The following is a 288,358-nucleotide window of genomic DNA, read 5'->3' on the forward strand; positions in this document are numbered from 1 at the left end:
CACACACACACACACACACACACAACAGATGTACCACTCTCATCACCTTTCAGCACTGGTGAACGTCCCTGTCGATACAGAGGAAGCAGACACAGGGTGAATGAAGCTTAGGGAGGGGAAGAGGGAGTGGTGGTAGAGAGGGGATGGTGTATGAGGTGGAGGGGGTGGGGGGGGGGGAGCATCACAAGCCTCAATCAGACGGGTTGGAAGCTCTTTGGAGCAACAGATAGCAGAGCGGGATACAGAAGAAGGAGAAGAGAGAGAGAGAGGAGGAAAGAAAAAGGAGGAAATCTGCTCTCCTCTCTCCTCCTCCCACCTGACACGGGGATCCCCCAACTTTAAGGCTTTTCCCTCTTCCTCCTCCTCCTCTCCGCCCCCTCCTCCTCCTTGCGCACGTTGCGTTTGCTTTGCTCTGGAGCTTGGCGCACGGCTATGCGACTGTAAACCGCGGAAAAAACGGGGTCTGGGCGGACCGCGGGTTGTAGATACCGGAAGGACTGCGGAGATGCGGGGATTGCCCCGTGTCCCACCACCAGCAGCAGCAGCACCACCGAGGACATGCGGGTTTAATGATAGTTTCATGTGAGTGCTTGCGCGAGCGCATGAGGGCGCGTGCGTGTGTCCGTGCGCCGCACAGATGGAGCCGTGCGCTCCCAGTGTGAGTGAGAGCAGACCGAGTGGCCGCGCTCCTCCCGGACACCTGCTGCTGCTGCAGCGCCTCCAAGTCTGCGCGGAAAGTCCAGACCTCCGGCAACATGTGACATTTCTTTCTCCTCAAGGGAAATACAAGGGGCTCAAGAGCCAAAAGGAGACGGTGTTGTAGGTGTGTGACCCCTTCCCCTCCTCCTCCTCTTCTCCAGAGTGAATCCAGGATGGGTCCTGTTTGGCTTCTTCTTCTTCTGCTCCCATCCCTCCTCAGAGGGCAGGTGACTCCAGACCCATCAGGAGTCACAGTGGAGGTGAATAACAGCACTGACCCTTCAATGAACAGTACAGCGACTTCAGACATCTCCAGCAACCTCTCCACTTCCTTCAGCAACCTCTCCACTTCCTTCAGCCCCCCTGAGCCCACTGGGTTTGCTACGACGCCTTCAGAAGCTCCCTCAGAGGAGGATGACTGGTCACCAGCAGAGACCTTCTTGTACACTGGAGACCCTTCCACTCTGGAAGTGGCCCGCTGCTCACGGGCGTACAGCCCAGGGGGGCAGACCGGACCCTTGCCCAACAGCTTCGGTGGCCCCCTCCGGCCGGCTCTGGATGCTGTGGCCAACACCGCTAACTTCCTCAACATGATATTCCAAGCCAGCGACCTGCGGGAGAGCACGGTGCAGGAGGACATGGAGTGGTACCACGCCCTGGTCCGCGCCCTCCTGGAGGCCGATGTGCTCATCCAGCATGCCCTGCTCACCTTTGATGCTGACCCGTCTGCTCTGGTGCCACAGCTGGTGCTCCACGCCACCCGCAACCCCACAGCCAAGGCGCAGGCCATCGTGCTCCAGGACTTATCCAAGGCCTGGGAGAGCCTGCATCCTCCAGCCCCGGCCCCTGACGACAGCTGGTTCAGAAGCTTTAAATTCCCAGAGTCAAACCAGCCGCTGGCAGGCCTGTCCAAGCGGGTGCTCCTCAATGACCTGAGCACCTTGGACACGCCCAAGTGGGGGCAGGGCGACAGTTATGTGACCAATCGCAGTGGTGTGCGCTGGGCCAGTGCCCCCTTCCTGAACTGTAAAGATGGACGCTTCGTGCCCCGCTGGATGCTCACCCTGTCCACGTCCTTCTACGGCCTCAAGCCTGACCTGACGCCCGAGTTCAGGTTAGGGCCTGAAGCCTGAACACACACACACACACACACACACACACACACACACACAAACAGATGTAATCAGACTCTTCTAACTCATACAGGGGTCCATACAAGGTGTCTCATGCTGGTGATGCCATTAATTTTAGACAGGTGTAGCTGGAAGTGTCAAGTGATCATGTGACCAATTTCAGGAGGTCATGAGTTACTGGAATTGGTTAATGCATGTCTCATGAACAAAACATACAGTATGTGCATGCTGTGTTGTCAACAAGCTGAGAAACTGCACTCATAAAATCATGCATTATGATGGATAAATTGTTATTTGGATGCTGTGTTGTATTGAATAGATACTGTTGTCCAGTATGTGTCCATTATGTGCAGAATAAGTCATCACAGATTTGTAAACAACACATTGTTTGTGAAAGTTGAGTTAGTCACTGGGACAACTGCGTTGTTTGAATGCAACATTTGGTGGGAAACTCATCATTAATTGACTTTGCTGAGACCTCTTGAACGCATCATTAAGCTTTGAAATTGTGACTCCAGTTTGGCTGATTTTCATACTTTTCATTGAAGTTGTAGCAAGTTTCCCCTTTTCTGCCTATAAAACATCATCAAAATCAGGAAAACATTTTAGAAATACTTGGTTGCAAGTCTAGAAATAAGCCCTTTTTTTCTGCAAGTCCCTGTAAACAGTTAGCAGCTTTGAACCTGATTGCAGCAGTATTTGTATTTCACCATCCTTTCTAGCTCTGTGTTGGCCCCTGTGACCTTTCCTGCAGCACTCTGGAGAAAACTTTTATAAGCATTTGGAATAGAAAGATGTGTTTGAATCAATAGAGCTGGATAAAAACTGACATTTGAAAAGGAATCCACTTAAAGGCCATGCAGGTTTCTGTAGATGAAATACAGAGCTGCAGCAGAAAAAAGGGACTCTAATTAGTCTGATGATATTTGGAGCCACTCTTGTTTCCCCTCTTTGACACACATGTGTGTGTGTGTGTGTGTGTGTACAGAGGTGTGATCCGTGTGGATGTCAACATTCAGGACATCGACTTGGACCAGTGTGCAACAGGAGACAGCTGGTTTGCTGATACACACCAGTGCAACCGCACCACCATGGAGGTAAACAAAATAGAACCAGAATAGAAAAGTTGACTGTTTTGTTGACTATTTAGTCTTTGTAGGATCACACTTCCCCAATTACAGAGGAACCAATGATTCATAACCACAGTCACCAGTAGCTGGTGTATTGCCTCTGCCAGAGAGTTTATGTTTGTTTGTTATTTAGCAGAATATCTGAAGGGGCTCTGAGGATGGTAATATTGGCTGCCACTTTGGTCCAGACTGAAATATATTAGCAACTATTGGATAGATTACCATGAAATTTGGTGCAATTTCTAAAGGTCCCCAGAAGATGAATCCTAATGATTTTGGTGATCCTATAACTTTTTTATTTAGCCCCACCAGCAGGTTGACATCTCTGATTAGGGTAAGGTAATGGGCATAAAATGTCTCAATAAATATTAGAGCTGCAACTAACGATTAGTTTCACTATTTATTCTATATACCGATTATTTTCTCAATTAATTGAATAATTGTTCCCTCTATAAAATACGATACTATAATCAGTGTTTCCCTTGGCGGGCCGCCAGGCCAACAAGAACCCCCACCACGCCAAAAAATATTTTTTAAATGCCAAAAATAACGCCAAATATCCATTCATTCGGAAATCGATGGTGTTCGTGAGCCTCTGAGCAGCGCTGTTTCGAAACGTGAGACAATGTCTGTCTCGTTGCCTGGGAAACTCCAGGTAGCGTAAGGAATAAGGCAGAGCGTAAGCGAGTGAGTGGTTAAGTGAGAGAGCGAGCGTCAGAAAAGTGATGGTGAATGCGAGCGGAGCACAGAGGAAAAGGTTAGCAGTTAGACTGTATTATAAATAACATTTTATTGATCTGATTCACCGGCATTCTCGCTACCTGTGCTCCTTCTCTTCATTCACTCTGTAGCTCGCTCGACCACTGGTGCTCTCTCTCTCACTCTCTCTCACTAGTGCTCTCTCTCTTTTTTTAAATGAGCCAGGAAGCAGACATCAAAGCCTATCTTTACTTTTAACGTTAGTTGTCGTTAGTTAGTAAGTCATGTTTTTCCCAACTGCTGTAAAAAGTGAAGGGGGGTTGGCTCCAAGGTTAGCAACAATGGGTTGCTAACCCCCCCCACCCCCACCCCCGCCAGGCCAAACCACTCAACCTAGGGGAAACACTGCTATATGAATCAATAGACTTTATTGTCCCCGTAGAGAAATTTGTCTTGGACTCAAATGCTGCACACATGACACATATCATCTCATCATGTAGCTGCCTCCAACGTAGTAATTATAACAAACAAAGAACATATAAACAAAGCAACACATACTGTAGCACATCACAACCACAAATTACACATATTGCACATATTATACAACTAGTGGTAAGAACAAGCAACATATTACAAAATCCCTCACATCATATCATGAATCTATTGCACAACCCTGCAGCTTCAAGAAACATTATTTATCATTTTAATTGAGGTAGGCACAAATGAGTTTTTAAAATGGTTGAGTTTACATTGGGCTACTCCATATCGTCTTCCACAGGGTAACAGCTCATTCTCGGCATGGAGAATATGAGATGGATCAGACACTACTCTCTGTGCTTGCCTGAGAACAGACTGCTCATATACTGACCCGAGGGACTGGTGTTCATTCCTCCCCATAACCTTCATGGCAGTCCGTATCAGATGAGCAAGCTTAGATTTTAACTGTATGGAGAGATTGCCATACCATGCTGACATCCCATACCTGACTATGCTCTCTAATACAGCCTGATAGAATAAAAACATAATCCTCTGATCCACCCCATACATCCTGAGTCTGCGTAAAAAACATAATCTCTGCTGTAAATGAGAACAAAAACTTTCAACATGGGCCTTCCAGCTGAAGGTATTGTCCAAGTGAATGCCAAGGTACTTGTCTGTGAAGATTCTCAGTCATCCAGGTCATGGTTATCCAAGGAGGGTTGAATCGAGGGTAATTGGACTTGGTTGTAGATACTTGAACATGTTTTGCCTCTCATCCAAGTGGCTTCTTCAGTTCTAACTGACTGGCAGGGAGTCACAGATATTTAACCTCTGTGGGGTTGTTATCAAGGTCATTGATACCACTTGGTTCGTTAGTGCCCCTAAGGGTTCCTCTCCAAGGTGCTTGTAGGAGCAGACCTACAAGTGTGTCAGAACATAGAGAAAAATGCTTTAGCGATTAATTGATTATCAAAATAATTGCTGACTAATGGTTCTAATAAATATTGGATGGATGGTATAGACATTAATGTTCCCTGGAGGATGAATTATAATAACTTGGTAAACATTTATTGTTAGAGTCAGCAAGAGTTGTCCGGTGAATGGACACCAAAAACTAGGTGCTGGTCATGGCAACGGTGTGTGTCAAAGGGAAGACGGCTGCACACAGCTCCAGTGATTTTATTATATGACCAATGTTTTGACCATACTTAGTCTTTTTCAAGGCAAATTCAAACATTTATTGCTAATCATCAGCATGTTAGCATTTTGTTGTGAGCGTTATAGCATGTTAGCATTTAGCTCAAAGCTCTGCTGACTTAAGTAAAGCCTCACAGAGCTGCTAGCATGGCTGTAGACTTTTAGTCTTGTTTGCTCATAACACCTGAACCACAGGCAAAATATTTGCCTGTGGTCCAGGCAAATATTTCTTGACTCAAGATAAGGCCTAGTAGTATTGGCCATTTCCATTTAAAGTGATTTTCCACCATTCTGAACTCTTCTACAAATTTCTTTCAATCTTCATGTAATCTGATACTTAAATTATGTGGTTGAACCAAAAAAAAAGTTACTTATTTGTTAGTTGATTTGTCATCTTGTTTTCCAATAATTGGTTGCCAAATTGAGTTTATTTAAAATAAATAAAACAAATACACACAGTCAACAAGAAATGTGCAGGGAGAGGAAAAAAGCCTAGTAAGCTTATTTATTACCTCTACCTGAATAATATAAACATAGCACAAAAAGTAAGGAAATTTGTGTTTGGTAGATTATTTCTTTGTTAGACAATGCTTCTTGGCAATAAATCGTATACTGTTGGAAAGCCTGTTTATTTCCCTTTTAAATGGTGCCACATTTGTAAGGAACATGCATTTGTGGGATGAGCAGCAGAGCTGAGTATGTGGGTTGCGCCCATGAAAAATTTGCCAAATCTTCTGTTAACTGATCTATTATCTTATTATAAGTATTGTGTGTGTATTCAAAGTCTGATATATCTTATTCGTCTGTGCCATAGACCTTTTAACTTTTTTACTGAATTGTGAATTCTCAAAGAATTTCAGTACATCCTTCTTAAGGAACATGTCACCCAGTGCAATGGTGTGGCTCATTGATGTGTTTTTAATAGTTTTTGTACAATAGCACAGATGAATAAGATATATCAGGCTTTGGATTCTTGTTAATAGATCAGTTCATTGTTGGTTTGGCTCTGCACATGAGATTTATTAACAATAAGAGAAATATAGAAAATTGCCAACCATATCCTTTAAGGACTTTTTTCCATGTTGCCTTTAAGTACAGAACAGCTACTGAGTGAACCTTCTGGTGAGATTGTTTGGGTCAAGAATTAACTTTCAGTCTCAACTTTAAAGCCAACATGGACAAGAAGTTCTTAAAGCACTCAGAAAAAATGGAAATGTGAACATCTACAATTTGGCAAACTGATGAAGATTGTGTGATGTCATCAAAAGCTCCAGATCAGCTGCTGTTTCTAAGATCAAGAATGAACATTTAATCTCAACATAATGTGATGTGTTGCCAGCATTTACGTAGATACACCACAACTCAGTTTACTCCCTCTTCCTGTAAATACCGTCTCAACTGTGGACAAGCTGTTTAAACGGTCATGTTTCTGACTTTTGGTTACATCACACAAATACACTTTAAACTGTTTGCGACCTCTCAAAATGGTTTAAGCCCTCTCTGTCTGTGCTCATTACTTCGTTTTTGCCTTTTATCCTTCACTCATGCTTTCACCCATTCACACTTCCACTCTTCTGTCTGCCCCCCCCCCCCCCCCCCCCCCCCCTCCATCCACCCCTACAGCTCTTTCTTTCTGCTGTACTCTCCTTTTTCCCTGCCGGCCTGTCTGTTCAGACCCAATCCTCTACCTCTCATCTCAGTCGTCTATTTAAAGATGGCTGTGCTGGGTGGCGGGCTGCAGGATGATCTGATGGATTATGGCGATAATCCAGCCCGCTGACATACTTCCTCTTTATGCACCACACTCACAGAGGTCTGAAACATAAGAGGAGAACAGTCCTAAAAAATCCCCAAATCCACATGGCACCTTTTGTCCCATCCGGTCCTACCTGGCTTAGAGGATTCAAAGCCATTGGCTGAGCAGAGCGTGTACTGGGTCAGCTGCTTTCTCCTGCCCTGTTTGGTCCTGTTCTCTGTCATTTCTTAATATGTCTTGTCTGGTCTCTTCTCATCTTGTCAGAGGCAGAAGAGAAACAAGGGGAGAGAGAGATGAGTACGATACGCAACAAAGATCCCTGGCTGGAATCAGGGATGTTGTGGTTATGCAACATGTGCAGTAACCATTCAGCTACTGGGGCACTTTGAGTTAATGCAATTTTAAGGATTTTCATTAGGTAACTGAACTTTTATGTGGCAAAAAAATATTTTTATATATTTTAAAAAATGAGTGGGATCTTTGATTAGGATTTCACACCCATTCATGCTTTAATATGCTTTTGCAACAACTAGTTTGTACTTTCCACTGATAATACACTATTTGCTAAAACTTTTGCATGTTCTATAGTCAGCTGAATAAGTGCTGAAAACACAGTGAAAATACAATCAGATGCTCAGTTGCAAGAACTGACTGACTAAAGAGTTTGTATTTGTTAAATGAATACCAAACTACCTCAGGACCATTAATGTTTCCACATCTAAATACATGTATGTATAATGTATGATATTTAGCATCATTGCAGAGAAAACCTTAACAGACATGAGAACAGATGTGAGACCCAGGTTTGATGCTAAATGAAATGTTTGGCTTGAGTAATATTTATTTTAATCTATTGTGTCTTTTTTTTAATACATTGATGTAACAACAGACTTCGAGGTAGCCATGAAGCCGTGTTGACCTGTAGTTTCAACTTAAACATGACAGATGACTGAATCCAGTGATTTACTATGACGATCTGTTGAATTGAGATGCAACCCCGAAGAGAATTAAGTTGACCGCTGCGTTTAATCCATATCACATTAATGTTCAGCCCCTGCCATTAGGTCTTTGAGCATCTGATAAGGGGGTTGTGGGTTTGTATATATGTATGTGAGACCTGTGTGTGTGTGTGTTTGTGTTTGTGTTTTGGTACGCTTGGGATGGGATTTCTCTAGAAAAGGATAATGCTCTCTGTAGAGGTTTTATGTATCCATTTAGCTTTTAACTTAGATTAACACACAGAGCATACAAGTGTGTGTGTGTATGTGTGTGTGTGTGTGCGTGTGTGTGGTTATCTGTCCCGACTGGCTAAATTGAAGCTAGCATCAGAGGGAAATAGAGTGAGATAGAGTAATGTGACCCTGTTTTTAACCTTTATTCACTCAGGTATTGTAAGCCGGCAGAAAAGCATCACTGCTTCACGTTCTCACAGTTGTTATCTGAACCTGAGGCCGCCCAGACCATCTGCAGTCTGCTGTTGTCTTGTCCAGGACACCGGACACTCTTATTCGGTTATTTTAAGCATTGTTTAATTTGACGCATGTTAATGTAGGTGTTAAACATGTTAAACATTATCTGTGTACCACCTTTCGAACAGGTTAGTGTGATTCAAAGAGCTTTACAGACGACTGACAAGCCGATGATTAGACCGAACAAATGTAAACAGTAAAACAATTTGACACAAATGCACATGAGAAATTTTAAAAAAAAGGGATAAATCTAATAAAATAGATTTAAAATAAAATGAAATAAGAACTAGATAAAACACATCAAAGACAGATGGCCAAGGGGTTAAGGTGCTGAACTGGTTCAAGTCAGACTGGTGACCTTTGTTTCATGTCTTTCCTGTCATCTACTGTTCTAATAAATAATACCAGTAATAAGATACTTCATTAATCTCAACTTCTCTGGAGATGTAGCAGCAAGAGTAAAGAAATAAAGAATATAAACATGATATTAAAGTGAGTTTAAAAAAGACATATGACAACCTATAAACTAGAAACAAAACTAATAATTAAGCACTTTATTTGTTCTTACTCTTATTACTCAAAGGATAGGGGGTGAGAACCTAAAACAACAGAGAACAACAAAGAGGAAAATGAAACCTTAAACTGAATACTCTTAATGTTTCTTCTAGTGTATGCCAGTTCCAGGTCGAGGCTTTCGGCTGGGTCAGTACTGCTGCCGCTGTAAAGAGGGATACTACAACCCTGACATAGCCACTCAGGACTCAGGTAAGTCAATCTCAGACCACAGCAGGTTAAATAACTAAGGAAAACTAGTAAATAACTAACTAATCAGAGGCTTTGGTACTCATGAGGTTACTTTGACTTTTGGTCTTTAAAGTCCTGTAGACTGATTACTGTCCATTTAACCAACACCGAGATTCAGGCAGGGCTCAATGGATGGCGATGTTGGTCCACCACTTTGTTCCAGTCTGAAATATCTCAGCAAGTCTTAGATGGATTACCATGAAACTTTGCACAGACGTTCAAGGTCCAGAGAGGATGAATCCTGTCGACTTTGGTGATCCTCTGACATTTCCTCTAGCGCCACCATGAGGTTGACATTTTTGGCTTTTATCAAAATATCTCAACAACTATTGGATGCATTGCTATGAAATTTGGTCACATTCATAGTGACCAGATGATAAGTTGTAATGGTTTTCTGGTGATCCTCTGACTTTTCATCTAGCGCCACCAACAAGTCAAAGTTGTCACTTATCCAGTGAAATATCTCAACATCTACTTGATGAATTGGCACTAAATACTGAACAGACATTTGTGGTATTTTTCCCAACTGTCACTGAGAAGTTCCCAGTTCCACCCAGATGGCTTAATCACCCTGTAAAAGCTGCTATATGGAAACATGGACATGATCCCTCACTGGCTTCCCACCTGTGAACTCTTGTATTTATTGTAAAGCCAGAAATCAACCCCCCAGGTTTTGTGGTGGTGGCAGAAAAATGTACTAATTGAAGAAAATACAACTTTTATAGATATTTAATGATGATTTTCTTGTTTCCATACTGCTGTAGTTATGTATGAGGGTTTGGAGATGTAAGTCACATGTACATGAGGTCTTCACATGGGTTTGTGTAGGTGTAGACGCATGTGTCTGTGTATGATGCAGATGGTGGCCCTGTGAACGGGAGTGACGGCAGCAGCCTGTGTTACCCGGCTATGCCCATCTGTCTCCCGTGCTGGCCGGGCTGTAAGAGCTGTCAGGACGGCACCCCCTGCTGGGTGCAGGAGGACTGGCTACTGAGGGCCGGCGTGCTGGCCGTCCAGGGCATCTTCATGCTCCTCATCTTCGTCAGTATGCTGGTGGCCTACCAGCATCGCAGGAATCGGGTGAGTCAAGTCTTTTGGCTCAGCAGGGCAACCGTATGGATGAGGTTGGATAGAGAGATGCCAGGAGAGCAGTTCAGTCATGACACATTATGTTATAAATTATGCTGGTTAAAGTCCAACTGAAATTAAATTGCCTTTTTTCGTCTACTACAGCATACATGTAAATCACTTGTCCTGTGTTTTCATTTGAGGAAAAAAACAGAAACCAAAAGGGACATTTTTAAAACCTTTGTTTTCATGATGGTGGTCATTTTGATTAAACACTGTTCCACCATATGCTTAACTAGCTGGAGTTCTTATTTCCATGCAACAAATCAAATCTGTTCTATCATAGGCAGAGCAGACAGTCACACTGAGCCTGATAACATCCTGCTACACAACACAAGAGCCACAGACTCTGGACAACAACCCGTATTAGCTTTCCTGCTAAAGTTTCCTTCGTACCTAACTTACTAACATGAACACACACCTGCACCTTAGCTCGTTGAACAAGCCACCAAACAAAAGTGTACTGCTAACATCAGTTAGCAGGCATGTAAACATACCAACAAATGTCATTTCGAACCCGTTAGATGCTGGTTTGGTCTTCAAAATCCCTGTTAGTGACACACTGTCTGAACGTGAATTGTAGCTACAGCAGTTTGTTTACTCTGTCTCTGTTCTGTACATTTTAACACCAGTAGTCTGCCAGCTGCTGTCAATAAAACACAGATACCGACACGCCCCCCAGCTCCTGTCAATAAAACACAGATACCGACACGCCCCCCAGCTGCTGTCAATAAAACACAGATACCGACACGCCCCCCAGCTGCTGTCAATCAAACATAGACACCGACACGCCCCACAGCTGCTGTCAATCAAACATAGACACCGACACGCCCCCCAGCTGCTGTCAATCAAACAGACACCGACACGCCCCACAGCTGCTGTCAATAAAAAACAGATATAACAGATATCATTAATGTATAAATCTGATTTTGTTGTGACAATACTTTAGTAATGTGTTAATGTGAAACATCTGTAGCGCTGTCCAATAACAAGCAACCGACTGTATAAACAGGAAGTCATTTTAGCATCACAAACTGTGACATAACATCTAAAATAACAGTTTTAGGGGCCAAAAGATAAAATAAACTTAACTGCTAATCATTTGTTTTATTTCTATCTGCATACCTGGAGAGATGCGTGTGTCTTATAATGCAGTTTGCAGTGAGAAGGAAATATCTGATTATGCTAAGCTAACGTCATTATTTGCTCAATTAATCTAACTAGTGATTAGCAGTTATTCTAGTTAGTTTTGTAGGTATATTATGTTTTTTTCCCGTTAAATGTAAAGTTTCAGGTCAAATATATTGATCATATTCAATATTTCCTCTTTTACCCCCTCATATATATTAATATTGTGGACAAAATATTAGGAACACCATTCAATATAATGCACTCCAGTAGACCACCACTCTTACCTCAACAATTAACATAAATTAGAATTATCACCTTTCTGACAATTTCAACAAAAATTGAAAATGTATAAGCTTCGTAAATGTAGACTTTATGGCAGAGCTGTTGTATTGGATTGCATTAGATTGCGTAGGTGTACCTAATGAAGTGGCTGGTGAGTGTTAGTGATGGGGGCCAAAGTCATTTTGTGCAAAAATGAATTTAAAAGTTGATCTGAAGCTTATATGAGGCTTCAGCAGTCTAAGTTAGTCATATCAAGTGGATATCTGCCACATTTACAGTGGTTTTAGCATCAAATTCCCTCTTTGTTTGTCCTTGGACAGTGTTTCCCTGTTGAGCTGCAGTGGAAGTATAGTAACGAAAAGAGGGACTTTGGCACTAAAAAGACTGTAACGTTGAACGATATCCACTTGATTTGACTTAGTTGGATGGAAAGCTAGAAAGAAAGCTTGAAAGTAAACAAAAGTTGTTTTTTTTCTGAAGGCTTCATATTAGCTTCAGATAAACTTTTAAATACACTTTTGCACAGAAGGAGGCTTTGTCCCCAGTCACTTACATTATAAGTGCATTATGAATGGATATTCTAATAGTCAGTATGAACAGGAGGAATGATTATGGCAAGAAAAACATGTTTCAATGTTCATTTGGGCACCTATCTATTGTTTTAAGACAGACGTGAAAAATTGTGAACGTGTCCTTTAACAGACACCACAGCTTCTTATGACTTTCTAACTGTGCTTTCTCTCCATCTCCTCCTTCCTCAGAGGATTCGGGCATCTGGCCTCCTGCTACTAGAGATGATCCTGTTTGGCTCTCTGCTCCTCTACTTCCCGGTGAGTGTCGGCTGGCTGAGTCGGCTGGCTGAGGGTGTCGCAGATTAGAGCTCTTTACAGATCACTGCACAGCACAGCACTGCAGATTATATCATAATGGACGATTTGTGGGAGGGTGAATGGGGTGAGGGCATGTGTGTTTAAGTGGAAATAAGGTGGGTGAGTTTTCATAACGTCTCTCTGCTCCAGTGATAGATTATCAATCAATCTTTAGATTCATTTTACCAATTAAAGAGCCATTACTGTACGCCAACCGTGACTTTTTATCCATTTATCTGAAAGTGTCAGTCGATGTGAGCCCATCCTGCTGACTCTGAGTGATGCAGTGTGTGTGCAGAGCTGGCGCTGTACTGTAGGTCATTGATCATTAGTTGAATGTGATGTGTGAACGTGTTAATGGACCCTTCTTATGGCAGCAGAGGTGACGATACATAAATGTGCTGTAATGACTTTATTCAGGCATGACAGAACCATTATGGAATGAGCCGTAATGCCATATTCAGCAACCTGGTCGTGCCCCCTCGAGACGTGATTGACGCGACTGTCAAAAAGCCGTTAATTTAACAGATTGAAGAAGCCGTTAGATGGTACATATTCAAGGTCTAAAAAAGGGCTTATGAGTTTGATCAAATCCAAAGGTGAACTGCAGCCCACATGGCTGACTGTAGCTCTGAAACCATAAAGTCTCAGAAGAAAGGTCATGGGTCACTCTGTCATCTCAGTGGGGAGTCATTGTGGTGGGATGTCCATTTGATCTACAAACAGATCACCTGGTGGAGGCATTGATTGGTGTGCACACGAAGGATGGTCGTAGTGCTGAAACTTCTATTCTGTGTGTTATTTCTTATATCTATCGTTAGTTTAAAGGGGACATATTATGCACATTTACAGGTCTATATATTTTAAACAGGGGCTCTTCTGGAATATCTCTATCTCATAATTTACAGTTAAAAACTCCTTATTTATCTCATACTGACCCTTTATGCAGCCTCTCAGTTCAGCCTCTGTCTGAAACAGGCCGTTTTTAGCTCCTGTCTCTTTAAGGCCCTGTCCTCCCGATGAGCCTGCTCTGTTTTGATTGGTTAGCTTCAGGAAGCTTCCTCTGGCTCCGGAGGCTACGTCAACAGACAAAGAGACAAACTATAGTAGTAGGATTTCACTCCTTTTTGTCATTTTTTAGTCAAAATGTCACCAAATACATCTGTACATGTTTGAGCCGAAATCTGATCTGAAATATGCAAGTGGACAATGCAAACAACACATGGAAAAACCTTAGCAACAACCTTAGCAACCAAGGCTGGCTACAGAACGGACAGCCGTCTGTGGGCATGTACGACAAGCCAACATCAGCTCGTCTGCAAGGTAAAGAAAAACGTTGCAAACGGAGCATTCAGAGCAGGTTGAAACCCTGGCTTTTCACTTGCAGGCAGCATTTCTACATATATTCATCTCAAATTTTGGAACGTGTTTCTGACATTATATCAGTATATAAATAACAGAAAATCATGAAAAGCATAATATGTCCCCTTTAACATTGGTATTATTGATTAAAAGGATAAAAGAGAGCAAAGTCGAATTTCTGCTGGCTGTGCAATGTGCACACATTCAGACCAGCTTTAGCAAATACAAAGCCTCTGCTTCACTAAAGCTGCTGCCCCACATTCATTTTAACCCCTGAATGCTACATCCATTATATGTGTCACATTAATAGGAACTGGCGCTGAATTTTGCTTTTCAGTATGAGAGTCTTTTTTTTTTTTTCGGCTTAATACCAAGTAAAATTTAATACAGCTCTCATGGAACAAAAGCAGCAGTATTTGTGGATAAAGCGCACTAAAGGTTATGATGTCCTCATGTGATGCGATCAAAACTTTGGCATTTCATTGGAGATATGGTGCCTTTTTATCGCCAGTAAAAATCTAAGGAGAAAATCAGGTTGTGAATATAAATCATTATACTCCCTTTGGAAGGTTTTTCTGTGATTTGTAAAATATTGGCAACTCAACTAGGGGGATTAACAGCCATTGAACTGGAAAATAGATTTTAAAAAATCCAATATTTTGGCAGCCTGTGGGAGTATTTAGGACACTCTTTCTCTGTGGTGTCCTTATTTTCCAACCTGCCAATATGTTTGTCCCCTGTTCCCTGTAGTTTGTATCTAGTAAACAAATTGAATATCCTGCTTGGAAGGGTCATGTCATGTATGAACAGATCTTTTCAACATTCAGACCCACATGTGAAAACTAGAAACCAGCCAGATATTTTTAAACGTAGCTGGCTTTAAATGTACCCTTTGAGTATCAAAACCCCCATTGCCTTTAAAAGTGGCTCTTAATGGTTTGTAGCTTTCTCCTTCTCCCTCTCATGATCCAGAATCAATATAAGAACAAACAAACAACATCAAATCCATAGAAACTCCATTGTTAATCTGTGTTTTCCTATTTCATAGCTAAACAGACAACTTGTGTGTCGCACTATCACCTCCCAATTGCCTTGAATCTCTGCTGGAAAGAGTATATTTTGCGATTTTATGGTGAAGCAACGCTTATAAGGAAAATACAAAACCCTCTGACACACAAGATTGATTTTTTTTCCAAGCTTTCCTCTAATTTTTGCTTCATTTATTGTGAATTACTGTAAGGGGTTAGGGTTAGGGTTAATATGCAGTAAATGCACTAAAAAGCAAGCATTTTGTAAACAGTATCTTTGCGTTTGCATGTCAAAATACACTAAAATGTTAAGGGCTAAAAACTCCAGGGAGAGTGTGTATTTTTGGAGCAACGGGCCTTCGGTGCAGTGGGCTTCAGTTTTCAGGATAACAGGCCATCGAACTAATGGGCTTTCGGTCCAATGGGAAGTTTTTCAAACTATTGGGGTTTCGGAATAATGAGCTATCAGACCAATGGCATGGCTTTCTGGTTAACTGCCACCAAAAGAGGAGAAATGCATCTCCGGATGATTTTACTGCTGTCTTATTTACATGTCGTGTCTTTTAACTGGCTTACCAATGTTAGCTGCTGGTAGACCTACATTCATGAATTAGCAGGTTTAGTTCAAAGTTGGAGGCTGTGACAACAACGCAGCTTTACAGGGAGGATGAGACTTCATGCAGTCACTGCAGCTAATATTAAGATAGCTGTTGATGGTAAGTAAAAACCTCCAAACTGTGTCGGCTGGCTAATTGTTAAAACTCCTTTTCTTTTCCTACATGTGTTAAACACGTAATGTGGGTGTGGAGGCTTTGAAGTTGTTTTAAGGGCACTTTTGACAGCGCTGACGGCTGAGTAACAAAAGTAAAGTAATGCTGTTACATTATTTAATTAATCGCTGTCAAATAATAAATAAAGTAATGTCATTATTTTTTAATGACTAATATGTAATGTGTAAGTGATTACATTTTTCAAGTAAATTGTCCAACACCAGTCGTTGAAGAAGTAACCAGATCCTTTACTTAAGCAGAAGTACTAGTACAACAATGTAAAAATACTCAATTACAAGTTAAATCCTGCATGAAAAAAAATCCTACTAAAGTAAAAGTACATAAGTATTATGAGCTTGATGTAGTTAAAGTATTGCAGTAAAAGTAGTGGTTTGGTCCCTCTGACTGATATATTAAAGCTCAAAACAACAGCAAAATAAGCTGTTTGGCATTGGCAGAGAAGATTTGGCAAATTTTTCATGGGTGCAAGCCACATACTCTACTCTGCTGCTCATCCCACAAATGCATGTTCCTTACAAATGTGGCACCATTTAAAAGGGAAATAAACAGGCTTTCCAATGGTATAAGATTTATTGCCAAGAAGCATTGTTACAACAAAGAAATAATCTACCAAACACAAATTTCCTTACTTTTATGCTATGTTTATATGACATTATAGATTATTAATAGTGAAGCATCAGTGTTAGAGCAGCATGTTACTGTTGTAGCTGCTGGAGGTGGAGCTAGTTTACACTACTTTATATACAGTTAGCTAGTTTAGCCCAGTGGTTCCCAACCTAGGGGTTGGGCCCCTCCAAAGGGTCAGCAGATACATCTGAGGGGTGGTGAGATGATTAATGGGAGAGGAAAGAAGAAAAAACAAAGTTCTGATACACAAATCTGTTTTCAGTTTTTGGACTTTTTCTCTAATCTTTGATTTTTGCTGAAATGTTGGATCATTTGAGCATTTATTGAAATGAAAGCATGTGAGAAGTTTAGAGGGAAAAATCACTATTTGGTGGAGCTGTTAACAACTCATAGACATGTGAAATGTGACCCCGACTACACACTGCTTTTTGTAAGACGTCAAAAGCCAAAAAGGTTGGAAACCACTGGTTTCATCTTTAACAATGTGTTGTATTTTAAAAGCTTGTTATATTATCCATTGTGTCAAATCTTTATCTGCAAAGTAACTAAAGCTGTCAGATAAATGTAGTGGAGTAGAAAATACAATATTTCCCTCTGAAATGTGGTGGAGTGGAAGTATAAAGAAGCATCACATGGAAATACTCAAGTACAAATACCTCAAAATCGTACTTAAGTACAGTACTTGAGTAAATGTACTTAGTTACTGTCCACCTCTGCCCAACACTGCTTGGTAGTGGTGCTAAATCTAAATTGCAGAAACTTCATTGTTCATTCAGTCAATTTTTGTATTAATTATATCAGAATAATAAAACTGCAAAACTTCAAATGGTTGAAGAGCATCAGACTTATCGTTTTCACTGAGGTTACCGGGTTCAAGTCTCCACCCACTATGAATAGGTTTACCTCGACCAATCAGATTACTTCTCTCTCTAGCTAAGCCCCGCCTATATCCGAGATCCCAATCTGCCATTGAGTGCAGGCCATTTCTGCTGATTAAAACTGCCTTCCTCTGATGTTTACTGCACATTGTCTCTGACTCTATATGTATTCAATCTGAGCAGTTTATCCTGTAGGAGTGGTTTGAACACAGTGATGTGTGTTTGCATTCACATTTTAGGCTTTAGCTGATGCTCTTATCCAGAGTGACTGACACTGACTGTCACAGTAGAATGAGCTTAATTCCTGGATTACAGTCATCCACTCTACAGGAGCTGTTTCATACTGAACAGAGCAACCTGTTGTTGGATGTGACCGAAAGTATTAAGAATGAAAAAAAAAGGAAAATCAGACACGTGTATGCTGATATGAGATGTTTTATCAAGTTCAGTTGGTGGGCATTATGTTCATATACTGAAAAACTGTAGGTAGTATGGTGGTAAAATTAGTGGTATCAGCAGGAGTGTCAGTTGTGGTACTGTTAGTAGTAGTAGTAGTAGGAATAATTAGTGATAGCACCGGCAGTCACTCAGGCAAGATTTTCCTGGTTGTTCCTCCCACTGGCTTTGTTACCTGAGGTGACCGAGCCTTACAAGTCCGTGCCCCTCACCTTTAATGCCCTGCCTCAGGGCCTCTGTATCTCAGGCTAGCCGACTCTGCAGCATCTTTTAAATCCCTTCTTAAAGCTCACGTTAACTTACCTTTTCTTATGTTTTTTAATTGTTTTGGTTTTATTTTTGTATTCTTTGCACTGTTTTATTCTGTGTTCTACTTTTAAATATACATATAAGTTGCAGTTATAGCAGTTGCAGTTATAGCAGTTTGTTGTCCACACTGTTGCTGTTTGACTTCATTGTCTCTCTGCTCTGCAGGTCTTCATCATGTACTTCAGGCCGAGTACCTTCAGGTGTATCCTGCTCCGCTGGGTGCGAATGCTGGGCTTCTCCATCGTATATGGCACTGTCACATTGAAAATGTACAGGTAGGTTTTGGCTTGTCAGATTTACTCCTCTTTTATTTTTCTGTAACACACCATTATATTTTTATACTTGACATGCATTCATACACATACATACGTACATACCTAATCTACATAGCCAGTTGACATGAAACAAAAAATTTGACCTCTATTAAGCTCATAAAAATGAATATTTGTGTCTTAAATACAGTCTGGTAGTTCTTTTTTTCCTGCTGCACAGAAAATGTTTGATGTTTTTATCAATAAGTTCTTGCAGTAATAGAAACTAAACATATATCAAATTGAAACGTGTTCAAGCTTACTTGTTGAATCTTGGACAAACACAACTGATTAAAAGATAATCAAACTAGTTAATTTGTAGTTCTCAACTTTGTCCGTGGACTATAGACCCTAGGGGTCAGGCCCCTCCAGAGGGTCACCAGATAAATCTATTAACAACTCAAAGACACATGAAATGTGACCCCGACTACACACTGCTTTTTGTAAGACGTCAAAAGCCAAAAAGGTTGGAAACCACTGGTTTCATCTTTAACAATGTGTTGTATTTTAAAAGCTTGTTATATTATCCATTGTGTCAAAAGTAACTAAAGCTGTCAAATAAATGTAGTGGAGTAGAAAGTACAATATTTCCCTCTGAAATGTAGTGGAGTGGAAGTATAAAGTAGCATCACATGGAAATACAAGTACCTCAAAATTGTACTTAAGTACAGTGCTTGAATAAATGTACATAGTTATTTTCCACCACTACCCTACAAAAACCCTGAAGATGTTTAACATATACATTTTGTCTTCAGTAGTCGAATATTGATTGATTCTCGCCTCTGCACAGGGTGCTGAAGGTGTTCCTCTCACGCACAGCCCAGAGAATGCCCTACATGTCCAGCCTCCACTTGCTGAGGATTCTGGGAGTGATGCTGATGACGGTCAGCTGGTTCCTGTGTGCATGGACGGTGGGTGTCCTGCAGAACCGTGACAGGAACATCCCAGTGTTCATCACAACCAACACAACAGACGGCCAGGGCTTCAACCTGTGCTACCTGGACCGCTGGGACTACATGATGGCTGTGGGTGAGTGGCGGCGAAAGTGAAGCCTTGACTCTTGAAAGATTCCAACTTCCATTTCACTCCAATGACACAATTATTATTTAAAATGTTTGGTATCTAAACTGTTGTTTTGATTATTTCATTCAACACAATTTTCTCATATATATTGACTTCAAATAATGCTCAACCATTTATGACAACAAAGCCAATATTAACTTTATTGAAACACCATCATCAACATGGAAAAATGCTTAAAATTTTAGGAAAATAGAGAGAAAATATTGCTATTTTTGAAAAATAATTCTACTTAATTACAGTTTGGGTCCTATTTTTGTTGTTTTGGCCATCCTTTCTCTTAGTAATAATAAATTTGTACTTACCAAAGTTAATTGCTGAGATCTCAGAATGAAGTAACATTGCTACAACAAGGTCTGACGAAGCAAGAAATGGGGGTCAGACAGGTTGTAAACAGGAAAATAATTCAGCCTCATTATCTAAACCACTTTATTCTGAGATAAAATTGGTGAGCACACCTGAAATGTCTGTAATTGTGTGTGTATATGATAAGTTAGGTTGATCAAAACTGTACCAGGAATATATGAATATAAGGCCAAAGTTGTATTAAACAATGTTCTTAGCTGACATCAGCTTTACCTCCAACTATCTTAGATGACAGTTTACACACTATTTAGTATTTCATCAGTATTAGCAATGACAGGAACATTTTAAACTTGAACAAATTTAAGACATCAATGTAATCTTTCCTTTCTTTCTCCTGCCACAGCGGAGCTTCTGTTCCTGTGCTGGGGCAGCTCTTTGTGGACTGCTGTCAGGCCGGTCCCCTCTGCCTTCCACGAACCTCGCTACATGGGTATCGCCATCCACAACGAGCTGCTCCTCTCCTCCATGTTCCACTTGTTCCGGTAAACAACGAGCATGACCCGTTTCTCTGACTGAAGATGCACAAAAATTAACCCTCAGCAGTGTGTTGTACAAACAGGACACTGATGTGGGACAATTTGTGTTTTCTGTCTACCTCAGGTTTACCTTCCCTTCCCTCCATCCTGATTGGATGCTGCTGCTCTCCTTCACACACACCCATGTGACCATCACTGTGACACTTGCCCTGCTCTTCATCCCTAAGGTAACTCGGTTGTAGGATGGAATAATGTAGTCAACAGGTGATCAATCAGACAGTTCAATCAACAGTTTTAATTGACTTGTTGAATAATGTTATCAGTGTGCATCAAAATCCGGTGGTAGTGAGTGTAAACTGCCACTTCTTTGTGCCTATTTGTACCTAATATTCAGGTGACATATACAGTACATGTTCACAATACATGAACTAGAATGTATGTGTAATATTTTATAATTCCATTAATTGAAGTGATGGTACATTAGAAACTGTTGCTGTTTCAGACTAAGGCGTTAACACGCTATATGAGAGTTGCTGAGCTTCTTGGATAAGTGGTTAAATGTCCTCAAGAGACAAAGGAAGGAAGTCTGGTTGACCTTTACTTACAACCTGAAAACAGAGATGACTGTGCTATTTGTCAGAGCTGCACTATTACTTTCATTATTGATTAATCTGCAGATTGTGATAGGCATTTTTCACTTTTTTTGTGAAAAACTTAAGTTAAAACAATGGAGAAAATAATTTAGTTAACTTACTCAAAAGTAGTTTTATTCAACCAAAAGTCAAAAAAAAAAAACTAACAATCATATGTGACATACAAAAGCATCAAATAGTCATATTTGAGAAGCTGGAACCCATGAAATTTCTGCATTTTTGCTGGAAAAACAATTAGTCGATTATCAAAGACAAAGGTTTGTCCTGAGAGTGGTGCCACATGATTCAACATTCAACTTTGACTGTCTCCCTCAGTTGTGCCTTTAACTACATGCTAACTTTAGTATTAACATGCTAACATTCAGAATATTAGCATGCTAATAAGCGTATTGTATTTTGTCATTAATCTCAAAGTGTAGCTGAGCTTGATGGTAATACTGTCAATAGTTTTAGAGGCATCTTGTCATGAACTGAAGTGAAGCAAAGGTGTAAGTTGCATGACATAGTTATACCATTGCAAAACATCATAAGCAGGGGGTCGTCGTGGATTTGACTTTGACACTGAAGACGTTTCCCCTGTCGACTGCCAACAGTCAACAATGACAGCGATGTTTTTCTCTTTATAAACCACAAGCTATTTCCTTGTCTCACCCACTAAAATTCAATACCTTCCTTCTCTTTAGAGTTTTATCAACTAGAAGAAAAGTCAGTGGATCACAAAATTCATTTGGATTCATGTTGGACAGAGTTCTACTATCGCTAGAAAATGTGCTCTGCTACACACATCTAACAATGTGCATAACTGCACACATTTTTGTTTAACATATGTTAAATATTTACATACAAGTTGTATGTTTGTGCATGTTCCGCAGTTTCTTCATGTGTCTAAGCCCGGAAAAGAGGAGATTGCAGCAGAGGTGTATGAAGATGAAGTGGACCTGCGGCGCTCCGGTTCATACCTCAACAGCAGTTTTCACTCTGCTTGGAGTGAGCCCTGTGTGGACCCGGATGACTTTCGGGTAAACTCTCTTGTCCCCTCAGAACGATGTTATCACTTTGCAATGGGACATAATTTACAAAAGGTGGAAGAAATTCCAAAAGTTACATTTAAATAAAGAAATAAATGTCCCTTAATTTCAGTTATGACCACATTTAGACTCACTTAAACAGTTCTTAAATGTATTATAATTTAAATCATAAATTACCAGTAAATACTCACAATGAACGGTAGAATGAACAAATGTTGTATGACCTTTCTCCACCCTTTACCCTTTTCTTATCCTAAACTGTGCTCTTCTTACATACAAACGTGTCTTTTACCTTTCCTCTGACTTGTTACTCTCCATGTCTTTTCCTCTCCTCAATTATTTCCACCATTTCCTCAATCCCTCCATCAATTCCCCCTTCTTCATATGCACCAGGATGAACTGAAGAAGTTATATGCCCAGTTAGAAGTCCACAAGACCAAGAAGATGACCGCAAACAACCCTCATCTGTCAAAGAAGCGAAGCTCTCGATGTACATTGGGGAGATCCATTATTAGACGAATTGCTGAGATCCCAGAAAGCATGAGCCGGCAGTGCAGCCGTGAGGAGAAAGAAGGATCCTTCCGCAGTAGAAGTGTGAATATGTCTGACTCTTTTAGGAGGTCCCCAGATACTGTCAGTATTAGTTACAAAAGTTCATTTGCATCACGATCACCATCCATTCGCAAGTCCCAAAGTGATCATCACTATGTCAGAGAAAGAGACTCCTCCAGGCGTGACTCCATGTTAAAGCCCAACAGTGTAAAGAGATCCTCCCAACGATCTGAGACAGACTCCTTAGACATCCCACCAGGGGTCTGTAAGTCAGCCAGTGCCCAAAATCTGACAATTGATACCAATCTCCTGCATCCTGATCACACCAGACTTCATAAGACCTGGAGTCTGACTTCTACTACCGGCCATTCTGTGGAGAACATACCAAAGGTTGTCAGATCCAGCACAGTGCTAACAAGGTCCAGGCAGAGCATCTCCATTAGTGACCAGACCAGGAGTGCTCTCCAGTCAGAGTCATTTGACAAGGCTGAGGTCTGTCCTTGGGATGTAGAGCCAGAACAATCAGGGGACAAGAGCCACAAGCATGTCACCTATGCGAACTCCCAGGATGGTGAGGAACAAAAGCCATCATCGCCATTTAAGCTGGTCTGTCCCTGGGACCATTTACCGCCTGTAGAAAAGACTCCTTCAGTGGAAAAGGGAACACAAGGTGAAAATGAGTCCCCCAAACCACAGGCTCCTGTGTCAGCAAGTGCACCAGGCACTCCAAGACCAAAAGTCACAAAAGATCAGCGTGTCTTCTCCTTCCGCACATCCACCAGTAAGTGGCTCTCTGTGAAATCTATTATGGGATCCATGGATGCAGGCAGCAAATCCAGCAAGGAGGAAAATCTAAATAGAGAGGATTCTGTTTCACAAAAAAGTCAGGAAAGTGCTTCCACAACACCAAGGTCAGGGACATCTAGTAGACGTCCAAGCATGGAAAAGAGGTCACTGCAGAAAAGAAGTATGACGACAACAGAAGGAAAACCATGCCTTGTGAAGCAAAATGCAATAAGACTGTCCTCTGTGGATTCTTCTGAGAGGAGCCCAAGAAGGCTTGTGATTGTCAAATCTGCCGTCCATCCTTGGGACACAGATGATATGCAAAAAGATGGCACATATGAAAATGTGTTTTTATCAAGGCAGAACAGCAAACGTAGTAGTATAAGTTCCTGGGAAACTGCCAGTAGTTCGAGGACTCCTTCAACTCACAGAAGAGGTAGTAATCGAATTACACCAGTTCGTACTATTTCTCATGCAGATATATGTCCATGGGAAGGACCCGGTACTTTACAGCAAGGAGAGGGACCAAGGAAGCAACAGAGCATTAAAGCAGACGTCTGCCCTTGGGATTCACAGGTATCTGAACGAACTAATGTGTGTCCATGGGAATCTGAAGGGGAAGGGACTGTGAGAAGACAAGGAAGTGCTCGTGGTGAATTGTGTCCTTGGGAATCACAAGATGTTCCCGTTATTGCTCATGCTACCCTGTCAAGAGATTCAAAGACACAACAGTCTTTGAAACATTCAACAGACGTATGTCCCTGGGAGACTGCAGAAAAACCCCTACCTTCAATAAGACATGATAATGAATACTCTAATGTTTGTCCTTGGGATGTTCAGGACAAGGCTGAAATTGTATATGAAAACCTAAATCCCGTGGACACCAAGGGATCACTGATGGTGCCCTTACCACACAAAGTTATGAAACCTGCTGTCTATCCCAATGGATCAAAAGAAAGTTTAGGTAATGAGCAACATTACCATGTAAAATCAACTGCCATGCATTTGGAAAGACAAGTCACCAAGACAGCAGAAAGTTGTCCATGGGAGTTCCCAGATCCACCTAAAATGGAAAATATTTGTCCGTGGGAAGAGGGGAACACAGAGCCAACAAATACAGGCTCACCTTCACAAATGACCATCAAGGCAGATATTTGTCCCTGGGAATCTGGACATCAAGACAAACCAGAAGACTCACAAACAGGTGTCTTAACTTTGGAGGGTGCATCAGTAGGGATAGAGGGTAGTGATGCAAGAGTAAACGTATGCCCCTGGGAAACTGAGCCGCCTGAAAAAATTGTAGCTACCAAAATGGTGTCACAAGGAACAGAAAGACTGGCAGATGTTTGTCCTTGGGAAACTGGGGGACCAGAATCAGGAAAGACAGAGGCCTCCAAAGCATCACAGAGTTATGCAAGGCAAGACACAGCTCGGACCAATGTTTGTCCATGGGAGACAGGAGAAGAAGCAGGCACAGTCAAAACTGAGGTATCGAAAGCATCAGAGAAGCTACGAAGTCAGGGAAATTCCCGGGAAGATGTTTGTCCATGGGACACAGACACCCCAAAAATTGTCCAACAGCAAGATAGTGCTCGGACAGATGTTTGTCCATGGGAGACAGATAAGCCAAAAGTTCTGCAAAAGCAAGATAGCGCTCGGGCAGATGTTTGTCCTTGGGAGACAGATGAGCCAAAAGTTCTGCAAAAGCAAGATAGCGCTCGGGCAGATGTTTGTCCTTGGGAGACAGATGAGCCAAAAGTTCTGCAAAAGCAAGACAGCGCTCGGGCAGATGTTTGTCCATGGGAGACAGATGAGCCAAAAGTGTTAAAAGAACAAGACAGTGCTCGGGCAAATGTTTGTCCATGGGAGACTGAAGAGCCAGGAGTTGTCAAAAAGCAAGATAGCACCTCAGCAGAGGTTTGTCCCTGGGAATCTACAGATCCACAAACATCAAGTGAAAACAAGGTTGATAGTCCTAAGAGTGACAAAGATGACGTCACAGAGAACCAGGAGCCTCTCGATGTAGAAGAGACTGCAGCATATATCAGCACAGAGGAGATAGATGAAGCTAAAGAAAACTTAGCCCTGGGCCGGCGTGATGCTATGTGTCCCTGGGAGATGGTAAGGAGCAGATCTGGTTCATTCACAGACAATGCCTCAGATGTTTTTACATGGGAGCCAGAGAATATTCCTGAAGAGGATGAAGAGGATGATGCAGAATGTGCTGCTGAGGCCCTCGTATTCCCACCTGACTTGTGACCTAAACCTAGCCAGCATTTACTTTCACTTTCGGTGGGGGAGGTGAACTTAATAAAACCATTTTGGTGGTATCCAAAGTGATGGTCAGGGGAACTTTTTTTTTTTTAACTTCCCCAGCTCCACAGGGAGGTCAGACTGCAGGCTCAGCTCAGCTGGCAAAGCTGAAAGCCCTCTCTGATGGACAATTTCTTTGGCTAATGAAAGATAGAAGCTAGAGCCATGTTATGAAGGGTTGGACATCTTATTTTGGCCACACCGCTGTCCAATAAGAAGCAATGTAGTACAGGCTTGATGAGCTGGACACTGTCAGTTATGCAAACCTGACTGAAAATATCTTTTCTTTTTACTGAAGCACATATGTCAGACTCATTATGTCCCTCACTGACCCAGCAACGAACTACGAACATTTCTTGGCTGATGGAAGGGCATCTAAGACATTTAGATGAAGTCCTTTTTCTTCCTGCTTCTACCCCCCATTTTAAATTAAGATGTTTTTGTGTCTTTGTATGTTTTAAGGTGACAATTTGCCATATACGTATGTTGGACCTATGGCTGGGGTGAATATGTCACAAAACCTAAATTAAGCAGGTCCACAGTGCTAATCGCAATGCAGCACAGGACCCAACAGATGGAACTCTTAACCAGCATACACCAGATAAAGTCAGTCTTATTTTGTTCTTTTTTGTGGAAATTATATTTTCAAAGTAGAAGAAAGAGTAAGTGTAAAGCAGCAGGAACACAATGGATGTCAAATTAAATTTAATGACTGATAAAACTATGCATACATGTTTGCGTAAGTGACTGATTTCATGACTAAATGCCAATGATTGATATGATTCTCTCACTTTTGTTTCCGTCTTATTAATGGAAAAATAACATTCCACCACTTCAAATAACAACTAAAATAAAAAGGCAAAAATGTGCATAAATAACCATAAACTCAATCTTACAGCCTAAAATTTCTATCCCTTACAGTGGAGTGATAATTGCATAATCCTTTTATATCTGAACATTTAGAAAGTGATGACATTGCTTATTATGTGGATGCAATGCACTAGACACCAATTTCACTAAAATGGGACAATGTGATTACAAACTATGTGAAAAATACACAGTTTAAATGTTTAGTAATTGCAAAGAACATTAAATTGATGGATACTGTATACTTTGAGGACCTGGCCAGCTTACAACTCTGAAATTTACTGTCTAATGTCACAAATAATGTGAATTATTGAGGTGAGGTCTAATTTCAATAAATTGCATAAGGTTACGTCAGTAGAGCAACTTCCCCTTAATTGGTAAACTTAAAAATTGCTAGTCTGGGTTTGGGTTGAAAATAATTTTTGGGGGATAATACTATCGTCGTCATTGAAAGACACAGTAGTCACGTCTCTGGCATTACAATAATATTTACGTATATGATTTAAGTAATAGATTTTAAGAGATCCTTCTGGATGACCCAATTCATGTGCAGTGGGACAATAACACTGAAGAAACAACTTGACAGATTTTTCAGTTTAACTTCATAATTAGGTGAAATATCTTATGACTATTAGTCTGCTAAGGGAATGTATTATCCTAACTTCCAGGTCTATATTTATATTCTTTTTATTATTATTATATTCTGGAGCTCTACTGGAATATATTTGCATGATTTACAGTTAAAAAAAATCCTTATTTATCTTATATTGACCCTTTATGCAGCCCCTCAGTTCAGCATCTGTCTGAAACAGGCAGTTTTACTTCCTGTCTCTTTAAGTCCCCCCTTCCAATGAGCCCACTCTGTTCTGATTGGCCAGCTTCAGGAAGCAGAAGCTACGTAAACAAATGGTAGTAGGATTTAACTTCTTTTTCTCAAGCTTTACCCCAAATGTCAGTTTCTCAAATACATCCATACATGTTTGAGCTGAAATCCGATCTGAAATTAGGCTGTTTGTGGTCATGCGTGAACAATTTGACATCATCACAAGGAGAAAGGAGAGGTAACTTTGCAAACCAAGCATTCAGAACAGGCTAAGGCCCTGACTTTTGACTTGAAAGTAACATTTTTCATATGTTCACCTCAATTTTTGTTACTTTAACCATGTTTAACATAGAAATCCAACATCATACCAGTATAAAAATGACTGATTTTGTGAAAAATCACAAAAAATATGTGATGTCCCCTTTAACAGGCCTATATTTCACACTCTGAGAAGGAAAAGTAATATTTTAAAAAGGCTCAGAATTGTTAGTCAAAGTTTTAGATGCAAATGATTGTGACTTTTTAAAAGCAGCATTATATTGGAAAAGGTCTTTAGGTGGATAATAATTACAATGTTAACAGTAGTCTGTATTGATGTAATAACCATCTCCATGCCAGCAATTGTGTCAGTTTCCTCAAATGGTGGCAATCATCAGCACTTCAGCTGCTTCAGTGTCATTCAGTCCCAAACAGCTACAGTGACTCGAGGTTTCTTTTATCTCATTGTTAACCACCGCGCCAAGTTTTTTTGTCAATGGAGTGACCTAGTTTTGTGAGCATCGTTGCATGTTTGTGTTTTTGAATGAGCGTGCTGTAATTTGTTGTCACGTAAAAAGAAAAAAAAAAAAATGTTGTAACACATCCCTTGATTTGCAGAGAGAGAAACAGCCTATGTTCTGTTCTCAGTTTTGTATGTATCTTCTATGACAGATTATTCTGATAAAAGAAAAAAAAAATCCACTGAAATCTACTGGTGTGAAGAAGAGCAGATGGGACACTTTATTTTTGTATTTCCCCCCCAAGGTCAACATGCAGTATATTCATCACAGAAATAAACCATGCAATTTCTGGACGTCTGTTTATTATTATTTTCTTTACATGTACACATTAAATTAGTCTCATAAAAAAAAAAAAAACAAAGTCTTGAAAGGAGTTGGTTGAATCCAGACTGTTATGTGGTGATTTGCTGCAGAGTAAGAAGCAGTTTTATTGGCTACAAGACAAAGCAGTTTGTTCATCCTAAAACTCACCTGCTGCTTCAACGTTTTAACAGCCAACAGCACTTTTCAAAACAGAAAAAAAGCCTCCAAAGGAAGCCTGGTTTCCTGCCAAAACGGACTAACTAACCAGCCACAGCCAAATTTTAAACAGCATTTGGCCCGTGACTGCTATTAATGTCCAACTGTGGTTTTGAAGAAAGGAGCAGTGCCACCTGGTGGTCTATTTATGCCACTGTACTGCCTCTGGTTTGGGAACTTCATAGTTGAGGGCGTCAAACTCTTCTCCTGGCTTCAAGGTTGGACCAGGAATCATAACAGTCTGAAAGAATAAGAGGAGCAACTTTAGAAAAATAAATTAAAATTAATATATCTCCCAAATTGTCTCATATTACAGATAAATAAAGAATCTCTCATTAGTGCCATCCACTCCACATGTAATGTAACAGCATATTTTGTTACCAGTGGACCTTGACTGCAGACCCTAATGAGAAAACCAGTTTGCAACATTCAACACTGTGGGAAGCCAACGGAAAATAACAAAGGACGGGTTCACAATGTTTCAAGTTTGTCTTAAAACAACAATCAGGCACCCAAATGAACACTGAAACAGGTTTTTCTTGCTGTAATCATTCCTCCTGTTCATACTGACTATTAGAAGATCCCCTTCAAATGTGCTTACACTGTAAATGATGGAGGATAAAGTCCACATTCCTCATTTTGAGCAAAAATGCATTTAAAAGTTGAAGCTTATATGAGACTTCAGCAGTCTGAGTTGGTCACATCAAGTGGATATCTGACACATTTACAGTCTTTTTAGCTTCAGTGTTTCCCTGTTGAGCTGCGGTGGAAGTATAGTAACAAAAAGAGGAACTTTGGCACTAAAAAGACTGTAACATTGAAAGATATCTACTTGATTTGACTCATTTGGATGCTGAAGCTTCATATTAGCTTCACATAAACCTTTAAATATATTTTTTTGCACAAAAGGAGGACTGTGGATTTCCATTGTAAGTGCATTATGAAGGCATCTTCTAATGGTCAGTATGAACTGGAGGAATGATTACAGCAAGAAAATTCAATGTTTCAATGTTCATTTGGGCTCCTGACTGTTGTTTTAAAGACAGACTTGAAAAATTGTAAACCCGTCCTTTACTTGCCAAAGAAAAACCAAACACCTTCCTTTATTCTTTTTCTTTTATATCACTGTAGATGTTTCCCAGACTTTTTTTTAGAATAAGGAAGTATTCGCTATTTACTTTGGATGCTTTAAATTTTACGATTACCAGTTACTGCCCATAAACACAAGAGCAGTGATTGAGCTATGATGTAAAAAACTGTTGTTTTTTTTGTTCTTTTGTTTCACAGCTGGTGAAAATGCTCTGCTTTCATTTGTCCGTTGGCTCGACAGGTTTTGATTGACAGGCGAAGGAGCCTGAAATAACCACAGAATTAGAAGAGGTTTGGTGAAGCTAATTTTAGGATATCTGTAGCATATGTATGTAAAAACTGCCATTGTTGATTTGAAAAGTACAGAAAATGTAAAATAATTTACTTACAATTATCCTTTACTTAACATCATCCATGTTTTTCACTGTTTCTGACAAACACCATTTGAGATTTATCTTGAGACTTAAAGCGTTCTGTTATAGTTAATTAGATAATTAAATCTCTCTGATTTTCTTGTTGTAAATAAATGATGGGAAGAAACTTTCTTCTGTCTTGTGTAAGAACTGGCCATCATAAAGCAACTATGAGAATAAAGACGTCTCCAGTAGAGCTGCAACTAACTTACTTACATTATCGATTAATCTTGATAACTGTTTTGTCTATAAAATGTCAGAAAATAGTGAAAAATATCAGTTATAAAGGTCTTAGAGTCCTTGGTGATGTCTTCAATTGTCTTTTTTTGTCTGATCAACCATCCAAAATCCAAAAAATATTCAGTTTACTATCTATCTTACTATGTATGACACAGAAAAGCTTAAAATCCCCACATTTGTTTGCAATTTTTGCTTAAAAATGCATTGAAATGATGATCACAATGGTTGGAGATTAATTAATTGATTAATTGATTACAGCTCTGGCCTCCAGCAGACTGTGTCCCCACTTTTATGTTTATTTGACAAACACTTTTGCAGTAGCGCTGATGGTAAAACTCTGCGTTTCTGTCAGAGAAGCATCTGTCAGGCTCCATCTGTCAGGAACATCTGAGACACTGCAGAGGCTGAGTCACAGATTTAAGGTGATTACGCTCTCTACGTTTTGCAGCGATGCGTGTAATGCAAGTCATCTTCTATTCTGGTCTTGCAAACAGAATGACATTACAGTGTGAGGACGAGCGCAGACACTTAACACGACCTCGGGAATTTAACGGGACTGTGTTTATCCACCGACACGCACGTAAACTTTAGGGAACAGATCACCAGATGATCCATGTGGTTGAGGTCTGAACCCCAACAACACTAACCAGCACATCTCCTGTGTGTTACTTGAAGCGGATAATCAATATTTTTCATAATAACAAGCTGACAGTGTGTAACGTGTTGGTTGTGGCTCGTAGTGATGAACCTACAGAGAATAATCAGTGACTCTGCAGCTCCTCTCGGCTTTACGGAGCTTTATAGTGAGTTTCAGCTCATTGTTTATCTGTCTGGTTGCAACTTTACTGTTTTGGTTCACTCTCAGCGCTCTCATAGCGTCGTTTTCGGCCACAGCAGGCAGCTGGTTTGTTGCAAGAAGCTCTAAAAAGCAACTGTACACAAACGGCAAACAGACACAGTTAGCTGTAGACTAGCTGGTGAACATAGTGGAGCATTTAGCAGCTAAAGAGTCAGATATTTCCCTCAGGAGTTGGTAGAGAGTAAAAACAGAGCTAAAAGAGAGTGAATATTGGACTTATAATCACAAAGTGGACAGAAACACGACTCCAAATGAACGATAATGTTGTAAATAAGCAACTGTTTGCTAGCAAGCAAAACATAACGGTAGCATGATGCTGTTAAACTGCATTGTGTTATAATACAAAGTGTTTCTAATACCTTCATTGATACAAACGGGTTCGGACAAAATATCAGAAGCAGTTTCAACAAACAATTTAACGTTTTCGGCTACATTAGGCAGCTGTTTCGTTGCAAGAAGCTCTAAAAAAAACCACTGTACACAAACTGCAAACAGACACAGTTAGCTGCAGACTAGCTGGTGAACACAGTGGAGCATTTAGCAGCTAAAGAGCCAGATGTTTCCCTCAGGAAGTTGGTGGAGAGCAAAAACAGAACTAAAAGAGAGTGAATAATGGACTTATAATCACCAGGTGGACAGAAACACGACTCGAATGAACGATAATGTTGTAAATAAGCAACTGTTTGCTAGCAAGCGAAACATAACGGTAGCATGATGCTGTTAAACTGTATTGTGTTATAATGAGAAGTGTTTCTAATACCTTCATTGATACAAACGGGTTCGGACAAAATATCAGTAGCAATTTTAACAAAAATTATAACCTTCATGAAAGTAGGATTTATTGCAGGACTGTTGAACATCCTCAGTGAAAGACGATGAGGAGCTCAGACGGTTTATTAAAATGATGGGTGAAGTATTTGGGAGATATTTATGAGTCTATTTTATGAGAAGTAATAAAAGCCGTATGGAGATAACGTATAAAAGCATATGTAACAGTAAGGAATGGAAAAATAATTTACGGAAAAAATAATAAAATGATAATGAAAAGCCCGAAACACTAAACATATTTCACCGACCCTGTTCCTGTGGTCATTAAAGTGAGGTATTAACTGTCCGGTTAATAAAGGCTTTTTAATTTCCTTCTGACAGAGAGAGTGCCTTGGACCTCTGCCTTTTTCTTAGTAAAAGATAAATGTTGTCAGTCGGTGCAGAGCGGAGGGTCACCTTAATAATCGGGTCCTTGGCGGGAGCCCAGGACGGCACTATTTTTCCGTGTAACCTCCAGCGGCCGTACGGGTTGACGAGGTGTCGCTCTATGACCAGATACTCCAAGACGTCCTTCGGCTGCTCCTCGCTGCCCAGCATCAGCCTACCGAAGCGGTCGTAGATGGCCAGAGTCTGCAGGGAAAGACGACATAAAAAAAAATTAAAAAAGAAAAAAGATCCATGTGGTTAAGGTCTCTGCTCTGCAGGGAAGCGAGGGCAGCGTTGCAGGTTATAATAATATTACAATTAATCAGTCTTCATCCGAGCAGATTGAGATTAACAGTCAGTTCAGTAGGTTGATGCTGCATTCATGTCCTGTCAGAGTTATCGTAATTACAAGTTTCTCTCTGCTCTCCTTAAATCTCAGTTTAACACGTGTACCTACTAGTTATGACATCACAACTAGTTTGAAGCCAATCGTGGTTCAGTATTCAACTTATAGAAGTGTGATGTGGAAACTTGAACACTGAGAAGGAGGAGACATCAGCAGGAAAAACTTATTTAGGGATTCTGAATTTTTTTAATGAGGGAGAAGTAGGAGATGATGTCATTTTAAGGATTTTAACAAGATAACTGAACTTTTTTTTAAAGTTATTATTCAAAGTAGAACATTTTATAAACATCTTAAAACATGTCCGGAGGGGATCTTTAAGTGTCACAGTGAATATGATGATCATGCAGTCCTGCTAATGGAGCATCATATTTATATCCTCATATTCCTTTTAAAGAAGAAATTTAAAGCTAAGTTTTATGCTAATGAATACTTCGGAGTGATATGGAGATATAAGTAATATGATGTATAAAACCTCTTCTGTTTCGTCCCTTTGATTCATGTTCTACATCGTTTTCCTTTACTGCCACGATTTACCTCCGAAGTATTTTGAAACAAGTGAAAAAAAACAGTTTTTTACTTTTAACAAGTGCCATTATTTACCATGAATCTTTTTGGTTCCTGATCCCTGCATGTTTTTTGGTATGTTTTTGTGATGTTATTTGTCTTTTTTAGAAACCTTTTTATTTTTTTCTGCTGTCATCTTGACCAGGACTCCCTGATAGCAGAAATATTGTATCTCAATAAGACCTTTCTGGTTAAAAAAAAAAAAAAAAAAAGATTTGTTATCATAAAGAGCAGTAGTTCATTATTTAAGCAATGTTATTTTATTAAGTCATTACCATTTCACCTGAAACACTGTACAAATATCAACTTTCTCATTGCTGTTGTTCTTGTATTTGACTGATGAACAGAAGTTTACAGTGAGATTATTTTCAGTTTTCATGTTCGGATGTGATTTTAACTGAACTTGTGCTCAAAACTGGACTTTATTCTTGGCAGCACATTGTTTAGAACTACTGGAAACAGTATCTGTATTAATCATATCCAACAAAATGATATTAACACACATTTATAGAAAAAAACTATAGTCCGTTAACACGTGAGTCGTACCTGTCTGGAGTGCATGCGGACCGTCACCTGGCCGTACAGGTTGCCTTTACTGATCATGTCAGGGCAGCGGGCTTGGACCACTTTGGGCGCCTCCAGGGATTCGACGAACCTCCAGCGGATCGTCTTGTAGCGGTTCCCTCTCGTCATCTCCTGAACACGAGACAGAGGGAATGATGGGAGTTGTAGTGAGACACCAAGAGCAGTAAATAGAGGAGACACTGATGAAACTGAATGAAGGCTCTTCAGGACTTACAGGGTAACACCTCTCCGTCACCAAGGAGTGCAGTTTCTCCTTGTTGAACCTGAAAAACAAAACAGCAGGTCGGTCTTTAACTCTCACTTCTGTTACGAATGTCTCACTGTAATAAACAGAGTGAGAGCGGCTGTCAGCTGGCCGGTTGAAGTGTGAAACAATTGGTTTTCTTACTGCGTCAGGGCGTGGTGAGCCTCGATGAAGATCTCTTGAGCTCGCTCTGCAAAATCCTTCGTCGTGAACTGAGAGTCGTGCTCTTTGATCTTACGGATCCTATGAAGACAACGACACAAGACTTTTACATATTTGGTGAAAAGTTGATATTTTTGAGGTGAAACAGATATATTTCCTCCAAAACAAACTCCACTCTCTTCTGTAGAATCCAGATGTTTGACAAGAAAAAAAAACAACAGGAACAACAAGATAAGGACGGAGAGAGACGTTCTTACGCTAGCTGTGTGGTGGCGCTCTGTCGTATCTGTTCGGTCCGTTGTTTCAGTCCTTCTTTAGACAGAGTGGAAAGACGAGCGTCGCCCTCGGGAGGGATGTAGGCGTCGAAGATTCCCGCTGGTGAAGACAGCAGACAGGACTGATCAATAAGTGTATACTCATGGAGAGAAACTAGTCTCAATAACAGTGATAAATTAAAAATAAAAATAAAAGCAAGATTTACAAATATGTGTGACGATTTGTTGGTTATTTATGATGTTCATGAATGCTTTGTTCAATCCACAAACACCAAACAATTTGAATGAATGTAGAACAATTTTACAAATAAATCCATCATAACTTGAATTAATATATCAGTATTTTACATATTGAATTTGATAAAGTTAAAGCTACATGACACCAGAATATTCCACATGAAACTACTTAGTTAATGATTGTCTAATCACAGGGTGACGAGCTTTTTAATATTTTTAGAAAAACTCCTTTCCCCATTTAGAAATTTGGCATGAATGCATTAAAAAGCCAGATGTCCGAGTTTTCCATCAGTACTTAAACGCTACATATGTTGTATATTGTAGCAAATGTAACCCGATACACACACATGTAACAAGCTGTAAATAAATGACAAATCTATGAACTTGAAGTTGAATATTTATACACAATATGTAGATTTTAACTAATTCAAGGAAATGTGATGACATCATCCCATCATGGCCTCTCTTCACTGGCTACAACGGTTTTAAATTTGACTAATTCCATTCAAGGCTAAACGGGTTCTTGCTACAAAATACATTTCTGAAGTCCTCACCACTTATAAACTGAATCACAGTCTGAGGTCGTCCGGTGAAGGATCTCTTGGCTGTTCTTAGATCAAGGTCGGCAGCTAGAGGTGACGGAGGCTTCGCTATCGAGGCCTCCCGACTCTGAACGCCTCACCAGAGGAACTCACCACCTCAGTTTCAACCTTCAAGTCTCTTCTCTAAACACACTTATACAATCTACAGCCTGCTGTTTAATTGTGTTGAGCTGACTTTAATATTTACTGCGCCTGCATTTTGAGTGGTTTTGTTTGTTTGTTTTTATTTGATCCTACATTTTATTCAAGCTTTCGGTGTTCCTTTACTCCGTGAAGAACTCTGTAACTATTGTTTTGAAAAGTGTTATACAAATAAAGTTATTATTATTATCATCATATAAAAAATGGTGATATTTATTGAAGTTGTGGTGTATTTATCTGTTTGTGGATTGGACAATGCATTCCTGAATACCATAAATTACCCACAAATCATCTTACACATTTGTAAATCTTGTTTTTATTTATAACACACACACATATCACCATTATTGAGACCGTATTGACCAACAAAAGGAGTTTTAATGCACAAATGCTGGCTGACTGATGACGAGCGGCTCCACACTTCGCAGCGAATGTCGACTTTATTCGTCGACATTCACGGTGAAATTCAAAAAGCTCCATCATCAGTTCAACGTTTCTACTCCTCTATCTATCTTACTGTCTGGTTCAGCCTCACAGAACCATTAGCGAGGAGCCTGGGAAGAGTAGTTGTTTCCTGAGTTAACACGATAATTATCGGGTTTTCAAATGATCAATATTACCAGTGCAGGAAATGTTGATGGGCCTCTCAATGTACTGCTGTCTGAAAACGATGCCTGCCGTCTGGGCCTTGGCCTCCAAGTTCTCCGACCTCGTCCCCTTCAGCCCCACCGCCGGAGGGATGAAATATCGCTTCTTGGTCCGGACCGGCAGGAACAGTGGGACGGGATGCCGCACGTCCAGAGACGTCTCAGCATTCTGACAGGAGGAGGGAGAATAAATGTTTAACCATCATTTTCAAAATTATTATTTATCTCCGTGCAACATATAGTCACTAATTTTAGAGGCGTATAACCGACACTGCTAAGTATCTGAGGGTTTTTTAAAAAAATTCAATAAAGATATACTGGCCAATTGTTTACTTACATAATTTTGGCATTTTTTAACATAAATAAATAAAATTTTTGATAAGCATGTCTTATGGTTTAGAGCTGGAACCATTAGTTGATGCCAGAAAATTAATCGGCAACTACTTTGATAAGCAATTATAATTGTTTTTGTGTTTTTTTAAAGCAAAAAACACAAAATATTTGCTGGTTTCATCTTCTTCAATGTGAGAATTTGATGCTTTTCTTTGGCATATATGATAGTAAACTGAATGTCTTTGAGTTTTAGACTGTTGGTTTGATAAAACAAGACTTTTCGAGACGTTATTTCTTTGTGACACCAAAGAACATAAATATAGATCGATAGTTTTATTTACTCAGGGGAAACCAAATATTCACATCAGAAGCATTAAAGTGCTGCATAAACTTCTGTCAGTCACTGGAATTTGATTTCCCCACCTTGGTCCTGATGATGCAGGACGACAATCACCGAGTTACCTTTCAGTCTGTATAAACTTCATGTTTACTCCTCTTGGTTTGTTTGTAAAAAGTCAGTGTAAACAGGAAATGGATCAGAACTACAGGTGTGAAAGCAAACTAAGAGACACTGAGCTGCATTTAAAGTGATTTCCAGTCAACTTTGAACAACCTGCTTTTGTTTATAGTTTATTGTTTATATGTGTCAGATATCCACTTGATATGACTAACTCAGACTGCTGAAGCCTCATATAAGCTTCACATCAACTTTTAAATGACTGTGTGGACACACTGTGGATTTTGGCCTCCATCACTTACATTGAAAGCACATTTGAAGGATCTTTTAATAGCCGGTATGAACAGGAGGAATGATTACAGCGAGGAAAACCTCTTTCACTGTTCATAAGGACACCTGACTGCTGTTTTAAGACACATGAAAAAGTGTGAACTCGTCCTTTAAGAGTAAATGAATGGAAATTTTGAAATATAAATATCTTTCTTACATACTACCTCTTAATTATGCGGTAATAAGCCAACATTTTGACTGACTTACCATCTCATAGTTCAGTGTCTCCTAATTTTGACTTAATATTCAATTCGACTTTGTGACTTTTCATGAGTATTTTCATTATAACGCCAGTTCTTCCATTTCATTGATCCAGTTCAACATTTCATCCTACTTTTTTTCCATTTTTCCTGTCAGAAACATGCTCCCACGTATCTGTGTGGATGTTATTGTGCTTTATGTGTCTTAAAGGACAGTTTTTCTCCTCCTGACAGTTAGCTAACATGAGCTAACGTTAAGCGACTTCCGGTCAGGACTCTGTGCAGCTTTCATATCATGCAAAAACAAACGAGCTGCTTCTCCTACAAATTACACGTTACATATATTAAGTGTCATTAAATGTCTCAGTACCTTCAGACTGCTGCCTGTCGCTCGGTGAAGGGCTACCAGCGTCCTCCTCATGTGCATCGCCATCTTGCCACTTCTTCTTCTTATTCTTCGTTTTTATTGGCGGATCGCAAACCAACTTTAAAAGTGCATACCGCCACCTACTGTATCAGAGGGTGTAGATTCATGTATTCATTCATCTGAATACTGATTGGTCTATAGAAAATTAAAATAAAAAATCATTTTAAAAAAAATTAAAAATTAGACCCAATTTCTATTTCTACTATTGGGACTTATTCTGAAGTATTGAAAAAGGCCTAAAGCTCCCACTTTCATTGGATGGATTGATTTGTTAACTACATCAATGTCCTGTGAAATGATATATGAGAGATATATAAATAATTAAATATTGGAGAAAGTCCTTGTTTTTCTTATGGTTTCTTATTTTATCTCTGATTCCAGCTTCTCAAATGTGAATATTTTCTGGTTTCTTTATTCCTCTGTGACAGTAAACTGAATATCTTTGGGTTGTGGACTGTTGGTCAGGACAAAACAAGACAATTGGGTGGAGCCGCAACAATTTTCGTTATCAATTATTCTGTTGAATTATTTTTTTGATCGATAGGTCAGTCGTTCGTTCGTACTGTACCAGAGTAAATGTAATTTTAGGAATTGAAAAAAGATTTAACTTTTTTGTTGAAAAACCATATCAGACACAAATTATTATTCAAAGTATTTTTATATGTCTTAAAACATGTCTGGAGGAGATCTTTAAAGTCCCCTTCCACTCTAAATTATGCTTTTCTTCTTGTTCCTACAGTTAGATGTTTGAGCTTCAGCTTCACTGTGCATGATGATGTAAGTACAGTATTTTGTTTTTTTTTTTACATTCATCTGCTGAAAGTGGAAAGCATGGAAACTTGAAGCCTCCAGTGCACAAACACTAAATTCATAGATTCTTTTTAATGAGGGAAAAGGAGTAGAAGCCATTTTAAGGATTTTCTTGATGAAAAACCATACTAGACATACATTATTGTTCCAAGCAGAGTATTTTTATGTGTTATTACCGTTATTACATATGTGGAGGTGATCTTTAAGTAGGATTTTTCATGTATGACTTGTACTTGTAATAGACAATTTTTTACATCGCTATAAATTGCACTTTTACACTTGTAAAGGATCTGAATACTTCTTCCTCAACTGATAAGATTTTATAGTAGTAAAATTGTTTTTGGTTGCACACTTGCACAGCTAATATACGCATGACGTTTGGCAAGTAGCGCTGAAACGTGATGACGTAGTATGTCTGTAGGGTCGACGTTGGTTAAGTTGAGTTGTTTGGGCTCCGAGCGGAGAGAAGAGTAGCTGGCAGTGCGGAGAGGGATACATCTCATACACAGAGTCGCCTCCTGCAGTCCGTGATCACCCGTCGAAGCCCGTTTTTTAACCAGCTCTGTATTGTTAACATCCAGAGAGTTACACACAGAACCGTATTCGTTAGCGCAGCCGGCCAAACACACAGCAACCATGCCCGAAAGGAGGCCCTTCGTTCGGCTACCGACTGACGTTTACCCCGTCAACTACGGCTTGTGTCTGAAGCCCGACCTCATCGACTTCACTTTCGAGGGCAAGCTGGAGGCGGTGGTGGAGGTATGTTATACCGGATTGTGAAGCTACATACATTTGTCAGTGCATGACGGGGATGTTGTTATGTAATCTGACCAGCTAACGTTTACTAGCGAGCTAATTGTAGAGCTGATAACGGCAGTAGCAGCCCGGGTTAGCTGGCGGTGTTGGGCATGTAGCTGTCAGTTGCTAACCGAGCTAACCACCCCTGACAAGACTGCTGACATGGCTCATAGTGGCTGTAAGAAACACATAGATAAAAATATAACAGTTAGGCACGTATTTCAGCGACTAGCCGCACGCTAATTGAAGCTAACTAGCACAACAGTCCTGTATGGAGCAGACTTGCACTCTCATGTTAGCTTAGCAGCTGTCTGCTAACAGCTCCTGAAAATGCGCTCAAGAGCAGTTTGTTGTGTGTCACCAACGTTAACTCATTGTGACACCAATGCACAGTGGTGGAAGAAGTATTCAAATGCTTTACTTAAGTAAAAGCACCAATAACAGCAATGTATAAAATCCTACTTAAAAAGTGCATAAGTATTAGCAGCAAAATGTAGTGAAAGTATTAAAGTAAAAGTAATGGTTTCAAGAAGAAGAAGGTGTTACTTTATTGATCCCCGTGGGGAAATCGATCCCCTGCATTTGACCCATCCTGTGCACACACACACCAGGAGCAGTGGGCAGCCGCAGTGCAGCGCCTCGGGGACCAACTCCAGTTCTTTTTGCCAGTGCCTTGGTCAGGGTTACTGACAGGAGTATTAAAGGTGCAGTGTGCAGAATTAAGTGGTATCAAGGGGAACGGACTTGGCAGAAGTGGAATATAATATTCATGAGTATGTTTTAATTAGTGTATGGTCACCTTAAAATGAGAATCATTGTGTTTTCGTTAGCTTAGAATGAGCCTGTTATATCTACGTATGGAGCGGGTCCTCTTCCATGGAGCCCACCATGTTGCACCGCCATGTTTCTACAGTTGCCACTAAATCCTACACACTGGTCCTTTCAACCGTAACATACGTGTTTTTGATGGTGGGAGGAAACTGGAGCACCTGGCGGAAACCCACCTAAACACGGGGAGAACATGCAAACTCCATACAGAGAGGATCTGGGATGGCAGATGTATTATTACATATGACATCATAGATTATTAATACTGAAGCATCAGTGTTAGAGCAGCATGTTACTGTTGTAGCTGCTGGAGGTGGAGCTGGTTTGAACTACTTTATATACAGTTAGCTAGTTTAGTCCAGTTGTTCCTAACCTAGAGGTCGGGCCCCTCCAAAGGGTCAGCAGATTAATCTGAGGGGTCGTGAGATGATTAATGGGAGAGGATTGTGTCAAATCTTCATCTGAAAAGTAACTAAAGCTGTCAAATAAATGAATTGGAGTAGAAAGTACAATATTTCCTTCTGAAATGTAGTGGTGTGGAAGTATAAAGTAGCATCAAATGTAAAGTACAAGTACCTCAAAATTGTACTTAAGTACAGTACTTAAGCAAAATGTACTTTTCCACCACTGGCTGTCAGTGGCTGGATGTGTTGGTCGTGGCTCATAGTGATGAACCTACAGAGAATTATCAGCGACTCTGCAGCTCCACTCAGCTTTATAGAGGTTCATAGCAAGTTTCAGCTCATTGTTTAGCTGTCTGGCTGCAACTTTACTGTTTTGGTTCACTCTCAGTGCCAGAAGTTATTATAAACAAACATTGTGATTGGTTTTATTAATCAGATATCAGTGAATGAAGTGAAGTAACCTGGTCGCTGGCTAAAGCTCACTGAGGTTTGCTGAATCATGGCAACATCATGTCGCCCTTCTCACCCTCCACTTCACGCACACATTCAGTTCACTTGAGTTAAACGTTACATACGAATCTACTAACACTGACCTGAGCATGAAATGGAATGATTAGTTGTTATCAGAGCAGCTCTAGTTAAGCAGTTCTTTTTAACATCCCTTCTGGGTCAATTTGATATGAAAACTGCAGCCTAACATTGGTTACCCCTCAGCTGACTTAAGCTGAGGGGTAGACTTGAAAAACTGGGTTCACAGTTTTTCAAGTCTGTCTTAAAACAACAGTCAGGTGTCCATATGAACAGTGAAAGAGGTTTTCCTCGCTGTAATCATTCCTCATACTGGCTGTTAAAAGATCCTTCAAATGTGTTTTTAAATGGAAGTGATGGAGGCCAAAATCCACAGTGTGTCCACACAGTCATTTAAAAGTTGATGTGAAGTTTATATGAGGCTTCAGCAGTCTGAGTTAGTCATATCAAGTGGATATCTGACACATTTACAGTCTTTTTAGCATCAAATTCCCTCTTTGTGTTTCCTTGTTGAGCTGTGGTGGAAGTATAGTAACAAATAGAGGAACTTTGGCACTAAAAACACTGTAACATTGAAAGATATCTACTTGATTTGACTCATTTGGACGCTGATGCTTCATATTAGCTTCAGATCAACTTTAAATACATTTACATTTTGTCCCCCATCACTTCCATCGTAAGGTCATTATGAAGGGATCTTCTAATGGTCAGTATGAACAGGAGGAATGATTACAGCAAGAAAAAACATGTTTCACTGTTCATTCGGACTCCTGACTGTTTTATGACAGACTTGAGAAATTGTGAACCCGTCCTGTAATAGTGAATCAGTTGGCTTGTTGATACAGCGGGCATAACAAGATATTAGCCTCTATATAACTACCACATAAAACAAACAAACCAGCTTTCAGTTTATTTCAGGATTTTGTGGTCGCAGCGTGTAAATTGCTCTGTTGTGCGAGCGCACCTGTCAGCTAAGTGGTCTAACACCTGTACCTGTCTGTAAATACTCATATTATCAGAGTATTCAAGACAGACCACATCATGATACATGGTTCAAATGTGTAAAATAGTAAATACTAGCTTTAAATGACACCTTATCCAATGGGATATAAACTGCTTCACTCTCAAGAACAGATGATGGTAATAAATTAATAATAATAAAATAACTAAACCTCCATAGAACATGAATACAAACCTGTAAAACGAATAGAACAATGTTTTGTCTGAGCAACAGTCATTGTAAACTGAACATTCAGTTGATTATCTTTCTGTCAGTTAATCGAGTCATTGTTTTGGCACTAAACTAAGTGAAAGTTGGCATTGAATGCTTTTTGAAATGACAATCAATTTCCACAAGTATGTTTTGGGGGTTTTGGGATCAGTATATCTGGTATTTGATCGACATTAATACTGAAACATTTAGAACAACACCTAGCACAAGGAGTGTGTGTATAGGCATAAATTTTATGCTGGAAAATAAAAAAAAAAAAAGCAAGACCATTCAAAATATAGTCAGCCAAAATATATTCATAGAACATATTCAAATAAGTTCTGAATATATTCAAACATTCTGTTCTTGTATTAATCATTTAAATGTTTCCCTTCGGTAATTACAAAATCCTCATTTCAGCAGGAGCTGGTTTTGTTTTTTTTAATGGCTGTGTGTTTGCTAGGAAGTGAAACTTTTTCCACCAGAGTGACAGATTGCTTCAGTAATACCCTGTTTACCTGCGGTTTGTAGAAAGCTTTGGTAACATACAATGGAGTGGAAGAAACCTGAGCAATGTGGCAATTTGCCACTCGCCCGGCATGTTTCATAATTACTGGCTCTCTGTCGCTGTGTCAGCCTCCGACAGCGTCTCAAACAGCAGCGCTGCCACAAACCATGAATGTCACTAGAGCCTCTTTCACACTTAGTTCCTGGTAGATTACTGGCGTAACCTTTCAGGCACCGCTAGTGATCTTCACTATTCACACATGCAGCTACATATCCGTCTCGTGCCTTTTCACACGTGTCACGGCAGTGCTGGGATAGATGGTTGAGTGCGTAGCAGAGTATGAAGATAGTGATGTAATGTTACAGTTGTACAGTTGAAATGCTGTAGCTACATTTAGAGATGTTTCCGGCGGAGCGGCATGTCCATCCGCCGAGCCCCCGTTAATCAGCAGGAGTGACAAGTGAATTTTAAATCCTTAATTACAAACCCGTTTGCAGTCTCTCTTTTTCCATGGATGTGACACCCGGCGTCTCTGTTCTCCGTATGCCTGCTCACCAAAACTGTGCTCTGCGCTCCGTAAGAGTAGTTAACATTATTGATGTGATATTAAAGATAATAATGATGAAAAGAACAGAACAGGATGCTCTGATATTGTCGCACCAAGACACACAGACTTCAGATTGAAGATTTTGAAGGTGGCTCAGCGTCTGACGGAGCTTTGGATGATTGATACGGCTTCATCAGACAGACGTAACCTCCTTCCCTGCTGTGTTACTGCTTTCATTCACTGGTATTTTCCCTGAAATGTCACCAGGTCTTGAGGTGGCTTACTTATGACCCCATGCAGGAAATGTTCCTGAACATTTCAAGTGTCTCTGGAAAAACTGCACCGCATCCATGTGTGAGACTGTGTTTGGCCCTCAATAAGTTGGACAATCAGTTTTTACACATCACATGTCAGAGGCTCCGTAGTTAGTTTTCTTTTCTTTGTTTGTCTTTTCATACCTCAACAGATTCTTTATCAGTGACTAGTTTTGCCCTTCGGCCTCTGTAACCCTGACCCTAACCCCCTAACCATAACCCTAACCCTAACCCTAACCTCCTAACCATAACCCTAACCCTAACACCCTAACCCTAACACCCTAACCATAACCCTAACCCTAACCTCCTAACCATAACCCTAACCCTTACCCCCTAACCCTAACCCCCTAACCATAACCCTAACCCTTACCCCCTAACCCTAACCCCCTAACCATAACCCTAACCCTAACCCTAACCTCCTAACCATAACCCTAACCCTAACCTCCTAACCATAACCCTAACCCTTACCCCCTAACCCTAACCCCCTGACCATAACCCTAACCCTTACCCCCTAACCCTAACCCCCTAACCATAACCCTAACCCTTACCCCCTAACCCTAACCTCCTAACCATAACCCTAACCCTTACCCCCTAACCCTAACCCTCTAACCATAACCCTAACCCTAACCCCCTAACCCCCTAACCCTAGCTGGTAGCTTCTTTCCTGCACCTGTTAAAAGAAATACAAAACAAAAACTCTGGTTTATTTGCATACTCATCATCATGTCCTTCATGTTCCTGGACAGACTTGGATTCAGAATCATAACACGGCAAAGATTATCAAAGTATAAGTTGTGCTGTTTTTATGTCAATATTTACAGGTTACACAAGCCACAAATCAGATTGTGATGAACTGTGCTGACATCGACATCATTACAGCTTCTTTTGCACCGGAGGGAGGAGAAGGTGAGTGTCAGCTTTTCCGCCTTTTTTTCCCCCTCTTTTTATTAAAAAAAAAAATTGTCATAAATGGAAAATTGTTGCTCTCGTCTGATCTCATCTTTTATTTTTTTCTGTCCAGAAATTAATGCTACAGGATTCAACTATCAAAATGAGGATGAGAAAGTCACCCTGTCATTTCCTAGCGCTCTACAGAAAGGTAAGAAGGGACTCGATGTCACTCTGCTGTTGCTTGTCCCTGCTTTTTTTTTTTTTTTTTTTTTTTTTTTTTTAAACCACTTTTCTATCACTGTTGCTTTTGAAAAATAACAAATTTTCCCCCCTTGGTCATGGCTGAACGAACAGTGCAACTCTCTCTGTGCACGCCTCCCCAGGCTCTGGCACGTTGAAGATAGACTTTGTGGGTGAGCTGAACGACAAAATGAAAGGATTCTATAGAAGTAAATATACAACTCCGGGTGGAGAGATCCGCTACGCTGCAGTCACACAGTTTGAGGTGAGTCGATGGCCTGGGGTGGGGAGGGGTAGGGTGGGGTGGGGGGGGGGGGGATTGCTTAACCCAATACTTGCCTGGGTTGCAACGTTAGGAGGATGTGACGGTCATGTGAATGTTGTTGTTTTTCCAGAATTGTCCCAAAGATTAGGCAATAGCTCATATTTCACTCTATATGCTTTTGAAAAAAAAAATGCTGTTTACATGTGTTTCTGGAAAAGAAAGTTCAATCCAGGTCAGTCTAGACTGGACACCGTCACCTGCAGGATATAAACCAGCTGTGTGCATGTAAAAGTCATCAATCACATGCGTTCCCTATCTTTTTTTGCACTTTTTTTTTTTTTAAAAATAAGTTGTAGGTCAAGGTTCGTTTCTCTCCATTAATCCTTCCAGCACACACACACACACAGAAAGAGAGAAGAGTGAGTCAGTGACCAGAAAAGTGAACAGAAAAAAAAACTTTGTTTTGGCTGTCTTTCATTGTGGTTGACACTTCTCAGCAACACTCAGGTACTGGCTTCACACAGATTTCATGTGACAGACTGGTTACCTCACGTACAGATGACCTACTTTAGTTAGAAATCAGTATATTGTTGTTATTGGTGTTACAGTCCAAGTTCAAGGTAATAACCACACAATTAGACCATAAAAATTACATAATTATTGCTCAGCTTTGTTTTCAGAATCATATTGCGTCCTTTAGAGCAGGACAAAAATATTTTATGGCCTCGTACTGCTCGCGCTAAAATTTGTTTTCAAACCTATAGTTGGTTTGCTCTGGTCCAAACCAGTGGTTGTTGGTAAGTTTGATGCGTTTTCCGACTTGGTTTCGGTTTCCTTTCACACAGAAACAAAAAACAAGAGAAGCAAAATGCAGAAGCTCATTTGCATCCCAGTATGCAAAGCTCCCCCGGCTACAGGAGCCACCGAGCTCAAACTCATTTTCAAACATGCGCTTTTTTTAGTCCAGTTGAATCGGTTTCTGTTTTGTTTTCCCCCTTGGTACGATTAGTTTCAGCAGATCTGAACACAGTAATCACACTCAGGTGTTGACCAGGACAACCTCACCAAGACGCTGTAGAGGAGGAGGTCTCGGTCCGGTCCCGAACTAACATGATCCGACCTCTATCGCACTCATCTACCAATTCAGAACACATTTGGCTCTGATAATTCAGTTAAATCCCACCAAGAGATGGTCTGAAATCCATTTATATGACACAGACCTTCCTACAAGCTGAGCAGGAAGTTTGTATTGTCTTAATAGAAACTCTCTTCACCAAATATCATAAGATTTCCCAGATATCCTAATATATACAAAGCAAAACACAATAAATGCCGTGCATCACAGGACAGCAATCACGGTAATGCAATGTGTTAATTATTTCTTTTCCTAGTGCTGCTGTAGCATTACATAACAGTTTTAAGGTGATGATCTCGAATCTTTGTCAATATCTGTTAAGGAAGGTGTTTTTCGCCATGGCTAACTTCTCCTTGAGCTGTCACAACACAGATGGTAACACAGGAGGGAAGAAGATCAATTATGTACAAACTGGCAGAGGCAAAATAAATAGAACTGATTATTATTTTGCGTCAGGTGATCAAAATATCTCTTTTTTTTAAAAAAAATGTAAGTTGTGTCCACGACACAATCAACTGGAAGGCACCGAACATGACAAAGCAAATGTGAAAGTGTTTAAAAAAGAAAAAAAAAAAAGAGTGGGATCAGTTGTAACGCAGCAGGAAATGCATCATGGTGGCACAATCAGTGTCTGTCAGACAAAATCTAGATAAGATAAAAAATTACCGGTATGATTTTTTTTTTTTTTTTTAAAGAAAGACACTCAGAGGGCTGTGAGTGAAGGAAGTGATGAGTAATCTGATTACAACAGCAGGAGTTTTAAAATGAGTAATAACTCATTTATGACTTTTGAACTTGCCCCGACACTGATGATAATCAGCTCAGTAACGGCTTCTCTTATTAGTCACTAGCTCACACTCACACATGTCCCCGTCCCCCCCCCCCTCCTCAAGTCTTCTTAGTAGATAAAATCGTCTGGTCCCAGTCCATTTACTTAAATGGAATGCTACAAATACCACAGCTACGTTCGATGCTTTCAGTAAATCAGCTTTGAAAAACATTCTTGCAGGGCATTACCTGGCACAGACAGAAACACTGGACTCCTGCTCCTACTGCGAGTGAAGGAGTCTGGTGGCAGCTCACACAACTAAATGAAATGTCTAAAAAAAACAGACAATAAAAGTGTGGTTGGTGTAAATCTGAGTCGGCCACCCGAATAATTGCTATACATGGAAACCACAGCGACATAATGTGAACACGGTCGCCTCCCTACATGCGTAGAAAGACCAAAAAATCTTGTTTATAAGACAACAGACCTCCTCATCAGTCTAAAGAGGAGGTGTCTTTATCATTCGTTCAGCTTTTCTTACTATTTTTTTCTTTTTTTGTGTAGTTCTATTTATAAAATGATAAGTTGATTAATCGCTTAGTTTCCAACTACTTTGATAATCAATCATTTTGAGTCATTTTTAAAGAAAAAACAACGTCTTAAATGGGAATATTTTCTTGTTTATTTAGTCGTCTATGACGGCAAACTGAACATGTTGGTCGGGACAAAACAAGATACTTAAGAACGTCGTCTTGGGCTTTTAGAAACAGTGATCGACATTTCTCACCATTTTCTGACTTTTTATACTGAACAACTTCATCATCTGCAGCCCTGGTTGTATCCAGTCTGCGAACAGCCTCCCGCGGTCTTCTCTACCTGCTCATCTGAGCGCCAGCGTGTGTTTAGCGATCGTAGTTGCTCACAGATACGTGGCGGAGACGCCACGCTGAAGATGCGCTTTGATGATGGACTTTGAACTGCAGTTCACCTCAGCTGGATCCAAACACAGTCTGGACTCATCTTGATTCAATACACAGCGTCTCACTTTGTGTCCTGTCTCTGTCTGTCCCCCCCCTCCCCCCCCCCCCTTCCTCCTCTAGGCCACGGACGCTCGCAGAGCTTTCCCCTGTTGGGATGAGCCAGCTATCAAAGCCACCTTTGACATCGCTCTGATAGTTCCCAAGGACCGAGTAGCCTTGTCAAATATGGTATGTGTCATATTCTCACTCCTCCCTCTGAGAAACTCTAAACCCCGGACAGCCTGGGTCACATTCTGAGGCCAAGTTTTGTTTTTTTTGGTGTGTGTGTGTGTGTGTGTGTGTGTGTGTGTGTGTGTGTGTGTGTGTGTGTGTGTGTGTGTGTGTGTGTGTGTGTGTGTGTGTGTGTGTGTGTTTTCCTTCTTTTCTAGCGTAGCTTGCATATCAGACAGTCGCTGCACATTCTACCTCTGGCTAATGTTGTGTTAAACTACATGTGAAATGTAACTGCTGTTGGTCACATCTTGTGTTTTGTTTTCAGTGATTTTAAAGGGATAGTTTGGATTTTTTGTAAGGGTGGTAGAATGAGGTGGTTATGTATATTCAGTGTATTACGGTCGGCATGCTCCCAGTTTGGAGAAGCAGGCACAGAAGCAAAGCAGTGTACAGCTGTGGACGAGGTCGGCAGAAAAACATATTATAGTCGTCTAAAAAAAGGCCCAACTAAAAAAAAAAAAAATCAATATCAGTTTAAGTGTACACTATATTTAGAATATCTTCACCACTTTACCCGCTGCCAGACAGCCCTTTACTGTCCTTTGGCACTTCATTTTCTCAACTGCAGAACTCCTGTAATCTTACTGTATTACGCTGCAGAACAGCTAATCTGCGGCGTGATACAGTGTGCAGCATGTGTAGGATATATATATATATATATATATATATATATATATATATATATATATAGAGAGAGAGAGAGAGATGGAGAGAGAGAATAATTATATAAAACTATGGATAATCTCATACAACCCCACTTCAAAAAATCCAAACTATCCCCTTAACTGAAGGCGTTTGCAGCAAAATTGCATCAGAAAACATCATCTGGCTTAGATTATTTCTAACAACACCACCCCTCCAGGCTAACATGGTTCATCTGGGCGCTGACCAAGTTAAATTTGGGTGTTTCTGATGACTAAGTATGAGTTTGTCGGTCTTTAATAATGTGTTTTGTTTTTTTGTTTTTTTTTAATATCAAATAGAGACTTGACGAGACAGCTTCATTGTGCATAATGTTTGTTCAGGCTGTTTTTCCACATTTCACACGTTCACATCTCACTTTCCGCTGAAAGCGGAAAGTTTGTGTGAGCTCACCTTTTTTTAAATCTGATTTTTAACACGTGTAACGGTTACCAGCAGGATGTTTGTGACATCACAGCTATTTCGGAGAACATCGGTCATGGTCATCGATCATGAAACTTACACAAGTGTGATGTGGAAACCTGAAGCTTCCTGTGCATGAATGGACTTTTTAAAGTCTAGTGGTTTGGAAATGAGCAATATCGCAGATACATAGAGCTAATCCACACAAACTAATTGTACTTGTGTGTGGAAAAACTCTGTCAGACACACATTATTTTTCCAAGGAGAGTATTTTTATGTCTTAAAACATGTCTGGAGGGACTCTTTAAAGACAAATTACCAATGATTATGGAAAATAACCCTAGTTAATAATAGAAATAGTGATGTGTAATAGATGAATTGCAGTCCAGCAGGACTTGTGCTCTGCCATAGGCTGATGCCAGTCCAGCTCTTGACCTTTTGTGTGCACATACTGGTTGAAATGTATTTTTCTCAGCAAGTATACTGTGACCTTTTAAAGTCCAGCGCAAGACAATGCAGCTTTTAGCTTGACTGTGTACACAGATGCAGGTCAGTGGTTTACACTTTGGTTCAAATATTGAAAGATATCTCAACAACTGCAGGCCTGATCGTCGTCAGTGACAACATTGATACTAAATTGATGTGTGGCGATGTTGTAGATTTTTCATATTGTCAACAATTCCCATGAAAAGACCAAAACCAACAATGAACTCATCTCCTAACAGGTATTGTGTGTGTGTGTGTATCTAAAGCCTGATATATCTTATTCCTCTGTGTCGCAGACCTCTGCTGTTGAAAGAAAACTATTAAAAACACATCAGTGAGTCGCGCTGTTGCACTGGGTGACACGCTCCTTCATCACTGTGAACATACACCACCAGAAATACTCACTAGAGAACCAAAGGTGTATTCATCCGCTGCTGAAAAGAGTCCCAAACCAATTTCCTCCTGTTTGGTAAAAAGTACAGCAGCCAGCTTTTTTTTTTTTTTTTTTAGGAAATTAAGGAAAATGAGACAATATATTTGTGAGCTTTTAAAGATTTGTGTTATCAATAAGCAGTGGTGGTTTTGGAGCTTAGAACAACAGACAGTAGGGAAGTCAGAAAGTATTGACAGACGGACTAACACATTGTTGGTTTTCGTCTTTTCATGGGATTCGTTGTTGGAAAAAATATCAGCCTTATCCTTTAATGGATGATTCAGATTCCTGAGGATGGATCCTAATAATCTTTGTTCTGACGCCACCATCACCAAGTTGTTAAACGCCAAACACTAATAGGAAGAAGAGCTGCAACGATTAGTCGATTAATCAATTAGTCAGTTGGCAGAAAATTAATCTGCAACTATTTTGATAATTGATTTAATAGTTTCAGTCATTTTTCAAGTAAAAATACCAAACATTTGATGGTTCCAGCCTCTCAAATGTGAAAATGTTATTTTTCTTTTTCATATGAGAACTAATTGAATATCTAAACATTTTAGACTGTTAGTCATTGTTAGTACAAAGACATCACTGTCTTTTTTTAACATTTCGTAGACTAAACAATTATTTGATTAATCAAGAAATGAATCAGCAGATTAATTGATAATTAAAATAATTGTTAGAATACCAGCATCTCTCCAGAGGATGAACTGTTTTGAATTTAAAGAGGTACTGCACACTTAAAAGTGTTTTTTGAGCTGTAAATTAAATTATACGGCTGTATTGTGATAAATGCTGTGATGCTGGTGTTGATATTAACATTGACACTCAATTTAAAATGGGTTGAAAATTTCTCAACAGGCCAACTACTGTTTTAAATCAGCCCCTGCAAGACCAACACTGACAGAGTCAACTGTTTGGATCTTATCTACGTCATGAAATTTATATAAGAAAAGAATGTTAACGGCTACGCACTGACACAAACACACCGGAGAGCCTCTCGTAGCAGAACCGCTAGCTCAGCTACAACAAAGGTACCACACAGAAACTTTTACAAAGGACCGTGAATGTGCTTCTAGTGATGGTCAAAGCTGCAGCGGACTCTTTGTTTTTTTCCAGTGTGGACACGGAGAGTCTGACAGCAGCTGCTGATGGCTGGTTAGCTCTGACTACCACCTTTTTAACATCGCTGTGGCTGTTCATGCTACACTGAGCGGTGGTCAGTCGATGTCACCTTACTTCCTGTGTCGCACGCTACGCAGCCATGAGGTCAAGACCCTTACAGTCATTGTCCAGTCCTCTTCTGCTTTTTTAAAATATGCTGGAAGGGGAGGTTGCAAAATTTGGGTGTGTGGTTACTCTTTAATGACCTCATGACCTTTGCTCTAACACGACCATCAGAACAAACTTGAATTTTTTTACCTCCACAGCCGGTAAAGCTTTTAGAATAACAAAATCATCTGTGTGTTGTTTGTTCTACTTCCAGGCACCACACTCGTGTAATGAATATTTCAGCCTCTAACAGCTGCCGGTAGTGTTTCAGACTTTTAGTCTGTTTATGTTAGACAACATCACTCTTAGCCTTATAAAAAATGTATAAAGGTTTGGAGTCGAAAGCTTTTTCTCTTGACCAATGATCTGCTGTGAAATCATGGCATTGTCCCAACATGAACAGCTCAGCTGAATGCTTTTTTGTTTTTAGTTTTCCGTTTCCTTATCATGTGTCACATTTCTTTCCTGTCCAGAATGTCATTGATCGAAAGCCATATCCAGATGATGAAAACCTCGTGGAAGTGAAGTTTGCCACCACACCCATCATGTCCACATACCTTGTAGCTTTTGTCATCGGTGAATATGACTTTGTGGAGAATCAATCATCAGATGGTGTAACGGTACGCGTCTACACGCCCGTCGGGAAGGCAGAACAAGGGAAGTTTGCTCTGGAGGTGAGCGTGTTGGGTTTTTTTTTTGGGGGGGGGGGGTTTCTTCACATTTTCAGGGCAGGAAACCACTGTTGACACTGACCACAGACCTGGATTAAAGGTAGAGTCAGTCATTCTGGAGAAAGATTGTTGATATTTGAACTTAACACCCAAACAAACACACCCCTCCCTTCATGCACCTTCAGAAGCTCCGCCCCCCAAATTCATGGACGCACTTTGCCATGGCAACAACCAAAATAGAAATACGACAGAATCAACAGTGATACGTCAGCTGTAGAGTCACCTCTGTTCCTCTCACACATTATCATGAGCAGGGGAAACAAGATTCGTCTCATGTGAGCACAACAGTCCACCCGCACTCTCACTCCCGCTTCTCACTCGACCTGCGATTAGCGTCTCCGTCCGCAGAAGCAGCCGTCTGTCGCACAAATTTACTGAACCAAAATAGGTTGCTTACCGGTTCCATGGCAAGAAATCAACAGTGTTTGTATTTATTGATTCATTTATATGGTTAATAAGTTCAAAACACACATATTGCGGGATATTTGTATGATGTAAACAGCTGCCAAAACGTGAGAGGTGTCCGTGAGACTGTCTCAGATTCAGTGTGGATTGATACGTTTAATAAAATGGAAGCGTATCTTTACCGTGAGAAAACACTTTCCATGTGAATTGGCCACAGCGTCTCTCTCTCTCCCTCGCAACTCAACCGTTGCTGGAGACGAGAGACAGACAGCTGCTCTGATGACTTCCCCCTGTCCTGTGCACAAACACCCCCTGTTGCTAATTAGCTTCTGAATCATTATGTTTACATGCCCATTTGCAGAGCCAGTGCTGCGTATGGACACTGGATTTTTTTTCAGCGCACAGACAGAACAGAGCTAGCGGACCGTGAGGAGATATTCACTGAATTTCACAAAAAGTGTTTTGGATTAGAATCGCTGACTCTACCTTTTAAGAAATGTTACTGAAGTAGTGATTGAATGCACAGAAAACAGACATATTTACCAGTATTTGTGCGATGATGAATTTCAACCTGAATACTTTCTCTGCTTGATCTATTTTGTCTCAATAAGTCTGATTGAATAGACTTTGTCCTGATATTTTAAGACTGACAGACCTCAAATAAGAAGATTGAAGTTTTTAAATGCTCTTTTCTTTTTTTTTTGCAGGTTGCAACTAAGACCTTACCTTTCTACAAAGACTACTTCAGTGTTCCTTATCCGTTGCCTAAAATTGATCTCATAGCTATTGCTGATTTTGCTGCTGGTCAGTAGTTGTCAAATCCTCATTCTGAAATCTGAGACATTTCCACTGAAAATGTTTCAAGTGAAAGTGAAATATGTGCTGCTTCCTCCCTTCTAGGTGCCATGGAAAACTGGGGCCTTGTTACTTACAGGTAAATATGAGCTGCTCTGTCTTACTGCATTTAAAACCATCATCTTTTTTTTTTTTTTCAATTTAACAAAACTGGAAAAACAAACTTCATTAATGCATTAATGGCTGAGGTGAAACGACCCTTTCACGACTGAGGCCAGACACAAATTAATTTATGTAACCATTTATTTGGAGTTTTCAAAATGAACAAAGTTATATTGGCATATTGGCAACAAAACAAAATATTTTAAGTTGAATGCTGGAGCATGGGTGAAGAGCCCAAGACAAATTTCCCAAATAAAGTTCATCTTGAATCTTGAATCTTTAATGTTGAAGTGAAAAACTATGGTTTATTACAACGTGGGTTTTGGTGTCATAGCTCTGGCCATCAGTTCAGTTAGTTATAACATTGTACTCATCAAGGTAATTGCTGAGGTTGTAAAGAAGCCAACAATTTATGCCAATTTATCAACCACTTGAAAGTGTGTCAACCTGTAATGTCGCTAAAAATCCCTCATGGCAACTGGAAAACTGTGAGTTTGCACAAGTACGACAAGTATGATTGGTCAAGGTTGAACCAGGTCTGATGGTTGTTTGTAACGAACAGTTTTTGCAATCATTTGTTTCTCTTCTGAATTAGTTTGACTAACTGGGGGTTTAAAACCTGTCTGATTACCTGCTTGTGTTTGTTGACCTATTTTTAGTGATGTTGTCATTTTACAAGATCCTAGCTATTACTTTATGTTCAGTGTTATCAAAACCACCTGAACCGATCACCAGACCTTCACAAATAAAACCCAAGTTGTATTAAATCATAGTTTTCATTTAAATTTTATTACACACATTTTAACTGTGGTTGTGGAGTTCGTTGAAGTCTCATAAAACAGCTTATTTCTTCTTTTCTGAAAAATACTTGTTGCAGTTGTGTGTTTCTAGTTTAACCGACACTGATGACTTTTTAATTGCTCTGTAGTTTATTGGATGTGCTGCCACCTGTTTGGTATTCAGTTGGCATGTGATTTGCGTACAGCAGCGGGCTCCATTCCTCTACCATTTGCAGCCATCTGGTTGTAGTTTTTTTTTTTTTTTTTTTTAATAAACAGCCCAGCAGCTGATGAAGGGAAACCTGCAGGAAGTGTCGACCTTCAGCCGTCTTTGTATTTTAACTCCAGTTTCTGTGGCGTTGCAGGGAGACAGCTCTGCTAATCGACCCGAAGAACTCCTGCTCGTCCTCCAGGCAGTGGGTGGCGCTGGTGGTGGGACACGAACTCGCCCACCAGTGGTTTGGAAACTTGGTCACCATGGTAACCAGCCATAAACCCTATCAGCTATTTGTAACACAAAATACTTTCAGTCAGCCCTATACTTGTACACCTTGTGAGCCACACTGAAAAAAATATTAATAGTAACAAAATAGGAAGAGTCTTTTAAAAAAAACTGTAGCACTAACTGAAAGATAGTTTGTTAAAGTGACAAAAAAAAGAGGAAATGAAAGACATTTGATAATAGAGAAACCATTCACCCAGCAGCTCTGGATGTTGGAAAGTAAGAACATACATAATTTCTAAACTAAAAGGATCGATTTCCAAAATTTTATACATCCATTATGTGGGGAAAAAAAACATTGTTTGCAGTGAAATGTACTGAAATGCATATAAAATATCTCCAAAATAAAGAAAATGCAGTATATGAATGTTATTTTGTCAACATCTTACCCATTATCCACCAGTTAGTCAGAACATTTGTCAGTATTTGTTTTATCTGTTGATCATATTTTGGAAAGGAACAATTTTGAAGGACATGAGCATTAAAATGTGGTCTTTTTGGTTTTATGTGTGTGTGCAGGAATGGTGGACCCATCTGTGGCTTAATGAGGGATTTGCATCCTGGATCGAGTATCTGTGTGTGGACCACTGCTTCCCAGAATACGACATCTGGACCCAGTTTGTCTCAGCCGACTACACCCGCGCTCTGGACCTGGACGCGCTGGACAGCAGCCATCCCATAGAGGTGGGATTCACTCTGTAGTCCGCTAGGAGCCATGTTTTCATGATGACTGGTTATTTATTTTAACTCAAGTAATTATTTTTGAGTGTTTGAAGGGCAAATAATGTCTTGGTACACAGGAAGGTATTGGTGTAAGGTATAGCGTTAGACTCTAAACTCTTGGGTTGGTCGTGTTCTGTGGATGTTCCCCGCTTTGACCGTCGGATGATGTTATGTTCTTCAGGTGAACGTAGGCCATCCGTCAGAGGTAGATGAAATCTTTGACGCCATCTCCTACAGTAAAGGAGCATCTGTGATCCGCATGTTGCACAACTACATAGGAGACGAGGTTGGAAACAAAAGTTTGCTTGCAGCTTGTTTCTGTTTTGTTTTTTTTTAATATCTCGAGGCTTACCTCTCTCTTTTTCTCTGTAGGACTTTAGGAAAGGAATGAACGCCTATCTTTTGAAATTCCAACATAAAAATGCATCAACAGGTAACATGCAGGAAATATTCTATAATATTAAAGATGAAACAGGTGTGCGATTTGATTTCCTGGATTCCTAATCCTCTACTTTCTGGCTGTCTTCCACAGAGGACCTATGGGACTGTCTGGAACAGGCCAGTGGGAAACCCATCGGTGCAGTGATGAGCTCGTGGACTAAGCAGATGGGCTTCCCGATTATTGTAGTGGACCAGGAACAGGTGAGCTTCGCTGGACACAAGCTGTTAAATCGACCACCAGACTTGAGTGCTTTAAATCAATGTCAAACATTCGGTGCAATGACAAAACTATTCAAGGTCAGGAAAGCAGACAGACTCCTCCAGCCACAGTGGTTGGTTGATATAAGAATTCACCAGACAAAATATATTAGCTACCTACCTTTTTTTTACATAAAAGTCAAATTAACCAGCAGAAATGATTATTTTGTACTGTTTATTGCCTCTTATACACACTGACCATGATGTTATTTATAGCAAGGTGAGGACCGCGTCCTCAAGATATCTCAGAAGAAGTTCTGTGCCAGTGGACCACATAATGGTAAGTGTGATTTTTGTTATAGCATTGGTCACACAAACAGGACTTTTTGTTTGTTTGATATAATGCTGCGGTGGTTTCTCATTGGCTCCCTCTCTTCTCTGTTGGAACAGGTGAAGATTGCCCCAACTGGATGGTCCCCATTAGTATTTGTACCAGCGAGGACCCCAAATGCACCAAGCTCAAAGTTCTGCTGGACAGACCGGAGACAACCATCACCCTGAGCAGCGTCAGCCCAGACCAGTGGATCAAGGTGAGGCCAGTCTACAGTTCTTCCAACACCAGCAGCTACTGTTTCCACTGTATCTGCTTAAAAGACATTGAATTCAATCCCTCATAAAAGGCCTTAGAAAGTATTAGAAGCTGAGTGTCAGAGTAGCCTTTCTATCTATTTTTACATAACGTAATTTAAAAACACTATGCCATCAATAATGTGGCTCCACAAGCCTGTCTTTAAATGCAGTCAAGCCAAGTTTGTGAGAAAGATCATTTATATACAAACAGGTAAAACTTTAAGCTAGACAATCACCATCGTTGGTAAATTTTAACCCTCTTCTGAATGGAAGTGGACCATTTTTATTGTTAACTCAAGACTGTGTGGCGTTTCCAGTGTCTTGCATGGGAGTGACAGATTGTTGGTTGAGCTGAATCAGTGAGTCATAAGAAAAATATGCGTCAGTCCGTCCTGATTTTCCTTACAAGTGAAACATCAAAGGTCAAACAAAGTTCGGTGAATATAGTTCCTCGTTGTCAGTTGGGAGGAAGAGCAGGAGAGGATGTGATCATCACTCACACTTCCTCTGTCAACCAGCTTAGTTTGTACAATTGTTTGCCAAGTCTACTGACAAAGACACAGTGTACATTTAAAATACCACTTTAATGCTGGTAAGCAGGGAGTCACTCGATGTCCTTTTGGATCTGTATTCTTCATATATATATTTACAAGCCATCTGTAATGGTATCATATGAATTTTCCATTTTGTAATTTTGCTCTTTTGGTGTTTGGGGGGAGATTTTCATCATCTGTGTCGTTTGTTGTACCGACTGTAAACCCCCTGAGGCAAAGTAGTGATTTATGATATTGTTCTGTATAAATAAACTGACTTGACTTGAGTATCAATTTGGGTTTTGACAAATGCAGCAAGAACATGAACAGACTTGAGCAATGTCTCACGGGTACGAGTTGCAAATTGGCGGAGCCGTTGATGATGTCGCTGTCTGAGTTAAGATTCCTCAGGAAGTAAACAAAAGATTGAAAATGAATTGCACTTTTTTTTACAGCCGATACTGATTTTAAATCCCCACTGCTCCAACACTGTTTACAGACTTATTCAACATTCTGTTAACGACTAACTTAAGAGCAATAAGCTGTTCAGCTTCAGAATACATTTACATTAGTTGGTACAATTGTTAACAGATCTTTTTCTTTCTGTTTCAGCCCTCCGTCCAGACTAAAACTTTTACTAAAGCTTTTCCAGAGTATCACGATTATAAAATAATGATTTTGACTGCTGGTGCTCATGTAGTGTTTATGAGATGCAATTAAATGACTATTTCATATTCCGTTGTCTGACAACAGAAACAGAAAAATACGTAAATGACAAAAATGATATTGTGAATTTGACACAGTGTAGCCGGAGGGGACTGAACAGAGGTTGAATGAGATGAACGTCAGCAGAGTAACAGACTGTCTGTAGCTGTCCAGTCAGAGCCGGCGGCTGTGTGGCAGCAAAGTTAATGAGACAACTTTCTGACGATTGATTGATTGATTTTTGTTGGACGACGTTGCGACCATCACATAGTGATTTGGTCAGCTGGGCCATCTGTCCTACACGTCATCTGACGTTGGCTGTGATGCAGTTTTGCTGTTGTCAACTGAAAAGATGGTGAAGAAAAAGAGACTAAGCAGTTTTCTAAAGTTCAAGTGATTCATTGTGGACAGAACCTGACCTGGAAGCTCACAAGTCATTTTCACAAGGAAACAGCATTACAGAACTAGACGGAGTAATGTAGATGTAGTCTACTTCTCAGAATTACTCCAAGGAATCGTGCTGAAAGTTAATGTGGAACTAAAAATATTCCTACCTCAGAGTAGGAATTTAGACTCATTTATGAAGCATCATGCTCTGACTGTTAGTAAGGAGGAGGACTGCTCCTAGGAGAGAGTGTGACGCCGCTGTTTTACGACACTCAACCATAAAGTAGAAACTGACCTCTGGAGCTCTCCTAAATGTTGACCAAGACAGGAGTGATTTAAGTTAAGAGAGTTGATCAAATGCTTTTACTCTTAGTCCCCGTTTACACCTGGTATTAACATCCGTCTCAGGTGATTCGATCACAAGTGGACAGCTCTAAATACAGGTGTAAACGCACTCAAGACGCATTGAGGACAGATCGATCAGATCGGAGGTGGTCTGGGCCACTTGTGACTACATTCATTTAGCAGTGTAAACACAATGCCTCCTGGACCACATTGAAGGACCACCTACTCAACTGACGTCCTCTATTTTCCGGCGACTAGCGAGGGAATTGCATCGCTGCCTCCGGGTCCAAAGAAGTTCAACTTGTTTGATAACAGGATAAACAAATTAATTAAATTAATTATCCTTGTTTATTTGCATATAGAGCGGGGAAGTGAGATCCGATCACAAGTGGTCAACTCAAGACACATGTGGAGACGGATGTTAACACCAGGTGTAAACGGGGCCGTAGTCCTAAAAGTAGGACCAAAAATGTGTCGCTGAGAATTTTTGTCCAGTTAGGAGTGATTTTCTACTCTGAGAAGCTTGATAAACGCGGCCCCAGATAAGTCACAATTGCCAGTGTTTGTCAGCGTTTTAGGAAACACTAAACCCCCGAGCTTTAGCATTAGTACGACTCTGTTTCACTCACTCTAAGCCATGCTGGATAAGAGTACTGAGTGTGAGAGGTAATCTTTTTTTCCCACAGGCTGACCCAGTTGTGTCCCTGCTGCTTTTTATTGTTTACAGATCAACCCCGGCACTGTGGGCTTCTATCGTATCCAGTACAGCTCATCCATGCTGGAGAGTCTGCTGCCGGGCATCAGAGACCTCAGCCTGCAGCCCGTGGACCGGCTCGGCCTCCAGAACGACCTCTTCTCCCTGGTGAGACTGACGCACAAAGCTTTTTTTTTACTCTTCGTGACAAATGGAATGAGCCACATCTGAAGTATTTAGAAACCCCCCAAAAGGCCAATCGTTTGTCCGCATGCAAAGGAAGTCCACTCCCTCCCAATGTAAACAAATACATGGTGCAGAATAGAAGAAGAAGAGAGGAAGACTGAATAGGGCTTGAGGGCCAGTTTGACATGTGTGTGGACATGTGTGGAGAAAGGAAGTCCAGTCGGAGATTGTGGTGTGTTAGCCTGGAGCTGCTAGCGTCCAGCAGAGATGAAGAGAGCTACAGAGTTCCCCTTTAACATGACGTCTCACAGTTGATCTTCAGAAGGTCTTAACAGATGATTATAACGCATAATAGATAAAGTAAAGACCAGAAAAATGGTAAATCTGTCTTTTCTGTTTTGTGTGTTCTGTAACCAAAATGTAACGGATGAATCACAGTGACTTCATTCATCTCCCGCTGCTTCTTTTACTCCTTTCAGCTGCTGTTGTGAGTCAGTTTTAGGTTTCATGTCACACCTTCATGCCTTCATACCTGGCGTCACAATGAAAGAACTGTTTTTTTTTTACGATGGTTGAATCACATGCTGAGTTATGATGAAAAACGCAGGCATCTAACCGTAAATCTTGTCTTTATTGAATTCCAGAGATGATGTTGTTAAACTGAACATCAGGATTAATTTGGTGTCACCATATTAAAATGAAACTTTATAGATTCTGTTTTCATTTCTGTCCTCACCTGGATGTAGAGCAGCGATCGTTGCAAAATTAGGGGGAAACTGTTTTTATGGATGTGTTTATTACTAGGCGGCAAAAAAAGTTCATTCACACGTTACTTCACCTTTTAGCTCAATGACCACAGACCTCATCCTGACCTCAGAGCTCAGACGTAATTATGACATGAAACTTTATAGAAAGTGTTTCATATCAAAATCCCAAGAAAAGTGACCAAATCTTGAATGAAACAGTGACTGGTTTGGAGAATATGTCATAAGTAACGCACATTTAGGTTGTTTCTAAATAACAGAGCTGCAACGATTAGTCAATGAATCGATTAGTCAGTTGACAAAAATGCGCTACTGTGTGTGTGTGTGTGTGTGTGTGTGTGTGTGTGTGTGTGTGTGTGTGTGTGTGTGTGTGTGTGTGTGTGTGTGTGTGTGTGTGTGTGTGTGTGTGTGTGTGTGTGTGTGTGTGTGTGTGTGTGTAGTCGTTACTGTAGCGCATTGCAGTAATGACTTCTGCGGCGTTCTCTTCACAGGGATCCCTGGCAGGAGCATCGCTGCCAGGATCCTGATGAGAGTGCGAAATCATGAACATATAACACCTATTCTGTTTTCATTGCACTGGCTCGCTTCCTCCTTCAGGACTGACTACAAAGTCCTGCTACTCACATATAAATCCATCAACTAATCATACCACAAACCTCCACCCGCACCCTCAGATCTGTCTCCGGACCCTCGGTACTAAGCTCCTGACTATCTGAGGGCAGTACAGACCCTAAACTCTTTTTTTTAAAAAAAGGCCCAAATACCTTTCTATTCAGGACATATTTTCTTTATGTTATGTGTTCTATGTGACTAATACTGTAGCACTTTGAGTTTCACTATGAATGATATTATTTTTACTATTAAATATGAATATTTTCTGGTTTCTTTAGTCTTCGGTGACAGTAAACTGAACATCTTTTGGTTTGTGAACTTTTGGTCGAGACAAAAGACATTTGAGGACGTCACGTTGGACTTTGAGCAACAGTCAGACTTTTCCTAAAACCTGCTGTTTAATATCTTTCAAAGTGACATGAAAGGCGACTCAAACTCTACAAAATGCTAATTTCTTTTGTGGTTTCAGTCTCGCGCGGGGATGATCAGCACGGTGGAGGTGCTGAAACTGATGGAGGCGTTTGTTAACGAGCCCAACTACACAGTGTGGAGCGACCTCAGCTGCAACCTGGGAGTACTGTCCTCGCTGCTGTCCCACACAGACTTCCACGAGGAGATCCAGGAGTTCATCAGGGACCTCTTCACTCCCATCGGCCTCGAACTGGCCTGGGACAGCAAACCAGGGGAAGGTGAGGAAGGGGGCCGGACAGGAATAAACTTGTCATGTGGTTCAAATCTTTTTATTTTAGACCTGCATAGTTTCATTTACTCTAAATATACTTTTAACTGAAAGCCCTGGAATTTGTTATAGCATTTTCATTACTTTTATGTAAAGCACACCACGTTATTTTGATTCTCGCAGGGTAGAAAATAGAAATGATATAGAAAAAGTTATTTTAGATTTAACTACTACCAAAAATTATACATTAGTGTAACTCACTTTATATATCAATTCAAGCTTTGTAAATGTACTTAAATACATAAATGGGGAATTAGAGTCGAGTGTTTCTCACGCTCATACTTGTACTTTACTGTTCTGGTTTATACAAATTATTGTTACCATCCTGTGATGAAGCTTAGATTTAACCCGACCTGTGGAGGAGCGCGGTGCTGTTGGGTGAGAAGGACAATAACCCGAGTGTGACGTTGTTGTCCTGCAGGTCATCTGGACGCCCTGTTGAGAGGGCTGGTTCTTGGGAAGTTGGGGAAGGCGGGACACAAACCCACATTGGAGGAGGCCCGGCGGAGATTCAAGGACCACGTGGAGGGCAAACAGAGCCTGCCTGCAGACCTCAGGAGCCCGGTAAGCAACGAGAAGTCCACACACGCGGCTATTTTGTTGGAGCACTTCCCCAAATGTTCGTTTCCTTCATGGTTCAGTTTGAGGTGATAAAAGAGGCTTCTATCATCGCCACTGACAAGCTGCAGATAAATGTCGTCTGTTCAACATCTGACTCTCTGAAACCAAACCACGTTCAAAATATGGCCTGAGCACTTTTCTTGCAAACGTATTTGTTTTAGTGTAGGATAGAAACTTAGATTCAACTGTTTTTATTTGCCTATCTGTGCCATTGCCAAGTCGTCAGCTGCTGTAGTTGACGTGCAGTGAGTCGGGTGATGGCTCGCGGGATGACATCAGGGTTTCTTCCAGGAAATTGTGTAGCTGAAGTGGTAAACTGTACAGATCCCCCACAGACACATCTTGTCTTGTGATGGGTTTAGTTAGCAGATGACAGCCTCAACAATTGTCACACTCATTAAAAAACATTTTCTGTGTGAAATAATATCTGCTGTTTCTCCCTGAAGTATTAATTTTGTGTGTTTTTGTTTTTTTTCAGGTGTATTTAACAGTGTTGAAGCACGGAGACAGTGCCACATTGGACACGATGATGAAGGTAAAACTTCAGCTGATCAGCAAACTGCACAATTAACATGTTAGATATAGGACCAGTCAAAAGTTAGGACACACTTTCTCATTCAAGGGAATGAGAAAAGGTTGTCAGAAGTGATCACTGTCAGAATATTTATATTAGATTTATTCTGTCTTCTCTCTCTCTCATATATCTATTCTTTGTCTCGTCCCTCAGCTTCACAAGCAAGCAGACATGCAGGAAGAGAAGAATCGTATAGAGCGAGTGCTCGGCGCCATATCTGCCCCTGACCTCATCCAGAAAGTCCTCACCTTCGCCCTCTCGGTACATATGACCACGATTACTGCATGTCACAATTTTGGTTTTATTTTGAGTGACAGAGGAAATGAAACAAAGGTCACATATCAACAAATGTGCTTCTAATCATGTGGTTTGGAGGTTACAGTTTAGATTTTGAGGTTGTTGTTGTTTTTTTTTCCTGGACCTTGTGTTAAATGACATTTCAGTGCTGTGTGGCCAATGACTTAATGGTTTATAGTGAAATGCTGTGTGTAATGCACTGTAAGGAAAGTGCAGTTAAGTTTCATATTTGTCTAGTAATAATAATTATTTTCTTGATTAATCGCTTGGTCTGTAAAACATGAGAAAACAGTGAAAACAACATCGTAAAACCCCAAAGATATTCAACTTACTATTAGTCTAAAACAAAGAAAAGCAGCAAATTCTCATGTTTAAGAGGCTAAAACCATCAGAATGATTAATCAAACATCATATCAATAGTTGCTGATTTTCTGTTGTTAGCAGCAAACAAGTTTCAAGCCTTTTTCTTTTTGGCTCAGTGTCCAAGTTTTCTAACAGGAAGGGTTTCTCACCAGCCAGCTGACAGCATTTGAGCCTTTATATAATCTCCACTACAGCTAACCTCTCTCTGGGTCTTCTCCCCGACAGGAAGAGGTTCGTCCTCAGGACACAGTGTCAGTAATCGGGGGCGTAGCAGGAAGCAGTAAACAAGGCCGTAAAGCTGCCTGGAAGTTTGTCAAGGACAACTGGGAGGAGCTTTACAACCGTTACCAGGGTGGTTTCCTCATATCACGGCTCATCAAGGTAAACAAGACTAAAGCTGCAGTCAGATCAAAATCCACCTGCCCAGAGGAGGAGGGGGGGTGTGGGGGTTGGGGGGGGGGGGGGCAGGAAACGGCATGGCAAAGGGTTGTAAACATAAACTGTGTGAGTTAGCATGACTAGTGTGCTTAAAACAGTCCACAAAGTTGTAAATTCAGCATTTTATGAAACATCATTAACCTCTGGCACTGTCCTTACACTCACTACTGTCAAACAACCTCTCTGCTTCTTGTAGTATTTCACCACACAGCTATAAAAGAAGAATATAAACAAACAATATTTCCTGAACGATATTTCCGCTCTCTCAAGCCGGATGGATGTTGGAGATCTCCCTGATTGCACGAATTTTATCCACATAGAAATGAATTGGAAGTGAATCTACAGCTGTACTACCCAACACAAGACGACCACACGTTTATTCTACTTTCTGAACTAAATTATCATAATTCACAAATAACCAGAAACACCAGTTTATGTTCTGTTGTTTTTAACCACAAAGCAGTTGGACTGAACCACATTTTATGTTTGCAGTTAGTCGTAGTTTCAATAAAAAATGTAACCAAACTGCTTTCAGTCAAAGTGCAGAAACCTCTCGAGTTTGTTGTTTTTCTTCCTGTTCAGTTCATATGTTTCTTGTTTGCTTCTTTGCAGCTCACAGTTGATGGATTCGCTATTGACAAAATGGCTGCCGAAGTAAAGGTGAGAGCGCTTCACGAAACTTCTCGTTAGTTTTTTCTGCAGTTGCGTTAGTTATTTTAGGTGTAAGGTGTAAGAGGTGTACTCCTAGAAATGGTTCTTTTTCTGGAGAAAACAATAAGAATTTAGTGCTAATTTACAAAAGTATTTCAACCTTTTTCTGAAATTAAATGCATGTTGTTTTGGAACAGATTTGTTCAAAATTAAAACAACAAAAATAACCTGTTCTTCAAGCTGCATTTAGCAATTTTGACCACTAGATGGCAGAAAAGATTTCACAGTAACAGCTGCATATTTACACATCCAGTAGTCAGAGAGCAACATTAGCATCTCATTAGAGCTGTATCTGTCCACCTCATGAAAAGAGTCCAATCCAACTAATTATAATGACTGCTTATTACATTAACAAGTTGATTTAATGTTAACATCCAAAATATTGCTTAATGCAGGTTTAACGGCATCAGAGCAGCATCAGGCCACATTGACCTGATCCGATGGTTGAAGCACAAAATAACTTTATATGACTTTAGAACAATTATCAGTAACTCTAATTATCTTTTTGTATGAACTCTAATATACTCAAATATGTGTTATAGTTTTTACATTCAGTATTTCTGACTCATTCTGGGGAAGTGACTTTATTTTGTGAAGGACTTGTGACCTTTTGTTGAAGAGTTTCCAACATTTTATCTTAAAGATGTCAAACCTACAAACAGCAGCTTCACTTAACTGCTTCCCTTCAAAGATAGTTTCTTTGTTGAGACTGAAATTTTTTTTTTGACCTTGGAAACAAAAGTCTCACTGCAAGGTCCATTAAGGAGCTGTTCTGGAGCTTTTGATCAACTTGTATGATCTTCCCAAGCAGAATAAATTCATGTTGTAGATGTTTAAATTCCCATTTTTCTACTAAATGGACCTTGTGTTGACATTGTTTTGTCAGCTACATTTCTTTGTCCTTTGTCAGAAGGTGTGAACTCTTTCATGAACTTCATGAACTTCTTTCCGTCCCTGCAGAGTTTCTTCGAGAGTCACCCGGCGCCGGCGGCCGAGCGCACGGTGCAGCAGTGCTGTGAGAACATCCTCCTCAACGCCGCCTGGCTGAAACGCGACGCAGACGACATCCACCAGTATCTACTGCAGCGCAAAGCGCCCCCCGTCTGAGCCGCCGCCCCCGCCGCCTCCTCCAGCCCCCTTCCCCCCGTCCCCCCTCTCCCTCCAGCGCGGACCTCCCAGCATCATAGCTGCCTCGGCCCCCCCTCACTACAGACCAGAGTGGGCGACCAGACGTACTTACAGCAGGCTTCATTTCTCTAAAGAAACTATGAAACAAGAAGATAAAGCCAAGAATTTAAGAAAGTGTTGGAAACACAAAGAGACTCTTTCTACGTTAACAAAGCAAATCCATTTTAGTCAGACCAGGAATGTAGTTTTACCCCCATTCTGTCCACGAGCAGACGGCACCTCCCGCCAATCAACAAGTAACGTTAAAGCGGCGCTCGGCGACGTCGCTGCAACACTACGACCCTCGTAACGACCGCTAACCCTGCTAACGCACTCTGTATCACACCCGTATACACTCCCCTTCATCCACCTCTGCGTCGTAGCTGAGAAAACTGTGAATCCCCCTCTTTCCTCCCCCCTTCCTCCCTCCCTCCCTCCCTCCCTTCCTTCCTGCTCATTTTGAATGCATGAAGTGTGATTTTCTGCATTTGCTGCTTTGTTTACTTCTGTTTGTTTTCTGTACAAACAAAATGATTTGTTTTTGTTTTTTTTGTTTCATTTTTGTCCCCCCTCCTCTCAGTTTGTGTTCACACACCTTCACCCCCCCCCACCACCACCACCACCCCGCCGCCCCTCCCTTCTTGTTCGGGCGTTGTGATTTGCTGAAAGCAGAAGGCACCTGGGCAGAATGGGGTTAATAACAGTAGTGTGTGTTGTAGTTTTCAACAGCAGTGATTCTCCATTGCTAATAAACGGTTAGGATGAGGCGAGCAGCGCTAGCATGGTACTACATTGTAAACTGTATAATGTATAATGCAAATTTTTTTTTTTTTTTTTTTCGGACGATGTTCCTTTAAAAGATTTAAATGGAAAAAGTTCATGGTTATCCGTTCCCCGTCCCCTCCACCCCACCCTTCCCCCGCCAACAACCCCCCCCCTCCCCCTCCCCCTCCGGAGCTCTGTTCAGTCAGAATTTGTATAGTTTGAATCATCAACAAGCATATTTATAAAAAACAAAGGAGGAAAAAAAAACAAACCTGTTTCTTTATCTGCCACCCTCAATGAAATGAAGACATTGGCGTGTTTTTATAAGACATCAGATGCAGTGATTTATTTAAATGTTGAGATAATCTTATATTCTGAGGAGGAGAAAAAAAAAACAAAAAAAAAAAACAACACATCACAACACTACTTTTCGGGGCCTTTTCATTCAGAAATAACATCAGGAAAAACGCCTCTTCATAGGGTTGAGAGTCCGGCGAGGCCCGGTCTGGACTTTGTGGACGTGACAGATCGACTTGACTCCGCCGTCTAACTCGGACGCCTTAAATTGGTCGACTGGTTTGCAGTAAAAAAAAAAAAACCTTTTAAAAAAAACAAAAAAACGCTGAAGTGGTGATAATAGTGACTTCCACAAATGTATCTAATGTGACAGATTATGCAGACTTGTTGAACGAGTATATCTATATAGAATTTACAATTTGATGTGGTTTTTGAAAACATACCAAGTCATCCAACCTGTTGTTGAGACCCCTCCCCTCCCCCCCCCCCCACCACCACCACCACCACCCCCCCCGGATCATTAGTTGTTGGGTTTTTTCTTTTTTTTTCTTTTTTTTTTTGTTTATTTTTTTTTTGTTTTTGTTTTGTTTTTGTTTTTTTATTTTGTTAAAAACTACAGTTGGTGTTCATTAAAGTGAAAAAGGATTCTAAAAACAAATCATGTGAAATTAGTACACTTGATTGATTTTTTTTTTTTTTTTTTTTTTTAATGAGTGAGGTGTGAGTGTGCATGCCCCCGAAACAGATTTGTAATTTATCGGCTCTTAATGCACTTAACGACATTTTGTACGAGATCAAACGTTAAAGGACGAGTTCACAGTTTTTTTTAAGTCTGTCTTAAAACGACAGTCAGGAGCCCAAATGAACAGTGAAATAGTTTTTTTTTCTTGCTGTTCCTCCTGTTCATACTGACTGAAGGGGATCTTTAAATATCCACTACGAACAGGAAGAATGATCACAGCGAGGAAAACCTCTTTCACCGTTCATACGAGCGCCTGCTGTTGTTTTAAGACGGACTTGAAAAGTTGTGAAACTGTCCTTTTTAAAGACGTGACGAGATGATCGATAGCAGCACTGAAACAGATGAAGACTGTTTATATATCTGCATTAAACCTAATGAGAATAAAATTGTTACAGATCAACTTTAAGAATTACGAGCAGAAAATTTTAAATCTCTACACATTTTTGCTTTGATGAGGTGTCGGTAGGAGACTTTTGAGTTTTGTGTCGACCGTGCGGAGACGTTTAATGTTTTCTTGTCTTTTTCTAATGACTTCAGTTCAACAATGTGGAATGTCTTTGTGGTTCTGACTTATAATACCAAGAGAAAAAGCTGTCAGGGAGGACAGCTTTGACTTTTGGCAAACATACATATGCAGTCCAATAAAGTAACACTTGATGATACGTTATCTCTTACTGCAAGACATTTCTCAGGTGCATTAAATATTCCTTCCTGCGGTTTGTTTTCTCCCTGCTGCTTCACAGCAAACAGGACGGGTGGAAGCTGTTGGGATATTCATTCAACTGTTCTTACATCAATAGAGGATAACGCTGGATTAGCAAGCAGACCTCTATTTGCTGTGTGACACTTTAAAGAATAGGTTCACAATTTTTCAAGTCTGTCAAGAACCCAAACAAATATTGAGACACGTTTTTCTTGCTGTAATAATTCCTCCTGTTCATACTGACCATTAGAAGATCCCTTCATAATGACCTTACAATGTAAGTGATGGAGGACAAAATCCACAGTCCTCCTTCTGTGCAAAAATGAATAATATGAAGCTTCAGCCGCCGAAATGAGTCAAATCAAGTAGATATCTTTCAACGTTAGTCTCTTTAGAGTCCCTCTTTTTGTTACTATTCTTCCACCTGCAGCTCAACAAGGAAACACTGAAGCTAAAAAGACTGTAAATGTGTCAGATATCCACTTGATATGACTAACTCAGACTGCTGAAGCCTCATATAAGGCTGTGGATTTTGGCCTCCATCGCTTACTTTGAAAGCACATTTGAAGGATCTTTTAACAGCCGGTATGAACAGGAGGAATGATTACAGCGAGGAAAACCTCTTTCACTGTTCATATGGACACCTGACTGTTGTTTTAAGACATACTTGGTAAATTGTGAACCCGTCCTTTAATGTTTGTATCCAGCAGAGGGCGGGTCTCAGCTGGTGGGAGAATCGGAGAGGAAATAGGAAGTGCAGAAGAAGTGAACTTTGTTTCCAGCAGGTTTCTGACTGTTTGGATGAAGATGCTGGTTAGGAAATGACAGCTGTGTAAGTAAACGAACCGGAGTTTTAATTTGCCGATTCATTCGTAGCCTAATTCTCAAGTTTTAACGTTATTTTGCGGCCTCGCTTTTCTCTGGAAACATAACCGGACTCAGCTCAACCTGAACAGGCTAGCAGAGTTAGCTGCGTAACGGCTAAATAAGTAGCTAGCTGATAGCTCAAGCTAACGTCAGTCTTATTTCTAAAAAAAACACCCGGTGAGCTAACAGTTATATAGCTAAACATTTAATTAAAGTAGGACGTATTTTCTGTCTTTCTTTCTTTTAAAAACTCACCTTGTCAGACTGATGAAGGCTGTTGGCAGGTGACATGTTAGCATGTTAGCATGAAACTCAAATGTTCGTACAAATGAGGCTTGAATATTTTGATTTGTCACATGTAAGTTAAATGTTTTTAATAGTCGTTAAGCTGGATGTTAAAGCGGGTGTTAAGTGTCCTGGTTAATCTGTGATAAACGTTGTAACCGTTATAACCGTTTCAAAGGTCAGAGACCCAGCAGGTTATTTTTAGCTTCACTGAAACTCAAAGGTTTTTGTTTTTTTTTTTTCTGAAGACACTCAGCTCAGGTTTTCACCGGTGAAACTGTGTTAACTTGTCTTCAGCAGGAAGCCTTACAGGTTTCTCTTTTTATTCTTTATTCTCTTGGAAAGGGGCCTCAGAAGTCCAAGGTTCACTGTGTGTAAGTTGGTTTAATAGCAAGTTTGTTGGGGGAGAATTAGCACAGCTGGAGTACAATATGAACTAAAACAGGTCCTGCATTAGCAATAATCTTGTTGGTTCACCTTGTAGGGCGGTGATGGAGGAAAAAAAAGGGCCATTTCACTGATCTTGTGGTAGAAATTCACAGCAGGATTTTATGTCTCTCCATGTTGTTGGTTGTAACCATGTAGAGCTCCTCTTTTTCACTTAAATGTGAAGGTAGAAATGTTTACCTTTTGTAATACAAATGCACAATATCTATATAGGGTAAATTTTCTAATTTGTCTAATGTGGTCTGGATGGGAAAAAGCAGTGAAATCGCCCTTTTTTTTCAGTTTTCACAAATAAAGCAACCTCATGCTGACACATTAACATGAGCTAATAAATGCATTGTTCATCCGGAAACCACTAAAGGTCGATGACTCACTCCAGAGACTCTTAAACACATTGAACAAAAGCCGCAGCTATTGATTTTCATTATTGATTAATCTGCCGAAATGTCAACTGGGATAATTTCCCAGATCCCAAGGTGACGTTTTATAAACTGCTTCTTCTGTCACAAAGACGATCAATTCACAAAGATACAAAACAGAGAAAATCAGCAGAATTATCACATTTGAGAAGAACTTTTTTTACTTGATAAATTACAGAAAACAATTACTTGATCATGAAAATTGTTTCTTGGTGAATTTTCTGTCTCTCCTTTAGCAGCTTAGAATATGACGATATGTTTTACATACATTAGCATGTAACCACCTGTATGGAAATAATCTTGTTATTTACATTCGGTAGCTGTTTTAACTTCTAACTGCAGGCACTCAAGTTGGAAATATGTTAACCTCATGCTGACACGTTTACATGAACTGATACGTTTCCTGTCAAATAACCACTAGACGTTGCCAGTTGTGAACATGTTTAATATTAGTAGGATTGATTAGATCAGTTTCTCCAGGTGTCATCATGAAGTCAGAGCATCACGTCTGTTTCTAAAGTCACAGTTCGGGCTCTTGGTGATTATTTTTGTCATCAATTAAAAAGTTTTCATTAAGCATTTAATCTGTCTCAGTTTTAATGAGTCGTTCAGCGTCGAGCTCCAACGATTAGTCGACGGACAGAAAATGAATCACCAATGATTTTGATAGATTAATCGTTTTGAGTCCTTTTTATTAAAAGAAAAAAAAAGCCCAAATTTTCTGGTTCCATCTCCTCAAATGTGAATATTTCCTGGTTTCTTTAGTCATCTCAGAAAATGTATGAGGATCAGGAAATTTTTCAAAACAATTAATCGACTATCAAAATCGTTGGCTATGAATTTTCTTCCAATTGATTAACGAACTAATCGTTGCAGCTTCTGCTTTCATCTGTGTCTTGTGGTGATCGACAGATGCTTCCACCATGATGCTGAGCTGCAGCGGTCTGGTCGTCGCCCTCCTGCTGTCCCAGGCCAGAGGCTTCCTGAACCTCTCGGAGGACGACGTCCCTGAAGAGTGGGTGCTGCTCCATGTGGTTCAGGGCCACATCGGGGCGGGAAACTACAGCTACCTGCGCCTCAACCACGATGGGAGAATCATCCTGCACATGCGCAGCCTCAAAGGAGACGCGGACCTTTACGTGTCGGATAAAACCCTCCGGCCGAGCTTCGACACCTACAAGCTGCAGTCGGCCACCTGCGGCCATGACGTGGTGGTGGTGCCGGGGGACTTCGCGAGGCCCGTCGGCATCGGTATTTACGGCCACCCGTCGCACAAGGAGAGCGAGTTTGAAATGCGGGTGTTTTACGATCAGACGGTGCTCCAGGACCCGTTTGAAAAGGGCTTGTACTCTTCAGAAGACGGACATAAGCAAAAGAAATCCCCTCAGGCCGCAGACGAGGACTTTCAGGAAGAGGAGTCGATCTTTTGGACGATTCTAATCGGACTTTTAAAGATTATACTTGAGATTTTGTTTTGAAAAAATTGTTTCCTTCCTTCCTTTCTTGCTGCTGTGACGGAAGGAGGAGATTCTGCTTTCTCAGTTAGTTCCGATACATTAAAGATTATTTTTCTTTCGTTCTGTACGGATGAGAAAAAATGTCACACCAGACTCCAGTGGGAATTCTAGCATTTTTAACAATTCCTTGCTTATGATCAAACCTACATACTTGATAGAAACCTTTAAAAAAAAGTTGAAGTAAATACGTATCTCTCTCTCTGTTTCCAGTCAAACTGTAATAAGTCTGTATGTTTGAAGACACGCAAATGAACATTAACCTGTCAAATTTAGCAGGGTGCTTTGCCTTTTCATACAAACAGTGAATGAAGTGTAATTAAGGTAAAGCGCAGATTTCTACATCTGGGCCTCTGGGACAACAGAGGAAAGAGGTTAACCGCTGAGAGGAATATTTGTGGCATCTTAAAGGATAGGTTTTTCATCTTAATACAACACTCACATGCCCACAGTTATATTGAGAGAGTTACTGGTCACTAGAATCATTCCTGCTGGCCATACTGGCCGCAAAGTGATCATTTCCTACTTCAACTACAGCGTAAGAGACTCATTGAGAGCAAAATGCTTTCTTAAGATCAGAGTCTCTGTGATCTGTCTCCATGAACTCTGCATCTTTTACATGTTTTTATAGTCTCGACGCGATGAAACGTACAAATTATGAGCAGGAAACGAGGGGTGACATGACGGAAAGATACCCTGCCGGACTGGGACTCGAATGGAGTATCAAGCTCTGTTTTCTTTTTTTTATTTGTTGAGGCTGCTCGGCTTTTATGACCCGATAAACCAGGAATGTAAATGAATTCGTTGATACTGATGTTTACTGATGTTTAGATGTCATTCATTTAATGTCAGTGGAGTTATCAGGTTTATCAGGGAACGTTTTAGCAGACCGGAGTCTCTGCTAACAGAGAGCAGCAGGGTGACAGCTGTCTGGTCGAACGAGGGCCAACAGGCTTTTGAATAAAGTGCTATGAGAGTTCAAACTAGGCCTACTTGCAAACTTGGCCGATGGTTGTGTGAAGTGGCTGTAAATTTAACGGGATTGTCTGTTTTTGGAAAGTTACAAAATCTGCTAGAACATCTGGTTCTGTGAAGCACTTTGTTTGAACCTCACTGAGGCTTTCAGCCAAATCGAATGGGTTTCTTTTAAGGCTGCAACTAAGAACTATTATTGATTAATCTGTTGATTATTTTCTTGAATTTATGTGATTAGTTGTTTGGTCCAAAAATGTATGAAGTTTACTGTCATAGAAGACTAAAGAAACCAGACAATATTCACGTTTAAGACGCTGAAATCAGAGAATTTTGACCCTTTTTTCTTGAAAAATGACTCAGAACAATTAATTGATTATCAAAATAGTTGGTTATTTATCGAAAGATTGTTGCAGCTTTAGTTGTTTGGTTGTGAAAATGGTGAAAAATGTTGATCATTGTTTCCCAAAACCCAACACGACGTCCTCAAATGTCTTGTTTTGTCCCGACTTAACAACCCAAAGATATTCAGTTTACTGTCAGAAACCAGACAATATTCACATTTAAGAAGCTGGAATCAGAGAATTTGGACTCAAAACTACTAATTGACTATTGAAAACTTAATCATCTAATCATTGCAGCTCTAGTTTCTTTCAAAGTACAGCCCCTTTTTTAGTAGACGACTCCCTTCTCTTTGTGTTTTCATGCTGTGGTTTGGTGGAAGTGATAATACCTGGTAGGAAAAAACACCTTCACACAAACTGCCACGATAAAAACACCTGTTTGATTTGTTTACCTCAAACAGCTGAAGCCTTGTGTTAGTTTAACTCTATTACAGCGTTATGAAGGAATCACGTCACAGCCAGTACGGAGAGAAGTAACGATCACAGCGACTAAAAGCTGCACATAAGACATGTGAGTGTTTAAAAAAAACAAAACAAAACCTATCCTTTAACTTTTCATACATCTCAAAATCTAACCAAGATTTCTGTCGTGGCAGACGCTCACTTCCGCCTGCGAATGAATGAAACCGCTTGTCTTAACTCCGCATATCGACATCACTCAAAAACAACAACAACTGAGCAATACAGTCGTTTTTTGAGAAGAGGTTCCAGCAGGACAGGTTGTTGTTGGACACACACAGTAAAGTCTGAAAAGGACAATCATCAAAATACTTTCTGATACTGTCCCACTAACGCTTGATGATCACCAAAGCAGACCATGGTTTCTAACTCACTGTTGTTTCCTTAATTTAGGCTCCAAATAGGAACCTCTGAAGACATTTCTACCAACGTGTTAACATCAGCTGCAACTAACGATTATTTTCATTATCTGCTGATTATTCAGAAAACGTGTCACAATTTCCCAAAGCCCATCGTAACTGGGGTTGCAACTAACGATTATTTTAACTGTTGATAAATCTGTCTATTGTTTTCTCCATTAATCGATCAGTTGTTTGGTCTATAAGATGTCAGAAAATGGTGAAAAATCGTGATCAATGTTTTCCAAACACGTCCTCCAATGTCTTGTTTTCTCTTCAACCCAAAGATGTTCAGTTAACTATCATAGAAGACTAAAGAAACCAGAAAATATTCACATTTAAGAAGCTGGAACCAGAGAATTTTTCTTTAAAAAAATGACTCCTAATGATTAATCGATTGTCAAAATAGTTTTTCGATTAATTCAATAGTTGGCAACTAATTGATTAATTGGCTTATCGTTGCAGCGTTAAATGTAACATCTTGAAATGTCTTTGTTTTGTCCGACCAACAATCCAAAACCTCCATATTTTCAGTTTACTGTAATTGACCCGGAAATTTAGCATATTCCTACATTTGGGAACCTGGAACCATCAAATATTTGGCATTTTTGCTTTAAAAATTACTTAAACGATTGTCTAAGTAGTTGTGGATTAATTTACCGTCTATCGATTAATCGACCGATTGTTGCAGCTCTACATCAGGAGGTTTTATTTGGTTTGGTAGCTCATTTTGGGGTTTTTTTGCCTGTTGGACAAGCTCCTGGTTTGAAACATCACCTCCAGGATCAGAGTTCATTTATAAGTAAACTTGTCACCACTGAGCAGAAATGTTCAACAGTGCCTTCAGATCAGTCCTCTGCAGGTTTCCTGTTTCCAGAGACGATTCAATCAGGTTTCTTAATAAAGCAGTTTTGTTTTACAGACTGTCATAATTCTTCTGTCTCGTAAATCGTTTTTTGTTTGTTTCAGGCTGAATGTGGAGTGGAGCTCAGGTGATACAGCCTGTTAGCTGAAGGTTGATGGTTTGAATCTTGAGGATAAACTGGGAGAATGCTGCAATGTGGAAAAAATATTTATCAAAACCACCAGAAAACCTTCTCAGTACTCAGAACACCACTGTGTGTAGTCTCTAACACCTTAGCTGGTGGGCTGCACCCATGATTATTTCCATTATTGATCATTCTTTCCATTAAGCTTTTAGTCAGTAAAATATCAGAAACTACTGAATATATATGACACTCAAGCTGCAAGTGACCAACAATCCAAAACTCGTTATTTTCCTATTTACAGTGACATAAAACAGAAGAAAAGCAGCAAATCTTCACATTTGAGAAGCTGGAACCAGTGGATGTTATATTTTTGATAAATAACTTAAAGGACGAGTTCACAATTTTTCAAGTCATGTCTTAAAACAACAGTCAGGAGCTCAAATGAACATTGAAACATGTTTTTCTTGCTCGTACTGACCATTAGAAGATCCCTTCATAATGACCTTACAATGGAAGTGATGGAGGACAAAATGCACAGTCCTCCTCCTGTGCAAGAATGTATGAAGGGATCCTCTAATGGTCAGTATGAGCTCCTGACAGACAGACTTGAAAAACTGTGAACTCGTCCTTTAATACATGTCTGAAGCGGATCTTAAACATTCATTTTGCACCTTTTAATACCTTTTCATGATTTGAAAAGCAGCTACATCCTTCGACTGTTACTGGTGAGACAGAGACATTAAATATCTTCCAGTCACATTTCTGAATACTATTTATTTATTTACAATAATAAACCCAACGAACACGTGAACAACATCTGCTCCAGTCTGGACAAACACAGTCTTGGTTTTGTTTTTGTATTAAAGCAACAACAAGACTACGAACAAAGTTATTGACATGTTTGTTTACACCTTTATAATAAAGCAGTCAGTCAGTCTGTGTGTGATATATTATTCTTCCTCCTCCTCCTCCTCTTCATCATGTCAGTGCGGGGTTCAGCTGGATGCTGTTGATCCTCAGCACCGTCTGCGGCTGGATGATGGTCCTCTTGCGCTGGAACCGGTGTCTCCTCCAGAAGCGCATGTGGATTTTAGGCCAGGACTCGGTCTTCTCGATGACAGTGGCCTCGACCCGGACCAGCTCGTTCCCCAGCAGAGGCCTTCCGATCAGGGTGAAGTCCTCCGCGCCGACCAGCAGCACCTTCTCCATGCGGATCCGCTCCCCGCAGTCCGCCTCGATGTGGTTCTCGATGAGGATCAGGTCCTCGGCGGTGACCTTCCACTGGCGACCGGAGAAGTGCACCACAGCGAACAGACGACCGAAGTCCTGCCCGTGGATCATCTGGTTAACGGTGCTCACCGTGGCGGCGTGCCGGGCGCGCTGCTCCTCCTCCGGCTGCGGGCTCGGCTCAGGCCACGGCGGGCTGGACAGGGACGTCCGGGGCAGCACGACCCCGCTCACGGTGCTCTGTGGCCGGAGAGCAGCGGGGAGCAGGAGACCGTGTCTGGGTACCAACATGCTGCATGTCCTCCACAGACCCGCACAGCCTCTGCTCAGCGCCATCTTTACAGGAAATGCTCTCCGTTTCCGCTGCGCATGCGCGACTTTACAGTCACCTTACTGTCTGTCAGGGCTGGAAACAGTTAAAGGGCAGGTTCACATTTTTAAGTGTCCTAAAACAACAGCCAGGAGCCCAAATGAACATTGAAACCCGCTTTTCTTGCTGTAATCATTCCTCCTGTTCATACTGACCATTAGAAGATGCCTTCATAATGCATTTACAATGAAAGAAATCCACAGTCCTCTTACTATGCAAAAATGGATTTAAAAGTTTATCTGACGCTAATAAGAAGCATCAGCGTCCAAATGAGTCAAATCAAGTAGATATCTTTCAATATTACAGTCTTTTTTGTGCCAAAGTCCCTCTTTTTGTGAACATTACTTCCACTGCAGCGCAACAGTTAAACACCGCCCGAGGAAACGTGCATTCCTATGAAAGTTGCACAAAGGTGCATGAGGCTAAAAAATCTAAGTAGGTCTATCTACCTACTTGCAGTATTTACATGACACACCCACTTGGTTAGCTATAGGCATGAGCAGTGAGATGGTTAGGGTTAGGGGTCAGAGGGTGTGTGTCATGTAACAACATGGAGGGGGTGTCATGTGGTGAAGTGGGTGTATCTAGTAAGTCTGCAAGACTGCAGTTAGACCCTTCCCAAAAAATTAGATCTGATTGGCTAGTACTCGTTGCCTTTGTTGGTCAGGTTGGTTAGGTTTAGGCATGAGGAGGGAGAGTAAAGTGGGTGTGTTGTGTAGGGTTAAGGTGAGTCTGTAAGACTGTAGCTAGAGCCTTCTCTCACAGCCCGGAGCTCTTCCTGGAGGCTCGCCCCACACAGCATCTGCTGAGCACCATCCTGACAGGAAATGCTCTCAGTTGGCACTACGCATGCATGTCACCTGACTGTCATCTGACTTTTCTGCTTCCAGAAACAGTCTGTCAGTGCTGGTAAAAGTTCATATGATTCTTTATAAATGTAAAAGTTACATAAATAGTAAAATATCACAATTTTGAGGAAGGCTACTTGTAGTTTACTTGAGTATTTCCATGTGATGCTACTTTATACTTCCACTCCACTACATTTCAGAGGGAAATGTTGTACTTTCTACTCCACTACATTTATTTGACAGCGTCTTACAAAAAGCAGTGTGTAGTCGGGGTCACATTTCACATGTCTATGAGTTGTTAACAGCTCCACCAAATTGTGGTTTTTCCCTATAAACTTCTCACATGCTTTCATTTCAATAAATGTTCAAATGATCCAATATTTCAGCAAACATCAAAGATTAAGAGATGCATTCATGTGTAATCAGTGACTAACTTAAACTGCTTTATATACTGATTGGTAGCTAATACATAAAAACATTCATATTTTTTAAACTTCATCTTTGTTTTGTAGTTTTGTTTTGCATGTCAAACAAATTGTGGTTGTCGCATAAGCCTAACTGTAGTGCTCTAAAAAAATACAGCATTTCCTTAAAGTCCTTAAAGTGCTCAGAGTAAATGAAATGTGAACATCTAAAATTCCATGACAAATGGACAAAATCTGCTGAAGAAGATTGTATGACATGACTGAGAGCTCCAGACCAGCCACTAAATGGACCTTATGGTGAGATTGTTTTGTCGGCTAAGTTTAAGTTTATTTATTTGCATCGCACTTTTCATACGGTGGTTGTTACTCAAGGTGCTGTATACACAAAAACATCAAAATACATTAAAAATAAGAAAAACATTAAAAATAGTTTAAAAAATAAGAAAAATATTAAAACAAAAATACGAAAACATTAAAATAAAATAAAAATAAGACATTAAAGTACACTTGTGCACTCCAACTACAACTTTTCCCTCTGAATATGTAATGGAGTAGAAATATTAAACAGCATAACATGTAAATACAAGTACTTCAAATTCAAATTAAGTTAATGTACTTAGTTACTTTGAATCGCTGCAAAACAAAACATTACATTACGACCTTGGATGTGGGAAAGTTATAATTTACTGCAGCACATGAACGCACCGCTGAGCTGCCTCCCTCCATTTTGTGTCGGTCGGCCCGTTTCCGGGTTTCCGAGCAGGAAGGGACCGATAAACGGTGTCAGCGGGGAGTATGGCTCTGCCTGCAGCTCCAGAGTGCGGCCAAAGTTTTCCGTAGCTGCCCGAAACTGTAGAAAAGTGTCTCTTGGACGCATTGGGCAGTTTGTCTTGTGTTCTGTAGCGTATTAAAGAGCTGTTGTTTGCAGATTTACCTGCCGGCCGGACCGCGCTGCCACTGACAGCTGGAAGTAAACAGCTCGGTGCTAACAGCTAACTGCTAACCGCCACTAGCTGAGCTGCTAAACCGTCGAGAGGAAGCTAACAGCTAGCCGGCTAACCTGAGTGTTTTTTGGTGGCGTTCAGTTACATCACCAGGACTTGCCAGCTCCCTCCCATCACAATTTTTGTCAAACTGCTGCGGCGAAGGATTTGCCACAACGGCACTTTCCATTCATGTTGTTTTGGAGGGCGAGACTATTATCAAAGCTCCTGTTCTTCGAGTTAGGGTAAGTAAACTGAAGCTAACTTTACTCCACCTAACTTAAAGCCAGCTAGTATTAGTCGGTTTTATTAATTTCAGGCAGTGGATGTTTACCTGGGAGCGGCTGCACAACCTGTGTAGGCCTGATAAATCCAGTTTTATTGAGCTATATGCCACTTAGTTTGCATGTTTTTTTCCTTCTGAGTTCATCCGATAACATGCATGTTTGTGGTTTGATAAGTGAGCTAGGGCTGTAACTAACGATTATTTGTATTATATATCAATCTGCTATTAATCTATTAGCTTTTGGGTCCATAAGGTGACAGTAAAAGGTGAAAAATGTCGATTACTGTTTCCTCCAACCTCAAATGTCTTGTTTTGTCCGACTAACAGTCCATTACTCAAAGATATTCAGTTTACTGTCATAGAAAATTAAAGAAACCAGAAAATATTCACATCTCAGAAGCTTGAACCACAAATATGGACGTTTGTCCTCTTAAAAATGACTCAGAATGATTAATCGATTATGAAAATAGTTGGCATTTAAGTTAACAGCTGACAACTAATCAGTTGCAGCTCTAAAGCAAACATATAAATGCCTGCTTGTCACACAGTTAAACAAGCTGACAAAGGAGGATGTTTTTATGAGAAAAATCTGTGTCTGAGCACAAACTGGGGCCCTGTTCTGCTAAACTTTGGCTGTCAGTGTCCCAAAAAGCCTAGAAACACTCACACAGAGCCACAGGCCTTTAGCTCAGTGTATTTCCTTGACCACAAAAGCATCCAACTTCCTCATACAGCCCTCCTCCCTCCCTCCCTGGCTGTATTTCTGTGCTCTCTCTCTCTCTCTCTCTCTCTCTCTCTCTCTCTCTCTCTTTCTCTCTTTCTCTCTTACAGCGTCACACTGTTGATGTGGGGAAACCTTTTTTTTTTTTCTCCATTTAAATGGCTGTTTATCAACTGTTGTGGTGAACAGCTTAAAGGAGACCAAACCTCAGCGATCATGACCTACTTTAAGACCTCGCTTTGATCTTGAATGGAAAGGATTAGTGAGATTACAGGGGGGGGTCAAAGGTCAGGACCTGTTGGTTTTATCGGTGTATAGCTGCCAGTTGTGTGTGTGTTTATATTCGCTTCTCAGTTTAGTAGGTACACCCAGGTTCAACTGTTGCAATGTAATACAGACCTGCAATAAATCCTGCCCTCATGAGGGTTATAATGTTGACGGTGCTGTTGAACACTACTGAGAGGTGTTTCTAATATTTAGAAGGGCTTCAATCAGTTAATCTGTTGATTTTGTTCCAGGTTTAATCGATTTAGTTGCTTGGTCTATAAAATGTCTATATGTCTGTATCATAGAGGACTGAAAAAATATTCACGTGAGAAGCTAACCAGATGAACAATGACTCAGTTTACTGATCATCAAAATAGTTGTTAATCAATTCCACAGCGGGCAACTTATCGATTAATTGCCGCAGCTCTAATGTTAAGTCTATCCTAGTCATATAAATAGGATGGATAGAATTAGAGCTGCAATAATTAGTTGATAAATCGATTAATTCCACTGTTATGATATCAAATAATCACTTTCAGACATTTTTTAAAAAGAAATAATAGTAAAACTCTGGTTCCAGCTTCTCACATGTGAATATTTTCTGTTTTTTTTTAGTCCTCTGTGACAGTAAAGTGATTATCTTTGGTTTGTGGACTGTTGGTCAGGACAAAACTAGACATTTGAGGTTACATCTCGCGTTTTGGGAAACAGTGATCGCCATTTTTCACCATTTTCTGTCATTTTACAGAACAAACAGTCGATTAATTGAGGAAATAATTGTTAGTAGCAGCCCCGGATAAGCTAACAAGCCTCTTTACGACGTCCTCCCCTCTCCGCTGAACCCAACTCTCCATCACATGTAAACTTTTGAAAGGACAGACTTGTATCAAACTCCTCTCCACACACGTCTTTGGCTCTCGGCTGTGTTTTATATTATCAGAAAATACTTGTGTTCTGTGTCAAGAGACATTTTTTATTTTTTTTTTTGTTGTTATCCCTCAAGAGGCTCAATAATTCTTACATCTGTTAATGTTTTTACAAAAATACTTGTGTCAGCAAGAGTCCAGTTTTTGTTTGGCATCAGCTGTAATTCAGAATAGAAGAGAGTCGATATCCCAAAAGTAGAAAGTAATGTCAGCTGGAACACATCATCAATTATTCTATCTATTCGTCTAAATGTCATTTTAAATGCTACCAGTCCAAATATACTGGGAGCTGTTAAAACTGTATTTCATTTACATTAATATGAAACAGAGAAAACCTTCATACCGCAGCGTCTGAAACAGCAAGTGTTGCTATTTTTAGTTGATAAATGACTTTGCATGATTATTTTGTTTAAATAAAATTGTCTCCAGTTAATTTGCTGCTGATGGATTAATCAGTAAATCATTGCAGTATTAATGAAGAAGCATGAAGAGTGATTAACACTGGAAAAGCCAACAGTTGATTGGTTTTTTTTTTTGGTTGTTTTACCAGTAAATCTAATCTAAAACATTTACATGACAAGTCTCGATCTGCCAAATTATTTATTTTGGAATGGGAGCGTTTATCCTGAACTGTCTTGTGGTTGTATGAGATATGTTAATGGTGATTGGATAATTACTCAGATTATTAGTGGATTAATAATTAATTCAGTCAGTGAACCAGCTTCATTTCTTGTGCACTCAGCAGATCATGAAACATTTTTTTGGGACTCCAGTGGAGAGATAACCCCCCACTCTCAGTTTCTCCCTCTACTGCTGCTGTGCTTTTCCGTTTAAAACCACGTCACTGGCTGACTGGCGAGCTCGCTCGGTGAGATTCCTTTGGTTTCCCTCGGTGAAAACCTGCCCCGACACTGCAGCAGGCAAGCCTGAGGATTGGAGCTGCGGAGAGGGCGAGGGCGAGGGTGAGGGTGGGGTGAGAAGCTAACGCCGCCTGCATGAGGCAACAATGGGCCCAGACAGCTAACTGGTTTGGGGAGATCCAGTGACCTCAGTCAGTCATTGTGTGCAGAGCTGACACACTTAAAGCAGTTTCAGGTATGGAGATATCACGGGCGATGTTTTACACGCATTGGCAAAAGTGTAAGGAGTAAATCTGGCAATTTTTTTGTGTTTTTCTTATTGCTAACAAATCTCATGTGCAGAGCCAAACCAACAATAAACTGATCTACTATTATATCTTATTCCTCTGTGCTGTAGGCCTCCGCTGTTGTCCAAAAACTATTAAAAACACGTCAGTGAGCCACACTGCTGCACGAGATGACATGTTCCTTCACCCCAAAAGAGCATGATTATGGTAGTTTGTTTAGAAACGGCTCCAAAGACTATGAACAGTCAGCAATCAAGTTTTCATCTCTCTCAAAGAGCATTTCTTGTAAGGCGGACACGACTGAGGAGGGCTGTCGCTTTTTCAGTATATCATAATGTGTTGGAGATACAATTTACTGTAACTGTCATAAGCGTATATGATCAGCGGTCTGTCTTACTGTTCAGTATAGTCTTATATATTCCCGTATGGTGTCATACAGCTACACTACGGCTTGATTTACTGATCGTTGCAGCTCCGCATTTCACACCAATATTACTAAGCTACAGCAGTGGAGAACCAACTCAAATGACTGCGTGTGTGCAAAGAAGTGTTTTCTCAAAACCGAAGATTGTCCAATTCAGAAAAAAACATTTTGCACTTTGTTTTTTTTTCCAAGCACAACTCTTCATGTTGGCTACTGCTTAAGATTTAATGAATATGACAAATCTTACAAGTCCTATGAAGAGTTTTGGTGGTCCTTCAAGAAAGGAAGAAGACATTCGGTTAAATACTGAACAGCCCTACATATAAATATAGATTTCTTAAGATAGTATGACAGATCTTGGTAGTAGGGATTGGGTGTTTTTTTGCTGTGCAGTGCAGATATTCCCCCCAAAAAAGGACAAAAATGGCCTTCAAATTTTGATCTAAGAAGCAACAACACATCCTGTGGAAAAGGTTTATTTCTTACCTTCTTATGGAGCTACCGGTGCTGAAAATGTTTTGATGATCAATGAATTGTTTTGAGTCATTTTTTTAAAAGAGGAAATTTCCAAATTCTGATTCCAGCTTCTCAAATGGTGGTTTTTTATTCCTCTATGACAGTAAAATGAACACATTAGGGTTGTGGGCTGTTGGTCGGGACATAACAAGACATTTGAGGACGTCATGCTGGGCTACGAATGAGGCTGAGTCAAGAAAGCAGCTGCAGTTGAAGACGATTCAGTTCTCATTCTCTCTGCTTCACTTGAACTGAAATATGTTCTCATGTGTTTTTGTTTTTTTTGTTTTTTCTCAGGAGTCAGAGTGTGTCGTCCCAGCTGAGACGCTGAAGTCCCCGGTCCTTCACCCCACACAGAAAGGTGCCAACAGAGGGACAGGATGCCTATTCCTCCCCCTCCCCCTCCTCCCCCGGGACCCCCGCCTCCCCCCACCTTCAATGAGGTCAGTGACCGTCGTGAGCACACCTGCACAGATTAGCCACAGCGAGGGAGAGAGAATAAAGTTCAGTGTAGCAGAGTTTGTTGTATGCCTTTTTTATTAGACAGCAGACGGTAAAGAGACGAGGAATTATAAGCAGCAAACGTCTCCAACTAAACTCTTAACCGGTGATGTTTTGGTTCAAGGTCGGCGCCTGAACCCAATCTTAACCCGCCATCAGGGCACCTGCTATTGTAACTGTTGAGGTTGTAGTTTTTGGCATTGTTGTATCAGACTATATTCATGGAGCTTTATTTCCTTTTTCCCCGTCATACTTCATCAATTTATTAATCGCCACCTGTACAGAATGACACACAAGCTGCTTTTTAGTAGAGCCCAACTGATAAATCTGCCAGATATCAGCTCAGTGCAGATATATCAATATCATAATTTCCTTTTCTTTTTTTTTTTTTTCATTTGGCCGACGCTTTTATCCAAAATGACTTACAAGTGAGGTAAGACAGAGTAAAAAAACCAAGTATATGGCTGGACAGTGTTTGGACAATGTGCAAAATTGTGGCCAGTTTGTCACAGGGATAGTCAGTGTTAGTGTGTAAATGTCTATAATGTGAATTCCTGGATATTAAATGTTCATCTGGTGGTTGCAGTGGAAATTATAAAAGTTTTGGGTGCAAATTCTTGACGCTCATCTCCGTCCAGTTACTGCAGTTACAGCAAACACACCTACACTAAACTGATATAACCTACATGAGTCTCATGTTTTACCTGCAAGACTCGTATTTTAATGCTGTTGTTCACCGTTTGTGATGTGAAAACGTCAAAAGAAATAAAAAGTTTGCGCCCTGGTTTTTAGTTCGGTTATAAAATCCAAACGCACTGCGGAGCGCGTCTCCTGTACGATGAGTGGAGGTGCTGTGAATGCCCCCTGATGACCTAATAGAAAACTGTTTGCGTCGATTAATTTTGAAAGCGCAACAGCCAATGAGGAAACGCCAACAATCCACTGGCCGACCAGTGGTGTAACTTCATCACTCACTCACTCACTCACAGGCTGGCCCTGCTGTTGCAGTCCGGCTAAAAAGGGATACTTAACAAAAATGTATTTATGTTATGTGTTGTGTAAAGTTAATATTAACTGATATTGTATATTATTATGTGATTTTTATTTTTAACTCTAAACTATCAGCATCGGTCTCAGAAATGTGTTAATCAGTCTGGCTGTATTTTTTTAGTTTAGTTTATTTGATAAGAGGGAGGAGCTCAGGTCTCACATATCTATAAAATTATTAAGTCCAAAACTTGTTTCTATTGTGGTCCTTGGTTCCAAAACATGAACGTTAGTAAAAATGTTCCCTCTGAGCCAGAGCTTCAACCTGCTCTGAACACTTAGTTTGTAAAGATACCTCCACTTCCTGCTCATAATGACATCATACTGTTTGCACATGCCCACAAATGACCGTCCTTTCTCTAGTCTTTGTTTATTGTTCGTTTCAAGTAAATAACGAGAAAAAGAAGTGAAATCCTGCTACTATAGTTTGTATACGTAGCCTCCAGAGTCGGAGGAAGCTTCCTGAAGCCGACCAATCAGAACAGAGTGGGCTCATTGTGAGGCGGGCCTTAAAGAGACAGGAGCTAAAACTGCCTGTTTGAGACAGAGGCTGAACCGAGGGGCTGCATAAAGGACCAGTATAAGATAGATAAGGAGGTTTTTCCTGTAAATCATGCAAAGATATTCCAGTAGAGCCCCAATATATAAGTATAGACCTGGAAATGTGCAGAATACGTCCGCTTTAAAGCAATTTGGTTTGTGTAGATAAGGAAACACTGAGTATTAACATGCTGTATAAGCACAACAGGAATTAGACTACAATGTGACAGCAGTGCACAATCATTCACAGCCATGTTTGATCAGCTCTGCCAGCGGAAAACAACAAGTCAAATACTTCCTTGAAGAGCTCTGGAGTACAGTTACTTATTCTTGGAAAAAGGAACCTGAAGTCTGAGCTGATGATCTCGTTCCCATGATTGTGTTCTTTCCTGGCACGAACATCAGACAAGGTTATTTATAGAAAAAATATGCAGTTTCAGGGACTGGAGTCAAAATCTGTCGAAATCCCAAACTGGACAAGGTGACATTACCAAAAAACTACTGAGTCATGTGACGTTTGTTTTCGAGCTGACGTTGTCTTTTTAAGTGTGCCGTGTGAACCCAAACAATCAAAGTCCACAAACTTTCCACTATGGTTCAGACCAGAGGAACCGTAGGTGTGATCACATACTCGTTGATTTCTCCCACAGGCAAACACAACTCCTCCCAAGCTGAGCTCGTCTGAGACTAAAGGCCGAGGAGCGCTGCTGTCAGACATCTGCAAAGGCACGAGGCTGAAGAAGGTCGGCGTGGTCAATGACCGTAGTGCACCCGTTCTAGAGAGTAAGTTCACTTTATCTACAGAAACACACAAACCTGAACTGATGTGCAGCATGTGAGCTTGTTCATACAAACAGAGAAACATATGCACAGACATGTCAGTCACTGTAGTTAGTTAGTGTGTTGTGTTTGTGGAAACAAGGAACCTGCAAAGAAGATTTCTACAATTTGAGCATGAAAGTTCATTATTGAAATAATCTTAACTAGCTATTTTTTTTTTTTTAAGATTTCAACCAAATTTCACCATCTTCAAAAACACAGAAAAAAAACCCCTGACAACTGAGCAAACTCAGTGAGATGGAGTTAAAAGTCGAGAATAAAGAGTTGGTTAAAGGATGGGTTCACAATTTTTCAAGTGTATCTTAAAACAACTTGTTTCCTCGGACTGTGTTGTTGAGCTGCGGTGGAAGTATAGTAACAAAAAGAGGAACTTTGGCACTAAAAATACTGAAACGTTGAAAGATATCTACTTGATTTGCCTTGTTTGGACATTTTAAAGACTTTTTGCACATAAGGAGGCTTGTAGATGTTTTCCCCATCACAGTATGAACAGGAGGAATGATTACAGCAAGAAAAACATGTTTCGATGTTCATTCAGGCACCGTTTTAAGACAGACTTGGAAAAACTGTGAATGTATCCTTCAAGATTATTTTGTCAAAAAATCTACAAAGGTTTTGAGCTTTTATGAAGCAAGATAATAGAGGTATAAGTCCCTCGTTCCACAAAAGAGTGGGAGAGTCTTTTTAATTCATGTGCTCTATGTTTATACTTGACAACTTCAATTTGATTAATTTGTGATTTGTAACGGTGCAACTCTCTCTCTCTCTCTCTCTCTCTCTCTATATATATATCCATTTAGAGTGTTTTCAAACTTGTATAGTTTAATCTGGTTGAATCAGTCTCTGGTTGGTTTTCCTCCTCGGTGTGATTTGTTTGGGCAGTCGTACTCGGACCAAAACAACAGCACAGTTCCCTGCAAAATTCCCAAGATTTGCCTGCATTAAAGGTGCTACTAGGAAGATTTTAACATCAATATATCATCATAAATTTAATGTCCATACCTTGTGATGAGAATGAAAGAAAGTGAATCCCTCTCATTTGCCAATGAAAGGAAGTGATTACATATGACTCTTTCTTTATTAGGTAGTAGTTTAAAAAAAAAAAAATCAAAAAAATTTGCCAATTCCTGCAAAAAAAATCACATAAAACTTCAAAGTCAAACATTTTTGATCACAACAATCACAAAAAATCCTGGAGGGACTGATTATAAAATTGTTTTGTACATTTCAATGTGTTAAATTGTTTAGTTGAGACATTTCAGAAAGAATGCATTAATATTGTATATCCCCTAAAGGCTGTAAAATACAAAGATATAATATTGTTTAGCCAAATTGCAGAACCCTACCACCACACAGACTGTGTTGTATTAAGTCTTAAAACACTCTCTGTGTGCCTGGATGATATTTTTGGTAATAAAGAGGAATATTTGCATAGAAAGGAGGAACTAATTTGACAAACCACATATTCAGTAATATTCTGACATGAGTCTGACCTGATAAAGGTTTAACTCATATTGAAGCGTTGCCAGTTAAAAGTGTTTAAATGGAGACACATTGTTCTCATTCCTGAGCACACTTATTTATCATCCACACTGTTGAAAACCTTCATAAATCAAAATGTATCTCCATTTCCACTTTCATGTTGGCCTATATTAATGTTGACCTCATCTTTTCACCAGAAGCAGGAGGAGGAGGTGGCGGCGGAGGAGGAGGAGGAGGAGGCGGTGGTGGAGGAGGTTTTGGAGGTGGAGGTCCAATGGGAATGGGAGGCCTTTTCCAAGGAGGGGTGCCCAAATTACGCCCAGTTGGAGGTAAGAAAAAAACTTTTTAGTGTAAACTGTTAATTAGAGGTGTAACGGTACGTATATTCATCAAGAACTGTCATGGTACGGTTTGGTGCATGTAGTCGTAGGAAGAATAGGCTCTGTGACGCAAACAGTTACTGTCAAAATAGTTTAATAATCCGCTTATTATGACATGCGGAACAATAATAATTTTTGGCACCACTTATCTGCAGCATGTTCATGGATGTATGCTAGCCGGCTTAGCCAACGTACCCTGGTTACTCTGTAGTGTCGCTGCCGTCAGAAACCCATAACACTGACCAGAGTGCAACCGCTGTTATAAAATACACTCTGTTATCTCCATAATGAGACGATAGCGCGTCTCCCCGTGCCCCGCCTCCTCTCTGTGACGGTCGGCTTTTCACTCCGCCTTTGATTGAAGCTGTTCAGAACAACTACAAAAACATTTGACGTGGTCAGACAGCACGTCATAAAAAAACAGTTCTAAGAGAGAAAAATGTAGAAGTAAAAGTAGTGGTTTGGTCCCTCTGACTGATATATTATTATTTATGACATCATTAGATTATTAACACTGGAGCATCAGTGTTAGAGCAGCATGTTACTGTTGTAGCTGAACTCACAACTGAACTGTTTCAGTAACAGTTTTGGCCAATGAGCCATAATGGATGTTTACATTTTTCAAAATAAAAGACCATAATTTTATTTTCTACCTTTTTTTTTTCTGCTCTACTGAACCATGACCCTGAAACTGAGGTACATACCGAACCGTGAATTTTGTGGACCGTTACACACCTACTGCTCCTTATTTCTGATGTGATTATTTCTAAATATTTTGGCTACGTGTTTGATGAATTAACATGTTTTCTGTAAAAGCTGCATCATCCCAGAGTTCTTATTATATGTGTAAATATTAGAGCTGCAATGATTAATTGATTTATCGATTAGTGGTGGTTAATGATGATATACAGTTTTTGTATGATTTTTGCATCAATGTGTGTCTGTCTTGAGTATTTTATCTGTTAAGTTTCTCAATTAATTTTAAAGTAAAATTACAATATTGCAATATCTATATCGCAATTTTGAAAAAAATACATTTACCGTTTTTACAAGATTATGTATTGGGGGTATTTATTGATTATTTATTATTTTTTTATATGTATTTAATGTGTGTTCTTTTTGCCATGATGTATTTTTGACTTGTACTGGACCCTTCAACTATATTCACACACTGAGTTCATGTGTGTTTGAGTGACGTATAAACTCTCTGTCCTCCACCCAGATGGTTCAACAGGCGGTTCAGTGGGCAGATCTGCCCTGAGGCCCCCGGGGTCCCGGCCCGCAGCCCCTCGTCCACCCACAGGCCGCTCCCCCTCGCCCTCCCCAGGCAACAAGCCCTCCCCGCCGGAGCACCAGCGCTCCCACCGGCCCTCGCTGCCTGACATCTCCCGGCCCGCCAGCAGCAGCAGCAGCTCCTCCACAGGCAGCGGGATGAAGCACAGCACCTCCGCTCCGCCTCCTCCTCCGCCCTTCAACAGGGGTGGCCGCGGCAACGCCCCACCCACCCCCAACCTGAAAGCACCTTCCACATCCTCCTCTCACAGCAGAGAGAAGCCCCTCCCTCCGACGCCCAACAGAGGCCCCGCCGCTCACAGCTCCGTTAAGCCACCTCCGTCTTCCAGCAGACCCCCCACCGGTGGCTCCGCGGCTCCACCTCCTCCCCCGCCGTACAGACCGCACTCGGGCAGCATCTCCAACGGGCCGTCCCACGTCGACGGGGGCGGGGCTCCGGAGCTGCCCCAGAGGCACAACTCGCTGCACAAAAAACACACGTCATCTGGAGGCAGCAGCCAAGGACGCAGCCACGCTCCACCCCCTCCTCCATCACCGTCTCCATCCTCGCAGCAGGTCAACAGACCACCGCCCCCCGCCAGAGAGCCGCCTGGTCGCAGAGCAGGTAAAACCATCAACCCTGCAAACACACACACACCTTTAAAAACTTCAAGACCACAACTTTGATTCTGTATTAGATCAGTAAACACCAATAAGATAAAAAAAAAACCATTCAAACCAGTAAGAGATTCATTATTTTTCTATTTCAGCAGTCAGTTACATTTTATATGTGTTTTAAAAGTCACAGATGTCAAATATTCACCCGACAACACTTGTGAGATGTCATGTCACATGTCATGTTACACTAAGATATTTCCAGCAGCTACAGTTTAATAAAGTTAGATTGCAAGAAACAATGCTAAAATTTTCTGGTTTCAGCTTCTTAAATGTGAATATTTTCTGGTTTCTTTAGTCCTCTATCACAGTAAACTGCGGGACAAAAAACAACATTTTTTCACAATATTCTGCCATTCTCAAAATCAAACAACTAAAAGATTAATAGAGATAATAATCAACATTGAAAATTACTGAGTTTATTGGCTGACAGACATATTAAGCGCCCGTAGACATTTACACATTGATACCACATTAGCATGTACTGTATATATCTTAGAAAGCACCATTTTTATTTTGAAAAAAAAAACATTTTTTTTTTCATTTTTAAAACATTAAAGCATCGCAGACGGTTGACGCAAGTTGATGATTTGCTTGTATCCGTTTTCATTATAGTGATATGATTCACCAGGCGATCATTGCACAATCTTGACATTCCTCAAAGTTGATATCAATCACCAACAACAAAGGTTGTGACATAGATTTTATTGGACACACCTCACACAGTGTGACAGGAAGTGAAACTGTAAGGCGGCTGATCACACCTGTAATAGAAAATACATACATTTCTTTTTTTTTCCCTTGACCTTATCTGAGGCTGCAACCAACAATTATTTTGTTATCAATTAATCTATCCATGTGAGAAAATAGTAAAGAACGCTCCTCACAATTTATCAGAGCCCAAGGCCACATATTTCAATTAACTGTTTTATCCAAACTGTTTTACATTTTTCCTCGGCTTGGTGCCCAAATGAACAGTGAAAGAGGTTTTCCTCGCTTTAATCTGACTCTTGTTTTAAGACAGACTTGGAAAATTGTGAACCCGTCCTTTAAGGATGTCAAATATTCAGTCCGATTCAGCGTTTGATCAGTCTCAGCGATGAAGACAACAAACATGTCCGTTCTCAGGAGGAGGAATGTTCATACGGAGGCCAAAGCAAGTTTTGACTGGTTATCTCTGAACCTTTTTTTTAAAGCAGCGTTCTGTGTTAAAAGTATTCCTCCACATGACTGTAGTTCGACTCTGAAAGTAGAGCAGAGCACAGCGGCGTGATTCGTTTCACCTCCGCCGGCCAAGTTTCTGCACACTTAACAGGATATAGTTTCATACGTCCTACTGTGTGATAACTGCATCTGCGTTTGTGTTATTACTTTGTATGTTATTGGATTTACAAGTCGAGGAAATTACAGTATGGCAGCATGTGGAGCAGACATGTTGTATGTTGGCAGGCATGTTAAGGCTTGGTCGGGTAGATGCTATGTAGATGACGGCACATATTAGATGCCTCCGTATCTTTCAAGTGTGTAAACCCAGAGAGGGTGTGTGTGTGTGTGTGTGTTGACAGACAAGGAAATACTGGAGGATTTCAGACATACGCCTTAGTTTTAAAAATCGATTCGATAAACTTCCTGATTTTGTTTCCTCCTGGATTTACATTTCACTGGAAACATTCATAATTAGAATTCAGAGCGAACATACAAAACAGGAAGGCACTTGTTAGCCGGAGCTCTGTGTTGTGATTGGACGCTGCGGCGCTTCGCCACGAGGCCTCCTGGTTTCTCTGCATTCCTGAAGCCCTGTGGAATATTCCAGCATTCCTCCTCACTTTCACTCTCTCTCTCTGCTTTCCCCCCCCCCCCCCCCCCCTAACTTTATGCATTAACTCTCAGGATGTTTCTTTCATTGTTCTTTTTTTTCTGCTCATTCTTTTTTTTTTGTATATATATTTAGAAGTGACTATAAGAGAGAGAATAAATGTGTTACTGGTGGAGTAGGACTGTTAGTGACATCAGAAAACTAACTATAAGCAAAGACGAGCTGGTGTTGAACTGGTGGTGATGTGTGTCACTGCTGTCTGAGAGGCTAAAATGTGGCGTTTGGCATATGAGATTTGATGTGTGATGACATAAAGCCACAAAACACAGTTTGACATTTTTACATTGTCAGATATCAGTATTTTTGCAGCATTTACAGAACCATACGTGTGGTTTTGCATGTGTTTAGTGCTGAAATGATTAGTTGATCAATCAATTAGTCAATCAACAGAATTTTGATTAATCATTAAGTCATTTATCAAACAGGAATTGCAGCTTTTCTCTGTTTTATATCATTTTAAATGAAATATATTTGGTTTTCTGACTTTTTGATGAACTGTTTGATCATCTTGGGCTCTAAGAAATTGCAACATTTTTTACTATTTTCTTACATTTTTTAGCCTAAAAGATTAATTGAAAAATAATCTACAGATTAACAGATAATATAATTAAAAGTTAAAGCTGTTGCAGCGTGTGTTACCCCATGAACTGCTGATCGTGTACACTTTGACATAATCACTGATCAATTTTCAAAACATACCATCAATTTCAAGACTGATTTCCTTCTTTCCAGGCAGCACAACGTTAAGTTCAGTACGACATGAAAATGAACTGGAAGTGTCTTGAAACCTGCTGTAGATATTTAATCAATCATAGTGAATATTTAGAAGGAAACTGTATATTTATTGTTTGTATCGCAGTTGTAAGCAGTTACCATTTCCAAAACGTTTGTGGTGCATTCAAGAAAACTCCAACATTTGGGTAATAAGAGTCACAGAATTACGATAATAAGCAATAACGTGATGGAGAATTAAACACAGATGATAAAAATAATGAGCCAAAATCTGATGTTCTGAGAATAATAATGTGATTTTTTGTTGCTAAAATGAAAAAAAATGTTTCTGTCAGAAGAGATTCTCAAATCTCAGATATCAGAGCTTCCTTGAATGCATCAACAGTGAAACTCCTCTTGCTGTCAAACTCCACTAAAGCTGCTGAAATCATCTGAACATGATATGATATCAAATAATCTTGCAGTAGCTGATGTAGAGATGGGATTCAATAGCATTTCTATTGAATTCAAATCCACTCATCAAATACGAATCCTTTCAAATCCCTTATTGAACCGAATTTTGTTAATCTTTCAACAATCCCACCAGCTTCTCTGTGGTCATTAAAGTAAACTGAATTAAAGGCTAAAATAACTACAACTCAAAGATCACCTGGCGCCTCGGTGATTATCATAATATATGATATATTAAAAATGTATCTGACACGTTCAGTTAACAGCAGAGACACATTCACGTTTCATTTTTGGCTTTTACACAATGAATGTTGATTAACTACAGCTCACAGGGTATCTGCACATCTTGAGAAGTCCTAAAAAGTATTGATATACATTCCTCCTCAAAAAAGGCCTTAGAAGGTATTTATAAGTCTTAAATTTCATTCACAAGGTTCTTAATATTTTTTCTAGCCCGTCGTAAGCAGCGATGTCAGTTATAAAATGTTTTTTAATGTAATTTTAGCAAAACCTGGTTGGAAAATCCCCCAATTCTGTTAATCCAGACCTCTGACCTTAAATCAGTTAGTTCTCTTTGTAATGAATCCATCCATCTATTCATCCTTTCTTTCTCTGCTGTTGCTCATCCACATCCAGGTTAATGATTAATAAGTAATTAGTTATGTTATTGGGAATGATTGTTATATACTGTCAGGAAGTAATGACCAACATGAAATAAATTTAATAATAAACTGACATTTATTTCACATTGGTAAATAATTCTACCCTTTATCATTCCCAACGGATTTTATCTAATCTTTCATACTCTGACTGTGAAACAAGTAATAAATTATATTCTCTGTGGTATTAAAAACGTCTTTAAAAGTCTTAAATTTAACTTTCCTGCAGCTGCTCTGATCTGCTGCTAATTTTCATTTCTGCTAAAAAATGACAAGCTGCTACCTATAAGTTTGACGTTGCTCTTTGCTTATTAAAAAAAAAAAAGGAGCAACGACAGATAAAAGGTTTGATAAGAGATTTGTTAGTGCTGGAGCTCAACAGATTCGGGTATCTTGCTGACCAGGAACTGGATCCAAAATGCCACCTGCTATCAGATCACATTCCTAATTCGGGGACAGTTATTTGTGGGAATAAAGGAAAATACACTTTAACAAAATAAGATCAGAAATCAGTTTTATAGGTGTATTAAGGATACTATAATTAGATTATTATCTATTTATTATTAATAAAGTCAATTTGCATCAGAAACCTAACATCCATGAAAATCGTGAGGCCTCAGACATCCTGCCTCTAACCTTCACTCTGATTGGTGTGGCTATGGTCGAGAGTGACATCATCCTGATCATTTGTTTGTTTGTGTTTGTGTTATCCACACAGCTCCCCAGGTGCCCCCTCCCGGGTCTCGTAACGGCGGTCGGGACGCCCCTCCTCCCCCGCCCCCGTACCGCGTCCACAGCTCTGTCTCGACCTCAGAGTCCCACAGCCGAGTGGGCAAACCGCCTCCCTCCTCTTCCTCCTCCTTATCATCCTCCTCCTCCCGCACCCCGGCTGGACCCCCTCCACCGCCCCCGCCCATCCGGAACGGTCACTCCTCCATCTCCTCCTCCAAGTCCATCATAGGTGAGTCGGGACGGACCGCTTCGCCATCATTGTATTCCTCTTCCTCATCTGTGCTTTTACCATCCACAGCTGCTAAAAGATATGAATATTTACTGGACACTTTCACTGATTTATTATATATATTTTTAAATACATAAATAAATTACAATTAGTAGTAGTCAACTAAAAAAATATTTGCAAGAAAACACCTACATCCATGCTTAAGGTACGGCATAAAAAAATCTTTTTCAGACACATAAAGCTGGGGGAAAACAGCTAGCCTTCCTACCAACACGGACTGATTAACCTCGTTTTTTTTTTATAGTTGTAATTGTTTTTTTTATAACGCCACTGTCTGAGCTGTCAGTGCGTAATGTGTTGGTCGTGGCTCGTAGTAATGAACCTACAGAGAATTATCAGCAACTCTGCAGCTCCCCTCGGCTTTACTACCTGCTCAGCACCAAACAACAAACAGATACAGTTAGCTGTAGACTAGCTGGTGAACATAGTGGAGCATTTAGCAGCTTAAGAGCCAGATATTTCCCTCAGGAGTTGGTAGAGAGCAAAAACGGAACTAAAAGAGAGTGAATATTGGACTTACATTCACCAGTTGGACAGAAACACGACTCTAAATGAATGATAATGTTGTTCTGTAACTACTGGATGTGGAAAGAAGCAACTGTTAGCTGACAAATTCATGGTATCAACTTGTTTCCTCTGCTCCTAAGTGGCCAAAATATCAGTTAATGCACGTCAGTGAGTCACACTGCTGCACTGCGTGACATGTTCCTTCATCATGAAGAGTTAAGTCACATTAGTTTGTTTAGAAACGGCTCCAAAGAGTAAAAATATGCACAAACGTAGTTTTCTTTACAGAGCTTTGCTAGCTTGTTGTGCAACATAAAACAATCCCTTGACTTTGTGCTGAAGTTCTTTGAGAAATTTATAATGTAGGACAAAGTCAAGAGGTTGTGATATGTAGCACAACAAGCTAACAAAGCTGTAAACAAAACCGCACTTGTGCATGAGCAGTGGCAGGTTACTATCTTATTGATGTTTTTATTGTTTGGAGCCGGTTGTAAACAAACTCCTGGAGAAAACTCTTCATAATGAAGGAACATGTCACACAGTGCAGCAGTGTTACTCATTGACATGTTTTTAATAGTTTTTGGACAACAACGGAGGTCTACAGCACAGAGAAATAAGATATATCGCTTTGGATACACACACACACACACACACACACACACACAATACTTGTAGGTAGATCAGTTTATAGTTGGTTTAGCTCCAAACATGAGATATGTCGCCAATAAGAAAAATATATAAAAATCACCAGCTTTATTCTTAAATGCACAGATATGAGATGAATATTGATGTTCTCATCTCACTCTCGTGCCTGTGCTCATATCACATTTCTCTTACCACAATATTCTGTCCTCCTCCTCCTAGATATCCCAAAATATCTCACCCTGACCTGTTACTGATGTATTTTCATGCAGCCAGACTTCTTTCCACTCTTGAGCGCTGCACACACGCCAAGACCAAAATCTGGCTGAACCCGCATTCAAATGTGAAGAGAAGTAGGGAAAATAAAACAGCCAGAGTCGTTGCTAAATTAATAGTTAGGGCTGCCTGCTGTTTTCTGCATGAAATGAGATGCTCTGACTCTTGACAGTTATCCTGCCTCACAAACCTCAGTTCTCAGTTTTAAAAGCTACCACTTATTCTGCTGTTTATTCTCTTATTTTTGCATCCTTGTTGATTTTTTTTTTTCATCCCCTCAGCTGTGTTTCTAATACTCCTCCACAAGAGTCGTTAACACAGTTTTGTTTATGATTCAGGCAGCAGTGATGATTGACTGTCGATAGTCAAATATCCCACTGCAGCCATGCAAACAAGCCGTTTTGTTTCCTGTTGTACTGGAACAAATCAGGAGGGCAGGGATAGTTCCTAGATCACTGATTCATGTCACTCATGTCAAGGAAGATGACCACCTACATGTCTACATACAGACTCAAAGTATTAAGACAGTGACATGCTGTTAATTTCTTCTCCAGCACATGAAATTTGAAGTTGATTTTTCACTTTGGCTTTAAAGGTGTTTACAAGTGTAATAAGTAAATAAGATCAAACTGAACAAGCAAGAAGTGAAGCCATATAAAAACATTTCTGTATTCTTCTCCTGAAACTCTCTGACTTTCTTCTGTGAGCTTTGTTCATTCAACTGTTTCAAGTCGGATTCGACAAACTCTCTTGTAGCTTTGACATGAACTTAAATGCTGAAAAACATCTTTCTAAAGCAAAGCACTCGACGACTAATACGAGACAGGTCATGTGACAGTCACGGAGATATTAGAGGAGAGAATATTGCAGCCTACAGTAGGTGATGTTACACTGTCAGCTGCAACACAACATGATACTGGACATCGAGCTGCAGAAACACCCTGAGCCAGCTGTTTACAACTATTACTGACATAAATCAGCACATCAGTTATGCTTGTAAGCAGTAAGCCATGAGGATAATGATATGCTGAATGGATCATTAGTTTTGCATTAAGTTTGTCTCTGTTATATGTTTTATTAGGGCCTGAGCCCAAAGGGCCCTGTTGTATTTCGTGTGTTTGTTTCTTTATTATTACGGGACATCAGACCTAAATTTGACCCCCTAAACATGCTCAAAAAACTCACCAAATTTGGCACGCACATCAGGTCTGGTGAAAAATTTGATAACATGTAAAAATTAACCCCCAAAGTGCCAAAATGTGCTCTCTAGCACCACCCATGTAACTAAAATGCCCGCCACGGTCCGTAGGAATGTCGTAGAGAGATTGAACCAAAACTCAATTATTCATCTCATCAAGACCTACAAATCATACATTGACACCTCTGACCTAAATACAACAGGAAGTCCGCAATTAGCCTGTCAATATAAGACTTTGCCTCAATTTTGGCCCCCAAACAAACGCTATCTCCTCCGAGGGCGTTAATGGTAACGATTTCAAACTTTGATACATGACTTATGACACTGTGCTGAAAAAAAGTTGTTAAAAACTTTGTAATAACTCGAACGTTTTGGATTTTATAAGCCCTGAAAGTTGCAGTGCCACATCACCCTTACAATGTAAAGCAATGGGAAGGCATGAACTTTGTGTCAGACAGAGGCCTCTGACGTCTAAATTATAAGTCTGACCACTTTCAAACCTGTATCAATGGAATTGAAAACCCTAACCCTAACGTAAAATGACACTCCAAGGGTGGATGGCCTCCATAACCAATCAACAACCAGAATGCAATGTTGACATCGAGTTGGTCCAATGATAGTTTCCAGAATCCATCTTCAATTCTCTCCACTGTAAGGCAGAGTAGCAGCAGTAGATAGCTCCTTGCATTAGCCAATGCAACAGCTGGCTTGTTGTAGCAGCCTGAAAGACTCTTTATACATCCATGGAAGGACTGTTAAGGACTGTTGTTAAGCTAATGGGAGAAATGATCTGGACTGTGCAGCGCAGCAGCAGCAGGACACTGCCGGGGAGGCTTGAGAGAAAAACACTGGAGAAACAACCAGGAGAGTTAGCTTGTTTGTCATTGTTGCTAATGATATCAGACTGGTTAAGCAGCAGCCATTAAGTTCTGGTAACTAACAAACAAGATGACCAACAGCCACAAATATATGTTATGACATGAATACTTCATCTCCATGATAGAAAGAAGAAGACATCAGATAACATGAGTCAGATACAGCTTCTCTCTCTCTGTCTCTTTGGTCGCTTATTTAATCTCTAATGGTTAAATGTCTCTGTGCGGCTGTTGTGTGAATTTACCTCCTTAACAAGAATGCAGCAGATTATTTATATACATATATATATATACATATGTGTTGTGTGTAGTTTGCTTGTTGAAGTTACAGTGAGCTGTCTGGACTCACTCTTTCATGTGGAATTGATCCAGTTTTTAATTGAGTGGTTGTTCAGTCACCTGTTGATGTTGTATGATTAGTGTGCAGGAGGTCTGGCTGCTTGCTTCTGACAGTTTCTTAGTTCGTTTCTAAGCTGAGCCGTATATTGAGTAATAAGCTTAAAGTAACTAGAATAACAAGTGTTAACTAGTGGAGTAACTGATTGTAGTTGATCCGTGATCTGTACGGATCGCCCCCCATGGTTCGGCAGGCATATGAACTGTGGATTAATTACAAAATTTAATGTCTCATTTAAGACAAAGTAAACAAACTGCTGTAAATACAAGTCATGGGCAGACAGCGTGTCGCTAACAGGGATTTTGAAGGGTAACGATCAAACCAGCATCTAACGGGTCCGAAGTGACATCTGTGGTTATGTTTACACGCTGTTTGATGTGCTGCAGCTGAGCAGCTAATTAGCATCTAGCTGCTAACTGACGTTAGTGGTGAATGTTTGTTTGTTGGCTCGTTCAACAAGCTGCAGAACAAGACGTATGTTCATGTTTCCAAGTCATCGTCAAGTTTTGATGATGTGGACAGAGGTTGTTTCATTCACTACCGTGTTTAAAAGAGGAAGGTATCATGCCTCATATTGCAATAATTGAGCATTGAATATTTCATATATTTTATTTTATTTAAACATAGGACATCTTAAATGTTGTTTGTCTTGAATGCTTTTATTTAAGACCATGGGCAAAAGTTCATTGCCGTTTCTTGTTGTAAGTGTGTTACAGAATAAATGGAAACAAAGTTTTAATTGTCTCCCCCCTTTTTTTTGCTGATCCTAAAAATGATCCGTTCCGTGACTCAAATCGGTGATACGATGTGAACCGTGAGTTTTGTGATCCGTTGCACCCCTAGTGTTAACATGTCAGCTTTGTAGTGTGTAAGTCATGTATTTGATACATGCATTAATACTTTCTGATGTGAACCTACACTTTTAGATCCGTGAATGTTTTTAGTGTTTAGTCTTTCTGGTATTCAGCACTGATCTGTTCCTGTATCACATTATAAGCTTTGTGATACTTTATATATTTCTGTATACTAAGAAAATACATAGGAAACACGTGTAAATCATGTGATATCTTGTCTGTTTTTGATAAGAACATAAATCTGTTGTCACAATAGAACAATACTATCAAATTGAATTTCACTTTGTTGGTAAAATCACACATCTGAACCACTCCATGGCTAAAATGAGCTCTTCTTTGTTTAGAAACAATATGCACATGCTAAATGTCTTTAAAGAAGCAATCTTTACACCACTCAGGGGTTTTTGTTTTTAAGAGCAAATTGTTTTATTGGCATATAAAATTGCCCCCCACCCCTCCGATTTCATCAGGTGGGGGACAATGATATAGTTTGATGCAGTTTGTTGTAAGATTCCATGTTGGTTTTCCTCCTGTCCTCCCCAATTTTTTGAGTCACCAGCCACCACTGGCGTGGGGGTTGAATGCAGCTCATTTGTGTAGGATACAGCAGAAAGGCCTATATACATACAGTACATTATATACAAACTTTGTATGAAGTTTGGTGTTATTATCATTCATTTTACAATAATTATAGGTCTTATATGTATAATTCAGTAGTGGGGATGACCTATGAGGGGAAGGGAAAAAATGGAGTGAGGGTGACAGTTTAGTGATAAAGTGCTGTAGAAAAATACCATCAAAACTAAAATTTGTAGCTCTGTACTGCAGTTTTTCTTTTATTAGGGCCCAAGCACCTAGCGGTTTGCTCACACTCTCCATTCACTGACACTACACATTTCAATCAAACTTTGACCAGGTCATGTGGGTCAAAAGTCTTTACTTTTCTAAAAATAGACTTGATGAAAATTTGGAAATGAATTTGTTTTACACACAAACTCATCAAGAGTTTTCAATTTACTAATTGAAATTCAAGTAAATGGGCCCAAAACTTGCATAATTTTGATGACACAGGTGTGAGCAAGACAGACATGTCTCACCCTTCAGAAAATTCTCACACTGTTGAGATTTGATGTTTCTCCATGACAGAAGAAGTTGCTGTAACTTTATTGTAAATGCTCCAGTCTGCACCAAACTTCTCCAGGCCTGAACACATTCACATGACAATATTCCATCAGTGATGCAAACTGGCTGAATAGCACCCCCTACGAAATTTCAGCAAAGCAGCCCCAGCAGCAGGCAAAATAGTGGACAAAGGAAGTGATGTTTATCTCCTTCTTGCACTGTCTGAAAACAGCCCGGGTCTGAAGATATCTACATGCACGTGACAGAAGCCCTTCAATTGCGCTGTGGCCTGATGTGCACAGAGGCGCGAGGGCCCGTTCAACGCTGCTTGCAGCTTTAATTTTAGTTGATTTTGATTTAATATTTAAACTCCAAATTCATTCAGATAAAGACTTAATGATTCTGAGTCAAACAAGTGTTTCTCTCCTTGTAAAGAAATCTGTTTACGACTTACTGTACAACAGGTCCGAGCATGCAAATTTCATTCGTACGTTTTCTAAGTGCAAGAAATTTAATAAATGCCACAAATTCTTAAATTACTTCTATGTGCCTCTTAGGAACAAATCGGTTTGGTTCTTGCATGACGCCTGACAACTGCAAAAAATTTGACACCAAATGTTTAATATGAAGACTCAATTTATGTATGTTGAACTGTCAAATTACTTTTGATCTTCTAGGATTGAGTGATTGTATAAAAGGGCTACAGTTCCTATACTGATGATCTATTGTAAATACCTTCAAATTTATGTATTAATTTAACCAGAAAGTCTCTTGAGACACATTATCTCTGGACAAAATGGCAGCTTAGGGTAGATTACACAGAGTCACATAAAACAACAGCAGCATTCAAATTAAAGCTGAAAGTCAGCACTTTAACCTCACAGTCACGTGTCATTTGAAATCCAATGAACTGGACTATAGACACAACACAATGAAAAATATGCCATGTCATCATAGTTAGCAACTGCAGGGTAACACAAAAACAATAAAATGCATGAATGGTCAATTTAAAATCTTTCAAAAACAAAAAAAACAAATTGCTGTTTCTGTAGTTAATTGTTTTGAGATTAATTTTGAGTAGGAGTATGTTGTTTCAGTGTGAATATTTAATGACAGTTTTAATAATTATATTAAATATTAAAACAATAAAAACAACAATTATGCTATACTGCTACTAAATTTTTATATTTTGTCATTAACAGACATCAGGTGGATAAAATATTAGAAAACGTATTTAATGCACTCTACAATCATTAATACAGAATTAAAAATGAACACCAACTCCTCTCCAGCAACACCTGAACATCATAAGCTTCATAAAGCAGATGCAAATGTATAAACTGGTAACTTTTTTATATATATATATTTACTCACTTTAGAAAACTGAATAATATTTTTTTCTTTCTGTGTTTTACTTTTTCTTCCCTCAGATGATTTTGAATCCAAGTTCAACTTCCACCCCATTGAAGACCTTCCACCTCCTGAGGAGTACAGGCATTTTAGCAAGGTCTACCCCAGCAAAAACAACAAGGGTACGGCTGCGCTTGTTTTATTTAAACTCCGTTGTTGTCAGACAAGTTGGGTTTCTTTGACTTGTGAGGGGGAAAAAAAACGTGACGTGATACAAGTACAGTACTGAAGTATAACAGCAAAGAAAGAACAAGAAGAGAAGAAGATAAATTATCTCACAGTCCCAAAGTATCAGACTCTGTTTTGTTGTGGTAGAAATGAGTTGCTCTGCTGCTGTGACTCACTTTTCATGATGAATCTGTGCTTGTGTGTGTGTTGTTTCATTTAGAGATGCAACAATCATTCGATCAACAAAAAATGATTACAATTTTGACAATCAATAAGTCATTTTTTAAGCAAAAATGTCAAATATTTAATGGTTTCAGGTTCTTAAATTTGCATGATAGTGACAGTAAATTGAATATTTATGAGTCTGTTAATCAGACAAAACAAGACATTTAATTATGCTAGCTTGTGCATTAGGATATTATGGATATTTTTCACTGTTTTCTGATGTTGTATAGACCAAACAACTAGTCGATTAATTGAGAAAATAATTGCCAGATTAATCGATAATGAAAATAATCAAAATAAAAAAAATAAAATAAAAAATTAGTTGCAGCCACAAGTTTAACTTGACAGATGTGGTGTAGCTGTGACTTGACTTGTGTTCCTGTGCAGCGGTGGCTTAATGGTTTATGTGGATATTTCACAACTTACTAACACAAGATTTTCACAGTGCTGTGAGATTATCTGTGTAGTTGTTACTCATTTCCAGCTTTTCATCTGTCTTCATGTCACAGCAGCAGTGTGGAATTTATGGCGTGTTTTGCTGAGTTAATCATTTCTACGTGTGTGTGTGTGTGTGTTTGTTTAAGTGGGACAACTAACCTGTAGTAACCTTTGTCTCTCCTTCTGCCCTCAGCCATGATGAGAGTAGCTCCTCCAGCACCGCCGGTGATGAGGTGAACGGACCTCAGCTCAGGACTTGAACTCTCAGTCAGCCGACTTGATGGACGGTCAGGAGGGAGCACTCGACTCACAAACACACAACAACAACAACAACAACAACACACACACTAACACTAAACCACCAGCTGGAAGCACAGTGGGGAATGCAACGTAAACACTACACCACGCAGGTTTGACACTATTCGGCGGTCACCTTCTGTCTTTGCACGAGAGAACAAAACCACTCGAGAAACAGACTCGACCTTTCTGACTGTGACCACGACTCCTCCTCTGTTGACTGTACGCAGGGGCTTCTGTTCAACACTACATATCAGGACCAAACTCTGGAAACTTCCAAATCTGTGCATTCCATCTTTTTTAATGCATAATTATGATAATAATGGTGATTTGCTGAATAACATCTTTTTTTATTTTTTGGGGGGATTGTCAGCGTTAATTTGTGGGCCAAGAATTCAACTCTACAAACGGAAACTGTCTTTGAAGTTGTGTTTGAGTTTTCAGCAGATGAATTCTACTCAAAGTCTTCCCACACCGATGATAATGTCATGAACGTGGGGCTTATAAATGGTTATATTTTGGGGTTTTTTCTTAAATAGCCATTCCTGCAGTGCCAGGTGAGGGTGCGTTTGAATCCAGCTCTCTGTCTCAGTGTGCCAAAAGCGGGTGGAGTCGAATGAACTGCACAGAGTGAGGATAGTTTTCATAGATGTTCTATATATAACTGACATTTTGAAATTCTCTCTTTATTCATGGACAAATGCATTACTGGAAAGCTTGCCAAGTTATGACAGAAGCCTCGCCTGGTTGTTTATTTTTACATTTGGAGAGGGGACTATTTCCTGCGTTTTTCTCCCTACTTTCCTTTATTTGGGGGTGTTTATATTTCCATCTTCAGGCGATGTTGCACGGCAGCTTCACTGCTCAACCGAGACACTGTGCATGACGCTCACTTATGCACTTATGAAAAGAAACGAGCCTGGGATCAGGAGTATATTCATGTTAATGTAACACAAAACTTTAAAAAAACACCAAGAGGATTCATCCATAACTTGTCCCTGATGTGTCTGATGAACTGTAGTTCACATAGCCAGCATCTTTCTCCAAACACACTGTGGTTCCTGTGTGGGCCACAGCACAGGCCAACACTAAATGATTATTATTTGTTTACTGGACCAAGTTTAGATGATTTAGCTTCAGGTTTGCAGTGCAGAGCTTTGGAGGAGTTTATAAGGGATCATTTGTCACTTTTTGCAGAATTCCTCTTCCAGGGAAGTTGGTCTAAAAAGCTCAGCTCTGTTCTGAATCCATAATTTTACTTTTGCTGCTGGTGGCCCTTTTTATAGAATGACTGTACGGCCAGAGAAAGATGATATGTTGCTGTTTAATTGCTATGCAAGGAGCAGTTTGTACAGATTGTAGTTGGTAGCAGCTAACCAAAAAAACAACAAAAAAAGGAACACTTAAGTGCCAGAGAACTGTGTTTTTCTTTTTTTTTTAGCAGATGGAGGTTCTTTACTTCACTTTTTGTTATTATGAACCATTTAGCTTGACTTTAAAAACACTAATTACATCATATTCAAAGTAAAGATGCAATGCAGGAAAATGAACAAAAAGAAAAGTTTGCTGAGGTTAGATTCTCCGTTCTCAGTGATGCAGCGCCTCCTGCTGGTCCTTGCCTTACACAAATCTGTTGTCACTCTCAGCGGTACCAGTGATTTTATTATTTTGTTTGTTTTATAGGGGGGAAGATGATGACAACTAAGTAAATAAGAAACAGGTCTATTTGAAAATGCAATAAATATTGTATATTTACATTAAGGAATATGGTAATCATAGTTATTGATCTATTTTTATGTTGTAAAAAGCTTGTAATATAGGAAAGAGAAATGATTAAGAGTTATAACAATGTTCCAGTCGGTGAGCTTTGGTCTGATAGAGCGGACTCTCTGTAGCACTTCTCTGGATGTTTGGCCATAAGGGTGAAAGAGCTGGATGGATGGATGTGACATTTTGCCAACGAGCCAACACTTTTGGGGATCCTGTTTGTAAAAATTGGCAGGAAAGTAGTGAAGGTGGGTCTGGGAGGTGGAAGAGGGCAAAAACACAAGAAAAACAACAACAAATGTAACTGCACTTCCTGTCCTGGATGTATGCTCACCTTGTCCACTCTCAGAGCAAAAACCCTGTGGTCATTTCATGTTAATCAACCATGTTTTTATCATTTGAAATAATTTTCAATAAATATGTTCCTGTTGGGGAAAAAGGGTACCTGATGCACAGTTGCTTTGTTGTCTCTTCCTGCTCTTTTTCTGTTTTAATGAGTACATATGATTTGCAGTGGAGGAAAAAACCCTCAGATCCTTTACAAAAGTAAAAGTGACAGTAGCACAGTGCAAAAGTACTTTCAGTTGAGTAAAAGCAAAGTTTAAGTAAAATGTACTTGAGTGTATTAGTACTCTGAATGGTCATTTCAGATTGTGCTAATATGAAAGTACCATGTACATGTACTGTAGTCCAGTTTAAATTTAATCTAAACTTTGTATTTCATAAGTTTGATATTGAAGAATGTGTTCACAATTTTTCAAGTCTATGAACATTGAAACATGTTTTTCTTGCTGTAAACTATTCATCCTGTTCATATTGACCATGAATGATGTAAGTGATTTGTAGGAATTTGTGCACTCAAATAGCTTTATGATTTTTGGGGGGAATTATGAGTTATTATAGTGCACAACTCCAATATGAAATTATTCGCCCAGAAACATAACTCATATCAGAGTAGGTATAATAATAGGGAAATAGTCCTCCTTGTTGGCCATACAAGAGGGGTCAATTAGAATTATGATTGTTATTAATCTTATGATTTTGCAAGGGTATAGGTCTTGTAAGGTTAAGTGACTGAGTTGCAAGCACAAGAAAACAAGTTCACTTTAGTTATATACACATTTATTGTTATTTAACAGTTATTTCTACAGCTACAAGTAATAAATACTACAACATTTTACAGACAGGACACAAGAGGGAAAGGGAAACTGGCCGGTCTGGAGTTGAAAAGTTCCCATTATTGGTTTATGCTCTCTTAGGGCTTGATCCTCAACTCATGACTCTACATTCTGAGGTTTCACCTCCTATTGTTTTAGTCACATCTTCAAACTAACAAAATGCAAGCTTTTAACCAGCATGACAGAAAGCAAGAAGACAAAGACAAAAGCAAGAAGAACCAGCAACCAGCGAATAGCATCACAGAATCTCAGATAAGACACTTTTAAAGTTTCTGTCTGCCCACCCAGAAGGTGCATCCTGGTCAATCCCAGGGGTTGCAGAGTCAGTCCCCTCCTGTTCATGGACAGGTAGGTTCAACTCCTGAATACAGTTATTCCATTAATCAATGTATTTACTATTTAGCAACTGCATGATTCTTAATTTTGCATTTTTGATAGTAGTTTAAGCGTTCTGAAAGTGAAACAAGCAGAATGGTACTTAACATGTTAATGTTATAAAGGATGATGGAATTATGTTCATGGTACATTTCTTGGCTTAAAGGCAGTAGAATAAAAGTCCAACTAAAGTACATAACAACATATTGTGATATACACACATGTACTAACATACAATATTAATTGTCTTTAGACGTAATCTAAAACCACGTTTGTAATTCCATGGGTTTGACAGTCCTCTGTTCTCCTTGATCTGACTACAAACGGAAGGGGTCCATGTCATTTGAGGGTGTGTTCTGGTTAATGTTTGTGAGTGTCTGTATGTCACTGGAGCATGGAATATTGTGCAGCATGTCTTGTGCCTTATGCTGGTTTGTCCAGTGATCAATTCTCGGGTTGGTCGTCCAAGTCCTGAAAATTAGAGTCCACAGTGGGATTAAAGTTGGTACCAGCTCGTCTCTGTGTGTGACTGGCTCTTAGAGGTGAGTTATGATAACCAGTGGTGGGGGTCGTTTGTTCAAATGGTACTATCAATTCACATTGGGGGTGTGAATTGGTCTTCCCATCTTGCTAGCTCTTGTAGCTTGAGGGGTCAAAAGTGGTTTGGGTCAGTGGTCTGGTTTGGTGACCATGCAGGAGATGGGGGTTCCTTATCTGATCCTTTCTCTTTGCAGGAGTTTGTTTAGATGGTCTGGTCAGTGAGGAGTTTGGGACTCTCACTTATATATATTGGCCAGCATTCCTGGGTGTTGAAGAAAGAGCTGGTCTGTTGTTTGAGGCTTGTGCTGTCTGCCTTCGAAACATGCAGGGACTTAACCCTACAGTGGACAAACTCCACGGTCCTCCTTCTGTGCAAAATGTATTTAAAGTTTATCTGAAGCTAATATGAAGCTTCAGTTGTCCAAATGAGTCAAATCAAGTAGATATCTTTCAACGTTACAGACTTTTTAGAGCCAAAGTCCCTCTTTTTGTTACTATACTTCCACCACAGCTCAACAGGGAAACACTGTCTGAGGAAACACAAAGAGGGAATTTGATGCTAAGAAGTCTGTAAATGTGGCAGATATCCACTTGATATGACTAACTCAGACTGCTGAAGCCTCATAAGCTTCACACTTAGTTCAGGAGCTACGTCTGAATGGAATTTTACTTCAGCAGTAAAATAAAAAGCTAAAGTGTCATTTAAATTGCTCTAAAATATATAGAGGTCCGTCCTGAGATGTATATTTTAAAATGACCTGCTGAAATAAAGACTTAAAAACAGAAAAAACATATAGCAAAATCAGATACGAGATTGTTGATGTGTTCATGAGGTTTTGTTGACTGTGCTGTACAGTACAGCTGGATCTTCCTCAGTTTCCTGACCTCTGGTTCTGAGAGGGAAATAAAAAAATGAATCAGGTGATTGTGAAGATATGGTATTAAATTATACAAACAGTCATAATGAAGATGTAACAGGCAAATGTAAGAAATGAAAAACTGAAATAAAAGTGTTGCTACTATGTTCCTGTGTGAAGAGCTGCTCACCTCGGGGCAGTACCGGCTCTGTTAAATGTGACAGCAGCGTACTGGACAACCTCTTGTTCCTCCATGTGTCTGTGGGGCTGAGCTGATCTGATGTTGGCGTAGAGAGGATCTGCATGGTTGTTGGAGAAGTGCACGCTGGCGTACAGAGGGTTATCTTGCCCCTCCGGCTGTGTCTGGAGGGTGATAGAAATGAAGAAAGTGTTGGTTTGTGTGAAGAAGGATTGTTAAGAAACAACATGAAGTGCTTGACAGTCAGATGAGTTTTCTAGTTGCACTTTAAGATAGTGACTGTGGAAGTGTGGAACCAGGATAGAATAGTATAACTCTCCCTCCTCACCCTCTCTCTGTTGTCTGGTCTCTCCTCAGCCTCAGACCATTGATTGGAGGCTCTCTTTTTCCTGGTTAGGAGAATTCATTAAAAACACAAATGACTGAATTCTGATCAATGATATAATGAAACAGAAGTGCTTACCTCATCCACAGGAAGACAGAGAGGATGATGATAGACAGGAGAACAGCAGTTGTTACTCCAGCAGCTATTGATTTTCCTGCTCCTGGAGAACAGCGATCAAAAGAAAACACTGACAGTTAATCAGGGTATTACAGCATGTTTGGCTCCAATGTTTCAGTCAATATATGTATATTCAATTCTCTTCATTTTAAACTCTAACAGCTCTTTTCAGTTTAGAATATATTTTATATATTTTTATTGTAAATTATTTATGATTACTTGACTTGTGGTGCTTGTATTCTCTCTTAACTTGTATAGTTTGATTGTTACGCACCACAACACCAAGACAAATTCCTTGAATGTGCAAACCTACTTGGCAATAATAATAATAATAATAACAACAACAACAACAACAATAACAATATGTAGGGATGCACGATATTATCAGCATGTCATCGGTATCGGCCGATAAAAGCTCTAAAATGAAATATCGGCATCAGCGAATTCTGCTGATTCCTAGAGGCCGATATGTCGCCTTTACCTCCACCACCTGACTGTGCTTCCCTCAACAGATTGTGTCACCCTGACGGTTCCGGTGATTCCTCTGCAGACTCCACTTCACTCAGCTGCCCATCAGACTAGCTGCTTCTTCCCACTTTAATCTGAATAACAAACTGGGGCTCGGTGCTCCGATAGGATCCACATGGAAAGTCGGGGCTAACGTTAGCTAAGAGGAGAGCAGAGCGTTAGCCGCAGCATGACCGGTGGGAAGCACAGCCAGCTAGTCTCCGCTCGCCTCTAAGCTAACGTTAGCCTTGGCTCTTTATGAGGATACAACCAGAGCACCGAGCCCTGGTTTGTTATTCAGATTAAAGTGGGAAGAAGCAGCTGGTCTGACGGGCAGCTGAGTGAAGTGAAGCCTGCGGAGGAAACACCGGGACCTTTAGAGTGACACACAAAACATTAGTCTCAAACTTGGAGCTGTTAATCATCATCTGGACTGTGTCACTCTCATGTGAACAAGAGGCACACAGGTGGTCACAATGTCATAAGAAACAGATACTTTCCAGACCTGCATGGGCTCCACTTTGATATTCTGTTCTCCAGTATAATTAACAGGACAGAAGCCTTTGGACACATTAGATATGCTGAACCTGATCCCAACAATACAGACAGAACTCAAGAGGGAACAAATAGCTCTTAAACACTGATGACTGCACTCCATACTGCAGCAGCAGATTTGTTTCTGGATCTTGATATCAGCTTTCCCACATTCATTCTTCTCACCAGACACTGTAGAGTTTCACAACAAGGGTTTGGTACAGATGGAGGTTAAAGATATCCCCCCTCACCCCCTGCATCACGCCAGATGTGTAATGAGTCCTAGTGCAGTGTGTGTGTAGCTGAATGGAAAAACTTACCTGCCACAACAGTCAGATATAAGGTGGAGTTATGGCGTCCTCTTCTGTTCTGGGCTTCACAGTAATAATTCCCACTGTGTTCAGGTCTGACATCAGTGATGGTGAAGATCTGTCCTGATGCTTTTGCTGAGTCTTCATTCTCCTTGTACCAGGTATAATTAGCTGCTGGGTTAGCATCACTGCTACAGATCAGAGTCACTGAACTGCCCTCCACTATCTCACCAGAGGGACTCACTGACACAGAGGGAAGCTTTGGAGCATCTGGAGGAGATGTATCAAAATGAATGAAGTATAAAATGAGGAAGGGTTGCATTAGTACAACATGTTGTATTGGAGCTGCTCAGTGAACTACAGCAGCAGACTGAATGTGAAGCAGGCAGAGCTGAAGAAAACAGACATGATCAGACAAATCTCTACTTAACAAGGTTGACAAGTCCATCAGCTGTATGTTTCTTTTTAAATAAGTTGTTTCACTCACATTTCACATCAATAAAGATGTATTCAGATGTCCTCTTCCCCAGCTGGTTCTCAGCTGTACAGTAATACTCTCCAGAGTCAGAGGACTGGATGGAGATGAAGACAAGCTGTGATTCTTTACTGAGAGGTTGAAGGTCTGGATTTACATTCTTCTTGTACCAGGTGTAGTTAGCTGGTGGGTTAGCATCACTGCTACAGGTCAGATTCACTGAACTGCCCTCAATGATTTCACCAGAGAGACTCACTGACACAGAGGGAAGCTTTGGTGCATCTGGAGGACAATATTTGTAGTATAGAGGCAGATTTCATTAATGTTGATATGATTTAAAGGATTTTTGCATCATGAAAAATAGAACAGACTTGTGTGACTTACACTGGACATCTATAAATAGAGCTGTAGAGTTGAACTGTCCATATTGATTCTCAGACTTGCAGTAGTAGATCCCTCTATCCTCAGAGCTGATGGAGATGAAATGATAACTTCCCCCTGGTTCTTGAGACAGTGTCTGGTTCTCCTTGTACCAGGTGTGTTTAGCTGCTGGGTTAGCATCACTGCTACAGGTCAGATTCACTGAACTGCCCTCCACTATCTCACCAGAGGAACTCACTGACACAGAGGGAAGCTTTGGAGCATCTGGAGGAGATGTATCAAAATAAATGAAGTATAAAATGAGGAAGGGTTGCATTAGTACAACATGTTGTATTGGAGCTGCTCAGTGAACTACAGCAGCAGACTGAATGTGAAGCAGGCAGAGCTGAAGAAAACAGACATGATCAGACAAATCTCTACTTAACAAGGTTGACAAGTCCATCAGCTGTGTGTTTCCTTTTAAATAAGCTGTTTCACTCACATTTCACATCAATAAAGATGTATTCAGATGTCCTCTTCCCCAGCTGGTTCTCAGCTGTACAGTAATACTCTCCAGAGTCAGAGGACTGGATGGAGCTGAAGACAAGCTGTGGTTCTTTACTGAGAGGTTGAAGGTCTGGATTTACATTCTTCTTGTACCAGGTGTAGTTAGCTGCTGGGTTAGCATCACTGCTACAGGTCAGAATCACTGAACTGCCCTCAATGATTTCACCAGAGGGACTCACTGACACAGAGGGAAGCTTTGGTGCATCTGGAGGAGAAAACATAGTTGGTCAACAGTTAATTAACTGACACAATGTAAGAAGCAAATGTTAGACACAAAGTGAGGAGTGAAAGTTGATTTCCTTGTTGCTGCTCATATTAAAATCAACTGTCTGTTACCTTGGATACATTCTGACATTGTGTTAGTGACATAGTTAGGTAAACTCACACACTGAAGGAGAGCGGTAATCCTCATGTCCTTTCAAAGCACAGGAGACGTTGTCACCAGGATTAAACTGCCCTGAATAAAGAGAAGTTTCCTCCTTCATAACTTTCTGTCCGTTCTTGAACCAGACATAAGAAATACGACCTGCTGGACTGCAGCTGCTGAGACATTTCAGCTCTGCCTCGGTATAAGACTGATGGACTGTTGTTGTGATCACCTGCACCTGGAGAGCTGGATATGTGAGGAAGGATAAAAAATGTCATTTGTTACCAGTAAAATACACACATACAGTCAAAATAACCTTTGTAGTTCTTGTGGGTGAAATAATTTGGGATCATCTGATCAAAAGTGTAAATTGGGGAAAGTACTCAATATAATCCAATCAATTTTATGTGAAACTCTTCAACAGTAACTATTCACCACTTTCACTAGTCATCAGTTTGTGTTCATCAGTACCTGTGACAGTCAGAGTTGTTCCAGGTAAACTACTCCTCCATTCAAAGCTTTGTGTTTTGAATGTGAAGTGATACTGGGCTGAATCGCTCTCTCTCAGGTCAGAGATTCTCAGAGTGGAGCGTCCTCCCTCTGTGTCAAGGAACTGAACATGACCTGCATACTGGGAGTCTTCACTAAGGTCCTCAGGCTGTGAGGGATTCTGCCACTGATGACTACGTTCAGGACTGAACCAGAATGTTGATGTGATAGATTCATAACTGCTGTATGTGCAGGAAATGTCCACTGATGAGCCTCTGAAGGCACAGATGCTTCTGTCAGTGTAAGTCACTCTGTGGCAGGACTCAGGAAAGATACCTGAAAGATCAAATTAATTTAAAACAGCACTATTATTATAGCACTATTGTACCTATTGTTATAGTAATAATCCTATACAAGGCTCAACAGGAAATCTTCATGCTGCGTCACCCAAATCACAAAAAACATATTTTCTCTTTTATTTGTGGTGTTTATCCATGAAGATATCTGTGGTTTCATTTTTCAGTTTTTGAGATGTTGTTTTCTGGTAAGACACAAATATCCATATTTTTTTTAAAAATATAAGTGTTCAAAGCTTTAAGCAGTATAAACAATGTTTAATTCACTTTCATTGTATTGGAATGGCAGCAGACCTTTCCAGGACTGATATCTCAAAATTTGGGCAAATGAAACTGTAACTATTCACGTGGTTAAAAAAGGAGCAAGTCAGAAAATATGTTTTTTGTATTTTGAGTGAATTAACTCTTTAAATGTAAGTTCTTAATTTACATTTATTTTGCAGTCAACACAGTGAATAAGATATAAGACTACAGCATGTCTAAAGTCCCATGGGACTGTGGTTTGGTTTTGATCCACTTCTATACAATGTTTGTATCACATGCTGCCCCAGAAACATGTACATACAAGGTGTAGTACAATAGTTTAACTACTAGATGTGGTTTTGTTAGTGGGAGACTGTGTTGTAAACTCACACACTGAAGGGGCAGGATGATGCTCAAATCCTTTTACAGCACAGGAATAGCTGCCTGCAGGAGAAAAGTACTTTTTATAAGTAGAAGATGTTACATCCTGAATTTTCTGTCCATTCTCGTACCAGATGAAGGAAGAACGATCAGGTAGACGACAACTGCTGTGACATGTCAGCTCTCTCCAGGTAGGATAGAATATTGATGTGATCACCTGCACCTGGAGATCTGTATATGTGAAGAAAGGACAGAAATGTAATTTATGTTCAGATACATACCAACATTCAGTTTTATTTTATTTATTTATCTATCAGTTTATTTGTCAGGGACGATGCAACAAAACATTGTAACAGGTTAAAATAACATGAAACAGATGTATTGCATATATTGGTTAGGCTTTTCTACCTCATAATAGTCATAACATATCATTACCATAAATACATTAGTTAAATAGAGCTCATAATAAATAGTAATATTCTCAATAACAACAGTATTTACATCACAATACAATCGATTTACATGTGTTGTGTGTGTGTGCTTGTGTGTATCTTCCTTAATTCATGGCAATGATGTGTTTATGTGCATAATGTTTATAGTTGTGTGTGACCATGTACATACATGCATAGTCTTTATGAGTATGTATGTATGTTTGTTTATCTGTATGTATCTGTTCCTCTATCTGTGTTTACATGTCCATGTACACGTGTGTGTGCACAAGTGCATGATCACTGATCAATGATCACAGGTTTGGTTTTGTTTCAGCCACTGAATCAGCTTTTCATTCAATGTTTTCAGATCAGTTTGTGTTTTTATTTCTGTTGGTAGGACGTTCCAAAAATGTTTCCCTTTTACTGCAAAAGATGACTGAAAGTAGATTTGCTTTGTGCCACCCTGCAGCTGACATTTACTGATCCTCTAGTGGCAAATCTATTGGTGTTTGTTGTTGTTACATATGGATAAAGTACAGCTGGGGAGAGATTATTCACACATTTAAAAGTTAGTTTATTAAAAGAAAACTTGACAAAGCTGTAATAACTAAGCAACTTGTACTTTTTCAGAATTATACAGTGGTGCCATTTCATTTGTTTTTGATCCATTATTTTCAGTGCTTGTTTGTAAAGTGATGTAACAGGCTTGACAGTTGACAGTGAAGTCTGGCTCCATACAGTAACACAATAGGATAAATGTGAAAATATCATGGTACGCATAAAGAGTTGAGCTGCCTTAAGGGGAATGTGATGTCTTATCATTCTAAAACAGTTCAGATTTGTCTTTACTGTCCTTTAACATCTTCATTAAATTTGAGTTGGGAATCCAAAATGACACCTAAAAATGTGAAAGCACTGACTTCCTTTATTTCTTCTTGATCTATTTTGATTGTAAACTTATCTTTTGCTTTCCTTCTCATAGAAAAACACATTGACACAGTCTTTTTAAGATTCATGGTTAGATGATTGTTTTTGAGCCACTGATACACTTTTCATTTCGTTTGTTAATATCTCTCTTCCAGGACCTCTGAGAAAACGGGTAGAATTGAAATTGGTCTATGATTGCCTACTTGGTGCTTCAGCCTTAAAAATTGGTGTGATGATTGCTGTTTTCCAGCTTTGTGGGAATTTACCAGTTCTGATGGAGGTTTATCAGATGTGTTATAGGTTTGATCAGGGTGGAGCTGTGTGTTTTGATAAGAGCAGTATCCAAACCAAACAGATCCTTTGCCTTGAATTACTTAATTTATTGATAATTTTACCCACTTTCTCTTGGTCAACCAGTGACATTCCCAAGATATTAACCATTTGAAGTTACATTAAGTCTTCCAATGAAAATGTTACCTGTGACAGTCAAAGTGACTCCAGGTGAACCAGTAAATCTCCCTCCTGGTTGGTTTGTTATGAACGTGAACTTGTACTCAGCTGAGTCGCTCTCTCTCAGGTCTGTGATTCTCAGAGTGCAGTCGTTCTTATCACAGTGATACTGAACACGACCTGAATACTCTGAGTCTGTTCTCAGATCCACAGGTTCATTATTACTTACTTTAGTGAACCAGAAAGTTCTCTGAACTGTAGTATAAATGCCATTTATCCAGGATGGGTATCTGTAGGTGCAGCTTATGTCCACTGTTGATCCTTTTAAGGCACAGATCTGAGTAGAAGTGTAAGTCACTCTCCAGTCATTTTGACCCTGTACCACTGTAACACAGAGCACATCAGAAACCACAATCACATTCATAACAAGTTAAGAATCAGTGAATAAGACAAAGTGGATCATTTCTTTATGGTCATTTTCTTTATTACTTATTTTATGATTCTTGTTAAAATATTTTCTTTACTTTAACTTTTATTTCTGAATGAAGCCTGGGTGAACACAAGAATATAAAAGTCCAAAGACAAACTGTTTTCTTTGAATTTACAGTACAAAGAAACAGTTTTAGATTCTGTTTACAGTTAATCTCTCTGTGCACTGAGACAGAACATCGTACAGTCTGAAGGTGCAGTGAAGGAACAAGAATGTATTGAACCTGTGAACATTAATGCAGTTTTACTGAACAGGACAAGAAGAAGAAAATGAAGCATTAGAGAGTCTGTGGTTGTCTTGGTTAGTTTCCTCTTTGTTAGTTCTTTGGTCAAGTTGCTGCTGAGTTAAGTGTGAAAACCACAGAGAAATGCAGAACATAAAGTGTGGGAAACTTTTGAAAGCAGCTAAAATAAAATAGGTGACAATAAGTTTTCACAGGAAGGGGCAACTGTTATAACAGCTAAAACAGTTGTCCAGCTCTGCAGTACAGAGTGCAGAAATTACCAAACACATTTAAAACATCATGATGAGATGAAATTCTCAGTGCATTGCTGTACCATCATAGAACTATGTATATATGCATATGCATGTATAAAAATATATGATTCTTACAATCCATGGAGGGAGGGTGGACAAACCTTATTAGCTAGACACCGCCACCCCCACCACTCATGACGCAGACACAGCTGAACATCTTAATATAATATTATTAAAGTGTTCAGCAGTAAATATTGATGATATTATTTTTACCATTTTGCTTTCATTCAACAGCTATAGTTTACACAGAAATAAACAGAAGTGAATGTTTGGTGTTGTAGAGTTTAAAAGTTATTCATCATACTGCATCACACATACATCAAACCTAGAAAAGTGCTGATCTGGGATATTTTATATTTACTTTCTTAAAATGACTTCATGCTGCTCTGAATAAGTGAGTTAAATGTCCTACAATGTAAATGTAGATATACAGTACCTGACACAGAGAGAAGGAAGACAACAAATCCACTCGCTGCTGCTGTTAAACTCATAGCTGCTCCTCTCATCTCTCTGTGAGGCTTCAGAGACAATAAAATACATCAAATAATGTACAAAACATGTAATAATCATATCAGTAAACTATTCTACTTACAACAGAGAAGGACGTCGTCTGTTAAGATGCTCGTCCTCTGTGATCTGTGAGCAGAAGTCAGATATCAGGATGTTAAAAGACTTGATTTCCTTCCTCTTTCTCATTATTATGAATATTCATGAGGAGCCAAATGACAGTAAACACATAAGTTAAAACCAAGTTTTACTGTTTTCAAAAGACTTAATATAATCTATGTTGGAGAGAATAACAGACCAGTGTTTTGACTTCTTAAATAAAGAGAGAAGAGAAATAATGAGACATTTTAATTATATTACTCTTATTAAGTGTGGGCACAGTTCAGTGTCTAAAGAAAAAAACATGACACGTGACGGATGTGTGACAGTTGGTTTGATGCATCTCTTCACACTTCTAGTGCATGTTAAGACACTGAATACACCACCATGAGTTCAAAGAGATGTACTGCATCAGTATGGGATGTAAGAAGTCACATGCTGAGCACAATGTTTATTGTAAGTATTAAGAAACAAGTAAAAAGCAAAGTACATCAAAACATGATACAGAAATCTATGTGTAAATCAGATGACAAAATGTTTTACATCTGCAGTTGGAAACTCACTCATTCACCATCATTCTGACTGTAACACAGAGCACATCATCAGTGATGAAGCCCGAATCTGCAACACTGAAGCTTCACCACTAGAGGACAGTGAAACATCAGAGATACTGAATCACAACCCTGAAACAACATTTTACCATCAATCACTGATTGTTTAGACACATTTAAATGTTCTTTTAGTACTTTTCACTTTTTATGATTGAGTTGCATCTTAATCTGTTTACTCTTGACATTAAACTCATTAAACATTATAGTACAATCCGCAGTCCTCCTTCTGTGCAAAAATGTATTTAAAAGTTTATTTGAAGCTATTATGAAGCTTCAGCCCTCAAAATTACTGATATTGAGTCAATATCTTTTGTTATTGTGTTTTTTGAACCAAATTCCCTCTTTTTGTTACGATCCCTCCTCTGCAGCTGAACAGGAAAACATTGTCCATCTAGACAGAAAGACGACATTTCTCACTAAAAACAATGTAACTGTAGAATATATACACTTTTTTGGACTAACTCAGATGTCTGAAGCCTCATATTATCTTCATATAAACTTTTGAATATATTTTTGGTCAAAATGAGGACTGTGGATTTTGTCCTCCATCACTTACATTGTAAGAGCATTAGGACGGGATCTTCTAATGGTCAGTATGAACAGGAGGAATGACGACAGTGAGCAACACCTGTTTCAATGTTCATATCTAGAGATCTAAATGTATTATCCACATACAGTATGTCTCTATTCCTGGACAGGTCTGTTCTGAGAAACAAAAACTGGTTTAATATAAAAGAAAAGAAAATTCTCCATGTTATTTGGGGGTTTTGTTGACTGTGTGACTGTAAAAAGAGATATCCCCCCTCTACAGATCTACAGCTGTCACTAACAAATATGGACTGTTATACTGAAAATGCTTCATACTCAGTGCTGCCGCTCCGCATACGCAGAGTACGCAGAGTGCATGGGGCCTCAAATACCAGGCGTGGGCCCCCAAAATTAAGGCTGATAAAAATGTCATGATAATTATCACATTATTACATTTTAACACAAATTGAAGAAACTATATAAATTAGTTATGGGCAGGCCCTCTGTTGGTTGTATGTATCCTATCACTCAAATCAGGCAAATGAGATGTTTTTACCTAATATATAAAAAGGTATTTTTGGGTGTGTGAAAAATATTTTTAGTTTGTGTGTGTTTCTTTTTGATGCTACTTACTTTTATTCCTTTTTTATGTGCATAGTTAGAAAAGTTTTATGATACTGCTGCTGTTGTTGCTGTTATTGTTATTCTATGATGATAATTAGTTTTATATATTAATATATACTTTTTCATATTTATATCTATATTTGACGACAAATAGTATTGAGTTGAACTCTGAAGGAATTTTATTTGAGGGGGATGGGGGTGATGATTAGGAGGATATGATATGAACAGGAGGAATGATTACTGTGAGCAACACCTGTTTCAATGTTCATATGGGCACCTGACTGTTTTAAGACACACTTGAAAAAATGTGAACCTGCCCTTTAAAGCTGAAATTCTCTGCACACTGTCGCCCTCTGCAGCAGTGAAAGGGAACTGAAATTAAGTTTCTAATTACGGTTTTTATGGAAACTGGCTGTTTATTCAGCAACAGTGATACCTGGATAATGTGACATTCAGCAAAGTGTGATAGAACCGAGATTATGTTTGAATTTGATGTGTGAAAAATACAGTTTACTGCACATGGTGTGAATGTGATGCTTCCAGTTTGATGTCTCTGTTCTGAATAGACTTAATGAGCTTTGTGAGCCAGGACAGGTGCAAACCAGGAAGCCAATCAGGATTCTTCAAAAGTGATTTATTATGTATACATTTAAATAACATTTCGCATAACAGCTCTAATCCTAAATATCTGTAATATAGAAAAAGTACAGAGGAGTAAAGTACAATAATATAGCCTGTATTTTGTCAGACAGAACACTCAATATACATAAACACAATTATGAGTCACACACACCTGCTGCTACTGAAAACTGAACATGAAAACGTCCACATCATCCTCTACAGCCTCTCTCTCCACTGTCATATTTCACTGTTGTACTACTTTCTGCTTCCATCAGGTGAGTCCAGCCTCTGGTTCAACTGCATCACAACAAAGTCACATGAAGTTTAGGTGAGTTATTTCTCATAACTGTAACTATGAATCTGACATCGGCCTGTTTTCTTTCTCTTAGCGTCTTATTCTCTGTTTTTGCACAATTTACACTTGTGAAAGAATCTTAGACATCATAGTGAAAAGCCTTAATGCTGTTTAACCACTTTCAGATATGTGAAAAAAGGGCGATATCACCACTTTTTACCCATCCAGACCACATTAGACCAGGTCCAGATCAAAAACATATGCAAAAGTTTATCTGATGCTAAAATGAAAAGGAAACTGAGCTACATTTCCTAAACTATTTTCAGGACTGTCAGACCATTTGCCATGGAGAACCACAGTCTGGAGGTTATTATTCCAACTAAAGACTCCACATATTGATGAGCACTCCTTCAAGTAGAGGGGAGGAACTCAGTGAGACTGACTGGGTGGAAAGTAAACCTGCAGACTGTTGGCTCTCTATGGCAAGAAGGTTGGACACCCTGACATAGACTCTCCCATCAAGTTAAGAGAAAAAGGATCACAGTACCAACATGTTTTTGTGGAAAGGTATTAAGGACAAACTGCAACTGATTTACTGCAACCACTGTCACAATAAGTGACTCATCTCTCCAATTACAACATTTTTATTTAAGACAAAACATCAAAGGACAAGGACAAATGTGATTACATGGTATTGAGATTATGATATAGAACAAAAACTGGCTGTAATAATATGTATAAAGAAAGCAGCAACATAGACAATTGTAATGTTACAGTAAGGCAGGAGAAATAATTCACAAGATGAATGTTAGAATACTGACAATAAAACAGGTTGTTATAATGAAACTGGAAGATATACTGTAAATACAGAAAGGACAGTGGAAATGATCTGTTATCAATAAAATATAACTCTTTACTCACATCTAGTGGCAGCAATTGGAAATTACAAGTAGATTAGTTAAAGCATGTTCTCTCTCTTTCTCTCCAGTGTGTTTTATTTTAAATATCTTACACATTACAAGCTCACCACTTGTTGGCTAACTGATACACTACTCCTGAGATTTGTCCAAAGCTGCAAGTTGAAGTTAGCAGGTTTTACAATCAAAGTTTTGTTGAAGTCACCAGGATCACCTTCACTACTTACATCTTTATAGAGCCTGTAAGGTTAGCATACATGTGAGAGTAAAGACATAATAAATATGGTGAGGCTGTCTAGCACTGATGATACATCCCAACAGTTTACTACTGTTGAGAAGGATCCTTAAAGAAATCAATGGAGCTAGGTCTGACTGGAATTTTACATCAGCAGCAAAATAACAAGCTTAACTGTCCATTTAAATTGATCTAAAATATATATTCGTCTCCATGATGCATTCTTGGAGGAGTCCATCCTGAGATCTATGTTTTAAAATTCAATAGTGACTTGCTTAAATAAAAATGAAAATAAATCTCTGCACACCTGAATATGTTACAGGTGTGTTGGAGGAAGGTGCAACTTGAAAACAATGAGAAGAACTCCTGCACACTGTGTCATGCCCTCCACTTCTGCCTCCTCCTCCTCCTCCTCCTCCTCCTCCTCCTCCTCCTCCTCCTCCTAGCCTGTTGTGTGTGTGTCTCTCTCTCCCCCACTTGTCTGTGCCTGATTAGAGGAGTGGAGACAGGTGTGCGGGAGTCAGGTAACCAGCTGCTTTCCATCAGTAGTCCTGCGTAAACATCTGGTTCAACCTCCAACTCACCGCCAGATCATGGACTCTGTTTACCACAGTCAGTCGCGCTTCTAGCCTCCAAAACATACTACGGTTCAGTTGTTAATGGCATCACTACTACCTGTTTTCACTGTGCCTACAGTTTTGCCTTCGCCTGACTCCCACCCTTGTCTCCAGCCTTCCTGCCTCGTCTGCCCGGCACATCCCTCTGCTTGGCTCCCCTCAGCTTTCCCCCTGCCCAGTTTCATGTCAGCCCAATCCCCCCTGACTGGCTCCCCTCTCCATTCCCTCTGCTCAGCTTCATGCCCTGCCTGAGCCCCAGCCTCCCAGCTACCACTTTGCAATAAAATATCTACCAACACTGCTCGCTGCCTCCTGCCTCAGTGTCCTGCACTTGGGTTCGCTAGACTAACCATAAACACTGTCTCACTTACTGCTGGAACATTTATTGAATCACAACGTTTCAGAAAGATCTGAGTTGCACCTTCCTCCAACACACCTGTCACATATTCAGGTGTACAGAGATGTTTTTTTCTTTTTTTTTTCTTTTTAAGAATTTTTATTGAAGCAGGTAATCATTGAATTTAAAAATATAGATCTATGTGCGGACCTCTCCAAGAATGCATCATAGAGACAATTATATATTTTAGAGCAATTTAAATTTACAGTTTAGCTTGTTAATTTACTGCTGAAGTAAAGACGTTTATGCCTGATGAAGGTCGGACAGTTGTGATTTAATGAATATTCCAGCAGTAAGTGAGACAGTGTGCAGGAGTTCTTCTTATTGTTTTCAAAAATGAGAAATAAAAACAAAACATGAGATTACTGATGTGTTCATGAGGTTTTGTTGACTGTGCTGTACAGTGCAGCTGGATCTTCCTCAGTTTCCTGACCTCTGGTTCTGAGAGGGAAATAAAAAAATGAATCAGGTGATTCTGAAGATATGGTATTAAATTATACAAACAGTCATAATGAAGATGTAACAGGCAAATGTAAGAAAAGAAAAAGTGAAATAAAAGTGTTGCTACTATGTTCCTGTGTGAAGAGCTGCTCACCTCGGGGCAGTACCGGCTCTGATAAAAGTGACAGCAGCGTACTGGACAACCTCTTGTTCCTCCATGTGTCTGTGGGGCTGAGCTGATCTGATGTTGGAGTAGAGAGAATCTGCCTGGTTGTTGGAGAATTGCAGGCTGGTGTACAGAGGGTTATCTTGCTCCTCCGGCTGTGTCTGGAGGGTGATAGAAATGAGGAAAGTGTTGGTTTCTGTGATGAAGGATTGTTATGAAACAACATGAAGTGCTTGACAGTCAGATGAGTTTTCTAGTTGCACTTTAAGATAGTGACTGTGGAAGTGTGGAACCAGGATAGAATAGTATAACTCTCCCTCCTCACCCTCTCTCTGTTGTCTGGTCTCTCCTCAGCCTCAGACCATTGATTGGAGGCTCTCTTTTTCCTGGTTAGAAGAATTAATTAAAAAACACAAATGACTGAATTCTGATCAACGATTTAGTGAAACAGAAGTGCTTACCTCATCCACAGGAAGACAGAGAGGATGATGATAGACAGGAGAACAGCAGTTGTTACTCCAGCAGCTATTGATTTTCCTGCTCCTGGAGAACAGTGATCAAAAGAAAACACTGACAGTTAATCAGGGTATTACAGCATGTTTGGCTCCAATGTTTCAGTCAATATATGTATATTCAATTCTCTTCATTTTGAGCTCTAACAGCTCTTTTCAGTTTAGAATATATTTTATATATTTTTATTGTAATTTTTTTATGATTATTTGACTTGTGGTGCTTGTATTCTCTCTTAACTTGTATAATTTGATTGTTACGCACCACAACACCAAGACAAATTCCGTGTATGTGCAAACCTACCTGGCAATAATAATAATAATAATAATAATAATAATAATAATAAGGTGTACATACAGTATTATGGTTTTGGTTTGTTTCCAGCTTGATACAGCTGGACTATCTGGCAGCTCGTAGGCCTGCTGTATGTAGTATAGCTCAACTGAAACTGTTTTTATAGGCTGACACAGACATGGTTATGATGTATTGGTCATTAGTCATATACTGATATATAAACTAACATCAACCAAAACCTCAGACTTGCAGATTTATCCGTCTAGCTCTACTATGGAGTCTGAGAGGAGAAACTGACGGCATGAAGTGTCCTCAAAGCTCTGTTGTTCATTGCTGTGAGCGCACGCTAACAACTATGATGAGTGTATCAGATGAGTGTAAACATCTGGATTATGACAGCTGGATTGTAAGTGGACTCTGTTTCTGAGTCACTTAAACTGTAACTAACTGTACTGACGATGGAGGTCACACTCCTATAGAGCTTAACTAAATGTCTTGGTGCTCCAGTACTGTGCTTTACAGACTTTACTTTCATCTGTAACAAATGTGCAAAAACATGTTTAAATCAAATCACTGTAAATAAATTCTTGTCCAGAGTCATTGAAAATAAAAACAGTGGTGACAGTGGAAGCAGCTGCAGTGAGCAAACTCTCCTCTCTTCCTGCAGCTTCCTCAGCACAGCTGCTGGTGTGTGATGCTTTGCTGACTGGGCGACAAATGGCAACTGGCCCAGTAGAGGGTGCTGTTGTAAAAATATAACTCATCACATCACTTTGTCTCTTTTCAGAGAGTTATAGCTCTTGTCTCACAAGAAAAAACACATTAACTTGTCAAATTAAATGTAAAAACAGTCTTTCAGTGGAATCTCCAACTTCTCCCAGACCAGCTGGAGATTTAACTCCTCCAGTGTGTCCACGGTTTGTCCCGAGACCTTCTCTTGGTCTGTTGTGTCTTAATACTCTTGGTCACATCTCAACTTCCTCCTCTGAATAAAAAAATACAGCAGCTCAATATTTAGACTCTTGGTCTCATAGAGTGAGGCAGCACAGTGTGAAGAAATCTCACCTTGGCTGCTTGTATTCATGAGCACAGCTCTCTCTCCACTAGTTAAATATAAAAAGCCTGCATCACTTCAGCCTAATCAGAGGTCACATAATCCTTTGAAATATAACTTGTGAATAAGAAACATGTTGACAAGAAAATTCAGAGTTTTCTCTTGCTCAGATGTCTCTTCACCATGATTTGAATTGAGCTGATTCCTCCAGCCAGCAGTGAATCACACAAACCTGTTTCACTGTCTCTTATGAATACGACTCTTAGGTCTGAAGTAATCCACTTGGGGCAGCTGTCTGCCCACCTAGACTGAACAATCCACCTTCTTCCAGGAGAAAACATTTGGCTTAATCTTGGAGCTGCTAATCATCATCCGGATTAGGTCACTCTCAGGTGAACAAGAGTCACACAGGAGGTCACAATGTCACAAGAAACAGATACTTTTCAGACCTGCAAGGGCTCCACTTTGATATTCTGTTCTCCAGTATAATTAACAGGACAGAAGCCTTTGGCCACATTGGATATGCTGAACCTGATCCCAACAAAATGTTTCATTTTAGAAAAATAAATATGTCAATAAATAGACGAATAAATAATTTTAAAATGTTTAAAAAGTATTCTATTAAAAACCACTTAAGTTGAAAGTTAAATACAGTTCATGGGGAATTAAAAACACGCTATAGGCAGATGAATAAATCTTCGTCATTGTGTGGGTGAAGTTCATGCAGTAGTTTGTTTGCTGTACACATAAGAAAAGCGTGTTTATCTCACAACCTAACCCTAGAGGACCTAAAGTTGTCAACCTTAACATTTTGTTAATTGCACTGGTTGTGACCGACCTGTCAGCCAATTGGAAAGGTGGAGGGGCGGGATGTGGAGGAGACCCCGTAGAGTAAAGCCATGGGCTAGTCAGACGCCAAACAGGAGCTGTGTGAAGATTGTATAAACTGTTGAGGACTGTCCATGTTCATCACTTTGGTGGATGCAGAGTTTTACTGACGGGTAACGGACATAATAGCAACCTGCAGAAGGTAATTAACCTCTGTGTATGTATTTTTGTTTCGCTACATCACAATGTATTGTGTAAAAGATAGATGCTAATCGCGATTAGCGCATTAGCACGCTAGTTATATTAGCCCATATTTCACTGTAGTAGCAGCTAATGTTACTGTTTGTTGCTAGTATGTGTTATTGCGAATTAGTTTAAAGCTCAAAATACACTCGGCATGAGAAGTAAAGGAGCTGTGGGACGAGTGACTGAGAAAAAGTGTCATGTATGTCTAATAGACTGAGGACCAGGAAACACTCCTTGGACTCTATGGAAGAGTATCTGTCTCCCGCTCAGCTATCACTTCGTCTGGACTGTTGTCGTCCACCAGCCTGTAACCTCACTCATCATTCCCCTCATCATGCATCGCCCCGTTCCTCATCCTTCGCCCACGTTTCAACTCAGGGATTTGTGAGTAACAACTAACCAGTGCACGTGCTATTTATTTGGCAGCTTGCGTTTGCAAGTGAAGCGGCCATTTGTTTTAGGTCACTACGCTCCCGAGCAACGACTCAGGCCTGCAGAGTGAGTGTGTGCGTGTGGGCCCTTTAGCTAGAAGCTTCGAAATATTGATAAGATATAAAAAGGTCATAACTTCTGAGAAAGGTTTGAAAAGCAAAAGGGAAACACAACTAAGTTTTGTATAATATTTTTATACCTGTTTATTTTTATTAATTGGTTTAAATATTTGTTTTCATTAACTAAATTCATTATTTGCATTTAAAGTACTGTGTGTGTCATAATTTATATTTCATTAGGGTGTGATTTGAGTTTAAAAACAAGAACTAGTACTTAAAACCATAATTCTTAGTGGGATTTAAAATTAGTGATTCCTACTATACATTCCTGCTAAGTGGAGGCATCGCCATATATTTGTAGTTTATAGTCTTAGTTAAAAAGTTTAAAAGCTGATAATTCCATTTCGGTTACACAGGTTAGCACGGCCAGCCACAGGTAAACGTACCCAGAGCCCTGCCCATAGTACTACAACACTCGTTAGACAGTTGCTAACTAAATAGCTACATGGGACGGGTGTTACATAGACAAAACACTTAAACACTGATGACTGCACTCCATACTGCAGCAGCAGGTTTGTTTCTGGATCTTGATATCAGCTTTCCCACATTCATTCTTCTCACCAGACACTGTGGAGTTTCACAACAAGGGTTTGGTACTGTAGCGACTACTGGCAACAACGTAAAAGTCGCTGAGAGGCTGAGGTAGGGCCTTGTTTGCCGTTTGTCCGACACGCTACCAAAAAGATTCGCTGAGATCAAAACTGTAGCTTTAATAACTTTTATTAATGAAAGTGATCAACTTATTATAACTTTCACAAAATATAGGATACTCAAAATAATCACAGCGATCAGGTGTAAAACTGCGTTCAGGTGTAAAACAGCGATCAACAAAAAATACGACGACCCACTCACCCTCTGTCTCTTACCAGCTGGCATGCAGGTGAACAGGTGCTTAAATTAACTATAGGATACCACCGCCCATATCCATGTGACCTGATTATCAATCCCCGTGATCGTGCAATAATAAACAAACCAAAATAACCCAAAATATAAAACAAAAGAATTACTACTTTGCAATTCATTCAATTAATCCATTCATGGCTCCTACAGGTACAGATGGAGGTTAATGAAATCCCCCCTCCCCCCTGCATCATATCAGATGGTGTGTAATGAGTCCTAGTGCAGTGTGTGTGTAGCCGAATGGAAGAACTTACCTGATCCAACAGTCAGATATAAGGTGGAGTTATGACGTCCTCTTCTGTTCTGGGCTTCACAGTAATAATTCCCACTGTGTTCAGGTTTGACATCAGTGATGGTGAAGATCTGTCCTGATGCTTTTGGTGAGTCTTCATTCTCCTTGTACCAGGTATAATTAGCTGCTGGGTTAGCATCACTGTTACAGGTCAGATTCATTGAACTGCCCTCCACTATCTCACCAGAGGGACTCACTGACACAGAGGGAAGCTTTGGAGCATCTGGAGGACAATATGTATGGAGATGCATCTCATTAATGTTTATGATTTGAAGGAGTTTTGCATCATGAAAAATAGAACAGACTTGTGTGACTTACACTGGACATCTATAAATAGAGCTGTAGAGTTAAACTGTCCATATTGATTCTCAGACTTGCAGTAGTAGATCCCTCTATCCTCAGAGCTGATGGAGGTGAAATGATAACTTCCCCCTGGTTCTTGAAACAGTGTCTGGTTCTCCTTGTACCAGGTATAATTAGCTGCTGAGTTAGCATCACTGCTACAGGTTAGAGTCACTGAACTGCCCTCCACTATCTCACCAGAGGGACTCACTGACACAGAGGGAAGCTTTGGAGCATCTGGGGGAGAAAACATCAACACATTTAACATTTCATCCCCAGATGACAATAATTTTTCACATTATAAGTGCTTATTTAAATATTCAGTTGAAACATTGAATAACTGACAACAAAATGTATGAATCTAATATTTGGCTTTCAAACATGGCAAATATCTGACAAGTTATCACTCTTTAGCTGTTGTCAAACATCTGATGTTTGTCTTTATGGAAAGAATGTGGTCAGATTGAAAAAAAAAACAACATATGTGAATAAGTTACCTAGTAGATTCATGAAGTGTTTGCAATTACAGTAAAATGAGAGCTAAATTACTCTACTAAATTGAGCAAGAAAAGTATGGTATCAAAGATGTATAACAGGAAATAAAATATAAATGATAAAAAATATATAAATAATAATGATACATATAAACATATAAACTCACACGGAAGGAGAAGGAACATATGGCTTAAACTGCTAATGTTAGATAGTGATGCAGATTTTAAAAAAAAATAAATACCAATTAATGCCGTTTACAGTATATATACATTTAATGAATTGAAATGAGTAATAGTTTATATTCATGTATGTAGCAGCATGTGAACCTTTAGAGGTGGTTTACTGGCTGGACGTCTGATAGTTTGAATGTCATGAACAGCAGAGTAAATCTTTGTGCCAACAGTGACTGAAACAGCCTCTTCATCATCTACTGAGCTGCTCAGTGAACTAAAGCAGCAGACTGTAAATGTGAAGCAGGCAGAGCTAAGAGAGCCTGATCAGCAAAACATTTCACTGGTTAATAAAGCCTGAAAAAACTTGTCATCACTTATATGATACTTTTTAACATAGACTGTGTTTTACTCACATGTCACGTCTATAAAGATGGATTTAGATGTTGTTTTCCCCAGTGTGTTCTCAGCTGTACAGTAATAATATCCAGAGTAAGAGGACTGGATGGAGTTGAAGACAAGCTGTCGGCCTTTAGAGATAAACTCATTATGTTGATCTGTTTCCTTGTACCAGGTGTATTTAGCTGCTGGGTTAGCATCACTGCTACAAGTCAGAGTCACTGAACTGCCCTCCTTGATTTCACCAGAGGGACTCAGAGACACAGAGGGAACCTTCGGAGCATCTGTAAGAGAAAACATGAACATGTTTAACATTTCACTCTGAGATGAGGTCGAGTTTTCACAGTGGAACATATTTAAATGGTTAATAGTTTCTTCATCAAACACAACGTTGGTTGTTGAACTTGATTTCCTCCTTCACCAGCTTGTATTACAAACTACATGACGTCCTGTTACCTTGTATATAAGTTTTACACTTTGTAAGTGACACAGTAAACACACACTGAAGGAGAGAGGGAGAGCAGTAATCCTCATCTACTTTAAGACGTTTATATTTTAAGGGAAAACAGAGGGAAATTATAGCACATAAATATGTGTGAAATGTATTGTAAAGATTGGAGTGATGGCTCTGATTGACTATTGATGGTTAGAGCTGGGTCAATATGATTATTGATACAATACACCTGGTTAACACAAACTGTAAGCCAGAGTCTGAAACATTGGTGTGTTTAAGTGGACTGTTGCTATTAAACAAAAGAAAAATGAGAGAGACTGAAGACACAATAAATCTAGTTGTCAAACTCTTAGTACAAGAGATTTTGTCTAATAAGCAGGATAAAATATTATTAAAGTGTTAAAACTACATCTTTCTCTACAGTAACACAGAGCAGGTTGTATTGTTGTTGGGATACTGACAGCAGTAGAGGTCCTGTAGAGCTCAATGAGAAAAACATGGTGCCAATAACAAGCGAGGCAGTGGGGTCGCTCATATTAGAAATACATGAAGTCATTGTACAGAACTTTAGATAAAAGACTCCACAAGATGCTGTTATGATAGTGGAAGACTGTGAAGAAAACTCACAAACTGGAAGAGAGGGGAAATCCTTATATCCTTTAACAGCACAGGAATAGCTGTCTGCACGATTTAAGTAGACTGAATAAGAAGAAGATGTTTGACTCCTAATTACTTTTCCATTCTTGTACCAGATGTAGGAAGATCGATCAGGTAGACGACAACTGCTGAGACACTTCAGCTCTGCTCTGAAAGGATCAGATGTTGAATTCATCACCTGCACCTGGAGATCTGTGTATGTGAAGAAAGAACAGAAATGTCATTTATGTTCAGACACACACAAACATTCACAGTACTATTTCCAAGATATTAACCATTTGAAGTTACATTAAGTTTTCCAATGAAAATGTTACCTGTGACAGTCAAAGAGACTCCAGGTGAACCAGTAAAACTCCCTCCTGGTTGGTTTGTTATGAACCTGAACTTGTACTCAGCTGAGTCGCTCTCTCTCAGGTCTGTGATTCTCAGAGTGCAGTCGTTCTTATCACAGTGATACTGAACACGATCTGAATACTTTGAGTCTGTTCTCAGATCCACAGGTTCATTATTACTCAATTCAGTGAACCAGAATCTTTCCTTAACTGTGGTGGAGGTGCCCTCTAATCTGGATGGGTATCTGTAGGTGCAGTTTATGTCCACTGTTGATCCTTTTAAGGCACAGATGTGAGTAGAAGTGTAAGTCACTCTCCAGTCATTCTGACCCTGTACCACTGTAACACAGAGCACATCAGAAACCACAATCAGATTCATAACAAGTTAAGAATCAGTGAATAAAACAAAGTGGATCATGAAACCAATATGATTTTATCTGCAGTCATTGTCATTCAAAGCTCCTCATCGTGCATCAATCTAACTAGAACTGAACTGGAATACAGTATTTTATCAGTTGTTTATCATATTTTATCATTTGTTACTGCTGAGTGTTTCAGCTTTAGTCCATTCATTCTGCAAGTTTTTACTGTTGTTCTGCTTGTTTGTTGTAGTTTTAAAAAAGCTCAAGTAGAACACCTGAAATGTGTCTCTTATGCACCTTATATTCACCATTAACATTATTTTTCCTTATGTTGATTTTCTTTATAAAAACTATTCTTTACTTTGACTTTTATTTCTGAATGAAGCCTGGGTGAACACAGGAATATAAAGTCCAAAGACAAACTGTTTTATTTGAATTTACAGCACAAAGAAACAGTTTTAGATGCTGTTCACAGTTAATCTCTCTGTGCACTGAGACAGAACATCGTACAGTCTGAAGGTGCAGTGAAGGAACAAGAATGTATTGAACCTGTGAACATTAATGCAGTTTTACTGAACAGGATAAGAAGAAGGAAATGAATCATTAGAGAGTCTGTGCTTGTCTTGGTTAGTTTCCTCTCTGTTAGTTCTTTGGTCAAGTTGCTGCTGAGTTAAGTGTGAAAACCACAGAGAAATGCAGAACATGACGTGATGGAAACTTTTGAAAGCAGCTAAAATAAAATAGGTGACAATAAGTTTTCACAGGGAGGAGCAACTGTTATAACTGTAACAGCTAAAACAGTTGTCCAGCTCTGCAGTACAGAGTGCAGAAATTACCAAACACATTTAAAACATCATGATGAGATGAAATTCTCAGTGCATTGCTGTACCATCATAGAACTATGTATATATGCATATGCATGTATAAAAATATATGATTCTTACAATCCATGGAGGGAGGGTGGACAAACCTTATTAGCTAGACACCCCCACCCCCACCACCCATGACACAGACACAGCTGAACATCTTAATATAATATTATTAAAGTGTTCAGCAGTAAATATTGATGTTATTTTTACCACTTTGCCTTCATTCAACAGCTATAGTTTACACAGAAATAAACAGAAGTGAATTTTTGGTGTTTAAAAGTTATTCATCATACTGCATCACACATACATCAAACCTAGAAAAGTGCTGATCTGGGATATTTTATATTTACTTTGTTAAAACGACTTCATGCTGCTCTGAATAAGTGAGCTAAATGTCCTACAATGTAAATGTAGATATACAGTACCTGACACAGAGAGAAGGAAGACAACAAATCCACTCGCTGCTGCTGTTAAACTCATAGCTGCTCCTCTCATCTCTCTGTGAGGCTTCAGAGACAATAAAATACATCAAATAATGTAAACAACATGTAATAATCATATCAGTAAACTATTCTACTTACATCAGAGAAGGACGTTGTCTGTTAAGATGCTCGTCCTCTGTGATCTGTGAGCAGAAGTCAGATATCAGGATGTTAAAACACTTGATTTCCTTCCTGTTTCTTAGTATTATGAATATTCATGAGGAGCCAAATGACAGTAAACACATAAGTTCACACCAAGTTTTACTGTTTTCAAAAGACTTAATATAATCTATGCTAGAGAGAATAACAGACCAGTGTTTTGACCTGTTAAATAAAGAGAGAAGAGAAATAATGAGACATTTTAATTATATTACTCTTAAGTGTGGGCACAGTTCAGTGTCTAAAGAAAAAAACATGACACGTGACGGATGTGTGACATTTGGTTTGATGCATCTCTTCACACTTCTAGTGCATGTTAAGACACTGAATACACCACCATGAGTTCAAAGAGATGTACTGCATCAGTATGGGATGTAAGAAGTCACATGCTGAGCACAATGTTTATTGTAAGTATTAAGAAACAAGTAAAAAGCAAAGTACATCAAAACATGATACAGAAATCTATGTGTAAATCAGATGACAAAATATTTTACATCTGCAGTTGGAAACTCACTCATTCACCATCATTCTGACTGTAACACAGAGCACATCATCAGTGATGAAGCCTGAATCTGCAACACTGAAGCTTCACCACTAGAGGACAGTGAAACATCAGAGATACTGAATCACAACCCTGAAACAACATTTTACCATCAATCACTGATTGTTTACACACATTTAAATGTACTTTTAGTACTTTTCACTTTTTATGATTGAGTTGCATCTTAATCTGTTTACTCTTGACATTAAATTCATTAAACATTACAGTTAGAGCTTCAGTTTCAGAAGTGTTGATTGTTCACTTTGGTGACCTTGTTGTACAGTAGTTGAACAAACGCTCACAGTCGAGGTGTCTAAGTATGAAAATGATTCAGTCAGTGATCTACAGTTGTCACTAACAAATATGGACTGTTATACTGAAAAGGCTTCATACTCAGTAAACTGCCACACATTCTGCTTCCCTGAGTGACCCCAAAGAGTTTAAATGGACCGAAAAGGAGACAAACAGCTCACATGACAACTAAGATCTTCAATACAAACTGTGTCTGTGCATCTTCATTTTAACAACATCCCAGATCATCATTTTCTTGCTGTAATCAGTCATCCTGTTCATATTAACCATAAAGATCCCTTTATAATGTGCTTTCAATGTCAGTGACGGCAGACAAAATCCACAGTCCTCCTTCTGTGTAAAATGCAAGCAAGACGACATTTCTCACTAAAGCTGAAACTTTCTGCACACTGTCGCCCTCTGCAGCAGTGAAAAGGAACTGAAATTAAGTTTCTAATTACAGTTTTTGTGGAAACTGGCTGTTTATTCAGCCACAGTGATACCTGGATAACGTGTCATTCAGCAAAGTGTGATAGAACCGAGATTATGTTTGAATTTGATGTGTGAAAATATACAGTTTACTGCACATGGTGTGAATGTGATGCTTCTAGTCTGATGTCTCTGTTCTGAACAGACTTAATGAGCTTTGTGAGCCAGGACAGGTGCAAACCAGGAAGCCAATCAGGATTCTTCAAAAGTGATTTATTATGTAAACATTTAAAATAACATTTTGCATAACAGCTCTAATCCTAAATATCTGTAATATAGAAAAAGTACAAAGGAGTAAAGTACAATAATATAGCCTGCATTACCTCAGACAGAACACTCAATATACATAAACACAGTTATGAGTCACACACACCTGTTGCTACTCAAAACATCCACATTATCCTCTACAGTCTCTCTCTCCAGTCTACAGCATTTTTACATTTAAAATAACATTTCACATAACAGCTCTAATCCTAAATATCTGTAATATAACGAACTCTACAGAGAAAAAAATAAGCTTGCATTAGTTCAGACAGAACATTCAGTAAATTATAAATCAATTGAGTCACACACACCACCTGACATTCAACTGATCTAAACAATCAATCATGTTTGACACATCGACATGATTCAGTTCAAGCTGCCATCAGCACATTCTTCTCAAAGCTTCTGCTACATGCTGTTACTGACTGTCTGTGCTGCTCACTTCTACCTGCTGCTGCTGCTGCTGCTGAAAACTGAACATGAAAACGTCCACATCATCCTCTACAGCCTCTCTCTCCACTGTCATATTTCACTGTTGTACTACTTTCTGCTTCCATCAGGTGAGTCCAGCCTCTGGTTCAACTGCATCACAACAAAATCACATGAAATTTAGGTGAGTTACTTCTCATAACTGTGACTATGAATCTGATTTCGGCCTGTTTTTTTTTCTTTCATGATGCTCCAACCTGACTGGACTTTACTCCACGTCTTCCTGCTCCTCTGTGTCTTCTGTCTGCTGCAGCGACGACCTGCAAGTCTGAGACGTTCTCACACACAAGAGAAGAGTCCAGCTGATGGAGAGAGATGACAATATAAGACTCAATGAGCCTCATTCATGCAATATGCACACTGTTAGAATTTGAAGAATATTTTTTAATATTAATGCTTCAGAGTAAATTCTTTGATGACCTTTAAGGAATAAAACATTACATCTTTACATTAAAATTTGCTTTATGATTTCATGTTGATAATAAAATGTGTTCTAGTGCATTTATAAGACAAATAATCATAACTGTATTTTAGGGTAAGTTCTGTCAATAAGGTCTCTCTCTCACCTCTCTAGTCTCTACAGGTTCATTCAGTTCAGCGGTGGAGCTCAGAGTTTTCTTCTTCCTGGATTGAATCCAACAAAAACAAGAAATATTTAACTAAATGACATTCATGACTAAAAAAATTTGAAAATGTTTTAATAAGAAAATAAAATGAGGGATGTTTTCTTTATTGTTTTACCTCATCCACAGACTCAAGAGAAGCAGAAGAATCAGCATCAGGACCACCAGAATCATCCTGATGATATTCATCATAAACACCGATTTCCCTAAAGATTGAGACCGACAGAAGGGAGATATGGCTTATCAATAAATGCAATATACAGGTGTGTGTGTGTGTGTGTGTGTGTGTGTGTGTGTGTGTGTGTGTGTGTGTGTGTGTGTGTGTGTGTGTGTGTGTGTGTGTGTGTGTGTGTGAGAAAGTCAATGAGCATAACTTACTTGACCAAACAGTCAGATATAAGGTGGAGTTATGACGTCCTCTTCTGTTCTGGGCTTCACAGTAATAATTCCCACTGTGTTCAGGTCTGACATCAGTGATGGTGAAGATCTGTCCTGATGCATTTGGTGAGTCTTCATTCTCCTTGTACCAGGTATAATTAGCTGCTGGGTTAGCATCACTGCTACAGGTCAGAGTCACTGAACTGCCCTCCACTATCTCACCAGAGGGACTCACTGACACAGAGGGAAGCTTTGGAGCATCTGGAGGACAATATTTGTAGTATAGAGGCAGATTTCATTAATGTTGATATGATTTAAAGGATTTTTACATCATGAAAAATAGAACAGACTTGTGTGACTTACACTGGACATCTATAAATAGAGCTGTAGAGTTGAACTGTCCATATTGATTCTCAGACTTGCAGTAGTAGATCCCTCTGTCCTCAGAGCTGATGGAGGTGAAATGATAACTTCCCCCTGGTTCTTGAGACAGTGTCTGGTTCTCCTTGTACCAGGTGTGTTTAGCTGCTGGGTTAGCATCACTGCTACAGGTGAGATTCACTGAACTGCCCTCCACTATCTCACCAGAGGGACTCACTGATACAGAGGGAAGCTTTGGAGCATCTGGAGGAGATGTATCAAAATGAATGAAGTATAAAATGAGGAAGGGTTGCATTAGTACAACATGTTGTATTGGAGCTGCTCAGTGAATTACAGCAGCAGACTGAATGTGAAGCAGGCAGAGCTGAAGAAAACAGACATGATCAGACAAATCTCTACTTAACAAGGTTGACAAGTCCATCAGCTGTGTGTTTCCTTTTAAATAAGCTGTTTCACTCACATTTCACATCAATAAAGATGTATTCAGATGTCCTCTTCCCCAGCTGGTTCTCAGCTGTACAGTAATACTCTCCAGAGTCAGAGGACTGGATGGAGCTGAAGACAAGCTGTGGTTCTTTACTGAGAGGTTGAAGGTCTGGATTTACATTCTTCTTGTACCAGGTGTATATAGCTGGTGGGTTAGCATCACTGCTACAGGTCAGATTCACTGAACTGCCCTCCACTATCTCACCAGAGGGACTCACTGACACAGAGGGAAGCTTTGGTGCATCTGGAGGAGAAAACATAGCTGGTCAACAGTTAATTAACTGACACAATGTAAGAAGCAAATGTTAGACACAAAGTGAGGAGTGAAAGTTGATTTCCTTGTTGCTGCTCATATTAAAATCAACTGTCTGTTACCTTGGATACATTCTGACATTGTGTTAGTGACATATTTAGGTAAACTCACACACTGAAGGAGAGCGGTAATCCTCATGTCCTTTCAAAGCACAGGAGACGTTGTCACCAGGATTAAACTGCCCTGAATAAAGAGAAGTTTCCTCCTTCATAACTTTCCGTCCGTTCTTGAACCAGACGTAAGAAATACGACCTGCTGGACTGCAGCTGCTGAGACATTTCAGCTTTGCCTCTGTATAAGACTGATGGACTGTTATTGTGATCACCTGCACCTGGAGAGCTGGATATGTGAGGAAGGATTAAAAATGTCATTTGTTACCAGTAAAATACTCACATACAGTCAAAATAACCTTTGTAGTTCTTGTGGGTGAAATAATTTGGGATCATCCAATCAAAAGTGTAAATGGGGGAAAGTATTCAATATAATCCAATCAATGTTATGTGAAACTCTTCAACAGTAACTATTCACCACTTTTACTAGTCATCAGTTTGTGTTCATCAGTACCTGTGACAGTCAGAGTTGTTCCAGGTAAACTACTCCTCCATTCAAAGCTTTGTGTTTTGAATGTGAAGTGATACTGGGCTGAATCGCTCTCTCTCAGGTCAGAGATTCTCAGAGTGGAGCGTCCTCCCTCTGTTTTAAGGAGCTGAACACGACCTTCATACTGGGAGTCTTCACTAAGGACTTCAGGCTGTGAGGGATTCTGCCACTGATGACTACGTTCAGGACTGAACCAGAATGTTGATGTGATATATTCATAACTGCTGTATAAGCAGGAAATGTCCACTGATGAGCCTCTGAAGGCACAGATGCTTCTGTCAGTGTAAATCACTCTGTGGCAGGATTGAGGAAAGATACCTGAAAGATCAAATTAATTTAAAACAGCACTATTATTATAGCACTATTGTACATATTGTTATAGTAATAATCCTATACAAGGCTCAACAGGAAATCTTCATGCTGCGTCACCCAAATCACAAAAAACATATTTTCTCCTTTATTTGTGGTGTTTATCCATGAAGATATCTGTGGTTTCATTTTTCAGTTTTTGAGATGCTGTTTCTGGTAAGACACAAATATCCATATTTTTTTTAAATGTAAGTGTTCAAAGCTTTAAGCAGTATAAACAATGTTTAATTCACTTTCATTGTATTGGAATGGCAGCAGACTTTTCCAGGACTGATATCTCAAAATTTGGGCAAATGAAACTGTAACTATTCACGTGGTTAAAAAAGGAGCAAGTCAGAAAATATGTTTTTTGTATTTTGAGTGAATTAACTCTTTAAATGTAAGTTCTTAATTTACATTTATTTTGCAGTCAACACAGTGAATAAGATATAAGAGTACAGCATGTCTAAAGTCTCATGGGACTGTGGTTTGGTTTTGATCCACTTCTATACAATGTTTGTATCACATGCTGCCCCAGAAACATGTACATACAAGGTGTAGTACAATAGTTTAACCACTAGATGTGGTTTTGTTAGTGGGAGACTGTGTTGTAAACTCACACACTGAAGGGGCAGGATGATGCTCAAATCCTTTTACAGCACAGGAATAGCTGCCTGCAGGAGAAAAGTACTTTTTATAAGTAGAAGATGTTGCATCCTGAATTTTCTGTCCATTCTCATACCAGATGAAGGAAGAACGATCAGGTAGACGACAACTGCTGTGACACGTCAGCTCTCTCCAGGTAGGATAGAGTTCGGATTGGCTCACCTGCACCTGGAGATCTGTATATGTGAAGAAAGGACAGAAATGTAATTTATGTTCAGATACACACAAACATTCAGTTTTATTTAATTTATTTATTTATCAGTTTATTTGTCAGGGACGATGCAACAAAACATTGTAACAGGTTGAAATAACATGAAACAGATGTTTTGCATGTAGGATTTCTAGCCAAGTCCCTGGTTAGGCTTTTCTACCTCATAATAGTCATAACATATCATTACCATAAATACATTAGTTAAATAGAGCTCATAATAAATAGTAACATTCTCAATAACAACAGTATTTACATCACAATACAATCGATTTACATGTGTTGTGTATGTGTGCTTGTGTGTATCTTCCTTAATTCATGGCAATGATGTGTTTATGTGCATAATGTTTATAGGTGTGTGTGACCATGTACATACATGCATAGTCTTTATGAGTATGTATGTTTGTTTATCTGTATGTATCTGTTCCTCTATCTGTGTTTACATGTCCATGTGCACGTGTGTGTGCACAAGTGCATGATCACTGATCAATGATCGCAGGTTTGGTTTTGTTTCAGCCACTGTTTCAGCTTTTCATTCAATGTTTTCAGATCAGTTTGTGTTTTTATTTCTGTTGATAGGACATTCCAAAAATGTTTCTCTTTTACTGCAAAAGATGACTGACTGAAAGTAGATTTGCTTTGTGCCACCCTGCAGCTGACATTTACTGATCCTCTAGTGGCAAATCTATTGGTGTTTGTTGTTGTTACATATGGACAAAGTACAGATGGGGAGAGATTATTCACACATTTAAAAGTTAGTTTATTAAAAGAAAACTTGACAAAGCTGTAATAACTAAGCAACTTGTACTTTTTCAGAATTATACAGTGGTGCCATTTCATTTGTTTTTGATCCATTATTTTCAGTGCTTGTTTGTAAAGTGATGTAACAGGCTTGACAGTTGACAGTGAAGTCTGGCTCCATACAGTAACACAATAGGATAAATGTGAAAATATCATGGTACGCATAAAGAGTTGAGCTGCCTTAAGGGGAATGTAATGTCTTATCATTCTAAAACAGTTCAGATTTGTCTTTACTGTCCTTTAACATCTTCATTAAATTTGAGTTGGGAATCCAAAATGGCACCTAAAAATGTGAAAGCACTGACTTCCTTTATTTCTTTTTGATCTATTTTGATTGTAAACTTATCTTTTGCGTTCCTTCTCATAGAAAAACACATTGACACAGTCTTTTTAAGATTCATGGTTAGATGATTGTTTTTGAGCCACTGACACACTTTTCATTTCGTTTGTTAATATCTCTCTTCCAGGACCTTTGAGAAAACGGGTAGAATTGAAATTGGTCTATGATTGCCTACTCGGTGCTTCAGCCTTAAAAATTGGAGTGATGATTGCTGTTTTCCAGCTTTGTGGGAATTTACCAGTTCTGATGGAGGTTTATCAGATGTGTTATAGGTTTGATCAGGGTGGAGCTGTGTGTTTTGATAAGAGCAGTATCCAAACCAAACAGATCCTTTGCCTTGAATTACTTAATTTATTGATAATTTTACCCACTTTCTCTTGGTCAACCAGTGACATTTCCAAGATATTAACCATTTGAAGTTACAATAAGTCTTCCAATGAAAATGTTACCTGTGACAGTCAAAGTGACTCCAGGTGAACCAGTAAATCTCCCTCCTGGTTGGTTTGTTATGAACATGAACTTGTACTCAGCTGAGTCGCTCTCTCTCAGGTCTGTGATTCTCAGAGTGCAGTCGTTCTTATCACAGTGAGACTGAACACGACCTGAATACTCTGAGTCTGTTCTCAGATCCACAGGTTCATTATTACTCAATTTAGTGAACCAGAATGTTCTCTGAACTGTAGTATAAATGTCCTTTGTCCAGGATGGGTATCTGTAGGTGCAGTTTATGTTCACTGTTGATCCTTTTAAGGCACAGATCTGAGTAGAAGTGTAAGTCACTCTCCAGTCATTCTGACCCTGTACCACTGTAACACAGAGCACATCAGAAACCACAATCACATTCATAACAAGTTAAGAATCAGTGAATAAGACAAAGTGGATCATTTCTTTATGGTCATTTTCTTTATTATTTATTTTATGATTCTTGTTAAAATATTTTCTTTACTTTAACTTTTATTTCTGAATGAAGCCTGGGTGAACACAGGAATATAAAAGTCCAAAGACAAACTGTTTTCTTTGAATTTACAGTACAAAGAAACAGTTTTAGATGCTGTTTACAGTAAATCTCTCTGTGCACTGAGACAGAACATCGTACAGTCTGAAGGTGACGTGAAGGAACAAGAATATATTGAACCTGTGAACATTAATGCAGTTTTACTGAACAGGACAAGAAGAAGAAAATGAATCATTAGAGAGTCTGTGGTTGTCTTGGTTAGTTTCCTCTCTGTTAGTTCTTTGGTCAAGTTGCTGCTGAGTTAAGTGTGAAAACCACAGAGAAATGCAGAACATGACGTGAGGGACACTTTTGAAAGCGGCTAAAATAAAATAGGTGACAATAAGTTTTCACAGGGAGGGACAACTGTTATAACTGTAACAGCTAAAACAGTTGTCCAGCTCTACAGTACAGAGTGCAGAAATTAACAAACAGATTTAAAACATCATGATGAGATGAAATTCTCAGTGCATTGCTGTACCATCATAGAACTATGTATATATGCATATGCATGTATAAAAATATATGATTCTTACAATCCATGGAGGGAGAGTGGACAAACCTTATTAGCTAGACACCCCCACCCCCACCACCCATGACGCAGACACAGCTGAACATCTTAATATAATGTTATTAAAGTGTTCAGCAGTAAATATTGATGTTATTATTTTTACTATTTTGCCTTCATTCAACAGCTATAGTTTACACAGGAATAAACAGAAGTGAATGTTTGGTGTTGTAGAGTTTAAAAGTTATTCATCATACTGCATCACACATACATCAAACCTAGAAAAGTGCTGATCTGGGATATTTTATATTTACTTTCTTAAAATGACTTCATACTGCTCTGAATAAGTGTGTTAAATGTCCTACAATGTAAATGTAGATATACAGTACCTGACACAGAGAGAAGGAAGACGACAAATCCACTCGCTGCTGCTGTTAAACTCATAGCTGCTCCTCTCATCTCTCTGTGAGGCTTCAGAGACAATAAAATACATCAAATAATGTAAACAACATGTAATAATCATATCAGTAAACTATTCTACTTACAACAGAGAAGGACGTTGTCTGTTAAGATGCTCGTCCTCTGTGATCTGTGAGCAGAAGTCAGATATCAGGATGTTAAATGACTTGATTTCCTTCCTGTTTGTTATTTTATGAATATGCATGAGGAGCCAAATGACAGTAAACACATAAGTTAAAACCAAGTTTTACTGTTTTCAAAAGACTTAATATAATCTATGTTAGAGAGAATAATAGACCAGTGTTTTTATTTGTTAAATAAAGATAGAAGAGAAATAATAGAGATATTTTTATTATCTTACTCTTATTAAGTGTGTGACAGTTCAGTGTGTAAAGAAAAAAACATGACACGTGACGGATGTGTGACATTTGGTTTGATGTATCTCTTCACACTTCTAGTGCATGTTAAGACACTGAATAGTTGACTTTACACCACTATGAGTTCAATAATCCTTTTAAGGAACAGATCTTAGTAGATTTGTAACTAACTCCCCAGTCATTCTAAGACAGAAAATTAAGGAAAAGACATTCTACACATTTTTTCAGTGGTTGTGCAGAAGAACAGAGATACATCAATGTATCATTACCAGATCTAAATACTAGATATTTCCTCAGTTATACTGATTTACAGTGAAAAGGAATGTTGGAAAGTGTTAATGTCCTTTCCACAGTTAATTTCTATTTACTGTGTTCACTAAGGCAGAACTTTATACAGTCTGAACATGCAGTGAAAGAACAGAAATACACCAAACCTGTGAAAATAAATGTAGTTTCACATATCAGTGTAGAGAATATAACAAGATAAGATAAAAGATGGACTTTTCTTTTTTTGTTTGTTTCCTGTTTGTTTACTTTGTAGCTGGTGGCTGTGAAAACCACAGGAAGTGTAGAACGCTGAAGTGTGGGAGACAATTCACAGCAGCTATGAGAAATAGACCATAGATAGATCATTCACAGCAAGGAAATATCAAACTGAGTCCTTTGTGCCTCACAAGAGACAATTTTGGCTTTTACATTAGTGATTTTGTGATAATTTTGGCTGAGTTAATGCATACTGCATAAAATTTGATATGGGTGTAGTTTTTTTGTCCAATTTTCTAGTCAAAGTCTATAATAAACAAAAATGTCCCCACTGAAAAGCATTAAAACCTTAGTTTCTGATCCCATGACCATTACAGCATAAAATCATGCATTCTATTGTATCAGGCTTTCAATTTAGAGTCCTGGCTTCAAAATTGTAGTTTTTACTCTTTTCCACCAGCTTGAGCTATTTTCTGATTTTGCCCTATGGGGCAAATAAATGCTATTTTCCTGGTATCCACTAGGGGCATTGCTGCTGTATGATGACATGGATATGAGTGATGTGTGTGTGTGTGTGTGTGTGTGTGTGTGTGTGTGTGTGTGTGTGTGTGTGTGTGTGTACGCACATGTATGTGTGTGGCATTTAAAATGTTTACGTACTGAAAATGAATGAATATTTGGTATTGATAACCAGAACTGAAGTTGATTAAAAATTTAACTCAGTAAAAGTAGAAAATAATATTTAAAAATAATATTTAGGCATACTGCTTCACACCATACATCAAAATCTAGAGGGTAATCTGGGGTACTGATTTACCGTCTTAAAATCAAGTCATGCTGCTCTGAATAATGTAAATGTAGATATACAGTACCTGACACAGAGAGAAGGAAGACAACAAATCCACTCACTGCTGCTGTTAAACTCAAAGCTGCTCCTCTCATCTCTCTGTGAGACTTCAGATATGTTCAAACCCGTCTGCAATGTACACAGGAAGTATAACAGCCACACCAATTAACCACTGTACCAAACGCCCATGTAGCCCACTCAACAGCATGTTGTGGTATATCTCATAACATTAACTGACAACACCTTTGCATGAGAGGTGAATTGGAGAGGGATCTACTATAGTTTTAAATTCAGGATGTGTCTACAATAACAACAAATTGTGCTATTAGAAATATACATTTTTAAACTGAAATGCCTGTCAAATAAAACAATGAATGAAAAATGAATGAATATTTGGTAGTTATGATCAGGACTGATGCTGGTTAAAAAAATTAACTCAGTGAAAGTTTTATATCAGTTTTAGGAAGGGGACATTTTTGTCTATGAAGATAATAAGTGTAAATAAGTGTAATCTGTAAAAATAAGTGTATCTGACACTACACAAAAATAATGATGCATCAAAATCAATGTTGATACTAATCACTGACATATCCCAAACTGATAATCAAAAGAAGAAAAATCCCATTAGCATTTAGTATACAGAAAATAATTATTTTTTTTTGTGTTTCTTTTTTAATAAAGAACAACAGTGGCATTATGTAAACAAACTGGCATTTAAAGGATTAAAATTCTGAAAGTAAATGAATATTTAGTAGTGATGATCAGGACTGAAGTAGGTTAAAAGATTTAACTCAGTGAAAGTGGAAATTAATATTAATATATCATATTTTCACGTTTTATTGATGTGGACATTCTTGTCCTTTAATGTCATCAAGTGCAACTGTTTTTAAGTTGAGGCACAAGAGTTCAATTATGTGATACAGAAAACGATGATTTATAAACTAAAAAAAGATTAAGTTAATATTTGGTGTTGTAGGCCTTTAGAGGCATACTGCTTCACACCATACATCAAAATCTAGAGAGTAATCTGGGTACTGATTTACTCTCTTAAAATAAATTCACGCAGCTCTGAATAAGTGTGCTAAATGTCCTACAGTGTAAATGTAGATATACAGTACCTGACACAGAGAGAAGGAAGACAATAAATCCACTCGCTGCTGCTGTTAAACTCAAAGCTGCTCCTCTCATCTCTCTGTGTGACTTCAGATATGTTAAAACTTGTTTACAATGTACACAGGAAGTATAGCAGCCACATCAATTAACCACTGTACTCTGCTAGAATAGAGACAGAAGTTACACTGAAAGAAAACTTTCCACTGCAGTCAGAACATAAGCAGCAGGCAGATCAGATTGTTAAAAATAACCAAACGCCCATGTAGCTCACCAACAACATGTTGTGGTATATGTCATAACGTTAACTGACAACAACTTTGTGTGAGACGTGAATTGGAGAGGGGTCTACTATAGTTTTAAATTCAGGATGTGTCTACAATAAAAACAAATTGGGCAATTAGAAATATACATTTTTAAACTGAAATGCCTGTCAAATAAAACAATGAATGAATATTTGGTGATAATCAAGACTGAAGTTGGTTCAAAAACTTCATTCAGTGAAAATAGGAAATAATATTAATGTACAGTATTTTTATAGCAGTTTTAGGAAGGAGACATTTTTGTCCTCTAATCTAACAAGTGTGATTAATTTAAAATCTGACAAAGTACAAAAAATAATAATGCATCAAAATCAATGTTGTTGCTAATCACTGACATATCGCAGACCATGATAATCAAAAACAATAAATCTCCTATTGTTTAGTTTATGGAAAGGAATGTAATAACAGTGGCATCATGTCAAAAACAGCACTTAAAGGGTTGAACTTCTTAAAATGAATGAATATTTGGTGGTATTGATCAGGACTGATTTTGGTTAAAAATTAATTAATTGAAATTCGAAAATATTAATATATGATATTTTTATAGCAGTTTTAGGAAGGAGTCATTTTTGTCTGTATGTTAATTTTTTTTTTCCAAATCTGACATTGCACAAAAAATAAAAATGCATCAAAATCAATGTTGATACTACTCACTGACATATCCCAGATTGTGATACATGTGATGTGATACAGAAAACTGTGATTTATAAACTGAAAAAAGATTTAGTTAATATTTGGTGTTGTAGGCCTTTAGAGGCATACTACTTCACACCATAAATCAAAATCTAGAGAGTAACCTGGGTACTTATTTACTCTCTTAAAATCAATTCATGCTGCTCTGAATAAGTGAGCTAAATGTCCTACAGTGTAAATGTAGATATACAGTACCTGACACAGAGAGAAGGAAGACAACAAATCCACTTGCTGCTGCTGTTCAACTCATAGCTGCTCCTCTCATCTCTCTGTGAGGCTTCAGACACAATAAAATACATCAAATAATGTAAACAACATGTAATAATCATATCAGTAAACTATTCTACTTACAACAGAGAAGGACGTTGTCTGTTCAGATGCTCGTCCTCTGTGATCTGTGAGCAGAAGTCAGATATCAGGATGTGAAGTGATTTCCTTCCTGTTTGTTATTTCATGAATATTCATGAGGAGCCAAATGACAGTAAACACATAAGTTAAAACCAAGTTTTACTGTTTTCCAAAGACTTTACACCACTATGAGTTCAATAATCCTTTTAAGGCACAGATCTTAGTAGATTTGTAACTAACTCCTCAGTCATTCTAAGACAGAAAATTAAGGAAAAGACATTCTACACATTTTTTCAGTGGTTGTGCAGAAGAACAGAGATACATCAATGTATCATTCATTCAGTCTTTTAACCCATTTCCCTATGTATATAGGCACTTGTTAACTGATGTTAAAAATTAAGTTTTGATAATACTGCATCACATATACATCAAACCTAGAAAAGTGCTGATCTGGGATATTTTATATTTACTTTCTTAAAATCACTCCATGCAGGTCTGAATAAGTGTGCTAAATGTCCCACAGTGTAAATGTAGATATACAGTACCTGACACAGAGAGAAGGAAGACAAGAAATCCACTCGCTGCTGTTGTTAAACTCAAAGCTGCTCCTCTCATCTCTCTATGTGTGACTTCAGATATGTTAAAACTTGTTTGCAGTGTAAACAGGAAGTATAACAGCCACATCAATTAACCACTGTACTCTGCTAGAATAGAGATAGAAGTTACACTGAAAGAAAACTTTCCACTGTGGTCAGAACATAAGCAGCAGGCAGATCAGGTTGTTAAAAATACATCATCAATATGCATGATAAGCCGAAGGCCCATAGAGCCCATCCACTCAATTCTCATTTTACAGCATGTTGTGGTATATCTCATAACATTAACTGACAACACCTTTGTGTGAGAGATGAATTGGAGAGGGGTCTACTATAGTTTTACGTTCAGGATGTGTTTACAATAAAAACAAATTACATTTATATATACATATAAATATACATTTTTAAACTAAATCCACTTGTAAAAGCTGCTTTTATATCTCTTGATGGAAGAGAGGGATAGACTTTCTTTCTTTTCATTGTCCTACCATGTGTACTAACCGCTACTGACGTCAGGCTCGTGAGTCACAGGTTAGTCTGTTTGGCGCCTTTTTTCAGTTTCTGAGGTTGTGTCGTCTCTTCTGAGGTTTCTGTAACATTGTCTTTTCTCTCAACTCTTTAATCTGCTGTATGTATCTCAGTGTCTTTCCCTAGTTTGGTGTCTTTCTGCTTCAGCCATCTTGTTAGCAGTCCTCTCTTTACTTGAGGTTCATCTGCTGCTTTAGGTTCATCTGTCATTGCAGGCAAAGCAAGATCTAGATCTAGACCAAGGGTTCAGAGTGTTCATTGATCTGATGTTCCAGTTTATGTGACTGTTATGGTAGATGGTGGTCATACCATACTGTATACTCATCTGTATCAGAAGCAGACTCCATCCTGTTATCCTCTTCAGGGGTGGTAAAAGCAAGAAGGATCATAGTTCTCACTTCTCTTGTCTTTAAGCCTCTTCCTTGCAGAATGTAGGCAGAATGTGACCGTGGTGGAGCACTTTTTCAGGGCCTCAGGTTATAGATTGCACTGAGGGTGGTCCAGTAGGGTGCATGCTCAACAGTTTCTTGTTCCCCCCCTTGTGGTGGAACAAGAGAGAGATGCTGGAATAGATTTGTTATCAGGTCTTTACCAACATCTAGTGGCAGCACTTTCAAACTACAACTAGGTTAGAAAATTCATGTTCTCCAATATTCTTTTAAATAAAAGGCTCAGCATTGGGATTTCACAAATTGTACCACCTGTTTGATAACTGATGCAGTGTCCCAGAGATAAGTCTGAGGCTGCACATTGTTACAATGTTTGGTATGTTTCCCCTGAGAAAAATGAATAAATATTAGAGACAAGAATCCACATCTCCATCAAGTGCAGACCGTCTCAAGTGAGGTGCTTTCATACTGTTCCTCCAAATAAGTAAAAGATGATTGCACATTTAATAGCCTATAAGGTTGGGATAAGTCTGAGGGTATGGAATAGAGTCACCTGGATTAGATGGTGTAAGTAAAATGTCATTAGCATAAAGATTAGCTCATAAATCATAACCAAAAACATGGATACTAGTTATGTTGTTATTGCCCCTGAATAAGAAATCAGATATTCTGCATTCTTCTTCCTTGCAGAATATATGGAATAAAGCGTTCCATGTGTTCTACAAGCGCTTACATTACCCACAATGCAACTACACCATTAACAGTGTGGTTGGAGATTCAGGTCTGTTATGCTAGTAGCAGCTAATGTAGCCTCGAGCTGCTAGCCTCAAGCAGAGATGAGGAGTGGGCTACAGAGGTCTGGTAATCCACTTCTTTCTAACTTTTCACCACCAGATTTATTTTCATTGTCAAATTTATAGTCTTCAGCTACAACTGACGCTGACTCAAGTGACAACACCTGAGGCAATTTATCAGGTTCCACACAGCTACAAAAAGGCAACTTTCTTTCTATAACTTTACTCACATATGCAGTAGTACATAGTCCTGTAAACAGACTTTGATGAATAAAATTGGTGGAGTTCCCCATCAATGTATGAAATAAATACGACCATTTCATCCTATCAGCATTCAGTGATATTGCTACTGTCAGATGCTCCATTGATGCAGCTCTTGAAATTTTTAGGGCTGAACCAAGATAATAAAAAAACACTTCAGGAGAAAGCAATGGTAAAAAGATGTGTCTTAAGATTTGGTTTGAAAGTGTCAGCAGATTTAGAGCTCCTTAAATCTGATGATTTTCTTTGTTATGAAAAAGAAAAGCATTAAATTGTCACATTTGAGAAGCTGAAACCAGTAAATTATTTGGCAAGTTCGCTTTAAAAATGACAAAAATGATTATTCAATTATAAAAATAGTTAATTTTCTGCCAATCAACTAATAAATGAATCTAATGATCATTGCTACTCTAGAGATTATATAGAAAATATCACTAGTTGATAGAACAGACTGAGAGGGAGGAAACTATTCATCTGCAGACACTCTGGCTTCAATTCCAGGTAGTTGTTGCTCTGGATTACTTGTGCGGTCCAGCAAATGCAGTTGTTGATGTTTCACTGCACCAACAAATATCACATTATCACATTATTACATTTTAACACAAATTGAAGAAACTATATAAATTAGTTATGGGCAGGCCCTCTGTTGGTTATATGTATCCTATCACTCAAATCAGGCAAATGAGATGTTTTTACCTAATATATAAAAAGGTATTTTTGGGTGTGTGAAAAATATTTTTAGTTTGTGTGTGTTTGTTTTTTGATGCTACTTCCTTTTATTCCTTTTTTATGTGCATAGTTCTTTTTGTTCATCTTTGGAACCTGCAGTTATTATTTTATTATATTGTAATGCTGCTGTTAGGAAAGTTTTATGATGCTGCTGCTGTTGTTGCTGTTATTGTTATTCTATGATGATAATTAGTTTTATATATTAATATATACATTTTCATATTTATATCTATATTTGATGAAAAATGGTATTGAGTTGAACTCTGAAGGAATTTTATGGGGGGGGTGGGGGGGGAGAACAGGAGGAATGTGAACCTGTCCTTCAAAGCTGAAACTTTCTGCACATTGTCACCCTCTGCAGCAGTGAAAGGGAACTGAAATTAGGTTTCTAATTACAGTTTTTGTGGAAGCTGGCTGTTTATTCAGCCACAGCGATACCTGGATAATGTGACATTCAGCAAAGTGTGATAGAACTGAGATTATGTTTGAATTTGATGTGTGAAAAATACAGTTTACTGCACATGGTGTGAATGTGATGCTTCCAGTTTGATGTCTCTGTTCTGAATAGACTTAATGAGCTTTGTGAGCCAGGACAGGTGCAAACCAGGAAGCCAATCAGGATCCTTCAAAAGTGATTTTTTATGTATACATTTAAATAACATTTTGCATAACAACTCTAATCCTAAATATCTGTAACATAAAAAAAAAGTACAAAGGAGTAAAGTACAATAATATAGCCTGTATTACCTCAGACAGAACACTCAATATACATAAACACAGTTATGAGTCACACACACCTGCTGCTACTGAAAACTGAACATGAAAACGTCCACATCATCCTCTACAGCCTCTCTCTCCACTGTCATATTTCACTGTTGTACTACTTTCTGCTTCCATCAGGTGAGTCCAGCCTCTGGTTCAACTGCATCACAACAAAATCACATGACATTTAGGTGAGTTACTTCTCATAACTGTAACTATGAATCTGATGTCGGCCTGTTTTTTTCTCTTAGCGTCTTATTCTCTGTTTTTGCACAATTTACACTTGTGAAAGAATCTTAGACATTGTAGTAAAAAGCTAAATGCTGTTTAACCACTTTCAGATTTGTGAAAACTGAAAAAAGGGCGATATCACCACTTTTTACCCATCCAGACCACATTAGACCAGGTCCAGATCAAAAACATATGTAAAAGTTTATCTGATGCTAAAATGAAAAGGAAACTGAGCTACATTTCCTGAACTACTTTTAAGACTGTCAGACCATTTGCCATGGAGACCCACAGTCTGGAGGTTTTTATTCCAACTAAAGACTCCACATATTGATGAGCACTCCTTCAAGTAGAGGGGAGGAACTCAGTGAGACTGACTGGGTGGAAAGTAAACCTGCAGACTGTTGGCTCTCTATGGCAAGAAGGTTGGACACCCTGACATAGACTCTCCCATCAAGTTAAGAGAAAAAGGATCACAGTACCAACATGTTTTTGTGGAAAGGTATTAAGGACAAACTGCAACTGATTTACTGCAACCACTGTCACAATAAGTGACTCATCTCTCCAATTACAACATTTTTATTTAAGACAAAACATCAAAGAACAAGAACATATGTGATTACATGGTGTTGAGATTATGATATAGAACAAAAACTGGCTGTAATAATATGTATAAAGAAAGCAGCAACATAGACAATTGTAATGTTACAGTAAGGCAGGAGAAATAATTCACAAGATGAATGTTAGAATACTGACAATAAAACAGGTTGTTATAATGAAAATGGAAGATATACTGTAAATACAGAAAGGACAGTGGAAATGATCTGTTATCAATAAAATATAACTCTTTACTCACATCTAGTGGCAGCAATTGGAAATTACAAGTAGATTAGTGAAAGCATGTTCTCTCTCTTTCTCTCCAGTGTGTTTTATTTTAAATGTCTTACTCATTACAAGCTCACCACTTGTTAGTTAATTGATACACTACTCCTGAGATTTGTCCAAAGCTGCAAGTTATAATAATCTTTAGTATATTTCCTCTAACCCTTCACAAAATGGCTCCGGTGAGGTGGTACCACACCACTCACACAAGTAGCTACTGCAAGCTGAAGTTAGCAGGTTTTACAGTCAAAGTTTTATAGAAGTCACCAGGATCATCTTCACTACTTCCATCTTTATAGAGCCTGTAAGGTTTGCATACATGTGAGAGTAAAGACACAATAAATATGGTGAGGCTGTCTAGCACTGATGATACATCCCAACAGTTTACTACTGTTGAGAAGGATTCATAATGAAATTAAGAGTTTCCTCTTACAAATATCTTGGGTTCTGGATTGATGATAAACTGCTTCAAAAAGCACATTAATAAACTGACAAAATCACTAAAAGCAAAACTAGCATTCTTTTACAGAAATAAGACTTGTTTTACCCACAACTGCCGAAAACAAATTGTTCAGTCATCATTTTTATCTGTTATGGACTATGAAGATACAATTTATACACACACTTCTGCTGCTACTCTTAAATCTCTTGATTCAGTATATCATTCAGCTCTTAGATTCATAACTGGAGATAGCTTTAGAACGCATCATTGTATATTATATCAGAACGTTGGGTGGCAATCATTGGCTGTGAGAAAGGAACAACACTGTATTCTATTTATTTACAAAGCACTACTGGCCAAACTTCCTACATACATCTCTTGTTATCTCAATTACAGATCACTTTCTCATTAAACTAGATCCCATGACTATTTGATTCTTGAAGAACATCATGTTAATACTGAAATTGAAAAACTGGCTTTTAAATATTTTGCTCCACACAAGTGGAACAACTGACAAAAACGTGTTAAAATGGAAGAGCTGATCCCTTAAACTCATTTCAAACATCTGTTGGAAGATTTAGTACAGTGTGAATGTGTGTGTTTTTTATGAATGATGTTGATGTCTCTGATTGAATGTCTTTGAATATTGTCTCTGTTTGTTCGCTGTAAATCTTGTTTGTTACTGTGAATTTGTACACAGTAAACATTGTTTTTATTTTTCTGTGTGTTCTGTATTCAGGGCGGCCTTGGAAAAGAGAGCATGCTCTAAATGCTCTCAATAGTCGTCTATGATGCAGTCTTGGAGAAGTCAGCCCTGAGATCTATATTTTAAAATTCAATGGTGATCTGCTTTTGTTGACTGTGCTGTACAGTGCAGCTGGATCTTCCTCAGTTTCCTGACCTCTGGTTCTGAGAGGGAAATAAAAAAATGAATCAGGTGATTGTGAAGATATGGTATTAAATTATACAAACAGTCATAATAAAGATGTAACAGGCAAATGTAAGAAATGAAAAACTGAAATAAAAGTGTTGCTACTATGTTCCTGTGTGAAGAGCTGCTCACCTCGGGGCAGTACCGGCTCTGTTAAATGTGACAGCAGCGTACTGGACAACCTCTTGTTCCTCCATGTGTCTGTGTGGCTGAGCTAATCTGATGTTGGAGTAGAGAGGATCTGTCTGGTTGTTGGAGAAGTGCACGCTGGCGTACAGAGGGTTAACTTGCTCCTCCGGCTGTGTCTGGAGGGTGATAGAAATGAGGAAAGTGTTGGTTTGTGTGAGGAAGGATTGTTAAGAAACAACATGAAGTGCTTGACAGTCAGATGAGTTTTCTAGTTGCACTTTAAGATAGTGACTGTGGAAGTGTGGAACCAGGATAGAATAGTATAACTCTCCCTCCTCACCCTCTCTCTGTTGTCTGGTCTCTCCTCAGCCTCAGACCATTGATTGGAGGCTCTCTTTTTCCTGGTTAGGAGAATTCATTAAAAACACAAACGACTGAATTTTGATCAATGATTTAGTGAAACAGAAGTGCTTACCTCATCCACAGGAAGACAGAGAGGATGATGATAGACAGGAGAACAGCAGTTGTTACTCCAGCAGCTATTGATTTTCCTGCTCCTGGAGAACAGTGATCAAAAGAAAACACTGACAGTTAATCAGGGTATTACAGCATGTTTGGCTCCAATGTTTCAATCAATATATGTATTGTATTGTATCAATATATTTATTGTAAATTATTTATGATTACTTGACTTGTGGTGCTTGTATTCTCTCTTAACTTGTATAGTTTGATTGTTACGCACCACAACACCAAGACAAATTCCTTGTATGTGCAAAGCTACTTGGCAATATTATTATTATTATTATTATTATTATTATTATTATTATTATTATTATTATTATTATTATTATTAAGGTGTACATACAGTATTATGGTTTTGGTTTGTTTCCAGCTCGATACAGCTGGACTATCTGGCAGCCTGTAGGCCTGCTGTATGTAGTATAGCTCAACTGAAACTGTTTTTATAGGCTGACACAGACATGGTTATGATGTATTGGTCATTAGTCATATACTGATATATAAACTAACATCAACCAAAACCTCAGACTTGTAGATTTATCCGTCTAGCTCTACTATGGAGTCTGAGAGGAGAAACTGACAGCATGAAGTGTCCTCAAAGCTCTGTTGTTCATTGCTGTGAGCGCACGCTAACAACTATGATGAGTGTATCAGCTGAGTGTAAACATCTGAGTCACTTAATCTGTAACTAATTGTACTGACGATGGAGGTCACACTCCTATAGAGCTTAACTAAATGTCTTGGTGCTCCAGAACTGTGCTTTACAGGCTTTACTTCCATCTGTAACAAATGTGTAAAAACATGTTTAAATCAAATCAGTGTAAAATAAACTAGAAAATGCAATTTCTGTAGAAATTGCGTGTGATTGCTGAAAGCGGATTTGGATTGCATAACACTGAACACTATTGAAAAATCTACCAAGATTAAGAACAGCAACAGGTGGAGTTGAACCTACACCCTCATGTTTGTAAGTGAGACATGCTATGCACTGACCTAACATGTCACGCATCAATGTCAGGCCAGATTTTGGTGTTCAGTCTGTCAATTGCATGAAATTGACAAAAAAGCAGTTCAGTTCAGCTCATTAAGCAGATTGACATCACCTGGACTCCTTCATCCTTAAACTGTACTGAGTTCTGCCCTAAGCAGGGCTCGAACTCACAGTCTTTGGATCTAAAAGGAGCTCAGAAATGAAATGAGCTTAAACCACTAGACTACTCAGACAGGAGTTGTATAATGGGAAAACATGTATTTAACAAGAAGAGCAATCCACATTTTAGGTAATAAAGTAAGCTTGAGTGGAACTGAATTATGGTACATGATAGAGATGTACATGAGAGCAATATTAGGAGGACTGCAGTAAGCAGGTATCGAACACACAACCTTGTCATCTAAGGTGACGCTGATCAGAGAACAGTGTTCTAAACCACTGAGCTAACAGACATTCACAAAAATGAAAGGAAAAAAATCTCCATTTTGATGATGAAAATGTATTTGTCTCAAACTAGAGCTTAAAGCCCAGAGATTTGTACATCATTAGTGAAAGCAAGACTAGTTTAACATGAGAATGCATAATATGTGTAAAAAGTGTTTGAAGGAAGAGAGAATCTGTAAGTTTAAGAAACTGGAGTGAGAGGAGACACACATCTTGCAGACTGTATTGCAGTCAATGAGAACATGACAGCGACTCTCTATCAATTAAGGTTTAGATCTCAAAAACTATAAGTCCTGTGTGAAATGTATTTACATTTTAAGAGAGATGAGGCTTTTGGCAACATACTGAGGCAAGATATGTGCTTGAGGAGTTAAAATTGTGGGAGTGACAGCAGTTTAGAGAAACATTTCTGGTCTAAAATTATCTGTGCTCTCCACTGTGCCTGATCACATGACACACTGGTGAGACCTGAAAAAGTCTGAAAAACCCCTGACTTTGGGCTTAAATTGCTGAAAAACTACAAAAGATATCACTAAACAATCTGATAACTTTGAAAGTTCAAAGTTTTGTGAACATTTTACAGTTTGAATAGCGTCTGTACGATAAGGGACTTCTGAGCAGTTGAGTGTCAAAGTGACCAAGGTTCCAACTCGGTTGGACGGTTCGTCCCATAGACTGCCATTATAAATTTTAATGTTTTAAAAAATTATGTAAAATCGCTGAAACATGTTACATTTCAGAAAAATACCAGCACATATCTGCTGAATGAGTTGCACAGATTGACAGTTGAATGGTTTTTATAGCACAAAGTATGCAGCAGTAGAAACGGAGCAAAAAACATACAGAAGACGGAATGAGAGTAAAGAGGCTCAGGTGAACAAGAGTCACACAGGAGGTCACAACATCACAAGAAACAGATACTTTCCAGACTTGCATAGGCTCCACCTTGATATTCTGTTCTCCAGTATAATTAACAGGACAGAAGCCTTTGGCCACATTGGATATGCTGAACCTGATCCCAACAATACAGACAGAACTCAAGAGGGAACAAAAAGCTCTTAAATACTGATGACTGCACTCCATACTGCAGCAGCAGGTTTGTTTCCGGGTCTTGACATCAGCTTTCCCACATTCATTCTTCCCACTGGACATTGTGGAGTTTTACAACAAATGGTAAATGGACTGTACTTGTATAGTGCCTTTGTAGTCTTCCGACCACTCAAAGCGCTTTTACACTACATGTCACATTCACCCATTCACACTCTGAATGGGTACAGGGGCTACTATGCAAGGACCCAACCTGCCCATCAGGGGGAACTAACCATTCACTGATGGCACAGCCATCAGGAGTGATTTGGGGTTCAGTATCTTGCCCAAGGACACTTCAACATGCAGACTGAAGGAGCCGGGAATCGAATTGCCGATCTTCTGATTAGTGGATGACCTGCTCTACCTCCTGGGCCACAGCCGACCCAACAAGGGTTTTGTACAGATGGGGGTTAATGAAATCCCCCCTCCCCCCTACATCACATCAGATGGTGTGTAATGAGTCCTAGTGCAGTGTGTGTGTAGCTGAATGGAAAAATGTACCTGATCCAATAGTCAGATATAAGGTGGAGTTATGACGTCCTATTCTGTTCTGGGCTTCACAGTAATAATTCCCACTGTGTTCAGGTCTGACATCAGTGATGGTGAAGATCTGTCCTGATGCTTTTGGTGAGTCTTCATTCTCCTTGTACCAGGTATAATTAGCTGCTGGGTTAGCATCACTGCTACAGGTCAGATTCACTGAGCTGCCCTCCACTATCTCACCAGAGGGACTCACTGACACAGAGGGAAGCTTTGGAGCATCTGGTGGAGAAAACATAGTTGGTCAACAGTTAATTAACTGACACAATGTAAGAAGCAAATGTTAGACACAAAGTGAGGAGTGAAAGTTGATTTCCTTGTTGCTGCTCATATTAAAATCAACTGTCTGTTACCTTGGATACATTTTGACATTGTGTTAGTCACATAGTTAGGTAAACTCACACACTGAAGGAGAGCGGTAATCCTCATGTTCTTTCAAAGCACAGGAGACGTTGTCACCAGGATTAAACTGCCCTGAATAAAGAGAAGTTTCCTCCTTCATAACTTTCTGTCCGTTCTTGAACCAGACGTAAGAAATACGACCTGCTGGACTGCAGCTGCTGAGACATTTCAGCTCTGCCTCGGTATAAGACTGATGGACTGTTATTGTGATCACCTGCACCTGGAGAGCTGGATCTTTGAGGAAGGATCAAAAATGTCATTTGTTACCAGTAAAATACTCACATACAGTCAAATAACCTTTGTAGTTCTTGTGGGTGAAATAATTTGGGATCATCCAATCAAAAGTGTAAATGGAGGAAAGTACTCAATATAATCCAATCAATGTTATGTGAAACTCTTCAACAATAACTATTCACCACTTTCACTATTCATCAGTTTGTGTTCATCAGTACCTGTGACAGTCAGAGTTGTTCCAGGTAAACTTCTCCTCCATTCAATCCATTGTGTTTTGAATGTGAAGTGATACTGGGCTGAATCGCTCTCTCTCAGGTCAGAGATTCTCAGAGTGGAGCGTCCTCTCTCTGTTTTAAGGAACTGAACACGACCTGCATACTGGGAGTCTTTCCTAAGGTCCTCAGGCTGTGAGGGATTCTGCCACTGATGACTACGTTCAGGACTGAACCAGAATGTTGATGTGATAGATCCTAAACTGTTGTATGAGCAGGAAATGTCCACTGATGAGCCTCTGAAGGCACAGATGCTTCTTTCAGTGTAAGTCACTCTGTTGCAGGATTGACCATCGAGACCTGAAAGATTAAATGTAGTTAGTAATCAATCATTAATTATGTGTGTGTGTGTAAACTAAGAGGAGACTACAAGAATGCTCCTCTTACAGTTTTAGGGGAAAATAGTGGAAAATTGTAACAAATTAATATACAAAATTTGGAGTGATGACACCAAAATTTGTAATTTTCACATAGAGACTGAAGACACAATAAATCTAGTTGTCAAAGTCTTGAAACGAGAGATTTTGTCTGATAATCAGGATAAAATATTTCTAAACTGTTAAAACTACATTTTTTTACTCTTTGTCCTGTTACCATGTTGGCTGTATCAACAAACTGAAAGTGAAGTCACGTCCTTTATGTTATCTTTATTTCACTATGATGTCTAGTAGTTTTCTGTTATTGTATTATTGTCACACATGTTGTAAGTGATGATTTCTATAAATAAAGTGATGAAAAAATGCTGACTGGGACCTGGATGTTCCTGCTTCATTCCCAGTGTCTGTGAGGCGTCTTGTCTTGGTGTAGTGGGGGCTGCCAATGGACCGCCTTTCTGAGACACATGTATGTTTAAATGTGACTATTTTCAGTCTGTATTTTGCATTGTGGAAATCTGTTATATGTCCATGTGTTTTGTAGAGCTCCTTGAGTGGTTGTGTACAAGTGTAGTTGGTGAAATCCGACCAGGGAGCTGCTGTACAGCTGGTGGGCTTTGGATATTTTCTTTTTTTTGGTTTGTTTCTGTTGGGGGAATTAGTTGTATGAAGTTAATCATGTTTTGTTTTGTTGTGTTTGCAGCTAGTGGGCCACTGCCTTGGTGTTTTCTTTTTTTGTTTTTTGTTTTCTTTTTTTTGCTAATTTTGATTCAGTTGTTTTCTTTAGTTTTTTTTGTGTGATGACTCTGTTGACATCATTGAGCACACTGCCCAGGTGTACAGATTGTGAGCTCCTCTTGCACTAGTTTATGTGCTGCTTTGTCTTTTTAATCTGATCCTGTTGCTGTCAGACGGAGTGTGTGTGACCATTAATGTATTGTGACCAAACAACTTGCTGCTTGTCCTCAAAGTCATTTTATCAAATTATATTTTTATATAATAAAGATTGTTATTTCTAATATAAGAGTGCTCCCTATTCATCTTTGTCTTCACAGTGTTTGAACCTGTATCTGTGGCTGGTGGTTGCCACAGTAACACAGAGCAGGTTGTATTGTTGTTGGGATACTGACAGCAGTAGAGGTCCTGTAGAGCTCAATGAGAAAAACATGGTGCCAATAACAAACAAGGCAGTAGGGGTGCTCATATTAGAAATACATGAAGTCATTGTACAGAACTTTAGATAAAAGACTCCACAAGATGCTGTTATGTTAGTGGAAGACTGTGAAGAAAACTCACAAACTGGAAGAGAGGGGAAATCCTCATGTCCTTCAACAGCACAGGAATAGCTGTCTGCATAATTAAAGTAGAATGAATGAGAAGATGTTCCTGTCCAAATTTTCTGTCCATTCTTGTACCAGATGTAGAAAGAACCATCAGGTAGATGACAACTGCTGAGACACTTCAGCTCTGCCCGCTTATCATTCCGGTCGTCTTTCCAGTCTCTGACCAGCTGCACCTGGAGATCTGTATATGTGAAGAAAGAACAGAAATGTCATTTATGTTCAGACACACACAAACATTCACAGTACTATTTCCAAGATATTAACCATTTGAAGTTACATTAAATTGTCCAATGAAAATGTTACCTGTGACAGTCAAAGTGACTCCAGGTGAACCAGTAAATCTCCCTCCTGGTTGGTTTGTTATGAACATGAACTTGTACTCAGCTGAGTCGCTCTCTCTCAGGTCTGTGATTCTCAGAGTGCAGTCGTTCTTATCACAGTGATACTGACCACGACCTGAATACTCTGAGTCTGTTCTCAGATCCACAGGTTCATTATTATTCAATTTAGTGAACCAGAAAGTTTCCTTAACTGTAGTATCAGTGATCTTTTTTCTAGATGAGTATCTGTAGTTGCAGTTTATGTCCACGGTTGATCCTTTTAAGGCACAGATCTGAGTAGAAGTGTAAGTCACTCTCCAGTCATTCTGACCCTGTACCACTGTAACACAGAGCACATCAGAAACCACAATCAGATTCATAACAAGTTAAGAATCAGTGAATAAGACAAAGTGGATCATTTCCTTATGTTCATTTTCTTTGTAATTTATCGTATAATATCGACTTTTATTTCTGAATGAAACCTGGGTGAACACAGGAATATAAAAGTCCAAAGACAAACTGTTTTTTTTTAATTTACAGTACAAAGAAACAGTTTTAGATGCTGTTTACAGTTAATCTCTCTGTGCACTGAGACAGAACATCGTACAGTCTGAAGGTGCAGTGAAGGAACAAGAATGTATTGAACCTGTGAACATTAATGCAGTTTTACTGAACAGGATAAGAAGAAGGAAATGAATCATTAGAGAGTCTGTGCTTGTCTTGGTTAGTTTCCTCTCTGTTAGTTCTTTGGTCAAGTTGCTGCTGAGTTAAGTGTGAAAACCACAAAGAAATGCAGAACATGACGTGATGGAAACTTCTGAAAGCAGCTAAAATAAAATAGGTGACAACAAGTTTTCACAGGGAGGGGCAACTGTTATAACCGTAACAGCTAAAACAGTTGTCCAGCTCTGCAGTACAGAGTGCAGAAATTACCAAACACATTTAAAACATCATGATGAGATGAAATTCTCAGTGCATTGCTGTACCATCATAGAACTATGTATATATGCATATGCATTAAAAAAAAGCATATGTATAAAAATATATGATTCTTACAATCCATGGAGGGAGGGTGGACAAACCTTATTAGCTAGACACCCCCACCCCCACCACCCATGACGCAGCTGAACATCTTAATATAATATTATTAAAGTGTTCAGCAGTAAATATTGATGTTATTTTTACCACTTTGCCTTCATTCAACAGCTATAGTTTACACAGAAATAAACAGAAGTGAATGTTTGGTGTTGTAGAGTTTAAAAGTTATTCATCATACTGCATCACACATACATCAAACCTAGAAAAGTGCTGATCTGGGATATTTTATATTTACTTTCTTAAAATGACTTCATGCTGCTCTGAATAAGTGTGCTAAATGTCCTACAATGTAAATGTTGATATACAGTACCTGACACAGAGAGAAGGAAGACAACAAATCCACTCGCTGCTGCTGTTAAACTCATAGCTGCTCCTCTCATCTCTCTGTGAGGCTTCAGAGACAATAAAATACATCAAATAATGTAAACAACATGTAATAATCATATCAGTAAACTATTCTACTTACAACAGAGAAGGACGTTGTCTGTTAAGATGCTCGTCCTCTGTGATCTGTGAGCAGAAGTCAGATATCAGGATGTTAAAAGACTTGACTTCCTTTCTCTTTCTTAGTATTATGAATATGCATGAGGAGCCAAATGACAGTAAACACATAAGTTCACACCAAGTTTTACTGTTTTCAAAAGACTTAATATAATCTATGTTAGAGAGAATAACAGACCAGTGTTTTGACCTGTTAAATAAAGAGAGAAGAGAAATAATGAGACATTTTTATTATCTTACTCTTTTTAAGTGTGTGACAGTTCAGTGTCTAAAGAAAAAAACATGACACGTGACGGATGTGTGACATTTGGTTTGATGCATCTCTTCACACTTCTAGTGCATGTTAAGACACTGAATACACCACCATGAGTTCAAAGAGATGTACTGCATCAGTATGGGATGTAAGAAGTCACATGCTGAGCACAATGTTTATTGTAAGTATTAAGAAACAAGTAAAAAGCAAAGTTCATCAAAACATGATACAGAAATCTATGTGTAAATCAGATGACAAGATGTTTTACATATTCAGTTGGAAACTCACTCATTCACAATCATTCTGACTGTAACACAGAGCACATCATCAGTGATGAAGCCTGAATCTGCAACACTGAAGCTTCACCACTAGAGGACAGTGAAACATCAGAGATACTGAATCACAACCCTGAAACAACATTTTACCATCAATCACTGATTGTTTCACACATTTAAATGTACTTTGAGTACTTTTCACTTTTTATGATTGAGTTGCATCTTAATCTGTTTACTCTTGACATTGAATTCATTAAACATTACAGTTAGAGCTTCAGTTTCAGAAGTGTTGATTGTTCACATTGGTGACCTTGTTGTACAGTAGTTGAACAAACGCTCACAGTCGAGGTGTCTAAGTATGAAAATGATTCAGTCAGTGATCTACAGTTGTCACTAACAAATATGGACTGTTATACTGAAAAGGCTTCATACTCAGTAAACTGCCACACATTCTGCTTCCCTGAGTGACCCCAAAGAGTTTAAATGGACTGAAAAGGAGATAAACAGCTCACATGACAACTAAGATCTTCTTCAATACAAACTGTGTCTGTGCATCTTCATTTTAGCAACATCCCAAATCATAATAAATTATTACACTGTGACAAGTTTAAAATACAGGGAAAGAGAGAAATTAGTCAGCACGAAATAACAGATTTTTATTGATTTTTATTTGTCTTCCCAGCCGGTAAATAAATTGATGATTCTAAAAATAAACTCAAAATACACTTTCATTGTTCAAAGCTGAAACTTTCTGCACACTGTCGCCCTCTGCAGCAGTGAGAGGAAACTGAAATCATGTCTCAACTACAGAGTTGTTGTGGAAGCTGTTTATTGTAACTGCAATACCTGGATTATGTGACATTCAGCAAAGTGTGATAGAACTGAGATTATGTTTGATGTGTGTAAATATACAGTATACTGTTCAGTGGTGGAGCTCAGAGTTTTCTTCTTCCTGGATTGAATCCAACAAAAACTAAATGAAAATCATGACTTTAAAACTTTGAAAAGAAAAAACTAAGAAAATAAATTATCTAATGTTTTCTTTATTGTTTTACCTCGTCCACAGACTCAAGAGAAGCAGAAGAATCAGCATCAGGACCACCAGAATCACCCTGATGATATTCATTATAATTACTGATTTCCCTAAAAATGGAAATGGTTATCAATAAATGCAGTGTACAAGTGTGTGTGTGTGTGTGTGTGTGTGTGTGTGAGAAGGTCAATGAGCATAACTTATCTGACCCAACAGTCAGAAGTAATGTGGAGATGTGACGTCAGTGATGGTGAAGATCTGTCCTGATGCTTTTGGTGAGTCTTCATTCTCCTTGTACCAGGTATAATTAGCTGCTGGGTTAGCATCACTGCTACAGGTCAGATTCACTGAACTGCCCTCCACTATCTCACCAGAGGGACTCCGATTCAGGGTTAAGGGAAAAGTTAAGGGAAACATAAGTAATGATATCTAGCGTCTCATTCTCAATGTTGCATCACTTACACTTGTGAAAAAGTGTTTGATGTCGTAGCAAAAGCCTTAACAATGTTTAAACCTTCTTTCAGATTTGTGAAACCTTTATCCTGACAAAAAGATCAGGTCCAGATCAAAAACTGCTGTTGCCAAAATCTGGACTAGATGATTATTATTAAGATCTGACAGATCTAAGTATAGTGGTTTTGGATCTGGACCTGATCTGATGTGGTCTGGATGGGAAAAACGCAGTGAAATCATCTTTTTTCTGTTTTCATAAGCAAAAAGGTTTCAGGAGTTTGGAGGCTTCATACAAAACAGATCTATGAACGGTAAAGACTTACTCTCTATAGCAACATGATGAAGTGAGCTTTAAAGTGGCTATAATCAATATTTTTACATTGCCAATGGATCACATTAGTGCTGCAACTAACAATTATTTTCACCATCCAGTAATCTGTTGATTATTGTCTCAATTAATTGATTAGTTGTTTGGTCCATAAAATGTCAGAAAATGGTGAAACATCTTAATCACTGTTTCCCAAAGTCCAAGATGACGTTTTCATGTTGCTCTGTGTTTACTGGATTTGTAAATAAGCAACCATATTAACTCTGAAAGAGAGAATATTGATGCATCTTCAGCTTGTTTCTGCTGCCCCCTGGTGGCCAAAAACAATCAGTGAATGTAAACTCAAAAATGTCCTGAAACTTTTCTTTTTCTTTCTTGCAGGTGCATGAGGGAGGAGACGATCATGTTCACCTCCGTGTTTACAAAAAACTCCCCTGTAATGGAAGAGACCTGGAGCTGAGTGATATGCAGCAATCAAAGAGCCACCACGACCCGATCGAGTACTTCTAATAGGATCACAAACCCAGCAAAGCATCCCACCAGTGCCTACAGGCTGCAGTCTCATTGTAATCAATCATTATCAAAATGTTCTGCTTCTTTTATCCTGGCTCATTATATAAAAACTTAAATGTCTTGTTCTCTAAATTTGTACTTGCGTTAGAAAACTGTGTGTTTTAATGTTGTAGGCGGTGCTGAAAGTACATCTCACAAATTTGAAATCCTTGAAGATCCCTTCCAGACATGTTTTAAGACAAATAAAAATACTCTGCTTGTAACAATAATGTGTGTTCTGATATGGTTTTTATACAAAGTAAGTATAATTAACAGTTTAAAATCCTTAAAATGGCATCTCCTCCTTCTCTCTCATTAAAAGATCCAGACTGGTTGATGAAGCCACACCCAGCAGTGAGGGTACCGCAGGTGGGCTTCAATGTGACCTAAAGGTGTTTACATAAATTGAAAAAAAGAGGATGAGTGTGTGAGAAATGTAGGTGTATGTACGTGACAGAGAGGTGGTGTGTCAGTCTTTACATCTAATACGACAGAGTGTGTTGTGAGGCTTGCTGAGCTCCAGCAGGCTGCAGTATTTGTTCAGTTTGGTGATGAGTGTCAGATAACTGAACAACAGCTGGTCTGCTCCTTTCTCATCCTGCTCCTCCTGGATCTGACAATTTTCATGTTACAAAGATGCTCCTTTTTAAGCAAAAAATGTTATCATTTTCATTTATTCTACATCACAACAACAAAAGTAGATGTTAAAGTCTTGACTCACATCTTCTCCAGCTGCAGGTCGTCCATGTGAGGGGCAAACCTCAAACGATGTTACTTTGGTTTTCTTCAGACTCAGGTGGAGCAGCTGAGGAATAGAGAGACCATAATGTAAAATAGTAAATAATAGTAGAGATAATTCTGTGCAATTACCTAATTGCCACAAATTGATGCTAATAAAAATACTATGTGGCATTATTGAGGCTTGAGTGTTCATGCATGTGTACCTTAAGGCCTGCGTCTGTGATAAGTTAAAAGAATGATGCACTAAAAGGGCCATACAAGCTTAAAAAGGACAGTACACTTAAAATGCTGTGATAAGGTTAAAAAGATCATAGTCATGAGAAACAATTTATAAGATGTGTTTAAAATGGGTTAAAAAAAAGTAGGAATTCATTATGTCAAAAGAGGTTAAAATTTTAAAAGGTCTTTAATTAATTCATTGTTCATTTCATCCTTTATTGTCAGAGGTTCAGCCATAATGGTATTATCAGTGATCCGCAAAGTAGTCTTAATCTACTAGCGTGAGATCGATTGCTTTTGTCTCCACCCACGTATCCAGGGGAACTCGCGGTGTTTTTCTTCATTCGAGTAAACGCTCTCACTGAAGAAATCACTCGTATCACTCTTGTGATTATTTCTCCCCGTTTCAGGTATGTTGTCGGCATTTGACACTATTAAGGTGGTTGTAATAAATTTTCTAATATGTTTGAGTGTCAAGTGAATGTATGTGTAACATTTCAAGTGAGTTAAAGTAAAGTTTGCCGAATATGGTAAAGTGTCTGGCGAGCTAGCTCCCGCTTGTTAGCAGAGTTCAACCCGTAACTACGCCAATTGCTTCCGCCATTTTGTGAATCCAATTGTCTACATATGCAGATGTATTTTACACAGTTTTTCTATATTGTCTATTTAGTAACTTTTACAAGGTTATGAGAGGTTACTGAGTTACAGCAGTATATTATTTACCAGTAACAGTAGAGAGAATAGGAATTATGTCTCAAAGAAATACTGTATATTTGTGTAACTTGAATAGGGTATGTATGCTACTGTAACCAGCCTGTTAAGCAGGGTAGCCTATGTTTATTTGTAGATTGTGTATATGTTCAATTATTCATTCGAGTAAACGCTCTCACTGAAGAAATCACTCGTATCACTCTTGTGATTATTTCTCCCCGTTTCAGGGGCGTAACACGTCCACTAGGAAGTGCATGTTGGTCGGGCTGCTGACTGGAGATTTCTTATCCCTCTCTTTGGGGTCGGGCAGGAGCAGGCAGCTGGGAGGGGGCAGTCGGGAGTCTGAGGGACACTGAGCTGATGCTTTTTCTCCACAAACAAACACACACAGTATCATAATTAATTATATTTAAATTTGTAGGAATGTAATGTTTAAATAAATTGCTGTTAAGGGAATTTGCAAAATGAACAATGTAATGAACATTTTTATGAAAAGCTTTATCATATAACAATAGGGGTCCTTGTATCATCTAGGGATGTGCCTGCCCTCACGAAAAAAAACACATGTGAGTTATCACATGTGAAAACTCACGTGTTTTCACATGTGAAATATTCAGGGGCATATGTTTCAGACATTTCACAAGTGATGCATTCAAGGGCACATGTGGTTTTCGGACATTTTATGTGTGCAGCATTCAAGGGCACATGTGGCAACACTCACAATGGATTTGTGAATGTTTATCCAGACTTCATCACATGTGATATAGTCTGGATAAACATAAAACACAAATCAACTGAGAACATTAAGTACATTAACAACAATAACATTAAGTAAACAATAGGTATAACATAAAGTAAACAATAGGTATAACATTAAGTAAACAATAGGTATAACAAAGTAAACAATAGGTATAACATAAAGTAAACAATAGGTATAACATAAAGTAAACAATAGGTATAACATTAAGTAAACAATAGGTATAACAAAGTAAACAATAGGTATAACATAAAGTAAACAATAGGTATAACATAAAGTAAACAATAGGTATAACATTAAGTAAACAATAGGTATAACATTTCAAGGATACAACATTGCCAGATGTAACTGAGTCACTGACTCAGTGGCAACATTATACTTCCTGCTTGCATCCCCCAAAGCATTTTGAAGGACTGTATTTGCTAAACTCAGAGAATAAAAGAATAACAAGGAGTGACATAATCCATTAACACTTCTTCAACATTGTTTTTATATCCCTTGAACACTGACACTCTCCTCTCTCTTCATTCATATACAGATATTTAGTGTTCTCAAAATGTGTGGACATACAGGCAAAAACACCCAAAAAACATTTAAAATTGCATAGACCATTTATTTGAAAACAGCCATACAACATGCAAAATAATGGCATTCTAGTAAAAGTAAAACAATATCCTTAGATTAAAACTGTAAAATATAAAACTGTAACTCCTTCCGGCACTCATGTAGTCACTCCTCTTCATTCCTGGTGGGGTTTTAATACTGAACACTTGAGTGACCCTTCTCACCAGGCAAATCAATGTTTGTACACTGTTTTATTTTGGATCCTGATGAACTTGTTAAAACTAATTAGGCTTTAAAGGATTAATCTATATTTTTTATTGTCAACAAATCCCATGAAAAGAACACAACCAAAAACATAAAAATGTGTTAGTCCATCTTTTAATACTTTTCCACTGCAGTTTTTAGCAAACATTGAGTGTTGAGTGTGTGTGAGCCACACCGCTGCACTGGGTGACATGTTCCTTCATTATGAAGAGTTTGGAGCCGTTTCTAAACAAAGTAACGTGACCAAACTCTCCATGATGAAGGAACACACCGTGTGTGGCTCACTGACGTGTTTTTAATAGTTTTTGGATAACAACAGAGGAATAAGATATATCAGGCTTGGATACACACACAATACTTGTTAGTAGATCAGTTCATTGTTGGTTTTGGGATTTGCTTCTTATTTGGCAATAAGAAAAATAGTTAATAAAACAGCCAACAATAAAATGTATCACATCTCCCAAGATTATGTTCTTATCATATTTTATTATAATATTATTAATGTCAGCTGAAGAGTCAGTCACACTGGACGGCAGTAGAGGAGGTTGTTTAGTCGACTTCAGTAACTATAAACGAGTCGCTCCGCCGTCCGTTTCCATTACCCTTCTCTATTTTAACTACAGTTCGTTTTGTAGCTAGGTAACTTTTATACAAAAGTAGGTTTGTAAAGGTTTACAGCCTGCCAAGGTGCCAAGGTATTCACCACAATCTGCTCCTCAGTCCCTCTCTTCAACCGTTCTCTCATCCCCAGCCCTCTGCAGTGTCTCTGTCCCTTTCTCCTGCCTCTGCTCACTTCTTCCAGGTCATTTACTTTTCTTGCCAGCCTCTAGCTGTCCACCACATGCCCTCGGACTTTCCCTCCTTTTCTCATCACCTGACTGCCCCACCCATCCACACACCTGTTCCCACTTCTCATCAGTCCTGCATTCACTTGAGCTTTCCTGCCCATCTCCCTACCTGCACCTCATTCCCTAATCAACCTTAATCAATCCCTAATCAATCAGTACATCCCAAGTCTCTTATTTGATCTTTCCTCGCTCCTCAATCCTCACTTGAACCAGAAATTGTTCTGGTCTGCCATCTTGAAGGCCATCCCAAGTCTCCTATTTCTCCTCTGAGATGCAAGGAGCGAGGAGGAGTTACAGGTGAGGAAACACAAGAGCAGCCTTCATGGAAGTCTTTTACCAGCCGATACGCCTCCTTATTAGATATCAGCTATTGATTGGACACTGCAGCTGATCGGACTGATCTGATACATCACTGCAGTTTCATACCGAAGTGAAAACAGATAACAGAGTAAACTCAAATGTATCTCTCACTCCCAAGTTTTATATTTTATTCATCTAGTTAAAAATCTGTGTTAATTGTCAGTCTGATCAACAAAAGAATCATAAACAACTTTCTTCATTTATTAGAAAGATTTTTCTTTTCATGATCTGCTATTAAAGTCAGAGAGAGTCTGTCTGTCAGCAAGAAACAGTTTAAACACATTTATATTTGACATCATTTGTCATCATTTCCATTCAGTCACATCTGAGGCTGAAAATTCCTGAGCGTCTGGTTTGATATAAGTTAAATAATTTCATTTTTCCCTGAAACATTTAGCCCAATAAACCATTTCCAGTGTTCGAAAGACACCCTGATCATATTCTGGGTTATTAAATAATTAATTCAGTATCAGGATATCAATAAACAATGAATAAATAATATGAACACATTCTGCCAGTAAAAACGGTTCAGGACACAGTATAAACACAGAATGCTTCCAGAGTGTTTCCTCTGATGAGTTCAGTATTTAATCAAACCCCACTGTATGTAAGGTAATACCTCATGTTGATCTACAGCATCTCACATTATTTTGGAACGAAAGAAATCAATGACAAGTGGAACCAATGATGACACTGTGATTAAACCAAAAAAATCAACACAAATGAACAGATTAGATTTGTATTTATTTCATAACTGGTAAATAAATTCATATTCTGAAAAAATAAAGTTAAAAAACACTTTTTTTGTTTCAAGCTGAAACTTTCTGCACACTGTCGCCCTCTGCAGCAGTGAGAGGGAACTGAAATCATGTTTCAACTACAGAGTTGTTGTGGAAGCTTTCTGTTTATTGTATATCAGCCACTGCAATACCTGGATAATGTGACATTCAGCAAAGTGTGAAAGAACTGAGATTATGTTTGATGTGTGTAAATATACAGTATACTGCACAGGATGCTGATCAGGATTCTCTAAAAATGATTAATTACAGTATTTATACATTTGAAATAACATTTTGCATAACAGCTCTAATCCTAAATATCTGTAATATAACGAACTCTACAGAGAATAAAATAAGCTTGCATTAGTTCAGACAGAACACTCAGTAAATTATAAATCAATTGAGTCACACACACCACCTGACATTCAACTGATCTAAACAATCAATCGTGTTTGACACATCGACATGATTCAGTTCAAGCTGCCATCAGCACATTCTTCTCAAAGCTTCTGCTACATGCTGTTACTGACTGTCTGTGCTGCTCACTTCTACCTGCTGCTGCTGCTGAAAACTGAACATGAAAACGTCCACATCATCCTCTACAGCCTCTCTCTCCACTGTCATATTTCACTGTTGTACTACTTTCTGCTTCCATCAGGTGAGTCCAGCCTCTGGTTCAACTGCATCACAACAAAATCACATGAAATTTAGGTGAGTTACTTCTCATAACTGTAACTATGAATCTGATGTCGGCCTGTTTTTCTCCTTTCATGATGCTCCAACCTGACTGGACTTTACTCCACGTCTTCCTGCTCCTCTGTGTCTTCTGTCTGTGCTGCAGCGACGACCTTCAAGTCTGAGACGTTCTCATACATAAGAGAAGAGTCCAGCTGATGGAGAGAGATGACAATATAAGACTCAATGAGCCTCATTCATGCAATTTGCATACTGTCAGAATTTGAAGAATATTTTTTAATATTAATGCTTCAGAGTAAATTCTTTGATGACCTTTAAGGACTAAAACATTACATCTTTACATTAAAATTTGCTTTATGATTTCATGTTGATAATAAAATGTGTTCTATTGCATTTATAAGACAAATAATCATAACAATATTTCAGGGCAAGTTCTGTTAATAAGGTCTCTCTCTCACCGCTATAGTCTCTACAGGTTCATTCAGTTCAGTGGTGGAGCTCAGAGTTTTCTTCTTCCTGGATTGAATCCAACAAAAACAAGAAATATTTAATTAAATGACATTCATGACTAAAAGAATTTGAAAATGTTTTAATAAGAAAATAAAATGAGGGATGTTTTCTTTATTGTTTTACCTCATCCACAGACTCAAGAGAAGCAGAAGAATCAGCATCAGGACCACCAGAATCATCCTGATGAGATTCATTATAAACACCGATTTCCCTAAAGATTGAGACCGACAGAAGGGAGATATGGCTTATCAATAAATGCAATATACAGGTGTGTGTGCGTGTGTGTGTCTGAAGGTCAATGAGCATAATTTACCTGATCCAACAGTCAGATATAAGGTGGAGTTATGACGTCCTCTTCTGTTCTGGGCTTCACAGTAATAATTCCCACTGTGTTCAGGTCTGACATCAGTGATGGTGAAGATCTGTCCTGATGCTTTTGGTGAGTCTTCATTCTTCTTGTACCAGGTATAATTAGCTGCTGGGTTAGCATCACTGCTACAGGTCAGAGTCACTGAACTGCCCTCCACTATCTCACCAGAGGGACTCACTGACACAGAGGGAAGCTTTGGAGCATCTGGAGGAGATGTAACAAAATGAATGAAGTATAAAATGAGGAAGGGTTGCATTAGTACAACATGTTGTATTGGAGCTGCTCAGTGAACTACAGCAGCAGACTGAATGTGAAGCAGGCAGAGCTGAAGAAAGCAGACATGATCAGACAAATCCCTACTTAACAAGGTTGACAAGTCCATCAGCTGTATGTTTCTTTTTAAATAAGCTGTTTCACTCACATTTCACATCAATAAAGATGTATTCAGATGTCCTCTTCCCCAGCTGGTTCTCAGCTGTACAGTAATACTCTCCAGAGTCAGAGGACTGGATGGAGCTGAAGACAAGCTGTGGTTCTTTACTGAGAGGTTGAAGGTCTGGATTTACATTCTTCTTGTACCAGGTGTATTTAGCTGCTGGGTTAGCATCACTGCTACAGGTCAGATTCACTGAACTGCCCTCCACTATCTCACCAGAGGGACTCACTGACACAGAGGGAAGCTTTGGAGCATCTGGAGGAGAAAACATCAACACATTTAACATTTCATCCCCAGATGACAATAATTTTTCACATTTTAAGTGCTTCTTTAAATATTCAGTTGAAATATTGAATAACTGACAACAAAATGTAATAATCTAATATTTGGCTTTCAAACATGGCAAATATCTGACCAGTTATCACTCTTTAGCTGTTGTCAAACATCTGATGTTTGTCTTTATGGAAAGAATGTGGTCAGATTGAAAAAAAAAACAACATATGCGAATAAGTTACCTAGTAGATTCATGAAATGTTTGCAATTACAGTAAAATGAGAGCTAAATTACTCTGCTAAGTTGAGCAAGAAAAGTATGGTATCAAAGATGTATAACAGGAAATAAAATATAAATAATAAAAAAAATATAAATAATAATGATACATATAAACATATAAACTCACACTGAAGGAGAAGGAACATATGGCTTGAACGGCTAATGTTAGATAGCGATGCAGACTTGTTGATAAAATAAATACCAATTAATGCCGTTTACAGTATAAATACATTTAATGAATTGAAATGAGTAATAGTTTATATTCATGTATGTAGCAGCATGTGAACCTTTAGAGGTGGTTTACTGGCTGGACGTCTGATGGTTTGAATGTCATGAACAGCAGAGTAAATCTTTGTGTCAACAGTGACTGAAACAGCCTCTTCATCATCTACTGAGCTGCTCAGTGAACTAAAGCAGCAGACTGTAAATGTGAAGCAGGCAGAGCTAAGAGAGCCTGATCAGCAAAACATTTCACTGGTTACTAAAGCCTGAAAAAACTTGTCATCACTTATATGATACTTTTTAATGTAGGCTGTGTTTTACTCACATGTCACGTCTATAAAGATGGATTCAGATGTTATTTTCCCCAGTGTGTTTTCAGCTGTACAGTAATAATATCCAGAGTCAGAGGACTGGATGGAGCTGTAGACAAGCTGTCGGCCTTCAGAGATAACCTCATTATGTTGATATGTTCTCTTGAACCAGGTGTATTTAGCTGCTGGGTTAGCATCACTGCTACAAGTCAGAGTCACTGAACTGCCCTCCTTGATTTCACCAGAGGGACTCAGAGACACAGAGGGAACCTTCGGAGCATCTGTAAGAGAAAACATGAACATGTTTAACATTTCACTCTGAGATGAGGTCGAGTTTTCACAGTGGAACATGTTTAAATGGTTAATAGTTCCTTCATCAAACACAACCTTGGTTGTTGAACTTGATTTCCTCTTTTGCCAGCTTGTATTACAAACTACATGACGTCCTGTTACCTTGTATATAAGTTTTACACTTAGTAAGTGACACAGTAAACACACACTGAAGGAGAGAGGGAGAGCAGTAATCCTCATTTACTGTTATGTATGTTTTAAGGGAAAAAAGAGGGAAATTAAACATAAATATTTGTGAAATGTATTTTAAAGACTGGAGTGATGGCTCTGATTGAATATTTGATATTTTTTTAACACAAACTGTAAGCCAGAGTCTGTTTTTAAGTGGACTGTTGCTATTAAACAAAAGAAAATAAGAGAGGAAATATTTTAATTTTCACAGAGAGTAAAGACATGATGAATCTAGTTGTCAAACTCTTGGTAAAAGAGTTTTGTCTAATAGGCAGAATAAAATATTATTAAACTGTTAAAACTACTACTGCTAAAACTACTCTACAGTAACACAGAGCAGGTTGTATTGTTGTTGGGATACTGACAGCAGTAGAGGTCCTGTAGAGCTCAATGAGAAAAACATGGTGCCAATAACAAGCGAGGCAGTGGGGTCGCTCATATTAGAAATACATGAAGTCATTGTACAGAACTTTAGATAAAAGACTCCACAAGTTGCTCTTATGTTAGTGAAAGACTGAAGAAAACTCACAAACTGAAAGAGAGGGGGAATCCTTATGTCCTTTAACAGCACAGGAATAGCTGTCTCCAGAATTTAAGTAGACTGAATAAGAAGAAGATGTTTGACCCTTAATTTGCTGTCCATTCCTGTACCAGATGTAGGTAGAATGATCAGGTAGATGAACACTGCTGTGACACTTCAGCTCTGCCTTGGAAGGTTTTTGTATTGATCTGATCACCTGCACCTGGAGACCTGTATATGTGAAGATAGAACAGAAATACCATCTATGTTCAGACACACACAAACATTCACAGTACTATTTCCAAGACATTAACCATTTGAACTTACATTAAGTCTTCCAATGAAAATGTTACCTTTGACAGGCAAAGCAACTCCAGATGAACCGGTAAAGCTCCCTACAGGTTGATTTTAAGTAAAATCATTGAAAAACCTGTTTTTCAACAGCTGAACAACTTTGTGGCACTAAACAACTGTTTTGATGTCTCCCAGTCAGGATTTCGACCACACCACAGCAGAGACTGTTCTTGTTAAGGTCTTCAATGGCATTCACTTAAACACTGACAGTGGCAAAATTACACTATTAGTATTTTTTTACTTTGACTTTTATTTCTGAATGAAGCCTGGGTGAACACAGGAAAATAAAAGTCCAAAGACAAACTGTTTTCTTTGAATTTACAGTACAAAGAAACAGTTTTAGATGCTGTTTACAGTTAATCTCTCTGTGCACTGAGACAGAACATCGTACAGTCTGAAGGTGCAGTGAAGGAACAAGAATGTATTGAACCTGTGAACATTAATGCAGTTTTACTGAACAGGATGAGAAGAAGAAAATGAAGCATTAGAGAGTCTGTGCTTCTCTTGATTAGTTTCCTCTCTGTTAGTTCTTTGGTCAAGTTGCTGCTGAGTTAAGTGTGAAAACCACAGAGAAATGCAGAACATAAAGTATGGGAAACTTTTGAAAGCAGCTAAAATAAAATAGGTGACAATAAGTTTTCACAGGGAGGGGCAACTGTTATAACTGTAACAGCTAAAACAGTTGTCCAGCTCTACAGTACAGAGTGCAGAAATGACCAAACACATTTAAAACATCATGACGAGATGAAATTCTCAGTGCATTGCTGTACCATCATAGAACTATGTATATATGCATATGCATGTATAAAAATATATGATTCTTACAATCCATGGAGGGAGGGTGGACAAACCTTATTAGCTAGACACCCCCACCCCCACCACCCATGACACAGACACAGCTGAACATCTTAATATAATATTATTAAAGTGTTTTTGCCTTCATTCAACAGCTATAGTTTACACAGAAATAAACAGAAGTGAATGTTTGGTGTTGTAGAGTTTAAAAGTTATTCATCATACTGCATCACACATACATCAAACCTAGAAAAGTGCTGATCTGGGATATTTTATATTTACTTTCTTAAAATGACTTCATGCTGCTCTGAATAAGTGTGCTAAATGTCCTACAATGTAAATGTAGATATACAGTACCTGACACAGAGAGAAGGAAGACAACAAATCCACTCGCTGCTGCTGTTAAACTCATAGCTGCTCCTCTCATCTCTCTGTGAGGCTTCAGAGACAATAAAATACATCAAATAATGTAAAGAACATGTAATAATCATATCAGTAAACTATTCTACTTACATCAGAGGAGGACGTTGTCTGTTAAGATGCTCGTCCTCTGTGATCTGTGAGCAGAAGTCAGATATCAGGATGTTAAAACACTTGATTTCCTTCCTGTTTCTTAGTATTATGAATATTCATGAGGAGCCAAATGACAATAAACACATAAGTTCACACCAAGTTTTACCGTTTTCAAAAGACTTAATATAATCTATGTTAGAGAGAATAACAGACCAGTGTTTTGACCTCTTAAATAAAGAGAGAAGAGAAATAATGAGACATTTTTATTATCTTACTCTTATTAAGTGTGGGCACAGTTCAGTGTCTAAAGAAAAAACATGACGTGATGGATGTGTGACATTTGGTTTGATGCATCTCTTCACACTTCTAGTGCATGTTAAGACACTGAATACACCACCATGAGTTCAAAGAGATGTACTGCATCAGTATGGGATGTAAGAAGTCACATGCTGAGCACAATGTTTATTGTAAGTATTAAGAAACAAGTAAAAAGCAAAGTACATCAAAACATGATACAGAAATCTATGTGTAAATCAGATGACAAAATGTTTTACATCTGCAGTTGGAAACTCACTCATTCACAATCATTCTGACTGTAACACAGAGCACATCATCAGTGATGAAGCCTGAATCTGCAACACTGAAGCTTCACCACTAGAGGACAGTGAAACATCAGAGATACTGAATCACAACCCTGAAACAACATTTTACCATCAATCACTGATTGTTTAGACACATTTAAATGTACTTTTAGTACTTTTCACTTTTTATGATTGAGTTGCATCTTAATCTGTTTACTCTTGACATTAAACTCATTAAACATTACAGTACAATCCGCAGTCCTCCTTCTGTGCAAAAATGTATTTAAAAGTTTATTTGAAGCCATTATGAAGCTTCAGCCCTCAAAATTACTCATATTGAGTTAATATCTTTTGTTATTGTGTTTTTAGTGTTAAATTCCCTTTTTTTGTTACGATCCCTCCTCTGCAGCTGAACAGGAAAATACTGTCCATCGTGACACAAAGACGACATTTCTCACTAAAAACACTGTAACTGTAGAATATATACACTTTTTTGGACTAACTCAGATGTCTGAAGCCTCATATTATCTTCATATAAACTTTTGAATATATTTTTGGTCAAAACGAGGACTGTGGATTTTGTTCTCCATTAATTACATTGTAAGAGCATTTGGACGGGATCTTCTAATGGTCAGTATGAACAGGAGGAATGATGACAGTGAGCAACACCTGTTTCAATGTTCATATGGGCACCTGACTGTTGTTTTAAGACTTGAAAAAATGTGAACCCGCCCTTTAAAGCTGAAACTTTCTGCACATTGTCGCCCTCTGCAGCAGTGAAAGGGAACTGAAATTAAGTTTCTAATTACAGTTTTTGTGGAAACTGGCTGTTTATTCAGCCACAGTGATACCTGGATAATGTGACATTCTGCCAAGTGTGATAGAACCGAGATTATGTTTGAATTTGATGTGTGAAAATATACAGTTTACTGCACATGGTGTGAATGTGATGCTTCCAGTTTGATGTCTCTGTTCTGAACAGACTTAATGAGCTTTGTGAGCCAGGACAGGTGCAAACCAGGAAGCCAATCAGGATTCTTCAAAAGTGATTTATTATGTATACATTTAAATAACATCTTGCATAACAGCTCTAATCCTAAATATCTGTAATATAAAAAAGTACAAAGGAGTAAAGTACAATAATATAGCCTGTATTATGTCAGACAGAACACTCAATATACATAAACACAATTATGAGTCACACACACCTGCTGCTACTGAAAACTGAACATGAAAACATCCACATCATCCTCTACAGCCTCTCTCTCCACTGTCATATTTCACTGTTGTACTACTTTCTGCTTCCATCAGGTGAGTCCAGCCTCTGCTTCAACTGCATCACAACAAAATCACATGACATTTAGGTGAGTTACTTCTCATAACTGTAACTATGAATCTGATGTCGGCCTGTTTTCTTTCTCTTAGTGTCTTATTCTCCATTTTTGCACAATTTACACTTGAGAAAGAATCTTAGACATTGTAGTAAAAAGCTTAATGCTGTTTAAACCTACTTTCAGATATGTGAAAAAAGGGCGATATCACCACTTTTTACCCATCCAGACCACATTAGACCAGGTCCAGATCAAAAACATATGTAAAAGTTTATCTGATGCTAAAATGAAAAGGAAACTGAACTACATTTCCTAAACTACTTTTAGGACTGTCAGACCATTTGCCATGGAGAACCACAGTCTGGAGGTTTTTATTCCAACTAAAGACTCCACATATTGATGAGCACTCCTTCAAGTAGAGGGGAGGAACTCAGTGAGACTGACTGGGTGGAAAGTAAACCTGCAGACTGTTGGCTCTCTATGGCAAGAAGGTTGGACACCCTGACATAGACTCTCTCATCAAGTTAAGAGAAAAAGGATCACAGTACCAACATGTTTTTGTGGAACAGTATGAAGGACAAGCTGCAACTGATTTACTGCAACCACTGTCACAATAAGTGACTCATCTCTCCAATTACAACATTTTTATTTAAGACAAAACATCAAAGAACAAGGACATATGTGATTACATGGTGTTGAGATGATGATATAGAACAAAAACTGGCTGTAATAATATGTATAAAGAAAGCAGCAACATAGACAATTGTAATGTTACAGTAAGGCAGGAGAAATAATTCACAAGATGAATGTTAGAATACTGACATTAAATCAGGTTGTTATAATGAAACTGGAAGATATACTGTAAATACAGAAAGGACAGTGGAAATGATCTGTTATCAATAAAATATAACTCTTTACTCACATCTAGTGGCAGCAGTTTGAAATTACAAGTAGATTAGTGAACGCATGTTCTCTCTCTTTCTCTCCAGTGTGTTTTATTTTAAATATCTTACTCATTACAAGCTCACCACTTGTTGGCTAACTGATACACTACTCCTGAGATTTGTCCAAAGCTGCAAGTTGAAGTTAGCAGGTTTTACAATCAAAGTTTTGTTGAACTCACCAGGATCACCTTCACTACTTACATCTTTATAGAGTCTGTAAGGTTAGCATACATGTGAGAGTAAAGACATAATAAATATGGTGAGGCTGTCTAGCACTGATGATACATCCCAACAGTGTACTACTGTTGAGAAGGATCCTTAATGAAATCAATGGAGCTAGGTCTGACTGGAATTTTACATCAGCAGCAAAATAACAAGCTTAACTGTCCATTTAAATTGATCTAAAATATATATTCGTCTCTATGATAATTTTTTTGGAGGAGTCCATCCTGAGATCTATGTTTTAAAATTCAATAGTGACCTGCTTAAATAAAAATGAAAATAAATCTCTGCACACCTGAATATGCGACAGGTGTGTTGGAGGAAGGTGCAACTTGAAAACAATGAGAAGAACTCCTGCACACTGTGTCATGCCCTCCACTTCTGCCTCCTCCTCCTCCTCCTCCTCCTCCTCCTCCTCCTCCTAGCCTGTTGTGTGTGTGTGTCTCTCTCTCCCCCTTGTCTGTGCCTGAGTCAGGTAACCAGCTGCTTTCCATCAGTAGTCCTGCATAAACATCTGGTTCAACCTCCAACTCACCGCCAGATCGTGGACTCTGTTTACCACAGTCAGTCGCGATTCTAGCCTCCAAAACATACTACGGTTCAGTTGTTAACGGCATCACTACTACCTGTTTTCACTGTGCCTACAGTTTTGCCTTCACCTGACTCCCACCCTTGTCTCCAGCCTTCCTGCCTCGTCTGCTCGGCACATCCCTCTGCTTGGCTCCCCTCAGCTTTCCCCCTGCCCAGCTTCACGTCAGCCCAATCCCACCTGACTGGCTCCCCTCTCCATTCCCTCTGCTCAGCTTCATGCCCTGCCTGAGCCCCAGTCTCCCAGCTACCACTTTGCAATAAATTATCTACCAACACTGCTTGCTGCCTCCTGCCTCAGTGTCCTGCACTTGGGTTCGCTAGCCTAACCATAAACACTGTCTCACTCACTGCTGGAATATTTATTAAATCACAACGTTTCAGAGAGATCCGAGTTGCACCTTCCTCCATGTCCTATTCAGACATATTCTTTAATTTTTTAAACTTTTTATTGAAGCAGGTATCCACTGAATTTTAAAATATAGATCTATGTGCGGACCTCTCCAAGAAAGCATCATAGAGACAATATATTTTAGAGCAATTTAAATGTTCAGTTTAATTTTTACTGTTGAAGTAAAGGCATTTATCACTGATGAAGATCAGACAGTTGTAATTTAATAAATATTCCAGCAGTAAGCGAGACAGTGTGCAGGAGTTCTCCTTATTGTCTTCAAAAATGACAAAAAAAAAAACAAAACAAAACACGAGATTACTCATGTATTCATGGGGTTTTGTTGACTGTGCTGTACAGTACAGCTGGATCTTCTTCAGTTTCCTGACCTCTGGTTCTGAGAAGAACATAAAAAAATGAATCAGGTGATTGTGAAGATATGGTATTAAATTATACAAACAGTCATAATAAAGATGTAACAGACAAATGTAAGAAAAGAAAAACTGAAATAAAAGTGTTGCTACTATGTTCCTGTGTGAAGAGCTGCTCACCTCGGGGAAGTACCGGCTCTGTTAAATGTGACAGCAGCGTACTGGACAACCTCTTGTTCCTCCATGTGTCTGTGGGGCTGAGCTGATCTGATGTTGGCGTAGAGAGGATCTGCCTGGTTGTTGGAGAAGTGCACGCTGGTGTACAGAGGGTTATCTTGCCCCTCCGGCTGTGTCTGGAGGGTGATAGAAATGAAGAAAGTGTTGGTTTGTGTGAAGAAGGATTGTTAAGAAACAACATTAAGTGCTTGACAGTCAGATGAGTTTTCTAGTTGCACTTTAAGATAGTGACTGTGGAAGTGTGGAACCAGGATAGAATAGTATAACTCTCCCTCCTCACCCTCTCTCTGTTGTCTGGTCTCTCCTCAGCCTCAGACCATTGATTGGAGGCTCTCTTTTTCCTGGTTAGAAGAATTCATTAAAAACACAAATGACTGAATTCTGATCAATGATATAATGAAACAGAAGTGCTTACCTCATCCACAGGAAGACAGAGAGGATGATGATAGACAGGAGAACAGCAGTTGTTACTCCAGCAGCTATTGATTTTCCTGCTCCTGGAGAACAGCGATCAAAAGAAAACACTGACAGTTAATCAGGGTATTACAGCATGTTTGGCTCCAATGTTTCAGTCAATATATGTATATTCAATTCTCTTCATTTTAAACTCTAACAGCTCTTTTCTGTTTAGAATATATTTTATATATTTTTATTGTAAATTATTTATGATTACTTGACTTGTGGTGCTTGTATTCTCTCTTAACTTGTATAGTTATAGATTGTTACGCACCACAACACCAAGACAAATTCCTTGAATGTGCAAACCTACTTGGCAATAATAATAATAATAATAATAACAACAACAACAACAATAACAATATGTAGGGATGCACGATATTATCAGCATGTCATCGGTATCGGCCGATAAAAGCTCTAAAATGAAATATCGGCATCAGCGAATTCTTCCGATTACTAGAGGCCGATATGTCGCCTTTTCCTCCACCACCTGACTATGCTTCCCTGAACAGATTGTGTCACCCTGATGGTTCCGGTGATTCCTCTGCAGACTCCACTTCACTCAGCTGCCCGTTAGACTAGCTGCTTCTTCCCACTTTAATCTGAAGAACAAACTGGGGCTCAGTGCTCCGATAGGATCCACATGGAGAGTCGGGGCTAACGTTAGCTAAGAGGAGAGCGGAGCGTTAGCCGCAGCATGACCGGTGGGAAGCACAGCCAGCTAGCCTCCGCTCGCCTCTAAGCTAACGTTAGCCTCGGCTCTCTATGAGGATACAACCAGAGCACCGAGCCCCGGTTTGTTATTCAGATTAAAGTGGGAAGAAGCAGCTGGTCTGACGGGCAGCTGAGTGAAGTGAAGCCTGCGGAGGAAACACTGGGACCTTTAGAGTGACACACAAAACATTAGTCTCAAACTTGGAGCTGTTAATCATCATCTGGACTGTGTCACTCTCAGGTGAACAAGAGGCACACAGGAGGTCACAACGTCATAAGAAACAGATACACTCCAGACCTGCATGGGCTCCACTTTGATATTCTGTTCTCCAGTATAATTAACAGGACAGAAGCCTTCGGCCACATTAGATATGCTGAACCTGATCCCAACAATACAGACAGAACTCAAGAGGGAACAAATAGCTCTTAAACACTGATGACTGCACTCCATACTGCAGCAGCAGGTTTGTTTCTGGATCTTGATATCAGCTTTCCCACATTCATTCTTCTCACCAGACACTGTAGAGTTTCACAACAAGGGTTTGGTACAGATGGAGGTCAAAGATATCCCCCCTCACCCCCTGCATCACGCCAGATGTGTAATGAGTCCTAGTGCAGTGTGTGTGTAGCTGAATGGAAAAACTTACCTGCCACAACAGTCAGATATAAGGTGGAGTTATGACGTCCTCTTCTGTTCTGGGCTTCACAGTAATAATTCCCACTGTGTTCAGGTCTGACATCAGTGATGGTGAAGATCTGTCCTGATGCTTTTGGTGAGTCTTCATTCTCCTTGTACCAGGTATAATTAGCTGCTGGGTTAGCATCACTGCTACAGGTCAGATTCACTGAACTGCCCTCCACTATCTCACCAGAGGGACTCACTGACACAGAGGGAAGCTTTGGAGCATCTGGAGGAGATGTATCAAAATAAATGAAGTATAAAATGAGGAAGGGTTGCATTAGTACAACATGTTGTATTGGAGCTGCTCAGTGAACTACAGCAGCAGACTGAATGTGAAGCAGGCAGAGCTGAAGAAAGCAGACATGATCAGACAAATCTCTACTTAACAAGGTTGACAAGTCCATCAGCTGTATGTTTCTTTTTAAATAAGATGTTTCACTCACATTTCACATCAATAAAGATGTATTCAGATGTCCTCTTCCCCAGCTGGTTCTCAGCTGTACAGTGATACTCTCCAGAGTCAGAGGACTGGATGGAGCTGAAGACAAGCTGTGGTTCTTTACTGAGAGGTTGAAGGTCTGGATTTACATTCTTCTTGTACCAGGTGTATTTAGCTGCTGGGTTAGCATCACTGCTACAGGTCAGAGTCACTGAACTGCCCTCAATGATTTCACCAGAGGGACTCACTGACACAGAGGGAAGCTTTGGTGCATCTGGAGAACAATATTTGTAGTATAGAGGCAGATTTCATTAATGTTGATATGATTTAAAGGATTTTTGCATCATGAAAAATAGAACAGACCTGTGCGACTTACACTGGACATCTATAAATAGAGCTGTAGAGTTAAACTGTCCATATTGATTCTCAGACTTGCAGTAGTAGAACCCTCTATCCTCAGAGCTGATGGAGGTGAAATGATAACTTCCCCCTGGTTCTTGAGACAGTGTTTGACTCTCCCTGTACCAGGTATAATTAGCTGCTGGGTTAGCATCACTGCTACAGGTCAGATTCACTGAACTGCCCTCCACTATCTCACCAGAGGGACTCACTGACACAGAGGGAAGCTTTGGAGCATCTGGAGGACAATATGTATAAAGACACATTCTATTAATGTTGATTTGCATGAGCTGAAGGATTTTTGCATCATGAAAAATAGAACAGACTTGTGTGACTTACACTGGACATCTATAAATAGAGCTGTAGAGTTAAACTGTCCATATTGATTCTCAGACTTGCAGTAGTAGATCCCTCTATCTTCAGAGCTGATGGAGGTGAAATGATAACTTCCCCCTGGTTCTTGAGACAGTGTCTGATTCTCCTTGTACCAGGTATAATTAGCTGCTGGGTTAGCATCACTGCTACAGGTCAGATTCACTGAACTGCCCTTTACTATCTCACCAGAGGGACTCACTGACACAGAGGGAAGCGTTGGAGCATCTGGAGGAGATGTATCAAAATGAATTAAGTATAAAATGAGGAAGGGTTGCATTAGTACAACATGTTGTATTGGAGCTGCTCAGTGAACTACAGCAGCAGACTGAATGTGAAGCAGGCAGAGCTGAAGAAAACAGACATGATAAGACAAATCTCTACTTAACAAGGTTGACAAGTCCATCAGCTGCGTGTTTCCTTTTAAATAAGCTGTTTCACTCACATTTCACATCAATAAAGATGTATTCAGATGTCCTCTTCCCCAGCTGGTTCTCAGCTGTACAGTAATACTCTCCAGAGTCAGAGGACTGGATGGAGCTGAAGACAAGCTGTGGTTCTTTACTGAGAGGTTGAAGGTCTGGATTTACATTCTTCTTGTACCAGGTGTATATAGCTGGTGGGTTAGCATCACTGCTACAGGTCAGAGTCACTGAACTGCCCTCCACTATCTCACCAGAGGGACTCACTGACACAGAGGGAAGCTTTGGAGCATCTGGAGGAGAAAACATAGCTGGTCAATAGGTTAATTAACTGACACAATGTAAGAAGCAAATGTTAGACACAAAGTGAGGAGTGAAAGTTGATTTCCTTGTTGCTGCTCATATTAAAATCAACTGTCTGTTACCTTGGATACATTCTGACATTGTGTTAGTGACATATTTAGGTAAACTCACACACTGAAGGAGAGCGGTAATCCTCATGTCCTTTCAAAGCACAGGAGACGTTGTCACCAGGATTAAACTGCCCTGAATAAAGAGAAGTTTCCTCCTTCATAACTTTCTGTCCGTTCTTGAACCAGACGTAAGAAATACGACCTGCTGGACTGCAGCTGCTGAGACATTTCAGCTCTGCCTCGGTATAAGACTGATGGACTGTTATTATGATCACCTGCACCTGGAGAGCTGGATATGTGAGGAAGGATCAAAAATGTCATTTGTTACCAGTAAAATACTCACGTACAGTCAAAATAACCTTTGTAGTTCTTGTGGGTGAAATAATTTGGGATCATCCGATCAAAAGTGTAAATGGGGGAAAGTACTCAATATAATCCAATCAATATTTTTGTGAAACTCTTCAACAGTAACTATTCAGCACTTTCACTAGTCATCAGTTTGTGTTCATCAGTACCTGTGACAGTCAGAGTTGTTCCAGGTAAACTACTCCTCCATTCAAAGCTTTGTGTTTTGAATGTGAAGTGATACTGGGCTGAATCGCTCTCTCTCAGGTCAGAGATTCTCAGAGTGGAGCGTCCTCCCTCTGTTTTAAGGAGCTGAACACGACCTGCATACTGGGAGTCTTCACTAAGGCCCTCAGGCTGTGAGGGATTCTGCCACTGATGACTACGTTCAGGACTGAACCAGAATGTTGATGTGATATATTCATAACTGCTGTATAAGCAGGAAATGTCCACTGATGAGCCTCTGGAGGCACAGATGCTTCTGTCAGTGTAAATCACTCTGTGGCAGGATTGAGGAAAGATACCTGGAAGATCAAATTCATTTAAAACAGCACTATTATTATAGTACTATTGTACCTATTGTTATAGTAATAATCCTATACAAGGCTCAACAGGAAATCTTCATGCTGCTTCACCCAAATCACAAAAAACATATTTTCTCTTTTATTTGTGGTGTTTATCCATGAAGATATCTGTGGTTTCATTTTTCATTTTTTGAGATGCTGTTTCTGGTAAGACACAAATATCCATACTTTTTTAAATATAAGTTTTCAAAGCTTTAAGCAGTGTAAACAATGTTTAATTCACTTTCATTGTATTGGAATGGCAGCAGACTTTTCCAGGACTAATATCTCAAAATTTGGGCAAATGAAACTGTAAAATGAAACTGTAACTATTCACGTGGTTAAAAAAGGAGCAAGTCAGAAAATATGTTTTTTGTATTTTGAGTGAATTAACTCTTTAAATGTAAGTTCTTCATTTACATTTATTTTGCAGTTAACACAGTGAATAAGATATAAGAGTACAGCATGTCTAAAGTCTCATGGGACTGTGGTTTGGTTTTGATCCACTTCTATGCAATGTTTGTAACACATGCTGCCCCAGAAACATGTACATACAAGGTGTAGTACAATAGTTTAACCACTAGATGTGGTTTTGTTAGTGGGAGACTGTGTTGTAAACTCACACACTGAAGGAGCAGGATGATGCTCAAATCCTTTTACAGCACAGGAATAGCTGTCTGCAGGAGAAAAGTACTTTTTATAAGTAGAAGATGTTACATCCTGAATTTTCTGTCCATTCTTGTACCAGATGAAGGAAGAACGATCAGGTAGACGACAACTGCTGTGACACGTCAGCTCTCTCCAGGTAGGATAGAGTACTGATCGGCTCACCTGCACCTGGAGATCTGTATATGTGAAGAAAGGACAGAAATGTAATTTATGTTCAGATACATACCAACATTCAGTTTTACTTTATTTATTTATTCATCAGTTTATTTGTCAGGGACGATGCAACAAAACATTGTAACAGGTTGAAATAACATGAAACAGATGTATTGCATATAGGATTTCTAGCCAAGTCCCTGGTTAGGCTTTTCTACCTCATAATAGTCATAACATATCATTACCATAAATACATTAGTTAAATAGAGCTCATAATAAATAGTGACATTCTCAATAACAACAGTATTTACATCACAATACAATCGATTTACATGTGTTGTGTATGTGTGCTTGTGTGTATGTTCCTTAATTCATGGCAATGATGTGTTTATGTGCATAATGTTTATAGGTGTGTGTGACCATGTACATACATGCATAGTCTTTATGAGTATGTATGTATGTTTGTTTATCTGTATGTATCTGTTCCTCTATCTGTGTTTACATGTCCATGTGCACGTGTGTGTGCACAAGTGCATGATCACTGATCAATGATCGCAGGTTTGGTTTTGTTTCAGCCACTGTTTTAGCTTTTCATTCAATGTTTTCAGATCAGTTTTTGTTTTTATTTCTGTTGGTAGGACGTTCCAAAAATGTTTCCCTTTTACTGCAAAAGATGATCAGATGCAAATCTATTGGTGTTTGTTGTTGTTACATATGGACAAAGTACAGCTGGGGAGAGATTATTCACACATTTAAAAGTTAGTTTATTAAAAGAAAACTTGACAAAGCTGTAATAACTAAGCAACTTGTACTTTTTCAGAGTTATACAGTGGTGCCATTTCATTTGTTTTTGATCCATTATTTTCAGTGCTTGTTTGTAAAGTGATGTAACAGGTTTAACAGTTGACAGTGACGTCTGGCTCCATACAGTAACACAATAGGATAAATGTGAAAATATCATGGTACGCATAAAGAGTTGAGCTGCCTTAAGGGGAATGTAATGTCTTATCATTCTAAAACAGTTCAGATTTGTCTTTACTGTCCTTTAACATGTTTATTAAATTTGAGTTGGGAATCCAAAATGACACCTAAAAATGTAAAAGCACTGACTTCCTTTATTTCTTCTTGATCTATTTTGATTGTAAACGTATCTTTTGCTTTCCTTCTCATAGAAAAACACATTGACACAGTCTTTTTAAGATTCATGGTTAGATGATTGTTTTTGAGCCACTGATACACTTTTCATTTCATTTGTTAATATCTCTCTTCCAGGACCTTTGAGAAAACGGGTAGAATTGAAATTGGTCTATGATTGCCTACTTGGTGCTTCAGCCTTAAAAACTGGTGTGATGATTGCTGTTTCCCAGCTTTGTGGGAATTTACCAGTTCTGATGGAGGTTTATCAGATGTGTTCTAGGTTTGATCAGGGTGGAGCTGTGTGTTTTGATAAGAGCAGTATCCAAACCAAACAGATCCTTTGCCTTGAATTACTTAATTTATTGATAATTTTACCCACTTTCTCTTGGTCAACCAGTGACATTTCCAAGATATTAACCATTTGAAGTTACATTAAGTATTCCAATGAAAATGTTACCTGTGACAGTCAAAGTGACTCCAGATGAACCAGTAAATCTCCCTCCTGGTTGGTTTATTATGAACGTGAACTTGTACTCAGCTGAGTCGCTCTCTCTCAGGTCTGTGATTCTCAGAGTGCAGTCGTTCTTATCACAGTGATACTGAACACGACCTGCGTACTCTGAGTCTGTTCTCAGATCCACAGGTTCATTATTACTCACTTTAGTGAACCAGAATGTTCTCTGAACTGTAGTATAAATGTCCTTTGTCCAGGATGGGTATCTGTAGGTGCAGTTTATGTTCACTGTTGATCCTTTTAAGGCACAGATCTCAGTAGAAGTGTAAGTCACTCTCCAGCCATTCTGACCCTGTACCACTGTAACACAGAGCACATCAGAAACCACAATCACATTCATAACAAGTTAAGAATCAGTGAATAAGACAAAGTGGATCATTTCTTTATGGTCATTTTCTTTATTATTTATTTTATGATTCTTGTTAAAATATTTTCTTTACTTTATCTTTTATTTCTGAATGAAGCCTGGGTGAACACAAGAATATAAAAGTCCAAAGACAAACTGTTTTCTTTGAATTTACAGTACAAACAAACAGTTTTAGATGCTGTTTACAGTTAATCTCTCTGTGCACTGAGACAGAACATCGTACAGTCTGAAGGTGCAGTGAAGGAACAAGAATGTATTGAACCTGTGAACATTAATGCAGTTTTACTGAACAGGAAAAGAAGAAGGAAATGAAACATTAGAGAGTCTGTGCTTGTTTTGGTTAGTTTCCTCTCTGTTAGTTCTTTGGTCAAGTTGTTGCTCAGTTAAGTGTGAAAACCACAGAGAAATGCAGAACATGAAGTGAGGGAAACTTTTGAAAGCAGCTAAAATAAAATAGGTGACAATAAGTTTTCACAGGGAGGGGCAACTTTTATAACTGTAACAGCTAAAACAGTTGTCCAGCTCTGCAGTACAGAGTGCAGAAATTACCAAACAGATTTAAAACATCATGATGAGATGAAATTCTCAGTGCATTGCTGTACCATCATAGAACTATGTATATATGCATATGCATGTATAAAAATATATGATTCTTATAATCCATGGAGGGAGGGTGGACAAACCTTATTAGCTAGACACCCCCACCCCCACCACTCATGACACAGACACAGCTGAACATCTTAATATAATATTATTAAAGTGTTCAGCAATAAATATTGACATTATTATTTTTACCATTTTGCCTTCATTCAACAGCTATAGTTTACACAGAAATAAACAGAAGTGAATGTTTGGTGTTTAAAAGTTATTCATCATACTGCATCACACATACATCAAACCTAGAAAAGTGCTGATCTGGGATATTTTATATTTACTTTCTTAAAACGACTTCATGCTGCTCTGAATAAGTGAGCTAAATGTCCTACAATGTAAATGTAGATATACAGTACCTGACACAGAGAGAAGGAAGACAACAAATCCACTCGCTGCTGCTGTTGAACTCATAGCTGCTCCTCTCATCTCTCTGTGAGGCTTCAGACAATAAAATACATCAAATAATGTAAACAACATGTAATAATCATATCAGTAAACTATTGTACTTACAACAGAGAAGGACGTTGTCTGTTAAGATGCTCGTCCTCTGTGATCTGTGAGCAGAAGTCAGATATCAGAACGGTAAATGACTTGACTTCCTTCCTCTTTCTCATTATTATGAATATTCATGAGGAGCCAAATGACAATAAAAACATAAGTTAAAACCAAGTTTTACTGTTTTCAAAAGAGTTAATATAATCTATGTTAGAGAGAATAACAGACCAGTGTTTTGACCTCTTAAATAAAGAGAGAAGAGAAATAATCAGACATTTTTATTATCTTACTTTTACTTTTTAAGTGTGCGCACAGTTCAGTGTCTAAAGAAAAAACATGACACGTGACAGATGTGTGACATTTGGTTTGATGCATCTCTTCACACTTCTAGTGCATGTTTAGACACTGAATGCACCACCATGAGTTCAAAGAGATGTACTGCATCAGTATGGGATGTAACAAGTCACATGCTGAGCACAATGTTTATTGTAAGTATTAAGAAACAAGTAAAAAGCAAAGTACATCAAAACATGATACAGAAATCTATGTGTAAATCAGATGACAAAATGTTTTACATCTGCACTTGGAAACTCACTCATTCACCATCATTCTGACTGTAACACAGAGCACATCATCAGTGATGAAGCCTGAATCTGCAACACTGAAGCTTCACCACTAGAGGACAGTGAAACATCAGAGATACTGAATCACAACCTTGAAACAACATTTTACCATCAATCACTGATTGTTTAGACACATTTAAATGTACTTTTAGTACTTTTCACTTTTTATGATTGAGTTGCATCTTAATCTGTTTACTCTTGACATTAAATTCATTAAACATTACAGTTAGAGCTTCAGTTTCAGAAGTGTTGATTGTTCACATTGGTGACCTTGTTGTACAGTAGTTGAACAAACGCTCACAGTCGAGGTGTCTAAGTATGAAAATGATTCAGTCAGTGATCTACAGTTGTCACTAACAAATATGGACTGTTATACTGAAAAGGCTTCATACTCAGTAAACTGCCACACATTCTGCTTCCCTGAGTGACCCCAAAGAGTTTAAATGGACCAAAAAGGAGATAAACAGCTCACATGACAACTAAGATCTTCAATACAAACTGTGCATCTTCATTTTAACAACATCCCAAATCATCATTTTCTTGCTATAATCATTCATCCTGTTCATGTTAAGCATAAAGATCCCTTTATAATGTGCTGTCAATGTCAGTGACAGCAGACAAAATCCACAGTCCTCCTTCTGTGTAAAATGCAAGCAAGACGACATTTCTCACTAAAGCTGAAACTTTCTGCACACTGTCGCCCTCTGCAGCAGTGAAAAGGAACTGAAATTAAGTTTCTAATTACAGTTTTTGTGGAAACTGGCTGTTTATTCAGCCACAGCGATACCTGGATAATGTGACATTCAGCAAAGTGTGATAGAACTGAGATTATGTTTGAATTTGATGTGTGAAAATATACAGTTTACTGCACATGGTGTGAATGTGATGCTTCCAGTTTGATGTCTCTGTTCTGAACAGACTTAATGAGCTTTGTGAGCCAGGACAGGTGCAAACCAGGAAGCCAATCAAGATTCTTCAAAAGTGATTTATTATGTATACATTTAAAATAACATTTTGCATAACAACTCTAATCCTAAATATCTGTAATATAAAAAAAGTACAAAGGAGTAAAGTACAATAATATAGCCTGTATTACCTCAGATAGAACAATCAATATACATAAACACAGTTATGAGTCCCACACACCTGCTGCTACTCAAAACGTCCACATCATCCTCTACAGCCTCTCTCTCCACTGTCATATTTCACTGTTGTACTACTTTCTGCTTCCATCAGGTGAGTCCAGCCTCTGCTTCAACTGCATCACAACAAAATCACATGAAATTTCGGTGAGTTACTTCTCATAACTGTAAATATGAATCTGATGTTGGCCTGTTTTTTTCCTTTCATGATGCTCCAACCTGATTGGACTTTACTCCACGTCTTCCTGCTCCTCTGTGTCTTCTGTCTGCTGCAGTGACGACCTGCAAGTCTGAGACGTTCTCATACACAAGAGAAGAGTCCAGCTGATGGAGAGAGATGACAATATAAGACTCAATGAACCTCATTCATGCAATTTGCATACTGTTATAATTTAAAAAAATATATTTTTAATAATAATGCTTCAGACTAAGTTCTGTGTTGACCTTTAAGACCTAAAACATTACTGACTTCTACTCAGCAAGTTGTGCTTTACATTTAAATTCCCTTTATGATTTCATGTGTGTTCTAAAATGTGTTCTAGTGCATTTATAAGCCAAATCATCATAACTGTATTTTAGCGTAAGTTCTGTCAATAAGGTTTCTCTCTCACCTCTATAGTCTCTACAGGTTCATTCAGTTCAGTGGTGGAGCTCAGAGTTTTCTTCTTCCTGGATTGAATCCGACAAAAACAAGAAATATTTAACAAAATTAAATTCATGACTTAAAAACTTTGAAAATGTTTTAATAAGAAAATAAAAAATGGGATGTTTTCTTTATCATTTTACCTCGTCCACAGACTCAAGAGAAGCAGAGGAATCAGCTTCAGGACCACCAGAATCAACCCGATGATAGTCATTATAATTACTGATTCCACTAAAAATTTAGACCGACAGAAAGTAGATATGGCTTATCAATAAATGCAGTATACAGGTGTGTGTGTGTGTGTGTGTGTGTGTGTGTGTGTGTGTGTGTGTGTGTGTGTGTGTGTGTGTGTGTGGAGGTCAATGAGCATAACTTACCTGCCACAACAGTCAGATATAAGGTGGAGTTATGACGTCCTCTTCTGTTCTTGGCTTCACAGTAATAATTCCCACTGTGTTCACGTCTGACATCAGTGATGGTGAAGATCTGTCCTGATGCTTTTGGTGAGTCTTCATTCTCCTTGTACCAGGTATAATTAGCTGCTGGGTTAGCATCACTGCTACAGGTCAGATTCACTGAACTGCCCTCCACTATCTCACCAGAGGGACTCACTGACACAGAGGGAAGCTTTGGAGCATCTGGAGGAGATGTGTCAAAATGAATGAAGTATAAAATGAGGAAGGGTTGCATTAGTACAACATGTTGTATTGGAGCTGCTCAGTGAATTACAGCAGCAGACTGAATGTGAAGCAGGCAGAGCTGAAGAAAGCAGACATGATCAGACAAATCTCTACTTAACAAGGTTGACAAGTCCATCAGCTGTATGTTTCTTTTTAAATAAGATGTTTCACTCACATTTCACATCAATAAAGATGTATTCAGATGTCCTCTTCCCCAGCTGGTTCTCAGCTGTACAGTAATACTCTCCAGAGTCAGAGGACTGGATGGAGATAAAGACAAGCTGTGGTTCTTTACTGTGAGGTTGAAGGTCTGGATTTACATTCTTCTTGTACCAAGTGTATTTTGCTGCTATGTTAGCATCACTGCTACAGGTCAGATTCACTGAACTGCCCTCCACTATCTCACCAGAGGGACTCACTGACACAGAGGGAAGTTTTGAAGCATCTGGAGGAGAAAACATAGAAGCAAATGTTAGACACAAAGTGAGGAGTGAAAGTTGATTCTCTTGTTGCTGCTCATATTAAAATCAACTGTCTGTTACCTTGGATACATTTTGACATTGTGTTAGTGACATAGTTAGGTAAACTCACACACTGAAGGAGAGCGGTAATCCTCATGTCCTTTCAAAGCACAGCAGACGTTGTCACCAGGATCAAACTGCCCTGAATAAAGAGAAGTTTCCTCCTTCATAACTTTCTGTCCGTTCTTGAACCAGACGAAAGAAATACGACCTGCTGGACTGCAGCTGCTGAGACATTTCAGCTCTGCCTCGGTATAAGACTGATGGACTGTTATTGTGATCACTTGCACCTGGAGAGCTGGATATGTGAGGAAGGATTAAAAATGTCATTTGTTACCAGTAAAATACACACATACAGTCAAAATAACCTTTGTAGTTCTTGTGGGTGAAATAATTTGGGATCATTCAATCAAAAGTGTAAATTGGGGAAAGTACTCAATATAATCCAATCAATTTTATGTGAAACTCTTCAACAATAACTATTCACCACTTTCACTAGTCATCAGTTTGTTTTCATCAGTACCTGTGACAGTCAGAGTTGTTCCAGGTAAACTACTCCTCCATTCAATCCATTGTGTTTTGAATGTGAAGTGATACTGGACTGAATCGCTCTCTCTCAGGTCAGAGATTCTCAGAATGGAGCGTCCTCTCTCTGTTTCAAGGAACTGAACACGACCTGCATACTGGGAGTCTTCACTAAGGTCCTCAGGCTGTGAGGAATTCTGCCACTGATGACTACGTTCAGGACTGAACCAGAATGTTGATGTGATAGATTCATAACTGTTGTATGAGCAGGAAATGTCCACTGATGAGCCTCTGGAGGCACAGATGTTTCTGTCAGTGTAAATCACTCTGTTGCAGGATTGACCATTGAGACCTGAAAGATTAAATGTAGTTAGTAATCAATCATCAATTATGTGTGTGTGTGTAAACTAAGAGGAGACTTCAAGAATGTTCCTCTTACAGTTTTAGGGGAAAATAGTGGAAAATTGTAACACATTAATATACAGAATGTGAAATGCATTGTAAAGAACGGAGTGATGCCCCCAAAATTTGAAATGTTCACAGAGAGACTGAAGACACAATAAATCTAGTTGTCAAAGTCTTGAAACGAGAGATTTTGTCTGATAATCAGGATAAAATATATCTAAACTGTTAAAACTATATTTTTTTACTCTTTGTCCTGTTACCATGGTGACTGTATCAACAAGCTGAAAGTGAAGTCATGTCCTTTATGTTATCTTTATTTTATTATGATGTCTAATTGTTTTCTGTTATTGTATTATTGTCACACATGTTGTAAGTGATGATTTCTATAAATAAAGTGATGAAAAAATGCTGACTGGGACCTGGATGTTCCTGCTTCATTCCCAGTGTCTGGGAGGCGTCTTGTCTTGGTGTAGTGGAGGCTGCCAATGGACCGCCTTCCTGAGACACATGTCTGTTTAAATGTGACTATTTTCAGTCTGTATTTTGCATTGTGGAAATCTGTTATATGTCCATGTGTTTTGTAGAGCTCCTTGAGCGGTTGTGTACAAGTGTAGTTGGTGAAATCCAACTGGGGAGCTGCTGTACAGCTGGTGGGTTTTAGATATTTTCCTTTTTTTGTGGTTTGTTTCTGTTGGGGGGATTAGTTGTATGAAGTTAATCATGTTTTGTTTTGTTGTGTTTGCAGCTAGTGGGCCGCTGCCTTGGTGTCTTCTTTTTTTACTCATTTTGATTCAGTTGTTTTCTTTAGTTTTTGTTTGTGTGATGACTCTGTCAACATTATTGAGCACACTGCCCAGGTGTACAGATTGTGAGCTCCTCTTACACTAGTTTATGTGCTGCTTTGTCTTGTTAATCTGATCCGATTGCTGTCAGACGGAGTGTGTGTGACCATTAATGTATTGTGACCAAACAATTTGCTGCTTGTACTCAAAGTAATTTTATCTAACTATATTTTTATATAATAAAGATTGTTATTTCTAATATAAGAGTGCTCCCTATTCATCTTTGTCTTCACAATCTTTGAACCTGTATCTGTGGCTGGTGGTTGCCACAGTAACACAGAGCAGGTTGTATTGTTGTTGGGATACTGACAGCAGTAGAGGTCCTGTAGAGCTCAGTGAGAAAAACATGGTGCCAATAACAAGCGAGGCAGTGGGGTCGCTCATATTAGAAATACATGAAGTCATTGTACAGAACTTTAGATAAAAGACTCCACAAGATGCTGTTATGTTAGTGGAAGACTGTGAAGAAAACTCACAAACTGGAAGAGAGGGGAAATCCTCATGTCCTTTAACAGCACAGGAAAAGCTGATTGCAGGATTTAAGCCGACTGAATAAGAAGAAGATGTTCCTGTCCAAATTTCCTGTCCATTCTTGTACCAGATGTAGGAAGATCGATCAGGTAGACGACAACTGCTGAGACACTTCAGCTCTGCTCTGAAAGGATCAGATGTTGAATTCATCACCTGCACCTGTAGATCTGTATATGTGAAGAAAGAACAGAAATGTAATTTATGTTCAGACACACACAAACGTTCACAGTACTATTTTCAAGATTTTAACCGTTTGAAGTTACATTAAGTCTTCCAATGAAAATGTTACCTGTGATAGTCAACGTGACTCCAGGTGAACCAGTAAATCTCCCTCCTGGTTGGTTTGTTATGAACATGAACTTGTACTCAGCTGAGTCGCTCTCTCTCAGGTCTGTGATTCTCAGAGTGCAGTCGTTCTTATCACAGTGATACTGAACACGACCTGAATACTCTGAGTCTGTTCTCAGATCCACAGGTTCATTATTACTCAATTTAGTGAACCAGAATGTTCTCTCAACTTCAGTATCATTGTCATTTATTCTGGATGGGTATCTGTAGGTGCAGTTCATGTTCACTGTTGATCCTTTTAAGGCACAGATCTGAGTAGAAGTGTAAGTCACTCTCCAGTCATTCTGACCCTGTACCACTGTAACACAGAGCACATCAGAAACCACAATCAGATTCATAACAAGTTAAGAATCAGTTCATTTTCTTCATAATTTATTCTATAATTCATGTTAAAATATTTACTATACTATACAAATATACTTTTATTTCTGAATGAAGCCAGGGTTTCTTTGAATTTACAGTACAAAGAAACAGTTTTAGATGCAGTTTACAGTTAATCTCTCTGTGCACTGAGACAGAACATCGTACAGTCTGAAGGTGCAGTGAAGGAACAAGAATGTATTGAACCTGTGAACATTAATGCAGTTTTACTGAACAGGATGAGAAGAAGAAAATGAATCATTAGAGAGTCTGTGGTTGTCTTGGTTAGTTTCATCTCTGTCCCAGCAAAAATGCTGGGCCACTGCGGGAATAAAATGAGCCCCGCAGGGGCAGCCCACTGTGGGCCCCATTACCGGCGTGAAATGCGGGGCATTATGGGGCCCACTATGGGGCCCAGGTGGTGCCCAAGTGGGACAGCCCACACTCAGCCCACACTTTGGGCTGAGTGTGGGCACATTTCACGCCGGTAGCGGGGATCACAGTGGGCTGCCCCTGTGGGGCTCATTTTTCTGCCTGCAGTGGCCCCACACGGGCCCCAAAGGGGCATTTTTGCTGGGCCCTGTGTGGGCAGCCCACTATGGACCCCATTACTGGCATGAAATACGGGACAAGTGTGGGGCCCAGGTGGTGCCCCAGTGGGACAGCCCACACCCAGTCCAAAGTGTGGGCTGAGTGTGGGCCCCATTGGGACTCATAGTGGGCCCATAGTGTGGCCACAGTATGCCCCTAAGTGGGCCCACAATGGACCCCACACTCAGCCCACACCTTTGGCAGGGTGTGGGCTATCCCACTGGGGCACCACTTGGGCCCCATAGTGTGGGGCCCACACGTGCCCCACATTTCAGGCCAGTGGCAGGGCCTACCATGGGTTGCCCCTAATTTAACACGTACAATTATTCACAGCCAGGTTAGAGGAAAAAATGAAGAAATTAATAAAAAAAGAAGAAAATATATTGAAAATTGAGTACAAAACTGAGCATGTGGATTGAACACTGAATAAAATGCTAAAACAATTTTATTTTTATAAAACAGAACAATGACCACATAGAACCACATTAGAGCACAATAAGTACATAATAAATCAATCTCCTCAGGGGCATTAGTGGATCTCTGCCATTTATATTCTGGTCATTCTGTTCATGGGGAACCACAATGTTAAATACTTGACAAAGAGAATAAGAACAAACAAAAAATCTGAACACAAGGTCCAAATGGTTGTTTCTGAAGCTTTCATATATAATGTAAAAGTAACACACACCAAGGGTTGTAGTGAGGTACTGATCACTGGAAGCAGACTCAAAAGCAGGAAAAAAGTGTTGCACACTCTGGCTCCATATGCATTTCCCTTTTATATAGATGGTATTCCGGCCTTCAGGCCTTCTTCAAGATCAGCAATCATAGTAGGACACAGGCACTAGTATGTTATATAGGCAACACCCTAGTAGCACAGCTGATGCTAAAAATGTAGTGTTATGTATCAGTGTAGAGAATGTAACAAGATAAGATAAAAGATGGACTTTTCTTTTTTGTTTGTTTCCTGTTTGTTCACTTTGTAGCTGGTGGTTGTGAAAACCACAGGAAGTGTAGAACGCTGAGGTGTGGGGGACTATTCACAGCAGCTGTGAGAAACACACCTCAAAATGGCAGACTACTGCTGATCATTCACAGCAAGGAAATATCAAACTGAGTCCTTTGTTCAGTGGAGTGAGATTTTCTAAATCCTCACTGAAATGGAAATCAAATATTATTGTTTTTGATGTACTCCTCAGTCTGTTCATGAATTATTTTTTCACCACACAACTGGAAACTGGTCTATAGTTCCCCCCATCTATCTTACTACCCTTCTTATAGAGGGGGAGAACTCGAGCACTCTTGAGCTCTGCTGGACCCGTACCCTGTTCTATTGACATATTTATTATATGGGTAACAGTTGGAGTAATAATATCTGCAGCGTCTCTATGAAACCTAGCTTGAATTTTATCCAGACCCGCAGTTTTACAAGCATTGAGTTCCTGATGTCTCTTCAGGACCTTCCTGTCACTCATTTTACTGAAAAAATGGATCTTGTCTGAATGCTGTATTGCCAGTAGTGCCTTTGTTCCTGCTCCTCATATATACGAGTGATCAGGGAGCTGAGATATACGATTTTTTCAGCCACTTTCAGCCGGTAGTAACTTTACCGTTCACATCCAAGCTGAGCCTATAGACCTGGTTTTTATATTTTCACTGTAACCCAAATCCTTGAGAGCCTTTCAAAGCTTTTTGGGATCTTTTTATGTTCAATTATTTTTTTCTTTGACATTATTGATCAACCTTTGTACTTCACTGCGTAAAGTCTTTTATTGGATGAAACTAGTATCACCTCGGTTATTCTTAAACTCCAAATTTCTTAATCAGGACTAAAGTTGGTTAAAAAATTTAACTCAGTGAAAGTGGAAAATAATATTAATATATAGTATTTTTATAGCAGTTTGAGGAAGGGAACATTTTTGTCTTCTAAGATAACAAGCATATTTCTCTTTTTAAATCTCACACTGCACAAAAAAATAAAAATACCTCAAAATCAATCAAAAATCAATGTTGTTGCTAATTATTGACATATCCCAGACTGTGATAATTACATCAAAATCTAGAGGGTAATCTGGGGTACTTATTTACTTTCTTAAAATCACTTCATGCTGCTCTGAATAAGTGTGCTAAATGTCCTACAGTGTAAATGTAGATATACAGTACCTGACAAAGAGAGAAGGAAGACAACAAATCCACTCACTGCTGCTGTTAAACTCAAAGCTGCTCCTCTCATCTCTCTGCGTGACTTAAGATATGATAAAACCCGTCTGCAATTTTACACAGGAAGCTGAAAAAAGATTAAGTTAATATTTGGTGTTGTAGGCCTTTACAGACATACTGCTTCACATCATACATTAAAATCTAGAGAGTAATCTGGGGTACTTATTTACTTTCTTAAAATCAATTTATGCTGCTCTGAATAATGTAAATGTAGATATACAGTACCTGACACAGAGAGAAAGAACACACCAAATCCACTTGCTTCTGCTGTTGAACTCAAAGCTGCTCCACTCATCTCGCTGTGTGACTTCAGATATGTTAAAATGTGTTTGCAATGTACACAGGAAGTATAGCAGCCACATCAATTAACCACTGTACTCTGCTAGAATAGAGACATATGTTAAACTGAAACGTAACTTTCCACTGCGGTCAGTACATAAGCAGCAGGCCACTGCGGCACAGCATGTTGTGATATATCTCATAACATTAACTGACAACACCTTTGCATGAGAGATGAATCAGAGAGGGGTCTACTATAGTTTTGAATTCAGGATGTGTCTACAATAACAACAAATTGTGCTATTAGAAATATACATTTTTAAACTGAAATGAAACAATGTGTAAACAACAGTCGTGCAGGGTTTGATTTAAACATTCATCTTATCAACCTGTCCACTTGTAAAAGCTGTTTCTATATCTCTTAACAGAAGAGAGGGATAGGCTTTCTTTCTTTTCATTGTCCTAGCATGTTTACTAACCACTACTGAAGTCAGGCTCGTGAGTCACAGGTTAGTCTGTTTGGCGCCTTTTTCAGTTTCTGAGGTTGTGTCGTCTCTTCTGAGGTTTCTGTAACATTGTCTTTTCTCTCAGCTGTTTCAACTGCTGTCTGTGTCTCTGTCTTTCCCTAGTTTAGTGCCTTTCTGCGTCAGCCATCTTGTTAGCAGTCCTCTCTTTACTTTAGGTTCATCTGCTGCTGTAGGTTCATCTGTCATTGCAGGCAAAGCAAGATCCAGATCTAGACAAAGGGTTCAGAGTGTTCATTGATCTGATGTTCCAGTTTATGTGACTGTTATGGTAGATGGTGCTCATACCATACTGTATACTCATCTGTATCAGAAGCAGTTATCCTCTTCAGGGGTGGGAAAGTTCTCAGTTCTCTTTTCTTTAAGCCTCTTACTTGCACTCCTTTTAGGTTTGGATGTCTCTTTCCAGAGTCCTAAATGCATCTCTTGTCTAACAGGCAGAATGTAATTGCAGTGGAGCACTTTTTCAGGGCCATGTCAACTTTCTGGTCGCATTTTGAACGCAGGCAACCCAGGCAGCTGACTTTCCACAATGTAGGGACTAGATTTTCACTTGCCTCCCAAGGTTTCATATCAAGAGTCTGTCACCAGAGGCTAGTGGACAGAAACAAACTACCAGTGACAAGGTAGCGTTGCTTATTTCACTTTTCTTCTCCGCCATATATTTAGCTGTTCAGGTAACTTGGAGCTCACATCTCATGTTCTTAACTTACACCTCAGGTAAGATTTGGTGGAGTAACTATCACTTGACTCAAAAAGTCAGGTCTACTGGCAATCTGATTTCATGTCAGTTTACTCATTCAGCGTGCAATTTGTATGCATGTACAAGATGACTGATGTGTTTACTGCATTTATTATTGTCATATGAATCAAGGGTTCTGAGCATGTCAAGTAGAGTCCTGTTGACATGCTTTGTTGACACCCTACCACCCTCAAGCTATAGATCGCCCTTAGGGTGGTCCAGCAGGGTGCAGTTCTGGATTTTTTATGATAAGCACGCTCAGTAGTTCATGGATGAGGCTACGTTCAAAATCTCTGTCTTGATCTGATTACACTGTCTTTGATAATCTATGATCCTTAGCTACAAAGTCTTGAGCATAGTGTGTGTAGTGGTCTGTAACTACAAGCAGATGTTTCTGGAATCATGCTCAATCATTATAAAAGCCATGTCGAGATCCATCTGCCCATCCATCTACCACCACCACCAAAAAATCTGTTGGGATTGTTAAACGTGTAAAAGAAAGAGAAGGACTGAAAAAGAATGCAGTGGAACAAGAGAGGGATGTACAAGATACTGGAATATATTTGCTATCAGTAAAATGCAGCTCTTTACCAACATCTAGTGGCAGCACTCTGAAACTACAACTAGATTAGAAAATTAATGTTCTCTGATGTTCTTTTAAATAAAAGGCTCAACATTGGGATTTCATGTTGCACACTTTTGACATATTGCACCACCTGTTTGATAACAGATGCAGTGTCCCAGAGATAAGTCTGAGGCTGCACATTGTTACAATGTTTAGCATGTTTCCCCTGACAAAAATTAATAAATATTACACTAACAAAAATCCACACCTCCATCAAGTGCAGATTGTCTCAAGTGAAGTACTGTCATACCGCTCCTCCAAGTAGTAAAAGATGATTGCACATTTATGTAGCCTATAAGGTTAGAATAAGTCTGAGAGTATGGAAGAGAGTCACCTGGGTTAGATGGTGTAAGAAAAATGTCATTAGCATAAAGATAAGCTCATAAATCATAGCCAAAAACATGGATACTGGTTATGTTGTGATTGCCCCTGCATTCTTCTTCCTTGTAGAACATATTGAATAAAGCATTCCATGTGTTCTACAAGCGCCTACATTACCCACAATGCAACTATACCATCAACAGTTTGGTTGGAGATTCAGGTCTGTTATGCTAGTAGCAGCTAATGTAGCCTCGAGCTGCTAGCCTCAAGCAGAGATGAGGAGCGGGCTACAGAGGTCTGGTAATCCACTTCTTTCTAACTCTTCACCACCAGATTCTTTTCATTATCAAATTTATAGTCTTCAGCCCCATCTGACGCTGACTCAAGTGACATCACTTGAGGCAATTTATCAGGTTCCACACAGCAAAAAAAAGGCAACTTTCTTTCTATAACTTTACTCACATATGCAGTAGTACATAGTCCTGTAAACAGACTTTGATGTGTAAAGGTGGAGTTCCCCTTCAATGTATGAAATAAATATGACAATTTCATCCTATCAGCATTCAGTGATATTGCTACTGTCAGATGCTTGATTGATGCAGCTGTTGACATTTTTAGGGCTGAACCAAGATTAAAAAAACACTTCAGGAGAAAGCAATGGTAAAAAGATGTGTCTTAAGATTTGGTTTGAAAGTGTCAGCAGATTTAGAGCTCCTTAAATCTGATGATTTTCTTTGTTATAACAAAGAAAAGCATTAAATTGTCACTGTAATGTAAATACAGAGAGGAAAGTGGAAATTATCTGTTATCAATAAAATATAACTCTTTACTCACATCTAGTGGCAGCAATTGGAAATTACAAGTAGATTAGTGAAAGCATGTTCTCTCTCTTTCTCTCCAGTCTGTTTTATTTTATCTTACACATTACAAGCTCACCACTTGTTAGCTAACTGATACACTACTCCTGAGATTTGTCCAAAGCTGCAACTCATGATTATCTTTAGTATATCTCCTCTAACCCAGTGTTAATAAATATCACACTGCCAAGTATCCACAGCTCCACAAAATGACTCTGGTGACTCCAGTCACACAAATACTGCAATCTGAAGTTAACAGGTTTTACAATCAAAGTTTTGTTGAAGTCACCAGGATCACCTTCACTACTTCCATCTTTATAGAGTCTGTAAGGTTTGCATACATATGAGAGTAAAGACACAATAAATATGGTGAGGCTGTCTAGCACTGATGATACATCCCAACAGTTTACTACTGTTGAGAAGGATCCTTAATGAAATTAATGGAGCTAGGTCTGAATGGAATTTTACATCAACAGCAAAATAACAAGCTTAACTGTCCATTTAAATTGATCTAAAATATATATTTGTCTCTATGATGCATTCTTGGAGAAGTCGGACCTGAGATCTATGTTTTAAAATTCAATAGTGACCTGCTTAAATAAAAATGAAAATAAATATCTGCACACCTGAATATGTTACAGGTGTGTTGGAGGAAGGTGCAAATTGAAAACAATAAGAAGAACTCCTGCACACTGTGTCACTTACTGCTGGAATATTTATTAAATCACAACGTTTCAGAGAGATCCGAGTTGCACCTTCCTCCATCGCCTATTCAGACATATTCTTTAATTTTTTAAACTTTTTATTGAAGCAGGTATCCACTGAATTTTAAAATATAGATCTCAGTGTGGACCTCTCCAAGAAAGCATCATAGAGACAATATATTTTAGAGCAATTTAAATGTACAGTTTAACTTTTACTGTTGAAGTAAAGACATTTATCACTGATGAAGATCAGACAGTTGTAATTTAATAAATATTCCAGCAGTAAGCGAGACAGTGTGCAGGAGTTCTCCTTATTGTTTTCAAAAATGACAAAAAACAAAACAAAACACGAGATTACTCATGTATTCATGGGGTTTTGTTGACTGTGCTGTACAGTACAGCTGTATCTTCCTCAGTTTCTTGACCTCTGGTTCTGAGAAGAACATAAAAAAATGAATCAGGTGATCGTGAAGATATGGTATTAAATTATACAAACAGTCATAATAAAGATGTAACAGACAAATGTAAGAAATGAAAAACTGAAATAAAAGTGTTGCTACTATGTTCCTGTGTGAAGAGCTGCTCACCTCGGGGCAGTACCGGCTCTGTTAAATGTGACAGCAGCGTACTGGACAACCTCTTGTTCCTCCATGTGTCTGTGGGGCTGAGCTGATCTGATGTCTTTTGCTGAGTCTTCATTCTCCTTGTACCAGGTATAATTAGCTGGTACAAGCTATATAAAGTGAGGAAGGGTTGCATTAGTACAACATGTTGTATTGGAGCTGCTCAGTGAACTACAGCAGCAGACTGTAAATGTGAAGCAGGCAGGGCTAAGAGAGTCTGATCAGCAAAACATTTCACTGGTTAATAAAGCCTGAAAAAACTTGTCATCTGTTATATGATACTTTTTAATGTAGGCTGTCTTACTCACATGTCACGTCTATAAAGATGGATTCAGATGTTGTTTTCCCCAGTGTGTTCTCAGCTGTACAGTAATAATATCCAGAGTCAGAGGACTGGATGGAGCTGTAGACAAGCTGTTGGCCTTCAGAGATAAACTCATTATGTTGATATGTTCTCTTGTACCAGGTGTATTTAGCTGCTGGGTTAGCATCACTGCTACAGGTCAGATTCACTGAACTGCCCACCTTGATTTCACCAGAGGGACTCAGAGACACAGAGGGAACCTTCGGTGCATCTGTAAGAGAAAACATGAACATGTTTAACATTTCACTCTGAGATGAGGTCGAGTTTTCACAGTAGAACATGTTTACATGGTTAATAGTTCATTCATAGTCAACTGATTTTAATTTGAATTGCCACACGGATGTTTCGGGCCAGGCACCCATCCTCAGCGTGTATCAGTTGATTAGGTGTGCTGCCCTGATTCCATTCATTGTTCAATTTTATTCTTTAAGGATTCAGCACCTGGCTTTTTTGATTGTGAGTTGAGTGAGTTGTACAAACTACATGATGTCCTGTTACCTTGTATATAAGTTTTACCTTTTGTATATGAGTGACACAGTAAACACACACTGAAGGAGAGAGGGAGAGCAGTAATCCTCATTTGCTCTAAGACATTTATATTTTAAGGGAAAACAGAGGGAAATTATATCACATAAATATGTGTGAAATGTATTGTTAAGACTGGAGTGATGGCTCTGATTGACTATTGATGGACAGAGCTGGGTCAATATGATTATTGATACAATACACCTGGTTAACACAAACTGTAAGCCAGAGTCTGAAACATTGGTGTGTTTAAGTGGACTGTTGCTATTAACAGTAAAATGAGAGAGACTGAAGACACAATAAACTTAGTTGTCAAACTCTTGGTACAAGAGATTTTGTCTAATAAGCAGGATAAAATATTATTAAAGTGTTAAAACTACATCTTTCTCTGCAGTAACACAGAGCAGGTTGTATTGTTGTTGGGATACTGACAGCAGTAGAGGTCCTGTAGAGCTCAATGAGAAAAACATGGTGCCAATAACAAGTGAGGCAGTGGGGTCGCTCATATTAGAAATACATGAAGTCATTGTACAGAACTTTAGATAAAAGACTCCACAAGTTGCTGTTATGTTAGTGAAAGACTGTGAAGAAAACTCACAAACTGGAAGAGAGGGGAAATCCTCATGTCCTTTAACAGCACAGGAATAGCTGTCTGCAGAATTAAAGTAGAATGAAGAAGAAAAAGATGTTACTCTCCAAATTACTTGTCCATTCTTGTACCAGATGTAGGAAGAATGATCAGGTAGAGGACAACTGCTGAGACACTTCAGCTCTGCCCAGGAAGGATCGTATGTTGACCTCTTCACCTGCACCTGGAGATCTGTGTATGTGAAGAAAGAACAGAAATGTCATTTATGTTCAGACACACACAAACATTCACAGTACTATTTCTAAGATATTAACCATTTGAAGTTACATTAAGTCTTCCAATGAAAATGTTACCTGTGACAGTCAAAGTGACTCCAGGTGAACCAGTTAATCTCCCTCCTGGTTGGTTTGTTATGAACCTGAACTTGTACTGAGCTGAGTCGCTCTCTCTCAGGTCTGTGATTCTCAGAGTGCAGTCGTTCTTATCACAGTTATACTGAACACGACCTGAATACTCTGAGTCTGTTCTCAGATCCACAGGTTCATTATTACTCACTTTAATCAACCAGAATGTTCTCTCAACTTCAGTATCATGGTCATTTATTCTGGATGGGTATCTGTAGGTGCAGCTTATGTCCACTGTTGATCCTTTTAAGGCACAGATCTGAGTAGAAGTGTAAGTCACTCTCCAGTCATTCTGACCCTGTACCACTGTAACACAGAGCACATCAGAAACCACAATCACATTCATAACAAGTTAAGAATCAGTGAATAAGACAAAGTGGATCATGGCATCAATATGATTTTATCTGCAGTCATTGTCATTCAAAGCTCCTCATCATGCATCAATCTAACTAGAACTGAACTGGAATACAGTATTTTATCAGTTGTTTATCATATTTTATCATTTGTTACTGCTGAGTGTTTCAGCTTTAGTCCATTCATTCTGCAAGTTTTTACTGTTGTTCTGCTTGTTTGTTGTAGTTTTAAAAAAGCTAAAGCTGAACACCTGAAATGTGTCTCTACACATCTTATATCCACCATTCACATTATTTTTCCTTATGTTCATTTTCTTTGTAATTACCTTTATAATTCTTGTTAAAAATGATTTTTCCTTTGACCTTTATTTCTGAATGAAGCCTGGGTGAACACAGGAATATAAAAGTCCAAAGACAAACTGTTTTCTTTGAATTTACAGTACAAAGAAACAGTTTTAGATGCTGTTTACAGTTTATCTCTCTGTGCACTGAGACAGAACATCGTACAGTCTGAAGGTTCAGTGAAGAAACAAGAATGTATTGAACCTGTGAACATTAATGCAGTTTTACTGAACAGGAGGAGAAGAAGAAGATGAATCATTAGAGAGTCTGTGCTTGTCTTGGTTAGTTTCCTCTCTGTTAGTTCTTTGGTCAAGTTGCTGCTGAGTTAAGTGTGAAAACCACAGAGAAATGCAGAACATGACAAGACGAAAACTTTTGAAAGCAGCTAAAATAAAATAGGTGACAATAAGTTTTAACAGGAAGGGACAACTGTTATAACTGTAACAGCTAAAACAGTTGTCCAGCTCTACAGTACAGAGTGCAGAAATTACCAAATAGATTTAAAACATCATGATGAGATGAAATTCTCAGTGCATTGCTGTACCATCATAGAACTATGTATATATGCATATGCATGTATAAAAATATATGATTCTTACAATCCATGGAGGGAGGGTGGACAAACCTTATTAGCTAGACACCCCCACCCCCACCACCCATGACACAGACACAGCTGAACATCTTAATATAATATTATTAAAGTGTTCAGCAGTAAATATTGATGTTATTTTTTTTACCATTTTGCCTTCATTCAACAGCTATAGTTTACACAGAAATAAACAGAAGTGAATGTTTGGTGTTGTAGAGTTTTAAAGTTATTCATCAAACTGCATCACACATACATCAAACCTAGAAAAGTGCTGATCTGGGATATTTTATATTTACTTTCTTATATTCACTTCATGCTGCTCTGAATAAGTGAGCTAAATGTCCTACAATGTAAATGTAGATATACAGTACCCGACACAGAGAGAAGGAAGACAACAAATCCACTCGCTGCTGCTGTTAAACTCATAGCTGCTCCTCTCATCTCTCTGTGAGGCTTCAGAGACAATAAAATACATCAAATAATGTAAACAACATGTAATAATCATATCAGTAAACTACTGTACTTACAACAGAGAAGGACGTTGTCTGCTAAGATGCTCGTCCTCTGTGATCTGTGAGCAGAAGTCCGTTATGAGGATGTTAAATGACTTGATTTCCTTCCTCTTTCTCATTATTATGAATATGCATGAGGAGCCAAATGACAGTAAACACATAAGTTAAAACCAAGTTTTACCGTTTTCAAAAGACTTAATATAATCTATGTTAGAGAGAATAACAGACCGGTGTTTTGACCTGTTAAATAAAGAGAGAAGAGAAATAATGAGACATTTTTATTATCTTACTCTTTTTCAGTGTGGGCACAGTTCAGTGTCTAAAGAAAAAACATGACATGTGATGGATGTGTGACAGTTGGTTTGATGCATCTCTTCACACTTCTAGTGCATGTTAAGACACTGAATACACCACCATGAGTTCAAAGAGATGTACTGCATCAGTATGGGATGTAAGAAGTCACATGCTGAGCACAATGTTTATTGTAAGTATTAAGAAACAAGTAAAAAGCAAAGTACATCAAAACATGATACAGAAATCTATGTGTAAATCAGATGACAAAATGTTTTACATCTGCAGTTGGAAACTCACTCATTCACCATCATTCTGACTGTAACACAGAGCACATCATCAGTGATGAAGCCTGAATCTGCAACACTGAAGCTTCACCACTAGAGGACAGTGAAACATCAGAGATACTGAATCACAACCCTGAAACAACATTTTACCATCAATCACTGATTGTTTAGACACATTTAAATGTACTTTTAGTACTTTTCACTTTTTATGATTGAGTTGCATCTTAATCTGTTTACTCTTGACATTAAACTCATTAAACATCACAGTTAGAGCTTCAGTTTCAGAAGTGTTGATTGTTCACATTGGTGACCTTGTTGTACAGTAGTTGAACAAACGCTCACAGTCGAGGTGTCTAAGTATGAAAATGATTCAGTCAGTGATCTACAGTTGTCACTAACAAATATGGACTGTTATACTGAAAAGGCTTCATACTCAGTAAACTGCCACACATTCTGCTTCCCTGAGTGACCCCAAAGAGTTTAAATGGACCCAAAAGGAGATAAACAGCTCACATGACAACTAAGATCTTCAATACAAACTGTGTCTGTGCATCTTCATTTTAACAACATCCCAAATCATCATTTTCTTCCTGTAATCATTCATCCTGTTCATATTAACCATAAAGATCCCTTCATAATGCGCTTTCAATGTCAGTGACAGCAGACAAAATCCACAGTCCTCCTTCTGTGTAAAATGCAAGCAAGACGACATTTCTCACTAAAACTGAAACTTTCTGCACACTGTCGCCCTCTGCAGCAGTGAAAAGGAACTGAAATTAAGTTTCTAATTACAGTTTTTGTGGAAACTGGCTGTTTATTCAGCCACAGCGATACCTGGATAATGTGACATTCAGCAAAGTGTGATAGAACCGAGATTATGTTTGAATTTGATGTGTGAAAATATACAGTTTACTGCACATGGTGTGAATGTGATGCTTCCAGTTTGATGTCTTTGTTCTGAACAGACTTAATGAGCTTTGTGAGCCAGGACAGGTGCAAACCAGGAAGCCAATCAGGATTCTTCAAAAGTGATTTATTATGTATACATTTAAAATAACATTTTGCATAACAGCTCTAATCCTAAATATCTGTAATATAGAAAAAGTACAAAGGAGTAAAGTACAATAATATAGCTTGTATTATGTCAGACAGAACACTCAATATACATAAACACAATTATGAGTCACACACACCTGCTGCTACTGAAAACTGATCATGAAAACATCCACATCATCCTCTACAGCCTCTCTCTCCACTGTCATATTTCACTGTTGTACTACTTTCTACTTCCATCAGGTGAGTCCAGCCTCTGGTTCAGCTGCATCACAACAAAATCACATGACATTTAGGTGAGTTATTTCTCATAACTGTAACTATGAATCTGATGTCGGCCTGTTTTCTTTCTCTTAGCGTCTCATTCTCTGTTTTTGCACAATTTACACTTGTGAAAGAATCTTAGACATTGTAGTAAAAAGCTTAACGCTGTTTAACCACTTTCAGATATGTGAAAAAAGGGCGATATCACCACTTTATACCCATCCAGACCACATCAGACCAGGTCCAGATCAAAAACATATACAAAAGTTTATCTGATGCTAAAATGAAAAGGAAACTGAGCTACATTTCCTAAACTACTTTCAGGACTGTCAGACCATTTGCCATGGAGAACCACAGTCTGGAGGTTTTTATTCCAACTAAAGACTCCACATATTGATGAGCACTCCTTCAAGTAGAGGAGAGGAACTCAGTGAGACTGACTGGGTGGAAAGTAAACCTGCAGACTGTTGGCTCTCTATGGCAAGAAGGTTGGACACCCTGACATAGACTCTCCCATCAAGTTAAGAGAAAAAGGATTACAGTACCAACATGTTTTTGTGGAAAGGTATTAAGGACAAACTGCAACTGATTTACTGCAACCACTGTCACAATAAGTGACTCATCTCTCCAATTACAACATTTTTATTTAAGACAAAACATCAAAGAACAAGGACAAATGTGATTACATGGTGTTGAGATTATGATATAGAACAAAACTGGCTGTAATAATATGTATAAAGAAAGCAGCAACATAGACAATTGTAATGTTACAGTAAGGCAGGAGAAATAATTCACAAGATGAATGTTAGAATACTGACAATAAAACAGGTTGTTATAATGAAACTGGAAGATATACTGTAAATACAGAAAGGACAGTGGAAATGATCTGTTATCAATAAAATATAACTCTTTACTCACATCTAGTGGCAGCACTTTGAAATTACAAGTAGATTAGCGAAAGCATGTTCCCTCTCTTTCTCTCCAGTGTGTTTTATTTTAAATGTCTTACTCATTACAAGCTCACCACTTGTTAGTTAATTGATACACTACTCCTGAGATTTGTCCAAAGCTGCAAGTTATAATAATCTTTAGTATATTTTCTCTAACCCTTCACAAAATGGCTCCGGTGAGGTGGTACCACACCACTCACACAAGTAGCTACTGCAAGCTGAAGTTAGCAGGTTTTACTGTCAAAGTTTTGTAGAAGTCACCAGGATCACCTTCACTACTTCCATCTTTATAGAGCCTGTAAGGTTTGCATACATGTGAGAGTAAAGACACAATAAATATGGTGAGGCTGTCTAGCACTGATGATACATCCCAACAGTTTACTACTGTTGAGAAGGATCCTTAATGAAATTAAGAGTTTCCTCTTACAAATATCTTGGGTTCTGGATCGATGATAAACTGCTTCAAAAAGCACATTAATGAACTAAAAAAATTCACTAAAAGCAAAACTAGCATTCTTTTGCAGAAATAAGATTTGTTTTACCCACAACTGTAGAAATCAAACTGTTCAATCAACATTTTTATCTGTTTTGATCATTGGCTGTGAGAAGGGAACAACACTGTATTCTATTTATTTACAAAGCACTACTGGCCAAACTTCCTACATACATCTCTTGTTATCTCAATTACAGATCACTTTCTCACTAAACTAGATCCCATGACTATTTGATTCTTGAAGAACATCATGTTAATACTGCAATTGGAAAACTGGCTTTTAAATATTTTACTCCACACAAGTGGAAGAACTGACAACAGTGTGTTTAAATGGAAGAGCTGATTCCTTAAACTCATTTCAAACATCTGTTGGAAGATTTAGTACAGAGTGAATGTGTGTGTTTTTTATGAATGATGTTGATGTCTCTGATTGAATGTCTTTGAATATTGTCTCTGTTTGTTCGCTGTAAATCTTGTTGTTTGTTACTGTGAATTTGTACACCGTAAACATTGTTTTTATTTTTCTGTGTGTTCTGTATTCAGGGCGGCCTTGGAAAAGAGAGCATGCTCTAAATGCTCTCAATAGTCGTCTATGATGCATTCTTGGAGAAGTCAGCCCTGAGATCTATATTTTAAAATTCAATGGTGATCTGCTTTTGTTGACTGTGCTGTACAGTACAGCTGGATCTTCCTCAGTTTCCTGACCTCTGGTTCTGAGAGGAAAATAAAAAAATGAATCAGGTGATTGTGAAGATATGGTATTAAATTATACAAACAGTCATAATAAAGATGTAAAAGGCAAATGTAATAAATGAAAAAGTGAAATAAAAGTGTTGCTACTATGTTCCTGTGTGAAGAGCTGCTCACCTCGGGGCAGTACCGGCTCTGTTAAATGTGACAGCAGCGTACTGGACAACCTCTTGTTCCTCCATGTGTCTGTGGGGCTGAGCTGATCTGATGTTGGCGTAGAGAGGATCTGCCTGGTTGTTGGAGAAGTGCACGCTGGTGTAATGAAGGTTATCTTGCCCCTCCGGCTGTGTCTGGAGGGTGATAGAAATGAGGAAAGTGTTGATTTGTGTGAAGAAGGATTGTTAAGAAACAACATGAAGTGCTTGACAGTCAGATGAGTTTTCTAATTGCACTTTAAGATAGTGACTGTGGAAGTGTGGAACCAGGATAGAATAGTATAACTCTCCCTCCTCACCCTCTCTCTGTTGTCTGGTCTCTCCTCAGCCTCAGACCGTTGATTGGAGGCTCTCTTTTTCCTGGTTAGGAGAATTCATTAAAAACACAAATGACTGAATTTTGATCAATGATTTAGTGAAACAGAAGTGCTTACCTCATCCACAGGAAGACAGAGAGGATGATGATAGACAGGAGAACAGCAGTTGTTACTCCAGCAGCTATTGATTTTCCTGCTCCTGGAGAACAGTGATCAAAAGAAAACACTGACAGTTAATCAGGGTATTACAGCATGTTTGGCTCCAATGTTTCAGTCAATATATGTATATTCAATTCTCTTCATTTTAAACTTTTAAACTCTTATCAATTTAGAATATATTTTATATATTTTTATTGTAAATTATTTATGATTACTTGACTTGTGGTGCTTGTATTCTCTCTTAACTTGTATAGTTTGATTGTTACGCATCACAACACCAAGAAAAATTCCTTGTATTTGCAAAGCCACTTGGCAATAATAATAATAATAATAATAATAATAATAATAATAATAATAATAATAATAATAATAATAATAATAATAATAAGGTGTACATACAGTATTATAGTTTTGGTTTGTTTCCAGCTCGATACAGCTGGACTATCTGGCAGCCCGTAGGCCTGCTGTATGTAGTATAGCTCAACTGAAACTGTTTTTATAGGCTCACACAGACATGATTATGATGTATTGGTCATTAATCATATACTGATATATAAACTAACATCAACCAAATCCTCAAAGCTCTGCTGTTCATTGCTGTGAGTGCACGCTAACAACTATGATGAGTGTGTCAGATGAGTGTAAACATCTGGATTGTAACAGTTGGATTGTAAGTGGACACTGTTTCTGAGTCACTTAAACTGTAACTAACTGTACTGACGATGGAGGTCACACTCCTATAGAGCTTAACTAAATGTCTTGGTGCTCCAGTACTGTGCTTTACAGGCTTTACTTCCATCTGTAATAAATGTGCAAAAACATGTTTAAATCAAATCAGTGTAAAATAAATTCTTGTCCAGAGTCATTTAAAATAAAAACAGTGGTGACAGTGGAAGCAGCTGCAGTGAGCAAACTCTCCTCTCTTCCTGCAGCTTCCTCAGCACAGCTGCTGGTGTGTGATGCTTTGCTGACTGGGCGACAAATAGCAACTGGCCCAGTAGAGGGTGCTGTTGTAAAGATATAGTTAATCACATCATTCTTACAAGTTAATGTGTTTCTTGTGAGAGTAGAATTATAACTCTCTAAAAAGAGACAAATGAAATGTAAAAACAGTCTTTCAGTGGAATCTCCAACTTCTCCCAGACCAGCTGGAGATTTAACTCCTCCAGTGTGTCCACGGCTTGTCCCGAGACCTTCTCTTGGTCTGTTGTGTCTTAATACTGTTGGTCACATTTCAACTTCCTCCTCTGAATGAAAAAAATGCAGCAGCTCAATTTTTAGACTCTTGGTCTCATAGAGTGAGGCAGCGCAGTGTGAAGAAATCTCACCTTGGCTGCTTGTATTCATGAGCACAGCTCTCTCTCCACTAGTTAAATATAAAAAGCCTGCATCACTTCAGCCTAATCAGAGGTCACATAATCCTTTGAAATATAACTTGTGAATAAGAAACACATTGACAAGAAAATTCAGAGTTTTCTCTTGCTCAGATGTCTCTTCACCATGATTTGAATTGAGCTGATTCCTCCAGTCAGCAGTGAATCACACAAACCTGTTTTACTGTCTCTTATGAATACGACTCTTAGGTCTGAAGTAATCCACCTGGGGCAGCTGTCTGCCCACCTAGACTGAACAATCCACCTTCTTCCAGGACAAAACATTTGGCTTAATCTTGGAGCTGCTAATCATCATCTGGACTGTGTCACTCTCAGGTGAACAAGAGTCACACAGGAGGTCACAACGTCACAAGAAACAGATACTTTCCAGACCTGCATGGGCTCCACCTTGATATACTGTTCTCCAGTATAATTAACAGGACAGAAGCTTTTGGACACATTGGATATGCTGAACCAGATCCCAACAATACAGACAGAACTCAAGAGGGAACAAATAGCTCTTAAACACTGATGACTGCACTCCATACTGCAGCAGCAGGTTTGTTTCTGGATCTTAATATCAGCTTTCCCACATTCATTCTTCTCACCAGACTCTGTGGAGTTTCACAACAAGGGTTTGTACAGATGGAGGTTAATGATATCCCCCCTCCCACCTGCATCACATCAGATGGTGTGTAATGAGTCCTAGTGCAGTGTGTGTGTAGCTGGATGGAAAAACTTACCTGCCACAACAGTCAGATATAAGGTGGAGTTATGATGTCCTCTTCTGTTCTGGGCTTCACAGCAATAATTCCCACTGTGTTCAGGTCTGACAGCAGTGATGGTGAAGATCTGTCCTGATGCTTTTGGTGCGTCTTCATTCTCCTTGTACCAGGTATAACTAGCTGCTGGGTTAGCATCACTGCTACAGGTCAGATTCACTGAGCTGCCCTCCACTATCTCACCAGAGGGACTCACTGACACAGAGGGAAGCTTTGGAGCATCTGGAGGAGACATATCAAAATGAATGAAGTATAAAATGAGGAAGGGTTGCATTAGTACAACATGTTGTGTTGGTGCTGCTCAGTGAACTACAGCAGTAGACTGAATGTGAAGCAGGCAGAGCTGAAGAAAACAGACATGATCAGACAAATCTCTACTTAACAAGGTTGACAAGTCCATCAGCTGTATGTTTCTTTTTAAATAGGCTGTTTCACTCACATTTGACATCAATAAAGATGTATTCAGATGTCCTCTTCCCCAGCTGGTTCTCAACTGTACAGTAATACTCTCCAGAGTCAGAGGACTGGATGGGGCTGAAGACAAGCTGTGGTTCTTTACTGAGAGGTTGAAGGTCTGGATTTACATTCTTCTTGTACCAGGTGTATTTAGCTGCTGGGTTAGCATCACTGCTACAGGTCAGATTCACTGAACTGCCCTCAATGATTTCACCAGAGGGACTCACTGACACAGAGGGAAGCTTTGGAGCATCTGGAGGAGAAAACATAGCTGATCAACAGTTGAATAACTGACACAATGTAAGAAGCAAATGTTAGACACAAAGTGAGGAGTGAAAGTTGATTTCCTTGTTGCTGCTCATATTAAAATCAACTGTCTGTTACCTTGGATACATTCTGACATTATGTTAGTGACATAGTTATCTAAACTCACACACTGAAGGAGAGCGGTAATCTTCATGTCCTTTCAAAGCACAGAAGACATTGTCACCAGGATTAAGCTGCCCTGAATAAAGAGAAGTTTCATCCTTCATAACTTTCTGTCCGTTCTTGAACCAGACATAAGAAATACGACCTGCTGGACTGCAGCTGCTGAGACATTTCAGCTCTGTCTCGGTATAAGACTGATGGACTGTTATTGTGATCACCTGCACCCGGAGAGCTGGATATGTGAGGAAGGATCAAATGTCATTTATTACCAGTAAAATACAAACATACAGTCAAAATAACCATTGTAGTTCTTGTGGGTGAAATAATATAGGATCATCCAATCAAAAGTGTAAATGGGGGAAAGTACTCAATAGAATCCAATCAATTTTATGTGAAACTCTTCAACAATAACTATTCACCACTTTCACTAGTCATCAGTTTGTGTTCATCAGTACCTGTGACAGTCAGAGTTGTTCCAGGTAAACTACTCCTCCATTCAAAGCTTTGTGTTTTGAATGTGAAGTGATACTGGGCTGAATCGCTCTCTCTCAGGTCAGAGATTCTCAGAGTGGAGCGTCCTCTCTCTGTTTTAAGGAGCTGAACACGACCTGCATACTGGGAGTCTTCACTAAGGCCCTCAGGCTGTGAGTAATTCTGCCACTGATGACTACGTTCAGGACTGAACCAGAATGTTGATGTGATAGATTCATAACTGCTGTATAAGCAGGAAATGTCCACTGATGAGCCTCTGGAGGCACAGATGCTTCTGTCAGTGTAAATCACTCTGTGGCAGGACTCAGAAAAGATACCTGAAAGATCAAATTAATTTAAAACAGCACTATTATTATAGTACTATTGTACCTATTGTTATAGTAATAATCCTATACAAGGCTCAACAGGAAATCTTCATGCTGCGTCACCCAAATCACAAAAAACATATTTTCTCCTTTATTTGTGGTATTTATCCATGAAGATATCTGTGGTTTCATTTTTCAGTTTTTGAGATGCTCTTTCTGGTAAGACACAAATATCCATATTTTTTTAAATATAAGTTTTCAAAGCTTTAAGCAGTGTAAACAATATTTATTCACTTTCATTGTATTGGAATGGCAGCAGACCTTTCCAGGACTGATATCTCAAAATTTGGGCAAATGAAACTGTAACTATTCACGTGGTTAAAAAAGGAGCAAGTCAGAAAATATGTTTTTTGTATTTTGAGTGAATTAACTCTTTAAATGTAAGTTCTTAATTTACATTTATTTTGCAGTCAACACAGTGAATAAGATATAAGAGGACAGCATGTCTAAAGTCTCATGGGACTGTGGTTTGGTTTTGATCCATTTCTATGCAATGTTTGTATCACATGCTGCCCCAGAAACATGTACATACAAGGTGTAGTACAATAGTTTAACCACTAGATGTGGTTTTGTTAGTGGGAGACTGTGTTGTAAACTCACACACTGAAGGAGCAGGATGATGCTGAAATCCTTTTACAGCACAGGAATAGCTGTCTGCAGGAGAAAAGTACTTTTTATAAGTAGAAGATGTTACATCCTGAATTTTCTGTCCATTCTCGTACCAGATGAAGGAAGAACGATCAGGTAGACGACAACTGCTGTGACACGTCAGCTCTCTCCAGGTAGGATAGAGTACTGATCGGCTCACCTGCACCTGGAAATCTGTATAATCTGTATATGTGAAGAAAGGACAGAAATGTAATTTATGTTCAGATACATACCAACATTCAGTTTTATTTTATTTATTTATTTATCAGTTTATTTGTCAGGGATGATGCAACAAAACATTGTAACAGGTTAAAATAACATGAAACAGATGTATTGCATATAGGATTTCTAGCCAAGTCCCTGGTTAGGCTTTTCTACTTCATAATAGTCATAACATATCATTACCATAAATACATTAGTTAAATAGAGCTCATAATAAATAGTAACATTCTCAATAACAACAGTATTTACATCACAATACAATCGATTTACATGTGTTGTGTATGTGTGCTTGTGTGTATCTTCCTTAATTCATGGCAATGATGTGTTTATGTGCATAATGTTTATAGGTGTGTGTGACCATGTACATACATGCATAGTCTTTATGAGTATGTATGTATGTTTGTTTATCTGTATGTATCTGTTCCTCTATCTGTGTTTGCATGTCCATGTGCACGTGTGTATGCACAAGTGCATGATCACTGATCAATGATCGCAGGTTTGGTTTTGTTTCAGCCACTGTTTCAGCTTTTCATTCAATGTTTTCAGATCAGTTTGTGTTTTTATTTCTGTTGGTAGGACATTCCAAAAATGTTTCCCTTTTACTGCAAAAGATGACTGACTGACCGTCAAAGATTTGCTCTGTGCCACCCTGCAGCTGACATTTACTGATCCTCTAGTGGCAAATCTATTGGTGTTTGTTGTTGTTACATATGGACAAAGTACAGCTGGGGAGAGATTATTCACACATTTAAAAGTTAGTTTATTAAAAGAAAACTTGACAAAATGTAATAACTAAGCAACTTGTACTTTTTCAGAATTATACAGTGGTGCCATTTCATTTGTTTTTGATCCATTATTTTCAGTGCTTGTTTGTAAAGTGATGTAACAGGTTTGACAGTTGACAGTGAAGTCTGGCTCCATACAGTAACACAATAGGATAAATGTGAAAATATCATGGTATGCATAAACAGTTGAGCTGCCTTAAGGGGAATGTAATGTCTTATCATTCTAAAACAGTTCAGATTTGTCTTTACTGTCCTTTAACATCTTCATTAAATTTGAGTTGGGAATCCAAAGTGACACCTAAAAATGTGAAAGCACTGACTTCCTTTATTTCTTCTTGATCTGTTTTGATTGTTAACTTATCTTTTGCTTTCCTTCTCATAGAAAAACAAATTGACACAGTCTTTTTAAGATTCATGGTTAGATGATTGTTTTTGAGCCACTGATACACTTTTCATTTCGTTTGTTAATATCTCTCTTCCAGGACCAGGAAAACGGGTAGAATCGAAATTGGTCTATGATTGCCTACTTGGTGCTTCAGCCTTAAAAATTGGTGTGATGATTGCTGTTTTCCAGCTTTGTGGGAATTTACCAGTTCTGATGGAGGTTTATCAGATGTGTTATAGGTTTGATCAGGGTGGAGCTGTGTGTTTTGATAAGAGCAGTATCCAAACCAAACAGATCCTTTGCCTTGAATTACTTAATTTATTGATAATTTTACCCACTTTCTCTTGGTCAACCAGTGACATTTCCAAGATATTAACCATTTGAAGTTACAATAAGTCTTCCAATGAAAATGTTACCTGTGACAGTCAAAGTGACTCCTGGTGAACCAGTAAATCTCCCTCCTGGTTGGTTTGTGATGAACCTGAACTTGTACTCAGCTGAGTCGCTCTCTCTCAGGTCTGTGATTCTCAGAGTGCAGTCGTTCTTATCACAGTGATACTGAACACGACCTGCATACTCTGAGACTGTTCTCAGATCCACATATTCAGCGTCTTTCATTTTAGTGAACCAGAATGTTTTCTCAACTTCAGCATCACGGCCATTTTTTCTGGGTGGGTATCTGTAGGTGCAGTTTATGTCCACTGTTGATCCCTTTAAGGCACAGATCTGAGTAGAAGTGTAAGTCACTCTCCAGGCATTCTGACCCTGTACCACTGTAACACAGAGCACATCAGAAACCACAATCACATTCATAACAAGTTAAGAATCAGTGAATAAGACAAAGTGGATCATTTCTTTATGGTCATTTTCTTTATTATTTATTTTATGATTCTTGTTAAAATATTTTCTTTACTTTAACTTTTATTTCTGAATGAAGCCTGGGTGAACACAAGAATATACAAGTCCAAAGACAAACTCTTTTCTTTGAATTCACAGTACAAAGAAACAGTTTTAGATTCTGTTTACAGTTAATCTCTCTGTGCACTGAGACAGAACATCGTACAGTCTGAAGGTGCAGTGAAGGAACAAGAATGTATTGAACCTGTGAACATTAATGCAGTTTTACTGAACAGGACAAGAAGAAGAAAATGAATCATTAGAGAGTCTGTGCTTGTCTTGGTTAGTTTCCTCTCTGTTAGTTCTCTGGTCAAGTTGCTGCTGAGTTAAGTGTGAAAACCACAGAGAAATGCAGAACATGACGTGATGGAAACTTTTGAAAGCAGCTAAAATAAAATAGCTGACAATAAGTTTTCACAGGGAGGGGCAACTGTTATAACTGTAACAGCTAAAACAGTTGTCCAGCTCTACAGTACAGAGTGCAGAAATTACCAAACAGATTTAAAACATCATGATGAGATGAAATTCTCAGTGCATTGCTGTACCATCATAGAACTATGTATATATGCATATGCATGTATAAAAATATATGATTCTTACAATCCATGGAGGGAGGGTGGACAAACCTTATTAGCTAGACACCCCCACCCCCACCACCCATGACGCAGCTGAACATCTTAATATAATATTATTAAAGTGTTTTTGCCTTCATTCAACAGCTATAGTTTACACAGAAATAAACGGAAGTGAATGTTTGGTGTTTAAAAGTTATTCATCATACTGCATCACACATACATCAAACCTAGAAAAGTGCTGATCTGGGATATTTTATATTTACTTTCTTAAAATGACTTCATGCTGCTCTGAATAAGTGTGCTAAATGTCCTACAATGTAAATGTAGATATACAGTACCTGACACAGAGAGAAGGAAGACAACAAATCCACTCGCTGCTGCTGTTAAACTCATAGCTGCTCCTCTCATCTCTCTGTGAGGCTTCAGAGACAATAAAATACATCAAATAATGTAAACAACATGTAATAATCATATCAGTAAACTATTCTACTTACAACAGAGAAGGACGTTGTCTGTTAAGATGCTCGTCCTCTGTGATCTGTGAGCAGAAGTCAGATATCAGAACGGTAAATGACTTGATTTCCTTTCTCTTTCACATTATTATGAATATTCATGAGGAGCCAAATGACAATAAACACATAAGTTAAAACCAACTTTTACTGTTTTCAAAAGACTTAATATAATCTATGTTGGAGAAAATAATAGACCAGTGTTTTTATTTGTTAAATAAAGATAGAAGAGAAATAATGAGATATTTTTATTATCTTACTCTTTTTAAGTGTGTGACAGTTCAGTGTGTAAAGAAAAAACATGACACATGTGACGGATGTGTGACATTTGGTTTGATGCATCTCTTCACACGTCTAGTGCATGTTAAGACACTGAATAGTTGCCTTTACACCACTATGAGTTCAATAATCCTTTTAAGGAACAGATCTTAGTAGATTTGTAACTAACTCCCCAGTCATTCTAAGACAGAAAATTAAGGAAAAGACATTCTACACATTTTTTCAGTGGTTGTGCAGAAGAACAGAGATACATCAATGTATCATTACCAGATCAGACTTTTTCTGTATCAGTCTTTTTTATGTTTCCGGAATTAGACCTGGGTAAACTCAGACAGGGAGAAATCTAAATACTAGATATTTCCTCAGTTACACAGATTCACGGTGAAAACGAATGTTGGAAAGTGTAAACGTCCTTTCCACAGTTAATTTCCATTTACTATGTTCACTAAGGCAGGACCTCATACAGTCTGAACATGCAGTGAAAGAACAGAAATACACCAAACCTGTGAAAATAAATGTAGTTTCATGTGTCAGTGTAGAGAATATAACAAGATAAGATAAAAGATGGACTTTTCTTTTTTGTTTGTTTCCTGTTTGTTCACTTTATAGCTGGTGGCTGTGAAAACCACAGGAAGTGTAGAACGCTGAGGTGTGGGAGACTATTCACAGCAGCTATGAGAAATAGACCATAGATAGATCATTCACAGCAAGGAAATATCAAACCGAGTCCTTTGTGCCTCACAAGAGACAATTTTGGCTTTTAAATGAGTGATTTGTGATAATTTTGGCTGAGTTAATGCATACTGCATAAAATTTGATATGGGTGTAGTTTTTTTGTCCAATTTTCTAGTCAAAGTCTATAATAAACAAAAATGCCCCCACTGAAAAGCATTAAAACCTTAGTTTCTGATCCCACGACCATTACAGCATAAAATCATGCATTCTATTGTATCTGGCTTTCAATTTAGAGTCCTGGCTTCAAAATTGTAGTTTTTACTCTTTTTCACCAGATTGAGCTATTTTCTGATGTTTGCCCTATGGGGCAAATAAATGCTATTTTCCTGGTATCCACTAGGGGCATTGCTGCTGTATGATGACATGGATATGAGTGATGTGTGTGTGTTTGTGTGTGTGTGTGTGTGTGTGTGTGTGTGTGTGTGTGTGTGTACGTGCATGTATGTGTGTGGCATTTAAAATGTTTAAGTGCTGAAAATGAATGAATATTTGGTATTGATAACCAGAACTGAAGTTGGTTAAAAAATTTAACTCAGTAAAAGTAGAAAATAATATTTAAAAATAATATTTAGGCATACTGCTTCACACCATACATCAAAATCTAGAGGGTAATCTGGGGTACTGATTTACCGTCTTAAAATCAAGTCATGCTGCTCTGAATAATGTAAATGTAGATATACAGTACCTGACACAGAGAGAAGGAAGACAACAAGTCCACTCGCTGCTGCTGTTAAACTCAAAGCTGCTCCTCTCATCTCTCTGTGAGACTTCAGATATGTTCAAACCCGTCTGCAATGTACACAGGAAGTATAACAGCCACACCAATTAACCACTGTACCAAACGCCCATGTAGCCCACCCAATAGCATGTTGTGGTATATCTCACATAATGTTAACTGACAACACCTTTGCATGAGAGGTGAATTGGAGAGGAGTCTACTATAGTTTTAAATTCAGGATGTGTCTACAATAACAACAAATTGTGCTATTAGAAATATACATTTTTAAACTGAAATGCCTGTCAAATAAAACAATGAATGAAAAATGAAATGAATATTTGGTAGTGATGATCAGGACTGAAGTTGGTTAAAAAAAACTTGACTCAGTGAAAACAGAAAATAATATTAATATATGGTAGTTATATAGTAGTTTTAAGAAGGGCACATTGTCCTCTAATGTAACAAGAGTGATTATTTTTTTAATCTGACACTGCAAAAGAAATAATAATGCATCAAAATCAATGTTGTTGCTAATCACTGACATATCGCAGACCATGATAATCAAAAACAATTAATCTCCTATTGTTTAGTTTATGGAAAGGAATGGAAAAACAGTGGCATCATGTCAAAACAGCATTTAAAGGGTTGAACTTCTTAAATTGAATGAATATTTGGTGGTATTGATCAGGACTGATGTTGGTTAGAAATTAATTAATTGAAATTGGAAAATATTAATATATGATATTTTTATAGCAGTTTTAGAAAGGAAACATTTTTGTCCTGTACGTTAATTTTTTTTTTCAAATCTGACACTGCACAAAAAATAAAAATGCATCAAAATCAATGTTAATACTATTCACTGACATATCCCAGAGTGTGATAATGTATTTTTTTTTGTCATAAAAACAGTGGCATCATGTCAAAAAGAGGCTTTTAATGGGTTAAAATTCTAAAAAATGAATATTTGGTAGTGATGATCAGGACTGATGCTGGTTAAAAAAATTAACTCAGTGAAAGTTGAAATATTAATATATAATATTTTTATATCAGTTTTAGGAAGGGGACATTTTTGTCTATGAAGATAATAAGTGTAAATAAGTGCAATCAGTAAAAGTAAGTGTATCTGACACTACACAAAAACATAATGATGCATCAAAATCAATGTTGATACTAATCACTGACATATCCCAAACTGATAATCAAAAGAAAAAAAAATCACACTAGCATTTAGTATACAGAAAATAATTATTTTTTTGTTTCTTTTTTAATAAAGAACAACAGTGGCATTATGTAAACAAACTGGCATTTAAAGGATTAAAATTCTGAAAGTAAATGAATATTTGGTAGTGATGATCAGGACTGAAGTAGGTTAAAAGATTTAACTCAGTGAAAGTGGAAATTAATATTAATATATGATATTTTTATGTTATTGATGTGGATATTCTTGTCTTTTAATGTCATCAAGTGCAACTGTTTTTAAGTTGAAGCACAAGAGTTCAGTTATGTGATACAGAAAACTGTGATTTATAAACTAAAAAAAGATTAAGTTAATATTTGGTGTTGAAGGCCTTTAAAGGCATACTGCTTCACACCATACATCAAAATCTAAAGAGTAATCTGGGTACTGATTTACTCTCTTAAAATAAATTCATGCAGCTCTGAATAAGTGTGCTAAACATTCTACAGTGTAAATGTAGATATACAGTACCGGACACAGAGAGAAAGAAGACAGTAAATCAACTCGCTGCTGTTGTTAAACTCAAAGCTGCTTCTCTCGTCTCTCTTTGTGTGACTTCAGATATGTTAAAACTTGTTTGCAATGTACACAGGAAGTATAGCAGCCACACCAATTAACCACTGTATTCTGCTAGAATAGAGATAGAAGTTACACTGAAAGAAAACTTTCCACTGCGGTCAGAACATAAGCAGCAGGCAGATCAGGTTGTTAAAAATACATCATCAATATGCATGATAAGCCAAAGGCCCATAGAGCCCACCCACTCAATTCTCATTTTACAGCATGTTGTGGTATATCTCATAACATTAACTGACAACACCTTTGTGTGAGAGATGAATTGGAGAGGGGTCTACTATAGTTTTACGTTCAAGATGTGTTTACAATAAAAACAAATTGAGCTATTAGAAATATACATTCACTTGTAAAAGCTGCTTTTATATCTCTCGGAAGAGAGGGATAGACTTTCTTTCTTTTCATTGTCCTACCATGTGTACTAACCGCTACTGAAGTCAGGTTCGTGAGTCACAGGTTAGTTTGTTTGGCACCTTTTTTCAGTTTCTGAGGTTGTGTCGTCTCTTCTGAGGTTTCTGTAACATTGTCTTTTCTCTCAACTCTTTAATTTGCTGTCTGTGCCTCAGTGTCTTTCCCTAGTTTGGTGTCTTTCTGCTTCAGCCATCTTATTAGCAGTCCTCTCTTTACTTGAGGTTCATCTGCTGCTTTAGGTTTATCTGTCATCGCAGGCACAGCAAGATCCAGATCTAGACTAAGGGTTCAGAGTGTTCATTGATCTGATGTTCCAGTTTATGTGACTGTTATGGTAGATGGTGGTCATACCATACTGTATACTCATCTGTATCAGAAGCAGACTCCATCCTGTTATCCACTTCAGGGGTGGGAAAGCAAGAGGGATCATAGTTCTCACTTCTCTTGTCTTTAAGCCTCTTCCTTGCAGAATGTAGGCAGAATGTGATCGTGGTGGAGCACTTTTTCAGGGCCTCAGGCTATAGATTGCACTGAGGGTGGTCCAGTAGGGTGCATGCTCAACAGTTTCTTGTTCCCCCCCTTGTGGTGGAACAAGAGAGAGATGCTGGAATAGATTTGCTATCAGCTCTTTACCAACATCTAGTGGCAGCACTTTCAAACTACAACTAGGTTAGAAAATTCATGGTCTCCAATAATCTTTTAAATAAAAGGCTCAGCATTGGGATTTCACAAATTGTACCACCTGTTTGATAACTGATGCAGTGTTGCAGAGATAAGTCTGAGGCTGCACATTGTTACAATGTTTGGTATGTTTCCCCTGACAAAAATGAATAAATATTAGAGACAAGAATCCACATCTCCATCAAGTGCAGACTGTCTCAAGTGAGGTGCTGCCATACTGCTCCTCCAAGAAGATTGCACATTTTAATAGCCTATAAGGTTGGGATAAGTCTGAGGGTATGGAATAGAGTCACCTGGATTAGATGGTGTAAGTAAAATGTCATTAGAATAAAGATTAGCTCATAAATCATAACCAAAAACATGGATACTAGTTATGTTGTGATTGCCCCTGATAAAGATGTCAGATATTCTGCATTCTTCTTCCTTTTAGAACATATTGAATAAAGCGTTCCATGTGTTCTACAAGCGCTTACATTACCCACAATGCAACTATACCATCAAGAGTTTGGCTGGAGATTTGGGTCTGTTATGCTAGTAGCAGCTAATGTAGCCTCGAGCTGTTAGCCTCAAACAGAGATGAGGAGCGGGCTGCAGAGGTTTGGTAATCCACTTCTTTCTAACTCTTCACCACCAGATTCTTTTCATTATCAAATTTATAGTCTTCAGCTACAACTGACGCTGACTCAAGTGACATCACTTGAGGCAACTTATCAGGTTTCAGGTAATGTTAATCTATGTGCATGAATCTCACCTACATAAACTGTATATTTAATAAATTAAATTAAATCACTAATTACCCTTCAACATGTATCATAAGGAAGACAGAAGTTTGCAGACAAAGGAAGAAAGCCTAATATCAGAGTCATATGACTGGATAACTTGTCAATCAACGGCCATCTAGTGGTCAATTATGCGGACTGCAAAAGAAAATACACGTCCTCAAGAATGAACTATAGATTTGTTTCAGTTTTCGACTCATTGTCGAGCTTGTCATGACTTTCCAACAGCCAGGGATGTAAATAGGGCAATGATTCTGATTTGGTAATACATTTTCATGTACCTTGTCAGGAGTCAGATTTGTTATATATACATAGAAAGAGAAAGTACTGAATAGCTGTATAGTGTGGTTGAAACAGTTTCCTTGAAAAAGTGATTTAAATACATTTAATTAAAGGTGACATCTTCAAAGAGGTATAATTTCATATTATATGACATAAGAGAAATTGTTTCACACTTCATTTGGTAGTCAAATGGTTAAGGAGTAGAAGGCAGGGCTGGAGATAAGTTTAACCATCAAGTACCACAAACAAATATATAGTCATAATTCCTAGAGAGATTTAGGTGACATCCATGCACACAGATTAACATTTCCTATATATTTAGTGCATGGAAATATACAAATTTGTGAGATCATTCTAATTAACCCTCAGAGACCCGCAGGGGCATCTGCGCTGACATCTTTCAGAGGCTGTAAAGCTAGTGAAGATACTAATATCATATGAAACTAGAAGACCGAAGGCATCCATTGGTACCAACCATGTCTTGTTAGCTGTCAAATAATACTCCAAATCCAAAACTGGCATGGCCATTTTCAAAGGGGTCCCTTGACATATCACCTCAAGGTTCTATGGGTACCCATGAATCTCCCCTTTACAGACATGCCAATTTTATTTATAATCCCATGCAGTTTTTGGCAAAAACCATACAGTTTACTATGTGTTTTAGGAGACATTCAAGTTTGTATGGAATTGATGTGTGTTGATCAGTTTTACTCAAAAACTGCAAAGTGGCACCAGACAAGCTAACATGACACAAACAAATATATGGTCACAATTCCTAGAGGATGAGTTTACTATGGATTTTAAGAGACATTCCAGTTTGTATGGAATTGGGGTGTGTGTGTGTGGGGTCAGGTTTTTGAGCAGTTATTTGAAAGAGGCAACAGTAAGGATAAGTGTCATGAAAGTGTGATACTTTATAGCCAATAAATGAAACTTAAATAAAGTGACATAAGTATATATCATATATTATTAACATTATCAGCTCCAATTATTACATTTTTTTTTTTTAACCCAGCTAATAATGTAATAACCAGCCAATGATGTCATAACTTATTACTAGGGATGTGCAGATCTGCATTTGTTGAGGCAGCAAAATTATTTGTATTTGTATTAGTATAAAAGTGGAGAGAGGCTTAAAAATCCTGTTTTTAAAATGTTACAATAAGTGTTCATGAATAAATTACCTTAAGAAGGAGGTCCCCACACCGGGTCTCCCAGATCATAGACGACTGCAGTGCTAACAGTGGAGCAGAGGACAACAACTGAGATAGCGATGTAACCAACCTGTGCGAAAACAAATAATTTTTTTAAGCATTTGAATGAAACAAATATTCGTAAAAAAAAAACAAAAAAACACTATTTGTGCTTCACCAAATAATGTATTTGTATTTGGGCATTCCCCTACTTATTACATTATGCACAAAAAGTAATTTCATTATTGGTTTAGAAGTTTTATTACGTTATTGGCTGCTACAAACACCAAGAGGGTTCATCCATAACTTGTCCCTGGTGTGTCTGATGAACTGTAGTTCACATAGCCAGCATCTTTCTCCAAACACACTGTGGTTCCCGTGTGGGCCACAGCACAGGCCAACACTAAATGATTATTATTTGTTTACTGGACCAAGTTTAGATGATTGAGCTTCAGGTTTGCAGTGTAGAGCTTTGGAGGAGTTTATAAGGGATCATTTGTCACTTTTTGCAGAATTCCTCTTCCAGGGAAGTTGGTCTAAAAAGCTCAGCTCTGTTCTGAATCCATAATTTTACTTTTGCTGCAGGTGGCCCTTTTTATAGAAAGACTGTACGGCCAGAGAAAGATGATGTTGCTGTTCAACTGCTATGCAAGGAGCAGTTTGTACAGACTGTAGTTGGTGGCAGCTAACCAAAAAAACAACAAGAACTGTGGCTTTTTTTTTTAGCAGCAGGAGGTTCTTTACTTCACTTTTCTTTATTATGAACCATTTAGCTTGACTTTAAAAGCACTAATTACATCATATTCAAAGTAAAGATGCCATACAGGAATATGAACAAAAAGAAAGGCTTGCTGAGGTTAGATTCTCCGTTCTCAGTGATGCAGCGCCTCCTGCTGGTCCTTGCCTTACACAAATCTGTTGTCACTCTCAGCGGTACCAGTGATTTTATTTTTTTGTTTGTTTTATAGGGAGGAAGATGATGATAACTAAGAAAATAAGAAACAAGTCTATTTGAAAATGCAATAGATATTGTATATTTACAAAAGAGATCACATTTCTCCTATTTTAGCTTTGCCACATTGGCTTCCTGTAAAATCTAGAATAGAATTTAAAATCCTTCTCCTAACTTACAAAGCCCTTAATGGTCAGGCACCATCATATCTTGAAGAGCTCATAGTACCGTATTATCCCACTAGAACACTGTGCTCCCAGAATGCAGGCTTACTGGTGGTTCCTACAGTCTTTAAAAGTAAAATGGGAGGCAGCTATCAGGCTCCTCTCCTGTGGAACCATCTTCCAGATTCGGTCCGGGGTGCAGACACCCTCTCTACGTTTAAGAGTAGGCTTAAAACTTTTTGATAAAGCTTATAGTTAGGGCCGACCAGGCTCAAATTGGATCAGCCCTTAGTTATGCTGCTATAGGCCTAGACTGCTGGGGGACTTCCCATGATGCACTAAGCTCCTCTCTCCTCCTCCTCCTCTCCATCTGTATGCATTCATGTAACATAAATGCATGTCACTAACTTTGCTTCTTCCCCGGAGTTTTTTGTGCTTTCTCATCTCGCAGGAAACCCTGGGATGTAGGGAAGTCTTTGCGGTCCTTCGCAGTCCTGTTGGCATCCGTCCCTGGCTATTGCTACTTATTGTTATTGTTATGATTGTTGTTATTCTGTCGTCGTCCCCCCCTTCTCAACCCAACTGGTCAAAGCAGATGGCCGCCCGCCAAGGGCCGGGTTCTGCTTGAGGTTTCTTCCCATTAAAGGGGAGTTTTTTCTTACCGCTGTCGCCAAGTGCTTACTCATGGGGGAATTGTTGGGTCTCTGTAAATTAAAGAGTACGGTCTTGCTCTATGTGAAAAGTGCCCTGAGATGACTTTTGTTGTGATTTGGTGCTATATAAATAAAAATTGATTGATTGATTGATTAAGGAATATAGTAATCATAGTTATTGATCTATTTAGCTTGTAATATAGGAAAGAGAAATGATTAAGAGTTATAACAATGTTCCAGTCGGTGAGCTTTGGTCTGATAGAGCAGACTCGCTGTAGCACTTCTCTGGATGTTTGGCCATAAGGGTGAATGAGCTGGATGGATGGATGTGAGGTTTTGTCAGCGAGCCAACACTTTTGGGGATCCTGTTTGTAAAAATTGGCAGGAAAGTAGTGAAGGTGGGTTGGGGAGGTGGAAGATGGAGACAACACAAGAAAAACAACAACAAATGTAACTACACTTCCTGTCCTGGATGTATGCTTCAGTCAGATTATTATTTTGTACTTTTTATTTTGGCATGAGGACATATTTTCTAAAAAAAGTTTACTTTCACTACTTCGTAAGGTCATGGAGCCAGCAGCCAGTATAGCGGACCAGCAACAGAGATGAAAGCTGTCATTGTGAGCCCATAAAGTGTCCCCAGGTCTCAACCACAATCCAGAACCCCTGTGTCGCGTGTGTCCTTCTTTCCACACGCCACCCCCATCTCACACTGATAAACACAACGCAGAGTCCCCGGGTGTGTCGAGAGGCTACGGCACGTTCGGGTTACATTAATCAACCATGTTTTTATCATTTGAAATAATTTTCTAATAAATATGGTCCTGTGGGGAAAAAGGGTACCTGATGCCCGGTTGCTTTGTTGTCTCTTCCTGCTTTTTTTTCTACTTTAATGAGTACATATGATTTGCAGTGGAGGAAAAAACCCTCAGATCCTTTACAAAAGTAAAAGTGACAGTAGCACAGTGCAAAAGTACTTTCAGTTGAGTAAAAGTCAACAAAGTTTGAGTAAAATGTACATGAATACTCTGAATAATGGTCATTTCAGATTGTGCTAATATGAAAGTACCATGTACATGTACTCTAGTTCAGTTTAAACTTAATCTAAACTTCGTATTTCATAAGTTTGATATGTAAAGGACGTGTTAATAATTTTTCAAGTCTATGAACTTTGACATGTTTTTCTTGCTGTAATCTTTCCTCCTGTTCATATTGACCTGTAGTGATTTCTGTACCTTTTCATGTAGGTATCGCCCTGTGTTCGTAAACATAATGCCCTATTTTGATAGTTAAGCCCTTATTCCTGTCTTTTAGAGTGTATTTTAATATTAATAACTACTTCCTCCCTTACTTTTGTGGCTTTCTTAGAGTTAGGTTTATATTTAACAATAATCACAGAACACTATGTCCCCATAAATTAACTCAAAATTTATTAACTAAAGTGGAAAATAGTAATTTCAAATGAAAATTAAAGCTGCAAGCAGCATTGAGCAGGCCCTCGCGCCTTTGCGTACGTCGGGCCATGGCGCAGCCAAAGGGCTTCTGTCACGGGCACGTAGATGTCTCCAGACCTGAGCTGACAGGTCTGACTTTACAAAATGTAAAGTTCTGTGCGACTGGAGCATGTACAATAAAGTTATAGCAATTTCCTCTGTCATGGAGAAACATCAAATCTCAACGGTGTAAGTCTGTCTTGCTCACCCCTACAATGCAAGACCTACAGTTATTGTAAAAGAAATGATAATAACCCGAAACTTCATACAAAGTTTGTATATAATGTACTGTAAGTATATGGACCTTGCCGCTATATCCTATAAAACTGAGCTACATTCAACTGTCACACCCATCCCTCGCTATTTAAACCTTTCGAGTTATTACAAAGTTTTTAATAACTTTTGTTCAGCACAGTGTCATATGTCATGTATTCAAGTTTGGAGCTGATACAATTAACGCCCTAGGAGGAGATAGCGTTTATTTGGGGTGTTAAATTGGCACAAAGTCATACATTCATGGGTGAATTGTGGACTTCCTGCTGGATTTAGGTCAGGGGTGTCAGCATATGATTTGTAGGTCTTGATGAGATGAATAATTGAGTTTTTGTTCGATCTCTCTACGACATTCCTATGGGCCGTGGCTGCCATTTTAGTGACATAGGTGGCGCTATAAAGCACATTTTGGCACTTTAGGGGATAATTTTTACATTTTATCAAATTTTTTACCAGACCTGATGTACGTGCCAAATTTGGTGAGTTTCTGAACATGTTTAGGGGGTCAAATTAAGGGTTGAAGTGGTGGAATAATAAAGACGAAACAAACAAACAAACACACAAAATACAATAGGGTCTTCGCGGCTCAGGCCCTAATTAAAGCTGCAAGCAGCGATGAACGGGCCCTCGCGCTTCCATGCACGTCGGGCCACAACGCAATCAAAGGTCTTCTGTCACGGGCATGTAGATGTCTTCAGACCTGGGCTGTTTTTGGACAGTGCAAGAAGGAGATAAACATCACTTCCTTTGTCCACTGTTTTGCCTGCTGCTGGGGCTGCTTCGCTGAAATTTTGTAGGGGGCACTATTCAGCCAGTTTGCATCACTGATGGAATATTGTCATGTAGACGTGTTCAAGCCGGGATTCTTATCAAACATGTAAAGTTTGGTGCAGACTGGAGCATGTACAATAAAGTTATAGCAACTTCCTCTGTCATGGCGAAGCATCAAATCTCAATGGTGCGAGGATGAGAATTTTCTGCAGGGTGAGACATGTCCCCCTTGTAATTCCCTCGAAGCACAGGCAAACACAAGTGGCTTTCTTGCAACTGGTTTATTTGTAGCTTTCTCTCCAAATCCACCGTGAAAACTACAGACACATACACACACGGTATAAAGACAAAGTTAGCGAAAATAAAAGCCTTTACAGCATGTGGGAAACAGCTCGTCAAAGTAAAATAAAGACAAAAAATGAATTACCTCGTTGGCTGCATTCTGCAAATAAGGGAATTATCCTTGGTCCTTGAAGGGTCCTTAAACATTTCACAACCACTTAAATAGGTTGATATTTAGCATGTATCTTAGCTGGAGCACATGTACATCTTTACCTGCTCATTTCTCCCTTCTCCCGTACGTCAGAACAGCGCAACTGGCTTTTCTAAATAAAAGTGGCTGTTTCACAATAAAAGCTATCTTCTTAAAATAATACAAAACATCAAAGATAACTGAAATATATTGTAAATGACTCAAATGTATTCTAAAGGACAATATTGACATTACAAATTACAAACAACAGTTACAAAAATTATGCAAGTTTTGGGCCCATTCACTTGAATTTCAATTATTAAACAAAACTCTTGATGAGTTTGTGTGTAAAACAAATTCATTTCCTAATTTTCATCAAGTTTATGTTTAGAAAAGTAAAAACTTTTAACCCACATGACCTGGTCAAAGTTTGATTGAAATGTGTACTGTCAGGTGTGTAGAGACAATAAGTAACTGCAGCTGGACACAGAAAAATACTCATATATTTGAATGGAGAGTGTGAGTGAACCGCTAGGTGCTTGGGCCCTGATAAAGTAAAAACTGTAGTACAGAGCTACAAATTTTAGTTTTGATTTTATTTTTCTGCAGCACTTTATCACTAAACTGTCACTCTACACTCAATGAGCTCCATTCAACCCCCACACCCATCCCCTCCTCCTATTCTCTCTCTCTCTCCCTCTCAGTTGGAGAGGAGAATGCCACTCTTCTTGTGAAATATCCTCATAAATCCAATGACTTTGGCCAAATCCTACATTAAAAATCACATTTTTTTGTAGGAAATGTCATCGCGAATCTATTGATACAGGTTTCAAAGTGGTCAGACTTATACTTTAGACGGTCAGAGTCTGCTCTCCCCCTCACCTGTTGCTGTGGGAATTATCCAATCATTCAGTCTCACTCTCTGCTCTGCCACATCCCTCATTAGTTCAACCATTTTCACCTGGCACTCCCACCTGCTCATCATCGCCAATTAAGCCAGTATATAAACTGCCTCGGCCCACTCCCTCTTTGTCAGATTATCTATGCTACGTCATCTTGCCTTCATCTCTGGACTGCCTTCCTGGTTCCTGATCAGCTTGTCTCCGACCATCACTCCTTGTCTCTGCCCCGGTAAACCCACCAGCCCTCTGTCCCTGACTCTAAGTTCTGCCTGCCTGTTCCCTGGTCTTTGTCTGCCTTGGGAGTGGAAGATCGGGGTTCAATTCCCGGTGGAGCCATACTCATCAGAACTGTGTTTCTCTGACCGTGCTACTATTGCCTTGACATAGTTTGGAATAAAGATTGTAAAATTTATACTGTGTCATTTGTGCTGCTATTGGGTCCATTCTATACCTGTTACATCGACATCAGAACCATTTGTTTGACACAAAGTCCATGCCTAGAGATTGCCTCCCCAATGGTTTACATTGTAAGGTGTGATGTGGCACTACAACTTTCAGGGCTTACAATATCTAAACTGTTTGAGTTATTACTTAAGTTTTTAACAACTTTTGTTCAGCACAGTGTCATAAGTCATGTATTCAAGTTTGAAGCCAATACCATTAACGCCCTAGGAGGAGATAGCGTTTATTCAAGGTCCAAAATTGGCACAAAGTCATAATTTCATGGGTGAATTGTGGACTTCCTGTTGGATTTAGGTCAGGGGTGTCAGCATATGATTTGTAGGTCTTGATGAGACGAATAATTGAGTTTTGGTTCGATCTCTCTATGACATTCCTACAGGCCGTGGCAGCCATATTAGATACATAGGTAGCGCTATAGAGCACTTTGTGGCACTTTGGAGGATAATTTTTACATTTTATCAAATTTTTCACCAGACCTGATGTGCGTGCCAAATTTGGTGAGTTTTTCAGCATGTTTAGGGGGTCAAATTAAGGGTTGAAGTGGCGTAATAATAAAGAAAGAATAAAAAGAAGAAGAAAGAAAAAAACACATGAAATACAACAGGGTCTTCGCCTTTCACTAAAAAGTGAAAAGTACTAAAGGTAAATTTAAATGTGTCTAAACAATCAGTGATTCATGGTAAAATGTTGTTTCAGGAAGAGAGGAGAGTTTGCTCACTGCAGCTGCTTCCACTGTCACCACTGTTTTTATTTTAAATGACTGGACAAGAATTTATTTACAGTGATTTGATTACAGTGTTTTCTTTTGATCGCTGTTCTCCAGGAGCAGGAAAATCAATAGCTGCTGGAGTAACAACTGCTGTTCTCCTGTCTATCATCATCCTCTCTGTCTTCCTGTGGATGAGGTAAGCACTTCTGTTTCACTGAATCATTGATCAAAATTCAGTCATTTGTGTTTTTAATGAATTCTCCTAACCAGGAAAAAGAGAGCCTCCAATCAATGGTCTGAGGCTGAGGAGAGACCAGACAACAGAGAGAGGGTGAGGAGGGAGAGTTATACTATTCTATCCTGGTTCCACACTTCCACAGTCACTATCTTAAAGTGCAACTAGAAAACTCATCTGACTGTCCAGCACTTCATGTTGTTTCTTAACCATCCTTCTTCACACAAACCAACACTTTCCTCATTTCTATCACCCTCCAGACACAGCCGGAGGAGCAAGTTAACCCTCTGTACGACAGCGTGCACTTCTACAACAACCATGCAGATCCTCTCTACGCCAACATCAGATCAGCTCAGCCCCACAGACACATGGAGGAACAAGAGGTTGTCCAGTACGCTGCTGTCACATTTATCAGAGCCGGTACTGCCCCGAGGTGAGCAGCTCTTCACACAGGAACATAGTAGCAACACTTTTATTTCAGTTTTTCATTTCTTACATTTGCCTGTTACATCTTTATTATGACTGTTTGTATAATTTAATACCATATTTTCACAATCACCTGATTCAAATTTTTATTTCCCTCTCAGAACCAGAGGTCAGGAAACTGAGGAAGATCCAGCTGCACTGTACAGCACAGTCAACAAAAGCAGGTCACCATTGAATTTTAAAATATAGATCTCAGGGCTGACTTCTTCAAGAATGCATCATAGACGACTATTGAGAGCATTTAGAGCATGCTCTCTTTTCCAAGGCCACCCTGAATACAGAACACACAGAAAAATAAAAACAAAGTTTACTGTGTACAAATTCACAGTAACAAACAACAAGATTTACAGCGAACAAACAGAGACAATATTCAAAGACATTCAATCAGAGACATCAACATCATTCATAAAAAACACACACATTCACTCGGTACTTAATCTTCCAACAGATGTTTGAAATGAGTTTAAGGAATCAGCTCTTCCATTTAAACACACTGTTGTCAGTTGTTCCACTTGTGTGGAGCGAAATATATAAAAGCCAGTTTTCCAATTTCAGTATTAACATGATGTTCTTCAAGAATCAAATAGTCATGGGATCTAGTTTAATGAGAAAGTGATCTGTAATTGAGATAACAAGAGATGTATGTAGGAAGTTTGGCCAGTAGTGCTTTGTAAATAAATAGAATACAGTGTTGTTCCTTTCTCACAGCCAATGATAAAAACAGATAAAAATGTTGATTGAACAGTTTGTTTTCTACAGTTGTGGGTAAAACAAATCTTATTTCTGCAAAAGAATGCTAGTTTTGCTTTTAGTGATGTTTTTAGTTCATTAATGTGCTTTTTGAAGCAGTTTATCATCAATCCAGAACCCAAGATATTTGTAAGAGGAAACTCTTAATTTCATTAAGGATCCTTCTCAACAGTAGTAAACTGTTGGGATGTATCATCAGTGCTAGACAGCCTCACCATATTTATTGTGTCTTTACTCTCACATGTATGCAAACCTTACAGGCTCTATAAAGATGTAAATAGTGAAGATGATCCTGGTGACTTCTACAAAACCAGCTTGCAGTATTTGTGTGACTGGAGTCACCGGAGTCATGTTATGGCGCTGTGGATACTTGCCAGTGTGATATTTATTAACACTGGGTTGGAGGAAATATACTAAAGATTTAGATTACTTTGTGAACCCATCCAACTTATCAATTAATCGAGACCATAATCAACAGACTACTCAATGAAAATAATTGTTCGCTGCAGCACTAATGTGATCTATTGTCAATGAAAATATTGGTTATAGCCACTGTAAAGCTCACTTGATCATGTTGCTATAGAGAGTAAGTCTTTACTGTTCATGGATCTGTTTTGTATGGAGCCTCCAAACTCCTGAAAGCTTTTTGCTTATGAAAATAGAAAAAAAGGGCGATTTCACTGCTTTTTTCCCATCCAGACCACATCAGACCAGGTCCAGATCAAAAACCACTATACTTAGACCTGTCAAATCTGAATAATAGTCATCTGGTACAGATTTGGCAATGGCAGTTTTTGATTTGGACCTGATCTAATGCGGTGTGGATGGGTGAAAAGCAGGAAAATCTCCCTTTCATCAGTTTTCACAAATACAATAAAGGATTCACAAGTCTGAAAGTGGGTTTAAACAGCATTAAGACTTTTTGCTACGATGTCTAAGATTCTTCCACAAACAAGACAGTTTGTATTGAAGAAGACCTCAATTGTCATGTGAGCTGTTTATCACCTTTTCGGTCCATTTAAACTGTTTGGGGTCACTCAGGGAAGCAGAATGTGTGGCAGTTTACTGAGTATGAAGCCTTTTTTTGCTTTTGCTTAAGAAATTAGCTGTTTGTTTTGGTGATAACTCTCACTCCCTCCATGCTGTTTACTCGTTACATTGGCTGGACTAAGCAAGCGTCTTATGTTTGTGTCAGAGCTGGAACTGTCATAGGTAACTTTTGCAGTACTATAGGAGAGACAGTATGTTGGGCTGGTAGTTTACTCTTTTCCCAATGAGGGAAGGAGGGTCAGGGAGTCAAGGCTTAAGAGTCACAGTTCGCTATTAAAGGTAATGGTTGGAAAAGGTCGGACTTTGCTTTTCATTTTCTCCAATACTACCTACTTTTGGTGTTAATATAATAAAATATGGTTGTTTATGGTGGATGGAGGGTCATGCATTTTCCCCCAGTCACTCAGGGAAGCTCAAGGAAAAATATTTGTAGCTCTATATTTGAGCCATCCCCCTCCCTCTGATAAATGTACAGTCCCTACACAGTCAATGATTAATGGTAAAATGTTGTTTCAGGGTTGTGATTCAGTATCTCTGATGTTTCACTGTCCTCTAGTGGTGAAGCTTCAGTGTTGCAGATTCAGGCTTCATCACTGATGATGTGCTCTGTGTTACAGTCAGAATGATTGTGAATGAGTGAGTTTCCAACTGCAGATGTAAAACATTTTGTCATCTGATTTACACATAGATTTCTGTATCATGTTTTGATGTACTTTGCTTTTTACTTGTTTCTTAATATTTACAATAAACATTGTGCTCAGCATGTGACTTCTTACATCCCATACTGATGCAGTACATCTCTTTGAACTCATGGTGGTGTATTCAGTGTCTTAACATGCACTAGAAGTGTGAAGAGATGCATCAAACCAAATGTCACACATCCGTCACGTGTCATGTTTTTCTTTAGACACTGAACTGTCACACACTTAAAAAGAGTAAGTGTAAGATAATAAAAATGTCTCATTATTTCTCTTCTCTCTTTATTTAACAGGTCAAAACACTGGTCTGTTATTCTCTCTAATATAGATTATATTAAGTCTTTTGAAAACAGTAAAACTTGGTGTGAACTTATGTGTTTATTGTCATTTGGCTCCTCATGAATATTCATAATACTAAGAAACAGGAAGGAAATCAAGTAATTTAACATCCTGATATCTGACTTCTGCTCACAGATCACAGAGGACGAGCATCTTAACAGACAACGTCCTTCTCTGTTGTAAGTAGAATAGTTTACTGATATGATTATTACATGTTGTTTACATTATTTGATGTATTTTATTGTCTCTGAAGCCTCACAGAGAGATGAGAGGAGCAGCTATGAGTTTAACAGCAGCAGCGAGTGGATTTGTTGTCTTCCTTCTCTCTGTGTCAGGTACTGTATATCTACATTTACATTGTAGGACATTTAGCTCACTTATTCAGAGCTGCATGGAGTCATTTTAAGAAAGTAAATATAAAATATCCCAGATCAGCACTTTTCTACGTTTGATGTATGTGTGATGCAGTATGATGAATAACTTTTAAACACCAAACATTCACTTCTGTTTATTCCTGTGTAAACTATAGCTGTTGAATGAAGGCAAAATGGTAAAAATAACATCAATATTTACTGCTGAACACTTTAATAATATTATATTAAGATGTTCAGCTGTGTCTGTGTCATGAGTGGTGGGGGTGTCTAGCTAATAAGGTTTGTCCACCCTCCCTCCATGGATTGTAAGAATCATATATTTTTATACATGCATATGCATATATACATAGTTCTATGATGGTACAGCAATGCACTGAGAATTTCATCTCGTCATGATATTTTAAACATGTTTGATAATTTCTGCACTCTGTACTGTAGAGCTGGACAACTGTTTTAGCTGTTACAGTTATAACAGTTGCCCCTCCTGTGAAAACTTATTGTCACCTATTTTATTTTAGCTGCTTTCAAAAGTTTCCGTCATGTCATGTTCTGCATTTCTCTGTGGTTTTCACACTTAACTCAACAGGAACTTGACCAAAGAACTAACAGAGAGGAAACTAACCAAGACAACCACAGACTCTCTAATGCTTCATTTTCTTTTTCTCATCCTGTTCAGTAAAACTGCATTAATGTTCACAGGTTCAATACATTCTTGTTCCTTCACTGCACCTTCAGACGATGTTCTGTCTCAGTGCACAGAGAGATTAACTGTAAACAGCATCTAAAACTGTTTCTTTGTGCTGTAAATTCAAAGAAAACAGTTTGTCTTTGGACTTTTATATTCCTGTGTTCACCCAGGCTTCATTCAGAAATAAAAGTCAAAGTAAAAAGATAATTTAACAAGACAACATTATAAAGTTAATTATAAAGAAAATGAACATAAGGGAAAATAATGTGAATGATGAATATAAGATGTGTAAGAGACACATTTCAGGTGTTCAGTTTTAACTTTTTTAAAACTACAACAAACAAGCAGAACAACAGTAAAAACTTGCAGAATGAATGGACTAAAGCTGAAACACTCAGCAGTAACAAATGATAAAATATGATAAACAACTGATAAAATACTGTATTCCAGTTCAGTTCTAGTTAGATTGATGCATGATGAGGAGCTTTGAATGAGAATGACTGCAGATAAAATCATATTGATGTCATGATCCACTTTGTCTTATTCACTGATTCTTAACTTGTTATGAATGTGATTGTGGTTTCTGATGTGCTCTGTGTTACAGTGGTACAGGGTCAGAATGGCTGGAGAGTGACTTACACTTCTACTCAGATCTGTGCCTTAAAAGGATCAACAGTGAACATAATCTGCACCTACAGATACCCATCCAGAATAAATGGCCGTGATACTGAAGTTGAGAAAACATTCTGGTTCACTAAAATGAAAGACGCTAAATATGTGGATCTGAGAACAGACTCAGAGTATGCAGGTCGTGTTCAGTATCACTGTGATAAGAACGACTGCACTCTGAGAATCACAGACCTGAGAGAGAGCGACTCAGCTGAGTACAAGTTTATGTTCATAACAAACCAACCAGGAGGAAGATTTACTGGTTCAACTGGAGTCACTTTGACTGTTACAGGTAACATTTTCATTGGAAGACTTAATGTAATTTCAAATGGTTAATATCTTGGAAATGTCACTGGTTGACCAAGAGAAAGTGGGTCAAATTACCAATAAATTAAGTAATTCAAGGCAAAGGATCTGTTTGGTTTGGATACTGCTCTTATCAAAACACACAGCTCCACCCTGATCAAACCTAGAACACATCTGATAAACCTCCATCAGAACTGGTAAATTCCCACAAAGCTGGAAAACAGCAATCATCACACCAATTTTTAAGGCTGAAGCACCAAGTAGGCAATCATAGACCAATTTCAATTCTACCCGTTTTCTCAAAGGTCCTGGAAGAGAGATATTAACAAACGAAATGAAAAGTGTATCAGTGGCTCAAAAACAATCATCTAACCATGAATCTTAAAAAGACTGTGTCAATGTGTTTTTCCATGAGAAGGAAAGCAAAAGATAAGTTTACAATCAAAATAGATCAAAAAGAAATAAAGGAAGTCAGTGCTTTCACATTTTTAGGTGCCATTTTAGATTCCCAACTCAAATTTAATAAACATGTTAAAGGACAGTAAAGACAAATCTGAACTGTTTTAGAATGATAAGACATTACATTCCCCTTAAGGCAGCTCAACTGTTTATGCGTACCATGATATTTTCACATTTATCCTATTGTGTTACTGTATGGAGCCAGACGTCACTGTCAGCTGTCAAACCTGTTACATCACTTTACAAACAAGCACTGAAAATAATGGATCAAAAACAAATGAAATGGCACCACTGTATAATTCTGAAAAAGTACAAGTTGCTTAGTTATTACAACTTTGTCAAGTTTTCTTTTAATAAACTAACTTTTAAATGTGTGAATAATCTCTCCCCAGCTGTACTTTGTCCATATGTAACAACAACAAACACCAATAGATTTGCTACTACAGGATCAGTAAATGTCAGCTGCAGGGTGGCACAGAGCAAATCTACTTTCAGTCAGTCATCTTTTGCAGTAAAAGGGAAACATTTTTGGACTGTCCTACCAACAGAAATAAAAACACAAACTGATCTGAAAACATTGAATGAAAAGCTGAAACAGTGGCTGAAACAAAACCAAACCTGCGATCATTGATCAGTGATCATGCACTTGTGCACACACACGTGCACATGGACATGTAAACACAGATAGAGGAACAGATACATACAGATAAACAAACATACATACATACTCATAAAGACTATGCATGTATGTACATGATCACACACACCTATAAACATTATGCACATAAACACATCATTGCCATGAATTAAGGAAGATACACACAAGCACACACACACAACACATGTAAATCGATTGTATTGTGATGTAAATACTGTTGTTATTGAGAATGTTACTATTTATTATGAACTCTATTTAACTAATGTATTTATGGTAATGATATGTTATGACTATTATGAGGTAGAAAAGCCTAACCAGGGACTTGGCTAGAAATCCTACATGCAATACATCTGTTTCATGTTATTTCAACCTGTTACAATGTTTTGTTGCATCGTCCCTGACAAATAAACTGATAAATAAATAAATAAAATAAAACTGAAAGTTTGTGTGTATCTGAACATAAATTATATTTTTGTTCTTTCTTCATATATACAGATCTCCAGGTGCAGGTGAGCCGATCAATATTCTATCCTACCCGGAGAGAGCTGACGTGTCACAGCAGTTGTCGTCTACCTGATCGTTCTTCCTTCATCTGGTACAAGAATGGACAGAAAATTCAGGATGTAACATCTTCTACTTATAAAAAGTACTTTTCTCCTGCAGACAGCTATTCCTGTGCTGTAAAAGGATTTGAGCATCATCCTGCTCCTTCAGTGTGTGAGTTTACACCACTAACAAAACCACATCTAGCGGTTAAACTATTGTACTACGCCTTGTATGTACATGTTTCTGGGGCAGCATGTGATACAAACATTGCATAGAAGTGGATCAAAACCAAACCACAGTCCCATGAGACTTTGGACATGCTGTACTCTTATATCTTATTCACTGTGTTGACTGCAAAATAAATGTAAATTAAGAACTTACATTTAAAGAGTTAATTCACTCAAAATACAAAAAACATATTTTCTGACTTGCTCCTTTTTTAACCATGTGAATAGTTACAGTTTCATTTGCCCAAATTTTGAGATATCAGTCCTGGAAAAGTCTGCTGCCATTCCAATACAATGAAAGTGAATTAAACATTGTTTATACTGCTTAAAGCTTTGAAAACTTATATTTAAAAAACTATGGATATTTGTGTCTTACCAGAAACAGCATCTCTGTTACTTTGGATAAACTACAGACTTTGCTGTGGATATTTTTTACTACTTCTTGAGTAGAAAGTAGTTGCAATGGAAATTGTTGACAGATATGTCTGTGGATTAGTCATAGTAACCAAAAGTGTTTTTTCAAACATAATTTTTATGCATGAACTAAATTCTGTTTACCTTTATTGTGTTGAAGTGGCAGCGTCTCAAAACCTGAAAAATTAAACCACAGATATCTTCATGGATAAACACCACAAATAAAGGAGAAAATGTGTTTTTTGTGATTTGGGTGAAGCAGCATTAAGATTTCCTGTTGAGCCTTGTATAGGATTATTACTATAACAATAGGTACAATAGTACTATAATAATAGTGCTGTTTTAAATTAATTTGATCTTTCAGGTATCTTTCCTCAATCCTGCCACAGAGTGACTTACACTGACAGAAGCATCTGTGCCTCCAGAGGCTCATCAGTGGACATTTCCTGCTTATACAGCAGTTATGAATTTATCACATCAACATTCTGGTTCAGTCCTGAACGTAGTCATCAGTGGCAGAATACCTCACAGCCTGAGGGCCTTAGTGAAGACTCCCAGTATGCAGGTCGTGTTCAGCTCCTTAAAACAGAGGGAGGACGCTCCACTCTGAGAATCTCTGACCTGAGAGAGAGCGATTCAGCCCAGTATCACTTCACATTCAAAACACAAAGCTTTGAATGGAGGAGTAGTTTACCTGGAACAACTCTGACTGTCACAGGTACTGATGAAAACAAACTGATGACTAGTGAAAGTGGTGAATAGTTATTGTTGAAGAGTTTTACATAAAATTGATTGGATTCTATTGAGTACTTTCCCCCATTTACACTTTTGATCGGATGATCCCAAATTATTTCACCCACAAGAACTACAAAGGTTATTTTGACTGTATGTGTGTATTTTACTGGTGACAAATGACATTTTTGATCCTTCCTCACATATCCAGCTCTCCAGGTACAGGTGATCACAATAACAGTCCATCAGTCTTATACCGAGGCAGAGCTGAAATGTCTCAGCAGCTGCAGTCCAGCAGGTCGTATTTCTTACGTCTGGTTCAAGAACGGACAGAAAGTTATGAAGGAGGAAACTTCTCTTTATTCAGGGCAGTTTAATCCTGGTGACAACGTCTCCTGTGCTTTGAAAGGACATGAGGATTACCACTCTCCTTCAGTGTGTGAGTTTACCTAAATATGTCACTAACACAATGTCAAAATGTATCCAAGGTAACAGACAGTTGATTTTAATATGAGCAGCAACAAGAGAATCAACTTTCACTCCTCACTTTGTGTCTAACATTTGCTTCTTACATTGTGTCAGTTATTCAACTGTTGACCAGCTATGTTTTCTCCTCCAGATGCTCCAAAGCTTCCCTCTGTGTCAGTGAGTCCCTCTGGTGAGATAGTGGAGGGCAGTTCAGTGACTCTGACCTGTAGCAGTGATGCTAACATAGCAGCTAAATACACCTGGTACAAGAAGAATGTAAATCCAGACCTTCAACCTCTCAGTAAAGAACCACAGCTTGTCTTCAGCTCCATCCAGTCCTCTGACTCTGGAGAGTATTACTGTACAGCTGAGAACCAGCTGGGGAAGAGGACATCTGAATACATCTTTATTGATGTCAAATGTGAGTGAAACAGCTTATTTAAAAAGAAACATACAGCTGATGGACTTGTCAACCTTGTTAAGTAGAGATTTGTCTGATCATGTCTGCTTTCTTCAGCTCTGCCTGCTTCACGTTCAGTCTGCTGCTGTAGTTCACTGAGCAGCTCCAATACAACATGTTGTACTAATGCAACCCTTCCTCATTTTATACTTCATTCATTTTGATATGTCTCCTCCAGATGCTCCAAAGCTTCCCTCTGTGTCAGTGAGTCCCTCTGGTGAGATAGTGGAGGGCAGTTCAGTGAATCTGACCTGTAGCAGTGATGCTAACCCAGCAGCTAATTATACCTGGTACAAAGAGAACCAGACACTGTCTCAAGAACCAGGGGGAAGTTATCATTTCACCTCCATCAGCTCTGAGGATAGAGGGATCTACTACTGCAAGTCTGAGAATCAATATGGACAGTTTAACTCTACAGCTCTATTTATAGATGTCCAGTGTAAGTCACACAAGTCTGTTCTATTTTTCATGATGCAAAAATCCTTCAAATCATAAACATTAATGAAATCTGCCTCTATACTACAAATATTGTCCTCCAGATGCTCCAAAGCTTCCCTCTGTGTCAGTGAGTCACTCTGGTGAGATAGTGGAGGGCAGTTCAGTGAATCTGACCTGTAGCAGTGATGCTAACCCAGCAGCTAATTATACCTGGTACAAGGAGAATGAAGACTCACCAAAAGCATCAGGACAGATCTTCACCATCACTGCTGTCAGACCTGAATACAGTGGGAATTATTGCTGTGAAGCCCAGAACAGAAGAGGACGTCATAACTCCACCTTATATCTGACTGTTGTGGCAGGTAAGTTTTTCCATTCAGCTACACACACACTGCACTAGGACTCATTACACATCTGATGTGATTCAGGGGGGAGGGGGGATTTCATTAACCTCCATCTGTACCAAACCCTTGTTGTGAAAGTCAACAGTCTGGTGAGAAGAATGAATGTGGGAAAGCTGATATCAAGATCCAGAAACAAACCTGCTGCTGCAGTATGGAGTGCAGTCATCAGTGTTTAAGAGCTATTTGTTCCCTCTTGAGTTCTGTCTGTATTGTTGGGATCAGGTTCAGCATATCTAATGTTGTCAAAGGCTTCTGTCCTGTTAATTATACTGGAGAACAGAATATCAAGGTGGAGCCCATGCAGGTCTGGAAAATATCTGTTTCTTGTGAAGTTGTGACCTCCTGTGTGACTCTTGTTCACCTGAGAGTGACACAGTCCAGATGGTGATTAGCAGCTCCAAGTTTGAGACAAATGTTTTGTCCTGGAAGAAGGTGGATTGTTCAGTCTAGGTGGGCAGACAGCTGCCCCAAGTGGATTACTTCAGACCTAAGAGTCATATTCATAAGAGACAGACACTGCTGACTGGAGGAATCAGCTCAATTCAAATCATGGTGAAGAGACATCTGAGCAAGAGAAAACTCTGAATTTTCTTGTCAATGTGTTTCTTATTCACAAGTTATATTTCCAAGGATTATGTGACCTCTGATTAGGCTGAAGTGATGCAGGCTTTTTATATTTAACTATTGGAGAGAGAGAGCTGTGTTCATGAATACAAGCAGCCAAGGTGAGATTTCTTCACACTACGCTGCCTCACTCTATGAGTGTCATGGTGGGTGAGTAGAGCAGGTGGACCCAAACGCAAGAGACAGCAGGCACGATTTGATGCAGAATATTTAATGGATTGATTCAAAAGTCACAGGAAACACAAGAACATAGGAGCACTGACCATTACCACAGGAACAAACGCAGGACATACATGCAGTACAAATGCAGACAACTCGCTAACGACCGAACTGAAAACTGGACTATAAATACACAGGGTGTGATTGCAAACTAAACACAGGTGAGGGAAACAAGACACAGGTGAGACACATGAGGTAATCAAACATAGGAAGTAAAGGTGACAAGACACAAGGAGAAAACATTTCAAAATAAAACAAGAGCTAAATTGCTAAATTAATCAAAGCGGTGACACAGCACATGGGCAGACTGGGAGCTGATAAACCAGGGAAGACACTAGGAGCAAGGCTGGGCTAACAAGGGTGATGCAGGGCAGGTGAGAGGAGGTGCACATAAACACAGGAGGAACACACAAGGGAAACAGAGAAAACGAGGAGAACAAAAACAAAGTCCAGGCAGGATGTGACAATGAGACCAAGAGTCTAAATATTGAGCTGTTGCATTGTTTCATTTAGAGGAGGAAGTTGAGATGTGACCAAGAGTATTCAGACACAACAGACTAAGAGAAGGTCTCAGGACAAACCGTGGACACACTGGAGGAGTTAAATCTCCAGCTGGTCTGGGAGAAGTTGGAGATTCCACTGAAAGACTGTTTTTACATTTCATTTGTCTCTTTTTAGAGAGCTATAATTCTACTCTCACAAGAAAACACATTAACTTGTAAGAATGATGTGATTAACTATATCTTTACAACAGCACCCTCTACTGGGCCAGTTGCCATTTGTCGCTCAGTCAGCAAAGCATCACACACCAGCAGCTGTGCTGAGGAAGCTGCAGGAAGAGAGGAGAGTTTGCTCACTGCAGCTGCTTCCACTGTCACCACTGTTTTTATTTTAAATGACTCTGGACAAGAATTTATTTTACACTGATTTGATTTAAACATGTTTTTGCACATTTGTTACAGATGGAAGTAAAGTCTGTAAAGCACAGTACTGGAACACCAAGACATTTAGTTAAGCTCTATAGGAGTGTGACCTCCATTGTCAGTACAGTTAGTTACAGTTTAAGTGACTCAGAAACAGTGTCCACTTACAATCCAGCTGTCATAATCCAGATGTTTACACTCATCTGATACACTCATCATAGTTGTTAGCGTGCGCTCACAGCAATGAGCAACAGAGCTTTGAGGACACTTCATTTCTCCTCTTAGATTCCATAGTAGAGCTAGATGGATAAATCTGCAAGTCTGAGGTTTTGGATGATGTTAGTTTAAATATCAGTATATGACTAATGATCAATACATCATAATCATGTCTGTGTCAGCCTATAAAAACAGTTTCAGTTGAGCTATACTACATAAAGCAGGCCTACGAGCTGCCAGATAGTCCAGCTGTATCGAGCTGGAAACAAACCAAAACCATAATACTGTATGTACACCTTATTATTATTATTATTATTATTGTTGTTGTTGTTGTTGTTGTTGTTGTTGTCAAGTAGGTTTGCACATACAAGGAATTTGTCTTGGTGTTGTGGTGCGTAACAATCAAACTATACAAGTTAAGAGAGAATACAAGCACCACAAGTCAAGTAATCATAAATGATTTACAATAAAAACTATATAAAATATATTCTAAACTGATAAGAGTTTAAAAGTTTAAAATGAAGAGAATTGAATATACATATATTGACTGAAACATTGGAGCCAAACATGCTGTAATACCCTGATTAACTGTCAGTGTTTTCTTTTGATCGCTGTTCTCCAGGAGCAGGAAAATCAATAGCTGCTGGAGTAACAACTGCTGTTCTCCTGCCTATCATCATCCTCTCTGTCTTCCTGTGGATGAGGTAAGCACTTCTGTTTCACTAAATCATTGATCAAAATTCAGTCATTTGTGTTTTTAATTAATTCTTCTAACCAGGAAAAAGAGAGCCTCCAATCAATGGTCTGAGGCTGAGGAGAGACCAGACAACAGAGAGAGGGTGAGGAGGGAGAGTTATACTATTCTATCCTGGTTCCACACTTCCACAGTCACTATCTTAAAGTGCAACTAGAAAACTCATCTGACTGTCAAGCACTTCATGTTGTTTCTTAACAATCCTTCATCACACAATCCAACACTTTCCTCATTTCTATCACCCTCCAGACACAGCCGGAGGAGCAAGTTAACCCTCTGTACGACAGCGTGCACTTCTCCAACAACCAGGCAGATCCTCTCTACTCCAACATCAGATCAGCTCAGCCCCACAGACACATGGAGGAACAAGAGGTTGTCCAGTACGCTGCTGTCACATTTAACAGAGCCGGTACTGCCCCGAGGTGAGCAGCTCTTTGCACAGGAACATAGTAGCAACACTTTTATTTCAGTTTTTCATTTCTTACATTTGCCTGTTACATCTTTATTATGACTGTTTGTATAATTTAATACCATATCTTCACAATCACCTGATTCATTTTTTTTATTTCCCTCCCAGAACCAGAGGTCAGGAAACTGAGGAAGATCCAGCTGCAGCACAGTCAACAAAAGCAGGTCACCATTGAATTTTAAAATATAGATCTCAGGGCTGACTTCTCCAAGAATGCATCATAGACGACTATTGAGAGCATTTAGAGCATGCTCTCTTTTCCAAGGCCACCCTGAATACAGAACACACAGAAAAATAAAAACAAAGTTTACGGTGTACAAATTTACAATTAAGATTTACAGCGAACAAACAGAGACAATATTCAAAGACATTCAATCAGAGACATCAACATCATTCATAAAAAACACACACATTCACACTGTACTAAATCTTCCAACAGATGTTTGAAATGAGTTTAAGGAATCAGCTCTTCCATTTTAACACACTGTTGTCAGTTGTTCCACTTGTGTGGAGCAAAATATTTAAAAGCCAGTTTTCCAATTTCAGTATTAACATGATGTTCTTCAAGAATCAAATAGTCATGGAATCTAGTTTAATGAGAAAGTGATCTGTAATTGAGATAACAAGAGATGTATGTAGGAAGTTTGGCCAGTAGTGCTTTGTAAATAAATAGAATACAGTGTTGTTCCTTTCTCACAGCCAATGATTGCCACCCAACGTTCTGATATAATATACAATGATGTGTTCTAAAGCTATCTCCAGTTATGAATCTAAGAGCTGAATGATATACTGAATCAAGAGATTTAAGAGTAGCAGCAGAAGTGTGTGTATAAATTGTATCTTCATAGTCCATAACAGATAAAAATAATGACTGAACAATTTGTTTTCAGCAGTTGTGGGTAAAACAAGTCTTATTTCTGCAAAAGAATGCTAGTTTTGCTTTTTGTGATTTTGTTAGTTTATTAATGTGCTTTTTGAAGCAGTTTATCATCAATCCAGAACCCAAGATATTTGTAAGAAGAAACTCTTAATTTCAGAACATGCTTTCACTAATCTACTTGTAATTTCAAACTGCTGCCACTAGATGTGAGTAAAGAGTTATATTTTATTGATAACAGATCATTTCCACTGTCCTTTCTGTATTTACAGTATATCTTCCAGTTTCATTATAACAACCTGTTTTATTGTCAGTATTCTAACATTCATCTTGTGAATTATTTCTCCTGCCTTACTGTAACATTACAATTGTCTATGTTGCTGCTTTCTTTATACATATTATTACAGCCAGTTTTTGTTCTATATCATAATCTCAATACCATGTAATCACATTTGTCCTTGTTCTGTGATGTTTTGTCTTCAATAAAAATGTTGTAATTGGAGAAATGAGTCACTTATTGTGACAGTGGTTGCAGTAAATCAGAATCTGAAGGGTTTTTTTGTTCTTAATACCTTTCCACAAAAACATGTCAGTACTGTGATCCTTTTTCTCGTAACTGGTCTATATCTATGTTTACAGCCAATCATAGTTCAATATTCAACAGTACAGTGAAGTAGACATCTTGTGTGCAACAGTTCACCTTATGAAATGAAATATATTTATACATATTCATAGATTCTGGATTTTTTAATGAGAGAGAAGGAGGAGATGCCATTTTAAGGATTTAAAAGCAGTAATTATACTTTCTTTGTATGAAAACCATGTCAGACACATTATTGTTACAAGCAGAGTATTTTTATTTGTCTTAAAACATTGTCTGGAGGGGATCTTTAAGGATTTCAAATTTGTGAGATGTACTTTCACCCCACTTCATGTATCAGATAGCTATAGTTACTCTGACAAACATTTAGTGATAAAACATACAAGATGAGATCATGATATAAGCTATAAAATACCCAAACTCATAAATGAAGTTGACCTAGTACCATGTGGACCAGCTGCAACATAAAAACACACGTAGTTTTCTTAACACAAGTACAAAGTTAGGGAACAGGACATTTAATATAAAGGGAAATCTTTCCATTGTGTTACAGCTTCATGTTAGTAATGGGAACTGCATTTAACACAGTTTTATATAATGTGTCAGGATAAAAGAAGCAGAACATTTTGATAATGATTGATTACAATGAGACTGCAGCCTGTAGGCACTGGTGGGATGCTTTGCTGGGTTTGTGATCCTATTAGAAGTACTCGATCGGGTCGTGGTGGCTCTTCGATTGCTGCATATCACTCAGCTCCAGGTCTCCTCCGTTACAGGGGAGTTTTTTGTAAACACGGAGGTGAACATGATCGTCTCCTCCCACATGCACCTGCAAGTAAATAAAAAGAAAAGTTTCAGGACATTTTTGAGTTTACCTTCACTGATTATTTTTGGCCACCAGGGGGCAGCAGAAACAAGCTGAAGATGCATCAATATTCTCTCCTTCAGAGTTAATATGGTTGCTTAGTTACAAATCCAGTAAACACAGCAACATGAAAACGTCATCTTGGACTTTGGGAAACATTGATTAAGATGTTTCACCATTTTCTGACATTTAATGGACCAAACAACTAATCAATTAATCGAGACAATAATCAACAGATTACTTGATAATGTAAATAATTGTTAGTTGCAGCACTAATGTGATCCATTGGCAATGTAAAAATATTGATTATAAACTTTAAAGCTCACTTGATCATGTTGCTATAGAGAGTAAGTCTTTACCGTTCATGGATCTGTTTTGTATGAAGCCTCTGAAGTCCCAAAAGGTCAGCTTGTTATTATGGATCTTGTGCACAACATATAAGGTCCTTCTTGCAGTGGTGAAAAGTACCTGAGTATATTTACTCAAGTACAGTATTTAAGTACAATTTTTAGGCACTTGTATTTTACTTGAGTATTTCCACTTGATGCTACTTTATACTTCAACTCCACAACATTTCAGAGGGAAATATTGTACTTTCTACTCCACTACATTTATTTGACAGCTTTAGTTACTTTTCAGATGAAGATTTGACACAATGGATAATATAACAAGCTTTTAAAATACAACACATTGTTAAAGATGAAACCAGTGGTTTCCAACCTTTTTGTCTTTTGACGTCTTACAAAAAGCAGTGTGTAGTCGGGGTCACATTTCACATGTCTATGAGTTGTTAACAGCTCCACCAAATAGTGATTTTTCCCTCTAAACTTCTCACATGCTCTCATTTCAATAAATGTTCAAATGATCCAATATTTCAGCAAAAATCAAAGATTAGAGAAAAATTCGAAAAACTGAAAACAGATTTGTGTATCAGAACTTTGTTTTCTCTTCTTTCCTCTCCCATTAATCATCTCACGACCCCTCAGATTTATCTGCTGACCCGTTCGAGGGGCTCGACCCCTAGGTTGGGAACCACTGGACTAAACTAGCTAACTGTATATAAAGTAGTGTAAACTAGCTCCACCTCCAGCAGCTACAACAGTAACATGCTGCTCTAACACTGATGCTTCACTATTAATAATCTAATGATGTCATATATAATAATATATCAGTCAGAGGGACCAAACCACTACTTTTACTGCAATACTTTAACTACATCAAGCTACATCAAGTACTTATGTACTTTTACTTAAGAAAGATTTTTCATGCAGGACTTTTACTTGTAACAGAGTATTTTTACTTTGTTGTATTCGTACTTTTACCGAAGTAACGGATGTGAGTACTTCTTCCACCACTGCACATTGTGAGATTTTTAATAATTCATGTTTCAGCTCCGTATTTCCTGTAATGTAAATGATAAGGACCTTTATGAAGTAGTTGGTCCCGGCCACCATCTGCCTCCTGTAGGTCTTGGCGGTGAAGACATCGTAGGACTTTCCTGCTCGTTTCTCTGCGTGAGGTTTCATCTGGTGATAGAAAACACCAGAATGAAGCAGCATGAATGTGTACAGGAAGTAAAGCGTAAACAATCCATATTTTCTACTTACGCTTTCACAGATCTTCTGAATTTCCTCGTCGGCATCAGTTGGCGGACCAGCACCTCCAGTCATCATTGTGACAGTTTCCAAAGGACAAAAATTGGCTGAGAAAACAACTAAATCGACTTCTTTTTGTCTAAAGCACAGTTCAACACAAGTGAATCATGTGACGTTGTATGTTGGAGCATACCATCAGTGTAAGGGGGGGGGGGGGGGGGGGGGGGGGGTTCTTTATTAAATTATTTCAGAAACTGGCTAAAACGAGAAATAAGGTCTCTAGACTGTTAATAAGTATAATTAAGAAATTTATGTTTCAAGCGAGAATCATTTGAAGTATCATAAACTGAGGTTTAAGAAATATATTTCAACGTTTCTCTCTGTTCTCCCTCTTCACAGACAATGTGGATTAATCTATTGTTAAAAGCTTTATTGAGCAATATATCTTTACACGGGTGCATCCCAAGTCTCTTTAATTGCATCCACGTTTCCCTCATTTACCCTCCGACCGTGGATGCAGGAGAGACGAAAAGGAAACCAAGCGAGGAGAGAAGAAACGAAGAAATATGTTTTAGAGAAATTAGACGGGTTTTTTTCCCTCTGAAGCGTCATGCGAAGCGACGTCCGTTTCTGATGACGGCGACAGCCGAACAGCCGGCTTTTGATGGAGTTTGTGTCTGCACATATGTGGACTGTGCTGACACTAATAAAGGCGCACAATTATCACTGCCCGCAGCCGTTTTCTCTCTGCAGTCTCTTACCTCTTTGACAAACACCTGCACATGAATAAAAACCTGCATTCTGTATTTATAAATGTTGTGTGTGATGGTAACCAGACAATATACAAATTAAAAGCCCTCTAGCTTTTCATACACGGTCCAGCCATATGCCAAGTTTTGACGAAGTCCTGTTAAAGTTATAGTTTCTGTAGGTTACATTCAGGTATGGCAGCAATCACTGCTCATGCTACCTACTGCATCCTTCATCTGTATATCCCAACTGACAGCTGTTGTGTAATTTCTTTGAATGAAAGGACAGTTAAGGATTCATATTACAGTAGTGTGCGGCAACACTGAAGCTACACTAAGGGCCAAAAGGCTACTTGATGTTCCAAGCAGGCTATTGTTATCAAATATTTTGTCCACCCTGTGTATGCATCTCCCAAAGAATCTGTGTGTCACCAATCAGACTGGGCTCCAGTTACTTACTTGTTATCTGGAGACTGGTGTGAAGGATGTCTTCGACTGGACACCATCATTGACTTCCAGCTGGCAGCTCCTGCAGCTGAGCTGATGCCAAATGTATAGCCCTGCTTTCCTTTGGACTACATCAGTGAGGCCGACAGGGGGATTCTGACGACTGGGCATCCCAGGATCTCCATATGCTCACCCAGGCCTGCACCCTGGAGAGGTCACTCTAGTGCTGCTGTCCCACAGCATCAGAAACAACACGGGAGAGTACAGTTATGAGTTATAAGTCCAGAGCGATTGGTGTAAGCCAGGAAGGTGCTGACCCACCACAGTCTGCTTGCTGCAATGGCTGTTTGAAGCTAAGGGGAAAGACCGAAAAGCAGACTGTAAACCTCCCACCACGCAAAGAAAGGAGAAAACTGCCAATGTTGCAGTTAGAAAGCTGGAACATCAGGACATTGTGCCCAGGCCTCACAGATGTCCTACAACAGATCGATGATGCCAGGAAAACGGCAATCATCAACTGGGACATCGCTGCACTGCAGGACACCAGACTTCCAACTAACGGTAGCCTTAGAGAACAGGAGGAACATTGACTGCACAGTGTTGGTTTTGCAGTAAAAGACTCCCTACTGTCTTGAATGACTGATGATGATTGAACTGCCCTCTAAAGGCAGGTGATTGCCCTCCATAGAAAACCACTCATCTTGAAAGATCAGGACTATGGCTTTCACAGTATGAGCTCTCTCCATCACAAGTGCAGTTTATTTGTTCTGCTTTCCTGCCACGGCAGTGTGACTGCTCACTATCTGATCTAATCTCTTGACACCGTAGACTGAACTTCACTTACTGTGTGTGTGTGTGTGTGTGTGTGTGTGTGTGTGTGTGTGGTTGACTCGAGTGATTTAAAATTATGAGGAAAAGAAAACAACTGTGTGTTTGGGAGCAAGACAAAAAAGAAAATGCATGAATGCAGTGATTACAGCAGTGAGGAGAATACTGAAAGCTTCTGTTCTTTCTTTTATAGTTTTTAGTATTTTCCTGCTTTGATTAGTGAAAAACAGACAAACATTCAGTAATAACAGCTTCTCAAATGCAAGCACTTACCTCTTTCATCATAAATGGTAAATGGACTGCACTTATACAGCTCCTTTCTCGTCCTTCAACCACTCAAAGCGCTTTACACTGCATGCCAACATTCACACATTCACATACACATACACTGATGGCAGAGGCTACCATGCAGGGTGCCAACCTGCTCATCAGGAGGGGAACCTAACACATTCACACAATTCGGGGTTCAGTATCACCGCGACATGTGGACTCGAGCAGCCGGGAATTGAACCTCACATCTTCCGATTAGTGGATGAGGGTCCTCCTAGTACACCATGTAATTATGAGCAGCAGAGTGGGGGAAAACCATGTCAGTGGTCTAGTTTACAAATAACAAGACAAGTCAACCATGGTATTAAGAATCTGACAATAAACAAACAAACAAAGGAGAAAAAACATTAAAAAAAACAATTTAATAAAACTATTAATAATAAGAAAGCAGATTAAAATATGTCTGACCATCATAGTCAACACACTGATGGGAAAGAAAGTGAGGAGATCTGGTACTACAGATCGACCGGAGCATGTCATGAATATTAATAATTTATTAACATAAAAATAATTATTGGAGGGCCTTTTTTTTAGGCACAGTGAAGACACAGCCCAATATGTTTTGTTTGTTTATTTCTCTTAATTCATTCAAGAATAACACTGATTTATATATTTATAACAGTTTTAGGATTGTATCTAAAGGTAAATGTCATAATTCTTGTTAGTAAGTGACAGCAAACAGAGAGACAGCATCTTATGTTGATACTGATTTGACCAAAATGACTCATAAACATGAATATAATGAGACTATAAATGTAATTGATAACTTAACCTCACAGAATAAACAGTGGTCTGTTTTATTCATGGTTGGAGCTAAGTGCTGTTATCATCTTCATCTTGTAAATTTATAAGAGGTTATTCATTTGATTCACATGAGCCCTGTGTTTACATTGTTATCTGCTCTGAATAATAGAGAAAAATTTGGCTCAAATTCAAGTTGTGATAGTACACTTTTTGTAAATGTCCACAGGTTTTCAACACAAATATGAGCATTATGATGTCATAAACGATGTTGATAGTGCAACATGTAAAACTGTCTTCCTCCAGTGTAGGAAATTGCCATGGAGATGCCGTCTCAGTGAGTTAACTGTGGGCTACATCCATGGCTTCAACTTGAACCAGTTTTTTCTTTTAGCCTATATTTATTTACATTTGGGCGAATTGGCGCCATTAAAAAATATGCCGAATTATCTATTGTCAGCTGCTGTTTGCATTGTAGTCGTGTGTGTACAGACAACCATGACTGGATGACTTTATACTGAAGAAAACTTAAAAACGTGAAAATTATCAGGCAAATTCTGAAGCGTCTTTTTTTTTGTTTTTTTTTTTAACTATTTCTAAGGGGATTTATGGAGCTTTACTGGAAATGCACACAAGAGAAAATAATATCCTCAAAAGTGTAAGTCACACTGAATCTAAAAATGATGCTAATTGTGTCTGTGAGTTCAGATTTGACTGAGTGATGACTCAAATTGTGACACCTCCACTCTGTCAAACTCTCTCTCAGTTTGTAAACCTCCAAAACATCCTGCAGTGTTTCTCAAATCTATTTATAATAAGACTGTTCTAAAACATGTGTATCATGTCTGCGTGTTCAGATTTATACGCGCTCATCAATAAAGTTGAATGTAATTCTATTAAATGACAGTAATATGAACCAGTGTAAGTGATAGATTGTCATTTTAAAGGCTGAAAGGGAATTAAAACTTTTTTCTTCAACTTTATTGATAACAGTCACTGTTTGATTTGAAGTTGTACATTCCCCAAAATGATTGACACGCCCCTCATCTGCTCTCAGCCAATAAAAGCCCCTAGATTACCCAAACGGCGCGAAATTCAGAGGAAGAGGCGGGGCATCGGGATATGTGGCTCATTAACACACGAGGAACTGGGGGGAAATAGTGCTTGTTGACGGTATCTGAGATAAGTACTGTCCTCAAAGTTTCTAAAAACAGGTAAGAATATGATTATATTTTCATTTGAAGACAAAATGTGAAGTCTTACATGTGTTTTTGATAAATGTAAAACTTAAATTTGCCGAAACTTTGTAGTCAATGATGTTGAAGAGGCTGTATTGTGAGTCTGTGTAATTTCCCTCCAACTTAGTTTCGTTGATTGATGAAGGTTAATACTGGGTTTGCTAAAAAGAGATATATATTTATATATAGACCGTGCAGTGGGGTTAAAATCCTTAAATTCATATATAAAATAAGAGTTCTTTCTTTTTCATTGCGAAAGTTTTAAACAAGTTTCTCAAATTTTGTGGCATTTTATTTTCCACAGTACTGTAGAAAACTTGTTCGTGGGTCTTGTAAAAACACAGTTTTTTTTTTTGTTAATGAAGTTTCTCACTGCAGGTCACAGTGAGTGGTGCTCATCCCTTCACATAGATCAAAATACGAAGACGATGAGGAAAGTAAAAGAAACGTATATAAGTTTATACAGTAAATGAACCGAATAGAGACTAGAGATATACCCATAACTATAATATACTATTTGCTGAGTATACACTGTTCGATTATGTTAAGATGCTATATTATAGTACACTGTTACACTGCACATTAGTGCAAGCTGGTTGATATTACTGAGGTAGTAAGGAGAGTAAATAAAAAGTTTATGCCAAACTTCTTTCACTTTAATGGTGAAAAGGATCTTTAGGTTTTAAGGGGAAAGTTCATGGAAACATAAATAATGATATTTAGCGGCTGATTCTCCGTTTTTGCATCATTTACACTTGTACAAAATTGTTAGACATAGTAGCAAAAACCTTAAATGAGCAAAATAAAGGTTTCACACATTTTGAAAGTGAGTTTAAACGGCGTTAAGACTTCTGCTGTGATGCTCAACACTTTTTCACAAGTGTAAGTGGTGAAAAAATGGAGAACCTCCCGCTAAATGCCATTACCTCTGTTTCCCTGAACTGTCCCTTTAACCCGAAACGTCATTTCCTGTCATGTTGTGTTTTGACTTTTCCCGCGGACTGCAGTCGGTCAGCCACGGTGGGAAGTTTGTCTCGGTCTTTGCGGAAGACTCGTTTTAAAGCATTAATATCATCGTCAGGTTAATATATCATTATACTGACGGTCGGTAGTTTAACTCCGGGCTTTGCCGTGATGATGAAGAGGACGCTTGTGTCCTTAGTGTTGATTTTACGGGGTATTGAAACAGGTAAGTTGAAATGACGCCAACTGACGTCGCTTCTTTTAAAGTTAATAACTAAAGCTGTCAGCATCAGGTTTGTAACATCGCTATAACGTTGTTAGATAACGTGGTTTATGTCTGTTAAACAAGTACATGTCATTGTTAAAAAATATTACGCTAATGCTAGCACGTGAGTCCGTGCATGAAGTCGATAGCTTCATTTATATGAAGTTATTTTGCTTAAAACACGGACTTTTTATGCTTTAATCTGAGAATGACGGTTTTCTTTGAATGTCCCAAACGTCAGGAGGACATTTAGGTCTTTGCAGAAGTTTTAAACTGGAGTTATAATATGTTTATGATCCAAACAAACCACAACATGGCGGCGTGGACGATGTTAAATGGTTTAATTACATCATCAGGATATTTGATATGATGTAGGCCTAAGTAGTGTTTTGTTATTGAACTCTGTAATGGTGCGGTTTTTTTTTACGGTGGCACATTTCTTTTATACAAATTTGTGTGCATTTTGTGCATAAATGAAATATAGACTGATTCGAATAATTGAAAGAGTGAATAATAGGCACTGATTTATTTTAAATATCAAATAACATTAATAATAAGCAGCCACTACTAGAATAATCTGCCTATTGAGCACTTATTACCTAACCTGTAAGATTAAAGCAAACCAAACTTGCAGTCATGAGTAATCATACTAACTCATCTCTGCCTTTACACACTCTCATTGTTTTTATATATCTCTGTAATGTATTGAAGTATTGTATTGTAGTACTTGTTGAAGCGTTGTATTGATGACATCCAGGCACTAATTTGTAATAAGCTGCTCAGGGACTACAGATGATGATAAGCTCATTAGATACTTCCAGCACATTTACATTGATGTGAAACTGAAATATTGATTAATGTGAGCTGTCCCTGCTAAGTAAATACATGAATAAATATAGAGGGAAGACACAAATCAAAGTGTTCAACATTAACAAAAAGTACATTTTAAAAAAGATGAATGTTTAATATTTTTGAGATGTTGTCAGAGAGGCCTGTATGAATGAATACTTATTGTATTGTAGGTTTTCTTTAGTGATGGTGGGCAGACTTTTCTTCATACATACATTTGTCAACAAAAATATACATTTCCTACAGACTTCACATGATGTGTTTACTATATTGTATATTATATGATGTTCACGTTCCCTAATTGTGTTAGTTTGTTAATTTAGAGGAAAATAAGTTTTGTCCTGCTGAGCGTTTTTTATGTTGGCTGTTTTCATTTGTGTACACAGAACATGAATATATGTAATACCTTCATCTGATATGGATCCAAATTGAAATGTATCAATATAGCTGTCAATCAGTAATGCTAAAATGTAGATTTACCAATGAGTAAGTATGGCTGTAACTAACGGATATTTTCATTATCTAGTAATCTGTTGATAACTGCTTCGTTGTTTGGTCCATGAAAATGGTGAAAAATGTCGATTGCTGTTTCCCAAAGCCTGATGTGACGTCCTCAAATGTCTCCGTTTCCCAAAACCCAAAGATGTTCAGTTTACTGTCATAGAGGACTAAAGAAACCAGACAATATTCACATTTAAGAAGCTGAAATCAGAGAATTTGGACATTTTTTTTCTCTTAAAAATTGATTCCAAACAATTAATCGATTATCAAAATAGGTGGCAATTCCTATAATAGTCGACAACTAATCGATTATTGACTAAAGTGTTTAAAAAGAAATGACTGTCCTTTCTTTCCACAGGAGCATCTCCTCTTTGCCCAAAGCAGATCATAAATGCTGCAGTTGGTGAGGATGTGGATCTGCTGTGTCCCCTGGTTCTCCAGAGTGAGGCTCCTTCTGCTGCAAAGTGGAGTAAAGGCGACCCCAACAATGAAGTCACTATCACTGGACTTCATTTGGACCACGCTGGTGACCGGGATCACAGCAGAACTCGCTTCTATGAAGACCAGAGCAGAGGGATCCTTCGGCTGCTCTCAGTACAGCTGTCTGATAGCGAAACATACATGTGCTCTGTTCCCGGTCAGAAAGCCAGATGTATTATTCAGCTCAGTGTTGGTAAGCTCTTGAAGCTAACGCTACTTTACTTTACTTTGAATACAAATGTCCATCACAAGGACGTTTTTTTGCAATTTTCTGACATTTTACAGACCACATGAAAAAATGATTAACTGAGAAAATAATCGTTGGTTGCAGACGTAGTTATGTTATGAGATTTACACAGGTAGTATTTAGAGATGTGTTCTATTGTATTGCATTATGACCTGTATGGACTTGTGCCCACTAGAGCTGCATATTAGGTGATCGATATTAATCGCCAAGTATTTTGATAATTAATAAGTTGTTTCATTAATAAATGAATGAATTAGTTAATAACAAACTACCACGTGTGCACGTAGAAAACTGATTAGAAGGTTTAAATTAAAAATCATCATCTAATGTATTAAATTGCTGTGAAATTAGGTGGAGCAGCACAAGTATTTGAAGAATTGTTGCATTGTTGGATTTAAAAACACTTCATTCAAAAGTAATCCAAGTTATTGTTGCATATTTTAATTATAATGTTTCTTTCCAGATCAGGTCATAGAGGCAGAAGAAGGTGACGACGTCTCGTTAGAGTGTCAACAAGATGGCGAAGTCAGTTTGGAGGATTCACTAGTGGAGTGGAGTAAAGACAGCCGCACGAATCTTGTCCATGTTTATAGACATGGACGAGACTATCTTAATGACCAGAAGGAAGAGTTCAAAGGCAGGACAACCCTCTTCCATGAAGGATTGAGCCGAGGAAACGTCACCCTGCAGCTCCGCTCTGTGCGTCTGTCTGATAGTGGAAGATTCAGGTGCTATGTGAAAAAACTGGACCTCTATCGTTATATTATCCTCAAAGTCGGTAAGCAAGCTGAGATTAAATCCATATTGTATATAAGAAATTTGTTCCCAAATAAGATGTGAATTGGACAACTAGTTTTACAAATTCTGTCATTTCTGTCTCATCTGAAACAGTGCAGAAAGGCCAGAACAACCCAACACAAGATTTCAGTTCAACTCCACTTCCAGTGGAGACAACAACTGAACCAAATGATCCTGGTAAATATCTTTATTATTAAAATATTCTCAGAGAAAGTGCAGTTTCTTTGGCAGCCTTTACCTTGATTGTGGGAGTTTTTTGAAGATGGGAAGCTTAGGTGTGGGATCACAATTTTTGAAGTTCCCTTTCACTGCTGCAGAGGGCGACGGTGTGAAGAAAGGTTCAGCTTTAAAGGACAGGTTCACATTTTTTCAAGTGTGCCTTAAATCAACAGTCAGGAGCCCAAATGAACATTGAAACATGTTTTTCTTGCTGTAATCATTCCTCCTCTTCATACTGACCATTAGAAGATCCCTTCATAATGTACTTACAATGGAAGTGATGGGGGACAAAATCCACAGTCCTCCTTCTGTGCAAAAATGCTAAAAAGACTGTAAATGTGTCAGATATCCACTTGATATGACTCACTCAGACTGCTGAAGCCTCATAGAAGCTTCACATCAACTTTTAAATGACTGTGTGGACACACTGTGGATTTTGGCCTCCATCACTTACACTGAAAGCACAATCTTTCAACAGCCAATATGAACAGGAGGAAAAACCTCTTTCAGTGATCATAAGAGCATCTGACGGCTGTTTGTGAACCCGTCCTTTAAAAAAAAAAAAAATATTCCACAGATTCATTTATCTGATCCTGAACGAAGGGGAAGAAGCTGCTGTTGCACAGTTGAGATTTAAGGATGTTTCAGACGACATCGTGTCTAAGTTTCCTCACAGAGTATCTGGAGGCGGCTAGCTTAGCTGTAGCACACTTCCAGCGTCCTGCTTTGCTCGTCATCTGGCTGCGATGCAAACCCCGACTACAGAAGTGAAGTTTACACTCAGCGTAGCGCTGGGCGGCGGCAGCCTGGTGATAAAGCTTCCTGCATATCTGATTTGACTTTCAGGTGTGACGTAGTAACGAGTTCAACGTCGACACCGCTCGCTCTTGAGCTGCGAATTTCAAAATTTTAAATAACTTAAAAAGACCCAGGAGAGAGAGATGAGTCATTTTTAGAGCACAGGAGACCTCACCATCACCCTAATCCATCATTTTTATTGTTTTACACCATAGTAGCTCTTTAAATATTAATTGTTGTGTTGTTGATACATTATGTCTTTCTGATTTTCTTTTCAGATGGTGGAAGGAGTCACCTTCTCATCATTATTCCTGCTGTCGGCTTCATCATTTGTATTGGTTTACTACTGCTGATGAAATGTGGAAGTAAGTCAGAAATTTCATTTAATTTAAAATGTTTATCTGTGATACGGCTGCAAATATTGATTCATCTCAATCAATTAATTGTCTGGTTCATAAAACATCAGAAAACAGTGAAAAGAAACGTCCAGAGCTCAATTAGCTGCCAACTATTATATTTTTTGGTTTCTTTCCTCCTTTATGACAGTAAACTGAGTATCTTTGGGTTGTGGATAAAACCAAACATTTGAGGACGTCATCTTAGGTTTTAGGAAACAGATCAGCAGTCAGAGTCTTATTATAAATAGATTTGAGTGACACCTTTATTCCATCTACAGGATGTTTTAGAGGTTCACAAACTGTTAGATGGAGTTTGACAGTGAAGCCACGAGTCCAAAACATCCTCCTTTGAGTCGTAACTCAGTCAAATCTGAACACACAGACATAATTAACATATTTCTAGTTTCAGTGTGACTTGCATGTTTGAGGATATTATTATCTCTGATGTGAATGTCCAGTAAACCTCCATAAATCTGCTTAGAAATCATAAAAACGCTTCAGAACTGGCCTGAGAATCTTTCAGTTAAAGTTTTCTTCAGTATTAAAGTAGTTGTCTGTATATCTGTGGCTACACTGAAAACAGGAGCTGCTAATAGCTAATTCTGTACATTTTTAATGGCGCCAAAAAGGAAAAAAAAAATGAGGCTCAAGTTGTAGCTCGCAGCTAACTCACTGAATCCATCCACATCCCCAGAGGAGTATGGGAACTGTAGTTTCAAAACTGAGAGTATAATTATCCCCGAAAGAACACAGGAGACATCACTGATCTGCATTTCCAATAAACCTCCATAAATCTGCTTAGAAATCATAGAAAATAAACATTTTTCACCGTTTTTTGACATTTTATAAACACAACAACTAATTGATTAATTGAGAAAATAATCATTAGTTGCAGCCCTACGTTCACTGCTTCACTAAAACAGTTTGAGATGTGTATTTGTGTGTCTATGCTAACGTCCTGAAACCGTCACTCACTGGTTTCCATGTTCTCACAGAGAAATGTTGGAAGGAGCTCAGAGGAAGAAGGAAGCAAACAGCAGAGATGACGACAAGCGGCTCCGAAACGGAAAAGCTGAACACCCTGAGCGACGGAAACGGAGACGAGGACCCGAAGGTCATGAGAGACGAGCAAAATATCAACGATCCCGTCTGCTCTTCTAATTCATCAGAGGGGGGAGGGGAGGGGCGGATTGATGGATGTAGTCGAGTCATTTCATCTGCAGAACTCTGTCTGTAGAACAAATCATGTATAAACTGGCAAACTTAATTTAATTCTGTGCAATATTATGTCTTTAAATCAGTGTTTTCATGTTCTTCCTTTTGCTTTGTGGAAATGTTTATTCTATTTTCGTGGTCTTGTTTTATGTGTGTTTTATCTTTTACACTTTATATTCCATTTGTAGCACTTTTTCCTTTCTATTTATTCACTTGTGCATTATATAAAATCATTTGGTTGTTGACACAGCAGATTAACAGTTATCCAGATTACAATGTCTATGACTTGACATGATTTTGGAGTTTGTTTTTTTTTTGGTTCCTTGAAGCTCGTTTAAACTTAATTAGAAGCTGTTGTCATAGCAACGAATCCCTAAACCCAAACCTGCTACAGTGCAGTTTATTGACAGTCAGCTGATCATGACCAAGATGTTTTAGGGTGAACTTGTTTTCAGACAGTATCCCAAACTAAATTTAAATTCCTTTTTAGTGAACTTTCAATTTAGTTCTATATATTTTATTGTGTATATATAAACTCTTTATTATAAAGTATTATTAATTGAGATAAGTACACTGATAGAGCCGAACAATTTCCTAGATTCATAATCAATTATTTCATTATAAAAAAAGAAAGTTAGACATTTGTATGACGTAATTTGACTTTTAAACACTAAAATATATTAAATGATTAACAGCACAACTCATTTTGCTGATGTGTATGTAACTAAGGTCTCCCTCTTTATTTGGTGAACTCATCCTATAAATTCCTCCTCCACTCAAATATGTGTTTCTCTTTTTGTTCCTACAGTTGAATGTTTGAGCTTCTCTGATTTTTAACACGTGTACCTGCGAACGATGATTTGTGACATCACGACTAGTTTGAAGCCAATCCTGGTTCAATATTCAGCTTCAACAAGTGTGATGTGGAAAGTTGAAGCCTTCAGTGCACAAACACTTAGAATTGACTTTACAGTGAAGTAGGAGACATGTTGTGTCCAAGAAGTTCAACTTCTGATAATAAATATATTTTTGCAGATTCACAATTAACAAGGGAGAAGGAAGAGATGGTAATTATACTTTCTTTGTATAAAAACCATATCAGACACATTATTGTTACAAGCAGAGTACTTTTATTTGTCTTCTAACATGTCTGGAGGGGATCTTTAAGGATTTCAAATATGTGAGATGTACTTTCAGCACTAACTACAACATTAAAACACTTTTCTTAACACAAGTACAAATTTAGGGAACAGGACGTTTAAATATAAAGGAAAATCTTTCTTTATGTTAGTAATGGGAACTGCATATAATGAGCCAGGATAAAAGATTGATTACAATGAGACTGCAGCCTGTAGGCACTGGTGGGATGCTTTGCTGGGTTTGTGATCCTATTAGAAGTACTCGATCAGGTCGTGGTGGCTCTTTGATTGCTGCATATCACTCAGCTCCAGGTCTCCAGGTCCGTTACAGTGATTGTCTTTGGTCACCAGGGGGCAGCAGACACAAGCTGCAGATATTCTCTCTGTCAGAGTTAACATGGTTGTTTATTCACAAATCCAGCAAACACAGAGCAACATTAGTATTTATTTGGACTCATGACCAATATTGACTCTGTTTTTAGCATTCAGACATTAGATATATAGATAGATATCTATATATATATATATATAGATAGATAGATAGATAGACATTCAAACATTAAGTATGTCTGTCGTCACTGTCAAAGGAGTCCTGTCCTCTTACACAGAGGTGTGTTATTAATGTAACTTGGAAAAAAAGTTCATGTTAATGTTTTCTTTTCTACTGCTTTTATTATTCTGTCTTCCTCCAGTGTGGGAGATAATCATACTCTCAGTTCTGGAACTCAGGTTCCCATGATGCTTTGGGGGATGTAAACAGGAAGTATGCCGTTGCCGGTGGACTTCAATTTGAGGCAGTTTTTTCTTTTAGCCTATATTTGTTTACACTTTGTCAAATTACCGCCATTAAAAATATGCCGAATTATCTATTATCAGCTGCTGTTTGCAGTGTAGTCGTGTATACAGACAACCATGACTAGATGACTTTATACTGACTTTTTTTTTTACTATTTCTAAGCAGATTTACGGAGGTTTATTGGAAATGCACAACAGGAATAATAATACCTTCGAAAGTGTAAGTCACACTGAATCCAAAAATGATGTAAATTATGTTTGTGTGTTCAGATGAGTTATGACTGTCAAACTCTCTCTCACAGTTTGTAAACCTCTAAAACATCCTGCAGTGTTTCACAAATCTATAAGATTCATCTAAAACATGTGTATCATGTCTGCGTGTTCAGATTTATATGATCAATAAAGTTGAATGTAATGTTATTAAATGAATATGTAGTGATATGAACCAGTGTAAGTGATAGATGGAAACCGCTGCCAAAAAAAAAGGCGCGAAATACAGAGGAAGAGGCGGAGCATCGGGCCATGAGGCTGGGGAAGGGTTGACAGTATCCAACATGTGGATTGTCCTCAAAGTTTCTAAAAAACAGGTAAGAATGTGATTATATTTTCATTTCAAGACAAAATGTGAAATCTTAGATGTGTTTTTAACAAATGTAAAACTTTAATTTGCCTGAACTTTGTAGTTAATGATGTTGAAGAGGCTGTATTGTGTATCTGTGTAATTTCCCTCCAACTTAGATTCATTGATGACTGATCCATAATACTGAGCTGTTAAAAAGTAACAATGAGTGGTGCTCATCAGTCATTATATATTATTATTTACATTTAGTTATCATTTTGCAGGCAGGATCAAATGCACAAACACTGTACTTGAGCCTTTCTTGGTGGTTTAACTGGATAGCTGAGTGAGACTTTTACTTCTATTTCATCAACGCTCCACAGTTTGAAATCTACAGACATCCTGAAACTGTGCCCCATTAATTGTGGTTTTGTTGTGTCACTAAAAGAGTGTGGCAAGAGGTTTCTAAGTTTATTAATGAGAAATGTATGCTTCAGTGCATGAACATGTACTGTTTGGGTTTCTAAGTTATAACTGAAAAAACGAGAAACAAGTTTCAAGCTTCAAGTAAAAGTAATTAATGAGTGTATTGTGTTTAATGACTGTTCTGTTTGATGTATTTCAAATGCACCTCATGTTCATTCATGTACTCGTAGAGAGGAAAAAAAAACTTGGCCATGTTGGGTGGACTTTCTAAATCAGGAAATGAACCATCTGCAGTTTTTTTTTTCCCCTGTCAAACTTTATTAAACAAGTCACATATTACAAAACAACATAACTTCAAACCAGGGGACACAGATATGATGTATCAACACAGATCTTTCAGAAACGTTGCAAATAAAAGCACAGTTTTCATGGATTTAACATTTTTTGAAAACTTAATAGAGTCAAAGTGTCTCTTCAGTTCAATTTAAAGACAAGCAGGAGGGGCCTGGACTTATTGAATTTACACTTATGTCTGTCTAGCAAAAAAGAAAATAAGATTTTTTTTAAAAAATTCTTCTTCCTTTTTGATCATCTAAAACATCAAAGGAAATGTTTTTAAAAGAAAAACAAACGTGACTGAAAAAATACATTTAAATAAAGTCGAGAACCTCAGACCACAATTTCACAGTGTGGATGCAAAAACAAGACCAGATTCACAGGTGTGTCAGTGCCGGATTCACAAAAGACACAACAGGTGTGAAAGTCCTTTTTGTATATAAGAAGAAATGACGTAGCTGAATCTATGGAGCAGTCTGAAAGTGACTTCTCACCTTTTATTAGTGATATTTGAAGGTTAAAGTCCAGACTTTCTTCCAAGGATATTTTCCAAAACACCGTCCCAGTATGAAACTACAAACAGATTTTATGCACCGCAGACTCACAAAAGTCGGGATAAACAACAGGAAAATTAAAATTGATGTCTCTTAGCAACATAACAACTCGAGAGGGAATGACATCGAAAACAGTAGAGAACTCTTAGACCAGTGGTTCCCAACCTGGGGGTCCAGACCCCCACAAGAGGTTGCTGGATCAATCAAAGACAAACAATCTGTAACTTAACTAGACAACATGTGTGGAGGGGTCCCACGTTGACTTTATTTTAAAGGGTCATAGGCCCAAAAGGTTGGTAACCACAGTTTTAGACCATGCAGAGTGTGATGTATGTATGTTGTTTACAGATTTGTATGTTCTATATTTTACTCCCTCATTCATAGATTGAATTGCTGTCTCATTAATGACTCCTCCTGAGGCCCAGACTGGCCACTAGGAGCACGTAGACAAACCCTGCTGCCCTGCTGCCCTGCTGCCTGGGATGTCAGGGTGTCATTAAGATAAATCATAGCAACAACAACATGGGGCAGCCACATTCATTCACTACTGAAGGCATGCAGCCCCTCCCTTCCATTGCTCTTGACTCGATAAGATAAGAGGATCCATAGATCCATGGCTATTGTAACACCTTAATGATCCAACACATGTAGCCTTCTGTGTCAACATCATGGCCTGGAAACTTTACAGTCTGTGCGCCAAACATGGTGACACAGCGTTTCCCCCCAAACATTATAACACATAAGCACAGAGCCTGCGCGTTTTTTACAGCACCTAACCCGACTGAACAAACAAAAACTATGCTGAGAAGTTGCTAACAGCTTCTCTGTCCTCTCTTACTTACAATTTAGCTACTGGCTGAGACAAACCAGCCTCTCCTCTCTCTACCAGCGGTACCTGCAGGCAGTGAATCAGGGTGAATGACTGATAGTGACTGATGTCTGTGTTCTTCATTCCTTAAAACTTGACACTTGACATTTTGATGTCAGGATTATTATTCGTTTTACTGATATGTTAGAATAGATTCCAGTGAGATATTATTGAACCGGAGTCTGCTTATTGAGTACCCCTGGTCTATTATAAAGTGGCCTTGGTAGGTGCGAAATGGAAGTCCCGGATTAAGCCAGGCGGAGGAGGTCTTCAGAAATGGAAGGAGGAGTTTAACGACTCCTCCTCCTCTGTATGATTGGGCTGGTTTGACTCGGAAGCGGGGTTTTCCTAAACAGTACGCCACGCTGAACCGCCCTGAGCCTCTGTCATCTACTTAAAACACTGGGACGATCCGGCTGGTTAATATCTTCACAATGACAGTCGGTAGAGTAACTCCGGGCTTTGCATTGATGACGCTGATATTTTTATTTCGCAACTTATCGTCTGCTGAGACGGGTAAGTGAACGCTAACTAACACCTGAGCTGTTCACAAGTTCACAATTGAAGAAGTTGTCAGCGTTGGTTGGTTTCAGGTCTGTAACGTTGCTATAATGTTAGATAATGCGGACAAGCTCTTGCTAACGTGTAGCGCGTCTTTACTTAAAACGCGGATTTTTTTATGCCTTATCTGAGAGTGAACGTCCAGATGACGGAGGGCGAGGGGCGGAAGCTGCTGCTGCTGCTGCTGCTGCTGCTGCTTGAGGCTGGTGTGTTGCCCGTGCGTGCGCGCGCGAGCGCCTCCCTGTTCTAGTGTCTTTCTCTCTCTCTGTCTGTCTGAGAAACAACTGTTGTCTGTTTCTCAGACAGAGAATGTCGCTCGACACTGACGCGAGAAGACGAGGCACCTACAACGGGAGACTCGTTCTCCCCTGCGGCCTCCGTCTACCCCCACCCGTAGCGACATTTTACATTTGTTGAATTGTGTATTGATTCATAGGCTATTTCACGTGTAGTTAAATAGAAAGTAACAAGTAGTGTTTTGTTATTGAACTCTATAATGTGTATTTGATATAATTACTGGTGGAAAGTGACTAAGTAATAAGGCTATTTGTTCTTTACTTGAGTACTTGTGAGTATATTGCTTTCCAACCTTTTTGTCTTTTGACGTCTTACAAAAAGCAGTGTGTAGTCGGGGTCACATTTCACATGTCTATGAGTTGTTAACAGCTCCACTAAATAGTGATTTTTTCCCTCTAAACTTCTCACATGCTTTCATTTCAATAAATGTTCAAATGATCCAATATTTCAGCAAAAATCAAAGATTAGAGAAAAAGTCCAAAAACTGAAAACAGATTTGTGTATCAGAACTTTGTTTTTTCTTCTTTCCTCTCCCATTAATCATCTCACGACCCCTCAGATTTATCTGCTGACCCTTAGGAGGGGTCCGACCCCTAGGTTGGGAACCACTGGACTAAATTAGCTAACTGTATATAAAGTAGTGTAAACTAGCTCCACCTCCAGCAGCTATATCATAGAGAAAAGTACCATTGTATCTTGATACGTTTCTTTTGTACTATGATTTGTACCAGTCCATATTTCATTTGTGCACCAAAGATTGAATGAATAGCTGGCACTGATTATATTAATTATCAAATATAAGGAATACACACATCAAAGTGTTTTAATATATGAGTGAAATAAACAGGTAACAGTTTAGAGTAATGTACAGTGTAGTTATTATTATTCCCAATTTACAGTGTATTTAATAATAATAATAATTAAAAAAGTACTTGTAGTATAAGTTCTCTATAAGCACCTACCAAACGCCAGATTGCTGCTCAGTACGTCATACATATACCTGTAATATTAGAATATGTAGCCATTACTCAAAAAAGTATCGTCAGTATAAATTCTCTTTTAATTCCCACATTGTTATGGCCTTATTCCATAACTTAACATCTTGTTCCCTTTACCTGCATGATGTATGTATTGATACTTATTTTACTGGTACACTGTTGGTACAAAAAATGACATTGTAAATTGGAAATGACTGTTGTACATTGCTGGCTGTAATCTAAAGCTTATCAATAAACACAATGCAAATGAAAACTTAAAAAAAAAAAAAAATTAATGTTTGATATTAAGGTCTTATTTCCCCTACAGGCTTTCCCCTCATGAAGACAAATACTTAAAAGTTGTTTCACATACAGACCTATCAATAAACATTCAATAAAGACAAAAACAAACAACAGACACAAAGTGTGACTCAGATACTTGTATTTGTGGACCAGGCGTCAGTACTCTACATTCTGCAGACCTTTTATAGAAGGGACCCACGCACAGTTAATAATATAATAATAATAAGCCAGACAGTTTTGTTTCACATGGGCTAGCTAAGAAAACAAAAAAATGTTTCAAGAACTAATATACATGTAGGGGCTATTCCCACTGTTGAGATTGGCAGGACAAAGTCATTTGACGTTGGCACGCTGTCATCAAAACAACCACCACATCCTGCATTGATGATGTATTTTCCTCTTACGTCCTTGTCAGGGATGCATCAGGACGCATTAACATTTACACTACAAAAGATACATGTGGTTAAACGCGTCTCAGACCACCTCAGCTAGTTCTAGAGATTGGATCACAATGTATTGTATTTAATGCCGTCCACTTGTGATCTGATCGCCTGAGATGCATTTTAAAACCAAGTGTGAACAGGTTCCTTGTCCTATTGTTTGGTGTCAGAGATATGACCCCTGGTTAGTGTGTGTGTGTGTTGAAATGTTGGAATGATGGCTGTCCTTCAGAGGTGTTCAAGCTGTGTTAATGTGTAATGTTTGTTTCTTCAGGAGAGTCTCGTGCCATTTGCCCGTCTCAGCCAATAGAGGTAGCACAAGGTGATGATGTCACTCTTCAGTGTCATCTGGACCCGCCGGTCGACGTGTCTGCTCATACGGTGGATTGGAAGAGAGTCGACCTCAACAAGGTGGTCTACTCCTATAGACATAAACAGGATCACCATGATGCACAGATGGAGCGATACAGAGGCAGGACGACTTTCATCTACGAAGACCTGAGCAGAGGAATCCTGACGCTGCAGCTGTCGTCACTACAGCTGTCTGACAGCGGACCATACAGATGTTTTGTTCCTAAACTGATGGCCAGCTGTGTCATTAACATCAGTGTTGGTGAGAAACCTGAATTTAAAACAGCGTTAATTCAAAAACGTCATTACTCTCATTCTGTTGTTCTAAAGGATGTTAAAATTTTATTATTAGTGGCAGCCAGCATCTAAATCACTCAGTCACATGCTGATCTTTGTTAAAGGGCTACTCCACTGATTTAGTATCTCACCTATAAAATGTAAGGAGACTCACAATAGACAGTTTTTTTTAAAGAGTGGTCACAATTGAAGCAGCAGAGGCCGAGATATCCTCACTTTTAGTCCCAAATTTGTGTCAAGCTTCAAGAACTCAAGATCCTACATTTCCCATAATGCCAATTTTGAATGCAGGCTTTCTGTTATTAGTTTTTAGTCTCCAAGCCCAAATAGAGATAACTCTTATGATGTCATTACAGAGATACAGAAGATATAATACGACAGTTTTACAGGCGGAGTAGTAGTCGCACTTACAATGTAATTGATGGGGGGGCGACAAGCCTGAGTCTGAGCCTGAAGCTTCCAAATGAGTCAAATCAAGTAGATATCTTTCAACGTTACGAGGGAATTTGATGCTAAAAAGTGAAAGAACATTTGAAGTGGATCTTTTTAACAGCCAGTATGAACAGGAGGAATGATTTAAGTGAGGAAAAACCTCTTTTACTGTTCATATATATTGCACAGGTGTTCCTAACAAAGTGCTCACAGAGTGTATAACAGTAAAAGAATAATAGGATGATAATTTGTCATATTCAGGCTGTTTATCAGAGATACTGCTGATTTCTAGATGGTGACGAAATGGATAGTTTGGTTTTTATTTTAATTTTAAAGGAAATTATTGAAATATAAACATGTTTCCTCACAGACAAAATAGAGACAACAGCACCGTTTTAAGAACTTGTAGGTATTTAACCTCTTTAGACACATGCAGAGTGAAGCTCACAGCCAGGTCCCTTTGTCTGACTACTGTAAGATATTTCAGCCAGTGTTTTCTGACTACTGACATGTCTTTTTTTTTTTAATTTTTTTTTTTAACAGTACCCAAAGACCAACAGAACAGGACAAACGGAGATGAATCCAGCCCAACTAGATTCCCACTGGCTGAGGTGACTGAGCCAGACGATCCCGGTAAATGACTTGAAATGCAGATGTTTCTTAATTATGGGGGTTTTGTGAAAATGTGCAGTTTAAGTGTGAACACCTATATAGATAGTAACATTTTCACACCATGAAGAGGTGTTCCAGTCGATTTGTCATGTGCTTGTGCTTCCAGCTTTTTCTTATCTGTAGATATTTTTTTATAAATACTCATCATTAGTAAGTATGTTTTTCTTCAATGTCTCCTCTCTTTAAATCCTGAGCCGCATGATAAAGATGAATTAGTAGAATGAAAAACATGATGTCGGGGGAATTAAATATCTTCTCTGATGTTCTTTCAGTTGGTGAAAACATGAAGACTACGACTGTCGCCATCGTCTTGTCCGTTGTTGTTGCTGCTCTCGTCTTTACCGTCATTGTCGTTGTCCTGGTGAAACGTGGAACTATTCGTAAGTTACAAAACAAACTACTGCTGCTCAGCTTTTTATAATCAACATTTAAAGCTTCGCTCAATGATCAGTGTTAACAGGTTAGTTGTGGTTAATTGAGATTAGAGCAACACAAATCTTCTCATTGGCTTTTTGCTCTGAGTTTAGACCAAAGATTAAAGGATGAGTCTGGTGATTTTCCATATTTTTCTTATTGTCAACAAATCTCATGTTTGGATCCAAACCAACAATGAATTGATCTACTTACAAGTATTGTGTTTGTATCCAAAGCCTGATGTATCTTATTCCTCTGTGCCATGAAATGTTCCTTCATCATGAAGAGTTTGGTCAAATTAGTTTGTTTAGAAACGGTGATCAGGTTTAGAGTAGTTCCGGCTCATGCTCAGTGGCGTCTGCGTTACAAAGAACTTCTCTCCTTAGAGTTACTATCTTATAGCTGTTTTTACTCTTTGGTGCCGTTTCTAAACCAGCTATGGAGCCGCTCTCTGCAGGTAGAAAGGAACATCCTTTTAAACAGCATGAATTCAATGTGTCACAAACTGGTTGTCATGTCCTCTCAGAGAATTGTCGGAGGGAGCGAGTAGCAAAGATGGCGCCAAACAACGTTCAAATGGAAAACCTGATGAACCGAGCAGCAGAAGAGGGTGAAGACCTGGACATCACTGTGAAAAACATCCAGCAAGAGCAAGTGTAGTGATGGTCAGCAGATTAGGTGCACTACACCTGTGATGCCACTAGGTGCTACTAAGGACTCTGGACTCTGCTCTGGTCAGAATGAGACTCCAGAGAGAGACACACTGAATGGCAGCACGTTTTCATTGTCTCACTAATCCTGTTTCAGGATACTTGTCAACAGTGTCCCAAACCTGTTCTAATTTTATTAACATACATATAGTGTTACTCTACTGTTAATAGAACTCTTATTTTAACTCTCTTTACTGGCTTCTATTGCAATACTCAATCAGATTCAATGTTCTTATATACTTGAAAGCACTTTAACTTTTCCTCAGTACAGTCCAGTTTGGTCTCTCAGGTTTTCTAAGTGTAACTAGAACAAGATCCAGATCAGATCAAAGTATTTATAGTTATATAATTATTTATAGTTGTTAGTTAATTGTGTCCATTTAAAACCAAACTGGAAACTGTTTTCTCTGGTGTCCGACGTCTTTTTGAGTGAATGTTTTTGTCTTTACTTTGTTTTCTTGTTGCGTTTTGATGTATTTTTTATTAATTGTCTTGACTGTACTTTGTTTTTCTGCAGCATTTTAACATAAAGCTCTTTAAACTATAATGATTATAATGAAATTGCCTTTACTTGTCTCACAATCACTGCCATTAATAAATGACTACTGTTTACCAATATTACTGTTGTTGCTCTTCTTATGTTTTTAGTCATTATTATTATAATTAAATGGTCTGTTTATTTTCTCTCTTCCCTCTAGAGTATCTAATGTACAGATTGTTTGTTATATCTGTGTCTGAGATTTCACTCGCAGCATCTTTTGGGATTTGTCGGCACCTGATGCAGATGTCATGAAAACCTCTCGCCTTGATTTGATCATGATGTTACTCATGACGTTCCTGAGATTGTTGCACTTTTAGTCAAATTGTTACGGGTGAGTTTTCATTGTTTTCTTTATACAATTAATAGATATGAGTCTGTTTCTCGTATTGATCGTCCAGGCTGTCCGCCGGAAAATGATACACATGTTTTAGAAGAGTCTTACTATAAAGAGTTTGACAGAGTGGAGGAGTCACAATTTGAGTCATCACTGAGTCAAATCTGAACACACAGACATGATGAACATAGTTTTTAGATTCAGTGTGACTTACACTTTCGAGGATATTATTTCCTCTGTTGTGCATTTCCAATAAACCTCCATGAATCCGCTTAGAAATAGTAATTTAAAAAAGAATTTGCTTGATAATTTCCTCATTTTTAAGTTTTCTTCAGTATAAAGTCATCCAGTCATGGTTGTCTGTACACACGACTACACTGCAAACAGCAGCTGATAATAGATAATTCGGCATATGTTTAATGGCGCCAATTTGCCAAAATGTTAAATATAGGCTAAAAGAAAAAAAAAAAACTGGCTTAAGTTGAAGCCCAGAGTTAACTCACTGAGACGGCATCTCCATGGCAACGGTATACTTCCTGTTTAATCCCCCAAAGCATCATGGGAACCAATCAAAGAGCCACCACGACCTGACCGAGTACTTCTAATAGGATCACAAACCCAGCAAAGCATCCCACCAGTGCCTACAGGCTGCAGTCTCATTGTAATCAATCTTTTATCCCGGCTCATTATATGCAGTTCCCATTACTAACATAAAGAAAGATTTCCCTTTATATTTAAATGTCCTGTTCCCTAAATTTGTACTTGTGTTAAGAAAAGTGTTTTAATGTTGTAGTTAGTGCTGAAAGTACATCTCACATATTTGAAATCCTTTAAGATCCCCTCCAGACATGTTAGAAGACAAATAAAAATACTCTGCTTGTAACAATAATGTGTCTGATATGGTTTTTATACAAAGAAAGTATAATTACCATCTCTTCCTTCTCCCTTGTTAATTGTGAATCTGCAAAAATATATTTAATATCAGAAGTTGAACTTCTTGGACACAACATGTCTCCTACTTCACTGTAAAGTCAATTCTAAGTGTTTGTGCACTGAAGGCTTCAACTTTCCACATCACACTTGTTGAAGCTGAATATTGAACCAGGATTGGCTTCAAACTAGTCGTGATGTCACAAATCATCGTTCGCAGGTACACGTGTGAAAAATCAGAGAAGCTCAAACATTCAACTGTAGGAACAAAAAGAGAAACATTTTTAGCAGATGAATGTGAAAAACTCAGCACAGAGAAGCTGAGATTTAATCTGTTGTGTCAGCGCTACGACAACAAAAGAGATCACAGTTTAAGTTAGAAATCAGATTTTATAAAATACAAAAGTGAATAAATAGAAAGGAAAAAGTGCTACAAATGGAATATAAAGTGTAAAAGATAAAACACACATAAAACAAGACCACGAAAATAGAATAAACATTTCCACAAAGCAAAGGAAGAACATGAAAACACTGATTTAAAGACATAATATTGCACAGAATTAAATTAAGTTTGCCAGTTTACACATGATTTGTTCTACAGACAGAGTTCTGCAGATGAAATGACTCGACTACATCCATCAATCCGCCCCTCCCCTCCCCCCTCTGATGAATTAGAAGAGCAGACGGGATCGTTGATATTTTGCTCGTCTCTCATGACGTTCGGGTCCTCGTCTCCGTTTCCGTCGCTCAGGGTGTTCAGCTTTTCCGTTTCGGAGCCGCTTGTCTTCCAACATTTCTCTGTGAGAACATGGAAACCAGAAAGTGACGGTTTCAGGACGTTAGCATAGACACACAAATACACATCTCAAACTGTTTTAGTGAAGCAGTGAATGTAGGGCTGCAACTAATGATTATTTTATCAATTAATCAATTAGTTGTGTTTATAAAATGCCAAAAAACGGTGAAAAATGTTTATTTTCTATGATTTCTAAGCAGATTTATGGAGATTTATTAGAAATACACATCAGTGATTGGACGAATAATCAATTATCAAAATAGTTGACTACTAATATAATAGTTGGCAGCTAATTGAGCTCTGGACGTTTCTTTTCACTGTTTTCTGATGTTTTATGAACCAGACAATTAATTGATTTAGATGAGTCAATATTTGCAGCCGTATCACAGATAAACATTTTAAATTAAATGAAATTTCTGACTTACTTCCACATTTCATCAGCAGTAGTAAACCAATACAAATGATGAAGCCGACAGCAGCAATAATGATGAGAAGGTGACTCCTTCCACCATCTGAAAAGAAAATCAGAAAGACAACAACACAACAATTAATATTTAAAGAGCTGCTATGGTGTAAAACAATAAAAATGATGGATTAGGGTGATGGTGAGGTCTCCTGTGCTCTAAAAACTACTCATCTCTCTCTCCTGGGTCTTTTTAAGTTATTTAAAAAGCAGGACGCTGGAAGTGTGCTACAGCTAAGCTAGCCGCCTCCAGATACTCTGTGAGGAAACTTAGACACGATCTCGTCTGAAACATCCTTAAATCTCAACTGTGCAACAGCAGCTTCTTCCCCTTCGTTCAGGATCAGATAAATGAATCTGTGGAGTATTTTTTTTTTTTTTTTAAAGGATGGGTTCACAAACAGCCGTCAGATGCTCTTATGATCACTGAACGAGGTTTTTCCTCCTGTTCATATTGGCTGTTGAAAGATTGTGCTTTCAATGTAAGTGATGGAGGCCAAAATCCACAGTGTGTCCACACAGTCATTTAAAAGTTGATGTGAAGCTTCTATGAGGCTTCAGCAGTCTGAGTTAGTCATATCAAGTGGATATCTGACACATTTACAGTCTTTTTAGCTTCAAATTCCCTCTTTGTGTTTCCCTGTTGAGCTGCGGTGGAAGTATAGTAACAAAAAGAGGGACTTTGGCACTAAAAAGACTGTAATGTTGAAAGATATGATCATTTGAGCTCCTGACTGTTGTTTTAAGACAAACTACAAAAATTGTGATCCCACACCTAAGCTTCCCATCTTCAAAAAACTCCCACAATCAAGGTAAAGGCTGCCAAAGAAACTGCACTTCAGTTCTCTGAGAATATTTTAATAATAAAGATATTTACCAGGATCATTTGGTTCAGTTGTTGTCTCCACTGGAAGTGGAGTTGAACTGAAATCTTGTGTTGGGTTGTTCTGGCCTTTCTGCACTGTTTCAGATGAGACAGAAATGACAGAATTTGTAAAACTAAATGTCCAATTCACATCTTATTTGGGAACAAATTTCTTATATACAATATGGATTTAATCTCAGCTTGCTTACCGACTTTGAGGATAATATAACGATAGAGGTCCAGTTTTTTCACATAGCACCTGAATCTTCCACTATCAGACAGACGCACAGAGCGGAGCTGCAGGGTGACGTTTCCTCGGCTCAATCCTTCATGGAAGAGGGTTGTCCTGCCTTTGAACTCTTCCTTCTGGTCATTAAGATAGTCTCGTCCATGTCTATAAACATGGACAAGATTTGTGCGGCTGTCTTTACTCCACTCCACTAGTGAATCCTCCAAACTGACTTTGGCATCTTGTTGACACTCTAACGAGACGTCGTCATCTTCTTCTGCCTCTATGACCTGAACAGGGAAGGCTGTGGGGTAAAACAAACATTATAATTAAAATATGCAACAATTGTCAGCCTCCCTTTTTTTTCCCTCCCCCAGCTTTATTGAGTAAACTACACACACATTTCTTTTGATCTGAGATGTTGGTGCTATAGTTGCTGAATGTTGTGTATTGCAACTTTAATCATTGAAAAATTCAAATGTGTATCTCAAAAAATGTTGTTTACTTTCCAGATTAATTATAAATTGTGATGTTAAAAATACAGTAGCTGCTAATAATTAGTATTAGTACTGAGTAAAAACAGAATACTTCACAACTGCTCTTATTAAACATATACTGACATGCTACAGTACCAGACTAGAGGAAAAGAACTCACACACACACACAATTTTCAGATACAGTTCATGCAGTGTAGTGCTGCGCTGTTTACATCTCCATCATCATCTGCTGCCGTCTGTCTTTCTGTCCAGTGTTTCACGTAGGATTTTTTTCGGAGGGTTGCAGGTTTTAATCTCGTGTTTTGACTTTTGTTTGTTAGGATGTCCTTTAATTTGGATCACAGATTCTGCCTTTTAAAACATTTACAGAACATCATCATGTCTCTCCATCACCTGACGCCTGAGCTGCTTCTATGTGTTTCTCTTTCCTTGTTCGACTTTTTCCTTTAAATGTTGAATCAGTTGCACCTTCTTCTTTTCGAATCAGTTCTTTACTTTCTCCTTGTTTTTCATGCAACATCGTTACTTCCTGTTTCCTCACTTCTGTCTCCTCTCTCCTGATTCCTTCACTCACCCTGGAGCTTTCCTTTTAAAAGTCTGACAGAGCCTGAAGCACAATTTTAACTCGTATTCTGTTAGTTACAGTAACGGTGGACAAACGACACACAGTGAGAAAACATCAGCAGTCAAGCTAATAAAACTATCAGCTACATTGACATCACTGTAATGTTAAGCAGCAGCAGATAAACTGGACGTTTAAAACAATATTAATGTCAATTTAACAAACTTTAGCTTCACTGAAGAGCTTTTCTATCTACTAACTTTGTTGTATTTTGATGACATTATTATTTGATGCCGAACATGTTAATGTCATATATGATCCTATGAACTCATTGAACTCAACTGAAGGCAGTTTGTTTTATACATCCATGTGGTAGGAGTAGGTAGTCTAATACAATAAAGCGCTCCTAGTGGATACTAAACCGCAACAGACAACTAACTTCTGTAAAGTGATGAAAGTCTGCAAAAGTTACACTATTTTTGAATTTGGGAAGTAGCTAAACGGCGGCATAGACATTACGTTTATTGTCGAGTTTCACACGGACTTGCATGTTAAATTATATCCGCGGCTATACTCAAAACTTCGCCGCGGCAAATAACTTGGCGACGCCAATGACCCGGTTCAGCCTCAAAACACAAACTATACTTGTCAAAGAAGCAAAACCAACAATAATGCGATCTGAACTTACCCGCCACAAATGGCAGAAAACACAGAAACACCACAAGGATAAAAGTCATTTTCAGACAAAGTTCTCAAGCCGCCAGCTGATTGCCTCTCTCTTCGATGTCTGGACTGCACTTTATTTGTGAGCACCGCCAGCAGCACATGCTGCAGAAAGTGGGCTGTACTCAACCAAACCTCCTCCTGTCATTCGCTCAACCCGGCCCCCCTCTCTACCCCACCCTGGACTGCAACAGTCATCTCTCACAACTCTATTTGTGTGCGTCGTCAGTAGCACAGGAAATGGACTAAACTCAACCAAACCTCTTCCGTCATTCGCTTCCGTCCTTCCGTCCTCCTCTCTATCCAACCGTACTCTCTCAATTCAATGGCTTTATTGGCATGGCTGCATACAATACAGCATTTCTGAAGCATATTTACACATACTATACAATATAGCAAACAAATAAATAAATAAACAATTAACAATACAAGAGAGCGTGTATAGTAGCGTCTGTTTATTTTCTCTCTTCCCTCTATAGTATCTAATGTACAGATTGTTCTGGTTTTATTTGTTATATCTGTGTCTGAGATTTCACTCACAGCATCTTCTGGGTTATTTGAATTAGTAAATAATGGTTACCAATTCAATCTAAATGTAAGATGTATTTAATAATCCTTGTGAGAGATGACTGTTGAAACTTCTCACAGTAAATAACGACACTCCTCATCTGTACAGACATATTTTCTCTTTGAGTCTTTCTGAAGGATATTTGGCTTTTCTCAACTAATCCCTCATTAAAAACTCTTTATCACAGAGTGTCACCTCAAATTCAATCTGCAGGACAGATGTTCACATTGTTCCATCAATCAGACATCACCATGGATACTGATAGATGTCTTGTGCTGTTTTCCTGTACTCCCCCCAAAATGAGCATCTGCTTTAGATTCTTACTAAAATCAGTATTAACTAAAAAAAATGAGTACAAGCAAGTGAATTTAGTGACAGTATTAAGTTTTCCCATCTGACTTCAAATGAATGAAATAAACTAAGAAAAACTGGGAATGAGCAAACGATAATAAAACAAGAAAAAACAACAACAAACTCACTCACAACACACACGCACGCTCACACAATTAAAACGACTCGGCTAAAAGAGGATTGATCACAGACGATGATCATTAACAGCAGCTATAACTAAAGCAGCAGCTTTCTCGTAGCGTGGGCCACAATTACCACCGCTGGTCTCAAAACCTTCAACGGAAACCCCTCCCCCAACTTTTCACTATAAAAGCCGTGCTATGACCGGTAGGGGGCGCTAGTGAGCCAGCAGTCGGGCGAGTCGGACGTGTCGAGCCGAGCTCCTGCTTAACTTTTCTGAAACTATAATTTCATTGCGTACTTTCTCCAAATTTAATAAGACTATCGGTTTCTAACATGTATGAGATACTCTGGAACGAGTTTGAGCTGTGGATGTTACTTCAATCGCGACCGAGCTCCAACTTCCTACAGGCCGCTGTGAGCAACCTGAGGCCTGAGTCAGAAATGGACGCCGCCGTGGATTTGAAAACGGACATCCTTGTTATCAGGTCAGAGCTAAAGAAGACTTTAACTTTTTTTAAAAGTGAATTGAAAGAGGTTGCCTCTGAAATTGTAAACACAGCGGCTATTCGCTCAGAAATTAATGCTATAAAAGCCACTATCAGCGACACGGAAGTTGCTAACGTTTCATGTATTCTCAGGAGGTTGCGCCATCTGTTAGGGACTTTTCCGGCTGCAAGCCGTCTCACTATGGCAAGCCGTTTTAACATTTAATAACTAGACTGGATATTTATTGCAGATATCTGTAATTCAATTCTTCTTCGTCAAAATGAACATTTCAGATAACTACAACGTCATTCTTCCTAGGACACATGGCGTCACTTTTTCCTATTCATGTGTATTGGGCTTTCAATTTCAGATATCCACAATTACATTTTTGTTATTTAGAACGATCATTCTGGATATCTGCAATACAATTCTTACTAGTCCTAATTCTAATTTCTATAATTCTAAAATAGTAAACACCGGATTGTTTAACAGAATTTAGTAGGTGATAGGATTTTTTTTTTTTTTTTTGAGTAAGCTATCGTAAACAGGACCTGTCTACATACTCCCGTACGGTAGGTGGCGGTATGCACATAATTGGTATTGCAATCCGGGGGTAATGTGTGAAGAAGTGTCGCTGTCTGAATTACTACGACACTTCGCTATCTGAAGTAGCACGGTGCTACGAGCCAGGCTAAGCTAAATGAGCTAGCGTCAGACATTAATACCGAACATGAATTTTATCCTTGTGGCGTGTCTGTGTTTACTACCATGTGTTGCGGGTAAGTTCAGACTGCGTTATTGTTGGTCTCCACCGCAGTAATGTCAATGTAGCTGATAGTTTTATTAGCTTGACTGCTGATGTTTTCTCACTGTGTGTCGTTTCTGTCGAGGAGACAGAAGCAGGAAGTAACGATGTTGAATGAAAAACAAGGAGAAAGTAAAGAACTGATTCAAAAAGAAGAAGGTGCAACTGATTCAACATTTAAAGGAAAAAGTCGAACAAGGAAAGAGAAACACATAAAAGCAGCTCAGGCGTCAGGTGATGGAGAGACATGAACACATTCAAATCAAGAGGCAGAAATAAACTCGTAGGGTTTGACTTACACATGTATGTAGATGAATTATTCTGTAAATATTTTAAAAGGCAGAATCTGTGATCCAAATGAAGGGACATCCTAACAAAAAAAGTCAAAGCACAAGATTAAAACCTGCTATGAAAGGACTTACAGATCTTTTGAATACATGTGTAACTCTACACAACAACAATATTAACATGATGTTTTCTTCAGCTGTTACAAGCTTGTTGACATCAGTAACTGTTGTAAACACAGCTCTAACATGGACAGATAGTTGAATTTATTAGGAAACACAAAATGAGGATTCATCATTCATCTGACTGATTAAGTCAAACTGTTGTCTTGATTTGGCTTTAAGTTTGAGCAAATTAATTCCCCATAAATCAGTTTTGTTATTGTGTTACATTACTAACATTGATCTATATTCAGGATCTCTATGAGAAAGCAAACTGTTATTCTAGATTTTATGAGGAACTCTGTAATTCAAATTACTCAGAAGAGTCTGCTGTTTCTTTCTTGAATTCTGTCAATTTCTGTAAAATGTTTACTGATGAGATTATGTGAGTACCTTATTAACCCAGAGGAAGTTTCACATGACATAGGTGATCTGAAGAATAATATAAGGGTGTGACAGTGTCACAGCCGAATTTTAGAAAGCGTTTGCAGAGATGTTATGCCTTTTTATGAGAGGTTGAGGTATGTAGAGAAAGTATAGAAAAAGAGTCACTTCCACCAACAAAGACACAGGGTATCATCACTTTAATCTCAAAGACAAAAAAGATCCACTTTCTATAGATAATTGGTGCCCAATAACACTGCAGCTTAATAATGATTATAAAATTCTGGCCTTACTCTTTGCCAAAAGAGTTAAAGATGTTCTAAGTTAAATCACAGATGAAACACAATATTAGACTTGTTTTGGATTTATTGAAGTCAAATCAGCTTTAACTTTGTTTATTGTGTGTTTGGTCTCTTTTCTCAAAAATGAATTACACTCAAAATGTACGAGTGTAGGGAGATAGAGGGACAGTCTGTAATCATAACTGTACAAAAGCATACAAAACGAATTATTACACTTAATGGATTTAATGGATAGTGAAAAGGCATCCAGATGAAGTGATATACAAGTGATCCACAGTGTGTGTTTGTGTGTGTATATGGTAGTAGGGGGGAGGGCCAGCAGCGTGTTGGCATTTCACTTGCATTTGAAAGCAACACGCTGCAGGCCCTCCCCCCCTACTACCACACACACACACACGAACACACCCTGCTGGCGTGTTGCTTTCACTTGCATTTGGACACTGGGCTTTCACTCTTGTGAATTTCTAAAAAGCCACATCTTGTCCAAACTGGGTTGGCAGCTGGGATGGCAAGGCATTATTTAAGGGTGGCAGCTGCCACACCGGTAGATCTGTACCTGCGGCAGAGCGCGAAAACCGATGTTCAATGTTGGTGCAATTAATTAAACACTAATTTAATGCATCTGGTGCTGTCAATACACCGTATATTAATCATCATACGACCAACTCTGTGGTCATGCAACCGCCTTGATGGCGTCACATATTATTAACATGCGATTCTTTCCCACCTTTCCATCCGTCCCATTACACGTGAACGCAGCACAGGACAACCCGGAATCGAGGTAGCGCTCAGATGAAGCACATTTAGTTTGTCTGACGGACGCAGGGAACAGATTGCGATCGTCGAAGCCTGATGCAGATCTCATGCAAACCTCTTACTTCGATTTGATAGTGAAGATGTTACTTATGGCGTTCCTGGGTGTTTTGCACTTTACTGTTATTGTCTCGGGTAAGTTTTCATTGTTCGCTTTCCTTCATTAATAGATATGAGTCTGTTTCTCGTATTGAACATCCAGGCTGTCCGCAGGGCTGGACAACATTTACAACAGTCTTGAACAGGTTTTCTTTTCTTCCGTAGATAACATTAGTAATAACTTGATTTTGTGTATATATATATAGTATATACAGTATATATTGTACATATCTTCACTTCACCGTTGAATATGCATGCTAGCGATTTATCCTGCATTGCGTCAGTGAGCCAGCAGTGAAGAAGTAGGTATTGAGCGGATCTCCGGCCTGACTTTTCTTAAACTATACTTTCATTGCGCCCTTTCTCCGAATTCAATGTGAATATCGGTTTCTAACATGTATGAGATGCTCTGGAGCGAGTTTGAACTGTGGATGTTACTTCAATCGCGACCGAGCTCCGACCTGATCGCTGAGCCCGACTCCAACTTCCTACAGGCCGCTGTGAGCAACCTGAGGCATGAGTCAGAAATGGATGTCGCGGATTTGAAAACGGACATTTTTGTTATTAGGTCAGAGGTAAAGAAGACTTTAACTTTCTCAAAAGTGAACAGAAAGAGGTTGAGTCTGAAATGGAAATATCAGGCCATTTAATTGTTACTGCCCCCTAAAATGCGTAAATAAAACTATCTGAAAAGTTATGTAGATGGTTGATTATTTATTATTAAGAGTAAAAACAGAGAAGCTTTGCAAAAGAAAAAGCAAAAGTTTTGTTTCATAGATTGAAAATTGCCTTGAAATGACAAAAAGAGAAAACTGCAAATAGAAAAACTGTTCAAAAGCATCATTTTTCCTTAAAACACTACCAGTCCAGAGTATTTATACTTGATTGCACTGTTGCCTCACAGCAGGAAGGTTCTGGTTTCGAACCCACTGGCCAACTCGGGCCTTTCTGTGTGGAGCTTTCATGTTCTCCCCGTGCCTATGTGGGTTCTCTCCAGGTGCTTCAGCTTCCTCCCACAACTTGGAAAAATGCAGCGTCTTGCTGGATGATGTCGGGTTGCGTTGCGGCAAAAGTTGTAGGCCTAATGAAATAATAAAGAAAAAGCTTTTATTTAGATTTAAAACAATCCAAATGTCGTTATGTTTGTTTCCTCAGGAGCATCTCGTCTCAGTTGCCCAACTCCGTCAATAGAGGTAGCAGAAGGTGATAATGTCACTCTTCACTGTCATCTGGACCCGCTGAACAACGTCTCTGCTTATACAGCAGATTGGAAGAGAATCGACCTGAAAGAGGTGGTCTACTCCTATCGTCACGGACGACACAACCATGATGCGCAGACGGAGAGGTACAGAGACAGGACGACTTTCAACCTCGACGGGCCGAGCAGAGGAGACCTGACACTGCAGATCTCCTCAGCACATCTGGATGACAGCGGACCGTACAGATGTTTTGTTCCTAAACTGGGGATCAGCTGTGTTGTTAACGTCAGTGTTGGTGAGCAACTTGCATTTAATACTGAACAGATCATTTTAGGTTTTTTTATTTACGTACATAATGAAAAAGCAGAAAAGATAGAATTCTGTTTTACATTTAAGACATTTTTTCATTTAAAAAAAGTACTTCAACAGTTTTGTATCTCATTTGAAACAGAACCAAAGGACCAACAGAACAGGACAAAGAGAGATGGTGACATCACTACATCTGGACCTCCAGTGGAAGATGTGACCAAGTCAGACCATCATGGTAAACGATTAATGATCAGAATGAAAAACAACATTTTGTTGTTGCCGTTTTTCTCAACTCAACTCTTTCTAATATTCCTTCAGATGCTGCAAAGACGAGGACTTACTATCCCACTGCTGCTACCGTTGTTGGTTTCGTTATTGTCATTGGATTGCTGGTGAAAAGAGGAACAATCAGTAAGTTACAAACTTTTACATCATTTTATCACATTATGCTAATATGATGTTTATCATGTCATTTCTATCCAATCACATCTAAAAACAAACAGTTAAGTTTATATTTAAGTAAGTGAAGAGTTTGCAGTCATGTGATGCAGAACAATGATGCAAAGTTAATTGCTTTGAAAATCATTTTTTGTTATTTGCATACATTTACCATATTGTGATGTGTGTGTATATATCATAAAATATGAGGCTCTACTACACATCACCTCACCAGTAAACATATACGTGCTTTTAAATGGCGTGAATTCAGTGTGTCACAAACTGGTTGTCATGTTCTCTCAGAGGATTGTTGAAGGAGGCTCAGACGACGGAGGGAGCAAGAGGCAGAGATGGCGTCAAACGACGTTCTAAAGGAAAACCTGATGAACCGAGCAGCAGAAGAGGGTGAAGACCTGGACATCACTGTGGAAAACATCCAGCAAGAGGTGTAGTGATGGTCAGCAGATGATCTGATGCACTGAGAGAAACCATAATTAATCACCAGCTTTACCAAAGTGCAATTAAAGAATCCATTAACTTCCTCATATGGACTAATTAAAGTGTTACACATTTATAACAATTGTGATTTAATTTGACAACTTGGTTCAGAAGTATAGTTTGAAAAGAGCTTTTTCTTGAATACCTGACAGTCAAATTCTCCACCTCTGACTCTTCTGAGATAATCTCTGAATTAGTCAAACATTGAAACTTGTTTAAAAAAAAAAAAAAAAAAAAAAGCAGAATGGTTTTTAAGTGGTGTCATCAGTTAATAACTGAAGAGAAAGAGGAAGAAACATACATATAGTGTTACTCTACTGGTAATAGAACTGTTCTTTTAACTCTCTTTACTGGCTTCTATTGCAATACTGAATCAGATTCAATGTTCTTATATACTTGAAAGCACTTTAACTTTTCCTCAGTACAGTCCAGTTTGGTCTCTCAGGTTTTCACACAACAACACTAGAACTAGAACAAGATCCAGATCAGATCAAAGTATTTATAGTAATATAATTATTTATAGTAATATAAGTATTTATAGTTGGTCTTGTTCTCTGAAACAAACCGTTGTGTCCATTTAAAACCAAACTGGAAACTGTTTTCTCTGGTGTATGACGTCTTTTTGAGTGAATGTTTTTGTCTTTACTTTGTTTTCTTGTTGCGTTTTGATGTATTTTTATTAATTGTCTTGACTGTACTTTGTTTTTCTGCAGCATTTTAACATAAAGCTCTTTCAACTATAATGATTATAACAAAATTGCCTTTACTTGTCTCACAATCACTGCCATTAATAAATGACTACTGTTTACCAATATTACTGTTGTTGTTCTCATTCTGTTTTTAGTCATTATTATTATAATGAAATGGTCTGTTTATTTTCTCTCTTCCCTCTAGAGTATCTAATGTACAGATTGTTCTGGTTTATTTGTTATATCTGTGTCTGAGATTTCACTCGCAGCATCTTTTGGGATTTGTCGGCACCTGATGCAGATGTCATGAAAACCTCTCGCCTTGATTTGATCATGATGTTACTTATGACGTTCCTGAGATTGTTGCACTTTTAGTCAAATTGTTACGGGTGAGTTTTCATTGTTTTCTTTATACTATTAATAGATATGAGTCTGTTTCTCGTATTGATCGTCCAGGCTGTCCGCCGGAAAATGATACACATGTTTTAGAAGAGTCTTACTATAAAGAGTTTGACAGAGTGGAGGAGTCACAGTTTGAGTCATCACTGTCAAATCTGAACACACAGACATGATGAACATAGTTTTTAGATTCAGTGTGACTTACACTTTCGAGGATGTTATTTCCTCTGTTGTGCATTTCCAATAAACCTCCATGAATCCGCTTAGAAATAGTAATTTAAAAAAGAATTTGCTTGATAATTTCCTCATTTTTAAGTTTTCTTCAGTATAAAGTCATCCAGTCATGGTTGTCTGTACACACGACTACACTGCAAACAGCAGCTGATAATAGATAATTCAGCATATTTTTAATGGCGGTAATTTGCCAAAGTGTAAACAAATATAGGCTAAAAGAAAAAACTGCCTCAAATTGCAACGGCATACTTCCTGTTTACATCCCCCAAAGCATCATGGGAACCTGAGTTCCAGAACTGAGAGTATGATAATCTCCTACACTGGAGGAAGACAGAATAATAAAAGGAGTAGAAAAGAAAACATTAATATGAACTTTTTTTCCAAGTTGCATTATTAACACACCTCTGTGTAAGAGGAGAGGACTCCTTTGACAGTGAAGCATATATAAGGTGAATAGTATAGGTCCAAGTACAGAACCTTGTGGAACTCCGTGTCTAACTTTTGCCTTCACGGAGGATTCATCATTCACATGTACAAACTGAAATCGGTCTGATAAATAGGACTTAAACCAGCTTAATGCAGTTCCTTTAATGCCAATTAAATGTTCCAGTCTCTGCGAAAGGATTTGATGGTCAATTGTGTCGAATGCAGCACTAAGATCTAACAGGACAAGTATAGAGACAAATCCTTTGTCCGATGCAGTTAGGAGGTCATTTGTGACTTTCACCAGTGCTGTCTCTGTGCTATGATGCGCTCTAAATCCTGACTGAAAATCCTCAAATAAACTATTGTTATGTAGAAAGTCACATAACTGATTAGAGACTGCTTTCTCAAGGATCTTGGATAGAAATGGAAGGTTAGATATAGGTCTATAATTGGCTAAAACACCTGAATCAAGAGTAGGCTTCTTAAGAAGAGGTTTAATTACAGCTACTTTAAAGGACTGTGGTACATAGCCTGTTACTAAAGACAGATTGATCATATCTAGTAAAGAAGTGCTCACTAAGGGTAAGGCTTCCTTAAGCAGCCTAGTTGGGATGGGATCTAAGAGACAGGTTGATGGTTTAGCTGAACAAATCATTGAAGTTAGTTCAGACAAGTCTACTGGAGAAAAACAGTCCAAATATATGTCAGGATTTACTGCCGTTACCAAGGTTCCTGTGTTTGGGGAGAGAACGGTGCCTGTTGAGGGCAGGAGGTGGTTAATTTTGTCTCTAATAGTTAGAATTTTATCATTAAAGAAGCTCATAAAGTCGTTACTACTGAGAGCTATAGGAATACATGGATCAGTAGAGTTATGACTCTTTGTCAGCCAAAGTGCTGAAAAGGAACCTAGGGCAGTTTTTATTCTCTTCTATTAATGCTGAGTAATAGGCGGCTCTGGCATTACAGAGGGCCTTCCTATATGTTTTAAGACTATCTTGCCAGACTAAGCAAGAATCTTCTACTTTGGTGAAACGCCAAATCCTTTCCACTTTTCGCGATGTTTGCTTTAATTTGCGGGTTTGGGAGTCAACATTTTTAGGCATTTTAGCCCCCCCCCCCCCCCCCCCCCCCCCTTTACCCCCCCTCTCTACCCCCCATTTCCTGTCTCAAAACCTTCAACAGAAACTCCGCCCCCAACTTTTCACTATAAAAGCCTGTGCTATGACCGGTAGGGGGCGCTAGTGAGCCAGCAGTCGGGCGAGTCGGACGTGTCGAGCCGAGCTCCTGCTTAACTTTTCTGAAACTATAATTTCATTGCGTACTTTCTCCAAATTTAATGAGAATATCGGTTTCTAACATGTATGAGATACTCTGGAACGAGTGTGAGCTGTGGATGTTACTTCAATCGCGACCGAGCTCCAGCTTCCTACAGGCCGCTGTGAGCAACCTGAGGCCTGAGTCAGAAATGGACGCCGCCGTGGATTTGAAAACGGACATCTTTGTTATCAGGTCAGAGCTAAAGAAGACTTTAACTTTTTTTAAAAAGTGAATTGAAAGAGGTTGACTCTGAAATTGTAAACACAGCGGCTATTCGCTCAGAAATTAATGATATAAAGGCCACTATCAGCCACACGGAAGTTGCTAACGTTTCATGTATTCTCAGGAGGTTGCTCCATATGGCAAGCCGTTTTAACATTTAATAACTAGACTGGATATTTATTGCAGATATCTGTAATTCAATTCTTCTTCGTCAAAATGAACATTTCAGATAACTACAACGTCATTCTTCCTAGGACACATGGCGTCACTTTTTCTATTCATGTGTATTGGGCTTTTCAATTTCAGATATCCACAATTACATTTTTGTTATTTAGAGCGATCATTCTGGATATCTGCAATACAATTCTTACTAGTCATAATTCAAATTTCTATAATTCTAAATTAGTAAACACCGGATTGTTTAACAGAATTTAGTAGGTGATATGATTTTTTTTTTTTTTTTGAGTAAGCTATTGTAAACAGGACCTGTCTACATACTCCCGTACGGTAGGTGGCGGTATGCACGCAATCCGGGGGTAATGTGTGTGACGGAAATGTCGTTGTCGGAAGTAGCACGGTGCTACGAGCTAGGCCAAGCCTAAATGAGCTAGCGTCAGACATTAATACCGATCATGAATTTTATCCTTGTGGCGTGTCTGTGTTTACTACCATGTGTTGCGGGTAAGTTCACACTGCGTTATTGTTGGTCTCCACCGCAGTAATGTCAATGTAGTTGATAGTTTTATTAGCTTGACTGCTGATGTTTTCTCACTGTTTGTCGTGTCTGTCTAGGAGACAGAAGCAGGAAGTAACGATGTTGAATGAAAATTATTATTCTGTAAATATTCTAAAAGGCAGAATCTGTGATCCAAATGAAGGGACATCCTAACAAAAAAAGTCAAAGCACAAGATTAAAACCTGCTATGAAAGGACTTACAGATCTTTTGAATACATGTGTAACAACAACTATATTAACATGATGTTTTCTTCAGCTGTTAAAAGCTTGTTGACATCAGTAACTGTTGTAAGCACAGCTCTAACATGGACAGATAGTTGAATTTATTAGGAAACACAAAATGAGGATTCATCATTCATCTGACTGATTAAGTCAAACTGTTGTCTTGATTTGGCTTTAAGTTTGAGCAAATTAATTCCCCATAAATCAGTTTTGTTATTGTGTTATATTACTAACATTGATCTATATTCAGGACCATATAGACGCTGTGAGAATCCAGATGTGTTTTGAAGATAGAGACTGATTGGTCCATCTATCATCCATAAGGCCTACGTTTATTTACGTGTTTATAAATAAATATTAACAATATTTATTTTCAGTCACACTTTACATGCAGTCAGTTCATTTCAGCTCAGTGTAGAGAAATACAACCGCCAACCGTCTTACTGCGCACATCTATGACGACACTGTCGACACCATGTATTGTATCCATGACATGGAGCTAGTTTGAACTACTTTATACAGTTAACTAGTTTAGTCCAGTGGTTCCCAACCTAGGGGTCGGGCCCCTCCAAAAGGTCAGCAGATAAATCTGAGGGGTCGTGAGATGATTAATGGGAGAGGAAAGAAGAAAAAACAAAGTTCTGATACACAAATGAGTATTTACTATTCAGACTTTTCTCTAATCTTTGCTTGTTCAATGACATTTTGGATAATTTGACCTCTTTGGGGCTCAAACAGTAAAATGAAATGATCTAAGATGTTTAGAGGGGAAATGTGTTTTTGGTGGAGTTGCTAACAACTAACAAACATCTGAAACATGACAAGGAG

At 38.8% G+C, this 288,358-nt stretch overlaps 14 protein-coding genes and 6 long non-coding RNA genes across 29 annotated transcripts in view; 8 read left to right on the top strand and 12 right to left on the bottom strand.

Moving 5' to 3' along the window:
- Positions 1-213: 213 nt before the first annotated feature.
- On the top strand, positions 214-27,398 carry gpr179 (G protein-coupled receptor 179). The gene is made up of 11 exons (XM_044340157.1): positions 214-1,813; positions 2,821-2,929; positions 9,232-9,328; positions 10,227-10,447; positions 12,670-12,738; positions 18,394-18,503; positions 19,330-19,568; positions 20,329-20,467; positions 20,586-20,688; positions 21,987-22,133; positions 22,536-27,398. Exons 1-11 carry the CDS (start codon positions 873-875, stop codon positions 25,737-25,739), a joined length of 5,379 nt encoding a protein of 1,792 aa, XP_044196092.1. The 5' UTR covers positions 214-872; the 3' UTR covers positions 25,740-27,398.
- A 1,056-nt stretch (positions 27,399-28,454) lies between these two features.
- Positions 28,455-38,236, bottom strand: mrpl45 (mitochondrial ribosomal protein L45). The gene is made up of 8 exons (XM_044340502.1): positions 38,130-38,236; positions 36,413-36,608; positions 34,795-34,912; positions 34,520-34,618; positions 34,346-34,394; positions 34,093-34,242; positions 32,607-32,780; positions 28,455-29,022 (listed from the first exon to the last, which is right to left on the bottom strand). The coding sequence occupies exons 1-8, from the start codon at positions 38,190-38,192 to the stop codon at positions 28,924-28,926; spliced, it is 948 nt and encodes a 315-aa protein (XP_044196437.1). The 5' UTR covers positions 38,193-38,236; the 3' UTR covers positions 28,455-28,923.
- Positions 38,237-39,414: 1,178 nt separating this feature from the next.
- Positions 39,415-67,863, top strand: npepps (aminopeptidase puromycin sensitive). Its single transcript, XM_044340315.1, has 23 exons — positions 39,415-39,755; positions 44,955-45,039; positions 45,155-45,232; positions 45,408-45,529; positions 48,534-48,641; positions 52,458-52,658; positions 53,828-53,924; positions 54,021-54,054; positions 55,222-55,336; positions 55,878-56,042; positions 56,263-56,367; positions 56,454-56,514; positions 56,614-56,723; positions 56,997-57,060; positions 57,171-57,310; positions 60,048-60,182; positions 62,046-62,265; positions 62,737-62,879; positions 63,415-63,471; positions 63,664-63,771; positions 64,396-64,551; positions 65,221-65,268; positions 66,280-67,863. The coding sequence occupies exons 1-23, from the start codon at positions 39,633-39,635 to the stop codon at positions 66,424-66,426; spliced, it is 2,622 nt and encodes an 873-aa protein (XP_044196250.1). The 5' UTR covers positions 39,415-39,632; the 3' UTR covers positions 66,427-67,863.
- A 1,845-nt stretch (positions 67,864-69,708) lies between these two features.
- Positions 69,709-75,677, top strand: c3h6orf120 (chromosome 3 C6orf120 homolog). 2 transcript variants are annotated; one of them, XM_044340626.1, is made up of 3 exons: positions 69,709-69,825; positions 70,491-70,519; positions 71,924-75,677. In XM_044340626.1, exons 1-3 carry the CDS (start codon positions 69,815-69,817, stop codon positions 72,487-72,489), a joined length of 606 nt encoding a protein of 201 aa, XP_044196561.1. In that variant the 5' UTR covers positions 69,709-69,814; the 3' UTR covers positions 72,490-75,677. The 2 variants fall into 2 exon arrangements, with proteins under 2 accessions (XP_044196561.1, XP_044196571.1); XM_044340636.1 differs by lacking the exon at positions 70,491-70,519 and having other exon boundaries at positions 69,715-69,825.
- An 824-nt stretch (positions 75,678-76,501) lies between these two features.
- Positions 76,502-77,347, bottom strand: mrpl21 (mitochondrial ribosomal protein L21). The gene has a single exon (XM_044340640.1). The coding sequence runs from the start codon at positions 77,308-77,310 to the stop codon at positions 76,726-76,728; it is 585 nt and encodes a 194-aa protein (XP_044196575.1). The 5' UTR covers positions 77,311-77,347; the 3' UTR covers positions 76,502-76,725.
- Positions 77,348-79,279: 1,932 nt separating this feature from the next.
- On the top strand, positions 79,280-105,987 carry wipf2a (WAS/WASL interacting protein family, member 2a). Its single transcript, XM_044340488.1, has 8 exons — positions 79,280-79,845; positions 84,185-84,330; positions 86,626-86,758; positions 88,495-88,626; positions 89,900-90,574; positions 95,060-95,302; positions 102,664-102,765; positions 103,668-105,987. Exons 2-8 carry the CDS (start codon positions 84,268-84,270, stop codon positions 103,709-103,711), a joined length of 1,392 nt encoding a protein of 463 aa, XP_044196423.1. The 5' UTR covers positions 79,280-79,845; positions 84,185-84,267; the 3' UTR covers positions 103,712-105,987.
- Positions 105,988-108,183: 2,196 nt separating this feature from the next.
- On the bottom strand, positions 108,184-121,853 carry LOC122976583 (B-cell receptor CD22-like). The gene is made up of 10 exons (XM_044345150.1): positions 121,727-121,853; positions 113,911-113,943; positions 113,789-113,842; positions 112,782-113,135; positions 112,329-112,556; positions 110,551-110,811; positions 109,151-109,232; positions 109,016-109,076; positions 108,679-108,851; positions 108,184-108,524 (listed from the first exon to the last, which is right to left on the bottom strand). The coding sequence occupies exons 1-10, from the start codon at positions 121,851-121,853 to the stop codon at positions 108,458-108,460; spliced, it is 1,440 nt and encodes a 479-aa protein (XP_044201085.1). The 3' UTR covers positions 108,184-108,457.
- A 12,007-nt stretch (positions 121,854-133,860) lies between these two features.
- LOC122973534 lies at positions 133,861-135,346 on the bottom strand. Of its 2 annotated transcripts, XR_006400066.1 has the most exons (4): positions 135,144-135,346; positions 134,884-134,971; positions 134,340-134,766; positions 133,861-134,235 (listed from the first exon to the last, which is right to left on the bottom strand). It is a non-coding gene; the product is annotated as an uncharacterized LOC122973534 (long non-coding RNA). The 2 variants fall into 2 exon arrangements; XR_006400065.1 differs by having other exon boundaries at positions 134,884-135,346.
- A 17-nt stretch (positions 135,347-135,363) lies between these two features.
- Positions 135,364-137,258, bottom strand: LOC122973508. Of its 2 annotated transcripts, none has more exons than XR_006400051.1 (3): positions 136,888-137,258; positions 136,435-136,662; positions 135,364-135,404 (listed from the first exon to the last, which is right to left on the bottom strand). It is a non-coding gene; the product is annotated as an uncharacterized LOC122973508 (long non-coding RNA). The 2 variants fall into 2 exon arrangements; XR_006400052.1 differs by lacking the exon at positions 135,364-135,404 and adding an exon at positions 135,746-135,767.
- Positions 137,259-139,988: 2,730 nt separating this feature from the next.
- Positions 139,989-146,195, bottom strand: LOC122973493. The gene is made up of 2 exons (XR_006400047.1): positions 145,974-146,195; positions 139,989-140,092 (listed from the first exon to the last, which is right to left on the bottom strand). It is a non-coding gene; the product is annotated as an uncharacterized LOC122973493 (long non-coding RNA).
- Positions 146,196-162,954: 16,759 nt separating this feature from the next.
- Positions 162,955-165,175, bottom strand: LOC122973434 (small subunit processome component 20 homolog). Its single transcript, XM_044340935.1, has 4 exons — positions 165,033-165,175; positions 164,065-164,079; positions 163,842-163,925; positions 162,955-163,733 (listed from the first exon to the last, which is right to left on the bottom strand). Exons 1-4 carry the CDS (start codon positions 165,045-165,047, stop codon positions 163,590-163,592), a joined length of 258 nt encoding a protein of 85 aa, XP_044196870.1. The 5' UTR covers positions 165,048-165,175; the 3' UTR covers positions 162,955-163,589.
- A 17,819-nt stretch (positions 165,176-182,994) lies between these two features.
- LOC122973550 lies at positions 182,995-184,438 on the bottom strand. Its single transcript, XR_006400074.1, has 3 exons — positions 184,258-184,438; positions 183,242-183,595; positions 182,995-183,015 (listed from the first exon to the last, which is right to left on the bottom strand). It is a non-coding gene; the product is annotated as an uncharacterized LOC122973550 (long non-coding RNA).
- Positions 184,439-193,217: 8,779 nt separating this feature from the next.
- On the bottom strand, positions 193,218-194,175 carry LOC122976591. Its single transcript, XM_044345158.1, has 2 exons — positions 193,825-194,175; positions 193,218-193,702 (listed from the first exon to the last, which is right to left on the bottom strand). Exons 1-2 carry the CDS (start codon positions 194,102-194,104, stop codon positions 193,218-193,220), a joined length of 765 nt encoding a protein of 254 aa, XP_044201093.1. The 5' UTR covers positions 194,105-194,175.
- Positions 194,176-200,380: 6,205 nt separating this feature from the next.
- LOC122976598 lies at positions 200,381-216,987 on the bottom strand. Its single transcript, XM_044345173.1, has 10 exons — positions 216,480-216,987; positions 214,624-214,854; positions 213,622-213,975; positions 213,274-213,398; positions 212,243-212,384; positions 210,085-210,166; positions 209,950-210,010; positions 209,705-209,785; positions 201,694-201,785; positions 200,381-201,539 (listed from the first exon to the last, which is right to left on the bottom strand). Exons 1-10 carry the CDS (start codon positions 216,874-216,876, stop codon positions 201,473-201,475), a joined length of 1,632 nt encoding a protein of 543 aa, XP_044201108.1. The 5' UTR covers positions 216,877-216,987; the 3' UTR covers positions 200,381-201,472.
- An 18,641-nt stretch (positions 216,988-235,628) lies between these two features.
- Positions 235,629-237,121, top strand: LOC122973589. The gene is made up of 2 exons (XR_006400092.1): positions 235,629-235,676; positions 237,008-237,121. It is a non-coding gene; the product is annotated as an uncharacterized LOC122973589 (long non-coding RNA).
- A 2,004-nt stretch (positions 237,122-239,125) lies between these two features.
- On the top strand, positions 239,126-241,065 carry LOC122973570. Its single transcript, XR_006400086.1, has 3 exons — positions 239,126-239,212; positions 240,047-240,853; positions 241,034-241,065. It is a non-coding gene; the product is annotated as an uncharacterized LOC122973570 (long non-coding RNA).
- A 6,034-nt stretch (positions 241,066-247,099) lies between these two features.
- LOC122973391 (cystatin-B-like) lies at positions 247,100-249,525 on the bottom strand. Its single transcript, XM_044340861.1, has 3 exons — positions 249,340-249,525; positions 249,157-249,258; positions 247,100-247,696 (listed from the first exon to the last, which is right to left on the bottom strand). The coding sequence occupies exons 1-3, from the start codon at positions 249,403-249,405 to the stop codon at positions 247,568-247,570; spliced, it is 297 nt and encodes a 98-aa protein (XP_044196796.1). The 5' UTR covers positions 249,406-249,525; the 3' UTR covers positions 247,100-247,567.
- A 5,110-nt stretch (positions 249,526-254,635) lies between these two features.
- Positions 254,636-271,142, top strand: LOC122973027. The gene is made up of 9 exons (XM_044340474.1): positions 254,636-254,849; positions 256,597-256,911; positions 257,429-257,743; positions 257,857-257,940; positions 259,059-259,145; positions 267,923-268,261; positions 269,272-269,361; positions 269,673-269,780; positions 270,341-271,142. The coding sequence occupies exons 1-9, from the start codon at positions 254,795-254,797 to the stop codon at positions 270,472-270,474; spliced, it is 1,527 nt and encodes a 508-aa protein (XP_044196409.1). The 5' UTR covers positions 254,636-254,794; the 3' UTR covers positions 270,475-271,142.
- A 1,494-nt stretch (positions 271,143-272,636) lies between these two features.
- Positions 272,637-276,544, bottom strand: LOC122973223 (butyrophilin subfamily 2 member A1-like). The gene is made up of 5 exons (XM_044340585.1): positions 276,430-276,544; positions 274,663-274,986; positions 274,466-274,549; positions 273,551-273,637; positions 272,637-273,127 (listed from the first exon to the last, which is right to left on the bottom strand). Exons 1-5 carry the CDS (start codon positions 276,476-276,478, stop codon positions 272,925-272,927), a joined length of 747 nt encoding a protein of 248 aa, XP_044196520.1. The 5' UTR covers positions 276,479-276,544; the 3' UTR covers positions 272,637-272,924.
- A 2,120-nt stretch (positions 276,545-278,664) lies between these two features.
- Positions 278,665-288,358, top strand: part of LOC122973200 (butyrophilin-like protein 2) — a 15,489-nt gene continuing 5,795 nt past the window's right edge. The window contains exons 1-7 of one of the 7 annotated variants that reach the window (XR_006399918.1): positions 280,642-280,877; positions 281,997-282,335; positions 282,492-282,584; positions 282,668-282,760; positions 283,091-283,152; positions 283,184-283,309; positions 283,383-283,500. Coding sequence is in view for 5 of the 7 variants with exons in the window: in XM_044340568.1 (XP_044196503.1) it covers positions 280,793-280,877; positions 281,997-282,335; positions 282,492-282,584; positions 282,668-282,760; positions 283,091-283,101 (621 nt within the window). In the remaining 2 variants the exon portion in view is untranslated. Of the gene's footprint in view, positions 278,772-280,641; positions 280,878-281,996; positions 282,336-282,491; positions 282,585-282,667; positions 282,761-283,090; positions 283,501-287,157; positions 287,254-288,358 lie in introns of those variants that run through there. The other 6 variants (XR_006399916.1, XM_044340568.1, XM_044340554.1 and 3 more) reach the window with 6 other exon arrangements.

Source organism: Thunnus albacares, chromosome 3, assembly GCF_914725855.1.
Source record: "Thunnus albacares chromosome 3, fThuAlb1.1, whole genome shotgun sequence".
Taxonomy (NCBI): Eukaryota; Metazoa; Chordata; class Actinopteri; order Scombriformes; family Scombridae; genus Thunnus; species Thunnus albacares.

Excerpts from the sequence above, each read along its gene's own strand:
- gpr179 (XM_044340157.1), top strand. The coding sequence starts at position 873 with ATGGGTCCTGTTTGGCTTCTTCTTCTTCTGCTCCCATCCCTCCTCAGA. Across the intron at positions 20,468-20,585 it reads TCCATGTTCCACTTGTTCCG|GTTTACCTTCCCTTCCCTCC; the intron begins GTAAACAACGAG and ends TGTCTACCTCAG. Across the intron at positions 20,689-21,986 it reads CCCTGCTCTTCATCCCTAAG|TTTCTTCATGTGTCTAAGCC; the intron begins GTAACTCGGTTG and ends CATGTTCCGCAG.
- mrpl45 (XM_044340502.1), bottom strand. The coding sequence starts at position 38,192 with ATGGCGATGCACATGAGGAGGACGCTGGTAGCCCTTCACCGAGCGACA. Across the intron at positions 34,619-34,794 it reads AGCGCCACCACACAGCTAGC|GATCCGTAAGATCAAAGAGC; the intron begins GTAAGAACGTCT and ends TTGTCTTCATAG. Across the intron at positions 29,023-32,606 it reads CCAAGGACCCGATTATTAAG|ACTGTTATGATTCCTGGTCC; the intron begins GTGACCCTCCGC and ends TTATTCTTTCAG.
- npepps (XM_044340315.1), top strand. The coding sequence starts at position 39,633 with ATGCCCGAAAGGAGGCCCTTCGTTCGGCTACCGACTGACGTTTACCCC. Across the intron at positions 57,061-57,170 it reads TGCCAGTGGACCACATAATG|GTGAAGATTGCCCCAACTGG; the intron begins GTAAGTGTGATT and ends CTGTTGGAACAG. Across the intron at positions 57,311-60,047 it reads GCCCAGACCAGTGGATCAAG|ATCAACCCCGGCACTGTGGG; the intron begins GTGAGGCCAGTC and ends TATTGTTTACAG.
- c3h6orf120 (XM_044340626.1), top strand. Across the intron at positions 70,520-71,923 it reads AAGTCCAAGGTTCACTGTGT|ATGCTTCCACCATGATGCTG; the intron begins GTAAGTTGGTTT and ends GGTGATCGACAG.
- mrpl21 (XM_044340640.1), bottom strand. The coding sequence starts at position 77,310 with ATGGCGCTGAGCAGAGGCTGTGCGGGTCTGTGGAGGACATGCAGCATG.
- wipf2a (XM_044340488.1), top strand. The coding sequence starts at position 84,268 with ATGCCTATTCCTCCCCCTCCCCCTCCTCCCCCGGGACCCCCGCCTCCC. Across the intron at positions 84,331-86,625 it reads CTCCCCCCACCTTCAATGAG|GCAAACACAACTCCTCCCAA; the intron begins GTCAGTGACCGT and ends TTTCTCCCACAG. Across the intron at positions 90,575-95,059 it reads GCCGCCTGGTCGCAGAGCAG|CTCCCCAGGTGCCCCCTCCC; the intron begins GTAAAACCATCA and ends TTATCCACACAG.
- LOC122976583 (XM_044345150.1), bottom strand. The coding sequence starts at position 121,853 with ATGAAACTGGGCAGGGGGAAAGCTGAGGGGAGCCAAGCAGAGGGATGT. Across the intron at positions 113,136-113,788 it reads TCATCCTGCCCCTTCAGTGT|GTATCTTTCCTGAGTCCTGC; the intron begins GTGAGTTTACAA and ends TTGATCTTTCAG. Across the intron at positions 110,812-112,328 it reads TTACCGCTCTCCTTCAGTGT|ATGCTCCAAAGCTTCCCTCT; the intron begins GTGAGTTTACCT and ends CATCTCCTCCAG.
- LOC122973434 (XM_044340935.1), bottom strand. Across the intron at positions 163,734-163,841 it reads GACCTGCAGCTGGAGAAGAT|ATCCAGGAGGAGCAGGATGA; the intron begins GTGAGTCAAGAC and ends GAAAATTGTCAG.
- LOC122976591 (XM_044345158.1), bottom strand. The coding sequence starts at position 194,104 with ATGAACTGCACCTACAGATACCCATCCAGAATAAATGACAATGATACT. Across the intron at positions 193,703-193,824 it reads AGTCACGTTGACTATCACAG|ATCTACAGGTGCAGGTGATG; the intron begins GTAACATTTTCA and ends TCACATATACAG.
- LOC122976598 (XM_044345173.1), bottom strand. The coding sequence starts at position 216,876 with ATGAATGTGATTGTGGTTTCTGATGTGCTCTGTGTTACAGTGGTACAG. Across the intron at positions 212,385-213,273 it reads GGTTCAAGAACGGACAGAAA|GAGAATGAAGACGCACCAAA; the intron begins GTTATGAAGGAT and ends ACCTGGTACAAG. Across the intron at positions 210,167-212,242 it reads ATATCTGACTGTTGTGGCAG|GAGCAGGAAAATCAATAGCT; the intron begins GTAAGTTTTTCC and ends ACTGTTCTCCAG.
- LOC122973391 (XM_044340861.1), bottom strand. The coding sequence starts at position 249,405 with ATGATGACTGGAGGTGCTGGTCCGCCAACTGATGCCGACGAGGAAATT. Across the intron at positions 249,259-249,339 it reads TTCAGAAGATCTGTGAAAGC|ATGAAACCTCACGCAGAGAA; the intron begins GTAAGTAGAAAA and ends TTCTATCACCAG. Across the intron at positions 247,697-249,156 it reads GGACCAACTACTTCATAAAG|GTGCATGTGGGAGGAGACGA; the intron begins GTCCTTATCATT and ends ATTTACTTGCAG.
- LOC122973027 (XM_044340474.1), top strand. The coding sequence starts at position 254,795 with ATGATGAAGAGGACGCTTGTGTCCTTAGTGTTGATTTTACGGGGTATT. Across the intron at positions 257,744-257,856 it reads TTATATTATCCTCAAAGTCG|TGCAGAAAGGCCAGAACAAC; the intron begins GTAAGCAAGCTG and ends CATCTGAAACAG. Across the intron at positions 259,146-267,922 it reads ACTGCTGATGAAATGTGGAA|GAGAGTCTCGTGCCATTTGC; the intron begins GTAAGTCAGAAA and ends TTGTTTCTTCAG.
- LOC122973223 (XM_044340585.1), bottom strand. The coding sequence starts at position 276,478 with ATGACTTTTATCCTTGTGGTGTTTCTGTGTTTTCTGCCATTTGTGGCG. Across the intron at positions 273,638-274,465 it reads AACTGAACCAAATGATCCTG|ATGGTGGAAGGAGTCACCTT; the intron begins GTAAATATCTTT and ends TTTTCTTTTCAG. Across the intron at positions 273,128-273,550 it reads ACTGCTGATGAAATGTGGAA|AGAAATGTTGGAAGACAAGC; the intron begins GTAAGTCAGAAA and ends ATGTTCTCACAG.